This window comes from Nothoprocta perdicaria, unplaced genomic scaffold, assembly GCF_003342845.1.
Source record: "Nothoprocta perdicaria isolate Ctin4 unplaced genomic scaffold, notPer1 scaffold_165, whole genome shotgun sequence".
NCBI lineage: Eukaryota > Metazoa > Chordata > Aves > Tinamiformes > Tinamidae > Nothoprocta > Nothoprocta perdicaria.
In genome coordinates this window covers 1506386-1794743 of record NW_020454816.1, presented here as the reverse complement: position 1 = coordinate 1794743, position 288358 = coordinate 1506386, and the positions used below count along the sequence as shown (strand labels likewise).

The window sequence follows — 288358 nt, the reverse complement described above, 5'->3', positions numbered from 1 at the left end:
CTTACTTGCACAGCTTGGCTCCAGTTTTGCTTTGCATTTTAAGGTTTCCTTCCTCACTTACTGTTGATGGCTCACATTGTGCTTTATTTCACTTCACATTCCTGTTCATCAGCAATAAAAATCAGAGCAGCTTACCCYACCCTGTTATTAACAGAAACAAAAYAAAAAGAAATAGTGAGGCTATACAGAACAAATTAATTCAATGTRTAATCTCTCAAACTGAAGGAGGGTTCCAGTAGTTAGAGCTGAAGGTGTGTGCACACACATGCACACTGAACGTATCAGTGCTTTTATTATGACAGCTCATTTGGTTTGTTGTACACGCCACTAAGCCTGAAAAATGAATCTTAAATGTTCTTCACATTTCACTGACGTGAAATATTCTACTAGAGTGCTTGTGTTGATATTTTCTGAATTTTTTATATAAGAGGAATATATATAGGAGGAATAATTTTTTGGTAAAGAAACAAAAAACAGATGAAAAATAACATATATTAAATATATATGTGTGATTTAGCCAAGTGAGAAGCATTTGTACTTGATCCCTTTGTCACAAAAACATTTAAGCTTCCCCTTGCCTCTGTGTGCTCTTGTTCACTGTTTTTGCTTAAAATTACTAGGAAGTTGTTTTGTTGTAGCAGGCCCTATGAAAGAAGCATTTTTTTTCTCTTGAGACCCAAATGGTACTGATAGCTTCGTTTAAATGAACATACATACTGTGTCTATGAAGTTATGTGATTATTGTTCCCATTTTTCAAATTTCAGTTACGGATTTTCCTCCAACTCATGAGATAATTTTGAAGGCCTATAATGTAACCCATGCACACCCATCCAGACCCTTCGCTGGGCCTCTTCAGACAAAAAAGTTAACCCACTTGTGGTGAATATGTTAGTAATTTCCACATGGTTTTCCCCTTAATTATTGTTTGGAATTACGCATGTTTATAATAACTAGTAAGTTTCTTTAAAGTATCAGTGTCAAGAGTCGAGTTTGAGTAGATTTATTCAATATTTGTGGCATTTGTTGAGTTTCTTAGGCCATGCCGCGGGGCTTTTGAGCTTTTTTAATGACTGTTTCAATTAAAAAAAAAAAAAAAAAAAGTCAAGGTGTAAGGGTGTTTGTTATTTTTGTTTGTGTTATGTTTTTCCCCATGTTGCCATATTTGTCCATAGGTAGGAGTAACTCAGCATGGAGGTGATTTAGCATCCTGAGAGGCCCGGGGAAGCCCAAGAGGTGGTGAATTTATTTCCCACTGCTCCCTCCCACTGCATGTTCGTTTGTAGAGCCATGCTGCTGTTCTGGAGAGGTCAGGTATGGTAAGGAAGGAAGCAGGAAGGTGTGCTGCAGGCAAGCAGCATAGGAGGAAAATTGGCTAAGAGGGTATAAATGCAATTAGGGAGCCACCTTTTCATGACTGGTAAAATTAGCACCCATTTATACATGTTACACACTTGAACCCTTGTTGACACCTGAGGCTGGGAAAATATATCTGCTAATCAAAACATGTAATTATATCCTATGAAGCTGAAGTAACACACTGAATCCTTGCACTTCATGGTGTTAATGATTTGGGAGACTCGTTTACCGAGTCATCTCGGTGTGTCCGCTCTAGCTGCGTTTGTGCCCTCCAAAGCAGTGAGATCAGGGCCACGCTAAAGCAATTAAACAGGAGCTCTGTGGAAAAGCGAGCATCACGTAGGTTGTTAGAGAGTAGTGACACCATGGAAGATGTAGTCAGCCTCATGAGTAGAAAAAAAGTAAACAAACAAGGGAAATGATAAGTATCAGCTTGTTGGAGAATTAAACTTCCTGTAGATCTGTAGTGTGGAGCTGATGAGCCAGGGGTTGGCTTGAGGATTTGTGTCTGCACTGCTCCCAGGTGATGGTGATGGTCACACGCAGTGGGAAGAAGTGTTGATGCTTGGGTGTGTTGAGGGCTTCAGCAGGCAGAATTGCAGAGAAACACTAGGATAAAAAGGAAAGCTCAATCCATTTAAAGGTATGATTGAAAGGACGAATCTATTTTATTTCACAGCCCAATTCCAAAGTAAGCTGGATGAGATAAAGAGCCTTAATGYAGAAAAGCAAGTGATTTGGTCTACAAATAGTAAAATATGTCACTGCCATAGTGCCACAGTGAACGTTGTGCTGTCATAGTTATTTTACATGTTCTGTTTTGTGCGTGCAGTTGACACAACTTAGACCTGCACTGAGGGGGCTCAAGAAGGGTTGGATACAGAACTCCATGATGATAAGAAATTGGAAGAGAAGTCAAGCTGTTTGTCACTTGGAAATTCTCTTCAGTAGCTTTAGTCCTTTCCTGCATTTCAGTAGAACGTTTAAGTTAGATTGTAAAGGTGAATGTGAAAAAGAGAAGTTCTTCTGTTGTAGAGCAGTTAGTAGATACCTTTCAATACTCAGTAGTAAATATATTTTTAATCATTCTGTTTCTTGATTTATCTTGTTATTCTAGATTAAACAAACCATAGGAAAATGAGGAGGGGTTGTTAACAACCTGATTTTACCTGTCCTCACTCGTATCATTTGTAGCATCAGTGATGTGCAGTGAAAGCACATTCTTGCATTCTTGTTTTTTTGTTCTGTTTTTCTTATTTTGAAAGCTAAGACAATTAAAATTTAAAAAGGGGTAATATTTGTTGTATATAAAACTTGATATATATAAATATATATAGATAAATATAATAATATATGTTAAGCATAAGGTCTTGCGAAGAGCATGGTAATACAAAGATGCATTAAGTAAACTAATGTAGCTGTATTAACATATTTAGTATTAAGATGATTCTTAGAAAGCTGGAAATGAGCAGAAAATTCATTACTCCTAATATTTGAAGGTAAATTAAATCCATATCTCATAGTTCTCTTTATCTTCTTCCTTTATCTTTTCAACTTGATATAATGGAGACTGCAGCTTTTTTTGCCTATTGTCTTCGCTGCAGGCAATTGAAGTGTTGCCCTATATCCACTTGGGTGCATTAATCTTATAAGTGCTGAAGGGAGGACTCATGGAATGTCATAGACCTCCTGGGAAAATACAGCACTTAGGGCTTCAGGGGTTACGTTGAAAACCATTCCTGTCTGTGCCTTGAATTAAAGCTAGGCTGTGTAAATGTGTGTGCTACACAGTTGTTTTAGTGCGTTGTTGTTCCCAGGGTGTGACGTAGTGCAAATCCTGACTTCTGTGTGTAGCTTATTTGCTCAGAAAATCACTATTTCTCTTACTTTAAGATCAAGGATGTTGATCATCTCTCTGATCTCACCTTTGGTCCTATATGTAACTTTGTGTGGCGCAAGACAGGTTGTCAGAAGATAGTTTGGTTCCTCCTGGTAACATCCTACCCACTTTGTTTCAAGGCTACTCTCRTCCACTTAGTGCCTTGTTCCTTTTAGGTGGCATAAAGAGGATGGAGAAAGATTGAAATTTTTCTCATATGTTTATATCAGGTCTGTTTTCAAATGCAAGCTATTTTCTGTTAATCTCCATAGGTTCAGGAACTACACAACGCTTTTAGAAAGAATTACATTTTCATCATCTTGCTTCCTTTAAGTAGAAGGAAGTTGATTTAGATTAATGCTGAGATTACCTTTCAGGTTCTTTCTATTCTTCTATAATGGACCATGTTTAGGACCAAATGAAAAGAGCTATTAAGATATTTGGAGATTGGGTGTCTTTTGCTTACAGTACTTTCATGATGCTAACACTAAAAAAGTCAGATTTGTACTCCTCTCCCGGTGTCAACCATGATGTGTTGCTGAAAGCGAGCGTTCTTTTAGTTAACATGTTTTGTAATCAATGCAAAAAGGCAAATTTGTCATAATCACAGTTTTAGCCATCATGAAATAAAACGCTTCTAATTTCTACAGGCGAGGATGACATGAAGCTTGTAATTGCCAAAATTAGTGTGAAAAGACAAAATAATAATAACTTGAGCTCACCCAGATGGTTCGCTGTGTGCAGCAATGGTGCGTGCTGCCATCGTGTAGCCTCGGTGTGCGTGTGCACACGTGTCAGCAAAGCCCGAGTTTTGCCTCAAACGCTTTGTGGGAACTGGGATTTTTTGTGTGACTGTACTGGCTCCTTGCTGGAGTTTGAATGGCTATTGCCAAGCCACTAGAGGCTGTTTCAGGATAAATTGACAGCCTGCGCTGTATCTTTATACTGAATCACTTCTATGTATAGAATGCAGTAGTATTTTCAGAATAGCACTTATGATAAGAAAAGAAAAAGAAACCAGCATGAATGGGCGGCTGAGAATTTTTTCACAGTCCTGCTCATCAAGAGCCTCACCAGCTCAGTGGCTCAAGTGCCTGTTTAGGGAACAGGTAGGGTCTTTGCTAGCCAGGGCGTTCCTCTTCCTCGGAGATAAAAATACGAGTTGGTGAGTGGAACGCGGAGTGCCCGGAGCTCAGCTTGTCAGTGCTGAGGCTGGCCTGGCAGCTGCCTTAGCAGAACGCRTTCCGTAAACTGTGCTTGACAAAATACCTGAAAACGGCAGCTTCAATCTGAATTCAGAGTGCTTGGGGAAGCAGAAAGGCTGAAGTAAGAATAGCTTTATGAGCACACGGAGCTGTCATCGTGCAGCTCTTTGTAAATGGGAGAAACAGAGATCTGTAAGGAAACCTAGGCTGTCCTGATATAATTATCATCAAGATCATTACTGTAATTGAGCCTTCCTTTGAAGCTAGGGAATTAAGCAATATTTTGTGCTTGTTTATTGTATAAAATTTAATGTTGTAATTAATTCAGTGGTAGATAAGGAGGTGAAACAAAAGCTTCAGCCACTAATTCCTCTGTACTTTCAGAGACCACGTATGGAATTTTATGGTCTTTGATACTATAAAAAGGAAATCACAGCAGGGGATTTCATTTCAGTGACATTACCTATCTAGTTTGAGAACACTTAAAAGTAACGAGTTACTGCAAGCTAAACTCAGAAATCTCTGGAAAAGAAAATGTTCTAAAATGCCTTCTGCAAAAATGGAGACACCCAGAGCTTTCCCTTGGTGGCCTTCCCTCTGTGTGTCTCTCTTAATAACTGTTATTTTCTTAATTGGTTCCATAAAACATTTGCAGTTCTCAAAAGTTAGGAAAGTTACCTGCAGTTTCTGCATACGTGGTGGGGTGATTTTCAAAGTACTTGTATATAAATTGGGTTGCCGAAAGAAGCTCTGGGGAATGTTGTGACCATTCCCCATGACAGAAGGGGACAACAGTGAGCAGAGAGCGCCGGCCCGGGGGCTCTGGAGATTGCAGCCATTAGACTGAAGTAGCTGTGGATGCATTTGTTGGTGTTCACTCCATTTCACATTTGCATTTAAATTCCCATGGAGGAAGGATAAGATAAAGAAGGAAAGAAATGATACTTGTTTGCTCTTGAACTGAGCTCCTATTAGACATATATAACATTAAGAGGGAGAGAGCACAGGCGAGAAGCACCTATGTATTCTGTAGGGAGCATCTGGTGTCCAGTCACCAGGAGACTTGAGAAGGACTTACCCCTGAGGCTTTAATGGAAACATAAATCACCACGAATAACTCACCCTACATTGCGAATGTAAAGGAAACTAGGTCACTCGCCACATGACTCAGTATTTGCAGCTGACATAGATTAAATTATGGTAGTTTTCACATCCGTAAATATCCTCCTGGTACATGTAGGACATATTGCCCATGTTTATTTACTCTGCAATGTTATCCCTTTTGAGTCATTGTGTCTAATGCTCGCTTTCTAACAGTGCACAGCATGAACTTGTATAATATGTTTATGCAYGTCTGTCTTAGAGCAGCCAGAAGGATTGCCCGAGTGTAAACTGTTTGGTTTGTGGAAACCAGGCGCAGCCGCTAAGGGCAGAGTCTCTTGGATAGGAAGGAGTTGAGCGCTACTCTTACTGGCCTGGGCTGTGCAGCGAAGACAGCAGCTGCCGTGGGCTGCGAGTGGATCGTGGGTTCCTGCCCAGAAGAGCTAAGGGCTCTTCTTGTTGTTTTGAGAGTGTGAGAGTTCTGCTTGCTGGTTCTATCTRTAAAATGCTGCAAACTGCATTTTGGTGCTCTTGAGCTATTTGGGAACAGATAGATACTGAGGTGACAATTCTCTGCGTGCAGAGTGTTATCTGTGTTAGTGCAAAGGCAGGAGTGAAGAGCTCTCCAACAACCTCACGATACCACATGGCTGGGAGAGAAACAGCAGTGAAATTCATGAGGAAAGATGATGGGCTCCAAATTGCCTGTTACGTTCTGGGCAAGTTAACTCAGTGCTGCAGTGGGCAGTCTGCAAAAGGCCATTCCCCATGCTGAGCAAACTGTGAGTGAGGGGGGATACCCAAGGTCTGGTACAATTTACTCATGCAGAATGACTTGTAGTCTAATTATCATTAGTGTTAAAAAAAAAAAAAAAAAACAGTGACTAGCGACATGACTGAATCCTGTGCAGCAGTGGGAGAAAAAAGTGCGTGGAGAAGGTGAAAAGCAAAATCATCTTTCACTGCTTTGTTTCCAGTATGGGAACTAGGCAACATCAAATTCAGCTAGCAGGTATCAGATCCAAAATGCACATGTTTACTCTTGTTTTATCTTCATCCTTTAGGCTAGAGAGATCTTTGATCTCCTTCACTCTAAGTGAATGACTCTTTGTCAGAGAGTAAAGGGTATAAATTTATTTCAGGGCTACAGGAGATCTCATTACAGAGGCTGAACTGGTAGTTGATAAAATTTGAGGACTAAATTTGGTGTTGTTTGGTTTTTTGTTGCTTTGGTTTTTTGAGGATCTTATTACTAAACACTGACCTCAGTCCCCAACTCTGCAAGGACACTGAAACTTGTTTCTGTTTAGTTTTTCTTTAAGTACAGATGAGCTAGATAGGGTGCACTGCTAGATGCAGTGCTCATTCCTTGAGTCTTCCTTGCGCTTCTTGTGTGTGTGCGTCTTAGCTCTGCACTGCACATCTGGCAGAAGAAATCAGTGGGGCCTGTGGAGACCGTGGCGGGCTGCGGGCCTCCAGCRAGGGGATCTGTTCATTTGGGACTGTCGCTCGGTATTTGATTGAATGATTCCTGTATCCAGTAACAGCAGTGTGTTATTTTTCAGCTTTGTGTGGCTTAGCTATAACTGAGGGAGGAGGCTCTTGAGAGGAGGCAAAAGTCAGAGTCTTTGGTTCTCTTGGCTGTCTAATAAAGCATCCTAGCCCATTACCAGCCTTACTTGTGACAGATGCAGTGGCTTCCTATTTATGGGTTGCCAGATATGGGTTGAGCAGCAGTGATCCTGGGTGTGGATGACTTTGCTCCGAGTTCTCTCTTGGAGACGTTGCACTAAGACAACTTATTTCTTGTTTCCTGTTTCCTTTATCCTGTGTGAAGGAATRATCAGCTCTTTTTGTTGTTTTTCTTACTGCCCATTCTGCTCCATGTGTTCTGTTCTAGTGGCTCTTTATTCTGTAAACCTGGTTACAGTAGAAGGCAATTAAGCTTCCAGATGGCCCTCGTAAGTGTCTCTGTATTCCACCAGACTCTGTTTGCAGATCAWATCTTCATGTGATGGTCCTCAGTGTTGAATTTCATTTAAAGGTTTGGGTCCTGTGGAAGGCATAAACCAAACAAAGGTATTTAGAAGCAAAAACGTTTAGTTTCATAGAGACTAATTCAGATGGTTTTCATCCTTTTCTCTCTTTTTGGAAAGAGACAAAAAAGGATATGTTATGAGAGWTTAGCACTATCAGAGTAACATGCTTATATTAGAAAACCTTCTTTCCACTGTTTCATGTGTCCCTGAACATCTATTTCACAGCTGTCACTATYCTGCATTCAGGTGACATTAGCTTATAAGTTAAAATCAATGTAGTCTTACCAGGAGCAGCTAACCTTGCTCTTTCCTCACAAAAGAGGCAGTATTTGGCAGGTAATTTGTACTTCCTTGCTTACTAGTTCCTCCTGCCCTAGGATGTGTTTTCTGTAGTTGCATTTGGAGAAAGCTGGAGCAATTGCTAGAAAACGGGGCCCTTCATTCCAGTTGCCTGTTGTACTGTGTTAAGAAGGACTCTTCCTTATTTTGAGTCACCTTTTAAATCATTGAAATAACATTTAGTAGCAAGACTAGTAGCAATTTTAAATTAGATAGAGGAGTTGTGTAAAATAGAAAGGGAAAGCAGCCTTAGAGTAACTGTAGTTGCTACTTGAACCTTGAGCCTTTCTTCTTGATTACTGTGTTATTCCCATGAGAATTGTGACTTAATTGCCCCTTACAGACAGATATTCCCCAAACCCTGTAGGAGAAAGCGGCAAAAAAAGAAAAACTTTTGCTGAGTTTCACTTAGGGAGTTGTTCTTTTCATATGGGTCAGTGACTGTTTCGAATACAGAGATAATCGTGGATAATTTGGATTTCAGGGCTTGACTGTTAGAGAAATTTGAGAAGATTTGTCCAAATGTCATATATTTTGATTGTGTAATGTTTGAAGTGGCATTGTTCAACTGCTAGAAAGCTCTGGGTAGACATATTCATTTGGAATTAACAGAGACTTAATTCCATTTTGAAATAAGACAAGTTGAAGCCATTCAATTTGACTTAAGTAAATCTGCTTTAAATTTAATTTGACTTTGCTTTAAGTTTATAAGTGCAGACAAACCGCACATTTCCACAGGGAAGCAGACATTTCTGTGCGCATCTTCCAAGTGCTGATCTAAGTCACTCCTGTCCCTGCGACTCTGAGGGTGCTGCAGCATTAGAGTGCTGCTTTGCTTAGTCCTCAGGAAAGGCAACATAAAGCAATTGCTCCTTTTAAGTGCAGCACAGTTTTCTCTCTAGCTAATTACTTGATTGATTTGGTTGTGGAGGAGATTCTAGAGATGCACGTGGAAAACCTGACTTCTCCTAGGTCTGTTGCTCGTARTACTTGTACTACTAGTTAGGCCGTGATGAACATGTACGGGAAGGAGAAGAGCTGGGAGCTGCCGTTGTGTAGCGCGGGAGGAGGGAGCTGGGGCAGCGGCTGCTGAGTTCACTGCCCTGCAATGAGCTGCCGCGTGGACTCGCACTGGTAGGAGAGTGCTTTGCTCTGCAGGATTTGTCATTCTTGCATGACTATTTGGAGAGGTCTTACCATATGTAAATGGATATTCTGTGGATGTTTTGTGTTGGAAGATAATTTGGTTTGGGACATGCTAGTACACCATGCACCTAGAGCTCTTAGGTTGGGTGAATGTACTTCAGAGGACAGAAAAATGAGTTAGTGTAATGCTGAAAATGGATCTAACCACTGGATATAAAATGTGCGCTAGAACATGCAAGAATAAAACTCTACAGATAGAAAACTGAAACTGCCAAGCTCTTTTACTGCAGACCAGCTCTTATTCTGGTAGGTTTTTGCGTGATTTGTATCTTAGTGGTTTTCTTGTGATGTCTGCATCACTATTTGAATGTATGTCAAGAGTACACTACTTTTTATTTCTCTTCAGTATGCTTTACCCAGAATATACAGACAGAATATAAGGACGGAATGTGACAGAAGAACATTGATAAATAGAAAAGGAGATCTTGAAGAGAACCTGTAGCTTTAGACTGCTCAGTATCAATATAGTGTTTTGTCAAATGCTACAGGTTGGTTTGCATTGTTTCAAAAGCGTGATGGTCAGTAATAAATGGCTATCAAAAGCAATGAGCAGGGTRGAAAGTGCTGTCAGAGGAAATATTTCAGATCATTGAAACACTGGCTAGGGAGATCCTCAGACATGGCCCCAAGGGCCATGTGAGCCTTTTGGGAAAGGATGAGGGCTTGAAAATGCAACGAGGTTTATATTGTTAAAGAGTACTGCAAACTGTACGTTAGGAGCTTCAAGGGGGGAACATAGGGACTACCTGACTRGAAGCTCCCACCCTGCTGGGAGCCTGTGGGGGCTGAGGGAAACCAGGTGCCAATGGAGAAGTCACAGTTGGAGGGAAGCGGCGTGTCTGGGGTGGAGATGAGGGCAAGGGAGCAAGGCCGCTGCTCGCAGTGCCGTGTGGAGGACGGGAGCCGGGGGAGCGTGGTGCACAGCAAGCCGGTCTGATTTAGGAATTACCATATTKCCATTTCCTCAGTTTGCAAGAAGTATTGCTGATATTTACACTGTTATATCAACTTATTTGCATCAACATGGACTTGAAAGTTGGAYCAAAGTAGGAGTCAGCAAGTTGAAAACTGGGATTCATCCTTCTTTGAGAACAACCCAGACCTCTGCCCRCGGTGTTCCTGGACATGGGGCTTCCTGCGGGTTGGAGCAACGGGCAGGAGAAGGCAGGGCACAGCCCCGCAGCTTCCGCGAGGGGTTGGGTGTGATGGGGCTGAAATTAGCTTAATGATTTAAAGATTTACTTAAAAAAGATTATTTTTCCCCTAGTTTTTGACAAGGCCAGAGATTGTAGGTCATAGTCTATTCTTTCCAGTCTGATAATTGCAAAATCCATTACTATCCCTTTGAGATTTTTTTTATAAAAGACTGTACTAAATTTGAATAAAAGCTTAATAAGTAGATTAGTTAGAACAATAGTCCTCATGAGGCTGTTTGATTCTGAGTGTAGCTGCTAGAGATAACCCTAAATGCAATTAGGTTTAACTCCCTGCGAGTGTCAAAGGAAGGTAATACCCATGGAGGCTTCCCTTCACATGACATTATTTTTTAAAAGTGTCTCAACATTTAAATTATTCTTTCCTCTGGGCATTTTTTTCTTTTTTTTCTTTTTTTTTTTTTTTTTGAGAATCGTTGGAGAAACAGAGCTTGAAAACTTTTTTTTTGAGAAATTTTAGATGTTTTGTATCAAAAAGAGGGCTGTCTCAGCTTCCTTGGGGGAAGAGCTTGTCATCCTCATCTGTGCTCTTTGTAATTGTAAGGATCAAAAGTCCCAGCTACAGATAAGGACAAAGAGAAAATAGAGCTTTCACTACYGTGCGCAAGTGTTTGAAGGATGCTGTGCTGGAGTGCTGATGGATGAACTGTCCGTGGATTAAGTCTGTTTTTCTTCTTGAATCAAAAATGCAAGTAAAACTTGCATTAAAAAAAAAAAAAATCAAGACATTTAAGACCTCTCCCATCTCTATATTACGGGCTACAGTAGGACAGAAATGGTAAAACTGCAAACTACCAAATTTGTTTATTGAGTGTGCCACAGAAYCACTACACAGTGTTAAAGATTTTATCCCAGTTTTCGAAGAAGAGCTGAGTACATCTGCCTACTTATATCTGTACCTTTTTTGTTTATTCCTACACATGTATATTTGTAAATAATTTTCTTCGTGCTGATGTTATTTGTCTGGTAGCCTGGGATCCTTTAGGCATCTTGATTTTAACTCTGTACAGAAATCTGTTCTTTTTTCTACATCTCTATCTAGTTGCTGGTGTTTTGTATTTCTTCCTCCCAATCTATTGAGCAGGAAGGTAGATAACATTAATTCTTGGGATGCTGAAAGACTTATTATTTATTTTCTACATGTCATTAGATGAGAAATAGTTTTATGACTTGTGAAAGAGGAAAATCTGAGCTTTCCAGGCAGAGGAATTTCTCAATGTCTTGAGGGAACAAAAAAAACTTTTTTTGAATTAAGTACAAAGAAATAAGACTGCTAAGTCTGCTAAGAAGCCTTTCCATTCCAAATCTGTGCTGATTAAAACTTTGTGCTATAGCAGATACCACATTTTTCACTTGTGGGTGCATGAGCATAACTTTTCATCTGCATAGGTTTTTTTTGTCATCCCACTGTCACTATGCTTTCTTTCAGAAACTTTTCATCTCTTCTCATCGTTTTAAGAGAAGAACCTTTATGAAGTTTAAGCCTAACTTCTGAGTTGTCAGGCAAGCGTGCCTGCCTATTTGCATGGTGGTGCCAATAGTGGAGTTGGAAAGAAATTCCTGTATGTGTATCAGATAGGAACAAGATTGCTTTCATGTAGCTTTATCGGTGATCTGAAAAATACTGCATTCAAGACGAGTTATCAGCTAGAAACTTTCRAAGTATAATATATGCAGGCTAAAGATTCTTTTTTCATGCCATGTGGAACTCTTCCACAGGCTTTTTCATGTGTTTTTTCTAGTTCATTCTATAACAAACTAATGAACATAAACCTTCAACAAAAATGAGCTGTGTTTACATGATTTTGCCAGCAAAATACCGTTGTTAGCTGTCTTCTGTATCTGTTTTGAAGCCACAAATAGGACAGGTAATATGAGGAAAATTCCCACTTGGAGGGATTTGAGGGTGGGTTTAGCAATAATTTGACATAGTTTCAGTTCTTAATATGTATTCATATAAAGAATGTATGTGTGTTCAAATATGTTTAGTTTTATCAAAAAAAAAAAAATGCAAATTGTATTGCCCACCTGAAAACCTTTTATTTTCTTTCCTTGCTTTTGAATCCAAAATGAGCATTTTGCAAGCTGAGCTGATTAGAGATGAGCCAGAATAGACGGGGCTTACGCAGATGGCTGAGAGTCATCGTGCAACAAACGATTCCATGGGCGGCAAAGGGACGTTTCATCCGTGCGGTGGAGTCTGTCTGCTGGAGTAGCTTGTCAGTTTGAAATATTTTTTAGCCCTAGAGCCATAACGATTAACTTGGGCCCTCTTATGTTTTCAGGTCACTTCAATTGCAGGTATTTTAGGTCAGAAACATTTGCGCTCCTGGCCTTCTGCACAAGGTAGTTAGTCAGCTTAGATTTTCAGCATATGCCAACTTTCCCCCTGCTGTTTTTGATCCGAGTGCTGGTGTTGCTTTATGGTATGCAGAACTTAGTTTWCAGTGGTCTATCTGATCATCTTGAGTGCAAGATGGTATTATTAATTTTTAAAGTGATTAAGTGTTTGAGCCTGAGCTGTAGCAGATAAACGTAGTTCTCAGTGCAGCTCTTGAGGGCAGCGAGGAGCAAGAACAGAAGTGCCCATCCTGACGCTTCTGCTCTTGCCRGGCTGCATAAGCAAGTCTGTGAGCATAAGAAAATAAAGTGAAGGAGGTTACCTCTATTTACTACCTCTGAAAACTCTGCTAGTATTGAAATTCGATCATCTTCTTAAGTGGATTTTGTACTTTTCTAGTTTGAGAGGTCTCCCTAATTAAAGTAGCTAAATTCCACATATATTTGAATGAGCTAGACAAACAAAAGCAAAWTGAGTAGCTTTAGTTGAATTGATACATTGGTTGACACATTTTGTATTAATTTATCTTCTCAGAATTGAGAGTTTTTATGAGACGAAAAGGCTTTTTWTATATATATCTATAAAAAAGACGTTATTTGGAAAAAGAAAAGCAGAGACGCAGGCAGACGCCCACGGGCCAGGCTCTCCATTTGTTGAGCTGCACGTTGCCAGAACGAGCGCCTGCTGCCGTCCCTGTGCTGCTGCGGCTTGAGCAGCTCGTGTCGCGGGCAGCTGCACGAGAAGGAGCCTGCCGGGGGGCTCACAGTGCAGAGTCAGCACGCTGCTCCATAAACAGCACCATCGCTGCTGTCCGTTTGCTAGGTGCATCTAGAGTCTGGTTTTAGATAATTTAACTTCCCTTTTTAAGGCTGATAATGTGGCACTAGAGGACCGATGAGTAGGACGTTGAAAATAATACCTAGTGTGCTGTGTGTCTGGAAAATGCTCATGGACTTGAGGTTGAACCGAAGCGCCTGTCTCACAGGCAGAGTTTTGGTGGCCGGACCTCCCGGTGTCTTGGTAGTGTTTTGGAGAGATGTTGCCGTCTGCATGTTCATGGTAACCACTAGTGATAGGTTGTTTGTTCCTCCTGAAAAGGAAGAAATCACCCGTACTGCCATGCCACTGCTCAGCATGCATTTTGGTATTTCATTGATAAAAGTTAGGAATTTCYAGATAATAGCTTTTTTAAAAAATTATGGTTATGATTATTCTGAGATACTGAGATACTGGGTGGGAGGAGGTGACCCATTCCAAGATGTTTTCCTCTGTTAAACCAAAAAAAGGATGGAATAGAAGAAAAGGAGGGAAAAGAACCGTCTCTAAAATGTATTTATTTTATTTTATTTAGATTTTCACACACACCTTTCTGAGAAATTGAAAGACAGACAGACAAGCTGGCAGCAGCTGGCTGAAACAAAGAACTCTCTCATACGTAAGGTTTTTATCTTGCTTAAACTGTTTCCTTGTCCTTGTGCACCTAGTTAGAATGTGTGGGGTTTGCAGTCAACAGTCTGATGCTGTTTATGTTCTGTTTATATTGTGGGATTTCATTTTCCTCATGGATGTTCCTGTTGTGTTGAAGAAACTTTATCCCTCTTTTATTGCTCGTTAGTTTATTTTTCATTTTGTAGTATTGCATCCCTGCCTAAAGTTAGGGGAATTTTTATAGGGGACCTTCAGTGGGTGTTGAAGAATGGGGTTGCTTTGAGGGACTGGGTGCTTGCTGTGGAAAGGAGGGGATCCAAACCATGGAAGAGATGTCAGATCTGGGGGCACACAGGTGTAATTAAACCACCATGGTACCTATGTCTGGCTGGGTTTTTTTAAAAAAAAAAAGTAATTTCATGCTTCATCCAATTAGTAAAAATGTGCTTGTGAGATAAGCTGCTTCAGARATTCTTCAGTCTGGATTTTTCTAATGAGAGATTTTTGTGATAACTGTGTTCATCTTTAGTCTTGATTTGAATTTATTTGATCCAAGAGCTTCAGATTAGAACAGTCACCCTGAGTGTGACACTGAAGCTCTTTATCTTCAGGACTGTGTAAAACACAATCCAGCTTTCTTTTTTTCTGTGGAGAATTACCTTGGACAATTTTTGTTCAGGTATCACTATCACCCCCTTCCCAAGAGCAAAATAGGTAGAACTCCCATGGGAAGATAAGGGTGCTTAAAGAAAGACACTGGTATTCTGCTTTTGTTAAAAGAAAAAATTAATTGGCTATAGAAATATAAGTCCAAAGACAGTAAAAAAAAAATTATTACAAAAGCAGTGATTCAGCAACATCCTGCTCCTGATGTTTTCATTCACTGGATACGTGCAGTTATTCTAACTATCCTATAACTTTTTTAATTTCCTTGGAGCCTTTTCTTGTGACTTCCTTTGTCCTCAGTGCTGCAGTTCTTGCCTTACATGTGGCTGGCTAATGAGATGAGGGCTGGCTCCCGGTATTTCCATCATCTCTCCTTGCTCTGTAGCCATCACCTAGCACACACATGGAGATACTTTGGATTTGGGCCCCTCATTCCAGCGCTGAAGTAAATGCCCTGCTAGATTAGGACCTGGCCAAAAATAACAATCTCCATACTTAATATTTAAATTTAACATGAACCAATGTTTTCTTTTCAGCTCAGTTTGKTTTTTTCTGATGCATTTCCTCACATGATGCTGGTGTTTGATGTTGGTCAAGTCTTGTGGATAGTGTTAAACTTTCAGTCTTCAGCAGTGYGGAGCAAATCTTGGGACAGTGCTGTATATCAAATGATGAATTCTGGATAGTTTCAGAGCATATTTGACCTTCATAGTCAGGATAACCCCAAAATGCTTAGGATGTTTTAAATTGGGATTGCTGTGTCCCACCAGAACGGGGATAGAAGTCAAAATCGTGCAGAGAATGGAACATTCCTGGGCACGGCAGCGATGTTCATGGTGCCTTGGTGTTACTGCAGTGAGTTGGGCACAGGCAGAAGGAAAGGGAGGGTGTTCTTCTTTTGGCTGTATTACATGGACAGCAACTGGGTGCATTTTCCAGGCTCACAGAAGAAGGGCAGTGTAACAGAGGCCTGTGGATGTCACTGAATAATGAGGGATAAAACAAAATGATCTGTCCCTTGTCTAGGGTGCGCACCTTTCCGAAGATACAGTAGTAGCCTGTGCTGTGCAGGGAAATTCCTAAACCAATTGTGGGAAGTTGCATCCTGAACTGCAGTTAAATTAAGCAGTTTCTCTTTTCTGAGGGAAGAAGAGAGTTTGCATTTTATCCTACTGTGCATGTTGCATTTGGAAACGAATACAGCATTTGGTTGTATAGGGCTTGAATTTAGGTGCATGATCTCTCTGTGGCATGAGCTAGAAAATCACCAGTGAACCCAGCAGACTGATGTCTGGCCATCTTCTCATGTAATGTTCTGCACTGAAAATATTTTTGAATACTGATAGATAGTGCGAGCGAAGCTTCCCCCCATAGTAATTGTGTTTAAACCACAGCAGTGATGGATTGAGTTCCCTCTGCTGTTCTCATTGCGGATTTGCCTTTGCTGAGCGTTGCAGGGCCGTTTGGGGCATYGGAACAGTGTTTTTGTCTTTAATTGAAATTCTTTTACAAAACAGATAAGCAAAAATTGTTTGTATCTTGGGATTTCGCATTGATTTCTTTAGTAGGCAGCCTCAGGTTTAACAATTACTCCTCTTGCAACGTGCTGTTTTGTTAAGGAATAAACCACTAGAGCGTGTCAAGTGCAGAGCCGCAAGTGCGTGAAAAATAAAATAACGRGAGTGTAAGAAATTGTGAGGGGAAACTGCTCTCGTGCGGTCTGGGTGCTCGCAGAAAGCAAGCTGGCGCTGCTCCTGGGGACAGCTCGCTGCTGGTTACCGGATTCTTAAAAACACCGGTATTTGAACTAGCAAATTTGTGGAATTTGTTTGAGAAACAAAACAGATTGTATGCTGAAAGCCAGAGCTACTGGCAAAATCCTCTCTCGTGTCAGATTTATGCGCTCCGATCTCCTGTGTATTGTACCGTGTCCTAGAAAACTGGAAAGCATGAAAGCAGGCGCTTAGATTTTAGGAGCTCTGTGACAGCTTTTAAAAAAGAATTTTTCACTTTTTGCACTAGGCCTCCACCTTAAACTGATTCTTTGAAATAGGTGGTAATTTTTAACACAAGCAGTGACAAAATAAACACCATCTGCTAGTGTTGACTTATTCCATGGTATTCTCATGCTGAGTGGTTTTATTTCACATTTTTTCAGAAATAGTTAATGGCACATCTGCTGTGTGTTAGAGGTGCATTTTGGGTGATGAAATGTGGACATAAGCTTAGGGAAAATGATAATGAAACTCCTTCAAGAAACTGGAAGGAATACTAAACTCTCAAACACAGCTTTTTAAAATGTAGTTATGTTAATTCCTTCCCTTTTATCTTACATTCATTATCCAATTAAAAATATTAAATGCATAATGATTCTCTCCAAGAACCTGATTATCAGCCAGAACTTGTCATTTGGACTTTATTTTTTTCCCCAAGACAGAAGTCTTTGCCCAGGCTGTCCTTAGCCCTCTAGTTGGGCTTAGATTTCATCGTGCACCTGAATCGGGGGCCGTCGAAGCAGCCAGGTTCACATGTCACGTGGGTCCGTGTCAGATGTGTTTGCGTGGAAGCGCTAGCCCTGCCGGTGCAGAGCAGGAGGGCTGGGCTGTGTCTCCAGGGCCGCCTGAGCGCTGCAGGGGCCCACGTGCGCGCGGGCTGCGCTCGCCTCCGCAGCCGAGCAGCAGCAYCTCCAGAGGTGCCTCCCCCGCGCAGTCACCTCGCGCCTCCGGGCTCTTCAGGGCCCTTCCTGGTGCTTTGGGCTGTCGTTTGGGCTTTCTGCCCCCYTGGAAGGTTTCTTCCCGGTGTCCCTCCATAGAAGTCTCTGCCATGATTACCAAGGTTTCTTCTGCCTTGGTCAACACTATGAATTCTTTGAAGCCGCAGTTCCCATTTAGCCCTTGACTATGTGTTTTAATGAGCATAATGATCTTCCCTACAGAGGCCAAGCAATTAGGCTGTTAGACCTGTGCTTACTGTGCCAGATGACATGTCCTGTGCTTTTAGTCATGTAAGGAAGTAGATTTTAACAAATCCAAAAGCTCTCGGACAGAATCTCCCTCTGGCTGGGTGGGAACATAATTTTGAGAACTTGAGATAGAAATGAAAGCCACAGCTTGGAAAGCCTAATGGTGACCTTACAGTCTTACCCTTTTGTAGCTACATGAGTCTGCAATTACATTAATATAGTCTCTTAGGTCTGAGCTTTAAAGAAGTAATGGAAAAGTGAATTCCATATATTCTCCTCCTGCCTTCCCCCTCTCACCAGTGGCATGAAACCTTTGTTCTTCTTTTTCTAGTTTGAATGGGGGGTATTATAAAGKTTAAGTAAATAAAAGTGTACAGTTCAAACAGAACATGAGATATGGACATACCTATACCACAAAGATTTTTTTAAGATGATTCTTTTCTTTTTTGTTGTTCCTTGACTACATTAGAAATGGAAATATTTTTAAGGGTAAAACTTGTAGCTATTTTGACACTTGTGGTCAACTTCATTCAAGTTCAGTTTACAGTTTTAGTAATGAATGTGGAGGAAAGTAATAGCCTCTCTGTGAAGAAATACTTGCTTAACATTAATTGTTCAGATAAAAGAAAAACCTGAAACATGTGATTGGGCTTAGTGGATTTTTGTATCTGCTGAGAGCAAAGTAATTAAAAATCAGAGAGAGAAATCATGTGAGCTGCACTAACTGCAGGCATGAAATAGTGAATAGTGAAGTCACCTCATGTTCTTAAGCAATGATAAACAGGCTTACATAAGTTAGAGAGTTACATTAGATACTTTTGACCTGACCTGTGCAAACATTGAATTTATGAATTAGCAAAGCTCCTCGAAAGACAGCCTCAAGTATCCRTGTGACCATTTATGTTAATTTGAAGCATTTGTCAAACTGCTCTGCAGGAAATTAGGGAAAGGCATCTCTTGTCTATTCATGTGTCTTATGGATAAAGAGTAAGAAAAGAATTGCAATTTTGGTGTTGATGTCTTTGGGCTCCCTAGTTGAGGTTTCACCGCGTGCACTGCAGGGGTGAGAGGGAGGGGAGGTGCTGGGGCTGCTGGCGGGCTCTGTTTTGAGGTGCTTTTCTSGTATCGCTCGTCAGCTGGAAATTGCTTTGTTCTAAACTGCATCCTTGCCTTTGGCAAGTTCTCCGTGTTCTCTAGTGCCATATACTCTATACATTACATTGCATTTAATATGGAGAAAGAGTAAATTATGCAATGCTGGTTTTGGCAGTAAACTGTTTTCAAATATGTAATTTCTGAACAGCTTATTATTTTACAGTTTATTCCCTATGTTAAAGATACTACATTTACAGTGCATAACTGCATTCAGAAGTGGAAGGCCAAATATTTTGCTAGAAATGTAGATAGCAGATGGGGCTTCTGTACGTGAAGAATAAATTCTGCTTGGGATAATACGCCGTGGTGTGGTGCAAAGCTGAGACTTTCACAGCATGTTTCTTAATAGCCCTCTTGTTACTGAATGAGTGGAATATTTTCCACCACCTTTGCATTCTTTCTTTTCCTGCTATCACTCATTGATTTCGCTGGCAATACATATCTCTTTAAAATTGCTTGCCCTGAAGAGGATCATTAGGAGTTGATATTTGATTCTGGAATAATTGCTTAGCTTTAATGTTACTGATTTCTGAGAGTCAGCATGCCTCAGAGGTAGAGGACAGAGGTGTTTCGGTCTCTAGTCAGAATTTGACCCTGCTGTTTGTAAACTGTTCACTTTTTACTTGCACTCTGCATCGAAGTGTTCACAAAGGGAATGCCTAGGAAAGCTGGAATCTGTAGTCAGTGACAAGTTAGTGTGACAWGCAGTGCATCAAGGAAGGTCGTTTCTGCCGAGGCAGTGGAGCCTGTAGGGCTAAATCCTTAGCGTAACCTCAGGCCTGTTGAGCATGTCCACGCCTATGCAGCGCTAACTTGGGTCTCAACAGTAGTGTAGCCTTGTTGCTGCTCTGATGATCTCTGCTTGTYGGCAAGGCTAATGTTCTCAGACCCCAGACCAGGCCACCACGGCAGTAACTCTTCACAGCCAGACCCGACCCGCTCGCCCCATGGCCCTGAGGCAGCGGGAGGTGCGGGTCGTGAGGGCGAGAGGTAAATGCGTCTGTTTGAGCCCTCTTCCTTAGTCTGCTATTAATCAGTTGGAAAGGCTCTTCTGGGTTTGGTTCCTTGACCAGAAGGTTGTGTTTCTGCACTTTCCAGTATGCAAGCACTGAAAGGAGGTTGTCCTTTCTTATGTAGATTGTTCAATTGTAATCCAATGTAGGACTCATTACGGTAAGGATTCCTGGAGGGGGTCTCAGTGTTAAGTCTACTGTGGAATATGATTTTTTTCAGGAGAACTGGATGATATTAGATGCTTTGACTTGTACAGAACCTTGTTGAAGGGTTGTCTCCTATYATTTGTCGTCTGTTACACTGTGAGTCTGGAGTTTGTTGTTTCTGACATGCATCTTCTCTTTCACTCCAGGGGATATTGCAGAGACTTCTCAATTACAGTGACTTAGCTGAGCTATAAGTTAGTTGGAGTCACCAACTTCCATTTATAAATCTTTATGCAACTTTGAGATAATAGCYTCTACATAGATAGGCCATTTGAATATAGGAACGTGTTCAAAATCTGGAAGGCTATGTTGTGTTTTTATTTTATTTATGCTTTTAATAAATAGAGCGAGTGGAATGGCTTCCCATAAACCTACCAAAAATAAATAAGCTAAATAAAGATAACAGTCATTCTCTCTAAGCCCTGTCGACTTGAAGAATTATTGAGCTTCCTAGCTGAGGAAGAAAGTAAGCACAGGCGTCTATGGAAAGTTATTATTTATATGTAATCTATAGGCTTGAAAGATATTGTTCCATTTGTTTTCCTGTGTTTAAATCCTTGGAGGTTAGCTGTTTCCTTGAGTTATAAGGACTCCTGTGAAAYCATCACCATCAAGCTGGTGTTACATTTAGAAGCACCCTATGCAAGGTATGGTATGCTATGCATCCCCCGAGAGAGAAATCCAGAGCAGGCCACTGTGTGGCTTCTCTTGCCCTACTCTATTTTTCATGTGTCTGCAATAATTTACCCTGCCTAAGTTTCTTTGCATTATCAGAAGCAAATTCGAAATATACTTAAGCCTGACTCTTGAAATGAGATGCACAGTTCAACTTATCTGGTTTACTCTAGATCTTTAGGCCTCTAGATGCTAGTTAACAAAATCAATTAGGTTCCTACAAGTACCCTTTCCTGCAGGTATTCTAGTATTACTGTCAACTAATACATACATTTTWGAAAATGAAGCTAGATAGACCAAAAGCAGTGTCTACGTAAACTGCCAGTTTCTTTCCAAGGGTATTTTATGTATTGTTGACATATCCCTCAATGATCTTGGAGGTCTTTCCCACCTGTCCTGACGCTACGATTCCGTGATCCGTTGCCCTCCCAGCGCGTGGCTGTTGCCAGGTTTAGGTTGGCTGTGGGTCACACCAGGTCTGCAGTGGTAGCGTGAGCAGATACTGCATATTGAGGTGAACATAAAGGACTGCAAAGCTGGACTGCAAAACAAGTTTGATTTCCTATATGGCCACGTCCAGGGGCACAGAGTATAATTTAATTTATACTAAGTATAATTAATGTATACTAAGTAAGTGCACCATTGAATGCAGAGGAGTAAACAAAGCATTGAACATGCTCAAGCAACTGTTTCAATATCAGGTCTTAATAAAATGAAGTATTTACTTRAAAGAAGTCCAGTGTATGCTCTGTATTGGTTTCAGTCAGCCAATTAAGGGACCCAACACCTAACAGACTAGAGGTGAAAAATAAGCAATAGCTGACAAACTGTGTCGATAGAAAGGCCTCTGCACATTGCTTCAGGCAGCCTTTTTTTTTTTTTCTTTTTTTTTTTTTTTATATTTTCCTTTTCTTTTAAGCTGGGAGTACATCCCTGCTCCAATTCAATGCAGAAGCAACGCAGGTGAAGAAGCAAGATTTTCCTGGAAGTCTTTGAGGATAGTGTCTACCTTGCTGTGTAATGCTGCCTAATGTGTCCCTTTTTCAGTTGCTTTTGATTTGTTTTCTTTTTTTTTTTTTTTTTTTTGAGTTCTGACAGTCTTTGAAACATTTGACATTTGCTTCACATGAATGTAAACTACTTGCCAAAGCTTATGTTAAAACAGGAGTTTTGTTTCGGCACTTGGGTCAGGTGGTGTTTTTCCTTGATTTTTTATATTTTTTATTTTAGGGTTTTTTAATTAATTTTTAATTAATTTCTTCTCTTCAGTTATATGCACTCAACATAAATGCTGTGAAATTCTAGAAAATGGGATTCTATGTGTACGTATAATGTGATATTACTAATACTTAAGTTTAAAGTTTGAGTTCAAAATGTTGGTTTTAGAGACAGTTCGGCTCAGACGTTAGTTTCTATTTCTTTGTTTTATTGATTGGCTCCCAGATGGGATTTCCTATTTATCAATGACACTGGGTATCATATTTTGGACTTTTACTTATTCTAGATACTGTTCTGACTCACTTTTGGCTAAGATGTAGCCATTTAAAGGATTCCTARGATGTTTTGTCAGTTGACTTTTCAAAGATTTGATGTACTCTATATAAATGAAAGTTTTATAATCTTGCTTGTGAGTTTGGCTCTACTTGTATGTTTGCAGCTCCATAGGTCTRCAGCTTGGCAAGATGRTTCAATCTCACTTAAAATTTCCACCTACATTTATTAGATATTTTACAGTGCAAGTTGTAGCRGGAGGGAGTACTTCAGGCAGCATCAGCACCTGCTGCTCTCTTTTGCTGAAGGTGGCATCTATTTCAGTCAAGTGATGTGATAAGCAGCATTTTTTTAGTTTGTTTCATCATTTCCACCCAAACAACCACAACAAAATCTTAGTCTCAAGTTTTTTTTTCTGCATTTGCTGTAAATACAACTCCTTTTTCATTAGTATTCATCTTCTTGGAAAAATGCAAGATTTGCRTTTACATACCAGTAAAAACACAAATGCAAGCAAAATATTGGACACACAGGAATTGTTCTAATTCCACACAGAAGAACTATTCCTCTGTATGTGCTCATACTTATTTTATTTTGCCTTTTTTGTGAACCTGGTTCTTGTTTCATTCCAGCCATATCATGCTTTGATTGGGAGAGTCAGGAACATGAGCAGACTTTGTGTTGATGAGAAGGGCGCCGCTTTGCTTTGTTGTTCTTGGAGGCCTTTGTTCTGGCAGAAGTAGATGACATGCCTGGGGTTACCAGGAAAATGGGATTTCATCGTTGAACAGGGGAGCTTTGAGACAGTCTTCTGCATTTACAAATGAGCCCTGAAAGTGCCAGGGCTGACACGGAAGCGTTTATTGCAATGCTGCAGCTCTGACGCGGGCAGCGCGTGCACCTTGTCTTGCTGTTGTCTACTTTGTACAGGTTGCAGTTAATATATTTTGAAGCGACAATCTTCATTGTTCCTGGGAAAGCATATCATATAATTTGTCTAAACGTTATATAGAGAGTAGAAGGTGACGTGTAAGAGGATCTGATAAACTTGTGCCAACAAAATTTGGACTCCTAATGCAGTCAGTGGCAAAGATAAGGGCTCGAAACTCATCTTTTTCCACATCTGATCCTAACTGAGGCACTAAAAATAGATCACTGTTTACAAAATGTGTCCATTTCTAGCATGGAGGAAAATGGGTGAGAATGTTTCATGGTTATTTTTCCAGCTTTTTAGATTTTGAAACAAATAAGTAGATTCAGGAGATAGGAGTCATCCTTATTTGTTTGCCATATGAATCTGATCTAATCCATCTTTGAGGTTGGCTCTCAAGATTGCTGGGTTGACCTTGAGAGGTCCCTTCCTGCCTTAACTGTTCTGTGAGTCTGTATAAATATCCCTATGTGCATCTCTGTTGCACGAAGGAATGCAATGAACTTGTGCAAGCCCTGGAGTAGATATTCTGGAATCGTGATACTGCAGGCTAGATACGTATTCTGCTGAGCCTTTGGGTGTCATTTTTTGGATTTGAAATGCATTGAGAATGCAGTGCAGCCCTTCTTTTATCAGCAGGGAAGTCCTTTGCCGAGGGGTGTTGGAGCAGCAGGCCTTGGCAAGGAGTTTGCAGCACCATAAAGGGCATCTCTGTTGCAGTTGTCTAGTACCTCCCAAGACTGAGCTAACAAACCATCGCTCCAGACACGATCTGTCCAGGGTTCTGTGTTGTGCATGATCCCGTGGCAGTTTTAACCTTTGAAGGTTAAACGTTATAACGTGGCATCCTCATGCAGGTCGCTTGGTTGCATTTTCCTAGGCTCCTGGGCCCTGGATGCAGGCTGGTTGAGGAGCCTAATAGATGCTGAGAACAGAATTATTATTTCTTCATAAAACGATGTCATTTCCAGCTCCAAAAGAGAAACTTTTAGTCTCTGAGAGTTCAGGTAAATGGGCAACCAGGAAGCCAGTGCTTTGCCAGGGTTCTCAGTACCTCTCTCCCTGTAATGAACTGTTTCCCTTGCTCTGTCATTTGCGATTCTCAACTGGAGATGTTATTTTAAATAACTGAATTTAAAACAATTATGATAAAAAAGCATATTGCTTGTTATTTATTAGGCAGCAATATATAGCAGATAAATTCTTCTGCTTGTGCATTSTTTCCGTGAGCATGGAGATGAGTGGCAATGTTTATTTTTTGAAATACATTGCTGAAAAGATAAATATGTCCATGGGAAATGCAAACCAGGAAGCTCTTGGTTTTGCAAATGTTCTTCAATCTTATATTAAGCAGGCTTTCTCCCAGAGGTTCTCAGCAATTGGGATGGCTCTTGATACTTTGTTTTATGGTTTCATTGTTATTCGTTGCTCTTCCTTTTCATTTTCATTGGAAATCAGTGGCTGTGGCTACTCTGGCTCCCGCAGTCCCACGCAGCAGGGAGGCTGCTTAGTTGCTGGCTGCTGTGTTTGCAGCCTGCACCGGGGATTCCTCAGGTGCTGCAAGTAAAACACAGCCCTGAGCTGCACCTGCCTGCCTGGAGCCAAAGTGGTCAAAGGGGGTATTTGAAAGACACTGATGAGCCTTTTGARAAGAAACTTGTTTTGGGGAACAGACTATGAAGAGGGAAACTAAGTACATGCTGTCCTGGGCATGTGTGACAAAGAAACAGCCATTGCTCAAGGTGAATGCAGTACCAGTTCGGCTGTGGTGGGCCGGGGCATTGGGAGGTTTCCCGCGGCACCCATGGGGAAGGGGCGCTTGCCTTGCAYGTGTGTGAGCGCTCAAGTGCCTCGCTGGATGCAGGCTGTGGTCGTGTCCTYGGAAAAGGCATTAGGGAGCTGAAACAGAGGAGTTTGTCTAGTTCATCTCCCTCCCTGGCTCTTCTTAGATGAATCTTGCAGAAGTTTGGGCTTTCAAGCAGTTAGATATTCATATCTGTGCACAATATTTAACAGCTAGTTCATGGAAGTAAATGAACTTTCYACCTGTGATGGATTTCTGCCTTTAAAAGGCACAAAAAACTTTTTACCTTCTTTTTAAAAAGCCAACATCCTTAAAATGACTTTTAATCATTTAAAATCCAAAGAGTTTTGATGTAAAAGGCAAAACATATACATAGGTACATTTTATATATACATATATATWTTTTTTTTAATCCCTAAACTATTTTAGCCCTAAACTATTTATGTCTAATCTGAAAATTGACTAGACATGTATTTTTTTAAGGGTGTTGGGCTAAAATTTAAAATGTTTAATGTGTCCTTCAAAATAGCCACAAATCATAGTTTAATACTGCGCTTGGGCAGACACTACACCCCTCTGCCAGAGAAAAATTGTTGTGTTGCGGAGCTGCAGCCACAGCTGATGCACCAACCCCATTGGCCTGTGCCAAATGCTTCACAGATAAAAAATAAATAAAGCAAAAAAGCTGAGAAGAACTTGTTTTGACAGTTGGAATTTCAGTAGGTTTTCCCAAGCTCTCCTACTGCAAATAACATGAAATAATGTAGGGCATTAAAATATTTTCAGCGTTGACCATGCTAAATCTGCCTATCATGATTATTTTCCATTCTCAACAGTCGTGCAGTGTATGAAGCAGATGATAATTGAGCATTTTATACCATCCATCAATTGAAATGTAGCTATTGTTTCCAGAAAAGGATTCAACTCTTCAAAAGCAATTACTTCCACTTAAATCAAAGCACAACATGGAGGTGGCTTCATCAGTAAAATAACTTTTGAAAGGAAGCCTTCGAAAATGGAGATATGAAGGCAGCAATAAACACACATTTTAGAAGATATATATTTTTAAGCACTTGTCAGCAACGCTAACCTGGTGAGATGGGGAAATGTCAGGCACATTATACGTGCAGGACGTGCATGTGGCATTTTGCTGTCAGCGGGGAGTTCTTCTACAACTAATTCCTCAGGAACCACACGCTGAGCCCCTCTGCGGGGAGGGAGAAGGGCTAGGGGGAGAAGCGGAGAGTGGTTATTGCGCGGAGATGTTTTATCGGAGGGTTTTTTCCCTTCTAGCCCAGGCAAGACCATGAGTGGTGTCAGTCAGGCTGCATGATAATTTGCTGCAGTTAACAATAAATCTGTKGTTTATGCAAAGCCTGAATCAAACCATGCAGCTCACTGGGGCATCAGGTAGGGAGGGTCAATGTGCAGCGGSGGGAATGCCCTGCTCTCCCTCGCGGGCCCGTGCGTTGGCGAAGGGTGGGATTGGATTGGTCCCGCCAATACTCGGGACTGTGCATGGCCTTGGTAGGCCTCAGACTGGCAGCATAATTAAACGTGTCGCTGTGAGCTTGGAGCTAAACCTCCTGCAGGATAGCATCACATAAAATCACTTTGTCAATGAGTATACAGGGGGCTTGTTTGTTTTTGAATCTTGCAGAGGTCACCAGTAGATAAAGCCTCTTGCGAATACCTACAATAGTGTTTACAAGYATATTTCATTTTGTGGTCTTCTTTTGATTGTCAAAAAGCTGTCTTTCAATTAAAACTTAAGAATGTACTCCATCAGTCGCTGGGTAAATGCCATAGCTAGGAGGTTTCTAGTATCTTGCTAAACACTGAAGCTTATTACATTTTCTTAGCTGAAATCCCTCTCTTTGTGGTCCCTAAAAGCCCACATTCCTCATCCCCTCTCTGCTCCCCAAAATGTAGCAGAAGGGACCCGGCTGATGCTTCGCCTGTCCCTTGACTGTTTGAGAAGCCCCTTCAAAATACCTCTGCCCCAGGTCATGGCTTKGTGTAGTGGCTGTGCCACCCTCTATTTCCCTGATTTTATTTATTTTTTTCTTTTTTTTAATCTTCATGCTCTTACTACCATCTCACATACAACATGGGCTCTGCAGTGGCTATTGCTTAGGCAAAAGTGATGCAAATAATGCAGTAGCTCTTTTTTTATCCAGTAATACTTGTTCAGATCCTCGAACATTTGAGAGTTTGGTATTTTGGGGTTGTATGAAAACAGGGAAACAAAAATACAAGGGGAAATAGTTGATTATTATCCACAGAGCTAAAATAGTACTATMCATTTCCCATCGAGGAGATGCTTTTAAAAAACTAACTACTGTGATTCACTTAATGTGAAGGAAAAAAYAACTTTTTTACCCTTTGGAGAGAAATACGTTTAATGCCTCAGTTTGTGTTATTAACTGAAAATGAGCCGTATTTTCTATATAATGCAAAAATTATAGCCTCACTGCTGAATGGAATTGAATGAGYGGCAAAACTAGCTTGAGATATCAGAAATATCCTTGGGCACTTGGTTCATTTAATACCTTCTTAAATGGAAAAGTAATCATTTTTAATGCGCCTCACTCATTGTGCCACATGAAGATGGTTACTGGAAGTTCATCTTGCTGAAGCATCAGGTGTAACAGATCACAACCTTTATCAAGATGTTTAGATGGCAAGCTTGGTGTATCAGAATCAGGGGCCCGTGTCCTGTGTTGTGGAATGTACTTAGTGGTGGCCACGTGGATGGAAGTCATGTCAGCAGAATGAGAGTGCTGCAGTTCGGCAGCTGTCTTTCAGTGGGAAACAAAATATAATTTAGATTTCTTCTATTAAGGGGGRAAAAAAAAAAAGGAGAACATGCTTCCTGTGTATATTGCTTCTTAGGAGAGCGGTAAAGGTTTTAACAGCAACTTCTTTGCATTTTTTTCTTCTCACTGTTTTGGTAGCTGTAATYGAATTAAGTTGTAAAGACAGAAAACTGGAGCTGGGCTTAGGTAGGCACAGGGACTAAATATTGCAGCACAGGATGGATTAGTTGCAACAGCTTCTCTGCATAAACAGGATTGCAGCCTGTATTGAAGACGTTGCATCAGAGCTGTAGGACAGTCACCCTTTTTCTAGTGCTAATAATTAAAAGCTGATGAAAGTTTCCAGAAACACATATGACTGCTAGCTCTCTCATATTTCTTCTCTGCCACCATCATGTTGACCACAGAAATACCTGCATGTCTGAAATGTCAGCTCTTTCTAGCTGTGAATGGTGAGGTTTGGATGAGGAGACCCAGTAGTCACAGCCACGGAGGAGACCTCCGACCTACCCTGGTCCCAGCTCAGCTGTCAGTCACTTCCCTGCTTGGAGAAACTGCCCCAAGTGGGAAAACTCTCAACGTATTACTCAAAAAGAGAGAGACATTCAAGCTTAAGAGCATAACTATTTGCTTAAATGCAAAGCTAAAGGTTCTGGTCGTAGGTTTTTTTTAGCATCTGAATGGAGGGCAGGCAGGGACATACTAGAAGCATGTAGGGAAAAGATGCGTTTGTTTATAAAATTGTAGTTTATTGGCAACAAACTTGTATTTTAAAAACATCTGAAACTGCAGAGTCTTAGTTTGTTTTATGGTCTCTCCCAAATAAAGCCTAAACACAGCTCTAAGTAGTGTGTATATGAAGAAAAAAGAAATCAACAGCTGTAGGGCTTGAGTGTGCTTGGGGCTTGCCCTGAGGATGTTAGTGTTCCTCTAAACTGTAGCTGATTCCCACTTTCACAATTGCATTGGGAAATCAAAGTCATTTTCCCCATATAATTCAGGATTGAGAAGAGTCTCTATTCTTTGTGTCCTAGAGGAAGGAAGAGGGCTTGATAATCGTTTTCAGCTGCTTGCGGAGGATTTCAGTGGCACTGCTAGATCCCTTTGCATTTATCCTTGGTGTCGATGTTGGGAGCATAACATTTATTAAGTTCTGCAGGTCTGCTCAGAGTCGCATTAGGAAAGAGAAGAAACAAATGGAATCGTGTAGGACTGTGCTGCTTGGCTGTTAGTTTGAGTTGTTGCTGTTTGTTTTTTAAAAACATATAGCGCTCCAGTTGAGGCAGAGGCCTCAGCAGCTTGTAGGAAGGATTGTCGAGCAGTGCGTTTCTCCCATAAACTGGTGTGGTGGGTGAAAACAAAAAGTGTTTCCACTCTTTYATCTCTGTATGTTTTCCTCACCTGCAATGTTTCAACATTCTGGATGTAACTTCATCCCTGTGTGGTACCGACATCATCTCTGGTTTTCCTCTGACCAGAATTTAGAACATCCAGCATTTTTTGGTCAGTAAAGCAGTGTTGCTGTTGGAAGCTTGCCACATTTATCATTCCTGGCAMTTTGAAAAATGCAGCCTACAGGGGCAGGGGGAGAATGTAGCTGAGCTGTGCACGGTGCTCAGGCACCAGCGGCGCATTGAGGGCTCCGAGATGTCACCGTCACCTGGAGGATGTGGTCCCTGGTCCCTGCTTCTCCTCTTCTCCAGCGTTCTTCCTCATTCACCCTAATCTGCTGCTTCCTCTTTGTCTGGTCTCGTAGGCTGACAGGTGTTGCATGTGCTGCCGGTCCATATGTAACCCCTTTTTCATCTCTCCTGGCTGTCTTGATTATTCTTTCGCTTTGGAATTACCTGGTAATTTAATACCACTTTCTCTAAGCTCACAAATGTACAAGTTTTTAGAAACTTAAATATAAAGAGAAGTTTTTTTTTCCTTCACTCTTTTTCTGTCTTCTGCATTTCTGCTTTGTAACTTGCRTGCAGAGTGACAGATAAACCCACAGTTAATCACAGCTTCCTCACAACAATGTTGGTCAAATGGCTTGAAGCTGCCATACAAACCTCAGTGTTATACTGTGCTGCTGCCTKCTCTGATTTGTCAGAATAGTTACATTTACATGTCAGATGCAGAAAGAAGATACCAAAAATCAGCTCTGCTCATCTGTATAATCATTTTGGAGTATTTTCTAATCAGAGATGCTTTCTGCATTAGCATTGATGATTCTCAGTTGCGCTGATCCGTTTGTGCCGGTTGTGATTAATAAGCTGTTTGGAATATTTTTCCACTTGACTGTGTGCCTAAGTTTTCACCTGTGCCCGAAACAGTCGTGTAGGAGCCTCCAGAGAGGCTCCTTCGTTCATCTCTTCTTAATGATTTCATCTTCCTGAAAAATATTTAGCAACCATGGATTTGTTCAGAGTAYGGTTCCTTGCTTTTAGCTGTATCCAGTCTGAGCTTGCATATGGGGCTGGATGACCAARGCCTTTGTGGGATTGCTGGATAAATACTCATGCTCAGCGTGTCAATGGAGAGCTCCACCAGGAGCAGTACTGTTGAAAATGTGCAGTAGGTATTTGCGTTCTGTCTAGATGATTCCATGGCCGTTGTCTTGCTTTTCCTCAACAAGGTTAAAATATATGTATATTCTCCTAAAAATAAGGAGAATTTACAAGTGTGGGTTATGCCCAAGTCTGACCAAGTCATGAATTCATTTACCCTAAATTATTTCTTACTAGTATACATTATTTTTACAAGTCTTAAAAAAAAAAAAAACCCTTAAGCTACATCTACATCCTTTTTGAAAAGTCTTTCCTAAGGCTAGGAAAATCATGAGGCAAAGGCTTTCAAATAATCATTTCCTTCTAGAAATGGGAGCTTGAAAAAAGATACTGAATACAGAGATTAGTAACATTAACAGAAGTCTCCTACATAAGTAGCTGCAAATCCAGCAGGGTAATAAATAGTAGCATATGCCAATATGTTAGAGACTGGAGAGGGGAGCATAGAAGAGTCATAGTAAAGTAAATCACGTTGTTTGAGTGTTCTTAAGAATCCAAATAACCTCCAGCTTAAGGGCTTAAGATTCTCATTACTTGAAAATAAGAAAATAAAGATGGAATTTAGTCTTGTCTAATTTGAGCTAATATGAAAGATATGCTATTAATCTAAGTTAATCACCAGCAAAAGGAGACAGCAGCTTAGAGTGATCCATTGTGCCTGTCTCATCTTACTGCAGATGGGAGCTCTTTTCTGGCGTTTTTCTCTGCCCGTAACTGTAGAGATAACTACTTGACTGGTTTAGGTCAACTGACTACTTTTTTAGACTATTGGCTTTAGTTAAAGCGCATCCTAGATATGCGGCTTGAGAGTCTGCTTTATTTCCAGTTCCTTCACTAGGTGATTTTTGTGATACCTTGGGATCCAAGTGGATAACTTGGATGTGCTTCACACAGGAGAACTGGGCTGGGGCACAGTGCCTGCAATTACCCTTCTCCAAAGAGCATTGGAGTTGGATGCAGGTGACTCCTCTAAAGCCTATGGCCCCACACACACTGCTTGCCTGCCAGGCGATAGTCATGTCATCATAGAAGGCAGTTATTTTGGTCAAATGTGCTCTGTTCTTTGGTTAATATGTGTTAACTATTGGTGATTATTTTCTTGTATTTAATAAGTTTGGAGTTCTGTAAGTCTTGGATTTATCRACCTTGCCATTTGAAGCTAAACATTTGGTAGATTTGTCCCAGCAGTGTTAAAGGAAGTGCCCTTTCAGTGTATGGAAGTTTGGTAATTGCTGCAGAAGCTTTCTAGGTGGCTCCTATTATACATATAATCCAATCAGTTTGAATCCTGCCTCAGCTGGAAATATAGGAATAATCCAATTTGTGCACATTTTCCTTTGCTGTTTGTGATGATTTCTCCCTTTTCTGCGTACCTCCAAGGGTGCAGGCAAACAGGGCCACATCAGCGTCTTAGCAAACAGGACAACTGGCCTCGCTTCATGGTGCAGAGAAGGAACGGGTTGGGGCCTCTGCAGAGGACATGGAAGCTGTGATGTTGCTTTATCTACGTGCCGCTTAAAACTGAGCCTGGTTGTGCTCTTAGACTCCCAATTCAGACACAAGTACACAGGGCTACACCTCTCCCATAGCTTTAGCATGTGGCTGTCTGATACTTGAATTATTCCACAATGTGGGATTTCTAAGTGCTGCTCTTCAGCAGGACACCTGTCGTGCAGTTCCAGGGTGCGCATGTAGAATGTATTTAAGCAGAGAGAGCCCCAACTATGGATGTTTCAGAACACTGGACCTACCCTGGAAGTGGGGCAAGCCCATGGGCCCTCTGCCCCTGAAATAAAACCTTTGCCTGCCCCTTAGGCTCCTTGGCCTTTAGTGGGGTTTATTCCTCTGTGATGATAGCGAGGGAGGAGATTGGAGGGAACTGAGATGTTGGCTAAAAAACTTGAAATGTTCTACTTGGTTCTCCTGCTGCTTCAAATGAATCACAGCCTTTACCATCTTTAAAGCAATCCTGCATTTCTTTCTTTAGGTTGTTTGCTCTTTCCTTTTGCCTCAACAGCTTTCATGGTGTTTTGTTACCGTCTCAGCTTCATGTTTTGTAGTAGCAGCAGCAGAGTTAATAGGTTCAGGTGCTGGTCGTATAGGAGAAGGAAATGTTGAGAGCGAGGGGGAGAGGATGGGAGCTGCCCCTTCTACTGTGCCAGTAGGCAGAATTGATGTAAACTAATCTCAAACTCTAAGTATCTGATAATTGTGAAAGATGAATTTTGCCTTTAATAACTCTCAGCTATACATACATGTTTCTTGGCTAAATTGATTGTGTAAATTGATATCGGCACATGTATACCATAATACTCAGTTCCTTTTGAAGCATATGGTGAGTCTGTTCCTACTATCCCAGGAGATAAACCACAAGCTATATACTTTTAATATACTTGATCTGTTTATATATACTTTGTTTCTTCGTATTTGGGGTGTAAAACACCCAAAGCTGAGCTYTCTGGTTCTGTTTGAATGTGTATAATTCATTATCTTTTTTAACACAGACCTTGCTAGTACCATGTCAGTACATACATAATTGCTAGGAAAGCTTGCACTACGTGGCCTATGAAAATAAATATATATGTGTATATATGTGTGTGTTCCCTCCTCCTTAAATTCAGCTCATTGGTTACAATACCAACAGATTTTTTACTTATAATCTGTATTTAACTGTAAACCGTGAAAGATTTTCGTTTTCCTTGAATAGTAAGATTTAAAGCGTTTAAAATTTTAGCTGCTACCAWCTATATGGCAGTGTAGAAACTGAAGTCACATTCAGACACAAAATGAGGATGCAGTGGTAAAGATCTGCTTTGTTTTTATTGCTCRTTACAAGATGCCTACATGGAAAAAGGGATTTGGTGTTTCAGTGCCCGCATCATGTCAACAGACAGAAGTCAGGAGATTCTTAAAATGTTCTTTACGATATGTTTGAGGGGTGGTTTTCTGTAGCRCATTTCTGCTTTGGAAGTAAGGTGAGGCTTCTTGGGTAGTTTGAAGTTATTTAAATTGGATTACAAAAAAGATAGAGACATTGATGTCCTGCCTACATGGACTATGTTTGAAAGATCCCAGCACTTCAAAGAAAATTACTGAAAGGAAATCAGATGCAACCATTTCTGTATCCAGCCTTGCAAAATTAATTCCAAGTGTCCTGGGGCAATGCTAAATTAAAATTATGTTTTCGGTGTCAGGGCATACAAAAATGCTATTAATGTGATGTGTATTTTTTCTTTTTTTTCCCCAAATAGAAGTGAAGATATAAGAGCATTTTCCCACACATAGCAAGCCGACTGCAAACAGTACAAATGTATAGGTATCTGGGTAGGATATTTGATGTCAGATCGCTGGCTGATGAAAGATTTGTACAGGTTTTAGCCTGCTGGATTAAATTACCACGTCTGACAAAGGAGGGCTTTTCTCAGCAGCCCAATACCTCTATTCTTGCTCTTGGGAAGAGCGCCGTGTGCTGCGGCGTCTCGATGCTGAAAGCTATTTGGAGGAGAGGGGGGTTAATGAAAGCGGGGAGATGGAGCGATCTGCCTGATAATAAAGCCTAACTTCAATGCCAGCTCCATGCTGTTACAGCATATTACTAAACAGCAAGAAATGTGGCACAGATGTTGTGGCAGCCATATTTTACACCCTCCGAAAGGTCACGTCGCTTGTTATTACATTCAGAATCAATATTAAGTGAGCGCTCCAAATTTCAGCTGTCAGTTGAATTTATTGCTGCAAACCAGAGCTGAAAGGTTCTCGACTGAGATTTGAGAAAGCTAACAAATTAATAATGCACAAGTCTGCCTGCTGGAACAGGTGAGGAAGTTGGGAACGGGAGCCAATCTCACAGCCCAGCTGGGTGGCAAGGCCCTGCAACAGGTGAGGAAGCTGGAAGCCACAGCAGATGTCCCAAGCAGAGCAGGGTGGCCAGGCCTGTGTCATGCTGTGAAGGTGGAGATGTGCGGGCAGCTGTGGAGCACCGGGACTTGCCGTGTATCCAYTACTGTCAAGTCTGTCCTGTAAAGTGTTTGTGTCTGCCACGCAAAAACCTTTGCCAGTTCATCTATTCTACCTAAATATGGAAATTCTGCTTCCTGGTAATTGTGTCTTCCCCAACAGCAGAACTTAATAGCTCTTGGCGAGAAGTCAATCGCAGCTAGAACTGTCCTAGAGGGTCTCAACGCCAAGTTCACACCTGCGCTTTTGCCTTCTGTGGGATCAAGATAATTGCATGCAAGCAATCCCTGAAAGAGAAGCTCAAGTCATTCATTGAGTGGGGTGCTGGAAGGGGGGGACTTAGYTTGACCCGGTGCTCACAGTCCAAAGCATTTTAGTTTTTGCAGAAGTTGCTGCTGCTCCAAGTTGCTGGGTTTTCGGGATTTTTTGCTTTTTCTTACAGAGGGTGCTCAGAGAACAAAATAAGAGCAAATTCCCTTGCAGTTTGGAATCTTTCATTAGTTTTTATTTTTGTAGGTGTTAAATTTAGAAAACATGAGTTAAAATCTGACTGGGGGATCTTTTGTTTAGTACTTTCTTTCCCAGTCCTCAGATAGTTTCTGTCTGTGAGATTTACATTTGCCTAAGGCTTTTCTGCAATAGCTGCAGTGTCCCTGTGGTGGGTTTGTTTGTTCTGCTTTTCCTTCTTGTGTTTCAGAAATGGTGGATTTTGCTTCATGAGATTTCTGTAGGAATTGACTGCGTTTCCATATACTCTTGATCACAGGAAGATAATGTTTTCGGTCTGCACAATTTGTTCATGTCTCTGAAATTTTAGCTTTTTTTTGTCTTGCTTAACGTAAGTTCTTCAGGTAAAAGTTTATTGGTCTTGAAGCTAAACATATAAAAAAAGTACAGAAGAACTGCAAGGAGAGCAATTGCAGACACATATCCTTACATGTGTCTTCTGTGTGATTTGTCACTAAGGAATTATGGTTTTTTTTTTTCAGCCTGTTTTAAAGTGCTTTCCTCATTAGGGCAGGTACTAAAGGAAAAGCAGCATATCTGAGAATGCAGCTGGTACCTGGAAAGTTGGCAAAGTTCTCAGTACGGTGATACCCTTTTGGCTTCAGTAAATGTCTGACAACTTTATTCTTTTTTTCCTTCTTAAAAGTCATTGATAGGTTTTAGGGAAAAAAATCTATCCGTATCCTCAGTAAAAATTTAGGAGAAACAACAGAATAGTAACCAAGAAGGAGAAGCAATGAGGCAAGTGGCTTAATGTGGCTAAGGTAGTTTGGCCCTGTACAATACAGGGCTGCTGGGCAAGGCAGAAACTCGGTTCCTTTCCAACAGCCTTGGAGCTGACYGAGGCTCTGCCTCATGACTTGTCATTGCAACAGAGAGTTAGTTCTGGCTTTGCTGCTGCAAGAAAGATGAWTTTTTTTCCTTTGTTTTGTTTATTGGGGTTTATTTTGTCCTCACCACCACTTTCCTTCTTATTTTTCTCATTCTTTCCATTTCCTGAGTAACAACTACAACTATTTGCATTTGTAATGGTCAGTGGTCTCTTGATACTGCCACATAACTAGATGTTTGTATGTACCGTCAGTTTTRGTGAAGTGGTATTGTCAAGATCCTTGTAAAAATGCACAGACTTGTTTTGCTCCCAGGTTGCGGAAATGAAGAAATGGAGACGTGAAGAAACGGAAACAATYGCTAGTCTTCAGTTGATCAATATATAGCTAAATATATGGGAGAAAAAACTTGCTTCAGTGATCCAGTTTATGTGGTTAAACTACTGCATCAATTGCTTTGATCCGATTTTGTCAGCTTAAATCAAGATAAAAGCTTTACTGCCTTTTTTTTTCGTTCTGTGTACCTCAGAGAAGTAAATTCTTGAGGTTGCATGGCAGCCAGAATTTGGCACGTGAAATTTTACAGATGGTAAAAGGCTTGTTTTTTCATCTGCCAGTGTATGATTCAGATAGCACAAGCAGACTTCCATCACTTGACCTCAATAGAGCTGGCACGGGCGTCTTGCCCGCTCTTGTCTCAAGCTTTTGATAACACCAAGTCAGAGATGCCTCTGCAGGAAAGGGAGTGGAGGTTTGGATCAAAGGGGACTAGAATTATGTAAAAGAACAAGTAATTTTAGGGAAGTTTAATTTTATGTTGCATCCAGTTGAATTCAGTTGTATGCCAGCATGTATGTATAGAATGTAAGAATCTCATATGCAGCCTTTCTTAAAAGGTGATAATAATGCTTTAAAAGTAATTGAATTATCAGAATCAGAGCAGAAACTCATTAAGATGAATAGATGGTACATTTCAATTCTAACAATTAAGTTGAATTTTCAGCACTAAGACCGTAAAAATGTCAGTTCTTTAATTTGTGTTGACACGCTGTACTTCRTGTGCGTAACACTAAGAGCAAAGGGACTTATGCAACATCCTTCTAAGTTGCAAGAATATATATATTTTAAACAACTSTTTTGTTTGATGTAAGTTTTTCAGAAACTATTAACTGCTAGAGTTTTCTTTCTTTAAGAAGAAAGTTTTCTTGAACACTGGACAGTGAGCATAAGGATTGTTGTATGGTTTCAAATAAGGTTTTAATCCACCTAAAACCTTCTTAGAGTCTTTAGAAATGTGCTTTTCTAAAAGATGAGATTTGCGCTTGGAACACAGACCGGTGCGTACTGCTGGCATCCACAGTTGTGTTAAACTGAGAACTGAGATTTCTGAGCCGTCGGTTCTGTTTGATGGAGCCCTGTAGGGTGCTTGGATCATGTAGAACAGCAGTTCTCAAAATTTAAAAATCAGCGTACCACATCAAAAATTCACAAGCACTTATTATAGCATCTGTAAAATTGTGATTAGTTTAATTATAAAGCTTTCTTATTCTGATTTTGACTGACTTGCGTTCAGCCTGATTGCAGCACACCTGTAGCCCAGCAATGCTGTGGACCCTGCGTGTGAGAAGCGCTYGTGCAGAGAAGCTCCGCGCGCCTGCGTCAGGCCGAGGGACGGGTGCGTGCTCGGACCTGTCTGCTTTGTGCCACTTGCTCTGCAGTGGTGATGCTCCCCTGGCAGAGCCAAGGGGAACCTAATTGATAGCGGGACCAGCAGCAGGAAATCTAGACAAAACGATACTGCCAAGAATTGCCAGTGCACGTGGGCTGCTGAGCATCCAGTTGTCTCCTTCCCTGTTGCTCTGGCCTTTCTTGAGAGAGGCCCTGGGCTCTGTTGGCACCTGGGCCCTTTCTGTCYGGCCACGTTCTGTGTGCTGCCTCCTTCGGGGTGGTTTCCTGAGAAGACCTTTGGTTCCCTTTGAGAGTAAGGTAAAGGGTTTGGTGGAGTGCTCTGGAGATGCCTATGCTTACACATTGCCATGGCCTGTTGAGCTTTCAATTCGGTTTGGGGCTGCTTGTGCAGTGGCTCAGGGCTCTCTGGCTTCCTCACAGAAACCCACCCGTGACAGCTCCGCACTCAACCCTCGCGCTGCTCGTGGGGGTCGCAGCCCTTCCCAAGCACCCGTCGCCTTCGCTCACCCCCTGAGCGCTGGTGGCAGCAGCTCTGGTGCCACCAGCCAGGCCGAGGTGGCCCCAGCTTGGCTCTGCCAAAGGTCAAGAGGAATGAGAGGAATGAGGAGGAGGACAGGACACTACTCTGGCTCAGTTATTGCATCTTCACAAGGGCACTGCCCAGGTAGGAGGAGAGGTGGTTTTGCTCAGGAAATGCAGAGCCATCGAGCGTGCTGCTGCCGGTGAGGAGAGCAGTGGGAGTCGTGATGCCGGGAGTGCTCGGCTCGGTGATCGCGTGCCGCAGTTAGCTGGGAAATGTAATAGTGTGATGGCAAAAACAGCCTGGCGCATGCGGAGGRGAGCGGGAAATCTGTCAAAATCTCTAAGGAATGTCTGGAAGAAGAGGGAGAGCAACTAATGTTGTTACTCAGAGACAGACCAAAATTCTTTCTGTCCCCAGATTACATTAAAGGGCTCATAAACGCAATGAACATGCAGACTATTTGTCTAAGCTGCTCCAAGTTTCAGCATCTAATTACCCATTATGTAATAGCTGGAAGCCAGCGGATAAGCCGCTAATTGTTGATGCCCTAGGATAATCTAAAATACTTTGTAGTAGGGGTTGTGTAAAAAAGAGGAAAGATTTTTAAAATTTATGGACATCCCCATAGAACTAATGTTCACATTTTCTACAATACTGGGCGTTAGTGTTGCCGCGTTTTGGTCTTGTTCTGTTAACTCTGGACTGACACCATATCAAAAAGAACTGATTCTTAATAAGAATCAGGGAAAAAAAAAAGGTAGACTTTAAATCTTGACAGACTTGAGAGAATCAAAACCTATGCAAAATGGGACAAGGATAAAAAAAAAAACAGTATTTTTGTGATATTTATAGTCCCATTTTCTAGCTTTTCTGGTCATCTTTTTATTGTGAATCTGCTAGTCTCTGTAATAGTCAAGAATTTTTGTTAGTTTCATTTTAAAGAAGATTTTTTTCTCAGTCCTTACCAAATACTTTATAAATGCTTATAAATGTAAAATTCCAAATTGCCTGTAGGTTATGTGCRTGTTTTGAGTGTCACCGTTGTCCCAGTTCTTAAAGGTACTCATAAAGGCTCAACACATGCTTATACACTTACTGAATGTAGTCAAAGCAATTTCCTCATCAGTGCCGTGAAAGGGAGTAATTGGTGGCTTCGTTCATACAAACCTGCTGATGTTTGTAGATGTTCTGGCAGATGCAAACTGGCCTTGTTATATTTTGACCATAAATARTTGATATGTAGTCAGAGAAGTGGATGTGATAGAGAAAAAGGGCATTGCTGCTGAGGAGCGTCATGCTCTTACCTGCCTGCTCCCAACCTCTTGCTCTTTCTCTCATCACTCTAAACTTTTACTAAGTTATTCAGAAAAATTACTGAATTCCAATCTGAATAACACAGAAGTTGAAAGCTTATTTGTTATACTCCAAGAAAGAAATATTTTTGTAACCTTGTTCCTTAGCAGATGATTGAGACTTGGACCTGACAGTATTTGCCACTGTAGGYAAACAGGTAACCTGTTTCTTCACAAAGCCTGTCAAGCCTCGTTGCTCTCGGGAAGAAATAACAGGGCTTTTGCATGTGGCATAGCCTGCTTTTCAAATCCTGTGGTGTATGTCCTGGAGGGAGATATTTTTACATACTAATCGTAATAGAAATGAAAATCCTGGCCTGCAGATTCTGAAAGAGGCTGTTGCTGCTTCCTGGAGCGATGTTGTCTTGAGGTTGTGGGTGATTTTCCGCCTCAGGTGCCTCCCTACCATGGCCCATGTTGCCCTGCTACCCTGGCATTCTCGAAATCCCTGTGGATTTCTCTGATAAATCACGAAGATAGTGCTACCAAAATGAGCTAGAAGTTTTGCTGTAATCTTTGTCTCATAGAGGAGTCATGTTTCCCTTYAGTTTACCTTGGAAAATTCTTCCTGCCCTTAAACTTGTTAGATGTTCTTGCCTTAYGGACATGGCAGAAAGTTCTTGTGCAGGAAGGCCCCGTCTGGCCTTTCCCACCATCCTACATGAGCTCCTTGGAAGCATCATCTTAACCCTCTGAGGGCACCAAGTCAAGCCCAAGTAGGCACCACTCTCCATTAGCTTRGTACCTGTTTTTGTTGGCCATGTCACCTCCGTTCCATTTGGGATGGCGTTGGCGAGATCCTCTGTTGCACAGCTGTGCAGCACATAAGTTATTTAAGAAGGAACGAGGGTTTTTTCCTCTTTAAAGCCAGATTTGAAGCATTCTCTAAGAAAACAGCGATTTTTGCCATTTGCTCTTGAGTGCATTGCAGAGGCATCTGGAGGAACACCTAGTTCCTTTCATATTTYGGGAGGAATTTTGTGCCAGCAATAAGGTAACTTCCATGTGCTTTGAAGAGAAGCTCATTGTTTCGTTCTGTTTGTATTTGTTTGCTGCGAGGGGCGGCTGGTTGGGATGTAGGTTCAGCTCAGTCAGCCTTGCAGACATGGGTTGAGAGCTGCAAGTGTCAGCGTCTGTAAGTAGCTGCAGAAATGTTGCAAAGATAATTTATTGTTGTATCTTAATTAAAACTATAATTAACAAATAATCATTTTGCTAATAACATGCTAACCAATGTTAGAGAAAGGTAATACAGTCAGAGACTTGGTTCTTATTTTTCATGCGCTATATGATAGTGTGATTGACCTCATCTCTGGTTTGTATAGATGTTACATATAGATTTCTATATGTTCATATGCAGAATGAGGACCAGAAATTTTTCTCAGAGCTTGGAAGGGGAAAGCTGCTTGATCATGGAGCCACCATGGGGTTTATTTCTCACTAATGCCTCTTTTCGTTGTATTTACAGTGACTATCTGCAGGCTAAACATAGAGCACAGCCCTTTAATGCCATTTTAACAGAAATAGAGGAGCCAAATATCACGTCTTAAATACAATAATGGAAACGTTTATCAGGGTAGCACAGTCAACACGATCTGTGTGTCTATTGTGTGCACTGTCACCTTTCATTTGTACAGCTAGGAGTTGGATCTTCCTTTTCCTATTAAGAAAGGAAACGTTGTTTCCAAAGATAATAAATTCAGAAATATTTAGGAAGACATCAAAAGGCTTTGATAACGTGATGCATTTGTACAGCTACTGCAAACACAAATTGGTAAGATAAATTTTTTTCATACTACAGTATTATGCACAGTATTATCTGATTTTCACAGATTATTTAGTTTGGAAAAGATAATTAATTTGTTCAGTGAAGCTGCTTATAGCAGTTTATTTTTAAAAATCCTTTACATTTGTAAATTGCTTTGTGATTCTCTGCTAATAAGGGCTCTAGGAATATACAGCACAGTTAATAAGTGTTTTGGTCTATAGGAAACCATTTCAAAGGCTTTGGTCACTTCCAATGTGCTGAAAGGAGCTGCCAATAATCACCTGCCTGAAGGGAACTRTGTTTTCCTTAGAAAAAGAAGTGACCTGCAGCTGTGGAAAGTGATAGAAAGACACATTTTGGATGGCAAAGTTAGGGCTGTATGATAAATTAATAAATAAATTTTTCATGTTTATTTTAAGGACACAGTAGAACATTGGGGTTTACCACCTTAATGACTCGGTGGGTGCCGGGTGACGCCGCAGCGACACGTGACTCCAAGTGCCTTTATTTTTGTCTCCAAGGGAAAAGCAGCAAACAGCCAAGGCAGCGGCAGCAGAAACGGCACATTAGGCATGCACTGCTAGTCTAGCTCATGCTAGGGCTGCTACTAGCAGACATTTAGGCAAATCTATTAACATTTAGCATCAGCACAAATGCAATTGCGTTCCTGCTTTTCATGTCTCTGGCAAAATGTGCATGGCCGTTCAAGGGAGGAAAAGGACACGGAACCGATTTGTTAGGTAGCACGGCCTAGATGAGGGAAAGAAGCTTGAATGAAATTGAGAAGGGAACTTGGCTCAGAAATATTATTGAAAAGGGGAACCAGATTTCTTGGGAATAATGTTAACCAAGTGTTTCGTTGGTATTTCTACCCATCACCATAGATGTTGATTTTTAACAAGCCTGATGGAAATGCTTTTAACGTGGTTTTATATTTAACTGCTAGACATTTTATTGTTCTGTTTATCAGTTGTTAGCACTAAATCCCATCAAGTGGCAATAAAAGCAACTTGAACATGCTTTGCAAAATGTTGTTGATTCCTATGAAAGATCTTTAAGACATCCGCATGTGCATCTTGGAAGGCCTTTTCAAAAAGGCACGCAAAATATTTGTTATTTTGAAGTGCATCATTGCGGAGCTCAAGTTCAATCCAAAACATGAAAAATATTTTTTCATGTTTTCTATGATATAGCAGACAATTTTATAGCAAAATTAGCTAAAGTGGTTGCCACGCTGTCTTATTTTTGACAGTGACAAAGGGCAAATGCTTTATTATACGTCATAAAATACTGATAGTATATATGCATATTGTAATGCAGTCCTGTAATTTGGAAATTTCTTCTCAACTCTTGTATCAACATGTGGGGTTTGACTGATACCCCAAGTTACACACTAGAAGATTCCTTGCAGATTTTAACCATTATTATTTTTTTAACCATTGGAATTTGTTGGAAGCTTTTTCAGCTTTTTGTTCAGAGGATCGAGTTTTGGAGGTATCATCCTTGTCAATTTATTCTCACTACTATTGCGGTGCCTTCTTGTTTAAAAACAGGCAAAACATCATCATTACTCAACTGTTGCTATTTCTAAAAATTAATTTATATTGTAGTGGTTACCCTCTTTTGGGGGGGGGGGGGGGGCGAGGGTCTTTTTTCTTTTTAAAGCAGAATTCCGGTAAAACGGCATGTTTAGACTTTGCATGTGGTCAAAAGTCACGGGAATATTATCGCGCACCTGGCTGGAAGCCTCTCCCATGTAGTTGGTCACGTATCTGAAACGGATGGGGCGCTTCTTCATCTCATCAGTCGCCTTCCTCACAAGGCAAGCCCCACGCTAACGTGGATACGTGATGTTTTAAGTAATTGCCAAGCAATAAAAAAAGATTAAGGGGTTAATGCAGAGAAGATTCTTTAGTTAGTTTTTAGTTGGAGAAAAGCCACAAATGGTCTCGGTCTGGAAAAACGTCTCCTAATTTCATTTTTTGATTTAGGTGGCTCAGCAGGAAATCTGGTGAAACAAATACAGATGGGACTTCGGTCATACCGGCAAAACGTCATCTGATTTCATTAACCTAAGTAATAGATTATCTGACTAATAATTATCTAAATACTGACTTCTGCTTTTCTTCAGTCATGTGCCCGTACATTGAACGTCAAATTTTAATAAGAATTTCCTGACAGCTGCTTTTGAGCTAGCTGATGTATTAAACATTAGCGGTGACAAAAGCTAACCATGGATAGCTTCTTTTATCATATCTTTTTGCAGGCAAATTGAATGGATACTGTAAACAATTGTGATCATTGTAGTAATTTGTGTGGGAATGCTCTAGCATTTCATGCGTTTGGGGAGTAGTTGGGTTTTTTAAGACTCTGCTCTAAGAATTTTAATCAACTCTGTGACAATATTCAATTTTAAAAGTTAGTCCTCGCTGGTTACAACGTGTCCTCGTCAGTATACAGAAAATTCATACGTTCTGCGATGATTAACAGCTATTCAAGAAGTAGGAATGCATTATGGGCCTGGAATTATCATAGAAATTAATGCAATCTTCTTAAAGGGCTTAAAATATGGTAATAGATACAGCATACTAGCACCTGCAGCTCAAGGTACCAAAGTTATTAAAGTTGGATATAATTATATTTATTTTGCAGGCATCTAAATGAGGGGGAGAATGAGAAACAAAGTTTAATAAAAATTTAAAAGATAGGCTTTCAATTTGAAGTCTATTTAAATTTGAAATCATTTCTTTTGCACAATACATATACTGTCATTTCTAATAGGTGCAAAATACTTTCTAGTCCATTTTTAAGTTAYGCTTAGGAGCGGGTGAAGCTCCTAAGTTACCCTTAGGAGCGGGTGTCTTTCCTTATACTGGTTTCATGGTAGTGAGTTCAGTTGACTGGCCCGGTGTGATTTACAGCAGGCTCTCGGGAGCAAAGTGGTTGTTGTTGTACGTTTAATTTCGCAAGGCAGCTGCTCCTTGCATATGCACCGGGCCTGCATTTTATTTTGCAGATGAGTTTTCGTGCAGGCCGAGGCAGTGGATGGTGGGGCACGAAACCTGGCGGGGCAGCCGCTTGCAGCGGGGAGGGTGCCTGGAACTGGAGCTGCGCGTCAACCCAGTGAGCACTGGGAGCACTGTGGCTGGTGTCGGGGCTCCAGCTGTGCCGGTATCTTGTAGGAACAGACGAGTGCAGAAGCAGCTAGTGGAAGCTGCCAATACACAAGTAAAATCACTGGAGACCGACCTGCTGCGGGAATTTGCAGTAAGTRGGTAACTAACTGATCTCTACTTGTCTTCAGCTCCTCTTCTGCACTGGCAGTAACAGAGCAAGCCAAGCAATAAAGTGCTGTTTTGTACCAGGTTATGATTATTTCCTCAACGGAAGATGGATAGAAAAATGTTTCTGTGGAAAATATTTGGCATAAGGAACAGACATATCTGTTGGTTAAATGTTTTTGGAATGATCCCTGCCTCCCTGCGCGCTAACAAGAAGCACTGCTCGCGTTGGGTGCGATGCTCACGCGGGCTCCCCGGGCACGCGCGGGCGCTGGGTACCCACTCCGCTTCCCCAGGGAGACCTGCCCTAACAGCAGCTAGCAGAAGGCGCTGCTGATACCAGTGCAGGAGAGCTGCAGTTCAGGTGGTAGCAAGATATTTGTTTGCCRCGATTGCAGCGTAAGTGGCAATACAGTTTGCAGTTCTGTGCGTGGTGGTTGCTTGGGTCAGGGAGAATTGTGGAAGGCTCTACGCCTTTTTTGCATTTTTGTAAGCAAAAAGACCACCGCTTGCAGTGCCCAGAACCACGAGGTGACAYGGAGATGGCAGCTGGCTCCCGCGGGCTCTTCCCTGCGTGTCCAAGCGCGTGGCCTCGAGGATCATCACTTGTCACRAGAGCCAGTTCTCTTCTCCCACCAGTCCCTCCAGCACCAGATGCTTTTACACATCTGTCGCTGTCATCTGCTGGCCTTAAGGATGAGGGAAACCAGCCCATGACTGAATTCAAACCTCTTTTCTCTAATGACTGTAACCCCAATGATTTTAGTATTGAGGTAGTATTAGTGAGTTTAGTGGTAGCGATTAGAGAAAATAAAAAAGAAACCAACCAAACAAAAGTCCTGAGCATTGTGGAGAAAGGCAAGTCAATAAACAGCATAATTACTAATTCAGTCAGGAGCAGGAATAATGGCTTTCTAACACGAAATGACGAAATCCAATAACTAACAGTTTGTCAGGGCAATGATAATCATATTTGTATCTCTTTTAATTGGCTTTAACCTTTCCCTTCATGTGCGAACTATTAAAAAATTGAAGAGGAAAGTATTTAGAGAGACAGATTTATGTTAGCTCACGGTTTGCACTGTTTTAATGAGGTCAAAGCAATAAAGAGTCTCAACAGATCCTCCAGTCTGGGTGATGAATGACTTCCCTGTGCCGCAGATATACAATATTGTGCTCAAGTCTTTGAGCTGCTTTTTAAATATGGAAATACAGATTTCTGCTGCTAGGAAATAGTTTTGAATGATTTACTCTTCCTCAGGCATGAATGTGCAAATATATATGAATAAAGGTGAGAGAAACTTTGTGTTTTGGGAGGAAGAGGATTGGAGTGGTTGGACTAAAGAGAATAGTTTGAAGGTATAGTTGATAAAATGAAAAAATAAGTATATGTACATGTGTGTGTGTATATATATATATGAAAAATATATTTATGCATGTATACAGTGTTGCCTCCAGCTAAATGAGCAATAATGAGGTAAAGCTATAAAGTTAGAATTTAGTAAAGTAACGTGCCATTCTCTTGGTGTAGGGTTAAGCCTGTGGTGGATAAAAAGAGGCAATTTTAGAGGAAGCAGGGTTAGGAATTACTACTGATTTATATATTTATATATATTTCTTTTTCTGTTGTTTCTTCCTTTATTCAAGGTCTTTATTTTATTCAGAGTGGGGGAAAACCGAAAAGGCTTACAACTGCAAAATTATCTTTATCATTTCCAGTTTTATTTTAGCCTTAATTTTTCTATTTTGTCTTTTGGTCCATTTTATTCCCCTGAAAAATATGTGAGGTTAAAATCTGCAAGTGGACAGAGTCCCCAGGCTCTCCCGCCCGCGTGCCTTGTCATTGATACAGGCAGCTGCAGCCGCTAAGAATAGAATTAGTGGAGATGTGCATGATTGCTGACTGTATTCCTGAGGGGAATGGAAGCTGCTAAAGGAAGGAATAAAGCTGCTCCTGCACTTAGGACAGAACTCTCCATTAAACATGCTGYGAGATATAATTCCCATGTAGTTACCTTTCTTTCACTAATGATAACTTCACATATCCTTTCCAAGGGGAAAAAAACACTGTAAAAGTAAAATAGGTGTTACTTTAGGACAGGGAGTCACATTGTTAGTCTGCAAGTTTTATTAACAACTCACATTTAGGTATTTTTATGATACTTTTAAGGTAGTGAATTATGAATGATTGAAAATACCCTCCAGCTTAATTGAGAACCATTATGCCTAGTAATTGCCCGTGATTTCTGCAAACAGCCGTTGTTCTCTGGCCTATTAACATAATTTGAATTTTTTATTGCAGTTCATAATTATCTGTTAGAGTTAACAAACAAGCCCATTTGCTGGAGTGTTTGAGAAGCCCCAAATGGACTGGCTGGGGATGGCTTGTGACTGTCAGATGTTCTGACCTTGCTAGAACATTTTGGCCCATCAGCTTTTGGTGGGGTCCTGACTTGTCCAGAGAGAAGCTACATGGGGGTTTCTGAGCTTTCGTTTCTCTAAGTCTACCTAAAACTGCGTCTTGTGGCATTGACCAACACTTTCTTGCTTRCTTTCTCAGCACCGCTCAACCATCACACCGCCCTGTCAGCCTCGTGTGTTTAGTAAGTTTGACTTGCTCACCATGCTCAGGTAGCAAAGATGGGAATCTTGACACCTACTTAACTTAGAACATTTTTAGATCCAGACTCCCCTTTAGTGCTGAGACTTGCAGTGTAAACTGGCTCCTTATCTCAAATTGAATGGCTACAAATTACAAGAGGTGAAATGGGAAATATTAGGAATCCCTTCTAAGTTATACATATGTATACTTCTTATGCTTTTATGTCACTAAGCTAAGTTGGTATATCTATTATAGTTGAGTATTCTTCTGGCATTGAATTTTGCCTACATCTACGTTTACTGAAGATCTGGCCTTACGTGGCAATTGTTTTTTATGTTTTTCCTTCTGATTTTATTCCTCTTAAAGTTGTCTGGTTTTTCAGCTTTCACTTGATGTGTTGCCGCAGAAAGGCAGGGCCTGAGTGTTCCCGACCCCGCTTGCCTCCAGCCATCCCCTGTTGTTCCTTTTGTGCGGGATTTTCATTGCAAATAGGCCATGGGAGGCGAACACGCCAGACATGCCTTGCCTTGCGCGCAGCAGCAGCTCGGGAAGGCGAGGGAAGCCGAGCAGCTCAGGCGGCTTGTGCAGCCTCTTGCTGCGCCGGGCCAGCGCCTTGGCCTTGCAGCACACGGGGCTGGGAGCGATTTTAAACTCTTGGCAAAATCCTATTCCCAGTGAAGCCCGTAAAAAGAAACCAATTGGTTTCACTGATACCAAAAAATCTGTTGCAGTCTGAGTATTTCCTTTCTTTACAGACTCGTGACTTCTAAAGAATGGAAAGATTAGCCGTGTTGATACTGCAGCAGTTATTTTTTTAGGTATGCCCAGTCTGTTCTCTGTCAGGCACAGCCAATGTGAAAAGCTTCATGATCCTGCGATCTTGCTTTGCCATGAGGAGCAATAAGCATGTCTTGTTTTTTCTTCCTTTGTCAGGTGCTTTAAAGTCCTTTTCCTAGATTTAGCATATTTGATGTTGGTTAAAAATGTAATTATACAGAAGGAAATTAAATAATGTCAGTAGTAGCACTTAAAAATGACAAGAATAACCCAGTCCAACTCTGCAACCCTCGTCAAAACCACTGAAGCAGCCCTTGCATTTAGGGTTACTGATCTGAATAGAGGCTCTGAAACTTTGACCGTGCTGGTTAAGTTGCATTATATTTTCAGTGGGTAATTTGGTGTCAAAAATGTGTAACGCTACTTGATTAGCCTTGTTTCATTGCCGAGAATAGAGGCTCTTCGGAGCATAAAATAACAGTTCCAACAAATATAAAGCAAATGGTTTGGAAAGTTCATTCTAATTTCTGGGTAGGGAAGGCTCCTGATTTTTTTTTTTTCTCAGTCTTCAAAGAGGAGGAGAAAAAAGAAAAAAGAAAAAAAAAAGAAAAAAAAAAAAAAAAAGAGAGAGAGAGACCAAAAGGTTATTTGAGTATTTTTGGGCAAATGTCGTTACCAGTGACTTTGACGCCCTTAGCTGTAGGCCAGGCGTGTTAGTGGTGAGAGCATTTTCCTGATTCCCATGTGGATTTGCAGCTTGAATAAACATTTTCAGGCTGGGTCCTGCTCCTGGATAACTGGGGGGACGTTGGGGAAGCGCTCCCCACGGATTCATGAAGCGAAGCCAACGCTGCTCAAGGTGCTTTTGTGCCCCCGAGGAAGACATCTGTACTGCAGAGCGCTGCAGTTGGCTGTCCCCTCAGACACACCGTTTATCCAGCCTAACTGGACCCTCTGTCCTACTAGGGTTATTTTTCCAGTCCATGATCACATGAAGAATATTGGCATTTTGTAACATGAAAACTTTCAGTGACAGGCAAATCTCAGGTGCTGCTATTTCTGTCCTTCCTCTGTATAGATATTGTTTTAAACAGGTTTTTCTTCCTGAAGGATTTGGATCTTGAGCTGTCAGGTCATCTCCTGGATGAGTCCCTCGGGCTGGAGAAACAGCAGAAATTCAAGCTAAAATTAGGGAGTTAAACAATCTTGTATAAGGAAGAAGGATGGGAAATGTTAGAAAACTTGGACTTTTGTCTTATAGTCAGGGTAGTGAAATAGGTGAGGGACTTGTTGGAGAGAATTGTGTGGTTGTGTTGGTGACAGGAGGGTGGTCACTTCCAGTGTGACCTGCCGGAGGGGACAGTGGCAGAGGTGGACAGCAGCAAAGGCACCGTCTCCTCAGTACTTTGCCCTGAGCCAACTGCTTATTCGGTGCATCCAGCTGTCAAACCATTTCACCCGTCATCTATTGCTGCTCTCTGTGGCAGGAACCCTTTGCCTTCCCTTTTACATTCCTCATTAGAAAGTATATATTGCCAGAAAGTGGGATAACTGACTTGGTAGAAGAGGTTAGTGATGCAAAGACTTTGCTATGAGTAAAGAGAAAGCGCTCCCAATAGGTGCCACTTTGTGTGCTGGTTTCGTGCTGGAGGAGCCCTGTGTGTGCCCAGGTGCTGGGGCCAGGCACATCTGAGCGAGCACTTGAGGATTTAAATGTCATTTCTCCTTTAGGGATGTTCTAGACAGTGAGGTGAAAGGAGTGGAAAATTTCCTTAATAYATGAAGTGCTCTGCGGTCATTGAAAATGCAAAAATGCACGTTCTGCGTTTGGCTCTGCGGGCCTTAGTGTGGGAGGAAGAGGGAATGTTTGGAAGGCTGAGCAAGAAAATCACACATCACTCTCATTATTTAAGCGTGAACTAGTAATCTGGAATTGTTGTACTAGCTGGATGATAATTTTTATTGTGGGTAACCAACTATGGTTATTGAAGCAAATACTTTCATTATACTTGCATAAATCAGGCAAAGTGCTTGTGCCTTGTAGGAAATTTTTTGTTATTTGTCAGGGGAGGAATGGATAGTATTATTAAGAAGAAGATTGAACAACTGAGGAAATACTCGCTCTTTTTATTTCCTTGTAATTATTACTAGAGGAGTGTCCTACATTTTTTTTAGATTTTTTTCTTGTGAAATCTCAGGGATTGGTCTGACTTGCATTTTCTTTTTGTTACTATTATAAATCCCTGGATTTATTTTCTTTAGAATCCATAAATAATGGGATTAATCTGAAAAAAAAATGGTAGTGTTAATCTATACAGTTGTGTCATTAAGGGTATGATTGAGGTATTTAATCACTGCTGTTGCAAAGCAGTGGTTTAATGCTCCACTGTTGTAAAAGATGATGCATTTAATTTTGCAAACCTTAGTGAGTCTAAAAACTTTAATAGGATTGTACTCAGTAGTAAAGTTACACAGGGGGTATTTGCAGCGCCAGGGTCTTGCTGAGCAGAATGAAGTCGAAGGGAGTAACAGCTTAAAAAATATTTTGGTAAATGTTGTGTAAAATAAGTTCACATTGCTCAAGCTGCACATCATGCAGAATCCTGTACTGCAGAGCAAGTAACTTGCGCTGCCTTGCTCTGCCTAAGGGCTTACGGGCCGTGCGGAGGCCTAGGGCTGCAGTGCGGGTGTTGCAGCCGGGTACGAGAGCAAAGATGCCAGGCTTGTAGTTGGGAGGATTGTTTTCCTCTATACTTCTGCTCGTGACGTGTAGTTGTGCAAGTTAATCTCCTTTTTGTACCTTAAAATTGCAGTGTAAATGAATATTTGRAGTAGTTATTCTGAGCTGTGAAGTTCAGTGAGTTTGGAACCTGCATTTGCGGTGTGGGGGCCTGACATCAATGTAAGGGCGAAAGCAAAATAATCCCTGCAGTTCTTAAGCACCTTTGAATGTTAGATGTCTCATTGACAGCTGTATTTTTGACAGGGAAAGCAGATGCAGTTGCCTTGGGTTCATCTTCCCTGACTGCTTTCTCCCTAAGCCTTCCGCTGAGTTTAGTTATGACTTATAACTTGAGCATGGCATTTGGGAAAACAGAAAAAGCAGTATAAATGTAAATGTGAAAAGCTACAGCTCATTCTGGTTCTGAAATTGTTGGTGTGAAAAGAACTCAGCAGTGTTTTATTTAAACAAGGTCTGCTTCAACCTTGATTGACTTGCAGTAAATTGCCTGGTACGAGAGGCAAAAGGAAGTGGATAGAAAAATGGCAATCAGCACCAAATGTTTCACGTATTGATTGACAAGCACCCGAGATGTGCTAGAGCAAGATAAATTGGCCAACAGAGCCCGTCTTGACAGCTCCTGAGATGGGAAAATTGTTCCTGTTAATTTGCTGCTGGGACCTTGTCATTTATGGGGATAGATATTTGAGTGTCTCCTAATGGTGTAAACAAACTTTGGATTCCGAAGGAGCAGATTTCGGCTTCAGTTGCTTTAATTCATTTGCTCCACGTGTTTGTGAGCCACAGGGGTAACGTGCTCCCCGGCTGCAAAGGAGAGAGAAGCTCTGGCTGTTCCCCAGCCCCGGCTCCCTCCGGAAGGGAGGAGAGCAGCACATCCACCCGGGCCAGCCCGTCCGCTTCACCAGCACTTTGCTTTAATGACAGCCGTGCAGCAGAGCCCCGGGCTCGCTTCTGGGGCAAGAACGTGTATCCTGATCTTTCCTTCCTTCCTTCTGGCAGATTTAATCATAACTGAAATGAAAAGGTTTGCTCCTTTTTTTAACATACCTCATTTTATATTTGCAAATGTGTTTTAATAAGGCTGCAGGTTTGCTCGGTATTGCAGCGTGGAACTCCCTTTTCTGCACAATAGCCTTTCGTCTTGGCTCTTTCTTTTCACTAAAAGGAAATTTTTTCTCTTTAATTTCCTGTCCTGCTTTCTTAGGGTGCCGTTAATTACAATGCTCCGCGCCAGAACCAAGGTGGTTAGTGGTCCGGTTGCCATTGTGGGGAACTCTTCAGTTTAAAAAAGTTTTGTTTTCCCTGAAACTTTGCATGTAAAGTGCAATTCGGCAGAAACAGTCTCCAGTCAGAAATGTACGGTTGGCCTTCTCGTTTTTATTTGAACCTCCTTTCCAAACTCGGAGCTGGAAAGCAACCTAACACCAGAGGAAATATTTCAAACTCTCTTTAGGCCTGCACATGAAGAAATCTTTTCTTGCACTTAAATTACTCATTTGCGGGTGACTTGGTTATTTTGTTCAGAATCCTTTTTTTTGTTTGTTCATTTTTGTTTTCTTTTGTTGTATGCATTAGTATTATTAAGCATATTATTTAATCCATTTCATCATTTGCAAAGCACTCTGTGTAAACCAGTGCGCTCATTTGAGATTAGTTCATTGGAAGTTCGAGCTGCGTCTTTTTTTGCTGGTTCCAAAGAGTTAACACAAACTCCAATCATTATCCAAGAACTACAAATTAGGACTATCTATTAATGACTTTCGCAGAGTTTGCTAAATAATTACGGGGCTGAGTTTTCTCAAGCTTGCTGCAGACGGTGTTATTTTTCCCACCTACTAGTAACTGCAGGCACTGGAATCACTAASTGTTGCAGTGGTCCTGGAGACGAATTCCTCTCTAATAGAAATCCAGCCAGCATTGCGGAGGTGCACATTCACTGGAGATGTCATGAGCAGGTGTTTAACAGTACTGAGAGCAGAATAAAATGTGATAATGAAAGAGGTCAAGGTAAACAGGAGATCCCTGGATAGTGGGAATAAGGTTTATCACAGCAACGGCTCTACTCGTTGTCACTAGAATAAAACCCAAAGATTCACAGTTCACGGACAGAGTGTTTTTCATAGTTTTCATAAGGTGCATGATAATTACATACCTACAGCTTAATTACAGGCCTCTCATTAGTGGTATTCACTGACTTGAATGCATAGCTGGGTATGAGATGATGGACAAATAGTGAAATTTTWGTCTTTCCAGTTTTTAAAAGCCATGCAGATGTTATCACATTGTATGAAAGGTGGCAGTTCAGTCCCAGTTTTTGCAAAATAAATTCCTTATGTTTCAGTGTTATTTTGATCTTTGGCATGAGCACAAGGAATGGGTAGAGGGTGACTTACTGTCGTTTTTGGTTACAGTTGACCTAGTTCAAGCAGAGCCTTTCTTTATGGAAGCTAAGGTAATGCCTGCACATGTGATTTATGTTCGAGGGGATTTGCCTGTTTCTTTCTCTGATTTTACTGGCTAAAGCAGAGGTAGGGTAAAATTAGAGAATTCATTTTGACTATGAGTGATGAGGAAAAAATCGTTGAAACAAATTGCTGTTTTCCAGCTATGAAGGTATCATTAAACATATGCCAAGTAATCAACTTGCTACTGTAATAGGTTCATGAAGGAAAAACGTTTTCTAATCTTACTCACTGATGTTTTTCCCAAGACGGCAACAGCTTTTATAAAATGAGGGCTATATCTTCTCATTATAGATCTAATCTCCCAAAAAGACGCTCAACAGCTGCAAAACCTTACCATCTACTGCTTGTAAATTATTTTTATTATTTATCTTTGTTTAACTAAAAAGACAAGGGGCATAAGATGATTTAACGAGACAGGAATTAAGTGACGGTAGTTCTTGACAGTAGCAAATTATTCCTTTACGTACAGAATTGGTTGGGATCATTTTTAATTTTTGACTGTCTAGTTATTTTTTATATCCAAAATTCATAAAACTAATGTATTTTGTGGATGGATTGCCAGTGAAAAATTAATTTAACTTTAACTTCAATGTTAAAAGCCACTAGCGAAGTGATTGATTTCTTGGCTGTTCTTACTCTTCTCATAGATTCTAGTAATAACTATAATAACTATGAGTTATTACTAGTTATTCTAGTAACTATTTTGTGTTAGTGCAGTGATTTTTATATTTATGAACTGTGCATAAACAATGCTTCACAAAATCTTAGCCACATATAGAGGTCCAATAGTTGAAGGAGGATAAAGCAAGGGTAGCACAACTTATACAATCCGATAGAAATAATCTGTATGAAAGGCCAAAAAAAGCCAGGGACTTGCTGCTGCGTGCTTAATTTGTCCCTTTTCTAATACTGCAAGTCCTCAAAGTGCAGTCCTGTTTGCTAAGAGTGATTCTGCTTTAGGGGAGGGGAAAGCTGAACGTGTTGGACAGCAAAATACTGCACGTTAGATTGTGGGGTTTTTTTCTTTCTTTTTTTGATAACTGCATTTGGCCTTTACCAAGGCTTTTTTTTCCTTATTGTATGTAATTCCTCGTAAGAAATTCCTTCTTTTCCTGCCAGCAAAGTCTGACTAGACTCTCAGCAATGCTAAAATAAATAATGAATTTTTTTCTATTACTTCCTTAAAGACTATATTAATTTCTTGTTCCAATTCTTGGTACTTTTCAAGCTTTGAGTATTTTATTTTGCTTAGGGTTTTGCTGATGTTTTCTGTTTAAAGCAGAATGTCTTGGGAGTGCAAATCAAAGTTAGACCATGTCCTTACGAAAAGTGAGCCTTGAATTTTAGCATAATTTTAGTGACGAAAAGAATTTTACTCGTCTTTTGATCTAAGTTGCCTTTTTTTGGGGCAGTTCTGGCTTATACTGTGGCTCTGCACCATTGCGTATTTTGTACATTCTTTGCTGTTGACACTATAGCTTTTGATTTTATGCTTTTTTTGCACAATGATAAAATGTGAAAGAACCGAAGGGATGCAGGCTGCTGTTGAGTTTAGAAATCACAATTTCGGCAGGTTGCAACCACCATTTAACTGGTTTGTTAGCTGGAAAAGATACAAAACCACAGGAGTGATTTGTCCTCGTTGGCTTGTTGTTACCTGAGCCGTGGCTGGTGAGTTACTGCTCTAGGTCTCTCTCGTGGCATTTTGTTGTTGTTTCGCCCCTGCCTTTGGTCAGTGCCTGCTGTGCCAGGGTGCTCTCTGCATCCCCCTGCATGCCCTGCCTGTCCTTCCGATGCAGCAGACACTGCAGCCTCAGCAAGCAGCCCGGGCAGCGGTATCAGCCCCATGCCCTTCACAAGACTCTGTCCTTGTCCTCACATGAAGTTGACTCTGCAAAAACACTCGTCCCAGCTTGACTGCTTTGGGTCCTTGGTTGCTTTCCAAGTCAGGAGCTTTAGAAGCATCTGAGGCACCTTTCTTCCATGGCCGTCAGCTATCATCCTAAATCCTGATATATATTGTTGTTCTTTTCTGCTTTGGAACTTGTTTGCCTTAGAGAAAAAATGATGCAACGTGAGCTGAGACAAGTGGAACACATTGATTCCCAAGGAGGACAGCCCAAATGGGCAGATGTTTTCCCCTGTTGTTCTTAGGTACTTCATTGGTGTTTTGCCTTGTGCCCTTCCAAATGGAAGTGCAATAAAGGGAGGAAGGTGTCAAGGACAAAAAGTACCCTCAAAAGACTTTGCCGAGTTCTCATTAGAAGTAAAGGAGCACTCACAAGATAGCGAGGTCGCAGTTGGGTGCTCTCTTGCCTTTCTGCTGGCGGAGACAGTGCTGCAAGCATGGCCTGGGCGAGGAGGAAAAACAAGGAAATGGCTGCGCTTCCTGTGGGCAGGAGTAGGAGCGCCTGCTGAACGGGCCGTAGCGTTAGGAAGTTTCCCTTGGGTTCACTGCCTGCGTGTGACATAGCGCTTTGCACGGCAAAAACACGCATCCGAGATCCTCAAGTTGCTTCCCAACATGTTTAGCAACGTTTGTGMCCTTCTGAGAGAGATGAAGGGGCTGAGATGGGGGTGCTTGGCCTGGGCCGCCTTGGAAGCGGAGGTGCCGCGTTCCCAAGAATGGGGGAAATGCCCGACTCAGGGAAGGGGGACCTGGCCGGCCTGCCCTGTGCTGGTGCTTCTCCGTGTCCAGCTGTTTCCTGAGGTGAGGGAACAGAGGAGGGAGAGATCTGACCCCTCTCCTCCACCCAGGTTGGCTTTGGTTGGTGGCCAGCAGCTGCCCGCAGGGAGTTATCCTGCCTTGTCTGATTGTAGCGAGCAGGAGCAAGGCAGCAGCTGTTCCTAAGGATGGCAACCATTTTGCAAGTCACTTCTATTATAATTTTACATGATTATTTGTATATAGAACTATACRTTATGTTGGTCTAACACGCATGTTGGTTTCAATCAGTCAACTTTACGGTCGGAATTGCCAATTCCCTGTTTTACACTTCCTATTAAGATGGCACCTGTTATGTAGAGGCCACTCATCTCTCATTTTTTAGTTCCCTAGATGCTTGCAGAAGCACTTGAATGCTACTATAGCTTCAAAATAGTTGTTCTAACAAACAATAATGTTAAAATTTCCCTTCTTGCAATCCTAAGTGCTGCAGCTTGRTCAGCTTGGCTTGCGTGTTGTTTTTTCTGTTTTAGTCTTGGTCCTTAGAACCAGACATGTGGAACAAAATACCACGGCGTGTATAGTAATAGATTTGACCGTCGTTGTTGCAGATGATTTGTTTATTTTCTTCAGGAATAGTAAGCAGAGAATACAAATCGATTAAAACAGCTTATTATGAAGATTTCCAGTTGTTTAAAGCTATTATATTGATTTTGGTTATTAAAGCCTGTAGACATAGCACAATACTTTCTGGTGCCCTCCTACATGCAATTTATCAAGGAACATAGGCAGTTTAGGTGTATGACATTCTGCATGCCTGTAGTCGGGCTGCACAGATATATATAGAGCAAGGGATAGTTTTTGAGTCTGGGGTGGCAATACATTGGTTGTGATCTTCTCCTTGACAATGTTGATGGAAAAATGGCCAAAGTTAAAGAGCCTGGTTTGATCCTCTCGACCTCTTGGAGTAATGCTATTTTTTGAGCTTGGTAAGACATGAACATTTTTAAATCTTCTTTTCTGTACCTGTATAAATGTGTATGTAAGTAAATATATATAAAATTATTTCTCTTAGTAACATTCTTCTTAATATTAGATAGCGATGCTATTCTATATTACAAAGCCAAAAAGGTTGCCTAAGAGCTCGTCAAGGTATGTTTTTGTAATGAGTATTTATGCACTGGCTGCTCCTTAAATTTCCATGTGTTTTGCCATGCGGCTGCCTTCTCTCCCCTCATGCACYGTGCAGGATATAGAGGTCTGAGCTTTATTCATCTGCAAAAAGCCACAGCTCCTGTGGGGGAAGGAGGAACGTGCACGTGGAGAGCACGTCCCCAACATCCTGCAGGGATTGATGAGCAACCTGCTCCTCTTTGATTGCATCCCTCACTTATTTCTATTAATGCTGGGGGTGACTGCAGGCACTTGCCTGGCATTTTTAATCTAGTGATAGGGTTGATCTTTCTGGTTACAGCCACGGCAGGGTCTTGCCCAAAGGCTGTTGGACGGTGGTGAGGGGAGCAGAGCTCCTCGCTGCCGCWCGGATACCTGCATTCCGCTGGGGGCTCCCTGGGGAGGCATCACAGGCTTTGGAGTCTCTTAGAAACCAATACCAAGTAATTGAGTATGGGGCCATTCTCATGTGAATTGGAAATCTGCTGTTCAAAGCTCCATTTGATCTGAGTCTATATGACTTTAGGCCCTTGGCAATATTACAGCAACAGGCAAAGGCTGGGCTTTTGTGAGATGACTGGGGCACATTTGGAGCCTAGGGGCCTAGAGAGGGTAGCACTAATTGAGGTTTCATAAAAGTCCCTGGGTTCTTGAGGAAAGATGTGACTGTTAAAAAATGGAAACGATTAGGTCAATGTTGTCTGCTATAAAACTTTATGCAAAAAAAAAAAAAAAAAAAAAAAAAAAGAGTCTCAAGGCCTTGGGGGAATTAGGTGCTGCACTGCACAGAAGCCCAAAGGCAATCTCAAATCAAAGTACCCTTAGCTGGAGGGTTTTTACTTCACACTGATCAGTAAGATAAGATAACTGACAGGAGAAGGTAATAAAGCTGAAAAAGGAAATGATGCTTTTATTGTTGTTTACTTCTTTTTTTTTTTTTTTTTTTTTTTTTAAAAAAAACCAACACTATGACCAAAATCCATATGAGTCTTTGCTGTGTAAGACTGTATGTGGTATGGATATGCACATGAACAGATATTTGGAGAACAACTGAGGCTAATTTTTAAAATTGAAATGGTAATATACTAGTTTTCAGACTTGAGTTTCCTTTTATACTATTCGAATCTCTTCTACATTTTTAGGATATATTACAAAATGGCATTATTTCTGTCAGTAGAGGTATCCCTTGCATATAGAAGTATAATATAGCTTCTATCAGTGCACAAGTAGATAAAAATCTCAGCCGTTGAAGCTTTACATCTATTAAAACACGAATCAGTACAAAACTAGAATAGACAAAAATTGTACTGATTCCTGTTTTACGTTATGCTTTTAAGTCTTCATAATAGCAGTTTAATGGACTACTGCTATTACTGTATTTAACAATATATCTATAATACTGTAATATAAGGCAAGTCCCGTTGTGAAGTGCCTGAAATGAATTATTTTGAGCGATAGAGGTCCCAAAATACAGCTGTGGAGGTATGTGCAAGTGTGTCGTTATGTCTGTCAAGAAGCTCCAATTTGCAAACCCCATAAAGCTCAGTCTGCTCTTCTAAATGCTATTGTAAAATGCTGAACATATTTGACCAAATTATTACATTGTATGAATTGAACTCTTTATTTCTAACTTAAGAGCATGTGGTAAAAAGTGTRTTTATCGTGCCCTTTATAGCCTGGTCATACATGTTCACTTCTCTCTGGCAGTGTCAGTCGTTGCGGCAGCTCTGCACACAGCTACGTTTTGGATTTATTTCCAAAGGAAACTGAGCTTAATAGGATTTCTCTGCACATGTCTCTTTCTGTTCCTGTCGAGTAGCTTTTCAACTCCTTTCCTACCAAATTTTCCAAAAGGACGGATGTCTGAAAGACATCATAGCATAAATATAAGATCTTTCTACATGTTTCAGGGAGGAAAGAAAAAAAAAAAAAGAAACAGAATGGTCACAGAGAGAAAAGAAACTGGAGTTAGAGCCGCGCTGCTGTGCAGGGAGAGGCCGTAGAGAGAGCTCCATGTTTGGTGGATGCTTAAAGTCAGCTTGACAGAGAGACTCTAATTGCCCCAGGTCCAAGAAAAGCTTTAATCAAATTTGGCAACTTATCAGAGAAAGCTGATGCCCACCAGCCCGGCTGGCAAGAGGTTCCAGGGCTCACAGACATCGCTGTCTTTCAATTAAACATGAACTTGTAGACAAATGTACCTCAGGAGCCGGCGCTTCTCCAAAACAATGGGAAAGGTTAACTACTTGATAACCTTCTGTTCCATCTAAGCTTAATCCGTAGCTGAGCTTTTATCTTGGCTTCAGGGATCTGGGCTGCTGTATTTCTTGAAAATAGCAATGTGATTAGCCTCCTGTGCCAAAGAATAGCTGTTTGAATAGCTTTTGTTTCCCCAAAATTTCAACTTAGTCTGCAAAAATGTTTCTAAATATCTCTGAAATATCATACATTTACACAGACCTTTTTTTGGTCTTCAACTCATCAATGTTTTTCTAATGCAGGATTTTTATATGATATAGTRAGCGTAGGTTTTGATTATATGAAGCTCCTTTAACTTCAGAATGTTGAAGTACAGCCATAATATATGAAAGTAAAATGTACCCAGTGTATACAGGGTCATATTCCATATTCTTTCACTTTAAAGCACACTTGATAATTGCATGGGGAGGGGAAAAAAAGGGGAACTTTATGGGAACTTATTATGGGAAAGGAGAGTAAAATCTAGCTCTCATACAGCTGTGGTCAAAAGCACTAACCACGTAGCTTTAGTCCAATGAGAGGTTTTAGAGAACGTGTGCTCTGAAGCCTCCCCAGGGCTGCAGCAGGGACGGCCCCGGGGTCTGGAGCCAAAGCCTGACCAAAGGGTGGCAAAGTGGCAAAGCTAATAAACTAAATGTTTTTTTGGGTAAAGGTGATTGATTTGTTTCAATTTAATTTGTTTAAATCTTGCATTCTGCAAGCCATGAAAATCTTCATTGCGTAAAGCTTTCTTTTTTTGCCTTTTTTTTTTTTTTTTTTTTTTTGCATAAAGCTCTAAGCGCTGGAGCGATTTGCCTGTACAAACTATCAGGAGGAGAACGTTATTTTAAGAAATGGTTACAGATGTGCCGTACTTCTATATTACTTTAATTTCATAGAACTAGTAGTAAAGACTGTAGAAAGAAACGTGTAAAATTTTCTGATGAAACTGTGGCTGCCACGCTTGGACTTTGCAGCGTTTGTGCATTAGGCTTTTGGCTGTTGTGTGTTTGCTGGGACACAGAGCTGACACCTGCAGATCCCATGGCGCTCAGCTACTGCCTGTGCCCCGGGAATCTGTTCTCACTCGTGTGATGAGCTGCAAGCTGCTGTCGTGGACTCCATTCTGGAATGGCTTCACAGCACAGCTGCTCGCATTGCCTTGAATGGGCTACAAAGGGACAAGTCAGTAACAGCCAAGAGGTTTTTTGACTGTGCACATTGGTATTGATGGACAGTTTGGGTGTAATTACTTGGCTGTTTGGGTTATTTTTTTTCACTACATTCATTGCTGATCTTTGATCCCTCTGTCCTCTTTCCCAGGTCGTCCCATTCCACCTACATCCTCGTCTAGCCTTCTTCCATCTGCTCAGCTGCCCAGTTCTCATAATCCTCCACCCGTTAGCTGCCAGATGCCCTTGCTAGACAGCAACACGTCCCATCAAATCATGGACACCAATCCTGACGAGGAGTTCTCTCCTAATTCTTACCTGCTAAGAGCATGTTCAGGGCCACAGCAGACTTCCAGCAGTGGTAAGAAAATTGCACGCATACGGATGTTTGTTTGTGACGTGTTTATGCCATTTTTTATGTTTCTTGCAGATGTATTTTTTTCACCAGTACAAAAGACCGTATATAGAAGTGGGGCAAGCAGAAAAATGTACACGCCTATTTCAGTGAAGCTTAATTGAAAAGGCCACGTGTTATATTATGGGTTTTGTTTTTGTTGCTCATTTGACTATAGAGGTTTGTTTTAGTTTTAGGACTATTAGAATCTGTGTAAAAAAAATTATAATGGAATACTTGTCATCAGAGAAATTTAATTTTTTAAGTTTGTTTCCTGCTCATGGATGCATTAAATAGAGGAGAAATGTGTACACAGTGGTACTGTTTTATTTTGCACAGGCTAATCCTATACTTAAGGTAGAGGATGAAGTTCTGTATCTGGAAATCTGTGTTGCTTCTGTCATTCTGCATCTCTTCTTGTTTCAGCATCTGTCTTTCTATTCTCCCAGTGTCACATTTAACTAAGACATTGATATTTTTTGTAGATTAATCCTACTCTGTTAGACCGCAGTTATAAACGTTTGCAGCTCTGCTTATCAGCCGTATAAACTGTAGCGCTCGGGGTTTTTTTTCAAATGCCACCTTTCCGTTTTGACAAGCAAAATTTGATGAATCAAGGCACTAACTATTTTGAACGTTAACAAATGTTTGTGTTCCAAAATACAAGCAAAAACTGCAAATAGGTTATCCTAGGCTCCTTTGTTTTGCCACTACTTTTTAACACCTGTTTTGGAACAGAAACATCTGTTGTGCAGTTCCTAGCTCTTTGTAAGTCAAGTTTATATTTCATGAAAGAGCATGGCTCTCACAAGTTATTTTATGAGCTCTACTATTAACCTACTGTTTTGGTTAGTGTATCTTCAAAATCCTTATTTGATACAATTTTGTTCATGGAAACTTTCCAAGGTAAGCAAGCTGATCTGCTAATAGAATAAATACAATTAGGATTGGAGGACCTGSAGCAATTGTATGACATAAAAGTAGAAATATGAAAGTAGAATATGAAGTTATTGGTCTGTCTATTGGAAGTTATTGGTCTATATAATGTGTTAAAATTTAGATTATGATAAATCTTCAAAAGACACACTCAAGGTAGTAATTATTTGGAGACTGAGCATGTTTCTTTGGCACTTGAATTTTGAGGATTGAAAATAAAACACCAGTTTTGTTTGTTTGTTCTTGAAAAGCTGCTCTAGGTCATCTGGTAACCTGCGACCCTCCAAATCCCTTGATCTGTGATGGACAGCCCTGTAGAAACTRTAGTAGCAGGGGAAAAAAGGGGATACCTATATAAGATGTCCCATCTTTGCTGAGCCACTATAGCATCTGTGAAGGGTAGTCCCCCAGAAACCATTACGTTCTTGCAGGGGTCAACTGTTTGGGAATAAGGGTGATCTCTCCTTGGATTTTCAAATGCTCTCAGCAAAACCTGTCACTAAATGCTTTTAAGGAAGCATTTTATCCTTAAAGGAAACAGGGCTACCGAAGGGTAASAGGGAAACTTCTTCAATAAAAAGCGGTTATTAGAAAGCAAGTGCTAAGAGTTAATTGGAAAGGAGCTCCTCAGTTCCTTAGTCAAGTTCCATGGGCCATGGTGGCACCTGGAGAAGGTGGTGAGCAGTAGGATAAAAAGTTAACTCGGTAAGGTGTTAAAAACAAAATTGGACTGGGAAGCACTGCACAAAGCCTTATGAGATGAAGTAATGGGGCAATAAAATTCAGAGAAGGAAAGTGTCGTGATACTCACAGAAAACAACAATTAAAAAAATTTCCAGTTGACAGGTTAAAGACGGGCTGTTAAAAAAGAGTTCTTGGGGAGATGCAAGATTGAACTCAGTGCTCAGCATCAGGCAGATGTCAACAGTAGGAAAAGGAATCAAGAACAAAGCGGAGCGCTGCCTGAAGGATGCAGTGATTCACTTTACAAGGGCTCAGGAGGAAATGGGGGAAGTGGCTGGAAGAGAGATGTAGTAAGAGTTGCTGAGCGGAAGCTAGTAGAGATCAGGAAATATGAACCAAAAAAGTTGGAGAGTTAGACAGTGCTTTAGTACTGGGTGCTCGGGCTGCTCTGCTGGAGTTGGAGTGTGAACCAGAACAGCTTTTCTTTTGAAATCGAATGAAAAAAGTGGCAGTGAAAGAACATATGCAAATTTGATGGAAGAGCTCTTTATATCTCATTTAAAATAATAGTCATTGCTTGCTTTSTGTCTTTAAAAGCCTTGGATTTTAAATTTGTTACAGACTGTGGACTAATGCAAGGTACTTCTTCAGGATGCTCAGATATGTTTTGAATTGATTTTAGTAGTTGGTTTGTTCATCTATAATTCACCATATGTTTTCCCAGGCATATTCCATTTCCTTCTTTAATAAACCCTCATACAGTGTATAATGATGCGCTTCTAATTTCCAGGATATAGGAAGCAGCTGTCTTCCTTCCATCTACTCTGCACCACAGACACACATGGGACAGTTTCATCAGCGTTGAGACTGTTTTAGAGCACCAGCTTTTCAGGCCTTAGTACTTCCTGAGAAATTAAGTCAATGTTTTCTAGCAATCTTACTTATTTTCTGCAGATTTTTGCAATACTACTTTTAGAGAGTCTTCAAGAATATACCAGAGATAGTGGCATATACTGCAAATGGGAATTGCTATTTTTTTCGGGGATGGAGTGGGTTCCTTAACAGATTTTCAGAGCAGTGGATGCCAGCTATGATATGGAAATGAGACTGTGCTTTTTTCTTTCCTCATTTATTTTTATAGTCTTTGGAAACCACTGACTAGGAATATTGATTCAGACATTTGGGAGTCAGTGGATAGTTATAAATATTTTGCTTAAATTGGGATTTCGGTTTAAGAAGCTTTGAATATACTTAGATCCCAGCTATTATTGATGGATAATGACAATATGCCAGATACTGGTTATTAATCATTATTTCCTGTCACTATCTTGTTTTTTTTTTTTTTAACATTTCTGTTGCCATCTCCAAAGTACATATTGAAGATTAAATATTTGCAAAAGGTATTGTTACTTAATAGGTGTCCTCTTGTTTGACTGATTGTTCACTTAAGCCCCTTCAATTACAGGGTAATTCCTCAAAAAGCTTAAGATTGGTTTTTCTGCATATGTGGTGGTAGTCATGCATGTGCACTGCCCTATGCCCTTCAAAATAGCCATTCTTGACATATCTGGAAAACTCATTTGCCTAAAAAAATTACCTAATCAAATCTGCCATCAAATGAGCAATCTATTGTTGATATTATGAAGGCCTTTAATCTACAATAAATCTTTGTTAGAACTCATCAGAGCTTCCAGTTTGAGAGAAATGTGATTATAGCCCTCTTAAAATGACATTACATCATTGGGGTGATTGGTTTATCATTTGCAGAAGCGACATCAATCATAACTAGCATAACCACACAGTAAATGAATTCAACCTTTCTGCTGCAGAACAATGACACAATAATTGCTCAAAATCAGACTTAAAATGAAATCAGAAAATGCACTTTCTTTAAATATGATGTTAACCTAATGGAATATGTTATTAAAAATCATGTTTGAGGAAATTCTATATAATTAAAAATATGTGAAAATGTATTCCTTTTTTTTTCTCTCATTAGAACCTGATTTCAGTTGCAGAACCATTTTATATGCAACAGAGATTATGCTGGTTTTAATTGAACTCCCATCACTTTCATTTCTCTGCTTGTATTTCTTAATATAATATGCAGCACAATTATTTGTGATGAAGGACAAGAGGTTTTTGAGATCTGGTGCACCTGCTGATAGTGTCTTGAAAAAAACACATATATTAYGGAAGGAAATTAGGCCTTTTACACATAAACTTACCAGAAATACTTTTTTTTTCCGTGTAAAAGAAGGTCAGTTCCTGTCACACCATTTTCTAAGACAGGTTTTTAAGCTAAAAGTAAGAATCAATTTCTTTCTTGTATACTTTGTATACTTTATATACTTGGTATATGTTTTCTCTATGATAATGCATGGCAACTCATCTTGTCGGTTTATCATTTTAATGGTTTCCACCACAATATATTAGAACAGGCTGTTTCACATAGATAGATAAGCCTTAAGGATAAGAGGGTTTGTTGCCAACAGCTTTCCCTTTGCTTTTTTGTGTGGAAGTTGCTGTTACTTCATCTGTGGAATCCCAACAGAAAAACAGCATTTTTTCAGCCACAGTAGAGCACTTGCACAGTAATTTTAGATATCCTGAATGCATAACTTGACATGTTCATCATCAACAACCACTCAGTCAGTGAGAGAATAGATATTGGGTGAGCTTTGGGAGTGTTTTGAAGTTGGCAATAGGATGGCGTAGGTGCATCACCAAGCTTGGAATAAGCGTGAGATGTTGTCTTGAATCTCGTGGGATTTCTGAAGTTGAGGTGAAGGAAGGGTGCTGCCCAGCTTTTACCTATGTCTTTTTGGCTCAGAGACAGCAAGATAAGATGTTTGGCTCATTGTAACTGTTGGCCCATAGAGTGTCCTGGATTCTGCTTAGGGTTTGATTCGATTTTTCACATGCAGTTGTTGGCAGCAAGGAGAGTAAATTGCTCTTGTTTAGTGGTGTTTTATGCATTCAACTCMAGATGAAAAAATAAGAAATTTGTGTTTGACTGCCATTTTGTATGATACTGCTTTGYAATAATTTAGTATATAAAACTGCAATATTATTTATATTCAATAGAAATATCTAGATACATAGGTCGCCTTTRTTCATCAGATACTACCCATTTGTAGGATTTTATAACTATTAATRTGTGACTTAATTCACATAAACTGTTACCTTCTAGTTTCATCCAGTAGGTAAGAACCTTTTGACCAGAAGGACAGGGGTTTAAGCAGTAGATAAGAACCCTAGGCATGCTGAACTATCCCAGCATGATAGCMGGGGCTGCTGGATTGTGAGAGGAGCCCTTCTTCTGCACAGAAAGAACTCGGCTCARTACTGACAGCGGCAAAAATGTTGACAGGAATCTCTTAAAATTCAGCCAAGGGAAATGGCAGCCCCTGCTYGTGGGGAGGACTGGACACGGTGCTGGGCTCCCGGCTCCTCGCCCTGCTTGAGCAAGGGGTTGGCCGAGATGGTCCCTAGAGGTGCCCTCCAGCTTCCTCCGCCCTGGGAGACCCCCGGCACTGTACAGGGCACTGTGCATGGGCCAGGCTTTTCTGAAGAAGAAAAAGGATTATTATAAAACAAGCCTTGTCCCTGAGCACTTCAGCTCAACCCAGGATTGACATCGACCTGAACAACTTGAGAGGTCAGGAAGTTTGAGAGGTGGGCAAGGCCTGCCGCTTGTATAAGGTTCAGGGTAGCCCTTGGCCAGAGCTTCCCAGCAGTGACTCTTAATATAGGGAGATATAATTCCAGTCATATTCCAAACAACTTTCTTAGGACAGTTCAGYTACAAGCCCATGGGCGTTCTTGCTTAATCCTCAAATTATGGTGCCATGAAAACTTGCTTGCTGTGTGTTGTCTTTGCAGGTGTTTACGTTGCAACTTGATCATYTAAATTGTTGTTTCCAAATTAAAGGGAAATGGGTGTATGTTTCTTTTTGGTTTTTATTACTGAGTGTTTCAGTGTGCTGGTCTTTTTCTTCATCTTGGTACCTGGGGCTCTTGTGTACTCCCCTCGAAGAAAAAGAAAGAAATAATATGAAGAACCCCATACTTAGGCTTAATGTAGTTAATACGCAAAAAAAAAAAAAAAAAAAAAGAAAAACCATTGTTTCTTAGGCTTGTCTTTGGAGGACAAGCAGGGAAACAGTGTCCAATATGTATTTATCTTTTATAGAGGATAAGCTAGAGTAGAAAGTAAAACTTGTTACTTGTGTTTTGTTTGGGTGATTATTCTTTGAAGACTGGCTCTTATCTTTTGGTTTTAAGCAATACTGTCTTTCTGTGTGTCTGTTACCTCCCTTTGCTGTAAACAAGAAGAAATCTGAACTTGTTGTCAGAGTTTTATTCTGAATGCTTTTCCCTTCTGTTTACCTCCAGCTACGCTCTTTGCCTCTGGGTGTGTTTAAACTAAAAGAGTTTGCACATAGAGCTTTATTGATAGAATCTCCTACTGCATATAGAGCTGATGCAAGTAAAATGTTCTGTCCCATTATGCCCTAATCCAGTTCATCAAGTGGATTAAGTCCAACTGCAAGCAGGACTCCTTTGCTTCCATCGCYGCATCTTCTGCTGGGCCTTGCTGGCAGACCTTGAACATCAAGATCTTGTCTTCCTTATGTTCTCTGCTGTAACAGCAACATATTAATTCTGCGTGAAGCCACTGTTACAGCAGTAGTGTAAAATGAGTATGCGGTTCTTCTGTTAAACAGCTGCTATGTTCTCGTGTAGATTTAGGAAGGCTTCTGCAAGAGGGAGCGTGATGGAGGTGCACGCTACCTACGGTGCTTCAGGATCCTCAGGGACTGTTCGGAGACTTGGATGTTGTTGGATGCTTTGAGAGCCCATGTGGAATTGCAGCCTTGTTTTTTTCTGCAGGGATCCTCCTAACCTGCATTGTGTCCGTGGCTGCCTTGCCTGTGTGTGCCTGGCTTGTGCCGCGTGTGCCCGGTTTGTGCCACTTCAGAGCTTTAGGAGCAGAAGGAATTTGAGTGTGGAAGTTGCAAAATGATCAACCTCTATTTCTGCTGTTTGTAATAATTACATATTAAAACTAAGTTAGAGGAGCTATTTTTCTTATGTGAACTAATCAGTAAAATCATGTTGGCTTCTTTTACAAATAGCTAAGTAATTTTTCCTGTGCATTCTTGCACGGAAAAATTGAGGACTTGCAGCCTTGTTGCAGTTAACAATTACTGGCCCAAGTAGAAGCTTTCTTYTTCAGACAGGTGGAAATGCTGATATGGGGGAATTGTTTTGCATTTTGCTAGTACCCAAGTGTTTCCATGGCTCGTTCAGCATTCGCGCCAGACTGGACTTGCATCCCTCTCTCTCCTTGATCTGATTTTGGGATTTTCTTTCCGTGTGTACAGTGGGACCTCTGCTCCCAGGCCCCTTGGTTGTTTCATTGCCCTGACCTTTGCCATCTCTCCAGGGACTTGTTTACCCTCTTGGAGTCTCTGCCCTGCTCCCTCAAGACAGAGCCTCGTGTCTTGGTCCTTCAATCTGGTTGCTTTCTGTTTATTGCATTAGAGTTGGATATTGCCATAACAGAAACATACTCTCCTTTTATTAGGTCAAGTCTAGCAACTCGGAACAGAAGACTCTGCTGTGACAAGTGTTATTTGCTTTTGAAGCTACAAATCTGGACAAAAGTCTGTCCAAGGCTGGAGTTGGTGATAGCTGCCTGGTCGGCAACACAAGTGCTGCCTGAACGGTGGTGAGCAGACCTGTCTTGGTGATAATATAGCCCTTCCCTGAAGAACTGGCTTGCTTTATTTTTCACTTTTAACTGGGCAGGGCTTTGTGCTTCTGTCCTGTATTAAATTTTCAGGGATGAAAGCCTGGAGGGCAACAGTGAGTTACTGCTGAAGACTCTGAAATGGCTGTAAGAAAAGGAGTTTCTGTATTTTCTCTATTCTTATGGTGTCTTTCACCTTGGCCACTTGATTCTTTTCAGTTTGTCACTCACATATAACTTGCCTGTTATAAAGAAGCACTGTTATTTAAAAAAAAAAAAAAAAAAATCCAAGAATAGAGGCTGAAAAGTAACTCCTTACTTTCCCTCCCTTTGCCCAAAACTGTACAAACCTTTATGCAGCTTAAATAAAACAAGGAGCCCTAACTGCTGATTCACATGTTTTGGGGAGAAATCAGGGCTGCAGTGCTGTTTCGCACTGAATTCATTACATCTATTATCAGCTAGGTCATGTTAATTATTTTGAATGTTACAATTATTTTTTTGTACTGGAATCGGTGGGAATTTTGTGCACCAAATTACCAGGCTAACTCCTCCATTAACAGACACTATAATGAAGTGTGAAATGATCTGCCTAAGAAAATGCTGTTAGTGTTTGAGCACGTTTATTAATATCTCTCCCCCCAAACAAGTGGATAATTTTTTCACTTGACATAACAGCCATGGGGACTGGTAGACTTGAAAAGCTCTAAAACCTTTGTGGGTTTGTGAATTCCAGGTTTCTGAAAAGGTACTTGACAATGCCCAGCAGGGCGAGTTTGGGACCAGATCTTGAGAGGTACCTAGTGGCTTTCCATTACTCTGCTGAGTGATGGGCGATGAGGACTGGGATGGGCTGGGTTTGCACATGAATTGAGTGACTCAGTGATACAAATGGTCTCAGCCCCAGCACGGTGGTTTGCATCGTAGCTGCAAACCTGCAGCGCCAGCAGYGCGGCCTCCCCGGCAACGTGCGGCGGAGGCCGGCGCCCTGGCTCGCTGCAGTGCCGAGTCGGCGCTGGAGAGAGAGTTGGTAAAGCTTGGGGGGGAGGAAAGAGGAAATTGTGAATTTGTCAGTTTGTACATGTGTTGCAGGAGGAGCAATATGAATTACTCATCTAAAATAGAACGTTTTGTTCCATTTTAAGATTTAACTTTTTTATTGCACTTTCTTTGAGTATGGGTAAAAAAAAATCTCAAAAAGAAAGGTGAATATATTTCTTTAAAAAAAAATCTGAGTGAAATTTTTCAGCCTTTCAAAAATGAAGTTGCTCTTGCTTTAATTACCTTTTTCTGCATTTTCAAAATCCCTCCCCCTCCATCTTTTCAGCTGCTACTATAGCAGAAGTTACATAGATGCTCTTGCCTGGGGAGCTGGTCTGCTTGCAGTCAGAGCCAATTAAGGGGCAGGTATTTATTCCAAATGCCCCACAGCTGGTGGGGCCATTTTGTGAGAGTGACATGTTGCTGGAGAAAAAGGCACAGAAACCAGAGCTCCTGAAGGAAAAGAGCGGGAGTGTTGGCTAGTTCTGGAGCAAGAGGGGAGGGATTTGGGCCCTGCAAGCTGCTGCCTTGAAGGTATGGTGAGATGGTAGCGATGCGCATGAGCCACGTGAGCCGTGGTGGTTCTGGTAGGAAGGACAGGCTGGTGAGGAGCTGTAGGAAACTTGAGGAGAAGATGTGGGAGACTGGGGCTAAAGACCAAATTTTAAAAAGCAAAATGTGTACCAATACCTTGAGAGCCTGGCACAATACCTATTTCTTAACCTGTATTTCCAACCATACACTACTTCTCAGGGTCTTTTCCCTTGTCTTTCTAGTTTGACTTGCTTGCTTTTTTGGAACTTTTTCCATCAATATCCTGCCATCACAAAGYGGCTGGTTCTGTTTTATAGCTCTTTATGATGGCAGCTTTGTTTTGGGGAGATACAGAGGTGACTAATGAGATCCAGCAACCCAACTGTGTAGCCAGCTCCTCCCAGGAACATGGAAGTTAAACTGTTTTGTCATGATCAGTTAAGATGAAAGCTTCAGCATTTTGAATGTTTACAATTCTTTGAGCAAATTGGTGCTGGCAGGAAAGGCTGGGTCAACAGCCTCGGAGTTCAAGGTTCCTCTCTAGTACAGGAGTTTATAGGAGAGTGTTTTCTTTGGGTAGATTCTGTTTGAGTTCCCCCTATGTCACCCTCCTCTCCAGCATGTGCTTTAGTCTGATGACTTCATCTAAGATGTCTGCAGGCTTCTCTCCATGAGATCCTTTCCATGATCCGTTCCTGAAACAAATAAATGAAATATGTTGCTCTYGCATTTTATCATGATGAAGGTAGGGTGCTTTTTTGCCTAGTGGAAGAGCTCCAGAAAAGCAGGTGGTGCTCACTTYGGGATCACTTAAGTCATCCCAAGGGGGAAATATAGCTCTGCTTTTGTCCTTGTAGAGATTCCTTACACCCCACACGGGTGTTATTGGGTTAATGTATTCATCGGGGATTAGCACGGAATTAATACTACTTAGCAAAGATTGTAGCAAGTAAAATTACATATTACCTTATGAATATAGCAGATACCTGATAAAAAAGATCATGTAATGAAGCAAAATAAAATATTTGTGRATTCACAATTGAACCTCAGAACTCCAAGCTCCCTTCCCTGGAGTAATGGAACACAGGGAAATTTTCCCCACGTCCTGGACGCTCCTTGCTCTGCTCAAACACTGCGTCACCCAGGGCATTGCAGGACGGGGCTGGCTTTTAAACCTACCAGGATTTCTGAATGGAGTGTTCTGGCAGCTGTCAGTAAAACAAATGTTAGTATCCACTGGAAAAACTGATCAGTAGCTGGAGTGTTGTAATTAACATCTATGCTTGTGTGCTCCGCTGCTCCAGCAAATTGGCCTAGTGGACGTGATACATGTGCAGGGGATGAGTTAGAAAATACTGTCTTCTACACTTTACATTTTCAAAATGCGCCAGCCCTCATTTATTACTGAAGTTGTTGTTTTTTGTTTTTTGTTTTTTTTTTTTTATCTCTAATGTGATAGAAAATTCTGAAAGAATCTGTGTATTTTGGTGGAAAATGAACATTAAATGTCTTGCAGAATGGTTGGTTTGTATGGAACCGATGAATTTGTTAAGAGCAGGTCTGATCTTTGAGGAGGAGTCTGTTCTCAAGCATGATGGACTTTGCAGCACATAGGTTGCATGTAGTCATTAGGGGAGAAAAACATTTTTGGAGGACTTAATATTTTACTTAATACTATATTTTGTATTTTGTCGGTGCCAATCAGGCAGTGGAGACTGTAGGTGTAAGTTGGTGAAAACAGTTTTTTGCGTGGACAAGTTGAGAAAAATGAAGTTGCATAATTTTTTCAAAACGATCCCAAGCCCAAGAGGGCTGGAAAGCTGGGGAATGGTTAATTCATTGCTAATATAGTGGGTACATTTTGCAGCATTGTTAAAAATCATATTCTGTGCTAGTTTCCTTGAGTTGTCATTTAAGGATCAAGATTTTTTTTAGCATTCCAGGGAGCTGCAGGTGATAGAGTTTGATTTTATTTATAAATTCTGATCATTGTTTTGGTTTCTAAAAAAAAGTCTGGAAAACCCTTCTTGATAATATTGAATAAGCCCTGGGTTGAAATTTCGTATTTCTGGTTGAAATATCTTTGGAGACATYGTGCTTTTATCTGCCATTCTTCTTTATTGAAAGATCGTGTAAACTTTTTTCCAGATTTTTTTTTTTCACGCTAGAAATGTGCAGAGTCTTATACAACCTTTTTATTTTTTTTCTTTTTTTTTTCTAATATTAGCTAGAATTTATATCGTCCGCTCAATAGTATAACCTTGAAATTCATTAAGCAAGTAGCTGGGAGAAGTACAGATGGTGGGGTTTGGCAAGTGAGTGCTTTTGGTTAAGGTCTCCTCTGTTTGAAGTCATGGATTTGATTGTTGATTTATCACTGATTTTTTTTTTTTTTTTTTTTTTTTTTGTAATTTAAATGAAAAGTTAATTAAGCAAGCTTTGATGAAAATTGTACGTGCAGATTGTAAGTGCTGGTGTACAGCAACTACACTTAGAATTGCTAAGGAACAAAAATCCTTAAGAGTGGCTGCTGTCACCTCGCTAGTTGTTTTGCGTTAGTAGTTCCTTGCCACAGTGTTTCCCTTCTGTAGTTTTGTTCTGTCCTATCAGCATATAAAGTGACTTAATTACAGATATGATCTTCAAAACACAGGAGTGAACATCAATTTTTATATATATTTATTCCTGGAAATTTCTCTTGTTGATCAAGTTTTCAAGCAGGTTCACATCAACAAACATGGAATCAGGGTGATAAATTATGAAGATATGAAGACTCAAATATGAAAAAAATATGAAGACTCAAATATGAAGATTCAAGATAAATTTGAGTCTTCATATCTTCACAAAGGAGAGCAGAAGTTGAAGCTTAAGGAGAGAACGCTAAAAATCTTGAGTTTATGGAGGAAGTTTGATCAAAAATAAGGAAATGTAGCTTAGAGTAACGTGGCACTGAATTAGGAAAGCCTGGAGTGCTTTTGTAATGCATTTGATTTTGCCACTAAGGTCTTTGGATCGACTTATTCAGTGGGTAAAATCCTCCCCCAGACAGTACAATTTAGAGATATTTTCATTTGTAGCTAGCACTGACTGCACAGTGTATTGTTTGTAAATTATCTATATATGTATTGACATCCATGGAAACATGCCCATGCTTGCACATGTGGTGGAAACATAATGCACAGTGTACATATTGTGCCTGTATGTTACTGTGAGGATGGAAAGAAGAATGAAGTGGGAAAAGAAGGCAGATATTTAAAAATTAGGAAGAGTCTGGGTATCTGAGAAATTCTTTTGGTCAAAAGCAAGGAAAAGGGCATTATCTGTAATTAGAAATAATAATGTATAATTGGTTCATTTGCCATATTTCTACAGTTCTGATTTAGTTGCACAATGTGATCATTATGGCACCAGTTTTCAATAGAGGTGTCACAATGAAAAATAATTGCAATATTCCACAATATTAACTGTACCCTAATTGCAAAAGTTTTGAAATATAATTACCGTGAAAGCTAATGCGACAGGGAACATTAAGCATAATTAGTGTATTTAAAAAAAGGGAAAAACTGTTAGAAGCTTGTTATTGTCTCGTAAGGTAGCTTCAAATTAGCTGGATGCAGAGCACTTTCATCTAGGTTTTCTATAATTTTCATTATTAGCACAGACTGCAATAAATTTATTTGACATAGCCCACACCTGCTAACCCTGCAGGAGAGCATTTCTAATGTGCACAGGGCCCAGGCTTTGCACAGAATCTGTCATAATTTCCTGGGAGACAGCAGTAGGTAAGATTTAGGGGGGGGGTTGTGTTTTTTTCCTCTCTCTCTCTCTCTCTCTCTCTCTCTCTCTCTCTCTAACCAAGTCAATCACGCTGTACTGCTCAAATGGAACGCGCCGGGTTTTAAGTAATTTCCACCAAAAGCCAAGATACACAAAAACCCTATTATGAAGCACTTCAAACAAAACAACATTCATTACAAATCATAACCACTTTCTGAAAATCATATAGTACAGAAATTATCCGTTGTCTTTACAGAAGAGCTGCGTGCTTTCTTGCAGAGCGTGGAAGTTCACCCAGTGCGATGATAATTTGCTTCTGGAGTCAAGAAAAGCAAATGATGTTCCACCATTCCTATGCTGGAACATCGTTCTGCATTCCTGTAGTAAAAGAGTTCAGGCTGCATGAAGTAGTGCTTATTACTGTATCATTACATTTTCGATAAGAAATATGAGTACTGCTTTCTTTTTTTCTTTTTTTTGGGGGGGGGGCTAGCATTTTGCAGTTTAAAAGCAATATTTGTTTCTTTTTGGTGGTGGCACTAGTGGAAAGTATCATTTGGAATAAGCTTTGGAATAAGGAAATAAATGGAGGAACAACATTAATGTATGTATTGTTAGGGAAGGCAGTTTTAAGACGAACTTGTGTCCCTGAATTTCTTAGCCATGTAGGCTGCGTTTTATCAACTCTCTTTGCTACCATTGCAGGTCTGCACCAGATTTTTTCTGAAGGAAAATTAGGCCATGTGCCTAAATGAAATTTTAGATTGGCTGGTGAAACCTGTTTTCTGTTGGAAGCCTCCTTTGGTGGGGGAAAAAAAGTATCAGGTTCCAAGCTTTGGAAGTGTAAGTTTAGAAAAGACGTATTCCTTTGTCGTTTGAGCTTCTGTGATTTTTTAGGTCTCTCCAATATCTTTCAATTGCAGAGGTTCTGACACTGCTGGCTAGAGTTAATTTAAGCAGACCTTGCTGCTTTTAATTACCCTAATAGGAACTTGCAACAAAGTTTCGKGCTTCCTTTCTCAAAACTAATTGTCGCTAGAGTTTGCTTCTGCAAAGGTGATGAAAAGAATACGGCTGAAGGAAGCGGTTCCGCGGAGCCCGTTCGCGTTGTGCCTCGCCACAGTCGGCCGCCTGAAAGCAGGCGCAGGAAGCAGCCCTTTCCCCCGGTTCAGTTGTCTGCCTAACCTAGTTTTCGATAAATTTATCTTCTGAAAGTTATTAGACTTTTTTCTTAAGTTTTGTTAAATTATGAGCATGAAAATACTTTTATATAATTTCTGTCTCTGTTTTCATTGTTTTTTTTTTCACTGAGGTTTGTATGTTCTTCAGTTGTCTGAGGCATCTGCGGATGTTTCCTATTAGCCTTTGGTGCAGACTTTTGTAGGTTATGTGGTCTCATTAGAGCACTGCTAATTAGGAGACGGTACCCCAGAACTGGGGTGCTGAGGGCATTCCCGCGACAGCCCTGCCCCACAGAAAGAGCCAGGTGGGATTGGGAGGCCTGCTGTTCTCAGTCACACACAGATTTACCGTCTGTTCGGTATTTTGATGTTTTTTCTGCACCTTAGTTTGTGGAGAACCTCTGATCCTGGCTTTGCTGGAAGGCTGCTGCTGCCGAGCTCCGTAACGAGGCCTGTCCTGAGAGCCTCTCCRTGGTTATTCACAAGTGCTGAAGCTTCTGGGCACAACGCTGGGCTCGTCTGGCACCACAGGTCAGGCCGGCCCTGGGCTCACGCAGAGCTGGTTATTGTTAGCMGCCGTAATGGAGCACGCGGGACTTGGCCTCCCTGCTCGCTCAGGGCCCGCAGGGCAAGTGCCGCTCCTCGCCGCTCAGCRGCCTGAGTCTCTCCCGCCTCTGCGAGCGGCAGCCCCGTTCCCCCCGCCGACCCCACGCCGGGCGAGCGGGGCTTCCAAGAGCTGTCAGACGGCGAGCCCGGCCCGGGAGGGAGGATTTTGCAGTTGGATCATCCGGCAGGTCSGGCTCRACGCCCCCGTGCTCTGCCTTGCAGCCCTGCAACAGGCGGGACGGGCTGGGGGGCGGCAGGGCTGGCGCTCGGCTGCGGCTTGGGGGCAGCAGCTGGGCTGCCGCAGAGGCCCCTGGCAGCCGCAGCCTCCCTTGCTAGCGCAGCCGTGTCAGGGCCTGCTGCTTCAGGTACAGAGACGGGGGGATCGCCTTTCCCAAAGAGCTTTACTTCGTGCTTTAAAAATGAAGCAGAACTCTAATGTAGTCCTCCTTTTTCTTTTGCAAACAACTTTGAGCTGTGTGTTTTGTAGGACTTGCACTGATTCAGTATTTAATGCTTACTGTCAACTCCATGGCTTAATTCCCCTGTTATTTATTATATAAAAAGTCATTTCATTAACCAGATTGAGTCTGATGTGAGTGGAGAACAGAGTTCTGACAGACACGTTTTAATATGTATTCAACATCCAAAATGAAGCTTTAGATAGTTGGCAATTAATCTCCATTTGGACTTGTATATGAAAGAACAGTTTCTTTTTCTTCTCCCTCAAACATGTACACAATTACTCCTACACAAATAAGCATATGAATATTGATAAGTGCACATTTTTAAAAACAGACTYTAGGTAGCTTAGGAATCGGACTTGTTATTGTAACCTCAACAAATGTTTTTCTTAATCCTGTTCGGCATATCTGGAAGTCAGGCTTGCAYGTTCTTGCCTTGTGAGATTGTCTTTGCAAGTGCGTGTTATCTGTTGCGGTGCTGAGCGGCTGTATTGGGAGCGGATTGCTTTGGTTCCCGTGCGAGCAAGGGCACCTGCAGGAACGCCCTGCTGCAACCTTCTGGTTCAGCATCGGGAGCCGTTTTAGACAAAAGGGTTGTGACGAGGAAGGCTTAGATGTGTATTTGTTCTTGGGTTGTTGTTGTAATTTTTCTCTTTTTATTTAACTCACTATGTTTCAATTTGCTCCATGATTTTGAACAAAAGGACRCATTGAGGGGGGAAAAATGAGATTAGATATATGAGTCAGTCATCTCCACCCACCATTCCCGCGAAACCTTTGGCACTGGGTTACTGAGATCATCAGTCCTTGTGAGCAAGTGGAGAGATGTTCTTGTCTTCCACTTTTTGATTAACTGTGTGTCCCTACTGTTTGCAGAAAATCAAGAATTATATGTCCAACTATTCTTTTGTCTCCCTCTTTTGCCCTTTGCATTGTTTGCTTTGAGAGGGTATTAAATTATGAGGACGAGCCCAGCTTGTTGTTTTTGTTGTTGAGCAAGGAAGGTGCCTTTACTAATTAAAATGAGATTTCTTTAGTCAAAGTAACAATTTAGATTCACAGATTATTCTTGRCCCCTAAAACATACGGATGTAAGAGAAATATCAGGAGTTATGTTTTGTGCAGTTGAATGCAGAGGAATGCATGCTTCTCTTAGTGAGATTTTTATTATTATTATTATTGWTTTATGTTTGTCAGCCATTTTCTGTTTGAGATGTAYTGCATAAATAGCTATTTTTTATTCCCACCAGCTGTGCAGCACACAACCAAGTTGATGTCACTTGTCCTTGACAGAGCCCAGCAATCATGATATTCTCCCCAACAGCCAACAGCAGCAGGTGAATGATATTAGCGCTTAAATGCCCAGCAAACTCTGTTCACTAATTAACTGCTCAAGCAGGGATGCCTGCCATCACTCAGTGCCAAGACCCTTGAAAGTACAGAGGGCTGTGTTCAGGTAATGGTATTAGATAATTTGTTCTGGAAATGGAGCTCTTGGAGAAGAAGGGATTTCCTCTGGCACGGTCCCCACGCTTTGCCGGCCTCTTCTCCGCTGCTCAGCGTGGGGTGTTGGAGTTGTTCAAACCAAACCTTGCTCTTTTATATGGACCAAGGAAGATTTGTCCTGCTGTTCGTCTTCTAGGAGAAGCTCAGTTCTGTTCATTTTCCAAAATAAAACCCCAGACCAAAACAATTGTAAAATAACGACCAGCAATTTTGGAGCTTTTTAAGAGAGTAAAGCCAGAATATTCCAGTAGGGAATGTGGAGAAAGATGAATTGTAAGTGGAGTTTCTAGAACATGGCATGTATGTTCACATGTAAAATTGTCAGAAATCTTGAGGATGTGCAAAATTATGCTTTTCTTTTTTACACCAGTCTTTTATCTGTTAGAAGAAAGCATGTAGTGTATATATCTACATTAAAATTGCTATAGAAATCTTCAAGAGTAAGGAAAATGCATGAGATTTATTATGCATAAAATTAATATAGTGTTTAGAGAAGAAATGCCTATTTTGGCTGTGAGTAATGGGGAATAGATGCAACATTTGTAACAGCTGAATTGCATCTCAAGGTAATTGATTTTTATTTTCTTCCTTAATCTCTAAGATACAAACAAAACTTGAAACACTGTGAAGACAAAGTATCCATGCTGTCAGCTTGGAAACAAAAAGGAAGGTTGTGGTAGTAGGTTGCACAGTAGTTGTGAATAGAAATGTTACGCTGTAACCTTGAGCAAACCTCTGATTGCTAAAGGAGTGAAAAGAATATTCCTTATTATTAAAGATATGATTAATACAGGTYAGGACGGAGACCCAAAATGAGTTTGGCTTGCAAAATGTTATAATTTAACTGCATAATAACAGAGTTTTGAAATAAAATAAGCATGTATGAACTCCTAAAGCATTTTGAAGAGCTCAAAAGCAGCCGTGGAAACACAACACGAGTAATTCATGTTACTCTAGCAATTTTCTGCTCGTATTTAAAGCAAGTATTTCATACTAGACGTGCTTTTCAAGCTTGGAGAAAAATAGTAGTGGTAGCTCGTGAACCAGCACCCGGGACCAGGGGGCTGCCGACCCCTCTGCTGCAGAACTGGGCTTTGCAAACGCTTGGTTATCATGTAGGCTTTCTGAGAGTAAGATCCAGTTGTGAATTCTGTTATAATAGCATAAATTTAACATTCTTTAACCTGTAATCTTTTTTCATAACAAAATAAGCTTTTGGATCCTTCTACATTGACCAAGTAGATTGGATAATAATATTATTCAAGATGACTGTGTTATAGATTGCATTTAAATCCCASATATGTGTCTCAAAATTTAACCAGGTGACTAGCTGTTGAGTGAATCCATTTGATTTTACCACCACTGTCAAGGCTAGAGCAGACRTAAGCCTCCTTAAATGAGCCTTGGAACACGTCTCGTAAAAATGCTGTATTGTACAAGAAAACTGTAGGGAAAGCAGGAAGGGAAAGTGTTTAAGCAGTTAAGGGAGCCTTTTGACAGCTCTTTTCATTAGCTGGAGAGCCCCCATCCCGGCAGATGTGCGCTGAGGAGCGTCTACTCTCTGCGGACGGTTGCACCATGGAGATGCTAGAGCAGGATGCAAGGACAGGCAGGTTGCCAGCCCCTGGCTGCAGAGAATTCAAAATTAAAACAGTCATTGAGAGGGTAAGTCAGAGTATCACTAAATACTAGATAAGACAGGAGTTTTGCTTCAAACCTAAGTCAAACATCCTGGAAATTGTTCACTGTTGTTTAATTTGAAATCTTGTTTCTTGAGTGATCTACCCCGTGGTCTGAACTTTGCCATGTTCATATTCATGTGTGTCTTTACGTGTTTGCTTGCTTATTGCAGCGGCTTCTGGAGCAATGTGTAATTTCTGTTTCTTCCTTTTGTCTGGAGGCCTCTCATATTGCGTTTAGATTGTATCCTTTATCATCCCAAATTGACATTTATGCTTCTACTGCTATTGTTTGCCTGGCTGCACTCTGGTCTGGATCGACGATTTGTTTTAATCTCTGTCGCTTCCCTTATCTCCCCCGGCGCAGAGCGCCGGCGCCGCTGCCCGCGGCCTTCCCAGGTGGTCTCKGCCAAGTCAGAGAAGGTTGAACGTGCGAGCCTGGTTTTGATGCAAGTAATGCTGGTGCCTACGAATAAATAAGTCCAGTCGGCACAGAAGAGTGCTATGGCCATAGATAGGAAGCCATGGAATGGAAGCAAATAATGGCTTTGAGATGTYGCTCCTTTTCTTAGGAGGGAGTTGAATAAAGTCAGTTTGCTTTGCCCTAGGGATACAGCAGTTTTTGCAAACAGCTGTTTTTGTTTTATTTTTCTAAAATAATTAGCTTTAAAACTTTGTATTATAAATAGTGAATCTAGTTAGGACCAGAGGTGTCTGAATTTCTCGGAACTTCAGCAGGCTGTTAAGCTACGTGCAGGTTTTTTGCTGGCCGTCATCTTTGTTGTTTGCTCTGGGTTCCTTTCCTAAATGTGCTCAGACAGAAGCTGTGATAGTGACCCGGGTTGTGCCGATGGACCTGGAGCTGGGAGCAAAGGGTTGCGAGGAGGCAGAATTGCATCCTGAGCAATGAATCCCTCTCTGCTTTGCAAACAGGGAAACGGTCAGAGCAGAAACTCCTCTAGAAAGGGCTCTGCAGCTCTCGGGAGATGAACTGAGGCATGAAAGCTGGTAAGGGGAAGCTGATAAAATCATCAAAGATGAGGAGTGATCTAAGAGTAAAACCTGGAATACCTGCCTGTTTCCTTGCTCGTGTGTGTAGACCAAGGCCTGCAAAAATCTGGGTGAGGCTTCTGATTTGCTTGGGGTAAATTTCATGCACCACGAGTTGACCATTTGTTACAAAATATGATGATAGATCCAGTGGCTTCTTGGGATGCAAACAGGCTGCATTGCACCGAGGAGCATTGAGTGGCAGGAATATGGTTTTTGTGCTCACATGAATTCAAGAATAAATAGTGACTGACCCACAGAAAATAAATCTTTAACCTGGGAGAAGATAGTACTGATGAATATGATGAGGAAAGAAAACTTCTGAGTCAATATTTGACAGAGAAGTAGAAGTGTTGTGAGGAAGTAGAAACACTTATTTACATTACTGAGTTACATGGTAATAGCAGATGTATGTATGTGTATATACATTAAGAGAAGCAAAGATAAGATTTATTTGTCTAGTCCTAGAAAGTTCTCAAACATCAAAGCAATTGAGTACATTTTGTGCATTCCCTCCAACAGCATCCTTGTTGGTAGCAGGGCTCCCTGCTTATGTTTTCTTGTCATGTAACATTTATTGTTGGTTTTGCTTCAAAAAGTAATTATAGTTTTGGAGAGTACATGGTGTTTAGAAAGAAGAATAAAGGGGAAAAGGGTTTGCTCTCTAAGAGGTCCCCTGTTCTGTGATGAGAGACTGAAGGCAACCCAGCAGTTTGCCCACACAAGCTTGACAGTGATGGTACTTGATAGACAATTTAGGAACCACACAAATAAACAGCAAATAACAAAATAAAAGCAAAAGAAGTTAGAGTGCTGCCTCTTACCCTAAGAAATTATGAAGCATTGTAAAGCTGCAGATACAGGATGACTGTGTACCATTCCCAACAGTAGTGTAGGCGCCTAGGATGTGCCTAAGCACTGCTTGTGTGTGTGTGTGTTCTTTACCCTCCTCTCTTGATGATGCAGTGCCTTTGAACAGCATATGCTCTTTGTGGACTTTCCTCCACATGTGATGATAAGGATATCCAACTTGCAATTGCAATAGCAGTSTGCCTGATTGCCCGGTGTGAATCACAGGCTCATGTCTGTGGCACAAGCCCATAAGGCTTYTTACTGTGCCCGTGAGGTCCATCACAAGCCACCTCTTGGCTGCTGCAACTAGAGGGTAGGTTCTGTTCTTCAGGGCTTGCTACTTGAACAGAACAGTAGCATAAGAATTCATTAGAAGAGATTATTGACTGATTTCTTTTAAATATTGACTTCACTCAGGTAAGACTTGAGTCCCCAAAAATGTGTTTCCATAATTTTTAATTTCTACTATTCTTAGTTCTCCGACACAATCCAGGTAAGTTTTCATAGCTAGTACTATCTGATAGAGAGCAAACTCGTCCAGGCCATAAGCCATAAAACTTGTGTCTACAGCTGCAAATGGGAAGGTGTGGGTGACTGCAGAAATCCCTCTGAGATCCCTCTGCTGCTTTGGTGTTGGACCCCTTGTGCTCTGTGTGCTGGTCGCCGCTGTGCAGTGAGATCACCGGGAGTTCAGGGGTTCTTCGGCACAGTGCATGAATTACGTGTATTGCAGAGGATATTTTAAGTGCCACGCCAAAAATACTTTTTTTCTGTGAACTTGGATTAATTAGGCATATAAAACTATCTCTGTTGGCTTTTACACAACGCTTGGCAGGGAGCAGGCCGGTGGGTGCAGCACGTGCCGGGAATCGCGCGCTGCTCCGCAGCTCGGTGCGTTGCTGCGTGTTGATACCAGCTGGGGCCAAAGCCACCTGCTGCTTGGCCTTTCCTGCAGTGATAGGTGCCCGCATGTATTGTGCAGCATGCAGGCACTTGATAACCTGCGAAAATACACTGCATTCTTATTTTCTCTCTCTGTGATGTATTTATGCTGTTATCSTGGAACACCTGATGGATTGCAATTCCTTTAGTGCGTTCTGTACAGAAATTCACTGCTTCACACTTGTTGTTTTCTTTTAGCTCACATAATAGTTAATAAAACCATTTCATTGTTCTTAAATTTATCAACACTTAATTCCATCTGTTATCTTTCATCCACCTGTAATCTTTCATTCCTTTAAAGGCCCTCACCAGTGTACTTGAATTGTTTGAACAATATATAATGTTTTTCATATGTAGAAAAGCGTGTTGCCCATGTRTTTTCAACTTCAGCAGTGTCTCTGTTCAGTATTTCCTATTAGCTTTTTTTCCATTTCATAAATATTTTCTAAATAATGCAAGTCTTTTATTTTCTATTACATTGTTACATTTGAGTGTAGCAGCTTATTGTTTGGGACTAAGTCAGAGCTGATGTGAAAATCACAAATCAGAGCAAGTGGAGGAATTCTAATTTCTTTACAGCAGTCAAATTATTCAACACCTATCATAAATTCCTTATCTGTGTGTTTAAATGTAATTGTAGTTGCCATTGTGACTCATGTGTTGATCTTGAAGAAAAGCTCCCTCCTCTCCCAAATTCCTGTGTTTGTCTTCTTTATACTAATGCATTTAATATATCCCTGCCCTGTGAAGTTATATCTGATTTTAATTAGTCAGTGCCAAACTCTTATTCTTTGAGCAGCTTAGCCCTCTCATTTGAGCAAAAAGGTTGTTACTGTTGTTTAGTTTTCATTATTAAAGTTAGTGAATGCAGCTGCTSCATTACTTGAGCACAGTACCGTTTCATTTTGCCCGTGCCCATTGGCTTGCTCATGACTTTCAAGTATGAGTTTATTGACCGTGATTCTTACTTTTCTAATATAATACTTCATTTGGAGGCAGGAGTTCTTACTAGCTAAATTTTTCATAATGTTTAACTTCATTTTTTTTGTAATGTGGAACAATCATTTGGTGCTCCGTGCATGTTCAACTTGTTAGTTTTAAGTGCTGTATCACCAGAACAAACCCAAGCTACTATTAGCTCTTATAGCATAAAATATTTCTGTTTTTCCACTGTACAATTTCTGTTCATAATGAAATCACTGGCAGTGACAAACAAGCGAGGAGATTGCCTTCGCTATTGCCACTAGCAGCTGTATTAGGCTCCCGCCTTAGGTTTGCAATTAGTTGAAACATAGAAACTCTACCTTGAAATACAGTTTGGTGAACTAAATTATTTTTGCTTATTTCCTCTAACATTCCAAGGTATTCAAAAATGAATCGCAGTGGGGGTTGTCGTATGCTTTTCTAAAATCCATAACGTTTATAATGGGTAGCTAGTGCTTTGTTACGTTACACCATTTATTCTTATCTGCTTGTGCCATATCGGGTACTTTAATTTCTCTCATTTTGGCTTTAGGAGCTCTATGTAGCCCGAGTTTTCATTTAAACCTTGCTTTGTTTCCTTCACCAGGAATATGCTTACTCTCCTGCCTGCTTGAGGAGAAGTTGGCTTGTAAGCAGCTTGATGCCGTCGGGTTTGGGTAACACAGGAACACAGAGCGTGCAAAAACACAACCGCGTGGAGGGCTCCGTTTTGGTCAAGAGTGCCRTGCTGACAGCTCCTGTGACAGCCCCGCTTGCTGCGAATGGTTGTGCTTGAACCAGTGTAGAATTGCCCAGTGCATATGGCCTGAAGTGCAGTGTCCCTCCTGTCCTTGTGGCTCCCGTCCCTGCGTGCGCGCCTGGCTGGGAGGCTCTCGCTGCCGCAGGGATTTGGGAACGCTGGGGATGAACGGAGGAGTTTGGGGAACGCTACCTCAAGCTAAGGCGACATTCCCCATCCCCAGTTACACGATGTGTGGRGCACGTTGTGTTCAGAGTTCCTGTGAGCTTGGGATAGTTGTGCGAAACAGCGCGTGGGTTTTTTGAAAGGGAAAATAGAAGGTAGGTTGRTGCAACATAAACCTACATATGCAGATTTTGGTGAGGGAGAGAGAAGGAAAAAAGGTGTTTTATTTTTGGAAGCTTTTGCATGCAATTTCATAAGAGTAAAAACCTGGACGTTTTCCAGCCCCTGAGTGGTAGGACCTGCCTGTGGATGGAGAGGGAGACTCCACGCTGGGGCAGGAGGAAGGACGGACAGCGTCCTTAATGCTTATCCTACACATGCAGTCATGGGCAAGTAAAAATACCATGGGCTTATGTGGTGGGATTCACAGTTTACCTTATTGCTGTTAGTTTTGCATTCAGCCCTCAAGAAAATTTCCTTTGCTATGCAATTAGTCTTTTAGTTTATTTCTAGCAAARATTAGGAATATTAATTACCAACATAAAAACGGCACTGCACCGTGCTGAAACAAATGGACACTTTTTTTATGCTTGGATTAAAACATTACTTGTAATTGTTTACAGTGAAATCTCCTTGCTGTCACAGTGATGTTAGCAGGGTTATAAACTTTTAAATTCTTCCAAAGGAACTGAAAGTCAATTACCTTCCAGCTATGGTGCAATCCAGTAGTAGTTACCCAAATATTGCTGCACTTAGACTGTATCATGTACTTATCAAGCATCTACATGACTCCTTAACTATTTCCAAAACAAAGGAGTCATTATTTACCCACTGTGAAAATAGCCTAGTGCTAGTGGTATTAGAAATCATTAGCACTATTAAGTCCGTTATCAGGTCTGTTAGCAGCTGGAAATATCCTGCAGCTCAGGAGGGCTCCAAAATACTCCCCAGTCGTTTTATTCTAGATCATTTTGTTTTCTTGTATGGCAAAAACAGATGATAATCACATCCAGCCGTAGGCAAAAATAGACACTGACAACACTGGTAGGAAAAAAAAAGATGCATGAAACTTTTCATTGCTTGGGGCAATATTTTGTAACAAGATGAGAGTGTCGTCCCTTAGACAGAGGCGTGAGTGAACAGTTCGGCTCTGTCTTCATGTCTTTTCTGTGGTATCAAGATGACAATTATCTCATCATAGAATACAGTCCAGGATGTTACAAATGTTTATAAGCATCATCCATAGTAACTGTTAATGTGTGAAGAATGGACAAACTCAGGTCCACTTACATTAGTGTAGGAAAAAAACAAATTTTCTATTTGAAGATCATTTAAAACATAAAAGTATGGATTTTGTGTCTTTGCTGTGCCTGGAGTGACTCTGAAGATGGTATCTTTAAGTGGCAGGATAAAGAAGGCCCCCAATGGACTTTGCTGAGGGCCTGACTCTTCAAAAGGTGTGCATGGTTTAAGTGACAGGATTGAGATATTTCTTTAACGTGGCTTACAACTGTATTAGTGGCAAAGGCGTTTTTGCTCACTGTTTACCGTGCACTGGTTTCATGGGCATTGGTTTACTGTTTTTAACCCTCCTAAAATAATACTGAGGGTTAAGGGAATGCGATAGGTCTTTGAAGGAGTACCTGCAAACACGAAGAGAAGATAGCATTAGTGGCTACTTGTAAATATAAACCGGGGATCTATYTGCTTGGCATGGAGAAATGATGCACTCTGCTGTTGTTAGTCAACACGGAGATGCGTGACACCAGCTCAAAAATGCTTTTCACAAGTATGTTKCTCAGCTATACGATACAGCTCACTGTAGTAAAGTCCTTTTCCTGAAATTTAGAAAAATTAGTAAAATTCCAAAGCAAACTAAATCTGAAATCTCCCTGCTGTTCATCCCAGGAGCCCAAATTTGCATTGCTAGAGTTTGTCTAGAGCGTTTTCTGAAGTATTTATAACTTGGCCCTGGAAATGTTGTAAGGATGGTGACTTGCCATTTCTTTTTATGCAAAACCCGCTTTACTGTGACATATCTGGAGCAGTAGGAAAGGCTAAAAAGTTTCTTTTGCCAATGCGAGACTGAACCAGGTGAGCCAAGAGGTACAGAAACACTGGATTTAAAAAAGGATTGGGGGATGGGAGGGAGGAGGAAGGATGACGTTTGCATTTATCATGGTCAGTGTAATGAGTGAGGCTTTGCAATAGGCTGAGTTTAATTTTTAGCCTATGCTGGTGCTGTGCCAGGGTATCAAAATTCTTGCYTGTTCCGCAGAATGTACCAGAGCCTGAGTAACTGTTGTTTAATGCAAAATTATGGGATTAGAAGGAAGCTAATSTATTGTACCACTTTAAGCCGTAAAGATACTCCTGGAGCACTGGGAAATGTGGGGAAGAAAAAGGACGGSATTTAGGCAGGAAAATTCTTAGCAGTGTTTTTGCAAGCTGGGAGAAAATGAAGGTGAAGCACCCATTTTTGCAGGTCTCTTTCACTAGCATGTGGACCCTTATGTTGTTTCAATAATCTTCACAAACATGCAGAGAAAAAGGTGCCAGGGAATGAGGAACTTCCTGATTCAGCAGATTTTGCAGGAGTTTTGGGKTTTTTTTTCTGCAGATCTGTTTAGGGCTGGTGTCTTAAAAGAACAGAAATCAGACACGTCACCAGTTCAGTATTTCAGTAGGGGAGTTAGGCAAATAAGTCAGGCAAATAAGTCAGACGAGGGTTTTTTGTTGTTTTTTTATATGAGTTTTAAATGGATATATTATACTATGGGGAAAAAAAAAAGAGTTTGGGGTGAACTCTTGGGAACTGCACAGACTCGGTAGCACAGAAGTGTCRGGACAAGAAAAGAAGCAAAAACTGCATAAGGAAAGTGTGAGAAAACCCCAAGCTACGAATAGGTAGCGGAAGGGAACAGGGGGAGGAGGAGGGGAGCTGCAGAATTTGGCAGTGTGTTTTTCASGCACCCACATAGCAGGTGAGCACCTTCTCGGGAACCCTGGACTTAGAGCAGCCTTGCMAGGGCTGGGTGGTGCAGCCCTGTGTGTGTGCTGTCTTACTCCATAAAACATCATGAATCTGCTCGCTGTCCTTTTCCTCCGTTTCTTACTCATTTCCTATGCTTTTCAAAGTCTGAAATAGTTTCTGGATCACYAACATGTTACAGTTCGCTTGTCAGCAGCCATGCACCATCAAAAGTGCCAAGGTAGACTGTCCGTTTCTGATCATTTCTTCCTTGTGCAGCTGGACAGTGCTCGTGTTGGGCACTCCTGTGATATCGTTGCTGAGCAGCTCTCCAAAAGCCCCTGAAACTTCCCTGCATTTACACCTCTGCTGGCGCCTCAGGATGCACATGGTGCTGTTGACTCAGGCTGCCTTTGCAGCAGGTTGCCTTCATTCAGCCTGTATTTTGCTGCCAACATGTACTGGAATCAGAGGACCAGCTGTTCTCCCTCAGGACCAAGCTCCCACTCCATCTTTAGCTTGCTGCTTAATTGTCTTATCACTGATGAATAATTTAATAATATTCCTGATTTCAGAAATGGAGAGTTTGGTGGAATCTCCATGAACAAAGAGAGAGCAGCACAAAGAATTCTTTCCCTCTTTTTTTTTCTCATAACTTGCTGTATTTTCCTGCACTTGTATCAAACTGTGCAAGTGATTTGGAGCAATAAGCTTTATCAAGGCATTTATCAGAATCCTACCCACACATGGAGCTTGGGGTTTACTCTATACTACTTTTTCATGATACAGAAACCAGTGTTTCAGGCTCGAACAATTACTGACCTTCATGCTCTGTGGAGGTTGGCTTTTGCTCTTTTTTTTTTCTCTGAATAATCTTTAAAAAAAAAAAAAAGAAATTAAAACTGTAGTCCTCTGCGAGGGGTAGTCCTTAGTTGTGTTAAATGTCACTTGGAAAAGCTATAATTGACTGCTGCTTTGTTTTTTAATTTTCTTTTGACAGCTACCTACCAGGTTCTACAGAAATATTACCTTTATAGGTTATTATCCAATGTACAAAGTTTCACCATATTTTTTCTGTTAACTGGAATACATGATTAAAGTATTCAGCAGGCAAAAAAAATAGCTATTTGAAATAATAGTTAAGCAGAAAATTGGCTTGCTTTCTGTTAGCAGTGGCTATAATTAATTTTTGTGTGTTCGCCTTGGTTATAACTGATGTCAAGTATATGGTAGAGGAGGCTGAATTAGAAGAATAAGAGCAGGATTTCTGTGGCTGTGTTTATGTGTCTGCGTAATTGATACCATCATTACCCAATAGGCCTTTTAGGGCATCATAAGCATTTATGAGGTACTGAGGAGAACATAGGGCAGATAATTTAAAGAACACTAAGTATTGTCATTATTGGTGCCTAGTGGTTTCTCCTTAATGGAGGCAATATCCTTGAACCAGTGGCTACGTGTGTTTTTGGCAAGTAAGAATTGTGCACAAGAATTCAACAACCCCTTTGTGTACCAAGTTTTGCTCTTCATTCTGACATGTCCTGTGCCTCCACTTGATTGTGAATATTGCTTTCAGAAAAACTAATTTAAAATAAAATCTTTGCTGCATTGGCATCCATGTGCCCATGTGAATCTGTCAAAACTATCCATAATATTTGAAAATTGTTTGCCAGCAGATGATTCTTATTTTTGATACAAGTGTCATATGCCTGTGCTCATCTCTGATAAGCTTCTCAAAGGTACAGTTTGAATCCTTGTTTTCAGGATGGATTTCCTTGTTAGTGAAGTTGCCCGAGTCGAGTTGATAAATGAGTGTAAATGAAAAGCTTTCACACATATAGATAGCAAAGGAAACTGTTAAGAAAAAGAAAAAAAAAAAAAAAGGATATCTTAATTTAGAACATGGAACCAGATAGATTTTAAAAAAAATCTTTAGTTTTATTGGCAAATAGACTGTGAAGTATCTAATAGCTGGAACTTAGCTAAGTAAGGCATGCACTTTAAAATAGTGTGTTTGGTTCCTTCTGTGTTGGTGGCGATGCCGGCTAAATATCTCACTGCTTCAAACTAGATAGCTCTGCTTTTGGAAATGTTCAGGTTGGCATGAGCTGGCCAGCTGTTAACCTGTTCTTGCCCGAGAAGGCTGTCAAAGCTTGTGAACAAAAGAGGACAGAGCCCCAACAAATATTTTACAAGAAGAGAGGTAATGCTATCTATGGTTATGAGACAGAAAACTTGGTTCTTTACAGCATGTGCTGAAGCCATTTTCAGAATTTAGATTTCATTTCAACTTTGGCCTTGCACAAAGTAATCTGGGGATTCAACCTCAAGAATGGAGTTAGCATGAAAACAAGGTCCGGGTTCCTGGCAAGGCGACCCTCCCTCCACCCAGGGCTCCCCTAGAAACCACCCACAACCCTGGACGCAGAGCGAGGCTCCAGGGCCTGAGCTGGTCACAGCTGTGTCCAATTCCTGGGTGCTTCCCTTCYCCCCGGCACTGAGCAGGGCCACCTGACGTGGAAATGAGCTGTGGGGGATTCCGTGCTCCTGTGAAAATGCTGATTGTTGCCGTTGCATATAGACCATGTGGATTCCTCAAGGAAAGCGCTGGTGGGAGCGGTGCGGGAATACAGCTGGAGCAGCCCTGCAGGGCAGCATCCCCGTAACCTGGCCTTTTTTTTTACCTTACTTCATTCATGCACTTTCTCAGTGTATCAGTTTGATTATCTGTTTATATTTGATATTTGTATTGATTTTATGCATAAAGGAATAGTGGTGTCATTCATTTCAGAAAAATAGTATGTTTATTTCTTATTTAATTCTTATGTGAAAAGAATTGTTGAGGAGGTTTTTACATCTCTCTCTAGCATTTAATCGTAGTAAAGATAGTAATTCTGCACAAGATATAATCTGCATTTCCTTTTCAAAGCAGTATTAACAGGGCGCTTGGATGCAGGGGAGGAGATGGCTCTGCTTAGATGAGAGATGCTGCCGGTGCTGCTTGCAGTTAAGCTCGKARGTGGGAGTTGAGCTGGTTCCCCCAGACTTTGTGTTGCACAGGCTTAGTGCGTGGGGAAAGTGAGTGGATGGAATTGTTGGGAGGCCTCAGAGAATAATGCAAGGGGGTCAAAGCAGGTATGGGTGTTAGTTTTCCTCTGGGTACTGTGTAACATTTGAACCACAAAAATACCTGCAAAGCAGCGTTTGGCTGCGAGCTGGCGAGAACACGGAGCAATCGCCGATGTGGCGGCTAAGGCTGCGGTCCCTGGCCAGTCCCCAGTGGCCGAGGACCCGTGCTGGAACAGGACTCCGACAGCAGCCCGGGGGCTTTATTGTCTGAACTCGAGATGAGCAGATTAGCACGCAGTGCTTGCTGAGGTCACTAATTTAGACACAGATACTTGTGAAGAAGAGGTGCATATGTTCAGATGGGAATCTATGGAGTATCTCTGGCATTTTCAGTGGTGTTTGGACTCCTGCTTTCTATTTGTTTAAAATAGATGTATGAACAAGCTCGTAGAATTTTGAGCATTGAGATACTTGACAATTATTTGTAGCAACACGAATGCAGTTTATGCCTCCTTGGTTTTACAGAAATCCTGTTTGTTCCCATCGCTTCCAGGTGTGGTTGGTTCCTTTTTACCCACAGCCTTGTTGGTTTTGTGGCTGCAAGGTTTGGAGGCTGCATAGAGCCGCCACGGCTGCTTCTCTCCGAGTTGTGACTTATCGGGATTTATCTCTCCAAAAGAAAGGCCGCATCAAAAGCGGCCCGGGGAGTGAGAGCACTGCGCCCGCGAAGGCTGCGGGCGCCTCGCAGCGCGATGCGCGCGGGAGCCTTTTATCGCGCCCAGCTGCCCGCTCAGTGCATCCCAACCCAGCGAGTTTTGTTGCAGGCCAGGGTAGGGGCTTTAGRGGAGTAATTCCACTTAAGCTTCTGTGCATGTGGATATTGTCCAAACACATTTTCTTCCTGCTGTGGCTGACCCGACACGCGCCAGGACATGGCAAGGACTGCCTGGACTGGGCATTTGATGTGCTGGGAGGGCCGCTTGGGGGCTTACGCGTAAAGCCGGCTGGGCTAAGCCAGCTCTTTCAAGCTTATATATGAAATAGGAAATATTTTATAGATATCCAAGGCTAAGCTAGCAGCTAAGGTGAGCTCAGATAGGGGGAATCTGAAATTCGGGCTGTGTTCCTGAAAGGCTTCTTTTTGTTTAAAAGAGTAGCCTTTAGATCCGAGTAGGTGTTTGGGAGGTCCATTTTCAAGGAAGTCCCTTTGGTGCCGATTTAAAGCCGCAACATCCAGTAAACAGAAACTATCCCCGTTCTCAGTRTGACTTGCCCTTGTCTTGAAGACAAGACTGCTGCGCCCTCCTTGCCGACCTCGCGGTGCTTCTCGAGGCCCGTAGAGCCCCAAGCGGGGCCCCATGTTTCTTAAAAACCAYGGGCCTTAATTAACTTGCAGTTAATTGAGCAGTTGAGCAGCTTTTCTGTATTTCAATATTTCATATGAAAACAGATGAATCTCGCTGTAAACATTTTTCCCCTTGTGATGTTTTCTTTTATTGTTTGATTCATTAAATTCAAAATGTGCTTCAGAGCCTCTAAAAACAAACATACATCACTATAATTATAATTTGCTAATGTTACTTTTTCTAATTATTGTTCACTAGAAGACTACAACTTAATATAATGAGTGAAGCAAGCAGTTAATAAACCACTTAGTGTTTTTCTTTTATCTCTTTTTCTATTTCTATTAAAATTAAATTATTGCAACATATAGAATTATACTTAAACTTATTTATCATTCTGTATTTCTTTTTAGCAAAGTGGCTGTGCTAGAAGGTTATCTGCTCATCCTGCCTCTCCTTTTCTCACACATGTTTTTTCCCCTAAGGTGGTTGCACATGTTCTATTTTATTATGCAAACACATCAGTACTGAAAGAGGGAATAAAGTGTGAATCCCTCCTCCTTATCTCCCCAAAATATTGTTTATCATTTTTCAATGAAAGAAGCTGAAAGAGTAGGACAATTTGCAAGTTTTGATATGCTTTTGTGGCTTTCCTAAGTAGAAAAATACAGGCCAAATCCTGGTTGTGCTGAAAAACATGAAAGCGCCGTCCTTGTGTTGTGCCTGTCCTTTCATATGTGGAGCTTAATCTTCTTTCACTGGCACAAATGCAGCTGATGTGAAGACGACTGGCAAAGCAGCAGTGAGGGCAAGTGGGTGGAGATCTCTGTTGTGGCAAGGCTACGGGGTGTGTTGTGGGCAGCTGGGCAGCTCTACCTCCCCTCGCTGGTGGGACAGAGCCCCCCAGCTCCTGAGAGGATCCTTCCTCCGGAACAAGTCTGTGAAGGTTAATTGTGTAAATCTAAACGTAGCCTTTGTGAGCATCCCAGCGATACCAACTCTAGGTACTGCTGGATTGTCCCTGACCTGGCTCTCCCATGGCTTGGCAGCAGGCTTGGCTCCCGGTGGGAGCCGGCGTTGGGTCCGTGCTTGTTTTCCTTTTTCGCTAGGTGCTCTGCCCGCAGCGCGGAGGCGAGTCATGTCATCAACGCACGTTTGTGATGTCTTTTTCTTCTCTGTTTTAGGCCCTTCAAATCACCACAGCCAGTCGACGCTGAGGCCGCCTCTCCCTCCTCCTCACAACCATTCCCTGTCCCATCATCACTCATCCGCCAACTCGCTCAACAGGAATTCCCTCACCAACCGCAGGCCACAGATCCACGCGCCGGCCCCGGCGCCCAACGACCTGGCCACCACCCCGGAGTCCGTGCAGCTCCAGGACAGCTGGGTGCTCAACAGCAACGTGCCGCTGGAGACCAGGTAGGTCGTGTGATCAGCCACGGGTAGGAGGCTGTCTGAAGTACAGGGTGGCATTGGACAGCATTTGRCATTTTATGTGACAACTAAACAACCACTTAACTGTGCTGGGGATCAAGAYTGAGAGGTGATGAGGTTTTTGGTGATTGGAATGGGCACGTGTCTGGCTATAGCAGCATATAGAGGGTTACGTGTTTATATACACAAAAAAACAAACTGTCCAGGAGGCAGAAAAACAGGAAGGCATTTGGCCAATAAAAAGAGTTTTGAACTGACTGGGTGTCAAGGATGTTTTTTTGCTTGCCACAGCATCGAGAGCTATTGCGTTCAGATGGCTTGCAAGGCCCCCATGAGCTCTGCGTACAGTCAGACATCTCTCTGTTCACCTGTCCTATTTAAAGTCTGTTATTTGTCTTAACAGTTCTTATGCGCACAGCTAGTGATATTAATATAGCATATTTTACTCWCAGACTCAAGGGGAACTTACTTGTAAGGTGTATTGAGTGTGTGTTGCTGATAAAATATGTGTTCCAGTGTTCCTGGAGTAATAAGCAGTGACTCTGTTGAAGTGATRCGTTTTGGGAGATCTCGCAAAACAATAGCGGATTCGAGACTGGCAGTGCAGTAGTTTTAATTTATATTTCCTCCAGTATGCAAGCTCATTTTAATCTCCTCTGTACATGTTAACAGCTCGATGCCTGGAAGGGCAAACAGGTGCATATAAATTGAAAGGTGCAGCACTTAGGCCTGCCGCATGAACGAGTGAGTGAATCTCTGACATGCTGCAGTTTTGCATCTTCTGGTTTGCTGCCAGCTGGGCTATGGGGTGTTCGGCGTATTTAACTTGTGCTTTAAATAGCAGAGCTGCTCTCCCAGAAGTGGCCATTAGCCCTTGTGACGCTGTTGATCCCCGGGCAGGACAGCGAGCCGTCCTCGGGCCACCGCGCGCTCCGGACAACCTCAGCGAGCAGAAACGCGAGTACCTTGAGGCTGCCCTCTCTCATTAATGGGCTGGAAAGTTATTCTATTCTAGAAAAATGAAGTGTAAAGGAAAAKGAAGGTGACAAAGGTGGACAGGGCAATAGAATGGTCTTGCTTGCCTGCGTAGCTATAAACAGAATATAGACAGAGAGGCTGAGCTGCCTGTGGCACTGGCTCTTACAGTGGTTTTAATTGCTCGATTGTCACCGCCTCTGGGATGCCGTGTGTGGATTAGACCCTCCTGGGAATTTGCCTTTGCTGTGCTGGGTCATGCAAGCGTGTYGGGTCTGCCCCGAGGACAGGCTGGAAGGAAGCGCAAGCCCAAGATCTCCAAAGAGACAGTGGAAAGGGCTTAGGAATTTCGAAGGCTCAYGCGCTAACTTGGGCCATAAAATACTGGGATGGGAAACTGTTAATTGCTGCTKCTTTGGAGAGAGTCTGCCACTATTGGGGATTTAATTTTGGCACCCTGGATTTAGTATTTATAATTAAGAACTCCAAGATATAAAAATGGTGGGTCTGTTCAGTCTGGAGCAGTTGTCACTGTGTAGTCAATTGTCCAAGATAAGAATGGATACTGTTAAGTCTCTGCTGTTACTTGACAATCTGTTTTCCTATAAAGCTCCTCTTGGGTGCAACAGTATCTGAAATATGTCAATTCTGAGATTGTGCTCTTTGACCAATACTAGGTAGACAAGGAATTTCATGTGATATTTGAAAATGAATCTTCATCATAGTATTGGCTTCCTCAGAAACAGAACTCTTGTCTGTTAATTTTGTTTTCTGATTTTGTGCTTACTGAGGAAGCCACACAGTTCCACTTGAAAGTAAGATCTTGTTTTCTATTTTTTGTCATAAAATTTCAGGCAAAATATGTGTTCATATTGATGGCAAAAGATTGCTTTGTGTAAGYCTTGATGCTCTGCAATACCAGCTGTTAGTTCAAGGTTTTCTCTAAGTTTTGCCTAGTCAAACATTAAGATTAGCAGGCATTCTCCCAGACTTGTGTTCTAAGGCGAGTCATAAGCAGCTTTGGTACTGAGTTTTCTTCTTTTTTTTGAAATTGTTCACCTGACAGGACTTGGTGACAAATTTCATTGCAAGAATATTAAGCTAAATGATGATGATGGTTTTCTTTTTTTTTTCTGATTTTCAGCAAGTTTTACTAAAATTGCAGAATCATTGCAGACTTTGAGAATTRCCCTGTAGTTCTTCCACCTTTTCTAAAACAGGCATTTCCTCCAAATTCCCATAACAAGCCCCGGAAATGAAGGAGGCCTCTTAGCTGACTTGTCAGTCCAGCCTCTCCTGGTGCCTTTCCCCTGGGTGTGACGCTGCTCCCCCTCRCGCTGCCTCTTCACCCGGCCCTACACGTTAATTTGTTTCTTGTCATCAGTTTATTCATCTTGCTATCAGAGCTGCTCCAAAGGCACCGGCTTTTATGAGGAAAGGGAGTTTTACAACTTTTATTTTTTAATTTTCCGTTACCTCCGGTAGATTCTTCTCCCATATCTGCGCATTGGTGTTCTCTGCTATTTGCTGGTAGGACTGGTTTTCTCTTCCTTCTCTCCTTCCCAGGTTTAGGCAATTCAGGCTGAATCCCCAGACTGTGTAGGAAACAGAGGTCTCTTTCTGGCTCTTGCTCCAATATTGATTAGGGAGAGAGGGGAATAATCACAGTTTTAATTGTCTTTTAATGGGAAGTAAGTTTGTTTTTAAATGAAAACCAAAATAGTTTGATGAAATGCTACCTTTTTAATAGCTTCTTAGGCTGAAAACTAAGTAAATTTCAAGTAACTGTATGCAAACCTGGTAGGTATCCTGTCTTACTGCTTCAGCATTGTGGTTGGAAGGRTGAATGTGAAATGTCTAACTAGACATGTTTACACATATAAGTACATAAAAATAAATTRGGAAATTAGCAATCACTGTGGTGAGTGTTAAAAAGGCCATGCTGGGGGAGAGGGGAGCCCTGGGCAGGCAGCCTTTGGCTTATTCCGATTCCAGCAGATATCTCTCCTGCTTTTCCTGCAGGATTCTTTTGGTTTCCCAACCATGTGTCCTGCCTGCTCTGCACCTTTGCTTGCAGATGTTGCTGCTTGCTCAGTTATTTTTTCTATGCCCTCTTCAAGCAGCTATAGCAGCGTTGTCCATTTACCCCTTTGCAGTTATGTGTTTTTTGTATAATTACACAAAATGACACAAATTTGTGACTGTATTGCAGTAGCTCGTTGCTGTGAGCAGAGCTGCAGTATTACCAAACGTGCCGTGGTGCTAGTTACGCTCTTTCACTGTCCTTAGTCCGATTCAAGGCAAACTGCTATTGATTATCAGTCTGCTGCTGCTTTACGGGCACAACAAGCCTCTGGTTTGGCTGCCTCAGTGTTCTGTTTCCTTTGAAAAAGGGTCTCTAATGGAAGGGCTACATTATCCCGAGAGTGGTACAAATGCATCACCGTAATGTGCCGTGCTGCCCCTTTTATGCCTGGTTTCTGCAGCACTTAGCTGCTTTACCTTCCAGCCTCACTGCCATTTAATGCTCTTTAACTTTTATCGTCCTCCCGCAGTTTGTTTCGGGCCTCCTCCTCCTCCTCCTCCTCCTTCCCGGAGCGCTGCTTCTGCCTCTCCCACTTCAGGGAGGCTCCTTTATGGCTCCCTAAACCACAGCTTCTTGCGCGGGTGAATGAGGGGCAGCGCGGCCGGGGTGGCACCGGAGCCGCGCGCAGGGCGCCCTGCGGGCACCAGGCCCGGGGGGTGACACAGGAACAAGGGAAGCTCGGCCCTTAGAAACTCAAGGTCACTCGGTCTTCAGGGTCRGGGTTTGTCTGAGGCTGCCTCGTGGACTAGTGCTGGTTCCTGTGCTCTGCGCTGCTGCACACGTAGCTGGTACCATTGCAATTAATAACACTGAATTTGGGGAGAGAGGAACAAAATTAAATAACATTAGTTACATTCTTCATTAAAATATTCTTAAGCATGGTACAGTAAGATAACTTCTGTGTGCGTGTGAGCTCTTTTCTGTTTGTGGTTTCTTTGAGCTTRCTCACAAAGATTTGTTTCTAGGCTTTAGTGTAGAATATTATGTACTAGCATTTCTCCTGTGTTTTAGAGGAAAGGATGATGGTGACTCTTGTGCTAGTTGTGACACTCAGGTGTTTTTACACGTTCTTTTGGCCTGTAGTATAAGGGTAATGGCGCAAGATTTGGGTCATTTGATTCAAGCTCATTTCCAAAGTTGAGCGATCGGTTGAAATCAGCCTTAACAAAATGCAGTTGTTCAAAATAGCAACTTGATCCTAGGGTTCAATCCAGATGTCTTTGCAAGTCTGATTCYGGCAGCCTCTCTAGGTGAGGCTGAGGAAACCGGGACGAGCGGAGCTGGGAGGCTAATGGGTGWAGTAGCCCCCTGAGCTGCACGCTCCAGTTTGCAGCAGTGGCGCCCAGGCCGGCGCGTCGCGGAGCGGCCAAACATCCGTCCTGGCACTGGGGAGCTGCAGCCGCTGTGGCCAAAGAGCCTGTGGAGCAGTGAAGCCCTGGCATTGGGGGTTTAGTGCAGGGATGGTGTGTGTGGGTTTGTTTGAAGAGAAGTCACTTACATACCTGACATTTTGTTAATACTAAATTGAGTTATAACATATTGGGTTGTCAAGATCAGCTGCTTCAGAACTGAGTAGGTCAAGTTGGAGTTTCTGAATATGTGCAGGCTCCAAATTTAAGCTGCTCTCTGCAGTAATCTATTTGAATAATGTCTCAGTATTTTAGTATTTTGACACATGATACAAAGTGCTCTGGAATAGAATAGTTGGATTGAACTTGCCCTTTCTTAAGGCAGATTTCTAGGATATGTTGGGTGTAGAAAAGATCTCAATACCACTTTAAACAATGGAGTAACTTCTCGCTCTAATTTTGCTTTTWCTTACATGGTCTTCCCTTACAACCTACTTAAACTGCAAGGCTACAGCTAGAGCTCTCTGTGCTGTGGCAGCATGAGGGCTGGGCTCCTGCAAGATCAGAACCCTGTGTTCCCTTGTTTTCCTGAATAGCAGCTAAAGAGCAGCCCTGCACGTGAAGGTTGTTTGAAGGGYCACCTAAGTGGGACCCGCACAGGTAGATTCTCCATCTGTCTAAAAGCAAAAGCATTTTCAAGAGTCAAGTAAAGTACAGCCAGGAGCATCCCTGGGGACTTCCTGCACATTTTGGCCTTGTACTTGGAGAAGTACATCCCAGAAACGCTATAGAAAGGTCAGTTTGCAGACTGCTGTACAGCTGTTTTCCTAGCAAATGTAGGCTCTGAGCGGAGCAGAGAGTGGAGAGACACGTTACAAAAGCAGGATAAGGTAGCACTGGTTATGAACCTGAGTCTAGATGTGTTCCTGCTCACTTACGTGCTTATAGTTTTGGTAGATTGCGAATAATTGCATGTTTTCATGATTTTGTTGATTTACATCAGGATTTTATGTTTTGCTTAGGAAATGCATTTCTGTTATTGAGGACTTGTCATACTAAAAAACTCTGAGTTAGAATTTTCTGTCATCAGCCTCCAAAAATACTACGCCCTGCTGTGTGCCACGGAGGCCGAGAGAAGAGCACGCGCTCGCAGCAGAAGCAGCCCTCAGATGGGTGAGGTTGGCTGATGATCCTGCGGGTTCTGCCAGAGCCTGGCAGCAAAACTTGATATTAAATCCCACGTGGGGAAAGACTGAGAGACACTTAAGCAGGTAACCGAGTCTTGCATCAATCACCTGCTCGGAGTTCATTCTCTTCTGCATAAAAGGCATGAGAATAGTTCATAGTTCCCTTTAATCTTGTTTTCTTTTGTGTGAAAATTAGAAAACTGACATGAAATTTCACTCTCTGAATTTAGGAGCCGCTTTGAGGCTTCTATTGATATAAAATGAATCGTAGCCACCCCCTTGGAGAAGGACCTGGAGGACAACAAAAGATACTTTTTCAGTGAGATCTAGCATGTTATGCTCCATATTTCATTATATTACTTCCTCTGTGAATCAATGTCTTCTAAAATTAAAGACAAATACGACTTTTACCACAGCTTAAAGACTGTTTGTAAGAGTTAGCAACTATAAATTGAGCTGATAACTACCTGTAGTGTCTGGTTTTTTTCTGCTTACTAATTACTATTAAAATTGAAGCATTACGGCTCACTAATTCTCWTTTTTCATAAAAATGCGTTTAGGTTAGGATGAGAATGAAAGAAGGAATTTCTGTTAGGAAGTATTGCTTTTCCTTTCTATTCCAATTTTCCACCACAAAAATGATTTATTTTCYGCCCCTTCAGCTGATCCGTGCAGCTGCCAGGGCCATCGGGTCAGAAAGGAGAAAAAAATGTGTTTTCTCGAAGAATATGGGAGTGGGTAAGGCGTCCGTGAGACCATATTCCCTGAACAGGGAACACGTCCTGTTGTTCTGTGGGGAGAAATAAGTGCTATGTGGAATGAGGAATTAATGAAAGACAAAACCTACAAACCAGAGCTTGTTCCATTTTCCCGTTAGCTGGCAGAACTCGGGACAAATGTCCCCTTGCAGCAAGCTCTGCTGCCACAGATGTCACTCTGCTCCCGGGGCGCAGGGCCCACGCGCTGCCCAGCCTCCTGAGGCCGCAGCCTCCACAGGCCCCCGCAGCCTCCACAGGCCCCCGCAGCCTCCACAGGCCCCGACTGCACCAGGGAGGTGGCTGCCCCGGCAGCCCGTGCTGCAGAGCACATCCAACAGCTCGTAACCACCCTCCGTTTTGTTAGTTTTTTTATTTCTTTTCTTTTTATTTTTTTTTCCTGAGAGCAGCATGCAAAATATTTCCCTAGCTTTGGGGACATTTAATTATTGCACACAGTTTGTTATGCATCATTGTTGTCTAGAATGAGGATGTCTTCATGATGCACAAAGTATTAGGGCCTGGGACTCTTTTTAGTAACTTTATCTCCTGTTTTTCAAATGTAAATTTAGTCCCAGTCCAAACACACAGTTCTCAAATCAGTCTAAATCCGAGTATTTGGTGGCAATCTAATCTAATTATGAGATGCAGAATGTGTTTTTCTTTATCGTGCTTGATGGATGAATAGGTAATACATCAAGTGATCTATTTAATTCTAATATGGAATCTATTTGAAGGTAGCTGCATGGGTATAAATCAGATCATTTCTTTTAATAAGCAGTCACGGTGCAATATCTCCCAGTCTTACGGCTGCGACACTGTAATTAATGTAGATAAATGCTCGTCTTCTCTCTGTGCAGCTTGGGTCCACGGACGATTGCTTGTGGCACAGCATTGCAAATCCCATATAGAAACATAGCTATAGATCATTGGGTTTAGGGGTCGGCTTGAGACAAGTCAATTTATTTCCATTTGAAGCTGATCTGGACTTAAAACTCTGGCCGTTCCAAGCATTTTGTCCATCATGTTCTTAGTCTTACTTGTGTCCCCTACTATAATTTAGGGTATTCCTGCTAGTCTGCTCTCTAGGTTCTGAACAGAATGCCAGGTTTCCAAARAGGCTTGGTGAGTATTAAACGTATCTGAGTTACATAACTTTTCATAACTTCAGTTGACCTAATTAGTGTTCTCRACATGATACAGCATCTTCAGATGGCAGAAGTCCTCCAGCAGAKCCAGGAAACTTTCAGCTTTCAAAATAGAACTTGCGTGTGTGACAAAATTTGGATTTTTTCCATCAATATATCTCTCTCTTCCTTTGGGAATGACACAATTCCATGCGTCATTTCAGGCAGCCTTTTTTACTCTGTGAAGTTGTAAGCAGCGTTAGCAATGTGGGAGAGGTCATGTTTGCATGTGCAAGTATTTTGGTTTCCTTTATACTTTTTTGTATATCTCCAAGTGAATCACAGTGGAAGTCTTATTTTTTTTCTTCTTGTTCCACGTGAAACGGGCTATGATTGGCATGTCCTATTGAAGCATTTCGAGATCCTCATTAATTCAGTTTTAATGGGAACAGAGTTCCGTTAGATATCTGAGTTTACTTTAACAATGCTTTATATTAAAACTTTTATTGGTGCTGTAGCTGCCTCCTCGGCTAAAGAGGACGTAAAACTCGTGGGTTAAAACCTCAAGGTTTCAGACAAAGACAGTGCTAAGGACTGCAATTTTCTGTTCCATTCTCTAAAACCTGCTTCGGGGTTGAGAGAAAGAGCCATAGGAAGAGTTTGTTGCAGACCCTTAAGCCCCAGCCTGAAAGGGCTGTCAAAGCCAGGAGGATTTATGGGGAGAAGCAGAGCYGGGGCCCAGGCGTCCCGGCACAGCGTGAGGAATGAGCCTCGGTAGAGCTCTGAGCAGCAAAGCTGGTGTTCCCTCCTTGCCCRTCCTTCCCTGTCCTCCACGTGGCTTCAGTCCCCAGTGCAGRGCACCCAGCAGGCAGGGCTGAAGCTGCCGGGGCCCACCAGCCTCCATCACCCCTTGGTCAGAGAGCAGGAGCAGAAACGTCAGCGGATCCAGCATCACGCACCAGCCTGCTGGGCCAGCAGCTTCCCCGCTAGCTGTTTTGATTGAATCATTGCAGTGTCAAAATGAGYGATTCTTAAGATTTGTTAATGGTCTTGGTTAAGAACTGCATAAAAAAGCAGATTTTCAGAGATCCTCTTCAAATGTGAATGTTTAATCATAGAAGCAGSAAGCCAGGAGCCTTCCTTTGCCTGCCTGCCTGCAAAGCCTATGTGATATAATGTGCTCTGGGTTTTATTTCAGAACAAATGCTCTAATACTGTTCAGACACAATCCCAGGGTGCTGTATTGTAAGCATGAAGTAAGCTATATGCATACAAGTGAGCACATGCCTGGTGAACATGCTTAGGAAATGCGTTTTACTTGCAAACTTTCAAATTATTATTGTAATAAACAGTGACTAAAATGGATTTTTAAAGTTCTAACAGGTGTTTTGAGAGCAACCTTCATTCTGATCCTCTGAAGAAAATCATTTCACATTTTTATATCTGAAAAAAATATTTTCTTCTCAGACTGTAATTTTCGCTGTACAGATAACTGAATGTTTTTCATCTCATTGATCCTAGGGAGCACTCGTTATTTCTCTGAATGATATGGAGTTAGAGTATGGGATGGACCTCSAAAGGTCTTGTTTCTCAAAGCGGCAGCAGCTTTACCCAAATTATTCCCCAAACCTGCTTGTTAACAGCTCCAGCATTACAGCACACACAACATATAGATTACCTGGTACTTAAATATCTAAGCAGCTTAAGATGTCTTTTCTCTGATTTCTAAATGAAGTTCTCCCTGCTGAAATTTAGGTCCACTGCTATTGGTCCCAGCCAAAATGGACATGGAAGACATTTCTCCCTCTCTCCCTCTTCCTGCTTTTCCTTGTTTCTCCTTCCTTCCCTTTTCCTTATTTTTCACAGTACAACAGACGTAGGTGTGTCCGGTACCTGCTGTAACCTCCACGTGCTTTTGATTGTTTTTCTTTTCTCTTAAATGATGCCTAGATGTTTTTTCTCCTTCTGGTGTCTGCGCAGCCGATTATTCCCCCACTTTGAGATGATTTCTACTTTTCTATTTCAACTTTTTCTTTTTTTCAGAATTGCTCCCATGTATTCCTTTCTTGGKTTGATTTTGTGTGCAGATTTATTAGCTGCCTTCCTATTCCATTGACTGAGTAATTAATGAAAATATTGCTCATTGCAGTTCTGTGCTGCACCATTCCTTCCACGTGCCAGTGTTTGAACTATTGATGTATTAATATTGACTCAGTCTCACTGATCCAGACTATTGCAGCCTGCCTCCCTGAGGACACTGCCTTGATTCTGCGCTGCTTCTCTCCCGCTGCTTTACTGGGAACAGGCCTGTAGTCTCTGGCTTGTAGTCGCTTCTCCCTGACCATGAAAAGTTAGTCGAGAGGAGCAGGTCTTCTCCTTTGCCTTGTCCATTTTCTGTATCCGAATGCTGGCCATAGGAGAATTTGTCCATAGGATGTGTTCTTCCTTGTTTTTTTCCTCACAGATGCCCGGTCAGTCCACTCTTCCTGCTGACTCTTTTCTGCCAAAGTTTTTGTTGATTTTTTTCAGTTGGACAAACCAACCCTCAATCTCACTTAAAAAAAAAAAAAAAAATATAATTTTGGCAAAAATCTCTCTCATATAGTACTGAAGTGCCTCTTAGCAATTTTTTTTTTCCGGGTAGCTTTTGCCAAATGCGTTAATGAGAATAGTGGAGTGTTTTATCTTAGAGTGCTTGTTGGCTGCTAGATCCCATGAGAAGATTGTCTAGACCTGCAACTCAGCAGGGATGCTTTCTGTAAAGTTAGGAGATCTATTAAACTAATAAATGTCTGGGTATTTTGTATTTTAATTAGTTGCTTTCTCCTATTTAGGCAGAAGCAAATAGGCACCGATGGTGACAGTGCTTGTGAACATGAGCTCTGCTACTGGGTGGCTCCTCCTTCTCACAGGTGCATCTCAACAGCTGGGACCCTTCATGGGTCAGAGGGGCTTTTCAGCCAATGACTGGTCAAGTTTGATCAAATTRCAGAAAAGCTTGAGAAGATACTCTGACCAAAATAAAACTGCTTCATACAGAATCATAGAAACTGCCCACACCTTACCGGCTTAGTGACAGTATTATGCTCTAGCGCTAAAAGATTTTGAGTTTTCAGCTCCTTATTTCTTACTACAAAATTCTTTTTCTTTTGTTGAGTTGAAGTCACTGCAGCAGCTGGGGAGGAACAGCAATAGGATGTATCCTCACCTCTCTTCTTCCCGCAGAACTTCCCACTTTGAGCTATGTTTCACTTTTTGTTTTACAGGCATTTCTTGTTCAAGACTTCTTCTGGAACCACTCCGCTCTTCAGTAGCTCTTCCCCCGGTTACCCGTTGACCTCAGGAACAGTTTACACTCCACCTCCCAGACTGTTACCTAGAAATACTTTCTCCAGGAACGCGTTCAAGCTGAAAAAGCCCTCCAAGTATTGCAGCTGGAAATGTGCTGCGCTGTCTGCCATCGCCGCTGCAGTGCTGCTTGCCATCCTCCTAGCTTATTTCATAGGTAAGGCCCTTTTCTCTGTCTAATCGCACTGGTTTTGTTTAGGCTGTGTCAGCAGATCAAGACTCAGCTGGGAAAAGGATACTGAAGGTTTTTTTCATGCCTTTGTGTTCTTAGTATGGGGGAAAAAAGTTACGCTTCTTTCTACAAGTTGAAGAGAAAAAATATTTTCAAGTCGTTCTCACTGGCATAGTAGAAGTAAGAGCAAGAGTGATTCAGGTTCTTCATGGTGTAGCATTAACCATAGGTGTCCRTTACGCATATTTCATCTTGATTCATGCAAATAGAGCTTGAAATAATGATGATTTTGGTGATATCCTATGGTACGTTTTAAAAATACTTGAAAAATGTAACAGGTAGTGGACTAATGTGTGTACTGGAAATTACTTGGAGCCAAATTCAGATATTACTATAGCTTTTTTGCACTGAGAGGAAAACAAATTCATTTTGATTAACATTAGCTATACCATTATACGCCTAAATTGCTATTGGTGTTAAATCTGAATAGTGGCAATCCTGTTGGGTGCACTCATCTCTATGATAATCCATCTCCATCTACTTACTAAGTACTTTGTAGACACAAATACAGAAAGAAGATTCAAATTTGCATGTAGTTCTTGTAATCAATATATTAATAATGAGCACATTATGCTTGATTAATGTCTTTAATAATGACCGTGCTATAATTCAGTCTGTGGTCGTCTGAGAATTTTTTTCACATTTTTTTTTCCCTTGTTTTTTGTCCTCTTGTGTGAACTTTTGCTAAGTGCCCATGCCAATTAGCAGGGCATTTTGTACCTTTTGCAGAGCCTTCAACAATAGCTGGTTGGTAATGACGGTCTGCACGAGCTCTCTAGCTTCCCTGGAGAAGCTGCAGCATCATGGTAGCTTGTCCATATCGTGTGTGAATTCTTGCCAGTTGTATTTGGTTTTGACTTCATCTCTGAAACTATTTGTGCTGTTATTTATATGTTGACTACTGTAATCAGCTAGGCTTGTGCATTGGGCTAGAAAGTCCTAAAAATGCACTGAATTTTCTCCCTCTTAAGTATCTGCTYGGGTGATATCTGCCCCTTCATCCGATCTAGTAGCTGGCAGCCTGGGAGAGAGGAATATTCTGCAGAGCTTTTTCTGGAAATACAAGAAGCAGAACAGCAGAGGGTGGGTTAGCATCTGCATCCCAGGCTTCCCTTGCCTTTCTTTCCAAGGACTACTGCCAGGGATGCCAACTGCTGAGCAGAGGCTGTGCGTGGCCAGGGGGACTGTGCAGGGGACGGATACGTTGCAAGCCAGACCCACCACATCAGGTTGCATCTCTCCATGTCAAGAGAAGGATTTTTTAGGCCCCATAAACTGCGACTCTGCAGGATAGACTCTGCTCTCTAAAAAAACCCCTCCCTCTTTGCATTAACGAGCCTCCATATGTGATTAATATGTGATGGGAGTTAGAGAGCATGGCCTGGCTGCTGYGGTGGCAGTGTCCCTAGGCCAGGGCCCCCGAGAACCCCGCACGCTCGGAGCCGCTGGGACAGCCGGCCTGCGTTGGTGCCTCACCCTGACAGCAGCCTCGTGTGGCAGATAAATAACAAGACTGGAAAGCGCGGGATTTATTGAACTTGGCAGCCACCATGCAGCAGCTCCCTCTCTGGGTGCTTATGCACATGGGAGGCTGTACATGGCAAGTAAATGTTTTAATCACGTGGRTAACTTGGAAGTGATGGATTATACAACATAGGTTTTTGTGGTATTTACATTACTGGAAGCTAAAGCAAAGCTTTGCAACATGGTTATGTACTTTATACAGCTTTGTAGCATTTTTCCTTTCTTACTGTTTATGACAAGAAATACTTTAAGGCAGTGCGCTGCTCTTGAATAATTAATAAAARTTCTATTGCTTTGAATAATGACATGAGAGCAGCTTGGAGAGATGTTCTGGTCATTGTCTTTGCTGCGTTGAGAATGAGGAAGGAGCACRTGGGGAGCTGGCCAGTGAGCAGAAGGCAGGGTTTAGGAAGCAAGTGTTGGCTCAAGGACCAAGTCATGAGGCCTGACAAGCTTCACAGCATGCAAAGTAAAGAGTAAGTACTTTGAATAGTAGCTGTCAAAGCCAGAAAATAGGTACAGTTAATCCTGTGGATATATTTGATGGATCCTCTGTGATCATAATTTAGAGATGGAGATAGAAAAGAAAGAAAACTAAGAAGTTGTKTTGCCTGAGGTGCATAGGAAGACCRCAGAAGTGATGTGAGTCAGCTGGGCTCTCTGTTAACTAAGGGGAAGCAAGAGCTGTTAACATAAGCTGGGGAGCTGCAAGTCTTGGCATGAAGAAGGATCAAGATCAAGATGTGCTGGCTGAAGGGCTCTACTCCCTGAAGCAGTAATCCTTCCTCATGGATTTTACTCTCAGCCCTTCAAGAATGGGGAGCATTCTTCAGGTGCTGTAATGCTTTGCTACCATGCAGGCCCACAGAGAACAATTTCTTCCTCTCTACCTTTGCAGAGGTTGTGTGATCGGGGTTACATATGTTAAAAGTTAYAGTTGCAGAAAAAATATCATCAAAATTGGTGACAAATGGTTTGCTATTAGGTTTGTGAATGCTCTATGATCTGTGAAGATCTTAGCAGCACTAGTGAAGACTATTTCAGGGCTAAGTGAAAAATGCAATGCTGGCAACCRTAAAGTAAATTACATTGAAGAATGACTTCAAAGTTCTCATAGACTTTAGAGGTTCAAAATGAATTGTCCTCTTATAACAAAGACGTGGGAATTGAAACAGTTCGTTGAAAATATTTTCTGTGCAGGTTTAAATTATGTGGTTTTCAGAGGGCTGACAAAGGTTACGGGTGGCATGAAATGATTTCTAAATAGGGGACATTTAAAAAGAATTGTTTTTTCTTCTGTAAGATAGATGAGGATTTATACTTCAGATGAAAAATGCCACCCAACAGTTACACAGACTCTCCTCTTGTATAAGTCTGTGGGCAGGCAGGCACTAACCTCTCTGGTGGTACCATCTTTACCTACTGTTCCCAGATCTTGCTGTGCAACTTGCCCTAGCTGGCCCCGGGACATGTCGTGTGGTGTCTCTGTGGAGGTACAACATGTGCAGCGAGATGCTGCCTCGGCCGTGCAGTTCTGTACCAAATCCCACTTCTCTGGAGGAGTTTCTGCAGAAACTCTCACGCACATTGTTTCCACTAGGGTGGAAAAAAAGCAAGACAAGCAATTTTTTGGTTTGTTTTGATTAAAGGAAAAGTCAGAGACAAAAATCTGAGATAGTTTCCATGAAAAAGAGCCTTTTAAGATGTTTCTGTGGCTGAATGTATTATGTTAATGCCATACAAGAAATTCACTTCAGTCGGGTTTTTACTTAGATCRCAAAGTGCAACCTGTTGAGCTAACCCAGTGTTCTCTCTTCAGTGTTTCTTCAGTAGGACTGGCGTACATGAAAGCCTATAACTTGGTAATGTGGTAACTTTGCAACATCTTGGCAAGTTTCAGCACAGAGTACATAAATAAAATGGCACTAGGGTGCTGTCTGTGGCAGGTGTCATTTCCCAAAGCCCAGGAGTTTTTCCCATTATCTTGAGGAGCGCTTGAGGACCACAGAACTTATTCCAGTTAGGACAGGCTGAAGGTATTGGCCTGGCTGTAGAGCCTGGTTGCAGCAAAGTAATTTATAGTGTGTCAAGAGAAAAGCCAATACCGCATGTTGTCTTTGTCAGGGGGCTCACTGCAGAATTTGGGGGAGTGATGAAAGCATTTGTCATGGCAAATGGGATTTTAGGTCCTTAGATTCGTGCCAAACTTGAGGGAGGAAATACTAAAATAAAGAAGGAAGGAAAGGAAAAAGCAAGTCTCGCTGTATTTTACAGTAAAGATTCCTGCCTAACATAAGGTATCTGAATTTATGCTAGTGACTTCTGCCAGTCTGTCTTGGAGGGTACAAGAACATCTGGCCAGCAAAATGTCAGTACGTTAAAAAGTGATAATTTTGACTCCTTAGACTTTCCTTTGAGAACAATAGAACTATTGTTTCCTCTGGAAGGTGACAGCTGAAGTTGCTGCTCTTGAGATAGAGATGCTGAGCCTCGCACCGATAGCTGATCCTGCTGCTGCTGTTTTAGCTGCTAGTGTCGTGTGAATGAGCTGGGACTTAGGAAGATGAAAGAAAAAAGAAAGGCAAGGAGAGCAGCCCGCCCGCCTTACATCCTTAGTGTTCGCACTGCACAGGAAAACYACTATCGCTCATTCTCTTCTTCAGTGTTATTTGGTCTTAAAGACACGTGAGTTGTAAAAGAAACTTCAGTTTTCTGCATAAACTGCTCTTCTGCATTCCCTTCTGTGCTGTGTGAAATGAATCTCATTATTTGAAGAGCTGATTTGCCAAAGGCTGTGGCAGTTAATTAAGCAAATAAAAATTCCTTTTTTTAATTCCCTTATATATTGACATTTACAGCCCTGAGATAGCGGTGCACAGAACAAACGTGGTAAATTTCTTGCTATGAGAAAGCATCAGAGCAGGTGGTTTGTGGCAATAATAGCAGGTAAATAAGTGTTTAATGTATTCCGTTACCTTTCCCACAGCCACAAAAGTATTCATTTGTTTCTGTGACAGTCAAATAATGAAGGTTGTGAGGTTCAGGTAAAATGAGCCTTGGGCACAGAAGTCTCATCTTGCCTCTGCTCTGGATGAGATAATAATGCACCATGGTTTTCATAAACGTGCAGTCTTTAGGTGTCGGCTTGAGTTACTTTCTTTCCACAGATCTGTGAGATATTAACTTGCAGGAAGTTTCATGTTCATTCATTTTTTTTTTTTTTTTCTGTTAAAAGTAGAATGTGAAGATTGTGAAGCAGTGAAGAGTCCAGAGCGTTGCAAATGACACCGCTGCCATAATCACCTGCTGTTTGTTTGTTAGACTGGCTCCCCTCTTGGCCATCCACATGAAAAGCAGTTATTAATTCAGATGACTTTAGTGCTGATGTAATGCTGGTAGTCTTTCTGACTGATTCCATACATCTGGATTCATTAATACAGTCCACACAAATGGTTGCTTTATACATTATTTATTTTTGCTGCCTCTGATTTGTTTTTGACAAATGACAACCTACGTTTCATTTGATTTCTTGTTGTGTTTGTTGCTTTTTGTGCGACTTGTAGGGTCAGGTAAACACTCATTTGTCATATCCAGGCTTCACTGAAATCAAATATGTTAGATATTTTGGAAACTAGGACTCAAAGAAAAGGGAAAATTATGCCAAGTTGAAACCTCTGAGAGGTAGAGGGCATCTGGTTGCTAGTTGCCCTTGGCAGATTTCACTCAAAATGAGTGCAAGCTGGAGGTTAACAATATAAACCAGTTAAGAGCGTAMACTGATCAGCGTGTTCTTGTAGTGCACTGCTCGTGGTGCTTAAACTCTGGTTTGAAGAGCGTGGGTACCTCTGCTCGTGTCGCAGTGGCTTTCAGGGACACCCTGAAAGCCAGTAGGTCAGTAGGTTTTGCTGTGTGGTACCAGGCAGAGAAAAGCAGTAGCATTGTAAACTTCTCTGACATGAGCTCTGAGAAGAGCTTTTAAAGAATGCAAAAGTAAATAAGAATGCTCTGAAATGTTGGCAAGAGCAAAAGTTGTGTTTTGTGGTGTGCTGTTAGGGTTTGGGCTTTTGAGGGTGTTGTGGTTTGTTCTTGCAGACCTGGGTGTAGATGGCTCCCGGGAGATCCTTTCCGCAGGTCACAGTCCCCACAACCTGTTAGAGATGCTGCCGGGACAGGCGATATGAAGTGTCCTCTCTCCTCGGGTGAAGTTGAGCAAAGCCCTTATTTTTCACTGTGTAGTTCCTGGTGCTGCGGTTCTCAGATGTGTGTTGTGATATAGAGCTCTGGATCACAAAGGTGAGCAATGGAATGCAGCAGGATAGCAGTGGTTAGCCTAGAGATTTTTGAGAACCATTGTTTATACCTGGTGGTTTAATTAGTAGTAAAAYGATCACTTGTGTGGTAGCGATTCTTTCTTTGGAGCTGCGAGGGCGCCTTGCTCAGTGGTGCTGCCTGCCCGGGTTAGAGCCAGGTTTGGAGCCCCAAAACTGCTCCCTTACACCCGTGCAAGTAGGGACTGCTCTGAAATGTGCTTAGGAGGGTAGGATTTCAGCCTGGCATCCCGGCAGGAGGCAGGACAGGGGGCCAGCAGAGATGAGCGGCTGTTTTTTGGAAATCGGGCTGGGAGGAGAGAARAAAAAGCTCAGAGACAATTTAGCAGGACGTGCTTTACAACCCGGCCAGGGTACTGACGCGAGACCGTCTTGGAGGGCAAGGCTGATGGTGAGGATTACATTTTGCTAATATAATGCTAAGCCAGATATACCTATCAAATATATCTGTGGTCTTTTTCTCTGCAAAGAGCGTTCAATATCAATGTGAAACGTCTCAGGTCTCCCRAGGGAAATACTGCTCTGCCAGATGCTGTTTATACGGATATCAGCGGCTGATCATTTATGGGTTCATTTGTACAGATTATTTGTTGCTGTACTTGTTTGACTGTATTGTTTTGCACTTCAGTACACTAACAGATTTTCTTCATTTAAGTTAGAAGAACGTGTTTTCCCTGAAGAATGTGACTTGATTTGCCGAATGAGGAAATGGCAAATCGAAAGATGTGCAATGGATTTTGTAAGTGTCGCTAACGTAACTCTGTAATATTCTGTAAGCCAAGCAAAACCACAAATGAAAATAGCTAAGCTCACTAAAGAGGCAAGAATATATTCAAGGAATTTGTGGGAAGATAATATATAAAAATGAGAATTAAGTGTAAACGGTGAAATAATAAGAGAGGACAACAGCCTACAGAAATTACAGAGGGGGAAAAAAATGAGCGTTGGGAAGAAAAATGACACATCACTCTATGAAATGACAAAAAGCCGTCATTCACTGTTTAAAATCATGTGAGGAAATTGCCTCCTTTTGGTAATCTAAAATATGTTTGAGAGAGTTCCTTTCAGCTTTCAGACTCTGATGTGCTGTAGTCCTGCTGCATCGCGCTCSCACCTGTCTGCTCAGTTGACCACTAATGTACAAAAAATCTCTATGCGTGTTGGACCTTGGACTTCTGGTCATTAACTTTGAACACCTAGCACATCAAATCCATGTTATGTCTTGCTTTGTGAATAATGCTCTGTACAGTAATCAGGAAAAAAAAAAAAATCTGTCTTGGCAAATCTGTCCAATTCCTTTCCTTAATTTTGCACTTGAGATTTGGGCTCCAAGGATTGTAGGACAAGGGATGTCAGGAGGCCCAACTCCTGCTCAAAGCTGCTGAGTCAGCTGCAAAGTCCAGCGAGGTCTTGAAGACCTCCAAGGATGGAGGCTTCACAAGCTTCCTGGGCAGCTCATTCTGCTACTTGTGTCTCCTCTTAGGAAAATACACTCCCTTATGTCAGGCCTGAAGCCCATTCCAGCCTGCGGTTTATTCCAGGGGCAGCACAGTGAGGAGGATACCCGATTGCCCGTCTCCTGGCCACGCTGCTGCTCAACGAGGCCCCGGTGCGAGCGGAGCAGCTGCTGGCCCTGCCCGGCTCTCGTCCGCCACGAGCCCTAGGACCTTCCTGCAGAGCTGCCCCAGCCACGCTGCCCACCCCGGGCCACTGCAAGGGCTTATTCCCATCTCCGGGAAGTGATTTGAGGCGCTTGTGTGTGAGTTATGGGGAGTGCTGAACTCTAATGGACATGTGCTGCTTTCATGGAATTTCAGTGCATGTTGGTCTTGTAGAGAGCAGAATCCGACCATGATCAGTAGCTGATACCCAAAACCCATTTTATTGCATAGGCAAAGGGTGCAGGGAGCTTTCTTCTTGACAAACACGTTTTTGTTATCACGTTTTGACTTGTATGTTGGGCAGATGTAATAATTGGAGAGTAACTGTGGAACAGCACTGTGGGGTTATTGGTGACTTTATCTTGACTATTACCAAATAATTAGTAGGAAAGACAATTGGTTGGTACGAATATAGTTCCTGAATGGGAAAGAATTTCATTTTCTGATACTGACCTTACAGAACCTTCCTAAAWCTTCAAATATGCTCTAGGGTTGTTTGTTGGTTTTCTGATATGTCCAGATTTATCCTGCTCTGTCACATTTAATTTTTAAAAGCTAATATACATAATGCATAACAGTTCTGCAGTTAATTTAATTTTAAGCTTTTTTTTAATTTACTGGTTGGTTGATCAGCTGATTTCTTCCAACATTTTTCTTKCTAAATACTTTCTGAGGAAAGTCTTAGAATAGAAGAAGCGTTAATGTGCTAATGCCTGCATGGTGGAATAGTTTCCTGGTTGACCTGATGAGAACATTTACTCTGCCTCCGTGGTACTGCATTTGCTTTGTAGGAGTTGGCTTAGATTATTAGACAGGTCTATTTAAAAGGTCATTAGTCTGTTGTGTACACAGTCCCAGCACCAGTATGTTAATGGTTGTTTTGCTGATATCTAAGTTAACCAGTTGTGTCCTCTGTTAGTTTTGAACCCTTATTTTGTGTATTTGCATCTTCTCCTCTCCGTAAGGTCAGGCGAGCTGGTTTGATCAAAGGCGTGTGGTTTATCAGCAAATCCCCGTTTTGTTTGTGACAGTTGGGAATCTGCCTTAACAGCATTGRAAGTGAGAGGGTAATGATCTCTTTCATAGAAGAAAGGAGATTTATTCATTTATTTTGGTGAGAAAGTACTTGTTGCTAGAAGATTTTCATGTTTGAGGAATCATAAAAACACAGAAAGTAGAGCTTGATATGCTGAGAAAATGAATAGGTGTTAGAAAAATCTCAGGTATACATAGCAAGTATACCAAGGTAACATCAAAGCAGATGTGAGCTTGCACCGTGTTGGGTAGTCTATGGTTAATGCAAAATACCTTAAAATACCTAGTCCTTCAGTGAGGGAGGTGGAAGCGTTTTCACCGCACACTTTCCGGCAGCTGCCAGACCAGGGCAGTGCCCTGGAACGTCGCAGTCCGCTTAGCTCCCAGCACGTGAGCCTGCCCCGTGTCCCCTACAAGGGCCTTCCCACGAGATGTGCACGCTTAGTGCAATGCAGAACCAGGACCTAAAAATACAGGTAAACCTCTTAAAATCAGGCACAAGGCAGCAACGAGGAGCATTAAGAGGAAAGCAAGGCCCGTAACGTTTGTTAAGCCAACAGTTCAGTTCACCTGTTGATTCTTTAATTGTTTATGCACATGATACCCTCAYGCCTTTCTACCTCTTGAGAGTCCATTAATCACTGAAAACGCACATCCAACCGCATGATAAAAGAGAAGTAAGAGCTCTTAATGGAGCTGCTCCATTAAGTAAGCAAGAAGGGAAAAGCTCAGGTGATCCTCAGATTATTCTTATTCTTACACGGGGAGTTATTAATTTATTTGACATTTTCCTGGCATTAAGTAATGCTATTGTATTTATAACCTGGATTTTTTATGAAACTTGGAAACCTAAAGTTCTTTAACAGGGGTCAGGGATGTGGGGTTTAGCTTCTCAAGAGTAATGGGATGTTTTTCTCATCAGGATTTTTTCTGTACCTCTGGAGGCTTCCTGAAATCTTACAATAAATAATAGAAAAAATAGTGATTTAAAACCTAATTTCTAATACTAACCAGACCTGGCTGTCCAGATGAAGAATAAGCTTCAATAAACGGCAGACAGACGCGAGCCTCTTCAATATGAAGAGTAGCGAGGAAGCAGAAATAGAAATGGGTTTTTCATTACATGAGGGATTATGCTTGGGCCAGAAATGCCAAATATTCCGTGGACCGCAGCTGCACTTTCTGTCTGCACTTGTATTAGCTGGTAATAGTAAAACAATGATGTGATGGTAGGGACAGCTATTTGTTCGCAGAAATACAGAAAAGTTGTTTCCCCTTTCCTTGCTTGGATTGCCACATTGCACTCCATGGCCTACCTTAAACCTCAATCCTTTTCTGCAACAAATGAGCTACAAATGAGAATATAGAGTCTCCTTGAACGCCACCTGAGTGGGCACCGGCTGCTGCTGCTGCTTTCTCCTAGCCAGGTTTTTCTGCAGTTGTTGCAGTGCTCTTTAGGCAATTGGGGGGCTCGTTACTTGCTAGTACAACCTGGGTCGTTGCAATCCGTGAGGCAACCATGGCCGAACGTTGCCGGTGGGCCTGAGGCTAAGGAAACTCTGTTAGAGACACTGGAAGTGGTGGATTTATAGACTTGGAGAAAAGAGCACTGTGCATCTCACTCCTTGATTGGGTTTCTGTCGTCTGCTCAGCAATAACCACTGTTGCGTTAGCAAAGAGACTGGAGTGGTACGAGATGCAGCGTGGTGAGGGAGGTTTTACTCAGTTTTACAGTGCAGTGTTTTTCAAGGGAAATTACTGTAGTTCAAAAGYTGCAAACTTCATATCCTCTTTCACGTTTTATACAGATCTTTGACAGGAGTGTTTTTATCTTTTGCTTTAGGAGAAATCAAGATTTAAGGACATATAATACACGTGATTCTCAACATATTTACTGTTTTATTTTTCCGCTGCCACAAATTTCTGCATTTTCTTTTTCTATAAAAATATACCATAGGATAAAAACAGCCTGTTCAACTCTATTTCACTGTGCTATGAAGTATTGTTTTAATATGCTGTTTGACTTCATGAAGTGAGCATTTGTAAATTGCTCATGCTTTGTTCCATATTTACTAGCAGAAGATTGTAAACGGATAGAATAGGAAAGGGCTCTTAAACACAGCATGATTTGCTTAACGTTGGGTTCTAGCTCATGGCATGATAGATTATATAATAGATACATTGAAATCGTGGGAGGCTGTTTTGTCCTGGCTGTGTGTGTGTGTTTGAAAATGTGCAGTTTTGAATGTGGTATAGGGCAGAATTGAGCATTGGAGAATTCCTGGATTCCGCCTGGAAGGCTACCTGCGCTTCAGCCTGCACTGGCAAAGGGAGACCTCGCCTTTAGGCTCCAAGAGTAGGGTTTTGCAGCAAGTGAGTCCTCAGAGCAACGCAGCTGAGCCTGGCTTAGGCCATGGGCAGGTGTAGCTCGCTAGGACAATTCAGAGTGCTGGTTTCCTTCCAGCGCTGCCCTTTTCAAGGTCCCAGCGAGGTGGGGAAGGAGGGACAGGGTGCTGTGACCTGTGCTTAGCCCTCAGGCAGTGTCYATGTGGCCATGGCCATGGTGTGGCTTCCCCCAGCTTGGTGGCTCTCCGCACAGCTTGGGAACTCGGCAGGGCAGGAGCAGCACACGCCTTGGGACTGTGTTTGTGAGGGGCTGTAGGAGACATCCCTGTCTTTACCTGTCAAGCATGGAAGTGATCCAGATCATAGATCTTAGTTCTTTCTACTAGAGTTGTCTGAGGCAAAGGTCAAGACCCAAAACTTAATGGTGTTCATAGGTGAGTTAAGTTGGTTCGGTTCTCAGTTACCTCTTGTGTRCTTGGAGCAGATTTCGGGTGCTCTCTGTAAACAGCTGCAGCTGCCTAGGGCAGCCTGGGGCCTCTGCCGGTGCACAGCGGGTGGAAGAGGCAGGGCTTGAGCTGATTTCATCCTGTTCTTTTTCGCTAGTGCAGTCGTCATTCTGAGTTTGTGTAGTGCACTTGTTATAGCTGTATACAACAGTTTCCTAAGGTCAGCACKGAGGGGTCTGACACATGCAGCAAACACAAAATATCAGCTGATCACCAGTAAATGTTTGTGTAGATGCTTTTAGCCCAGAAGCTGCAAGTTATCTTAGCTTGGTACTTGGTGGCCTCAGATCTTACTGTCTTGAGAGCCAAAGGTCTGAAGTGAAATGGCATGTGCCCTTAATTGGGGCTACAATTGGGGCTACAGATTATGGGGAGTTGGGGCTGCAGATTATGATAAGGACGGATTTCTGGTAGATCGAATTGTAGTACACGTTTCAGTAGTTTTGCTGTTTGTGTCTGTGTGGGTGTAGAGATATATAGAAATCAATTATGTTTGTAAATTGATCATTTTACTGATTAATTTCACCTTTTTTGGTGGTTGCTGTGTGTTACTAAAGGAATTTATTGGCAGCAGAGCACAAATGATTGTAACTTAATATTACTGTAGAATGACCAAATGACGAAAATCTCATAAATATTTCCCCTGTTTTGTAGCTTGCTTATTTTGTGTGTTAGTATTTTACCTCAGACATRTTCTTGACTGTATTCTGCCATGTGCACCCTTGTGAGCCTTGCTGGAACCGCACCTCTAAGTCAAGTCAGGAATGGGTGACATGATCACAGTTTGTGTAGGCTTTTCTGCAGCAAGGAAGGAGAAGCTTTTTGTCCTCGTGAACTTGAAAAATAACAACAACAACAAAAAAAGAGTAGCTGAGGCAAGTAACTGGATGCACTTTGATTTTATTTGGTGCTGTTCACAAAATCCCAGGGTGATTAATATTTTGGACTAATCTAACAGATGTTGGTAACTGATGCTTGTAATGAGTTACAAAATTGTACTCTTTTATAATCAGTAAGATATTTTGTTGTGACTTAGACCTTTCTCTGTTATCAATTCAGGGCAGTGTCTTGCACAAGTTTTAGTATAACATACGTAAGGTTCCTTATTGAGCAATAAATCTGGATAAAGGCCAACAGTTTTACCCCTCGATTGGCTCTGCAGAAAGCTGCCATTCCTTGTATATGTTTTCCTGAAAGAGCGCGCTGGGAAAATCTTTAAGTAATAGAGCAGTTTGTCCCAGTGTTATGAAGCTGGGACCAATCCCTCATTTTAACGGTATGGATTTAGAAAGAGCCCTTGGTTGTGCACAGCTCCGGCTGACTGTTCTCCAGGCACCTCTAAAGCTTTAGAGCAAACCTTTCCCTCCGTGTCCCCAGCCAGGGTACGGCRCAGCTGCCTGTGCACTCGTAGAATCCTTACGGTTGGAAKGGACTTCTAGATGATCAAGTGCAACCCCCCTGCACCCTCGGGGCATCTCAGCACGAGTGGGGCTCCCCTGCGTCCCCMCTGGTGCCAGGGCATTGGGTTTGGAGCATCCGTGTCTTCCCTGYGCTTGGCGGCGGTGCAGCCACCGCGCCCTGTCTCTCTCCGGCACCGTCAGTCTCTTGTATGAGGTTGCACGTTCAAAATGGGCTGTGATGCTGCCCGAGGGAAACCAATAGCGCCGGTGTCCCAGGCACAGAGGAGCAGGTGGGGCTAAATCCTGCTATTCCCGTAGTAAATCTAGCTGGAAATGGGATACCCGGCTCCTTCACCTGCGGCTGAAATAAAGCAGCTTCCAGGACTGCCAACGGAGCTCCCCTGCCCTCTGCCTTGGGCTGGCCGGCCCTGGCTCTGCCGCTGGAGCGGTTGATAGGTTCTTTTTATCACCACAGTCATAATGATATCATTTTTCCCCTAATTGTATTTCCTTATTAGCATTTTAATTCTTGACTGTGTGGATGTCTTCTGGCTGACCCAGATATTCAACAAAAGGCTCTTTTAATTATGTGCTTTGATTTTTAGTAAGGGAAAGCATATAGTCTGTGGCTGCATCGTAATTCAAAAAGAGTTTATGTAGAAGCCATTATGAGTTTATTCTGAATTTTATTTTCTCCCAGAAAAAGTGAAAATCTTATTTAGAAGCAATAAAATTTTCCTTAAGTATTATTTATTTGCGAAGTAATAGCTGCTATAATTGAAATTAAACATGGAATCATGCTGCTTTTGATTAATTTTGGCACTGAGGAGCCAAAAACGGAATCATTTTTTTCTTTAAATAGGCTAAATTAGCTTTTAGTGACTAATGATGGTTGAGGGAATTGAAAAGAAAGACAAAAGTTTTATTTCTTGCTTTATGGAATTATTTATTTCAATGCAATGAGACTTAAAAACGTGCTTCAAGTTAAGCACATAATTCACTGTTTTCTGGAATTCAGACCAGTGAGACTTAATGCTCATTTCGCTTATAAGCACTTTACCCTGGGGAATGTAAATGTTGTTATTCCTACATTCTAGATGACTAAATTGAGTTTCAGTAATGTATATATTTTACATTACTGCAAGAATTGAGTTTGCTAGTGGTGAGTGTCCTCTCTGAACAGTGTTAGGCTTTATATTCAGGTAGTTAAGTGTAATAACCAGCACTACAGGAAGCGTGTGGGGTTTGTGAAAACAGGCTGCCGGGAGCTCCTAAAGTGCGGCTGACAACTCGGGTCTGGTTTGTGTGCAGGTAATGTAGCTGCTTCCTTGCTGAGTGCTGGAATAATAATAGGAAATCCATTCCACATTCCCTTTCTGAAGAAATACGAACCTAGTTTTTCTTCACATGGAGTTTTGTTTGGAATAACATTTTAATATTATTTTCTTTTACTGAATGCCAGATATTCCAATCCACAACTCAACACTTTTAATTGTGAATAAATAGCATTTTCCTGATTCTTCTAATGAAGAATATGGTATATTGCTATATACCATAYATCATTAAAGACTGGAATATTGATTATGGGACATTGAATATGGATTTTTGTAACTTTCTAGATGACTATACTCCATGGAGATGGCTGTAACACCACAGCGTGGTTCCGACTGGAGCCAAAATCGCCCTCTGGTSCTTTAGAGTGCAAGGCTTCCTCTCCCGGCATACCCTTACCGTTTTTATTTCGAGCCCCAAATGATGGTCCCTGCRGGTCGCAGGGCTGCTTTCCCGGCTGTTTGCTAGGGAGAGGCAGCGCTGCCACCCGCCCCGGGCAGTGCAGCTGCTCCCAGGCTTTCAGCTGCGTCCTGGTGTCRCTTGCATCGCCATGAGTCACACAGCACTTACCAAATCTGAGAGACCCTCGGCTTCCCCACGCGCTGCATCTGATGCTCTTTACTCTTTTCCCTGTCAATTATGTGCCAGCTAGCGCCTGGTTCCTGCAGACACTATTTGTGTCTCATTAGCTCCCATGAGAAAGCAGATGAGAATCAAGTCCATGATACTAGGTTAACCCAGTGGTTGTTGCTGTGATAGCAGMTATGACAGCCTTGGGGCACTTTACTGCCGAGTCACTTTTTACTCTTCTTTCCGACGAGTTATTTTATTTTCCCATAATAGCTAATGGTAAAGGAGCAGTTTCCTCAGAGCAGGACTGGAGATGGAGTACTTAGAAAGAGGCATTGAGAGATTCCCATTCGGCAAGCAAATGATGAATATCCGTTTCTGGGATCATTTTTTGGGACTGTCTGTCTAGCGGGTTTTATTAGCAATATATTCATTTTAAAAACTCAAATGAGTTAAAGCATGATCTAATGTGGTAGAAACTATTGCAATAATAATTTAATATTTTATATTAATGATCTGTGCTAAAGTGAACAAGTCAAGTTTCATTTTATTTCCAATATAACTTGGTAAAAAGAAKTTTATGGAGCAAAGCGAAAGAGCAGCATGTTACGTTTCCATACCAGTTGCCTTTCTCCAGGAGGGAGCGAACGCTAAGCCTCAGCAAAGCTCTTAGAATGATTCTCCTATCACGGTATCCTGCCCTTCCCTACCTCTAGTTAGCCATTTTGTAGTACTAGTTAGCTAGCTAGCTAGCTAGTTACCTCTGGTTAGCCATTTTCTACATCTGATACTTCATATCTTTTCAATGCTGTCAGATGTGAAAGTAGTTCTTTGKCACTGTTAGTGGCAATAACGTGTCTTTTCATTTAAGAATTTACAGGAATATTGAGCCTAATTCCAAGGCAAGTAACTTGTATGTTACTACTGCAAAACTGAAAAGACTTTGGGGATGATAATGTATTAGGAGATGTGAATACTGCTGATACTTTCTTTTTGAAGGCAGGTTTGCTTGCCAGCGTTCCTAAATTGTTTTTTATAATTTTAATGATTGTATAGAGGAGAAGTGTAGGAGAGACATTGCAAAACTGCAATAAGTCACTGTTTGTTTCCATGATACAGATTAAATAGAACTAGATTGTTTCTTCATAGTCATTAAAATTCAATTCAGCTGAACTGTGGGTTTTTTGTTTTATCTAGTTTTTTATTCTTCCATTTGCCTGCAGAGTTAGCATAGAAATGTACAAGTTTGCTTGTTGATGTGCACAAATTGAAACACAGCTGGGTAGTTCTTGTTTTACTGCTTTCTAGCTTGCTGTCTAAGTGCTTGTGTTCTGGTGTTACATTGGTGTGCATTGTATTGTGCTACTAAAAAATTCAATATTGCTTGAATCCGCAGCCTTCATGTGCTGCTTCCTGAGGGTTTCTGCCAATAGGTCACGGATCCAAAGATAGTGAGTCCTCCTTTCTGTCTTTTGTCTTCTCCCCAAAGCCCATGAGTTTTGTCAATACAGATTCATAATGGAGCCCTTCCCAAGTGCTTCATGATCCATAGTACCTGGATCAACTGCTAGAAGATGCCCTAGGAGGCCGAATGGGAGCCGAAGGGAGGCGAGTCCTGCAGCAGCCGGTGCAGCAGGGCCTTGACCTGGGACCCCGTGTGTCTCCGGCAGGGAAACCCTCGGTGATGGATGGGGAGCATTTGCAGGGGCAGGTTGTGCAGAGCTTGCTTTCCTCTGTAGTGCTCGCGTTCAGGGAAAGAAATCTTTTTGGTAATGATACGTTCATATTTGTCTTTTAGAAAGAGGAAGAAAAACAGTGTTACTATGTTTTATCTTCTAATTTTTGCCAACTCAAAGTATAGGGTGTCAGTGCCTTAGATACAACAAAAATAATGTTGCTGTGACTGCTTGAGAATTGCTCGTAYATTTAGCTAGAGCGTTTGACAGTATTTGACAGCTCCTGCACCAGGATATTTAACAGGGGATGGTGTGCAAGCACTTTAGTCTCCCGCGATGATTTCCATGTTTCCTGCACCATTTGCTCTTCCTCTCTCACCGGTCCGCGGTGCCTCTGGCTGCTCTGCGTYCGAGGTGGCTCGGGCCTGTTTTGCTTGGGCAGTGCCAGGGCTCTGGTGCTGCCGGGGGGAAATTCCCAGGAGCTGGAAGGGCTCTGGGCTGGAGCAGATCAGTGATGCCGCACCTGCGTCCTGGGGAATTGCTGGAATGTGCTGGTCACTGACAGAATGTGCCAGTTGTGACCAGAATGTGCTGGAATCCAGGCCAGGAGGGGCTACRTGAGTGCTGGAAGGCTATTCTAAATAAAGCTTCCTTTTAGCATATAGCAATAATAAGAGTTTGGAGGTTTATTCTCTGTGCTTTGGTATCATAGGCTAAGATAGAGGCTGAAAGGTAATTTTTCTTAATATATACTGTTGCATATATTTTTTGAAGTATCGCTGTGATCGGTGGCTCACTGGGTTATATTTGAGGTTTTGCTGTAGTAGAATTGTCATAAAAATAATCTGGGCTTGATTTGTGATTGCATTAGTCCTCGTTCGCTCTGAAATAACTGCATTGCAAATAATTGCCGTACGCCAATGGGGCAGCAAAGAGATGCAGGAATGACTGGCTCCGCAGTGAAATGTAGGCAGTTATCTGATTGGCATTTATGGTACCTAAAGAAAAATCAAAAGAATTGTTATGTAAAATCATAGCTTTAAAAGAAACATATTTTCTTTTCTGTAGTAAAACTGATCTGAAACATTTATGTCTTATGGCTTTCGCAAAAGCACAATCGCTTTCTTGCCCTGCACTTAAAAATTGATAACCTAGGGGGAAGGACTGTTAAGTTATAAAAACAGCTTTTTCTCGTAATTGTGTCATCCAGTAATGAAGCATAATTAAACCTAAGCTTCGCGTTTGTAAATGACCTTGACTAAAGTTTTACAGTTCAAGGAATTAATTTAATGGCTTAAAGTACCTAGAAGGCCAGAATCATTTCATAGGGCAAAAACTACGTCGTTCCCACCACGGACACTGCATTCAGCAAGTGTCTCTTAGGGAATGACTCAACTTTAGGCCCTTTTTAAGGAGGAAGAGCTGTGTGAGGCAGCAGTTCAGGCACAGCCTCAGYGATGATCTCAGGAGTCCTGGTCTTGCCCATGGCTCTGCAGTAGCTGCTCTGCTGAGGTCCCGGAACCGGCACCCCTGGGTGGCCCCGCTGTGGGGGACCGTCCCAGTCCCGTTGCTTCCTCTGCCCGCAGGTGTTTCAGGGTGTTTCACCAGGGTGACATTGCGGAGTTGCGTGTGCTGCATTTCCCAAACATTGGATCGCTTTAGAATGGCAAAGATGGTTGTAACGTGTGTGCTCGGTGCACGCAATCCCCTGCCTCTCACTGCTTTAGTCTAGATAAGGCATGTTGGTTATAGAAATAATACATTTCTATAGTGAATGTCTGTCGGCCCTCTTAGCTCCCTCCTCTTTTCTTCCTTCCACAAAGAGGATGTCAGACTCAGAATTTTTCCTTTGATTCACATTCTTCAGCCTTGTTATTTTTTTGCCGTATGCAAAGGCGTAAGGAGGGACAAGAACAAGAGAATAATTACTTAAATGCCTGAAGTTGAAAACGCTCAGTCCTAATTTCTCACCTTTAAGGCTCTATTCATTTCCTCCTGAGTAAATACTTCCACAGGAGGGTTAGTGACAAAAGCAGTTGTCTGCGGTGATGTCCCCCTTGAAAGCGTGACTTAGGCTTTATCCCAGATTTATGTCATGTGCTGAGTAGAGCACAAAGCACTTGCGAGAGTAAAGGTTCGTGTTATTAGCATTTAGATTTGAAATGTGCCAGTGTCAGGCGATCCTAAGCTGATGGGAAGGTGTGTTGTCCTTTCCAGGAAGTTTTTTCTAGCTTATTCTGTAGGAGTCTTCCAAAAGGGGCAGTGTCTAGTRTCATGATTGCTGTTCAGGTTGTTGTCTGACTGTATCTGTGCTTCCCCAGACTCCCCTATTCTGCCTGTCACTCCCCACACTAGGCTCTGGCTTTTAGCGAGTATGTTCAGTAAGATGAGAAGTAGGGGGAAAAAAAAAGAGAAGAGCAAAATGAAAATAATTTCTCTCAGGTTAGCTGATCTTGTTACTCCTATAGCTAATACACTAATACAATGCTATTAAAATCCCCAAAGAAAAGAAGCTGCTAGTGATGTGATGTATCCTCACTCAACACAGGGTTTTAGAGCAGGACTTGAAGCAACACAAACCTAAATCCAGCTCCAMCAGCCTGCTCAGTGTGAAGCGAATTAATTGTAGGAGCCGTTGAGGGAGYGCGGGCACCCAGACACCGCTGTGCCAAGGCCCTTGGCCGGCACCCTCTGCTTCCCCGCCGGAGCCTCGGGCTCGTCTGACAGCCAGCCAGGTTTGTGTCCCTGCAGGTTTTAAGCTTGTACCTGTCAGTCATGCCTCTCCTAACTGGACTGTCTGCATGGACAACTGCTGGATAGGGAATTGAATCTTTCGCCTGTGCTTGCTGGCAGCACAATTGGATGGCATTCTGATGGGGAGACATCAGTTGTTTCCTAGCTGGCAGGTATGTGTTCTGTTGGCAATGCAGAAGCTGTAGGGGATCGGTGTGTCTGTATGTATCCCCTGGGCATCCAGGTATCTATCATTCTTTAGCCGCTGCCCTTTCTGGGCATTTCTAGTTCTGCTGTTTAATAGAAGCGTAACCCCAAACTAGGGACCAAACTAGGGTCAACATGTGGTAGCACTTCACTGCAATCTTGGTTTTGTCCTCTGTTTTAGAGCAGCATATAAACAAGGCTATGTGTRTGCATAGTTAGATGATCTGAGATGTTTGAAGGTGAATATGATTAAGCAAGGGGCATTATTAAACGTACAGCCTGAGGGGGCTCAAGCTGCCTCTGCATTTTSTTTGTTTGGACAGAGTGACCTCGTCCGAATTGCACCAGCTTTGCAGAGGCGTCAGGTTGCTAGATTCTGAATTTCGTAACAAACCACATGTTAGGAGTCCAGGTTTATCATATTCTGCGCTTTAGAGTAGCAGGCTCTAAAGGCATTTGAAACTCTAATAAGGTGCTTCCTTTTTTACCATTAAAAAATACATAATTTAAGAAATAATTTAAAATGGAACTTCCTGTTATCCCCAGCACTGTTGTGAGCCCTGGGCTGGAGGCCACACAGTTCCTTCTGTGCCGATATGGGGCATACCCAGCTTTGTTCRGTTAGTGTCAGTCCTTCCTGTGAAAGCTCCTGTCCTGTCACCTGTGTTTAAGTGCGTCAAATTTAGGAAGCCTGCTGCAGATGGTAGCAGTGGTTTTACTGAGCTGAGGCATTGGGCAAAATCCTTTGGACTGCTTTGAAACGGCACATTTAAAATTCAATAAAATAAGAGGGTGTGATGGTGCAGCTGCAGCCTATCCCCTCCAGCTGGGGAAGCCGAGATGGTTTCAAGGCCCTGGCCTAGCAAAGCCGGGCTGTGATACGCAGATTACAGCGGAGGCTGCCAGGGAAGGGAGGTTGGCAGGCGGGCGCCGCGCTGCTCCCGCCAGCAGACGGGAGCGACGCCGGCATTGGAGCTCTGTGGCCGGGTGCCTTTCGCTGGCTTCCTAGACACAGATTTGTTGGTGCAATAATGGCTGTGGGCCAGTGGGACGGGATCCCTCAAGGGGAAAGGGAGGGAATGTGGGAAAAACAATAAAATCAAACCGCTGCAGTTGTTTTGCAAGCGATTGGCTCCGCTGAATGCCTTGATATGGATCCAAAACGATCTGCTCCGTGGGCGGATTTCGTTAAATTGCTTTCAGAAATCATATTTGCCCTTGGGCGAATACCCTTGCTTTTATGCATGCTCGGCAAGTCATGTGTTCTGCAGTGAAATGCACGTGGTGCTTTGCTCGAGAAGCTCGTGTCAGTCATCATGCCTTGTATGCATAGCCAGTCCCTTGGTTCTTTCTGCCCATTTACRTATACAGGAATGCTTTTTACTACTACCTAGCCTGTAAAGTACTGATATATATGTACAGCGTAATATACAGTGTAGAGCCTCTATAGTAATATAGTGCAGAGCCTCTATAGGCTCTTCTCTGCGAGTCTGTTCAGTGCTTGCAAATATAAATTAAAATCATGAAGCATGAAGTATTTTGGTTGCTGGCTTCCGATTTTTGAGAAATTTGTGCTGTTAAATTGTGAAAGCTGCTCCCTTACCCACTGTGTGTCCGTGCTCTCCAAATAACGACTCCGGTCTTATCGCTGCAGCCCYGGGGCGCTGCTCCCCTTGGGCGCTGCGCGGCACCGGCACAACCAGCCTGGGCCTAAAGGCACAGCCAGAATCAGCAAGTGCTCATGTGAGCACCGTGTCTATCCCTGGGCTCCACAGTATGTCCCCGTTACTGAAAGGACTACCATGAAATTTAATTTGGAATTTTACAGACACATTCTGAATTGGAAAGCTCGCTAATAACTTTCCCTTTGCTCAGCCTTTTAGCTGTGAAATTCAGTTGGGGAGTTAGGAAGCAGCAGGTAGTGTCGCAGCACTCTGGAGGGATTTTGCCAGAATTCAGCTAAAGTGCTTGCAAGTGTCATTTCCATATTTAACTAATTTCAGTTTTTAATTAGCTCCGTGTGAAAAATGAGAGTTCCCGCTGAGCTAAGCTGTCAGCATAGACTCTGTTTCCTTTCTAGCCTCTCAGGACAATTATTGCAGCATCCTCTGTTTTTTTTTTTTTTTCACTATGAGTGCTTAGCCCCAGCTCCTTCAGTCCCTCCCGTTGCTGTCTGCCAGGGAGGAAGCGAGAGGACTGTGTCTGGCTTGCTAAAATGGGCAAGACCAGTCCCCAAAACGCTACAAATACAGAATTGGTTGAGTAAAGATTCCGAGAATTTCCTGGGTGTGACTGAGAAGTATAGAGCAGAGTGAATTGTCTTCCCTTCTCATAGCTCCCTGGTTTGCCACAGTCACACCACTCACAACAGTATCTGATCTTTTCAGCTTTATAATTTATCACATTGGGTAGCRTACCATTTTAGGAAGCCCGGCACGAAAGCAGCTTGTTTTGCTGATGCTCTCTGCCCTAGAGGCTCTGCCATTCCCAAGTCCCCTCTGAAAAGGGAGCTGGTTTTGCCTACGGTTTCATAATGCAGGATAGGGATGGAAATTTGTTAATCCTGCCTGTGAACTGAAAAGCTGCCTCTGAGGTTTTGAATGCAAATGGTCAAGTACCTACTTTTCAAGAATGAATTGAGAGCTGCAGCTTATGCAAAGTCTGCAAAAACACAGGATGTAAGCAGATTTCTGAAACAGATTTTGGAAGAACAGCTAGCAACCCTGAACTAGAGTTATGTGAATCCTATGTAATGCTATAGTTGACTTCTTAAAGGATATAGTTATTAAAACTCCAAAATAATATAAATGGAAAAATGGGGAAGCAAGTTTGTGGCTGTTATCACAGATTTTTTTTTTTTTTTTTTTTAAAGCTGTCCTGGAAGATGAGGTGTGTAAAGATTTATGAATAAAAGGTTTATATTGTCCTCAATTTACTTTCTCTACATATTCTAGGAAAATAAATATTTTTATATATTTTGTTTCTCACTAATTAGTATGGATAGCCACTTCCAGGAGACAAGGCAGATTTTCTCTGTTGGACTATAAAATCAAATATGTCTTGCACAAATTAATACTGAAGGAAACAATTCTCAGCTGTAACACTTCCTGGGTACTTAAATATTAGCAGTGTTGTGCAGGGAGCAGCTAAATACACTGTGGAAACTTGCCAGATGCAGTGACACGGAGGAGCTTCCAGTCATTTTTCCTGTACATTTTTGAGGACCAGCTTTGATACCTGCTTCCAAGATGAAGCAAATACTCAAAAGGATAATAAATTTCTTTTGTACAAAACAGTTTTCAGTTTGCACAGAAAGCAGCTGTGCCACCGCGTTTGCCTCCTGCCTCCAGCTGAAGCAGTTCTTACAATCGAATCATGCCCGTTAGCTGCAAAGTGCGTTGAGACGCTAGGGACGTCTCAAGACGTAGGGAGGAGTAAGGCTGAAATACCAGGTGGAATTTTGAAAATCATTTAAATTTTAAAATATTTAATGTTCACTGCTGCTTTGGTCAAATAAACAAAGGTCCTGGTTGGATTAGTGGCCAACTAGAAGTTAAAATAAGAAGGGGAGCCTGGGTATTATGTACCAAGCACAACTGCTGAGCACTTCTAGCTAATATATATTATATTTTTCTCCTCTCATTTGAAAATATTAGTGTAAGTAATTTTCTCTTTGGAGGACAATTTCTCATTATTTTATTGATGTTGTTAAATGACAGCTAAATGTATTTAAGAATGTTATATTATTTGATATAATTCACTTAGGCTTTGTGTAGTGTCTATAATTGAGCTTATTTCTGGCAAAAGTTTTCTGGGGCTGCATGATGTAGCTCAAAAGTTATTCTGTGATTCCTTAATCGTGTACAGTGAGGTCGGTGCCGCTTTTGCCCTCGATTGCAGCGGGCCCTGCTTTTCAGCAAGGCTGCAGCCTGCGTTGCTGGCCTCGGGCAGTGCAAGGGGCTTCTCGGGCAGCAGCTGTTTGGGGCACAAAGCTTCGCCCAGCGAGCGGGTATCAGACGCCCTGGTGTCGACAGCAGCTCCGTCCGCAGCAGTGATTTGTATCATCTCTGCTGTGGCATTTGTTGTATTGAAAAGAGTGGCAAATTGTGAGGTACCTATAAAAACCCATAGGATAAAAGGCATCTTAAGAAAGCATAGGGAAAGTAATAGCTCGTATTACTATTTAATTATTTGTCCTAAGCTTGTATTGTAGTGGTAGTACTTAGATGAATTGAGATTGAGATATSCAAACATAAACAGAGCCTTCTACCTTCAGGAAAGGTAGTGGTGCTTCAAACGGACTAATTTGAAGCCTGTAGTGTCCTATCATGACTTAAAATGCATGAAATGCATGTGCGAGCTTATTGTATTTTTTTCCTTTTTTCTCCCCTTGTTCTCTCCCCTCASTCTCTCCTCTCTCTTTTTTTTCTTTTGCTTTGTTTKTGTTTTCACTGATTAGTTGCATTGCAGGACATTTTGGTAATGTAAGTGCAGATTGTGTGTGAGCAGGCCCACACGCACAGGTTCCCTGTGAAATGTATACTGCTGCAATTGAAAAACCTGCAACCTAACAGTAAGGCAGTGGTCTAAACCTAAAATGTTAGCACCATATAAATCCTTCATTGATTTCTCTGGTTATTCTGGGRTTTTTGTTTGTTTGTTTGTTTTTATTTATGTACTTTGTATTAGTGTGATGATGCTGAAATCATAGCCCTGCTTGCAGGGTGCACATGCTTAACTGTGCTGGGATTCCTGCTGCGAGGCCGAGATGCTATGCAGGATGCAAAGCAAGCTTCGAGGGGCTCTGTTAGTTACTGGGGAGGGAAAAATAAGCCAAGCTCACCACTGGGAAAATAACTATAACTAAAGAAATCAAGTCTCGAAGTGTAGAGATTAGGGCACCATGTTGCAGTTTGGGAAAATGGTCACAAGTCTAATAAATGATTGACATGATATCCTTTAGAGTTAGAAATAATATTGAAAGGAAATCAATTGTTCGAAATGTAAACTTGTCTATATTCCTGGAAATGGCAGTTTCAGGTCTCGACTGTGCTCTTCCTCCTCTTAGAAATAGAATAGAGATGAGTTGCATACTTTATTCATGATAACGGTATCTTTTACCTGCAAAATTAAAATTGAGTTCAATTTACTTTGTATTAAAGTTAAATGCTCACAATTTTTCATAGAAATGAGGACTTCCACTGTGCTTTTGACAAGAGGATCCTTTTCTGCTGTTCCCACTGTCTTCCAAAGGTGGCTGAAGCAAATACTCTTTAATGTGGATTTTGGACCTTCTAGGCAGGGTGATGCTGCAATAGGTAAATAAGAATATAAACACTTGATTATAATATTTTTAAAGATAGCAGACTGTCTTGGCTCTTGAAGCTGCCATGAGAAGTGAGCTAATCTTATAGAGTCTCAGGAACTGATTACACCTGATTAATCTTGTGCCAGTTTTGTCCACGCTGTGCAATCTATGGCCTGTCAGGAGAATGGATGAACGGGCACCGCGTCCTGCTTCTCCCGTTAGGTCTTTGCCACGCAGCTCCTGATTCTGAAGGGAGCCCGCAATGCTGTCATCCTTCTTGTGGCAACAATTCATTCGCAGAGTGGCACCAAATCAAAACATTTCAGTAAAGAGGACTGGAAAGGGAAAAGTCAAAAAGCATCAAGCGGGAATTTTCTCAGTTGCGGTTAGAGCAGTGAGGGGGGAATTAAGGGCAGTCCGAGGTGCAGCTCGTTTCTGTGGTCTGGAGCTCTGGCTGTGGCACTTTGAGCATGTGCCAGGTCCTCACTTGCGCCTTCATCAAGTAACTCCAAGTGTGTGCCAGGTTTTCAAGTTTTTTTGAAAGTGGAAAGATGGAATATAGACATAGAGGAATAAGCTTTCAAAGCATTGCGTGGCACATGAACCTCCAAATCATGTTTGTAGGTGTATTTTTCATGCTGTGCTTTGAAAATTCCTTCCGTTGCGTTTACTGATGTACATGGGGAAAGAAATCAGTCCGTTCAGGCATGAGGGGGTGGCCAACTTAAAAAAAAAAAAAAATATATATATATATATCTGCTTTTTATTATATTCTCTTATTTCATTCCTATGAACACACTGACAAACATCTTAGTCCTGCTTCCATCTCTTTTTTCATGTGTAATACCATTTATTCAAAGGAAAGCAATTAATAAAGCGCAGCAGAAGTTCTGCTGCTGCTAATAGCAATACATCCATTCCCAGATCTTTGTGGTAATTCTATAAAATGCTTCTGGGTTTGGATGTTTGCTAAAGCAAAAGCCACGTCTTCAACAGTTGAATTTACATGCTGAGGGTGAAGCCCTCCCCAAGGATTGCTTAGTGCCATTAGGGATTGCACAAAGTCACCTTTTCTTTCCACTGTGCCTTCAGAAAGGCCCCGTATCTGTGTGGTGAGCACCATTGCTCCCATGAAGGCAACGATGTTCTCCCCTCTTGCACTGCAAGTACTCCCGTTAAAAAGAGGGCAGAAGCAGAAATAAGGACTTCTCTGCTTCTTTTTCAGAGAGGGAAGCCAAGCAATTCAGCTTTTAATGTAATTCTTTATAAAATTGCTCTGGGATCAGAGAAGTGAAGGGTTGGGTTTGCTCTGCAGCTGCGAAGACGCTAGCAGATCCTGTAGCCTGGTGTTTGTTGTTCCATAAATTTATTGTGCAGTCAGCCCTGCAAGCATTCCCCATGTAGTAAGAAAATGCAGACTCTGTTTTTTCTCTTTGGAGACCTGCAAGATATATGGAAGTAAAACTGCTGAAGAATGCAGGTACGTTTAGCGAGAGGAAGAGTAGACAGTGGAAATGTAGTAGGGTAACAGCACCAGCTTAATTCAATTGATGGCGAAGTGGAAAGAAATATGTATATATAACACAATATAAAAATAGGCAGGTGGCGCATTGTAGTCAAAGAATTCTACGTTTTTACCATTGCAGATTTGGGGGGGGAAAAAGGCTGCAGGAATTGAGGATGTTACAGGTCGGATAAATACCAGCCAGAAGAGTGGTTCTTCGTTGTGCTCTCCAACTATAATGCAGAAATGCCTGTTCTTGTAATGAGAACAGTGTAATCCTGTTAATTTTTGAAGTTATGTGTTTTGGTAATGCTCTAAATTGAATTCCCGAAGGTAGTTTTAATGTAAATGTATTAAGAAGATTAGCGCATACCAAGTAGCCTATGGATTAAGAGAAGCTTGTTTTTATTGAGAATTCAGGACCATGAAAGAGAACCATCTCAGCTGTTGAACTTGAGGAGCCGTGGTCAATACACAATTTTCTCTACGCATAGATAAAAATAGTAATAATAAATTTAGATCACATTATCTTTTTTAAAATATTACTTTAACCTTTCCTGAGAACAACTGAATATTGACCAATAGAAGATCACAGTTTGATCAGGAGCGCATCGCAATATTTTAAATAAGGTGTGAGGATTTCTTAGTCATTAATCTTACAACCTGAGTTCACAAAGTCCCTACGTATTGTTATTCCAACCAGTTCTTTTAGTTGAACTTCAATCTCTGGTTATAACATCTGAAATTCATTCTCAGGAGAATTTGAACTGTTATCGCCTATATCCCTGAGATCTCTAAGAATGTGCTTTGAAAAGAGTCCTCTCGTAATTGCTTCTGCTTTGCTGCTAACGACAGTGCTGAGAGTATTTCCAGCTGCAGTGGTGAACAGTTGGGTTAGATGGAGGTCCTGTGAAGCAAAGTTGACCTTGGTGGCATGTCAGCAGTTGCCATTTTGCATCCTACTTTCGTAGCTTATTTAGAGGTGCTGAAGCTTTCTCTCTAGGGTCCCTAACAAAAATACAGTTTCTAGGAAATGTTTTTTGGCATAAAAATTCAAGGACTGCTCGTGATGGATTGGTCGAAATGTTCCTTAAAGTGCCTGGGCTGGTACCTAGGTAGGGGTGTTCTTTGGGACAGTGCAGGGCGTAAAAGTCTTTATGCAGTTTCCAGTTCAGCCCTTGCTTTGACTAGTGCCGTGTGAGTAGCAGATTTCATCCCTACGCTGCACAGCCTTTCTTGTATTTGCACCTCTATCATAACAAATGATAGACCTTTCTGAACTACAAGTTCCAACTATCCTGTAGGTGACATAGCACAAATAGCAGATGCCCCCCCAGTAAGCCAAGTGGCCATGGCTTTTGTTTTGCCTTGGAAAAACGTGATGGGCACGTGATGAGTTTTGCTGATATCCTCAGGAGAACTCTGGCATCCCTATCAGAGTCACACTAGGTGTCTCAGCCTGGTGCGCCTGTTTCTGCTCTGCTTGTGTAACAAAACCACATGTGACAGCAATGTGTTCCCTGCAGTGAGCAAACAATTTTCTGGTTTTGATATTTCCATGGAACTAGCATTTACCTTTGAGCATTTTGAAGGGACCACAATGGAACCAAAAACATGGTATTTTCTGTGAATGAACTATTTACTATGTTACTTTGTAAGAATGACAAGGAACAAAAAGAATATAAAGTTCCCATGACTAGGTCTGTTCTTCAGAAGATAGAGCCTTGTTTTTCCGGCAAGAAAAGGCAATAGTCATTCTCACCAATAATTTCAGGTTTATTTTTCTAAAGTAACAGTCTCGTATTTTTTATAATGATTTTATGAGCACTTTTAGCAGGAGGAAATAGAATTTTGAGGATCCGTGGTCTCTCTCTGCTGGCGACAGTGGAGAGGGTTAGTGTAACTGCGTCAGGGGCCCCTGGGACACTGCTCCGTCCATCGGTTGTCACAGCAGTCCCAGTCTGTGCTCTAGCTGCAGACTGGCAGCACGTGCCTTCCTCCCCCTGCAAATGCAGGAAGAGGCTGGCCCGCGGACCGACCGAAGCCAAGGATGGTGTCAGCACCCGTACAGCACTGCGACTTACTGAGCGCTCTGACATATATCAGACTGTCTGACATATATATCAGTCTGACATGTATCAGACTGTGCAGTCCGAATGCTGTGGACATCGACGTGGGTTGGCTGCCCACAGTGCCGAGACACCCTGTACGTAAGTAACACGGGCAGAATCGCCCAGTCTCACAAAATCTAGCTCTGCCCTGTGGTCGGATAAGAGGACAAGTGAGGGAAATGTGGCCCTCGGGAGGGGTTTTGCTCGACTAGGTCTGCCTGTGCGTGCCAACGTGCGTGTGTGTGACGTGTCGGGTGGTGGTGGGGAGGGCGACTCCATGGCCTTCCATGCAGGCGCTCCCGAAGTTTTGCTCGTGCAGCAGCTCCTCTGCTCTTCTTCCCTGTGACCTTGAGAGCCCCCTGCTCCTGTGCCAGGCATCTCCTGAGGAGAGATTGTCAGTTGTGATGAATTGTGAGTTTGTCTTGTAATTGGGGCAAATCATCTCTGGGGGGTAGCCCTGCTGAACTCATTTCACTTGTGACTTGAGTTAAACTTGAACTTAATTCTCTGGAGAAATAGTAGTAGAACAAAAACCTACTATGCGCTCTAGTCTTTTAAGTAACTGTCATCTTATGAATAATGATATCGATCAGAAGATGAGTTCTGGCACTCAGAATTTTGTTGCATGATCAGAAACTAATAAGACTAGAAGAAAGAGTCATGAATCTCATTTCAATAGTATTTAATAAAAATTAAGTACGCAGTAATGTTTAAATACTTTTTTCAGTTTTTCAGGATGCATTTATTCTTTTCAGCTTATCCAGGTCACCTCTCTCTACATGCAAGCTAGAGTAAAATGCTAACTTCCTTCCCTGTTTGTTGTTGCTGACTTCCTTCCCTTGTATTATCATGCATCAAAACAATATGCAAACCATATCAAAAAAAACAGATGTGCAGATAGTTCTTTGACCAGGTAGAATGATATGCTCCTAAATTTAATTAAGCACCTTTCATCGTGTCCGTGATTCATCACTGAGAGTTTTGGCTGGCTGACTTAGGATAATGCTTGTGCTTGGGAGCCGTTTAGGAAGTATGGCAACTTGGCAAACAAGTGTTAGGAAACGTTCCAAATTCTCGTATGACTTGCTGCCTTTTTGAATAGTTTAGAAAATACTGAATTTTCCAGATAAGCAAGTGATGCCTATCTCCCAGGCTTCACCTAGGCAGATGGAGTAGGAATAGGAGAAATAGTGAATCATTAATCTGCTCAAACCTTCCTTGAAAAAGGAGCCCCTGAAGGATAAGTGCAGAAGCTGCCTGAATCCTGCCTGTTGGCACAAGCTGCATTGTAGGACTGGGGAATCTTCAGCAAAGGGTGAGCCCGAAGGTACCAACTTATAAAAATACATGGTCTAGTATGGTATACCAGAAGCACAGAGAGGGAGGCAGTGGAGCTTTCTGAGCTTGGTCACCACCGCTTGGTCACCAGTCACTGTATGCCTCAGGGATCGATCAGTGTTTGTTTGTTTTGTTTTGTTTCAGGTCACTGACCTGACAGGCCAGAGTCAGAGACTGCCAGACCTGGGTATCTGTGTGACCAGGTGGATCTAGCAGAGTATCCCAACTCAGCGGGCTCTCCATAAGAGAAAATATAGCCCTTCCCGGCAGTATTTGAGAAAAATGTGCGTGTTTGGGGTGGAAGGCAAAGCCAGAACCAGTGAGGTTCTTAAGCTGTAGTTTTTAAGAATCTCCCAATAGAATCCTTAGGAAGTGAACACAAATTTACTACTTCAGATTTCTCCTCCGACACATGTGCTCAGCTTCAGAGTGGATCCCCGTGTTTCTAATTAAATGGGCTTCTGCTTATTCCTTTGCTGGAGGCATTTTTGTTTGATTAACAGTACAAAAGGTTAATCATATAAATTCACCATCTCGCGGCATTTTGAAGCAGGAGGGAAGAGGCAGCTCCTGGTTCCCGCTCCTCAGGCTCGGAGAGCAGTGCCAAGCCGGGCATCGCCCGGGCCCCACAACCCGCTTTGCTTCCCGCATCCGAGGTGGAGGGGAACGTGCCTTGTGTTGGTGACTCGGTTGGTCTTAGTGGAAGTCTGTAGATCAGGTTGATGGATACGTGAGGTGTGAGGGAGATTTGTCATCTTCTCCCCATGTCTGCAGGGAGCTCGAGCAGACATTCAAATCCCTGGCCTGTTAGGAAGGAGCTCTAATTGCTCCTGCATAATGTACGTCTATGATTAAAACACAGAGCAGCAGAGTTATTAATGAAACCACGGCTACTTGGAAGCAGATGGATCAAAGTTTGTCTTAATACCATACTAATAAGATCTTTTTAATTCCATGTCTGAATTTACCTAGTTAGCAACTGTAATTCTCTTGGACAAACCATTAGTTATGATTTCCTGATCTCTCTGTTGTAGGGAAGGAGTCTTACTTGAAGCAACAGACTTTCATCTCTTCATGACCTACATTTGTGGTTACACTTGCAATGAAGAAAAATAATTGCAACTTTGCATAGACCCACTGAGAGCCTCATTGCAGCATAAAACCCTCAAGTYGAACCCTCCTCTGTAACTTGCTTTTATCTAGGGGTTTGTTTTTATTGTTTGCTTAAAGGAGGGGTCCGGATGACAGCACGTGGACCCCTGCTGTGTGTGGGACCTGCTGTGCGTCCCGGGCCCTCGTGCACACTTGCCTGTCACTTGAGCTCACGCACACTTGCCTGTCACTCTCCAGGGGTTGTTTATTGTCATATTGAAAAAAAAAAATTTGCTTGAGACAAGATCAAAAGGTTTGTTTTGACAAAACCAAAGAAATTGTAACTGAATGTAGCTTGCTTTCCTGTAAAATTTTTGTATATTTTCTAGGAACTCTAGACATCCTCTAGGAATGGAAGTGGAGTGATTTCTCAACAAAATATATTTTTCATATTCTTTTTTAAAATGCTGGGTACTTTGCAATTTTTTTTTCTATTAGGCCAAAAATAGTATATTAAATTAAGCATGAATTTGACATCTGCATTTTTTGCCAATCACATTTGCCCAAAATATCTCCAGGTTTTGGCTACTGTTCTTAGGGACCTGCTGGGCCGATAGGCATGTGTAAGGGAAAGGGATGCTGTAGAGTCTATCTTGCTTTCGAGCTGCTGCTCTCCAGAATAATGGAGGCTAAACTCTATATGGATTGCAGGCTGAGARGTTTCCAGGATTTTGGACAGAAGGATTTCAGTGGAGTTTAAAGGGAGGGGGGTCGATGACTGTTTTTGATAGAATATGCCCACAAATGCGTCACAGCTAAATGGATTCCTGGGGTTCAGCGATGCTCTATCTGTGTGATATATCAGCACAGCAAATGGCAATCCCTGGGATAACTTTCCCATTCCTGTGCCTGGTACTTGATGTCTGCATGTTTAGCTGGGGGGCTGCTGCCAGGGCGTTGGTGACCCTGCCAACTCTTCCACAGATGCCTTCACTGGTCGCAAAATATCTGCTCATCTTACGCAGATCTGACACTGACACTGTGCAAGTGAACAATTAAAAGGGTGCCCACAATTGTTGATGTTTTCTTCTCCTAAAATGACAGTGTCTCCATTTTAACACAGTATTTAACTGGAAGACAGTGTACTGTATGTAACTGAAAAGCCAACCCTTCATGGTAGAGGCAAGCCCTATAAACAGGAGGGTGATGACAATGCACGTAAGGTAAAGAACAACAGCACAGCAGGCTCCTTCCCCTGCTTTCCTCTGTGTTGGGAAGACGGTAGAGATAACATGATGAAAGTGTGGAGATCTATTCCAGTAGCTTCTGTTTCTGCAAGGTGCAGATGCCCAGAGACTCCCGGGGCGGCAGCGGGGCAGTGCYGAGCTGCCCCGACCCGGTGCGTTACGCAGAGCTGTGACAGGGGCCAAGTTTTACTTGCTGCATTAGAGAACTGCCAGGCCAAAGGATTCACAGACACCTGCGTTTGTCAAGGCAGCTTAAGCTCCAAATCAAAGACAAAAGCTGTTGGACATGTTGATTTCAATAAATTATAATAAACACGCAATAATTGAATTAAAGTGTCATTAGTGTACGTAGGGCTAAAACTAATTTTGCAATCAACATGTAAATTATCACAAGGTATTTGAATAAACTTTGTAGTAATGTTCTGCTTCAAAGAAGGTATTTTTAATTTGTGAATCAAAAGGTTAGGGCATGATGCCAAAGCCTGATCCAAGCGCTTGCCTCTCTCCTTTGATATGCCAGGATATGAGCAGTTTTTCTTTTGCATTGCTGCAATTTAGAAGATCTGGTTACTGAGCAATATTGAAACAGATTCACATGAGTCTTTTTTTTTTTTTTAAAGCCTATCTGCGAGACAAGCTGCTCTGTATTTTCATTGAGATACTTGATCCGARATAGCTGCAGTCTCTCCCCGAATACCTGTGTCCTGGATGCTGATGTTCCCTTCCGTGTGTCTCTTGCAGCAATGCACCTGCTCGGCCTGAACTGGCAGCTGCAGCCGGCGGACGGGCACACGTTCAACAACGGCGTGCGGGGCGGCGCGGCCGAGGCGCCCGCGGGCCCCGCGGGAGGCAGAGGTGAGTTAGCGCCCGYGCCGCCCTGCTCGGCCCTGCGGCCGCCTGCGGCTCCCGCGCACGCCCTGGTGCCTGCCCTGCCCCAGGGCACCTTCCCGCTCTCCCTGTAGGCTGCTCTAGCGAGGTGGCTTCCTGCTTTCCGCAGGATGGAGCAGTGCTGCTTCCCTGCCGGGGGTGACTGTAATAGACTCTGCTCTTCTYTGCAGCAGTGTGTCAAATCTGGCAAATTCCGCAAACCTATCTGCTAATGAGAAAGGGCACCATCGACGGGTATGTGTGTGTTTTGCTGGGTTTGATATTTCCTGTTGGCAGGTTTTACCTAGGGATGTCTAAGAAAGAGGAAAAAGCTCCGCTTAAGGGAGAAACACCTTGTTCTACCTGGGGGAAGTCAAAATCTTTTCCTCCCAGCCAGGACCAGGTCTCTGGTTTTCTTCTCTCTCAGCTATGGTAGTTGAAATCCTGGTAATGCTGCGTAAGCAACATGCAGTATTGGACCTGTTGTAAATAATGTTGTACTTTTAACAGATGCAATGTAAAAAATGAAGGAAATTCTTTTCCTAAAGAAAATCTATGTGCCAATAGAAGAGAAAAAATGGGTTGTAGTAATGAAAAGAATAAACAAAAAGATAAAAGCAGAAATACTTTCTTAAACTAAGAATATGTTACAATATATGGGAAGAAAATATTTTTCGAAAGGGATTTTAATCATTTTAATTGAACACTTTTTTCTTGATGAGTTTGGGAATGTTCTTTGCTGCATTGAGACGAGACTTGCCTTTTTATTACCAGAATTGTGTCAATATCAACACAGAAAATAAGCTGTTGATGATTCAAAGCATGAAGGCTTCACTGTGAAGCTAGTTTGAGTGACTGAAACAGAAGACAAATCAAAGCCCTAGACCTGAGTCAACAAATGAACATTAGGAATAACTAAAAATTCTCATAGCGTGGAAGGATGGAAAGTTTTTCTGTCTCACCTTTCCTTTTGTTATGCTCAAGTCCATCTTGCTATCCAAGCAGATTTCAGAAAGGCTCTGACAGCTTTTAGCACAACAGCCATTTCAGGGCTCAGCTCTCTGGCTGTGGAGAGTGACCTTTTTATAATTGACACAGCTCAGGATGAAGCCATTCTTTTCGAAACGTGGGTCTCCCAAAGAAACCTTTAACCCTTAGACTGAAAACGGCCACTTAAAAGCAAGCTGTGCTACTCAGCAAGCCAAGCGTTGGGAAGTGGAGCAATTTGGAGAGGGGGAAAAAAGGGCAGATAATTCAATTTGATCTGCTTGTTTCTTATTAAGAGACTAAAATCTGGTATGGAATAATAAAACTGCAGTTTAAGAGGAATGTAAATTACTTTTTTAATATATTTCCTGATTGGAATGAAACGGAAGTTCACTACTAAGATAAGACAATTGCAGGTAACTGCACCCCGTGTCTCACTGACGCTGGAGACAGGTGACAAGCAGACAAGTACAGGGGAATGAAGAATCCTCGGTGCTGCTGTAGTACAAGTCCGTCATGGCCTTGCTCTAAACAAAGCAGGAAATGGGTTTTTTTTGGCCTTGGGGTCTTCTGAACTAGAGTTAGATGGGGACAAAAGATTTGAGGGCTTGTGGTTTTGGTTTTTGTTGTATACAAAAGTCAAACTATTACTAAGTAATAAGGTGTGATGCCTCCCTAATACGTTAAAAACAAAAAGTTGGCACTGCAATAGAATTATGGAATAGGGAAAATATAGGTAGTAATGACATTATTAAAAAAGAATGGATAGAGGTYGTGTGATGGGTGCATAAGAATAGTTTTAAATTTTGGATGTAATTGAATCTAGATTAGGAAAGGCAACCCACAAATGAAGTAACACCATGTTTGGGAATAATTCTTTCTTCATGAAAACATGCATTAGATGACCTTATAGTGCTACTCTGTTCCTCAGATTGTGTAAGTCTGTGCCAGTAGTATCCCTTAAATTTAAAAGCAAATACTTGTCTAGACACACATTTAAATCAAGTATATGATTAGGTTTGTGCTGTTTTCTYTATGATTGACAGGTTGTACTGTAAAATTCATCTTGAATCATTTCAGAAAACATGAAGAAACATCTGCAATTCACATGGAATTATCAAAACTAACTCCACCAAGAATGCTTCAATGTAGACTTTTTTRTTTTCCCTTCAGACTTACTGTCTTTCCTGAGTTAGTTCCAAAATTCGGCAGATTATCTCCTATTAAAAATAGAGTGGGTTTGCTCTTTAACTTGATAACTTTTTAGGGTGAGGTTCAATAGAGTAAGCTGAATAAAGCACTAGGAGATTGTGGTCTCTCAAGCCCACAGAACAAGCATTTTACAAGACACTAAATGTTATTACAGGCAAGTACTGTGGGGCTGAAAGATAAGTTTGGTTATTATCAGTGTGCTTAATAGTTGTAAAAGGGGCGTTTGAGTCTTTCTGGGCTGACAACTAGATGCAGGTTAATCTGGAGCTTGTGAGATAGTATCCTACATTCTTCCTAGAACGTGGATTTAGAAAACAGGGTAGCAGTCGAGTTGTCCTGACTCAAGTAGTGGAATATTGAAGTGCCACCAAGTGGCGGTGGAAATGGGGCACAAGGGCGGGTGGACCGTGATGTCGATTTGGTGTCAGGTGCAGCTTGGTGCCACCCTCCTGGAAGCTGGTGCAGATTCAGAAACTTCCTTTCTTCTCATGGCACAGATCAGAGCTCGTTATTAGCTCAGCATTTCCTGCATAACTGAAGTTCATAACAGCTCCTCGAGGCAAACCCTCGTTTCCTGGGTTTTTATGCTGTTAGAGCTGTAAGAGCTTGTTTGCATCAGCAGTAAATCATTTAACACGTTGCAGACAGATCTGTGTTTCAGCTGGGTCCTAGGGCGCTCRTGTATTAGCAGTAGATGTTTTGAGACACAGGTTCCTATAGGAAGAGATCACTAAGGTTATGACAGTTCATTGTGCTACTTTTTCAACTGAAAAGATTTGTGTAGTTTTTTTTTTTCAATTTTCTCTCCTCTTTTTCTTAAACCAGAAGATGTGTCTGGTCATATGAAAAGCAAGTTTACCTGAGAATAACATCAGACCAACACAGCTGTTATTTATTTTGCAATTACATGGATTATCATGGTAACTCAGTTTGGATCCTTTGTTCTTGTGCTAGGTGTTTCACGAAGCCGCAGTTTGCAGCAATTTCCATTACAGACACCCAGCCTGGGCCAAGCACTGTAGTTAACTGCTATTTAAATATGATGTCTCTAGTGTGGCACTGCTGGTAGCCAGATTTGAGGTTTTTTTTTTTTTTATTTTAACTATGGTATGGGAGAGGAGAACATACAAATAAAAATATAAATAAAGTCTCTGTGGTTTCAGTCTAGATGGAGAAGGGCTGGCACTGCAGTTAAGGGAAGGCTCTGCCAAGGGCTACCCCAGGCCTCTCCTCCTGCTCTTGCCTGTCTGGGAGCTTCCCAGGCAAACCAACTTGAGTGCTAAAACAGTCTTTTCAAATGTATATGCCAAAATAGTAATTCAACTGGGTAAATAACACAGCAGTTTAAATGAATAAGTGTTATTTAGTTGATAAATATATGTTTGACAGAGAGACTGAAATGGCTCCCCTGGGTAAGATGTAGTAGTATGCTTTTAAAGCCTTTTTTGTGGCAGTTTATAGAGAGGAAATAACAGGGGAAAAAATTAAATACCCATGGGTTTATGAGATAGACGGACAAAACCCCAGGTGAGATGAGAATGTTGAGATTTATTTGCGCATGATAGTGTGAGCTCTTTGGGCTACTCCTTCTACCCAGATCTGTCAGTGCTTCTCATCTGTAACTTCTCTTAAATGCAGGCGATAGTCTCTGGGTATGAACCGCACTGGTCCATCAAAATGGGAAATCTTCTAAAAATAGCTAGAGGGAGTGGGTCAGGTGGAAATATGCACTCTGCACATTAGAAGGTAAAGATTGAAGAAAACTATAAAAATGTTATGAAGTCTACGTGCAAAAATCTCTAGGGACAAGGTTTCTAAGTGCAGCTTTTAGTGCAAAGTAAGCAAGTGCAGATAGCAAGTTGGGCTGATGCTGCTGTGCTTTTCAGGTTTAGAAATAAAGTCAACTTGCTGTTGACTAAGAAGGCAGTTCGGTGGTTGTATCTAGTTCACGTTTCATGTATGCGTTTCTGACTGGGGGAAGGAACAACCTGGAGAGGTTAATATTGAGATCTGTCCTGTAATATTTTAATGACTGCTCTGCATCACTCARCGTCAAGGTGAGAATTTCTAATAGATCAGTATTGCTACTCCTGTTTTACAAGTAGTCATCTGAGATAACGAAGATCGCGATGCGTTTGTGTGCATAGACTATGGCAAATGGAGGAGAACTGAGGTGCTCTYGGTAGTTTTGCCTCTCAGGTTGGTGAGAGAATAACTCAGCATGAATTTACCCAGCCGGGTGCCAGAGGCTTTGCCTTTCTGCACTTAACAGCAATTTGCATCAGTAATAATGAAGAGATCGTGCTACCTTTCTACTGATTTCCTATACTTATATAGATTTGTAAGTACAGGTATTAATCATTTTGCACCCATAAGTTATTTTTAAGAGAATATGATTCAATATTAGCTTGAAGTGAATATAATCTTCGTTAAAACTCACCTTGCTTGCTGCCCGTAAACCTTTAAAAGAAGTTTGTTCAACTCATTTGCTGGCTGGGAGCAGATAACAGCCCTACTGGAAAACACGAGTCGWCCGTTCAGTCCTTGCTTTGTTAAAGAATGGCTGCGTCTCATAGCTCCTCATGCTAGCTGTGCATCTAAACTGTCCTTAAAAACTGTTCTTAAACGTGAAGCCTGTGTTGAAGCCCTACAGCTGTCTCAATTCTCTTGCAAAGCAGTTTCATGAGGCAAAGAAGCGCACCAGGCGTGGTGGCTTGGGCAGCTAGAAACCAGGTCATCTAATATAGTAGAGCAAAGAAAAAGTATCTCTGGGGAGATGTCCGACTGAAATTAATAATTTCAGTGTTATGAACCTGAATCATGTCTACAGGCAGATTATGTTAATTAAAAAATCAATAGTCTGGTCTGCTGTTCTCACCAAATTTTAAGCTGATTACTTCATAATTTTCCTGAAAACGATAAAAGAAAGGTCTTTTTCTAATAACCTTTTGCTAGGAAAGGTTGACAGCCAATGTGTTCATTTACCTACAGATAAGTGCTGGCACGGTACTAGYGGAGCTCTAGTTCTTCTGACGACTGGAATAATTTTTCACATTTTAGTTTAGTCGATGGCTTTGATGATTCTTGACTCGTGGAAATTCCCCTTTCTCRCTTAGGAATACAAAACAGTTTTGGAAGACAGAAGGAGACTAAGGCTGAGTTCAAAAAGAAGTGCTAAAATTTGAGCCTTCATGGAAGGTTTGTCTTTTATTAATAATAGGGGTTAGATTTACTTGAAAAYTTACAACTCTAGGAAGTTTAGACTCAGCTGACGTAGAAACAAATGTCAGAAGCAAAACACACGGGTGGCTCAAACTCACGATTTTTTTTCTATTATTTGTAGGGGTGTTTATGAGCTGCTTGAATAGCCAAAGAAACCACTGGGCCTGCAATGGCTGTAGCAATATCTATAACTAATTTCTATTAGATGTGATGAAAATATGTGTCTCGGTAATTTGTAAAGCATCTGTAAGCAGAAGGGCAATGTAACCGCAAGTCACTTTTGAAGGAACCTCAACAAGGATTCTTTCTTTCATAACTTGTTCTGTAGCATAGACCATTTTTTGCATCCTAGAAGCACTTGTAGAACTAAATGGCTAATGTATGTGTTTTTGACGGGGGTGTACATGGATCCCTAAGTTAGTTATTGTTTAGCTACTGGAATACTACTGGAGATGACACTAGGGCCCTGACCAGCAGCGCTTGCTCTTTGGCTGCTGCGGCACAGCGGTGGGTACGTCCTTCTGGAAAAGAGTGGCAAGCAGCCTGCTCCGAGATGGCATCCAGCTGATGCTCATCTAAGCATGCAGTCTGCTTCCAAAGAAATGATTTACAGGCCAGTTTTGAAAAATGTAGAAAGATAATGTCATTTATTATGATAACTTGGGAATGTGAAATGGAGTGAATGTTGTGCTCAAAGGAGATGGTGGAGCCCTCGCTGATTGCTCGACTTCCCCACTACGCCACGCAGTGCAACGTTGAACAGGTGGTTTTCGGTTACCTGTATCTGGTTTTCCAGTTTCTGTAATGAAGAACTAATTTAAACTCTCTTGAGATGTTGCTTCACTGCACTGAGGTGTGAACTTTGAGATCCTCTGTTGTATTAATCTCTTAGAAAAGAAATCCCATCTTTTTAACGAAGCCTTACTTGCGCAGATGTGCTGGATAGGGCTACAGTTCCCGGGCAGCTCTGTAGATGTGTCTGTTGTTGCCTTTTTTGCTTTCTCTGCTGCCTATGTTTTTTAATTTTAATTCTTTTTTTGTACCACAGTGATGTTGTAGATGCATTAAAATAGGAAATGAAAAAACAAACAACTTATTAAAAACAACTTAACAGTTGGTATGCAGAGCATTGTATGCYGTTTCGAGACACTGCCAGTATAATATCTGTTTCATTATATGCAAGTGCAAGTGCTGCTAACAGATAATTTGAAATCTGGAATTGAAAGCTTGCTATTGTAGTGCTCTCAATTAAAGGTAGTCAAGACAGAAAAGCTGTTATGGTACTTGTCTGCTGGAATTATATGTTACCTGTGTCATCCTGTTGCATTCGTGAAGTGTTGAAAAATATTTCAGCGGGATGTGTAGATCCTTCCCACTCCTGTCATTTACTGGGAACAGGGTTACGCTGTGGCAAAAACACAAACAGCTGAGCTGTAACAAATATTGCCAGTCTGTATTACAGGTATTATTACCAACCACTGCTTAGTAACAGCCTACGATCAGTGATACCTCTGGATTGATGTGACTGTGCGAGATATTTTCTGTGGTTTTCTTCTGTTTGTAKTWTCTGTTGTAATAATGTAAGAATTAGTTAATCTCCATGTTGTTTGGGAATATGGGGGAACAGAAGAGGGTTACCCCATGTTTTGCAGGCTGCTTCCTGGGCTCTCTTGTATCTCGTCCCAAATGACGCATGCTCAGGAACAAGCAGGTGCTGGATTTGAACCCCAGCAAATATAGCAGTGCACAGGTAAAAGAGAAACCTGTAGATAGTCACAGCTTGAGGCAGAGAGAGCTTGCAAGGCAGTGCTTTGGGTTGCAGTAACTCTCCTCAGAGAATGAGAAGATGCTTCTTAGACTGCAGATGCCGTTCACTAAATCCTGTTCTGTACGCTTAAATTTTTATCTAAAGTTCTTGTCTGTGACCTGGAGTTTATTGGACTACTTTGTTATATTAAACAATGGTAGTATGAATTTGCAATCAGTGAATTTAGATTGCAGTTACCTGGTTTGCTCACCTTTCTGATTTTTTTATGTGTGTGTATATATGTATATATGTATATATGTGTATATATATATTTTTTTTTTATTGCCTACAAGATGCAACTGAAAAGGCACAGGGAGCTTTGCATGTGCTTAATTGACTCTCTGCTATATTTGATTAGTAAAAAGCAATCACAGAAATGAAGGGTTGGAGGGATTAGAAGATCACAGATGCTCCACAGAAACAGGTTGAGAGCCGCCTTAATTCAAATATAAAAGATGAATTTTTACATACTGATTGAAGCAGCAAGCAGATTGCAGCCATATAAAAAAGTAAACTTTGAATTTAAAGGCAGCATTACAACAGATGTTGATTTTGAATGCCGCTATTATTATCATTATTAAGTGTATTACAAGATGTTATCTCATCTGATCTATGTACTTTTTATTTTATAGGGCCCTGGGTGACCCGCAACAGCAGCATAGATAGCGGAGAAGCTGAAGTCGGCCGCAGGGTCACCCAAGAAGTGCCCCCTGGAGTATTTTGGCGCTCTCAGATCCATATCAACCAACCACAGTTCCTGAAGTTCAACATCTCCTTAGGGAAGGATGCTCTTTTTGGTGTTTATATAAGAAGAGGCCTCCCACCATCACATGCCCAGGTATTTTATGAATGTATGTTGGTTTTAAGTGTCAAAATGTACGAACTTTTACCATCTGTCTTAGATTTATGCTTGAGCTTGTGAAGCTGCAGTACCATGAAAGTTATTTAATTTGTGAATTGGAATGAAAGTCTTGATTTTAAGATAACTCTCATTTTGCATTAATMTTTGCAGATTAAAACTCTAATGAGAAATAAAATAACATGTAATAATATTTCTCATGCTAGGAGAAACGCTTCACATGCTGCATTCTTTASTGAGCAAGTAAAGGAGAAAGAGAATCCAGTTATGTGAAGGGACTTGTCCTTCATGTCTCCACTTGATGCTAAAAATCAATTGTTTGTTCTAAAGCTATGACTTGGTGTGCTTGATACATGACTTTCAAAAGCAGACTTAGAGCTCTAAGGTCCTTCCTTCCTGGGAAGCTACACTTGAACATACTAGATCTCAATTTTATGACCTTTGTGTTAAATTAAATAAGGAATAGCACCCATGAGCCTAAATCTGAGCCTGGCTGCTCCTCAGAGAACTTGTTTCCTAATCTTTGGTGAGAGAAAGGAATGAGAGGCGGCTCCCCTCACTGGAGCTGATGCAAATCCAGCAGTGCAATCTGCAGAATTACTTTCCCATATCTAGGCTGGGTCCTTGCACATCCAGCACCAGTAAACCAGATTTGTACCGAGCAATCAGAATCGGGCCACACTGCCACAAAGAGATTTTTACAGGAAGAAACCTGTTGCACCTCTGGCTTGGTGAAGAGAAGYCTTATTCTGACAGAAAGAAGCAGAATAATTTTGTATTAATAAAAATAGTCTGGAGTTGACACCAGATGATATTTTAAAATTGAAATTTAAGCCTCTTGTTTCTGCAAGTTAGGAACATGAGCTTTAAAGCGGTGAACAACTTCACTTGACAGTTCATCACTGATCAGTGCTGATATGTCAGACCAAGTAAAATCCTTTGTGGGAACAAGTCAATAATCAGYAAATTAGGTACATGATTAACCGCAGACAACACGATGCAGTTCCTGTCTGTGAGCCCTGCTGAGATTTAACCTTCTCAGTGTTCCTGTTTAGCAAATGCTCCAAATGCCTGGTTTAGTCAGTCAAAGTGATGTAGCTGTAAGCTTGTCTAGGCGCAGCCTCATGTGCCACGTGCCCGGGGAGCGGTGCTCCAGAGGAGAGGTGCAAATGCAGTTCTGAGTGGCAAGTGGATTAGAGCAGCAGTACGTTGTTGTTTTCAAGCAAGGATTCTTCCAGCCTGTGTGGTACTACATACAAATAGCAAAATACGCATTGCGGGCTTAAACGAACAATAGCAAATTAGCGGAAGGTAGCCGAGTGAATGGAAGTGGCGCTACATAGAAGCAGCAGAGGTGCCAGGCAGTGTGTGAAAGGAGCTCACAGAGATTACAGCCACTATGAGATTGCAACGGATCAGTAGAATATTCCAGACRACAGCATGAAGAAGGCAGTTTGAGAGGCATCGCTGCAGTGCCTGGAGAAGGGAGYGTGCTGCTTTGATTCCCAGCCGCATGTCTTGTATTTTTAAACTTTTCGTGTCAGAACGAAAACTGGTTTCATTCTGGGACTGACTTTATGTGAGAACTTGAACAGCCGAGGAGCTTTAGAGCTGCCTGGCTTCTCAGCTGCAGCTCATGACATTGCAGTTATTGCTGCCTGTTGTCCTGCTTGGGATCAGCTCATTGTGTCACATTCCACACGCATGTTCCCATGTTAGAGAAAACTGATGGCCCATCCCCATGGGTATCAGGTGTTGCGGGCAGTGTTTTAACAAATAACTGCAAATTTGACTTCCTGAAGAGCTAAATTACTGTTTTCTTTTTAAAATAACATCACCGAGAAACCTTTCTTTTCAGTTCAAACACTGTTAGGGATTTTGTGTGGGCATGCAAGCAGGTTCCAAGCCAAGAAGAAAGCGAGGGTTATGTCGTGTTTCTGTGTTGGCAGCTCTGAGAGCAGCGCGCACTGCCTGCTTCTGCCTGCCTTCCCAAGTAGGTCAGTGCCTGTCTGCGCCTCGGCTCGGCGCTCCTGCATGGGCGGCGTGTGCCGTGCGCGCGCTGCCGTGTGCGGAGAGGTCCCAAACCGGCTCGCTCGTTCCCTGTGGCTGCTAGAAAAAGGAAATTAGACAAATGCTCCAAGTGCATAAGAGGAGAATGGGAAGAACTGAATGGAGAATGAAAAAAAAAAAAAAGCCTAAAAAGAATTTAGCTTGAGATTTAAGTTGGCAAATGTAATTGTGCCACAGGGTTTGTGATGCCAAGCAGTAATGAAGGTAAACTCACTGAAGATGTTARTTTAGAATATGCATTTTTTTGATGGTGGACTAGCAAGGCACCTATTACATGGAGCTTTAACCATATTAAGTACTTCCCTTTTACCTGTACAACTGAACTCTGTGAGTATATAGTGATTTCTGGTGCATTTGTTCAAGCCTTCTGTGAGACTTTGTGTCTTAAGCTTTGAAACATCACGAAGCTGTAAAAAAATGAGTCTGCTAAACTTCACATAACTTCAGGGTCCCCAGCTTCMTTTGTGACTTGATCCATTCTCTGTRTGATTTAGTTGTCTCCTCCCCAGCAGATGGGTGTGTTTGGTGTTATAGAGCTATTTCTAAATGATCCTGGAATCACCCCTATTCTCTTTCTATATGGTTCTATATGCTTATTTGTCAATGGGTAGCTTTAAAGTGAGAATGCTATCTTCAGCAGTRCATTTGAAAGTAATTTATCATACAAATGTGCTAGATCGGATGATCAGCAGGGCAGCAAGAAACAAAATGATGGTTTGATCCCGGAATGAAATGCTACCTAGTTAGGATTTCATGGTCCCCCTTCAGTGACCCTTCTGTCGGGGCTGTACATTTTGAGGTACATACACCCACTACTCCCTGACTGGCAGTTATATTATCTTCCTTCCTTCCTTCAGTCCTGAGGAATCCAAAAGGAATAAAGATTTATTTTTAAAAATAAAAATAAAAAATAAAGTTGTAAACTTTTTCAGGTTTCGCAGTTAAGGTTCTTTCCCAGTGCATGAAATAATTCTTCATGGTTTGACTAATGTAATACCAGTCTATATAGCGTGTGATTRAAAGTGTAGCCTTATGGAGAGCCATGCCAAGTGAGGGGCTCTCACGAGGTCATACTCATCATTGTGAAAAGAGGTTCTGTAGCTAAAACTGCTTCAAGCAATGGGAGCCTGAGTACTCTTCCCCTTCGATCTTACCGACCGCTGAGCCTTTTCTGCTCCAGGAGGTAGAATCAGCATCAAACAGAGGGGAGGCAGAGGAACCTGCCGGCACGAGCAGAGCCGAACAGCGTGAGGCCAGCGAGAAATGTCAGCTTTTATTGCTGCCGTCTTAGTTGACCCTTTGTGAGCAATTGTTCCGAGGAGCAAAATTTCTTTTTTCCCTAGGTGTTGTCCCAGTAATAAAGTTTTCCAAGGAGGTGATGAGTGTGTCCTTAACCTCTGGCTGTTGGGCTATAGGTTTTGGTGATGCTTCCAGAGGTCAGTGATTTAAGAGGCTGATGGATGTGTTTGACGCCTCTGGGCTCTGAAAGTTACTGGCGTGCCAGAATACTCTAAATCTCTGTTGTGCATTTCTCTAAACAGTAATATAGGAGAATTACCCTCTCCTGCCAAAATCCCATATAGAAAAAAGCTCGAGTGAATGACATGGTGACCCTAAATTGCGTGAAACTTGTTGCTGTCCTCCTGCCGCTCCCCAGCACTCAAGGCCTTGGAGGGGATAGATACTGCAGTGCTCTTGACAATAGCTTTGGGCTAGTCATCCTAGACTTAGGCTCAGATTCCCACTCTATCATGGCCCTGGTGTCAAAGTTCATGCATTTAAAACTAAGGCAATAGTATTTCTTTACTTGGCCGTTTTTTAAGGTTACYTGTAGCAAGGACTCTATCTACGTAACTGTTGCAGAAATCCAAATAAGTCAGACTTTACTATCCCAGTTTTTGATAAATGTGCCGCATGTCAGTGAAGGGTTAATGTCATTCTCTCCCCTACTGGAAGGGAGAATCTTCTTTATTGTGCATCGTTAATTATTTGGTAGCAGGCGCTGTTAATTGCATTCAGCATACAAAACTCTCAGCCCTCTACGGATGTGTGGCCTGTTTCGGGTGCAGAATTGCAGGTTTGTTTTTAAACAAAGCAAAACAAAATGTTTGCTTTCTTAGAGCTGCAGTGAGCCCAGGCTAGCGATAACGGGGGGAAATGTAATAAAACCACTGGCAAGCAAGCACGTACTATTACAGTATTTTATTGAACACATACGTCTTTCTTTAGACATGTCGATCTATCTCTATCTACTCCTAGATAGATAAATGTGTCTAAACCAAGATGTGTTTTCATAGGGGACTTGTTACATAGCTATCAAAAGATTAGATATATTGTTTGTGTTGTTTCTTAAGGACTTCCCTTAGATAGGGGCTGTGAGAGACAGTGACTTAAGCATAGCATCAGCTTGAGGACTCGAGCTTCCCAGCCAGAAAAAAAGCCTATTAGGACAGCTGCTTTGCTATGCAGAGTTATTCCCTCTTGTAGATTAACTAATATTTCTTCCAGTCTTGTTTAATTGTGTGATGCAGTGGCATCTCCATTGGGAGGCTATTACTGAGCCTAATAGATGGGAAGCTTTTCTGACAGTCATCTTAAATTTCCTTGCATTTTTATCGTTTCATGCCATTAATGGTGCCGTCTCTCTTACGCTCTAAATAATCACTTGCTCTGTCTGATCCCTTTTTCAAAGATTTATGTAATCTTCTACCTTACTTGAAATTCATCCGACCAGAAATTCTCAGTTTTCCTTCAGCCCCTTGAATTGTGTTCTTCCTTTCCATGCTTCCCCTGGTTTTTGTACCTACTTGCCCTGTTTGGCCCGGCTTGCTCTACGTACAAACTCAGGTAAGCAAATTGCTCTGTGGAGTAAAGTGGATTCTAATGAGGTACCGAGTTACCTTGCATTAGACAAGCACATTTCTTGTTTGTGTTGTTTCTATTTGTTTTCATGCTGTGGTGGCTTCCATTCAATTGTATGTCTGGAAGGAAGTCCCAGGCTTCTGTTCCTGTAGGAGCATCCATGTACTCCAACATTGGAAGCCACATGGGAACCTAAAAACATTTTGGTCAGTCAAATCATTGGTTTTAGCTTTTGTCTCAAAAATCACCCTGTGAACAAGTACAGTTTGTACACTTTTGATGATCTATGTGGAGCCAAGTTACATAATTTTGTATCACTATTTCAGAAGAGGTACAAGGCACAGAATCACTCTATGTTCCGTCGTTGACTAGTAAGCATTAATTTCACACTGATGTATTTTCCAGAAACACTGTTTTATGACAGGGTGGAAGACAACATAGTGTGAGACTGTGAGCTGCTATATTCTGTCTTCAGCTCTGTTGTTGCTTTCTCTCTTTTTTTTTTYCCCCCTCTCTTCTTTCTCYGCCTGATTTATACCCTACAGTATGATTTCATGGAACGCTTGGATGGCAAGGAGAAATGGAGTGTGGTGGAGTCCCCGCGGGAGCGGCGAAGTATTCAGACCCTTGTGCAGAATGAGGCCGTGTTCGTTCAGTACTTGGATGTGGGGTTGTGGCACCTGGCTTTTTACAATGATGGCAAGGACAAAGAAGTGGTCTCTTTCAGTACTGTTATCTTGGGTAGGTATCTCCACAAGCTGAGCATTGCTCCTCTGTATTTATTTCCTTACTTCAAGTCTTAAAACTTTTTTGCACTTTTTAGTATTCAACCTGAGTAGTCTTCACGCCATTTAGTGCACGTTTTTAGGAATCRAGTTGAGTCTGTTAGCTGTGCGCTGTTTAGCTTGCAGTTAGCTCACTAACTAGTACTCATATATTAGATGAGTAGCTAGTACTCACCTACCGCTGGTGATTGACTGTGCCGTGCCCTCACCGTGGTGACATTAAGAGCAGAACATCTGCCCTGTGGTCTGAGGCTAACTTCAGGAGAGCAGCTCACTGTTTGCTGTGAGATTAGGGTTCCGTTTAGTCACCTGAAAACTAAACCAAGCTTTATGAAAAGATTTGTGGAATTGTGAAGGATGTGAGCTTTGCTGAATATTGTTGTCCCAATGACATCAAAACCTTCTATTCCATCCTGACTGGTTGAAGAGTTAAATGTCACTTGCACCTTCCCTATTATGTAATTCGTATTTGTCTGGGAAAAGACAAACTGAAATCTACACAGGCAAGGGGAAGTTGTAAGTCTGAAAAAACAGTGGAGGTCCTTGTCTCATTGGTTCCTTTTGCTTTAATACAGATTTCAGTTTGTTGGCTTAAGTCCCATTGGGTGTAGAGGGATAGCCAACACTACATCATTAAGTATGAATATAATTCTATCCCTTAACCTAGTTAAGGCAAGAAAATGATTCTTCTTCCATAGATGACATGGGGTTTTGTAAGGGGTAGGAGGTGCTATGCATATTAGTGGGCATATCTTTGTATTTGCCCGTGGAAAGTTTTTTCTGCGTCTCCAAAAACAACGGGAATATCTGTGCTTGGTGCCTTGGTGTGCCCGTACCGTGCTGCTTACAGAACCTCGGGGTTCAATAAGCTGTCCTTAAATGCCTTGCCTTGCCTGGGCTACAGCTTTCAAGAATATCAAGTAGACTWCTTGATAGTGCCATGATAGTAATTGGATTGACATATAGAGAAAAATACAGTGTTTTATCCAGTCCAAAGGTTCTTCTGTACRTACCTAATCTCATAAGTTTCACAATCAAAGAGTCTGGGAGCTGAAAGTTTCTCTGACATGGAAAAGGTGGAAGAATAACAGACATGATGTTAACTGACAGCCAACACAACGTAGCATAATTTTGAATACACATRAAGAGCTTTCTTCTATGATGAACAAAATAATGAATAACCCTATAGACAAGTTTCTTCATCAGACAAATTGATATTTTGGAGCATTACGTGTTTCAAGTTTTTATTCACTGTTTACCTGAATCATTTCAAGAGGCCAAACTAGTAACAATTTGTGTAATGTTTCTTCTTTCTTCAGTATCCTGCAACTGTGAAATTAGGTTTGAAGTTATGCTTGAATCCTTTTCSTCTACTCAGTTTAGTTTAATAGAAAATTATTCCATATGCTTCTGATGGTTCCAAATCCAAAATTTGTTTTCTGTATTGTACAACTGCTGCTATTTGTTTGGTGTTTGGGATTGACAGAGCCTTTACTTTACTTACTTTAGGTCACACAACAAACAATAAGAGTGAAGGATAACATTCCTGTTAGACTGTTATTAATTTAGYGTAGAAAATACCTCCAAAATCCAACAACTTTCAAACTAATTTGATTTTAAGAATTAACTTTATAATTGGTCTATAATTTCTGGGTTGTTGATATGAATTGTACAAAAAATAGCATGCAGGTTGCGGAAGGCAGATATTTTGGTACAGTTCAAGGCTCTTCTTAGTGGGAGCACTAACTCTTCACAGATCATTCAAGTAGTTGACACTGTCAGTGACATCAGTTACAGTTTTAAGCCTTGCTTTGCAGTCTTGCAGGCTCTTCTTCATCCTCTTGCAAAGCTGCTATCTTTTAGGATAAAGAATATTCATTAAAGCAAAAGACTTCCTCTGAGATGCATAGAAGATATTTCTGTCGGGTTATTTAATGAAGCCTTAAGTGTCTGTAGAAGGAAAATTCTGATGCAATCCTTGGAATAATCTCTTCCACGAGGAAAAGTGGCTGTATAAGATCAAAGTCTCACTGCAAGAATGAGATTGTCAATGTTCCTGTTTGAGCATTGTATTTGACTCATATTGTCAATTTAAACATAGCTACAGAGATCTTAAGAAGTTTTGTCTGCCTATTCAAACAGAGGTTTCGGTATCAGAAGAGCATTAACAGCATTTGTGGACTTAGCACATGACTTGGGGCTGATCCCTAGATATCTGCTCTCATTCATGTTGCCAGTRATGTTGGTGGCCTTCTGCTTCACGTGAGCTTCATGGCAGGAATGTAATTAAATGTTGTTTTTTTCTAATGTTTTAAAGACAAAAGAAAATGAAGAAAAATTCAGCAAAAAAATTGCAGCTTAAAAAGGAGGCGACTAATATACCCTTGATGCTTGTGTTGCAGATTCAGTGCAAGACTGTCCACGTAACTGTCACGGGAACGGGGAATGTGTATCAGGTGTCTGCCACTGTTTTCCAGGATTCCATGGAGCAGATTGTGCTAAAGGTATCGTTTTCCTTGTGTTTACAAATAGTCACATTGTTTGTTTGTGATCTGTTCAAATCTACAGAGCCTGCTAGTTAGCATGAATCCAAGCTAGATTCAAATAGATCAATACACATTTTTTGTCTTATATCTCTTAGTTAAACATGATCAGGTAGAATTATTGCTGCATGGCTAATGACCTGGCGTAACTGCAAATATTTTTTGTGTCAATAGTCACAAAATCAAGATGAGCAAGATTAGTATTCTAGCATGTCAAGCATGACATTAGCATGTCAAGATTAGCATTCTAAAAAGCTGAGCCATACTTTGAACTCATAAAGATTTTATTGATTATACTATTATTCTTAGAAGGAAATTTTTAGGAGAATGAGAAGGGTTTGGTAGAATTTATAACAAAAGTTTTTTTGAGTGTTGGTTTTAAATTTGAGGACTAAAACTGAGAGATACCCTGTTATGAAGGATTGAACACAACTCTGAATGACATCCACAAATTAGCTGTATGTCTTCACTAAATCTTTTTGTGAGTTTGAGGTAGCTGTCATCATGTGTAAAGGAGGACCTCTTTAGGTTATATAGATATTGCAGCACATTTGTTGCCTTAAATCAATGACTTGACTTCATTGAACTCCCTGCTGTTCCTGAGCACAGGCAGAGCATTTACTTCCTTCTTAATTTACTTAGAAGTTTACTTCCTTCTTAGTTTTTATGAGAATTAGGCACATTCTCAATATCCCATGCTTGCGATTATTTTTCACAAGAATAAGGTCAGTAGAGTTCAAAGGTGGGAAGTGTGGTCTCTGAAAGCTTTCAAAAGGCCTCGAGAAATGAGCCCATTTCTCCTTAGGTCCTTATCCAGTCCTGAGGAATGTTCAGTGAGGTCCCACCTTTATCACTTGTGTAGCAGCGTGGCAGCCAGCTGGGCCCATCCATGAATACTCCTTAAATAGCTGTTACACCATGAGAAGCAAGTGATTCCTTTTTTGGGCCTCCATACTCTTTTTCATAAAAGTATAAAAAAAAAAAAAAAAAAAAGTCTCTGAGGGCTTTGGATGACTTAATGATGCTACCTCAGGGCTGGCCCTACCTGAGAAACTGAGGCACTTTGCAAATACATAGAAGAAACTCAGTATATTATGAAGTAGATGGTGCTGCGGCGTGTGCTGTGCACAGACATACACTGAAATGCACCTTGCATTTCCGTGCTGGCAGCCTGTGCAGGTTGCAGGCAGTGACTGCGTGCTCCSTGCCACTCTTTATGCATCACTATCTTGGCCATTAAATCATCTGCATTTGGAGTTTGGAGCAACGCTGCAGTGTGTGGTGGTGGTGAACCTCTGTCCAATACTGTCTTCTATCTTAATGCTGGTAAATATTTATTCAGGCTACATCAGATGAAGAGCTTTATGACGGGACCCCTCAAACTCTTTGTCAGACCAACCCCTCAGTTCCCTTCCTCTCTTTGTGCTTTTGTCTCGTCTGTGTTGTTGCATTCCCTCCAAAGCAGAAGTGGTGCTTGAAAGCTCCTTTCAACTCTCTGAACTGGTTCCGTACCAAACAATATGCTATTTCTAAAGAACACAGAAACCAGAAAATTATGTCAAATGACAAAATGAAGGGACAATTTGTGTATTTCTGTGCAAACAAAGTTGCATGTTTGGATGCTAGGAGACGTGCTCAGATGTGTGTTAGGCTGTAAGGGCCACGTGTCTCCCCATTTCACAGGCACTGTCATACCTGCCCTYGCATCTATGCATCTTCCTGCCTCCTGGAATGCTGATCATATGTGATGGCTGTTTCAGAGACAGAAATCGAAACTGGGATTGTAGGAATGGTAAAACTAAGCAATATGATATAGAGAATTAAATTTATTCTGTCATGTTATATGTCTGGGTACATTCTTGTGTGGTTAACGTGATGCTACATTTATATTTAAGTTCTCATATGTTTGAATGGATAGTAATTTTCTTTCCAACTATTTATTTTAATTTCCAGCTTTTATTTGTGATTTTCCTAGCAACACGTATTCCAATGTCTTGGTTTGTCACTGTGGAATAATTTGAGGGAAACTCAGGTAGGGAAGCGTGGAGCCAAGCAGTGTGAGGTGTCCTCAGCCAGCTCTTAGCGTTTGGTTCACGTGCTAGCACAGCAGCCTAAGAGATGGGCTGATTAGCCTAAGAGTGACACATACAAAACCTGAGCTTTTATGCCACTGCATGCCCAGGTACAGGGCTGATCAGGAGGAGATCAGAGGCAAAATCTTTGCATACGGTGTGCACATACTCCAGCTGTGGCTTTGCWCCATGCACTTCCAAAAGACTGTAATGAAAGAAACCTGAGAGAGACACCGCGGATTTGACTTGAGGTCCATTAGCTCCAGGATAGACAATTAGAAATGGAAAATTATTACGAAGAGCTGAACTTGTGGCCCAGTTCGCCTGCTGAAATCCACTTTCATGCCTTGATTGAAGGCAAATTTCACTCCTGCAAACACTCTTACCAAGTCCCTGGGCATTTTATGCTTCCCTTTACTTGTGGAAGTAACTTATCTTGATTAGGTAGCCAGTCTCAGCAGTTTTTCTTGGTTTGTGCTCAGGCAAAATCCACTTTGAAATCATTGGGAAGTTAACCTCGTTAAGAATTTCATCTACCGTGGAACTGGTAATGAAAGAAAGGTAATGATACATTTTAACCTCATGTGGCTACAATACAACATTTAAAAAAAAAAAAGAAAATTAAGATTTTAATATTAAAAAGATAATTCTGTAGGTGGAGATCTATACCAATAAAGAAAACATGCCCTGTTAAAACCAGTGGAAGATAGAGTGTGAACTGAACTGCATTTGGAGTAACCTCCTGTGCACAAGTAGCCGCCGGAGTTAGTGATAAGTGAGGATGCTATTGCCAAGGGTCAGTTAAGGAGCCAGGCAAGCAGCTCTTACTGTGTTATTTTGGTGTCTTGTCCCTTGTTTGATACTCATCTCCCTCCTTGTAACTTCTGTGGCATATTCACCCAAGTATATCAAGGTGTCCTCCTGACTCTTCTCACCGTTCATGTCTGACAGTGGTTTGTTCTTCRGCCTGCTGAGTGTCCTGTGGTCAGTCTGCAAGCAGGGATCATTGCTAGAGTCCTGCTCTTCACCGTCTGTAAYGCTCACAACTGCAGAGAACGGTGGTCCCAGGCGTGTGAAGCAGAGTTGGCTGTAGTTACAGCACGTAGTACTTTGGAGGGCATGAAACTCCTCCTCTCCTTTTCTTAAAAATAATAAATAACAAGAAAAAAGCAACGTACTCTTAGCCAACATGCTCTGAACCTCTTTTCATTTGGTATTTTAAAATACTGGCGTTTGCATCATGAAGGTGTCTAGCTGACCAAGAGTCCAACAACCTGTGTGGTCTGAACAGTGAAATGATGAGCCTAGTATGGAGATCTGCATAAATGCAAATGGGGAATTTGTTCTGATATGTCTGCTAAGAAAAGATGTTGGTTTGTAAAAGAAGGAAAAAAATTGAATCAAATAGCTCCTGTCAGCAGCCATGAAGTTGCCATGTTGCAGATACTTTTAATTAATTATGCAATGTAATAAGAAACGTGTTTAATATTTTAATTTAAATGGATTGAAGACTTTGGGATTTTTGAAACCAGAAATTTATACTATGTTTGATCAGTTGACTTTAAGAATTCTAATGATTCAGATTTATGTTATACTCAGTTTCTTTTTCTATTCTCCTTGTGCGGGTTTTTCATTATTTTATTTTCATTCTGTTTGTTTTTTGGCTTACTGGCAAAGGACGGCGCCACTTTAATAAGTATAAAAAGAAGGGTAGGTTTTTTTAAATTTCTTTTTATTTCTTTTGAGACACTTAATTTTACAAAGTTGTTAAGCTGCAAAGTGTAGTCTATCTCTTTTTAAATTGATTCTAAAGGATTTGCTGTTTCTTATGACTGCCCTCACCATGACACAAGTTTCTACTAAAGCCAGTTTCTTTATGTGTGCATTTTTAGCCTCCGTGTAGAAATGTAGAAAATCCTAAATTATTAGCTATGTAAGCTGTAATCACTAGAACTAGCAGCTCCTGCTTCCTCTCAGCTGTGCTCAAGAAATGTTTCTCTTGCAGGTTTCAGTTGTTGGGGGCTCCTCTTGATCTCCTGTTATTGAGAGGTTATTGCTTGGAAGTAAAACTGTTTGAGTGCAAAACCACAGTTCTTCCCACGAAATGATGAGCTTGACACTAGTCCCTTAATGCCGTGTCCAGAATGCTCCCAGTGGCATAAGAGCTTAGGGGGGATCCCAGTGGGTAAAACATGAATTGCTGAGTAAGTTCATTGTTGTAAAGCACCAGGGACCCACGTGAATGAACGGTGTCCACCAAATGCTAACCAAGTATCCCAGCCAACGTATCCTTTCCATGGGAGGGAGGAAAAGGATTTTGCCCTCGTAGCTTGGCTGGGAATTACAGGAAATGAAGTGAATGGAGCGGAGCAAAGCGCCCTGGGCCTTGCAGGGGCAGGTGAGGGGTGTCAATGGACACTGGTTCCTTGGCCCGTCCCACGTGTGGCCCGTGGCAGAGGAGAGTCTGGCCATGCACAGGCAGCGCTTCTGCTCATCCGCCTTGCAGTCATCACTGGAGAGGGACTTGTTTGTCTTCTGCTGTCCGAGGGATTCACTGCAAATCAGTGCACTAATAACTAACAGATCASAGGAGAGAGGTAGGTTGGACTGCACATGATGGTACCCAAAGGAGATAGGGTTGGCAGAGAAGAAAGAGGGAGAGAAGGAATATTGTCATAGTGTAATTTCAGGGAAGAAATGAGAGAGGAGCTGTTGTCATCACTGTTCCTTGTTTGAACTAATCCACTGTGGTTAGTGCTTTGCAACAAACAAGAAAAGCAAAAGATAAAAGCAGTGCCTACCCCACAGGATTGGCCATGCCCGTACAAGTAAAGGAGGAACAAACGAGTGCCAAGTGGCAGATGTGGAGACAGAAGGAAAAAAAATGCAATAGAGAGTCTTACAAACATGCTGGCCGTCTAGTTGTCATCAATTTGGGGAAACACTGCTTTAAAAAGCCATTTTAGGGAGAGCAGGTGGGGCACATAAAATAATGTGGGTAATGCAGGACAAATGCAGAGCAAACCCAAGGAGAGAGAATGTAAGAAAGAACTCAAAAGGGTTGTTTCCAAATTTGATTTTTAAAAAAGGCAAAGGTAGCTTTGCGGGTCAGAGAGCTGGGGGAGAGAATCAGAGCAGCAAACAAGCTGGGCTACATGAGAAGTTGGAGGTTCATTCTGCATCTGGTAAGAGGCATGGAGCAAAAGATCAGGCTTGTGGAACGAGAGTAGGTGGTTGAACTAACTGCATTGCTGTAGCAAGCAGACATGGGTGAAGACGACTGTGTTTGGTCAAATTTGGAGAAAAAGGTGTTGCTGTTGCATAGATTTTGCTTGCTGTGAGTGAGGGTCAGAAACCTAACAAAGACCCAATGCCAAAAGAATCTACACAACTTTATCAAAGCCAGGATATGAGGACAGAGAATGGGCAAGTCAAAAATGATATCTAGATTATGGGCTGGAGTGACACGTAGAATGACGGTCTCGTCCAGCGTGATTGAGCAGGAATGCAGGGAAGGGCTGAGAAGCACTGAGATAGAAAGGCAAATGAATAATTAACAACTTTACTGGAGAGCAAGTTTTATGTGTTTGCAATCATAGCACCTCTCATCCCTTGGTTCATACTGGTTAAAATTGTTTTTCTTTGGAATTGCTGCATTCATGATTTGTCACTCAAGTGTATCTCACATCCTATCATGTTGCTGACAAATTCCAGCATATTTGGGTACCTACCTAATCTGTGCTCTCGACGCGAGTTTGGGCCTGGTCTGGGCTTTTGTGTCTGTGTGCCAGCTGTAGCAGCCACAGAGCCCGGGGCTCTCACGCGGACCATGTCTCTCTCAGTGGGTGGAAGCAGCATCTTGATACTTGGACATTCAAGGCTGTCTGTGGGAACGTTCCCCTCTAGCAGTTTCGACTTGTCTGACTCGGTACCTAAAAATACGTTTCTTATAAATTTCCTTCTCCTTTTCTCAGTATAATGTTTTGTCAGCAGAGGGATTTTTTTTTGCAATTTCAGTAAGGTGTGGACACAGTTTTGTGCCATTAGCCATGTCCAAAAGAAAGTCATTTTTCTATTCCAGTGAAGATTGACAGTCATTGCCCTCAATATTCAGGTGCTCCTCTACTGTCATGAAGTTAGTAGCTTGGATCCGGTTTTGGGTGGCCAAGCAGAGCCAACATAAAATGCACCACATGCACTCTAACTGTAACGTGAAGAGGAGCCCACCTCTGCGGGGGGCTCAGCTTTGCAGGCGTTAGGACTCCAGCCCAGGCTGGTCATGACTCCAGCCAAGGGTGCAGGCAGAGGCAGCCATGCACCAAGGAGAAGTGAGGAACAGTCATTTCTGGTCTTCTCCCTTCATTGGTCCTCTCGAACTGTTAAGATTAGAGAAAAAGGACAAGGGACTCGAACATCTGAATTCCCAAATCCTGCATAGAGATGCCTTGTTAGATTTCTGCCTTAGAAAACATGCTGGTTAATAACATTTCGTGGCTCTTTAAGAGTACATACCTATTCTTTAAGTACTGTAGATTATGTGAGGATTAGTTTGGACATGTTAGCAAACATGCAGTACATACATGCGGCTCTGCAGCTTAGTTTCTGACAAGCGAGAAATTTTTCTTCCGGTTCTGTAAGACTGAGAATCTCTCTGCTCTAAGCTCTGCTATGCTGAACTGTGCTTATCGTGCTGTATGTTTTCCAATTTGTTTTTGACTTTAATTTAGTTTATTTAATTGCACTGTGATTTACATTTTGTTTTTAGATCGTATCGTCCCCATACTCTTCTGCTGATCCTTGTCTTAGCCTTGTCTTGGCATCATCTTGGAGTCCTGGTGATGGTGGTAAATGTCACTGAACCAACTGTGGTCAAGTAGTGCTGGAAAGGCAGCTATTAAGCTAGATGTTTACGTGTTTATCATCTTTGAATAACAGACATGGTCCAGAATCAGGTCTGCCAACTTCAGTGCACATGATCTTTGGATACATTCATATCTATATATTTTATCTAGGTTTGAACTTGAAATTTATATCTCCTCCTATATCTAGGGCCTATTTGGGTGAGATGAAATTCAATTAGCTGTCATCCCTTTTCAGTCTCTCAAATTAAGTAATTTTTCTAATTTAGATGTGGCAAAATATTTAAGTGTCTGCAGCTATCATGAAACTGTGTAATTAATCATGTTATGATTAAATGTTTTTGGTATATTTAATAATACAAATAGCAGTAACTAAAATGAGACCAAAGCAGCCCCAGAAATTTCGCATGCCATAATTTAACTGAACTCTGGCAACCTAGAGGTGCAGTCTATACCTATTGCTATGTCTTTTAGCCATAGCAAACCACAGAGCTATGGATGGGACAAATCCTTTCATTGCAAACATAAAGTGTTCCTTCAAATATCTGAAGAAATATTTCACTTTTAAATGTCTTTTTCTATCTGCATATATTGACTTCTTGCTGTTAGTGATTCGTTGCTGTGACTCACAACACACGTGTTTGGAAGGATAAGGTATTTAGCAGTTCTTTGCTGCGGCTTCTTGGGAGCTTGTGGAATCATCATCTTCATTCTTYGTTGGCTCTTTCCACTGGGAAAGCAACTGAAACCTCTGAGGCAGTTTAGCCGTTCCCTCCTCCGCAGTTTTCTTCCAGTGATGAAGTTCTCAAGGCGTACAAGCCAAGATGAACGCGCGTGTTGATGACAATAGTCTATTTCAACATCTGTTCCTTTCCATCTGTTGTTAGAAAGTAAAATTGATCTTTCTGTGTGTTATCATAATCTTATCAACCTCGTTGCTCACATCTTAAGCAAGAATTTCACAGCTCTCACAGCTTGTGGTTTGCAGATGTCTTCAGGACTTCTCTACTTCGCGTCTCTAGTTTTCTTCCAGTCCCATGAGCTGAAAAGAGCCTTCCCTTCTTGTTTGGAAAAGCACAAAGTAAACGGCAGTAAACAGCAAACTGCTCAGCCAGCTGCCCTGTGGTACAGCAGAAGTGCCCAGGAAAACTCCTGCTCCCTCCAAGGGCTGAAGCACGTGAAAAKGGATTGAATTGTGTCGCTCCAAGAGTTACAAAAACAGGGAGGTTCTTAACTATCATGACTGTAAATGAATGGACCATTATGAAATTTGTCCTAGTCTATTGCATGGAGAACTAGGCTTTTCTTGAAGAGGTAGTGATAGCTGGAGAGCTTTTGCAGTAATGGAAGGGGAAGAAACTGATTCATGAAGTATTTGCATCCAGGATAGACAGGAAAAAGTCCTCAGGACTTTCGAGCCCTGTCTCAGCTAGCTGAGTTTACAAGCATCGAGGTGAGGTGAAATGTTGTCTTCTCTATCTGTCCTGTTTTATTCCACTTGAAGATGTTTTGTGTGCTCATCTGTGGCCTTTTCATTTTCAGAAAGAGCAATTTTCTTTCTTTTTGTGCTCCTCAGGACTCCAGTATCTTCAGGAGAGTAAGGCTTAGCTCTTTGGTGATGTGATGACTGGCTGAATTGACTAGCTCATCTTCACGTCCGTGCAGTCCTGTAATGATAGATTGTCTGCAGAATAGCACATGAGGGAACAGCAAGTGTTATCTTTTTGACAGTTAAGGTCACACCCAAAGTTATGATAAGAATTGCAACCTTTTTGATAAATTTTGCCCAAAGCAAAAGTTTGCTGAGTGCTCAAAAGAATGTAAATATTCATTATCCAATTAATGCTGTTCAGTCACTTCTATAAAAATCCTGACTTTTTTTTGTGGAATAGCTTAAGTACTTATCGATTGAGAACTTTTATAACTCTCAAAATGGACGCATCCCCATATCTCTACAGGTATTTTAAATGCATTGAATTAATCATAGGCTTAAAAGTCTCTAGYGATCTTCGTTAACTTCCCTGGGTTTAATTAAAACATCTGTGCGCTTTTAATTTATCGATTCATCCAACTCATATGTCATGTTTTTAACACACCCCAGCATGCTCTGCATCATTTTTAACCCGATTTCCACTTAACTAAAGCAATTAAATTCACCCCGGATTAATTAAAGCATCCATACTTTAGTGCTTAAGTCAGCGTGTGCTGCTTTCCCCAAATGGTTTTTGAATGTCAGAGATTTGACACACCTGATGGGTTTTTTGTCCTTCTGGAAATTCTTCTATGAATCTCTTTCTTGCTTACTAATGTGCAGTTTGATAAGAGTTCGACAAGGGAACTTGGTGCGGTTCAAGTTTGAGCTACCGAAGTAAAGGCTGCAGGGCATGATTCCTGTAAAGGACTGTCCCTTTTATCTTAAATCTCTCTGATGCCTGCAAGCATAGGGTAATACCACTAATAAATCATTTGTGTGCTCGGATTCAAGCTGAACAGTGTTATGCTTTGTAAAGGAACTGCCAGAGCATATTGCCTGGTTGGAGCTAAGTTCAGATTTTTGAGAAGCATCTTTTAACAGCTAAAACTGAAATAGCATAAGGATCTATACTGCCTGCATAGCAGAATCTAGTGTAGGTGCTRGTGGTCAAGAAAACTGTCAGTTATTCCCATGAAGTTGTCGAGTTCCACAAGCTGACTGAGGGCACAGACTCTCAGAGCAACCTAAAAGGGGTTCTAGGTCATTGCTGCTGTTTTTACAACTATTTCAGCCTTGACAGGCTACTGGTGTAAGATAGGTTTACGCAAAGAATATGGAAGACAGCACTGTTCAACTAGGGTGTTTCATTTTAGGCTATGGTGCTGAATACTCATATCTCTGATGTCTTCTAATTTTTATAAATAACCTTATGGCTAAGCAATTGATCTAACAAAGCGTGTTATCTTTGGCATGTTTCAGTACTATTCTAATTACGACAGGAATGCTGTAAAAGTTAGAGCCARCATTTTAAAATCAAACTGTAAGAACTTAAGTTCTTAAATAAGAAGGTTTATTTTCCAAGATGCAGCTGTTTGCAGTTCTGGTTCTAGTGGCTTTGTGGATTTTAGACCCTTTGGAAAGAAGATTGTATATATCTCACTAAATATTACATCAGTTTAGGAGAGTGAATTCACTGTAGCTTTTGGAGCACTCTGAAATTGTTTAAGATTTTAAAATATGATTGTAGGACTCRATTCAGAGCATCGATAAAATACAACTTCATTTGCTTATATCTTAATCTAGATTACCTATGAGAGAAATGAGTACTTGTAGATAAAATCTACACATAGGGAGCTAAGATGCAGACCAAAAAGAGCCAAACGCCAGGAGAATGTGACCCTGCTCATGCCTTTAGGTCTTTTGATCAGGCTATTATAGATCATATTGCCCTCAGCTCGTTTTTTTGTATTTCTCCTCCGGTTGGAGCTAAACTGGAATGCATTTTTGGTTTCAATCAGTTAGAATTGTTAGAGAGCCTGCTTTAATTATCCCTTAGAGGAGCTGCCTGCAAAAGGTCAAGTTTGAGATCACTGGTAAGAAGTTMGAACTACATTTGTCTTGGCCGTAATTCCCTGTGGTCGATGAAACAATGAACTTCAATTCTGTTAGGCTAGTCTGTCATTTTATTTCTTACATAGTTAGGAATTTATGCAACTGTGTCCTAAGAGCGTACCAGAAGTGTCCAATTGCAAGTTGTGGGGGCTTTCTGAGAGACAAGCATAGAATTTTTCTATAGTTCTATTAAACATTTGGAAAACATTCTACTATTTTGGTATAAGTACTGACTTTATTTCGCCTTAGAGATGCTGAGCTTGAACTAATGATTACGAGGCAAAAAAACACAGGCAAAAACTTGGGCGTCTTGGTGGAAAGACTCAGAGTGAGTTTTTGTCTGACCTTTTTGCAAGCCTTTCTGCAAACACCTATATATAGGATAACACCTATATATCCTCTGCTGCTGGGTTGGGCTTGAGTCATTAGACTGATACATGTGTAAATGTACCATAWATGGTCATATATGCATAAAGCCGTATATGCATATAGTCATAGGCACCTTGCCTTTGGGCAGTGCAGTCAGAGGCTGCTGCTGCTTCTGTGGTCTTAAGTATATATCCCTGCTTTTATAACCTGGATGGGAAAGAACGACTAATTTTAAATGAGTATTTCTTAAGTGAGGACCAGTCTTATGAGTATATGTTACATCTGAAATTGAGAATTGCCAGCAATTATATTTTAAACAGATTTGAAATGAGGAGGAAAAAGGTGAAATAAGAGTAGAAGGATAAATACTAAGAGAGAATACCAGYTTACACGAACATCTCTCTGCTGAGAAAGGAGAGATACTGTGGCCGTAAGACAGWGGACTTGGCAGGAAAGAAAGGAAGAGGAAAAGGAAAAGCAAATCCTGGGTTTGTTGTTACTCTGTTGTACAAAGACGYAGAATGAGAAGAAGAAGTGGCATCTGATACACCAGTATTTAGTTTGAATTAAGGTAATTCTTACCACTGTAAGTTTTAGCTAGTATTTCAGGAAAATATTTTTTTTCTGATGATTTTTCCATTTCAAATAAGAAAATTACTGAAAAATCAGTGCCTGAATGTGTTTTTGCAGCACATCAGTGGGACACCTGAGGTAAACAAGGGCTGCAGGACTGAATCTAAAGAGAAGAGAGGAGAAGTTGTGTGGTTGAACCATTTCACATGTCTTTTTASTAAATCAATTGCTTGGATTCTTCTAGATCATTCAAGTTAAAGGGATAAGAAAAGCAGGAGGACAGTAGGACCTTTTAATGATGAATAGCAGCTTTGGAGTATATTTTTGGCTCCGTAAATCTAGCCATTAGTTCCTAATTACTCTGAAGGGTGAAAAGACAGGGAGATGCTTCTTTGTCTTTATCGAGCCGCGTGGCAGAGAGGAGCACAGCTCTTCTCTGAGAGTCACCTCATTATGTCTGCTTTCTGTTACTCTTCTTTCTTTTTTTCTGTTTCTTTTTTTAACCTTTTTTCACTTTTCCTGCCAGTGACCACACATATAGTCCTCAGCAGACATCAGAGTTCACAAATTACTAATGGGCCTGTGGAAGACGTGGGCACRTAGGGGTGCAAATATGTCTTAGTGTTGTGTTTGTGTAACTGCCTTGAATAAAAACCACTTGTTCCTTTSCGTCACTGTATGTATGTGCAGCATCTGCTTTCTGGCATCCCAGACCTGCTGGCTACCTTGCTTATTCATAGGTTTCACTGCCTTTGCATCAATTCATTCTGACTGTTTGCTCAAGCACACCGTGTCCCTTAGAGCAGGTGAAGGAGGGCTAAGAGGTAGTGCTGCTTTCTYGCTGTTATATTGAGGGTAAAAGCATTAAATTGAAGTAAGGTGCAGGAAACTAAGGAAACTAAAATTGAGCAGGGATAGTAGTAGTACACGCTGGTGGAACATTCATTTAATCCTGTGTTCTTATAYTCAGGAAACAAGCTAAAGGGACTTTAAAAGATGTGGCCACAACCTGAATAGATGTTATGGGAGGAGAAACGTGTTGCAGCGATATGTTCTAGGGAGTGAATGTTTCCACTCTGTCKGTGTGAATTAGTTGTTACCTAGAGGAACAAGCCGGAGAGGCATCAGAATCAAGTCCACTCACCTTGCCCAGAMATCTGCAGAGCTCTGAACAGGAGCTCGTCAGCAGCTATATATGATACTGTCAGTGTGCTCAGAATGCCCAAAACATGCTTTTTTCTTTTTTGTTTTTTTTTTTTTAAATCAAATAGTAATTAAATTATTTGGGAAATGGAGGTACACTAGTACGTGTTATCTTAGATTTTTTTCTGGTAAAATTAATACAKTAAATTATTGTATTTAAGTATATGTATAAGTAGTTGGTAGTGATTTTTAGAGCACTAACGTGAGTGCATGTGTGAACCTGCATGCTGTTTGTCTSTCATTGCATTTTCCAGCTGCGTGCCCAGTACTGTGCAGTGGCAACGGCCAGTACTCCAAAGGAACCTGCTTGTGCTACAGCGGCTGGAAAGGAGCCGAGTGCGACGTGCCTGTCAGCCAGTGCATCGATCCCTCGTGTGGAGGCCACGGCTCCTGCATCGAGGGCAACTGTGTCTGTTCTGTTGGCTACAAAGGAGAACACTGTGAAGAAGGTAGGACTGCAGCGCTTTTCCTCCTTAGGTTGTGAGCCAGCTCTCTGGATTTTGGAGCTGCTCGGTGGCTAGGAAAAGAGTAAAAAAAGAAAGGAAAATTCAAATAGTAAAGCTGCTGTGTCCCATTGTGAAGAAAAGTGTGGTCCACTGCAGTTGTACCCATATATAAAAGTTTAAACTGATCTTTTTCCTTATACATTGTTTTGCAATAGMAAGAATGTCTGCCCCATTCAGTATATCTGAATAATTCTTTTGCCAAAGACACAAGGGTTTTTTTTGTGAATTTTACTTAGTAAACAATTGAGAAGTGAAATGCAGAAAAATTAGTACTGTTAGATAAAAAAATGTATACTGCAACTCTACTCAAAGCTATCTTATCAGTCACTAGTAACAGAGAAGCTGAAGACAATTTGGATATCCAGGTTAMTTAGAGACTTCCTGAAGGGCAAATAATGCCCCTTAGGTGTAGTCACATGGCATCAGAGCAAGGTAGACAGCGCGAGTGAATGACAACTGTCTTGTACATGCAAAAGAAAAACCATTGGGTTGAATGCATCCATATCTTTGGGAATGCAAAACCAAGCATATCTAACAAAAGAACCTATGCAAAATTTGGTCATAGTTTGAGCTCAGTATTGCTTTTAGTCACCATGTTGTCTGTTGCACTTCTTTTTAAAATGTATTTGGATGGCTTTAAAAGAGGATTTAGCACTCTGGAGGATTACTAGAATGACGGCTCTGCCTGCCTCGGCACATCCTCAGGAAAAGCTCAACCCCCTTTGTGATGACGGTCCAGCTTTTATTCATCACCCAAAGGGAGGAGCTACCTGGAGGCTAAGGTGGTAGGCCTGGAGCTGCATGGTTCTAGGAGCAAGGAATCCTTAGGGAATGTTCTGAATGCAACATGGAACTGTCCGGCAGTTGTAAATCCATTGATTGTGCTCAACAGAAAACTGCTCTTCCTCCCATTAAAAAAAAAAAAAAGAAGTGTCATTGTCATTGCCTCCCAGAGATGCTTCACGACAATTGGGTTATTAAAGCTCTAATCCAAAACTTTAAAGTCATTAGAGGTTTTCTTTTGTTTTTAATGGGCTATATTTAAACCATAGTAGGTAAATTCGTTTCAGCTGTTAGAATCCATACTTCTCCGTTCACCTGAAGTGTGTGTTTATAGGAAATACTCAGGAATTACWTGAAATGCCCTGCTGTATGTAGCACTCTCACGGAAGTCAAAGATGGAAAAGACTCTGGGTTCTTAGTGTGTTCATACAGTATATTCCCCAGGAACACAGAAGTTTGCTCAGAGTAGTTACTGTCTATAAATTCCATTTTGCTGTTTCTTATGGTACAGGTGTAAGTATTACTAAAGAGAAGTTGATAATTGGCTTTATTTCATTTGATACCTTTAATTTTACCTGGTAAACAGTTCCTTCATTTGCCCGATGATAATTCCCAGATAGTTGCATGGAGTGCATGCCCTTTGTCATGACTCTCCTTGCACTCCCCAAGAGAAACAGGCTGTTGTAGTGCTTAATCCAGCTCATTCCGAGCTCCGTGTTCCTAGCAGGTGAACCAAATAAACTTCCAACTCCAGGTGAGTTMACGGAACAGGCCTAGTCCAGCCCCTAGGGCCGAGGTATTAGTAATAACACCATGCAAACMTGGAAACACTCCAAAACATTGTCACTCAGCAACACAGGAGGAGGACGGGGATGTGGATTAATATGTGAGGGGAAAGGGTATAGATTATTTAATCACAAGTGCTTGAAAGGATAAGGGTTTTAAAAGATAAATGGATTACATGGGCAGGCCGTATTAACTGCAGCCTTGGAAGAGGCCAATAACGTGACAGGAAAGGTTAGCGTAACCTTTGGCATACAACGTTTGGCAATAAATATATAAATAAATAATAACCATGATGTTTCTACTAAAGGATTCCATTCCTTCTGTAAATATTTTTCACATTAATTCAAGAGCTACTGTCAAAAAAAAAAAAAAAAAGGTTATAAACAAATTGATGTCTCTTTAGTCCAAGTGCTCATCTAATCTTGTTTCAACTTTATGTGGGAATTAATGGTAGAATGATGCAAATAGGTATATCTGTATTTATATTAAAGTATGAAATCTCCTCTATTAATGTGAGATACTAGAAAGACTGGCTAAGGTTGATTCATGCACCATTCTTCATCGAGAGCATTGAATTAGAATGAGTGGGTCAGCACTTTTTTCTTCCAGTTAGCTTTTTATTTCTGATATTCAATATGGTCATATTGTCCAAACAATTTACCTGAAATGGAAGTGGCACCAAGATCAATATTTCTGATGCACGGTTTTTGCAGCATAAACACTGTTGCTCTATTAACAAATTTGCRCGGCGAGTGCGGTGGGTATTTGCCAGGTCTCACTCAGGCGAGTTGGGGGGAGACAAGTGAATTTGACAAATTAGGTTACGTTAACCGTGTTTTTCTTGTCACTTTCATGGTCGAGTCGTTTTTCAATGACATTTAACTTGGTAAGTGTAATTCATGGCTCCTTGGGGGTTTCTAGTGCATATTGTTCAGAAAACTCCTTGACCTCCTTTTTTGTCCTTAGGGATGTGAATTGCTTTCCGTACTCTCTTTGTCAAATCTACAGAGGGCCCAATACTAAATGAGTTCTAATGATCTGAGCTGCCATGGGGCTGTGAGTTCCAAGTCAAACATACTTACTTGCTCAGGCACGTCGTCCTTTGTTTAACCACCACAGAAGCTCCACTTGTAAATCCCTATCAAATACCATTGCAAACCCTTCCGAAGACTTGGGGCAGAAGCTTTGCAGCACGAGCCAGTCTAGTTTTACTGCAGGTAATCAAGTGGTGCTCATTTGAGTAGCTGAGCATCTGGCCCAGGATGATAACCCTCAGTACGTATTAAAATGGAACAAGATTCGAGTTCAGAGCAAGAACACTCTGCAGCTCCAAGCTTGAAAGCTGTTACCTAACCGTACGGTAAGAGCAGGGGAGCTGAGAAGCGTATTTGTCTAGAACAACAGACAAAATGGGTTAGTTTGAGCTATTTTTAAAAACAGGGGAGTAGGGGCTTGTGGGAGTTGAAAGGCTTAGTCTGTGGTAATAAATCTCAATTGTGTTAATACTGTAATTCCGTAATCCCAGGTAGTGCAAAGATGGTTAATTTCTGTGGAAGAGGGGTGTGCTTTTCATTTATTCCCCTTTTATTGGCACTTTTTCCATTTTATAATAAGGCAGGTGATACGTTTCTAAAATGTACTGTACATCAAAATACATCAGTATTTCCTAAAGTTGCGTCTCTTGTATTATTTTGCAACACAAACATGCGTATTACATGTTTATTTTTTCCATGAAAGTATCAGCATCTAAAAAAACGAGTAGGCAAAATGAAAGGAAGAAAAAGTAACTTTCTTCATAAAAGCAAATAGAGCTAAATTTTTTTGGTGTTCTTGAACGTTTTTAAGTTAGTGGTGGTTATTTAACTCTTTACTGAATGAGGTTGTGTTATCATACTTCTCTGTCTACCAAATTAAATAGAAAAAGCACAGAAGATATACTCTAAACTTGGGTTAGTTTCTAATYTTGTTAAGTGCCAGAAAGTACTGACTATAAGGGACAAGAGTTGTAGAAAAATTCAGAATAATATATAAATTTATCAAATGCCATCTAAGCTCAACCACAACACAAACTTGGTTTCCCTATAAGTGCTAAATAACAACATCATATTTTCTTGCCCACTTAATGAACAGTAAACCATTTGGGAAAAAAGAAAGCCAGTGCCATCGTTAAAATCAAAATCTTGTAGGATTTTTTTAGTAGTAATTTATTCCTATGCTGCTGTAATATGAATTGAAATCAATATCTTGATAACTCCTCTTACCTCATCTGTAAATGTGCTTGCTTCAATCCTGAGTTATATCTAATCTATACACTTACTTTAAATGTGCTGTAACTTCATAAAACAATTTGACAAGTCTTTATGTTTATAGAAGAGTTGAGATTGAAAAGATCGAGTATTGTTCACGTAAGGTGGAGTGAAAATGTCACGGCCTTAATTTAAAAGGATCAATTTTGAAAAGATGAGAGATAAATCACTTTCATTATGAACTCGGATCTTCCCGGAGTCACAAGAGTGAATGCCAATCATTCTTAGTTTTTCACTTGTGAACTAATACATACTAGGCATGAGATGAATTCGTTTTATTTAGGATTYGAGTTTGACCTTGGCCCTTAATTCCCCAGCAAGCAGCACTTTGTAAAGGCTCTCTCTCTGTTGATACTTGCAGCAGGACGCATAGCACTTGCACAACAAATTCCAGGTATAAGATCAAGATCTTGAAAAGCATCTATTTGTTGACAGAGTTTATTTGAAAGACAGCTTGTAACATTCCTTCTTCAGGATCAGAACGGCAACAGAACTCTTATGGATGTGTTTTCCATCGTAAGAATTTTCTGGAGTTTAAAAAAGATGAAATCCCTGTCTTGTTTTTTCAGTTTGTTAAAGCAGAATTGACAGCTAGTTAGAACCTTTAAGTACGTGGAGGTCTCAATTTCACTTCTCAGCGAGTAACAGGCTATGAATAAAATGTTCGGAAGTGCCTGGATAATTTGGGAGTCTAAATGAAGCTGATATTTTGACTTCTAGGTACTTAAAGTGAATATAATAATGCTATTCTCAGAGTACTYGGCTTTTTAACAGTACTAATAGCAGTATTGACAAAGATATTGCAAGGAAAAGTACTCTAAAAAGTGCAATTACCTCTTTTTCTTTTTTTGTATTTTGCTATTAATTAGAGTGTTTGAGTCATTAGAACTTGAGAACTTCAATGTCCTTCAGAAGAAATGCCTGCAAATAAAGGCTTAGATGTGGTATATTTAGTTTTTTTTTTTATTTTTAAGTTCTCATTTCCTCTTTCCAGAATTCCTGGAGCTAATGCAAAACATTTTCAGAGCAAATGTTAGACACTTGGAGGAGCAGCACACCCATTTGCCTTCTTTCATCTCAGTTGACCAAACTTTGTGGCACGCATGCCTGCATGTTTTCCAAGCATCACCTTGTGCAGCCTGATCTTTCTCTGCGCTGTTTCTGTTTCTCTCGTTCAGTGGATTGCTTGGACCCGACCTGCTCCAACCACGGCGTCTGCGTGAACGGCGAATGTCTGTGCAGCCCAGGCTGGGGTGGGATCAACTGCGAGCTGCCCAGAGCCCAGTGCCCCGACCAGTGCAGCGGGCACGGGACCTACCTCGCGGACACGGGTCTGTGCAGCTGCGATCCCAACTGGATGGGCCCTGACTGCTCTGTTGGTAAGAACAACCTTTCTTCCTGATTTTGCAATTATATTCTTTTTTTTGGTAGAAGGTGGGCGCCAATGGCAAAGTGCAATGTAGCTAATTCAGACACAGAATTCTTAGCTACTTTTGAAGCTGATTGATTCTGTTTTGCCTGATAGTGGGAAGAAGTGTTGCTTGTGTATACATTAGATACTGAATTTTGTAACCTTCTTGATGTGGGACTGACAGGTGGCAAGGAGGTAAGTTACTACGAGTCTGTATTTCATTCTGATACTGACACTTGAGGACTGAAAAAGACACTAACCTGCTTCGTGTCTGTTTCCCAACTTTAAATGAAATCTTCCATAATAATAATAATCTATAAATATGTTGGCAACATTTGAGGAATGGAAAAGAGTACRATTACGTAAGTATTTTTTAGTTTGTTTTGCTTTATTGCACATCAAAACATTTTCTCATTTGAGAAAAACTTGACAAACAGAAAAATAGCTTTTCACAARTAGGGCATTTTTCCCTCTTCAGTTGTTCATAGGAATCTAAACAATTACCTGTAGATCAAGAGACATATTGAAAAGCAAACACAAAAATAGAAGCTATGAAGTTCATTCTCTCCAATGCTACAGTTGAGTGAATACTGATAAAACTTGATTATCCGAAGAGAAAGAGCTAAGGTGAAAAGAAAAAAAAAAAATGGACAGGACAGCAAACATTCTATTTGGGGGAAATGATTGCATTTTTGCATTTATATTGTAAACTGAATCTTGAGATGGACCTGGCATGGAGTTCCATGGGTAGAGGCATAAACAAATCTCTAAAAATAATACTTAAAATTTTTACTCTTGTTCATTATTTCTTAAGATGATTCTGTTGACTTGGGATACCCCACCAGTCCAATGAATATGGTGATGTGTTCTTTCTGCTTCATGCATCGGCAGCAGCCAGCGAAATTAATTAGTGAGAGTTTAACTTTGATTGATGATGGATGAGGTGAAAGACCCTTCTGTTGGCTCTTCCACAGCTTCAGTTGGCAGAGAGCAGTAAAAGCAGTTTCATGCCCAGGTAACTGATTGTAGTAACAATATGTTTGCCAAAGCACCTGCACATGGCTTTTCTAATCACCCCAAATGGTCATCTCTCTGCTGAATGAGTTTTGGGTGAGTTGCAGCGTCCTTCTTACCAAACAACTGCCTAGAACAAAATCACCATGGTTCAGGTTTGAGTAAAGTGGAACTAAAGGCTCCCCCTCTGCAATGCAGACAGATGTTGAGGATGCTACCTGTGGTTCTCTGTGGTTCTTTTTTTTAATTATTATTTTCCTGTTTGCATCTGTACAGAGAACCCCGCTCTACAAGTGGCAGTCCAGCATACGTTAGCAGATTTTTAGTGGCTGTTTCTGTTTCTTAACAAAAAATCAATGGTTTTGAATCAGAATATGAGCATTCCAGCTTGTGACAGTGTATAGTTTTCAGTAAAAGAGTGCCTGTTGTACCCTCTTTTTCACTGTGCGATGGGCTGCTAGTTCTGCCCCATTGCCACTGCCCATGCTAGCTGTAATCCTTGCTCTTTTTCCCTCCTAGAAGTGTGTTCTGTAGACTGTGGCACTCACGGGGTGTGCATTGGCGGAGCCTGTCGCTGCGAAGAAGGCTGGACAGGAGTGGCCTGTGACCAGCGTGTGTGCCATCCCCGCTGCACGGAGCACGGAACTTGTAAAGATGGGAAATGTGAATGCAGAGAGGGCTGGAATGGGGAGCACTGCACCATTGGTAGGCAAACGACAGGCACCGAAACAGGCACATATTGCTTTCTTTTCATAAATCGTAGAAACATAGTTACTGTTGTGATTTGTAATAGGCTGTTCCTTTAGGGACCCTAGCGCTTTCAAACGTTGTCGCTGCCTCTCCAAACGTGCAGGGTGGAACGCAGAGGAAGTCATTTAAACTCAGTAACCAACTGTTTTGAGGAAAAAAAGAAAAAAAAAAGACCACAGCAAATGCACGTTAGTAAGTAGAGATGTAACAAATGGTCCGTCGAGGTATCAGCTGAGCCACGCTTGTCAAACTTAACTAAACATTCCTTTGTGGGAATGGCCTCTCTTTTAATTTCCTGGTCTGACGCATCGCTGCTTCGCTGCTATTGTACATCCCAGCCCAACCACGTCGCCACGCAGAGCAGGGGTCAAGCTGCAGCGGAGTAAGTGTCCCCGTTGTTACCAAAATAACTCCCGAGCAGTTTGCCGTGCGCCGTGACACTGGGCATGGTGTTTGCATATAGACAGTCGCAGCATGGGAGGGCCTTGTCAGCCCTGCAGCCTGCTGCTCTACCCTTCCCTAATAGCCTGCTGCCCAGCACAGCGCTGGCGTCCTGCGGAGTGCYGAGACTAACACGATTGCAGCTCGCTTGCCATGTGTCAGCCTGGGAAGTTCAAAAAGGTTGTGCTTCCACAAAGAGATGGTGCTCCAGCCTCTCAATTGCAGGGCTTGAAAATTCATTTTGAAGAGGAATTAATTGTTCCTAAMTGCAGTCCTTTAATTCATCTCTATAGAAAGTCAGGTAGTGTGTTTGGATTATCCTGTAAAGCTGCACAAAACAAGGAGGAAAAAAATCTTTGTTTTCCCCGTGCTTTAATCTAAATGGGAATTTCCAGGAAGAGGCATCTCTTTCCTAAGAAGTATAAGGAAATTCATCTGCCACAAGAGTATTCAGTTGCCGAGTGAGGCAATAGGCGCTCCAGGCAAGCGTGAGTTTCTGTGCAGAATCTTGGGGGGCTGTGAGGTTCAGCTGAAAAGAAACCCACAGGTCCCAGCCCTGGGTCGTATTGTTTTCATTATCCCGAAGTGCTAACTTGAACAACGGAAAGGCAGCAGGTGAATTGAGATTTTCATGGCAATCAGGGACCCTAATGGGACAGTCCTATTACGAGTGAATTGTTATTTCTTTAATTAAAGTACGGTGAGATTTTTGCATCCCTCAAGCTGTTTTTCATTCCCCTCTGATTTCTCCTCAGATATATAAACCTTCTCAGATACACACATGAGTTGGAAACTAAAAGCATACCCTCACTAAACAACAACAACAACAACAACAAAAAAAAAAAGCGTATTTTTAGGGCATATCCTTTGATGTTGTGGTGCTGCATGCTTCCAACACTGTGTGCTAATGTAATTTAAATCAAAGCTTTTGTGATTGAACACTTTGTCACCAGTGTAGATGCAGAGTGTTTTTTCACTATTGCTTTCTAAATTCCATCATATCAATGTAGTTATGCTAGATTAATCCAGGCATTTTGTTTTTATATTAAGTACTTCCTGTCTTTACAAAATGCCTGCTATATAAAGTGTTGCATTCAATTGTACAGTCATTGTTTATTTTAAAAGTTGTAATTTTTTAAAGAGATGTCTATTTTTAGAGAAAATCAATATTTTGAAAGTCTTCCTTACTGTGCACACAAAAAGATGCCTTGTACTGATCCTTAAAGTGAATTCTGAGAATTACAAGCCAGAGTGGTGTTCTCTGAAGGGAAATTTTTAGCCCAAATATTCAGAGTTTTAAAATAAATACTTTYACTATTGTAGATGTCCATAATCAATTCTGCCTTTGAAAGGAAGGGTGATAGGCAGGAACCAGATAAAATATTTGTAAGTTGGGGGGGAGTGGTAGATGTGCATGAGAAAGAGGTGTGTGTTTGCTTGTGGCAGGTATGAGACTGGGGCAGAAAAAGCAATAGCTTACAAATGAGCTCGAGCAGTCCTAAGCTACATTTTGAATGGGGACAAATACACATAAATTCCTGAGGTTGGATGACATTAATAAGACGTTTTATGTGTGCATATCAACAGGCCAGCTTGCAAGGTCACCCCCAAATCAAGGARGGGCTGTCAAAAGGGGATTCCATTCAGCTTGGTCCTGTTGTTAGGCAGGTTCGTATTCCCTGGGCAGAGGGGGAGAGAGTTTCGATGAGAAGAACAAAAGCAGCTTTCATCTGTGTTGGCATAAAAAAATCCTAAGAATTACCATACAAAAATTTATTTTTAATGAATAGGTTGGTACTTGGGAGCAAGGAGGAGTTGCTCTAGTTTGGAAAAGGGAAGCTGCGCTAAAATTTTACAGAAAGCCGTTGTAGCTTTGTCTGTTTTTTTCTTGGTTTACCTTTGAGATAAAAGTTCAGCAGGGCGCTCAATATCAGAATTACTTACAGAGAAATGTCCTCTTAAAAAGATAATATTCATGAATGCTGATCTGGGTTACTCAGACCTTGATCTTTTTTTATTCGTTCTTGATCCCAAGCCATGTCTTACTCCTGTTTGGCAGGTACCTGACAAACTGCATGGTCTGTTTTGCCAAAGATAGAGCCAGGTCAGACCACAGTAAAAGAGCCTGTAAGCAGAGGTTCAAGCGCTCCTTCCTTGCGCAGTTTGACGTTTTGAATGCCTGTATTATGTATTCAGGAGCAGTGAATATCCAGGCTCTTCTCCAGGGCATTTGAGTATTTCTCCATATGGACTTCCAACAGAAAAGATGGGGAACCCATAGGGGTTTGTTTACGCTGAATAGCCATTTATTGCAACTAGTCTAGTCTAGCAACTAGTAGAAAAAGTTGCTTTGATTCCAGTGAGTTCGGTCTCATCCTACATGGTACAAAGCAATCTATTTTCTGAGGAAACCTAGATTTTTATATAAACCAAAAGAAAATAGCTTTTCTGCGTCTTTCTYTAGCAGTTGCGTGTGCTATATTCATGTGCCAGTGGAAGATCRTTCATGACAGCAACCTGCGGGTATTGCAAGTTTCTTTGAAATGTTTTATTTCTTTTTAATATAAAATTATTCCTTTCTAGCCAGTTTCCATTGGCATTTCAGTTTTGCCTACCTGAGATCGTATCCTTTCTGGCTAAATTCAGCTGAAGTGCTGTTTCCCTCCCTCCTTTTCCTATAGGAAAACCACTCCGAGAATGCCACTGGTAGTTCCCAGTGAACACGCACTCTATCGGAAACAGCTGTTGCCCATGTGCACCAGTAGAATTATGTATAAACCTTGGTGAGCACAAATCTCACCTTGTGCAGATTTTCATATATTTATGCATATGCAAATAATACAAAAATGAAAAGATGGTGGCCGGTCTTACTTAAATGTTGTGGGTAGCAAAGCACAACCCTACACCAGACACTGGTTTTCACTTTGTTGCTTTGGCTAACAAGAAAATTGCTTACTGGATTGAGGATGAAAAAAAATCTTTTCCTTGTGCAAAAATAGATCTGYCAGGATATGTTTATTAAGTGATTACTATTCAGTGATTGCAATTATGGAGGAAGTTACAACTAAATAATAGAGGGTAGTCTAGATGAGGAAAAAAATATTAGAAAATAATAAAGCTGTAGACTAAGATATCGCTGTTGCTAAATCTTAAACCAATCTTATAACTTTTGAAGATTTAGTTATTCCTTTCAAACGCCTGAGTGTTTAAGTATTGCTAATGAATGCTGTCCTAAAATAGTTACATTTCCTGCAAATAATATTTAGAGAGTTAAAACCATGTTCTCCATATGAACTGTCAGGATTGCAGACTAAGGACAGTGTAAGATACAAAGATCTTAGGAAACAGTCAAAATACCATATTAAAAGGTATTATTCCATCTGTAATTCATGTCACTACGGTATGAAGTACGACTGTTATTAAGTCACTAGCAAAATCTCTCTGAGACAGCAGTGAAACCAGGGCTTAATGCTATGTATACATGAAATTAAAACTTAAAATTTAAAGAAATACCTCCACATTGTATCTCCTAAGGTGAGTCCTCTCACCAGAAGGCGATATATGAGATTTTCTTTGTGCTCTGTGCTCCGCTGCGGGGCTGCTCGTACCGGCCGCCACGCTGGGGTCACCTGGCTGTCACCCTCTGCCCTCCACGGAGTCCTTGGCCTCTGTGCTGAGATTGTCAAGCAGTAGGACATGTCCCTTAGCAAACAAGGGATTTGGAGTTCTGTCCTTAGTCTAGTACTTTCTGTTCAATGTTTCCATGAATAAGTAGGGCCTGGGCTAAAGAAGAAAGATTTGAAGGAAGAGGGATTCCTTAATCTATATCAAGGCAGACTCATGGGAAATGATTTAAAGTCTTCAGATACATGAAAACCTGCAGGAAAAATGAAGTACTTTCCATGCCTGGGTTGAGTAAGATGAGCAGTTTGGATTTCAGTTGCAAGTGGGGAGATTTAGGTTTAGTAGTAGGAAAAAATGGAGCAATAACTAATGAACTGGCATAGACGTGTTTGGACCAGTTGTGGGATCATCAGCAGCAGAGCTTTTATCAACAGTTTAAACATGTCTGTGAGGAATAGTGTAGAGATAATGGATCCTGCTGCGTTGCACAAAGCACATTTCATAACCATCAAACAAGGTAGGATCTCTGCCATTTTGATTTTTAATGGAACTATGACCCAACATATATATTGGATCATTCCGAAACAAAGAGCAAATATTACACCGTGTAGGTGAAGATTTCAGATCTCCTGCCTTTGGARTACCAAGGCACTCCCAATTGAATAAGAGGTAGATAGTTTATGCTTCTGTTTTCACAGAACAACATTTTTCCCAAGTGTTTTGGCATGAGCATCTATTTCCCACTTTAGACATGTTCCTTTTTTTCTAGACGGGAAGGAATGCCACATACCAAGTACACAGATTTAGATTTTTACATTATCATGAAGTCAATAACCCGCAGAAAGATTTGTACGGCAGTATTGTGTTATCTTTGGACACAGCAGGATATTTTTGTCCCGTGATAATGCTCTTTGTGTCAAAGATTTTTTTTCTTCCACTGATTTTTCATGTAATTACAACAGTAATGATTCAAAGATGAGGCAATTTTCAGGAGAGATGGAAAGTGTGTGGGAGGAGACGGTGGAAAGCCATCATATCTGACAAAGAGCAATTTAGAAAGACTTAGATATATTAGACTTCTGCAATGCATTTCGAACTTAAAATTAATCTATAGCAGTTTATACCTTACCAAATATAAAAAATCTTTCTAGCAAAAACATCAGCGTTTTAGATTGCATGCTGTGTGGAGAGAGCAATGATTTTTTGTCCTATTCCCTAAAAGATGTGCAGCATATTTGGGCCATGACCACTATTCATTACTGACGATTAGCAAAATTACAGTAGTATGTATAAGGACATGAACAAAACATTTAGAAACTTTGGCTGTTTCTCTATCTGCAAATTCAATTTCCTTATTCTTTGTCATACAGTCATTGTCTTGTCCTTACACTTGGTAGCAGGTCCCTTGAGATRCATATCCGTGATGCAGCTTCTAAGTGCGGGGTGTCACAATTGGGGTTTCAGTATCTTAAGCTGGTTTCCCCCCATGCTTCTCTTCAGCAAAACGGCGCAGTAGCAGATATTGCACGAATTAGTCTGAGAGGTTCTCAACGATTCCTGTCATTTTTCTGCATATAATTTACATTTTAATTTCCATCTTGCAAGTGGAGAGAGGTAGGTAGAAATTTCCTTTATAAAGTGGCATTTTGCTGTTTCTTTGACCTCGGAATAGTCATTTTGTCATTGATGGTGTGATGTATTTATTTAATGCTGTTGTCTTTGTTAAATCTTTGCACGTGCTTACACGTGGTAGTTATTCCTCTTTGATGAGGAAATATCTTCCTCAAAAGAAGTTCAGTGTTAGGGAAGCTAGAAAACTGAGCTGAGACCTCAGGCGAGTTAGGAATGGAAGAAGCCAGGATTAGGGGATCCAGTTTTAGCTCAAAGTCAGCTGAAACTTCTTCAGAACTTGTAGTGTTTCAAGTGTAAACTAACATGCATTGATTTCACTTTCTTGTAGAAATCAAGATCTCTCTTATTCCACACTGATTTCTGAGCTGTAGCTACAGCTGATATTCCCGCTAAGTGGGGAGCCATGAACATAATGTAGCACAGTAAGCAGAGAAGCATGTGTGTTCCCATATTTCATCTCTTATTATGTAGCCAAAAAACAAGCAACTGTACTAGTGAATTAGAGGGGTGGCAGTCCTGTCCAACATCCCCCTGCTCAGCAAAAGTGTAAGTACCCTGTAAATAAGCACTTGGAAAGTGCCTCCTGGCAAGATGAAGCTTTGTGTCTTTGTCACCTACCTCAGTGGCTGGGGTGCCTGTGGGTTTTTGTTTTGCAAATGTGTTTCCTTTGCTCTCTGCTCCTAATCTCTGAATCAAACCTCTTGGCTGTCATTTCCAGATTGTCTGCTGTGACAATAACAGCTCTTGTTTCTCCTCTTAATATTAAATTCTGCTTCGAATTTTTAACTCTCTTTTAATTCCTATCCCCCTACCTTAAACATGATTTGCTCCTTTTGCATTTCAGACCTGAGTAAATTCACTAAACAATTTCTGTAGCACCAAGGTACCCAGAACTAATATATGTATCATAATTGCGTGTGATAGAATATTTCATTTTGAGTATATATTCTGCTTTATAGAGATCTGTATACCGGGAGRATGTTTTGAGTTTCAGGGAGGTGAGAAACACCATTCATTTGTAAATCTGACCGAGGGCAGCTGGGGATCTTTGCAGCTGAAAGGGCAAGTTTATTCTCCAGGAAGAGRTTTCCTGTTTGTGTTCTTTGCCGAGGGCTCCCTCTAAATGAGTGAAATATGTCACAGTGCAGGGTCAGACCATAGAGCAGCTTTTCTCTTTCTCTGTGTTTGGGATATATGCAGAACACGACTTTATTTATTCCCTTGCTAGCTCCAAAACGTTAATGAGGGTATTTTCAACAGCGCTTCCTACGCTTTGTCTGGTACTTCAAAGATTCCCCCAGCATCTGCTGGCAAATGATTTTCCAACTTAAAATCACATTTCTCCTCCTTTTGGAGGACCTTATATGTGAGTTACATTGATTTTCTGGCCAATTCTTGAACTCCTAAAAGACTGGGAAAAAAGTGGGGAGGGGGGCGGTCGATGAACCTGCTGCTCTGACTTTGGAAAGGGCAGAGCCGATTTTGCTGTTCGTAGGAGTATTCACAGCAGCGGGCAGGCTTCTCTTGTCCCAGAGATAATGTTTTTGCTATTATTTTGTACCCCGTGGTGTCAAGAACAGCTTCAGCGAGTGAGTGAATTGCACAGGATTGTTGGATGCAAAAAATAACAAAGACACCGGAGTGCTTGTGAAGGGTTGGTGAGACCGATCATATCGTGATAGATAAGTAATAAAAGATCTTGGCAAATACACGTGTACATTCCTTAGGAATAAATAGCTACCGAAGAGAACAATACCTGCACATCCTTTTGAGGACTGCAATTAGTATTCTTTTTAAAGATCTTTTCATTAATCCCTTGCATGCTTGCTTATACATCCTCCAGATAGAATTCTTGTCTGTAATATCAGTTTAACTTCATCTTTTATGCTTGCATATGCAGATAGGGCCAAATGTCTTTTATCCGACAGCTACAAACTCTGTAAAACAAAATAGTAATTGAGACACCTTTTCAGCTTTTTGGTGTATTTTTTCTCCAGTAACTGCACAGTACTGAATTCACACGAGAGCGTGGTAGAAGTTAGAGACCTGTTTTCCTAAGATACTTGATAGTTTTGAACTGCACTTGATTTTTTTTTGAATATTGTATTAAAAATATTAGTGTCAGAAAAGGAAGAAAAAGGGGAAAGAAAAGGTCCCTTGAGCATCTCTGAACTGTCACTTCAGGATTTTCCTGTGTGATCTATTTAGGGCTTGGGGGGAAAAAAAGCAAAACTTTTGGCATCTTTTTCTTTAAACTGTCAGTTATCTGCTGTGTAGAAACTATTCACCAGGAATGCAGTGCATACTGATTGTGAATATTGATACCTGCTTCTTGCACAGCGCTTTCTGGAGGACCCCTCACTAATACCACTTGTTTAAAAACCTCAAATAACAAATGTGGGGGCTTGTCCAGAATGCCAGTCAGGGGGTAGCTCTGTCCTGACCCATTCTTCTTGAACAAAGTTATTAAAAACTTTGTGTTGCTCCCTTCTTTTCTCCCATCCTATCCCTCTATCCCTGTTCTGACCTACCCATTAAATGTTTATTAGGATGACCTTAGCTTCTGGAAATACTTCCCACAGCTGCTGTGTAGTTCTTATTAGAACAAGTTCTACACACAGCAGCAGAAGGCAAGTATCCTGATGGGATGTCCTTGTGTAACGTGGTATTTCTGATGTAATTAGGTAACTGAAATGTCCTGGCTATGAGTGTTCTCAAAGGTGCTCATCTCTTGGGTTATGGTCCTTGTTCATGTCTGCATTGAATGTGCAGGAGAGTGTAACACATTTTATTCACATGTAACTGTCCCATCTCATTCTGTGAGTTATATTCAAAACACATCCGTGCRGGGTAGACAGAGGCAAAGCAGTATCTGTTTATTACTGTAGCAGCAGTTCACAGTGGTATTACTGAACACCTAGGGACAAGTGAGATGTGAGAATTTAAGATTCCTGTATCGGCCCATTCTCTCTTCATTCAGCAACAAGATTAGAGCAGGAAGGTGTCATGGTCCAGTTCCTTCTTCAGAGGTTATCAAATAGGAGAGCTGATCCTGAACAGTTTCTACACACTTGGCTATTTCAGTGCACCCAAATACCTCCACTGAACAATTTTTGATGCAAAACTAGTAACTTGTRCTTTAACAAAAACTTCAATGTCTGCTGGACCCTAACATCATTCCTAATGACCATCAGGCAGGTGAGACGTGCCTGTCTGCTTATCCAAGTCACAACTTGCCTCCCAGTCATTCCAATACGCAGATCCCTTTGCTTCCCTGTCCCTGCAGTGTGGCAGCTCCATGACCTGTGTCTGACACCTGGAATTCACTGTGGCTCCTCATGCATGGTTCCGTGGGTTGGGAGTCCTAGATGCAGCGAGTCCTAGATGTTCAAGTGTGGAACAGGTTTCGTGTTTGCTCGAACACCGTTTGCATAATGGCACCCAAGTCCCACTCATTTGTATTGCATCCATTATACAACACCAGTAAAAGGCTGTGCCTTTCCTGCATGCCGTAAATAGGGAGTCAGAATTTTTTGATGTCAGGTTTTGTAGCTTTTTCCCAATCCCATTGTATTTTTAGTTTCTGTTCACAATATTTAACAGGCCGGCGCAGAGGAGGTCAGTCAGCCCCGCATCACTAGCCTGTGGCATTCTCTTTGTGTGCTGTAAAGCCAGGTACCAGGAAAGCAGCTGCAAGGAGCAGCTTCAGCCTTTCTGCTTAAATATTCTTGGGTGATTAGGGTAGAGTTGAACTACAAGAGCTGCTAGTTAATCTTTCATATAATTAAAAATGATCTGCACTTTTAACATTGTAATATATTTTTACTGAAACCCATCTAACAAAAAGATGCATCTCTACTGTATTAATTTCAGTCAATTATAAAATTACAGATGTGATCTTTTAGGTAGATGTTGAAAGGGTGAAGTTATTTATGAGTATGGCAAGTGAGTAAGATTCATAATGAATCTAGGGCACATACATTTTAATTTGCTTTCAAATAGTCATTCAGGGGATCGAACAGCTAAGCTAAGAAACCACAGTGCTTCATGATGCACTCCCTGTTCTGAAGATGAAAGGGAGGAATAGAGAAACAGTAGCAATAATAGTTTTATTATTTAAGAAATAAGTTTAATAGTCCAATCATGAATTAACATCTTTGTAATTAAAAACTAAAGCATTTTATAGTGAAAAATAATATTGGATTGTGACTTTAGACTRGAAGCAAAGAACAATTAACAGAAAGATCAAATGAATAAAGATCAATTTAGCAATAACGTGTTTCCCTGCAAAATTATGATTTATTGATCATAAAAGTAGTGCCACATCAAAACGCTGTGATTTTCCACTTGCAGGGACTCCAAAGCGACTGCTGGGCTGTTTGTGGAGAGAGTCCCTCAGGAGTGGCCCTGATGGTATTTTTGTGAATTCATTGAGCGCCCACACAGAAAGCCACAAATGATGCCAATTCACCTAAAATCAGATGAGAAAACTGATTTTCTGTTTAAAACCTTAAAACTTTCTGGGAATACCAGAAGGTAGAACACAGTTCCTTTAGCGTGTTGCCATCGACTTTTCAGCATATTTTAAATATAAACCAGTGTGACTTCTCTAGCTTTCCATTTAATAAAGCAGGGCGAAATGTGTGTCTGCTAGGTTACAGATGACTTCCCTCTGGAATTAGTGGAGGAATTAGTGTTATAACTTGCAGCCTTACAACGGAAGGTAGCGTGACCAAAATTAAGTAGTTAGAAGAAAAGGATGGATGTTTCCATCTTGCCTAATTTATTTTTAATTTGCAGAAACACTTGCTTTTAAACAAGCAAAATAGTATTTTGAGCAGGAAGCCATGGGTCAAAATCATTAGTTAATGTTGAAAACCCAAAGCACAATATGAAAAAAAAATTTTTTACAAATTGAGTGGTTTGATGACTTATGCATAGGTGGCTTTTTTTTGAAGGTAACCTGACAGCAGTAGAGGCATAGCAGTGGTAATGTGCCTTTTCTTGTTTCTGATAATTTTGAGAGATATCTTGAGAGAGAAAATCACCGCAAAAGAGTGTGTTAGGAATCTGAAAAGGAAATGAAAGTTGACACTGCTCCCCATGCAGCATTGGTAATAGATGGTTGAGTTGGGAGAAAGCTGTATGGGGACATAGATTTTCAGATCCAATGCATCTTTTTGTTGGTTTCTTTGGAAACTAGGGGGGAAATTGCATTTTGCTACTGCCTGGCTTGGATCGTTATTAATTGATTCTTTATTGTGAAGCCAATCCAAATATACCTTCAGTATGTTCTGTGCACGGTTGAACCTTCTTTGCCAAAATAGAAACAGTCAGAAATATATTGGATTTAGAGTGGGGGAAAGCTTCCATATTTAGAGAAGCGGTTGTTAGAGTCAAGGTCACTTTGTGTTTGTGCAGGTTGAGGGAAATACCAGGGAAATACTGTGAGCAGGTCTGCACCCGCTGCTGCTGCATCCCTCCTCTGCAGCGATGCTTCCAAATCGGACACCTCACACAGGCCAATGCCGCTCTGTAGCGACTGCCTAAGGAGCTGGGAAACAGAAGGGGATATTAAAGCCCTAGCAAAGTCTATTCTGGGGATTCCTAAGCATTAGTTGCTGCAGTTGCAGCCTTTCCATAACTGAAAGGCAGACGGGCCTGGAGAGGTTATCGGTTTTATGAGTTTTCTTTGGAATCTTTTGTTAAAGAGCTTTGTAATAATTTTGCTTGCTGACGTACTGAAGAAAAACGTGAATCAAAATTGGCCAGTCCCGCCCTTTCTTTCAAACAATAGTTCATATCCCTTATGAAAAAAACTTAATTACAGATGAGATAGCACTAAGATACCAAACTGTGCAGATATTCTAAAGTGAGTCGTGAAGTTATTAATACTTTCAAACCATGTGAAATGTTGCTCAAATAAAATGAGGATGGTGCTCATTAAAATCTGATTATTTCCCTCTTCCTTTTAATCTTTTATACGCAGAACATTCACTAAGTAAAGTCTGTCTTCTCCCACCAGTATTTGTGTTTCTAGTTATCATAACTTGAAATGCTTATTACCTGATTGAATAGTATTACTGCATGGGAAGTTCTAAATGTGAAATAATTTTTAAAGGGGAAATATTTATTCATGAGAATTGGAGTTATTTACTATATTCACCTTCCATTTTAGACTGCATCTAGTAATTCCCCTTTATAGCTGTTCTGCTCTACTAGAGATTTTCTCAGCGTTTTTCAGATAAATTGTTATATTTTTCAAATTGTCTAGTAAGATGTATACTTCATATCTGATTTCTTAAGCCACGTGGTTCCATTGAGTTTGAATGGGAGCTACCCTTATGAGTTATTTGCATAATATGCCCCAAGGTATAATTTTTTTTCCTTCATTTTCTGTATTTATCACTTGAGGAGAAGATCCTATAAAAGACATGGAAAGATAACAACAGATGCCAGTAGTGTGGTGATAAAAAAAAAAAAAAATATTCATTTATTAAAGATAGTGTTTTACAGGGTTACTACTGCTGATCCTTTACTTGACTTCAATTACTTCATTTCAGAATAGGAAATAATTAAAATCAATAAGTTGTTTCGTTCAAAACAAAAGCAGGTGCACGCGCTGGAAAATGCACTTTAATGTCCCCAGTTTATTGCTACTCCCATGGACTCGGAAGGCAGCCTTGCGCCATTAAGCCGCAGGATAGTTTTTCCAGTCAGTGCTACCCTGATTAAGAAGGATTTTTGTGAAAGGTTCCTCACCGCTTGCAGAAATTATTACAGTAAATTGCATAGTCACTATGCCTGATTAAACATATTCCCAGATAGGTATTTGCTTTGAAACCTAAAGCTGTTCCAAGGCTCACTTTGCCTGATTAAGTCTTGTGGAGATCTCTCAAACTCAGTAGAGTCACCCTGCATCCGTGTGCACGGAGAGGCCTTCAGCCGGTATTTTGCTGTTGCAGGGTGCTCTTCTTGGCGAGCTGCGGAGCAGGGAGGGGAAGCGGAGCCCCGCGGAGGCCGCTGCGGCCTGGGGCGCAGCTGAACCGCTCACTCGCCGCTCTAAACCGCTGGCCCTTTCGGTAGGGTGCTCAACAGCTCCTGTAGCCCACTGCCTTTCTCCGTGGTGAGCCAAGTGTGGGCAGCAAAGCCTAATCAGTGTCTTTCCAGCATGTTCTGAACTCCCCTGTGGCAGCTCTGTGGGCAAGAAATGGGGGAAGACCCTGTACCTGATGGAAATGACTGGAAATGGGAAGAATATAGTATAATTTGACGACAAATTATATCATGTGTCAATTATAATTTTATGTGAACTCTAAGAGGGAAATAATGCAAGTCTTCCAAGTAATCTTATGTTTTGGTTATTTTCCCTTGAACAGTTTAAGAATAATTAATAACCTTAATTATAATCTAGCTGTCCACTTCACCAATGTTAGATTTTTTTTWAATTGGAAATGCTTTTTGACCGATCATTTCTTTTTAAAAATGTTTTTAATAATGTTATATTTGCTTTTCCCTTTTTTTGTTTTCTTTTTGGTTTATATTTTCTTGGTGATCCAGGGGTTTGATGCCTTTTCCCCCGGGATGAAGCGGGGGCACCACGCACTAATCTAACACACTGATCATTCCCTTCCATTACAGCAGAGAGACACCGGCAGAGCAGGCTCGGCTGCTTTTTCCTGCTCTCTCAGACATTATGTTTCTCTTCCCTGRAGAACCGTTCCCAGCAAACACGTCCCATTATAACTAATAACATCCTGCCTATCCCAGCATGCTTTAAAAACGGTGTCAAACACAGATGCAGGGCAATGAAGTTAAAAGCCTAGTTGGTCCTTCCTGGTGGCTTCAGCTGAGAAATGGAAAAAAATCATTCTGTCTCTCAGCCTAAAACTGGCCTAGATAGAGGATTAAGGTCATTTCTAGAGAGGCCAGCAAAGGAGGAACACTGCGAGTTGCCTGATGGTCAAGTTTTTAATATAACACAAGCAGCACTTAAAGAGCTCTTCGCCTTTAAATTTCTCCCAAATGCWCATTAAACACTCTAGGCTTTCTTGGAGGTGAAATGGTGAGATCAAAATCAATATTTCAGATTTATTTAATATTTAAATATCAAGGTATATGGCTGTGTTTGAAGGATTATCAGATTTTTCTCTACTGCTTATTGTTCTTTATTGTTTAGGCAGATCAAGATGTACCAAACAAAGGAAGTTATCCTGGGCTTTGTCTGTGCATGTGGGATTAAAAACAGGCTAAACTGCTACTAAAAAAAATATATATTTTTATTTCTTTTGCTTTTTATTGGTTATATGTGCAGTTGGTATATTATGAAAAACAGGACAAATGAATGACATTATTCGTGAGCTTCTATATATTGAAAAGGGATGCAGAAAACATCTAGCACTTTAGACTGAAAGGCACATGTATATGTAATGTATTTTATGTAGTGAAATATCCATCTTCTATGCTATATCTGCCGGTAACCTGCCATGCACAGACATTCACGTAACTCGGGATGTATTATTTATGTATTTTGTTTTGTTTTACATACGTTGTCTATATGGTGGAATATTTCTCCCGTGACATGGGCATTATTTCATCTTTTACAAATCTATTTAAAGTCCATAAACTCCATCTCTAAAAACAAATGTATCTCATGCTTGCAATATTCAAATATCCATTACTTGTTGTCACTTTTTAATCCTACTTTTCTATCATGACACGTTTCCCACAGGCCAGAAGAGGTGTGAAAAGCATTGAGTGTCTGTTTCTTTTTTGTTTTCTTTGACCCTTCCTTTTCATATTCCTTTGGTAGCTGAGACGTTTGGATACTCTGGTCTGAAAAAAATGCACAGCGTACTGCCATATTTTGAATTTCGTGTAGTGAATGCTCTAAGAAGGCCAACTGCAAAATATAATACATATCTAGCTCTATAGGCCTTTTCATTCTAAAGGGATTGTAAAATTCTGTAAAAATTAAGGCATAGATAATCCTAGAGCATATTATTTTGTTATGCAGAGATGGAGGAAAATGTGTGTTTCTGTTAAGGCTTGTATTTATTCTTTTAATACAGATAGTCTGCACAGTTACCCAGGGTCTACATACCTCTACATTCTATGCTAAATTAAATTTTTATAGACATTAATATCTGATGGATAGCAAGTAACTATATTGTAATAATGCCTGAGRAAAATGGTGTTCCCTGTCTTGAGAAATAGGCCTTAGGAAGCCTGAAATTGGTCAGATTGGAAGGAATGCAGCTTGGAAGGGAGTTGATCTACTCCAGCCTCCTGCTCAAAGCAGGGTTAGTTCCAGATCACTCTGGTCCGTGGGCTTTAAGGCAGACATCCTACAAGCCCCTTAATTGTATCTTAGACAGGCTGTTAGTCACCACTGAGCACCACAGCTGGGCTTGTCCTCTCCTCGCTGCTGGTTCTCTCACTTGCCTTTTCAAGTGTTCTCACCTGTGCTGTGCAGGGCTTGCAGACATCCTATTCTCTCACATCCTGGGATTCAGGTAGGATTAAAAATATTGGTGTGAATGGGTAAATACTGGGCAAAAGGAAACACTTTTGTGGTCGCTGTAAGTGCTGGTTTGGCGTGTTAGGGTGGTCTGATTCTCTTCGACACCTTAGCCATGTAGCTGTAGATCTGTTTGTTTATTAAGGGAGTTACAGACAAAGAAATTCAGTGTGTACTTGGAGCAGAAAGTGCATCATGTGCTGTAGCTTTTTATATGTAACTTCTTATTTATAGAGTGAAGAAATGTATTGTGTAGTCTTGAGTTGGCTTCTAAAAAATCTCCCCCTCCTACAAAGATTAGATCAGCCTTTGTCAGCTTAGCAGAGCTCTCGACCCCGGTTTTCATTCTTGTACCTTAGGCAGTCTTTTAGATATCCTGAGCCTGGGAGATAAGCAAGGCCTTGAACTTGATTTTGAGTTTCTTTAGGAAGCCAATGGTAAGAGAATTAAAATAATAGTTGATGTGCTTGTTGTTGCTGAGGAGACAGGCTTGGCTATTCACGCAGCTGAATTCAGCTTAAGCCCATATATATTGCGCTGTTGAAGTCAAGACATGTAGAAAGGAGTTTAAATTATCATCATAGTGTGGAGTGGTGCCTTGCAGTCCTTGCAGATCAGGGATGGAAGACAACACAGCTTGGGTCTGCCCTCCATGGGAGATTGGTGAGGTGCATAGAAGTAAACTTCAGAAACTCTGAAGCTAACGACGGAGCTGACAACTGCGAGCGGGTGTCTCCCTGAAAAGCCAAAGTTGTGCCAGGCTGGAGTTGGAACAAGATTAGTTTTAGTGGGATGTTACGAAACTGTTTGGAATTGAAAAATATGATACCAGTGATATTTGAATTAAACAGATATATCTAAGGGTTGTCTTGCTGTTGAACAGCCAAGCTAGTGCCAGGCTGATGAAAGGAAAACTCAGTTTCCTTTTTGTTGGAATTTTGTTGCTTCTTTCAGATGGGAGAAGTACTGATTTTCCAAGGCCCGTTTAGCAGCCAACAAGGGCTGTAAATGCAGCAGCAGCAGCAGTTTCTGTTCTAAGGTATCTCTGGTTTTTGTCATGCCTGATAGTCAATTAATGTATAGAATCCACGGAAAACCTGCACTTTTCTGAAGAACAGTCGATATGTGATCTTTAAATACTATTTGAAGGGCCTAGATATAGCAGACTGCCATGAACCTGGACACTATACATCAGCTGATTGGAATCCGTGGAATTCTGTTGCATTTGGCTGTGCTTTATGAAGATGAGCTAACATCCTGCCCTCAAAAGATGTAACTGAAAAGGCTGGAGAGTGAGCCCAGTGAGAGGCTGTGCAATCACAGCCTCGGCCTTCGCCCTGGTTCCRTCCAAGCGTTGCCTCTGAGGACACTGGTCAGGTTGTGTTAGGCCGTTATCATTTGCAAGGTGCTAGAAATAACCATGTTGTGCTCACCACAGGTTTAGAGACCTTGASTCAGGCTAAACCTGTGAGCAAAGCAAGGGATTCCTTCCAGTGTTTCATGCTTAATTATGAGTGCCCTGGATATTTACTTTCATGCCAGTTCTTAGCATTGATTTAACGTGATTAGTTTCATGTCAGGCCTTAGCATTGCTTTAATGTGATTGTATTTATGCACACCTTTAACTTATCAGAAAATGTCTGTTTTGACTGTGGCATTTACGCTCCCTGCTTCTCCCCTGAGATTTTGTTGCTTTAAAATATTTTCTGAGAAGTAAAGCCTAGTGATTGTGAGTTTCCTTTAAAACTTAAATGGAAGGACTCCTGGATGGCCTTTCAGTCTTGAAGACAGCTAGCCAAATGACATTGCATTCTCCCTTGCTCATCCATTGAGACATTCAGAGTGCAGAAGCACATCTCCTGCATCACTCGAGGGATTTCCATCAAATGAGATGTCTAGGAGTTCAGAGCTGTCATAGTAACAAGCGATCCTGCCCTTATCGAGCCTGATCTTGTACTTCTAAAATGTGCAGATTCTTAGATTATAAGGAATTAATGCCTCCCTCAGAGGCGTCCTGGTGCATATAGGATTTTAGATGCTCATCGTGTGGTAGGTGCACAGTACAGCTAACCTCCTAAATTTCAGCTGCCATCCATGCTCAGAAGGAGAATCTCCTGTGGAAGGCTTGTGACACAGGGCTATGAAACTGTTTTGCCTTAAGCTGCTGTTGCTATTCCCTTGCTGGATCACATTTTTCAGAAGGGAAACACAGTCTGTATTTGCAACTTCACTGAATTAGGTTCGAATTTGAACAAACATGGCACCTTGCCATCTCCTCTGGCAAGCCTAGTTTTTACTAGGAGTGCAGTGCAGATTAACAATGCCCTTTGTGCTGCCATTGCGTGGGCATCATCCCAAATGCCGCCACTGTCCGGGCTGTGCGAATGAGATCCATGGACGTTCTTCATTTTCAGGACAGACCCGGCCTCCTGCATTCAGCAGAGTGCCCAGACTCTCGTCCTTGCCTAAACTTCTCAAATTTGCTAATGCCCCCCGCCTGCAGGACACTCTACATTCCGTCCTGAAACTTTATTTTATTTGTTTTAACAGCTCAAATTGTCTGGCTCAGCTGGATCGCACTTTGTGTATACCCAAACTTCAGAGTCAACACGTAGGGTTCTTTGTTCATTCACCTGGTTTCCTCAAGTCTCATGACGATGAGCCAGCTCCGCAGTGTCCTCTTTTCTCTGCCTGGCTGCTGGCAGCTTGAGGGAGTCGCTCCAAAAGCTGATGGCAGCAGCAGCAGCTGTGTCCCCAGGGAGACCCTCAAGGAGTGACTTCCCCTCAGGAATGTCACAGAGGTCCATCGGCTTGAGTCACTTAGACTGAGCCAGGCTCCAACGGGATGTGCTGCTGGGAGAGACCCCATGTTAGCAAGGAGTGTCACCGACCCTTCTAGGTTTTCTTTTATCTCACATTTTTGTGATCTGTTTTGCCAAAATGAGCTTTCTCCCCACCCCGCTTTTCTGCCTGTGTCTTATGCTCTTTTTCATCAGGGAGATAGGTAAAGACAAGTGAACGTATTTCAGCAAGTGATTTCTCTTGAGACTTCTTTCTTAATTCCAGCAGTTCCCCTTTGTGTGGGGTTTATTTCTCTTTTAAGCAGACACACATATATCTTTCTACCATTTTTTCATTTTGTTTTAAAACCTAGRTGTTTTCCCAGTTTGTATCTTTATGAAAGACATATGAAAAAGAGAAATTGCATAGGTAAATAGTAAACAGAGTGCAGTTAGAGGAAAATTGCATTATAGCCCACTTACCTGGATAATTCAGAGAACTTTCCTTACTGTTATAATTGCCTGCTCTGTAAGTAACAGAGTAGAGGCAGTCAGAATTCTTGACATTTCCTTCTTGGCCTTCTTGGTCTTTTCATTCTTTTTCTTTTTTTTCTTTTCAACTATTCAGTAAAAAATTCTAGTAAGCCCAGCCTGTTGTAGCTTTAACTCAGGCACATGTTCATCACTCCYAATCTGTAAACCCAGTATTTGCTGTTGTTTATTCTGTTTTTTTCTTCATCTGAAGTCCAGATTAATAAATTCCTTAGAGTATTCGGTAATATTTCTTTAAATGTGTACCCTAAGAAAGGGAACAAAAAGAAAAGCCGCAAGTGCAAATGCTGCAGCGCTGCCAGGGCCGGTCTGTGGTGGCATCAGGATTTGGGGTTACGTTGGAAGGGTGAGTTAATCCTTAAGAGTCCATCAGCCTYAGTGACTGTCCTGCTCTGATATCTCAGATATTATTTCTGCTTGGCTCTTGGCCCTCCCTGTCAACCACTTCTGTACTGCACTATGTGTTAGTTATGAGTTCAGTTTAGTTGAAAAATAACTTGTGCCTGCCTACCCTATTACTGTGGGTCATTTTTTATTTATATGACCTACCTCTGGCAACTAAGCCCATTGGGCTTTGGAATTGAAGGATTAAGAATAACAATAGCAAATAAAAAGCATAATTTTATTTTCCATGTTGCTAGGTGCTTGATGTGCCTCTTGCATTATTTGCTAAATAGCCTTAGGCGTACCAGCAACTTACTGAAGGAATGAATGGAAAATATGAAAACAGTGATTATCTTACAACATCCAGAATTAAAAGGCTATTGTCACTTCTTGTTTTATGTCTTTTCTCTAGATTCTGTAGGCACCATCCTATCCTGGACTACTTTTATTTACTGCAGTTCTGTTGTTAACAACTGTCATGAGAGATTAAATGAGATTTAAATGTAGCTCATGTTGTGTATCTTGTTTAAGAGCAAAAGACTTTCCTGTACAATAGGCTCTGTGTTGTAGGGCATCTTCATCCACTTTATCCAGTGTCCATTGAAGTCAGTGACAAGACTCCATGGGCTGCCAGTGGGCATTAAATAAGGACCTAAACAATGGAAGTAGACAAAAAGATCAACGAGATTTTTATATGAGTCTGGTTCTCTGTGCACAAACGGAGTGGAGCCTAAAATTCACTGATGACTCTCCACCGCACTGCTACATGCTGGTTGGGCAGTGCCTTTCCCCACTGTGTCGCCCAATCCCCCTTTTCCCCTGAAATAAAAGGCTGTCAAGTTGTGCAAGTTTAGGAAGAACACAGAGATCAGACTTGTTTGTCTGGGAGAACATCTTCTGATTTCTCTTTCCCTGGCTGCCCTTTTCTTTTCTCCTTTTGCAAAGGGACTGGCCCTGTGGTAACCGGTGGTTCTGGTGATTAGAAATGGAATTAAGATTTAGACTGAAAGCAGAAATGAATCAAAGAATATGTCTTTATATTCATAGTGCTGTATCATTGTGTGGGGCTTCTAAAGTAACTCGTGTGTAGGAAGATCTATATGTACCTAGATAGCAGCATAAATGTTTTTTGGCGTACATGGTGTTTGTAAATATCAGTGAACTAGGTAGGTACAGAGTTTATCCAAAATTGAATGTATTTTCCATATATTATTGCATATATCCAGAGAGTTAATTTGCTGAGATCAAATATGAAATTRTCACCTTACAATTTAGTCCCAGAATATTTTAATTCTATTATTGATCCATTAGTACTGCAGACAAGCACCATATTGATTTTGTTTACCATTCATAATGATTCTGCAATCTTTTTGGTTAAAGTCCGCTTTTCTTAAATCTTATGTAATTTTTGAGCRTATGAAACTGAAGAATCGGTAACACTTATATTGGCCTACAGGAAGCAATAGACTTTGTTTTGCTCTCACTGAACGCTGTAACTGTGATATTTGTTTTTYTAGATTCACTTTTTTTTTTCCCATTGTGTATTGGTATGTCTGTATTGTGTCTTGGTATTTTGCCATGAGAAATAATAATACATTAGGGTTTATTTTTTTATTGCTACAGCGCTTTCTAGGCCCAGTCATAGACTGTGGCCATGTACATGGCTGGTACTCTTATTCACTTGCTTGCTGYACCATCCATGGTAGATGTTCTTCATCCTTATTCAGTGTATGGACTGGAGGGACTTGTCTAATTCATTCCTAGAGCAAGAAAATCCACTGTGTTATTACAAAGATACTGCACTTTTTTTTTTTTCTGTGAAGTCACAGGTGTCCATGTTTTTATGCTGTRTTCACCAGTATTATGTGTCACCAGAGACGCTTCCGTCGCAGGGGCCCGCGAGGGCACATCGTGCACTGGAGGGCCGGGCGGCTGGGAGGCAGTTGCCGTGTCCTGAGCTGCGTGTAGCTGCGGCGGGGACAGGGCGCTGGGCTGTGGCAGCTCTGCTGAATTTTTGCTTACCGAAGTTCAGAGGTTCAGAGCTGTCCTCAGCTGGTTGTGGTGGGTCAGCATTCATATCACATTTGCCACTGTAGATGTGCAAGGATATTGGCTTGTTAAGAAATAGCTTCTTTTTTAAAAAAAAAGAAAAAACTGTAAGCAAGTTGAGAATATAATAAGCTTTTTGTACAGGGAGAAGCTGCAAACTCTATGAAATGCAGTAAGGAATYGGTTGTGTTATTCCAGTTTAGTCGCGTATTTGAACAAAATCTGAGATGGAGAAGAAATAAATCCAGGTATTAAGTACTAGCCTTTGTGTTCCAGAAAGGTAAGGTTCTGGAGGTTTTTCTGTTAAGTGACTTTTTTATAAAGCATCTTGGGATCTCCCTTGGGGAAAAAACAGTTGATGTCCTTCTGTGTTAGATTCGGAGATAGCCAATATTTAGTTTCTTCTTGTTCTTTACCAGTCTCTTCCATGATTCCATTTACAGTATAGGAATGCCAGGCATTTGATCTCTCTGTGGTACAGGGAGGGATGAATATTACCATTTTGATTTTGAAGTCTCTTATTCTGATGGCCCCTTGCAGTGCTAAACTAGTCATGTATTCCTGAGGCAATATTGAAAAGAATGCTGAAATTTTTTCTTGCTGTTTTTAATGGTAAACATATATGTAGCTGCGCACACACATCCTGATCACCAGTCCCATAGGCAAGCTGGGCCTGAAGGGGAAGGAGGCTGCGCCAGCGCTTCCCCTCCAGCAGCCATCTCAGCAGGTCCGTGCAGAGACGTTGCTGGAAAAGTGGGAGACGCCTGCGCTGCTGTTGCCCATGCTGTTCAGTGAATAAATAGGCTGTCAATCTAGCATTTTAAACAAGYACTTCCTTCTTTTTTTGAGCTAGCTTTTTGACATTTTCCATTAAGCATACTGTAATAGAAAAGATGAGTGGAGTTTTTTCTACACACAAGGAATAGCAACCTGCCTGCTTAGCGTGAAGAGCCCTTTTCTGCACAGCGGCTGAGTGCTTCGCACAGCAGTGAATTACTCCTCAAGGTTAGATTTTGATAGTCCTTCTCCTCGGTCCTGGGGGCTACTTGCTTTAGCTCCAGTGCTCTATGAGGGAGCCCACGAGACGGCCAGGAAGCGGTACCCAAGTCACTGTGATTTAGGGTTGCAGAATGAGCACAGGCTTTAATGGAGATGCTGTCTGCCAAGCACRTGGTATTCAGACGTGCTGAGTATTGTCTGAGCATTGTCTGGTGTTCGGACACATCTGAGTATTCAGGCATGCAGTTTCCTGTGTTCCTGCCCCGTCGGGAACACTGAGCAGCAGGTCAGACCCTGGTGGTTCCTAAGGTGGATGCTGCTCAGTGCCAGATGCCCCTGACGTGCATCCATGGCACGAGGCACCCCAGCATCTGTGCGCGGCACGTGTTCATCAGTGCTCCTCAGGGAAAAAAGTCTTCAGTGTGGATAGCAGACTCCAATCTTAGTATTTATCAAGTAGATGGTAAGGGAGATGATTTGACTGTGTAGTTAACGGGCTTTAAGAGTAACTTGTAATCTACTAGACTATAATGTCTGGAGAAAGAAAGGCCTCTGCAAGCGTAGGTACATGGACGTGTGTTTGCATGCACGTCCACACTAAATCCACAAAATAATAATTCAAAATGTACTGAAAGCTAAATCCACTAATTTAAATAGACTTTTTAAATGAAAAATGAAAATATGGAAATAATTAGACTCTGCACTAGCCTTTTTCTTCTATTTCTTTCCTTCCTTTTGATATTTATGTTTTTGAACACCAAGTCTCTCTCTGGACGGCCACAGCTGAATGAGCTCGATGGAGGGAGCGTAGTGTTTCCTAGCAACATCATGTCCGTAGCCGCGGTGCTCGCTTCCCTCTCCAAGCTAAAAGCAAAGTCATGTCCATTAATCCCCAGCTGCACGGAAAACTTTTCAGAGATTTCTCTAGCTCCCCACTGTTCGTGTTTTCATCTTGCTCATATGTTGAAAAGCAAACTGCTACTGTGATTTCTCTCTCTTCAGTGCCTCAGTCTAAAGCCAACTGTGTGTGTATATGCACGTTTAATGTTTGTTTTCCTTTTAAAACAAGTAATTTGTCCTACAGTGTGATGCCTTCCTTTGTACATTATCATTTTGGCCATTCAAACAACCTGACAAGCCGAGGAGATAAAATAAATGCCTTGAAAATATATTCCGTCTGTTGCAAAGCAATTGTGAGTTTTTACAGCTAAGTAACACAAAAATAACCTTTATTTTGAATGGAAGGAATTCTACGTTTGTGTTTTGTTTGTTTTTTAAATAATAACAGCTATGAACTAAAGCTTCTAGGGCTTGTTTCTGTATGCTGGTAGGTTTGCTGTGTAAAGCCATCTCGGCCCTGCTCTAAATAACATTTTTTGCAGATAGGCTGAGGTCTCGGAGGTCTGAGTTTGGCACCATTCAAAAACACAATATTGATTTTTTTTTTTAATTTATTTTTAATGGTAAAGGAGAGAATTCTATCGAAGTTGACTGTGGCCAAGGGCTACCTATTCCTGTTAAAATGACCATAGTTGCTCTGAACTTACTAGGTAATAGCCCCCCGAGGCAAGTCAGAAGGGACCTTTCCCTCGGGTGAGAGGCGGTGTGTGAGCCTGGCAGCGATGCGAAGCCAGCCCTGCTCTCCCACCAGCCACGTCCTGGATCCGCGGGACTTCCCTCCAGTGTCACCCGGTTACAGGGAAGGCAGCTGGGGGAAGGTGCAGGAGGCACAAACTCACCTGGGGTTTTCTGAACAGAAAAGCCCTTTTAGGCAGCTGAAAYCAGCGCTTTTAAGGATGTGGCTCAACCTTTCAGCACTTGTACTAGTATGAAAGACATGCTAGTTGGAACGTTGCTCCTGTTCCCTGTCACCAGAGACCAGGGGGCACAAGGCAAGGTCTCCAGTGCTGTACATTTGAAGTGGTGCAGCGCAGAAAAGGAGACAGTGTTCATTTGCTTTCAGGATGTTTCCCACTGCTGCCTTCCCCCTCACTCCCRATGCTCTGCGCAGGTGCCCCATTAATTCCTAGGGGCTCTAAAAATGTCTAGGAGAGAGGAGGGTAGTAGCTAATAGCGGCAGCGTGAGGCGAGGGTGGTGGCGACAGGGCTTGCCGAGGGCTGCAGCAGGGCCCTGCACATCCCTGCTCCGGCCGTGGCCTGTTAGTGCCGAGAGAGGTGGAGCCCTGCGAGCRCTGCTGCCAAGTCTTCTGCCAGAGAACAGCAGTGAGAGGAATTGTTCCATGGATTGTGGTGGAGGGTGGGTGGCAGGAGGAGACCATGCTCCCAAACCAGGTGAGAGATGGGGAGCCAACACCTAGTGTCATCGCGGCAATTGGGCCTTGCCCTTCCTGCTCAGACTAATGAAAAGGTGACATGAGAGCGCTGTGGCAGGAGTAGCAAATCCCCTTTTCAGCTTTAGAGACAAATGGAAGGAATTTGTGAGGATAAGATGGTGTTTGAAGGGTTACCAAGGTTCCGTGCACCTGGCAGCATGGAATTTGATTTCCTAGTTCTTTTTCTTAATGAATATTCACTGAGATCGATTTAGCCTCAGGAAGAAGAAAAGCAAGTCAAGTAATATAGTTATCTACGGATATTTTTTTAGAATACAGAAGCACCAAAGCGGGGTGAATAATTCAGTTAGCAATCCGGTTCTTGGTGTATAGTAAGGTTATATCCATAGTCAATTCAAGTCTTTTTGGAGAGGGATGTCTCTTCTACAGTATCTCTCAGAAAATATGAAATATTACATCATAACACAACTTAGTATTAACTAAGTAGCTCTTCTTAAGTGRCTGCTAGAGAAGGAAGATATTTTTGAAACAGACTCATTACGTGTTTTATATACTTAAACTTTGTGTTTAGAGAATTATGCCCTACCTGAAYGACACCCTGCAGACTGACATGTTTGTTTAAGAAGGTCTTCCTTGATGTGTCCGAACACGTACAGAGKGAAAAACACAAGTTGGTGTCAACTGACATTTCTCTCTGATGAATTTAACTCAAAATCTGAAGTTTTTCAGGTTTCTTGCAACTTTTATTGTGGCTGGCAGTAGGACTCTTAAAGGCTCAAGTAACTATCTCTTTTCTTTAACCTCTTTTTTAACCCCGGGCTTTTTGCTCTGGAGCAAGGAGAGTGTCCCACCAGCAAGAACAGGGCTTTTTGTTTGCACAGTAATATTGTGTGTGAAGTCTGAGTGTGGCTGTGAATAAGTATGTCTTGTACTTACCTTCTTCATTTCTTCAACCAGATGGCTGCCCTGATTTGTGCAATGGCAACGGGAGATGCACCCTCGGCCAGAACAGCTGGCAGTGCGTCTGCCAGACCGGCTGGAGAGGGCCTGGATGCAGTGTTGCCATGGAAACTTCCTGTGCTGATAACAAGGATAATGAGGGAGGTGAGCAAAAGTCTTCCGATTCCCTGTCCCTAAAGAGCACAAGGTTATACACGCTCTCTTCTCGAGTCGTTTTCCTTGAGAAGGACTTCAGCCCTGCGCCGTGCTGCTGTCAGGTACTGTTATTGCATTCCCTTTGAAACAAATCCGGTTGGGAGAGTTGTGTCCTAGTGGAAAGATGCTGCGACCTGGAAGATCTGCTCCGGAATCACACGGGCTCCCTTCCAGCGTCGATGGCTTTGTAGCCAGCAGCGTTTACGTGAGCGTTCACGTGAACTGCAAATAACTTTGTGTGCAAGCATAGCAACTTGTGTAGCAGAATATTTTAAAACATCATTTCAACCTTGTACCAGTGGCCAGGTCGTGCTCTCATATACACAGTCCACATATATTTTTGTAGCTTGCTGTCATATTTAATGGTTCGTATGTCAAACTCTAAAGGGCGGAGTAAGCTGTGCTGACCAGAAAGGTTCTGAGATGCCAGGCATTCTCTCTGCTGCCAGGCACACCCCCATTAAATACAGGTTTTATTCTGGGTTTACCTTCAGAAATGCTTTTATTTTGTTTTGTTTTCTGGAGCTTTCGATGATATATTAGTCGGTGCCGGGCTAAAAGCATTTCTGAACAGTCGTAATGTCGAGCAAGATCGTTTGGCAGCTTTCCCCTCCTTTTTTTTTTTCAAATGGCTTTTTTTATATCTGTCTTTGAACTGTCCTTAGTAGGTCAGCAAGTTTTATTCAGGCTGTTTGTCCTCTTTTGCTCTTCATTAAGTATCAAGCATCACACGCAGCTTTCCTCTTTGAAACTCCTTCGCTCTTCTTTGGCCAATAATTAAAGAGCTAAGCTGTTTTTTGTTGATTATTAAGTGTTTTATACATAATAATTCCTAAAACAACACAGAAATAGTCTACTTATTTAAATGGTTGCTTTTCTGGTAAAATTGCTTTGAGATGAGTGTTCTAATTCTGTGGTAAATTTCAGCTTGGAGGAATTGTTCAGAGTGACGAAACTGGGAGATAGTTGGGTGCATTTGGTTTTGATTATGTGATGCTAAGCACATATCAGCGTTGTCTGTTTGAATTTGAATATCCACTGTTAGTTCCTTGATTCCAGATTTACATGCAATCAGATGTATATGCTGATGTATAGCTGTATATCTGATGTATAGCTGTATATCTGATGTATAGCTGATATATAGCTGTGTATCTGATGTATATGTATACATATACATACACTATACGCCAAAAGTGCAATATTAACCGGTGGTGCTGTGCTAGGTGCTTGGTTTTCAGTTCACCATTATCGTGAAAGAGAAGAGCTTGGCTTTGATTGCACGCGGGAAGTAATGATCTTAGAAAGTTTGCCAGCTATCTCATCGCTTCCATTCTTGCTCAGTATTTTCTGAATGATCTTTTCATTTGCACCATTGCCAACAGTGGTAATCAGTTATAATACTTTCAGGTAATAATCTAGTGTATGAAAACATGAAAACTTAGGTTTTGAAGAGAGAAGAACACTTGTGTGTTCTGATAACTACAGAAATCTCCGTGGAAAAAATTGAAAGGGTATACATAAAAAGTAGCTTTTTCTATTTCTAAGTTATTTTCTAGAATGGAGTCACCATTTTCATAACTGATGCATTAGTGTATGGAGAAAATTCTTTGAAGTATTATATGGATACTCTTTACGTCTGTGTATATTTGGAGTGATACTTACGGGACCCTCTTGCTACACCTCTACTTCACTTAACCTCTCCAAGACCCTTCAAGCAAACTCAAAAAATCACAGTAGCAGGCATAAGAAGCAGCAGTCCTGGCCACAAAGGATGTACAGTCTCTATCTACACAAAAAAAAAAAGGGCTAGAGGCAGAAATTTTACCCCATTTTACCAATGGGGAGCTGAAGGCTGGAAAGATTAAGGGTAGAACTTTTAAGAAGCTCTTGGCACTTGGATACTGAAGTCAGATTTTTCCAAAGAGCCGAGCAGGATGACTGCTCACTGCCTCTTATGGGAGTGTGAGTAGTAGGAAAATCTTCTGATTTGCAAGTTGGAATGACCCACACATTTTTACAGGGGGATTTTTATGATAAAGTTAAAATCAACACAGATGTCCTGAGTCTTAGCCCACTGCTTCAATCCTGAAGTCATTATTTTTCATTATTAGTATCTAAAAACACAGTAAATAACACAGAAAGCTAGAATATTCCTTGATTCGTTGGCACTGTGTGCTGTGCACAGTGCACGTGCTGCAAGCCGGGGGTCCCTGCATTGCCCTGCCAGACTCTCCTCCTGACTTGGTGAATTTTTGCTAGTTTGGTTTGTTCGGTGCTGTTTGGGGTTTGAGGGTTTTTTGAGATAGCAGAATCTTTTGCGATATATCCTGTAAGGAGAGAGGCGTCATTCCTATCAGGCTGTCAAATTGTCAGTCACAAGTAAGAGCTACAACTAAAGTCCAAACAAAATATAACTGCAATCCCTTAATGGCCAGGGTGGCAGAGCCCTCTGCTACCTTTGCCTTACGCCCCGTGGCTCTTGGGTCGCTCCGCAGCAGGCCTGGAGCACATCTTGGCCCTGTGTGCTTATCCAGGGAGACAACGGGAGCGTGCAGCACGTAGGGGCAGGTGGGAGGATGTGCAGCCTGCTCTAAGGTGCGTCTTGATGCACTTGCAACTGTAGAAGAATGAAAAGATGAAATTAAGTTCTGGCATTAGATAGAGCTGCAAACTATACTACTAAGGGTCAATTTAAAATAGAGAGTCCAAGGCCAGTATCTCACATCTCACATAAATGGCGACACTATTGCAAGTTTGCCTTTGCTCTCAGTGACTCCTCTCATTTCAAAGTCAACAGAGTGTTTACGCAGCAAAACAGTGAACTCATTTGTGCAAGTAATTCTAGGATAGTATTAAAGATGCAAGCCCTCATTCTGAAAGAGTAAGGTGGCTAACAAAGAATATCCACATATTGTTGAAATGTAGTTGCTTAAGTATGTGACTGAAGTGCAACAGTAATTTCTGCCTTCTGTTCTTCCCCAGCTGGCAGCAGGTTTAGCCTATTTTTGCCATTGTCCCTAGTTCAGACATTCATATTGCAAATCTGGCTCACAGTGGGATTCAAATGTCTTGGGCTGAGTCCTCACTTCATGGATGTCAAGAAGAGGGTTGCCACCGATCACAGAGGGGTTTTGATTTGCCCTGTTCTATCTTATCTGCTGTCATATGAGTTCCATACTGTAGTTCAAGAGGAGAAAAATGAAAGATTATACTTAATATTTGTTTTCAATTTTAGATTAGTGCCTCTTAGTTTGGTTTATTCCTAAAAGTGGCGGATGTGTCCCTGTCTCCCTTTTAAAGAAAGTGTCATTTAAATGCAGTTGTCAGGGTGCATTACCCTCATAAACAGAGCGGGATTGCAGAGCAGCAGGAGGAGAGCATGTGTTGAAGAACCAGAGCTGCTTTCTGAGGCCTCCAAGTACTGCTGTGCATGACCAAGGCGAACCCATGGACGTTCAGCTCTGTTTGTCTTGGCCGTCACATGTTAAGTCTACATATGTGTTTAATTGGGTCTTCATTATAAGCCTGTTTCCATTCACTGTGGTGCATAGGCTACTTTGCTTAATGCTTCTAAGACTCTTTTAGGGAAGAAGCCCAACTAAAAGGTAAGGTATTTTGTGCAGGAATTCTTTTTAAGATCTTTAAAGGATCTTAAGTGTTGGAAAATAGAGTATTAGAAAATACTTCAATTTTTCAAAATCTATTTAGAAGAATAGGCAATTAGAAGTGAGATATTGAGGAATGGAGGAAGATATGTTAATTTTTAAGTTTATCTTTCTTTAGACTTATTGCATAAGGAAATAACTACATGGGGATATTTATAGCCATCTTTTTACAGCAGGCATTTTGTAGTATTTTGGTTGCTCCTGAATTACAAAAGACTTCTATTCTCTCAGAAGGGTCTTCGTTAAACTGTGATACATGTTTACTAGACCTTAGACCTTACTGTGTCTTCAAGAACAATGCATAATGTCATGCAAAGCAAAAACTGTATGTCTTTTTCTAAAGACTAGTGTTACTAAGTGTTGGGTGCAGCTTGTACTCAGAGCTCATGTTTGAAGGATCTCTGACCCAGACTTGATGGGATAATTTGAGCAAAGTATTTAACTAAGAACTGTGGCCTCTACGGAAGCAGCCTTGTCAGGAGTCCTTGTCAGGAAACCACTGAGCTGCTCTTTCTAGGCATTTCTTTTCCTACTTTTTTTTTTTTTTTTAATTAAGTGTCCTTGCCTTATAAAGCAGATACCTTCCCCTGGTTTTCCTCTGTGCTTCGTAGGACAGGGTCTGRCACAGTCTTACGTGACTGAGCTCAGCAGAACTGTTCCGTCCTGTCCCCAAGCAGACTGTGCCTGTCCTCTGTGAGAAGAGCTATTCAGATTTGCTTCTTTTTTGGGAACACCCCAAAAGGTGACCTTATCACGTGAACCTGGAGCTCTAGGAGGGGCTGCGACCAGCCTGGCTGGGCTCAACCGAAATGCGGCAGAGGGAAGAGCCAGCAGGGATCAGGTAGGCCGGGCTGTGCGCTGAGTATTGCACCATGCTGGATCTCTCAACATTTTTGCTCTCTTTTCCCTTCTGTACTGCACTCCCACCTTTCTTGTCCACTTATATGGATTCTACTCATTTTTGTATTTTTTGTATTGATAAAGACAGCTCAGTGGCATTATTTCAGATAAATAAAAAAGGGGATGGGAATATAATGCTAATTTGGTTTTAAATCCGATTGATTAGAATTGAGATGGAGAGAATAGGTGCTGGCAGGTTTTTTAAGAAAAGCTGAAATGCCCCCATTGCTCGTATCCCTCCACAGATCACACTGCTCCCTCCAGGCATTATTATCTGAACTCAAACAGGGCAGGGGAGGACCAGAAACAATTTATGACAGCCGGTGCAATAGACCAATCTAAATTAAACAGAATGCAATATTCCTTGTTTGTTAGCAAACTACTTTTTTTTTTTTTTTTTTTTTTTGGATACTTTCAAAGTTGTTTCCTTTTTTCTTTGCAGAGAGGGCTGCACATATCTCAGAAGGTAATTTTGTCCTTCAGTTTGTTACTGACTACTAACACAACAAAAATGCAGTCGGTGGCAGTTCTGTTTGGCACAGTAGGTTAAAGATAGCAAACAAGAGGAAGTCACTCCAGTATGAATTCTCTGCAATTCAAGAGCAAAATACCTTTCTAGACAAGTTTGCTGTCAGGACGGTGCACTTGACTGATTGAAAGGCTGTTTATTTGAGCTGTCTTAGAGAAACTCATCTCTGAAATTAGACAGAAAGAAAATAGAAAAGGAGAAGTGTCTTCCTGTAATAAGCATTCAGAAAAAAAATGTTTTTAGAGAATTACAAATCCTATGACTTGATACTGCATCAGGCTTGTGACATTTAAGATAATACAAGTATTTCACAGCACAAAAGCAAATCGTGTAATTTAGCCTGCCTCAACAAGCATTGCCTCAGCAGGGGTCTCTCATTCAGCACAGACAAAAGATTTTATGAAGTTCTCAGTATAAGTACCCAGAATATCCTTGGTGCAGAAAGCCTTCCCCGCACGACACTGAGCTTTGGAGCATTTCATGTTGCAAGTAACTGATACCTGTTGTGGATGGGGGACCAAAGTGAGCTCTATGAACTCAAGTATGGCATCTGTATGCAAACTAGACATTAGGTAAGTTTGGCAAGAGTTAACAAGTGCTTATTTGCAGTTTTGCTATAATTTCACATTAGCCTGTAATCATCTTTACACACATTAACCAGCTTATCCTCCAGCTGTCCCTGTGGGATACATTGCTACAATAATACAGGTCTATAACGCATGGAGAAGGCAAAGGAAGAAATTCAGTGCCTGCTTATTCCAGAATTTAGAAAACGAGCTGCTGCTGCATAGGTATCCATGTGCACACTGGAACTGAGTGAACATTTTTTTATAATTACTTTTAGCTTGGAGCCCCCTGGGACATCTCTAAGTGATGTGTGGTTTGAAGCTGGAGAATCAATAATCTACTGGTGTTCACAGGTCCTGCAAGACTAGTGAGAGCGGAGCCAGATTAGAGATGCTGTTGCGATCGTTTCTTCCAGCTGGCACTCTTAAAGGATGATGTTTTCCCAGCYGTAGGAGCTCTGGGCAGTGCTGGAGTCCTCTGAGCAAGCAAGGAAGAGTGTAGCCGGTAGCTCCACCGGGGTSCTCTTCCAGGGTACTTAAAATCCTGCCAAGGGAGCTTTTTTGGCATTCAGAGGACACTTTGCTTACAGAAGCCCAGGTTCATTCTCCCCTTCTGCCGCAGCTTGGCAGCTCATGCTAAAGCATGAAAATGCAGCCTTGCTGTTTATGGTTTATGGTTCTGAAAGCTTTCAGCTGTGCCCAGGGTCCATTGTAAAAGTCTGTGTTATAATGGATGTCCTGAGAGCTGAGAGAGAGGCTTTCCAGCTCAGCCGAGACGTGGGCTGGAATGGGACGAGAACGTCTCCTTGTTGTTGACACCAGGAGCTCGTGAGGGATCCCTTTGCTTGTTGCATGCCAATATAGCTAACAGCAATTAGATTAAGCTATAAAAGTGAAAATTTGGACTAAATACAAGGTAAAGCTTCTTGGTAATATGATGGATTTTGTTGTAGAGTGGTTGTAGTGTGGGAACAGTCCTGCATGCGGTTTAGAGCTCAATTAAAGTATTTTGGTATTGGCAGAGAGAAGGCCTGCACCTCATAATCTGATAGAGCATCTCTAATTCTGTTCACCTTGGGTATATTAATACTACACATAATTAAAATCGGATCATGATAAATTAACTAATTTGCCCTTAGAGTGATCAAAGGCCGTTTTGCCCTCAGGGCTCATAGTAGCTGCTGCTCTTCCCTCTTCCAATTTAATCATCGGTCTGAAATGTTTATTGAAAAAAAAATATTTCCCACAAATTATCCTTGGAAAGTTGGCAGTTCCTGGAGCTAGTGAAGTGTAAGGTTGCCCTCTGCTGAGCATGTGCTAAGGGTTTTGCTGTTGGAAAGGAGTTGTCCCCAGCTGGATGCAGGAAACAGTGGCTCCAGTGGGTCTCAGATCCTCCAGGCTGAATGATTCCAGCTTTTGTCTTGAATTGATCCTAAAACAAAACGTGCCAGGATWTTGGAGAGGATATTGAGAAAACCGTGCTGTCATCCCTGTTCTTCAGTTTCCTTGGCTTACAGCTAGGCTTGGATTTTGAAGGGAAATGAGTTTCTCCTTTGACTTGCTTGGCCTGGCCGTGGCAGCATACGCACTTGTCCGCACAAGGGCCGAGCAGCAGGAGCAGACGAGGCACCCAGGCCCAGCTCTGTACTGAGGGTGGGCAGCTCCAGAAAGGCAGCTCTTGAAAGGCATCATACTTTGCCTCTTGTCATCAAAAATAGACTCACTGGGGAAGAAAACTTGACAGTGAGAGGGGCTAAATGCATTAGTGGTGAAATACGTTGCTCTTTCTCCTGTGTCCTATTTAGGCCTGGAAATGATGTTCAAGAGGAACACGATGATAAAGCAATCTTTAAATATGGCATGTACAAGTAGATTATCTTGCTTAAGTGTGATACTTCAAAATTTTGCCTTTTGCTGAGCCATTAAGTCTGTAAAAAAGTTTATATTTTAATTCACAGAAGGTCAAGATCTGTGTGTATCCATTAGTAGAAGTGAGATTTTCAAGAATTGTACAATGTTGCCTGATATATTTCTGAAAATTTGGGAATTCAGAAGAACCAAGGAGAGCAATGAGGAGCTAATCTTGTGCTGCCTATTCAAATCAGATCCAAATTTCCTGTTTCTTTCTTCTTGGTGAAAGCCAAGTCAGGACTTCTTTGGGTCTGAGATTGCTGGAAGAGGTTCAGCACCACCATCACAGCCTGTATGCACATTCCTCTTGAGCACAAGGCATTTCAGAAYGCTGCTCACTGGCCCCTTCAGCCTCTGATGGCTGCTCTGAAAAGCAGCAGTAGCTTGGTGAGGCTAATGGTGAGGTTTCTATCATTGAATTAACCATATAAATAATTCAATGTGCCTGAGGAAATCTGGAAAATGACAACTTCTGAAATATATATTAAAAGCAAGGTACTGAATTCTAATTGAATTTCATGCTTATGGCAGAGTTTTTGTCTTATAGGAAGGGTGCCTTTCTTCTAGCCTTTGTTTTAACCAAGTCTAATGCAACTAGCTGATTATGCAACAATTAATTTCATTTCATGTATAGCAGATTTGGATAACAAACTTTGGCAAAAGAAGCTAAAATAATCTATTCTAACAACAGTCAGTAAATATTCTCTCAAGCATAGAGCATCTGTGARCACTGAAGAAAGGAGCAGTAGCCCAACATCTACGCCCACAAGCCGGGCGGTGGGGCCTGAGCCTTGACCCCAAACACTTGGCAGCCAGGGCTCAGCAGTGTCCTGCCTCCATTCTGCCACTGCAGCAAGATGGATCAGCTCGTTGACGGAAGGTAAAAGTATCCCGAGTTCCTAATCTGAACAGAGCCATCCTGCCAGCTGGGAATAAATTAGTGGAATGAAACACAGCCATGTTTCTAAACCTTTGTCTTGGAAATCTCTGTAACCGAAGCTATTTTGTCTTCACTGAAACTCTTCAGGTTCATGTCATAGCACAGTACAGACAATTATATATATTCTTCACTTTGGGTTTTTTTTTTTAATAATTTGTCTTTGTTAGATATTAATGCTATCTCTCTGAATTCTCTAGCTCAACTTTTAGACATGGAGGATATTGTAAAATATATAACGTGTTACCGCACTCAGACTTGAAAATTAGATCACTTAGTTCATTGCTTTTAGGTAATGTTATTCTGTTGACTCAAAATCAGTGAGAAAAGTGAATTAAGCCTTGTTTGCACATCATGAGAAACTTTCCTATTCCATTATTTGCTCTATACTTTTTTTCTTTTCTCCTGTGAAATGTATTTGCACCTCCTAGATAAAGTTGTTTTGTAACTGTGGGCTTGAAGCTATTTCCAATAATGATAAAATTTTCACAGGGCTTATATATTTATTAAATGAAATGATCTTGCTTTCATAGAGGTACTTACCTATCCAAATTAGTGTGAGGAAGCCAGGGAATTTAATATAATGAGAGTTAGATGTTAAAATTAACTCTGTGGATATTTAGTAGTGTTTCATACCTTTTAGATTATCAAGAGGTACTTTCTGTGGCCCTCTCCTGGAGACGTCACTGGGAGATTTTTTGGTGAGGGAACACATAGTAAGCTTTTATTCACTGTGAGAGAGCATAAATGGGAATATATTGAACAAATAATCCCAAACAAGTAGATTRTATGTATGTTTATGTTACTGAATGTGCCTGTGTTTTCTCGGCGTTCTCGTGAGCACAGGGAGGTTTGCAAGCGTGGAGTYGCCCAGCCCTCAGACGCTGCGAGGCCGAGGCGCCGCGGCCTGCGGGCCGGACACTTGGATTCCCTGCCTCGTGGTCTGCCAGAGCTCCGGCACGTCGGCGCCGGCGGGGCCATTTGCTCAAGATCGCTCACGATTGCCAAGTCACGCTGCAGCCATGGGGGCTTACTAGTGTGAAGATGAGATTCCTGTGACTGACAGGCCGCGGGGAGTTCGATATACTCGTTTAAAGTTCATGGTGTCCCTAAAAGTGTTCAGTCCCCACAGCCCATAATCTGCTGCGTGACGGGGTCGTTAAAACATAACACGTGCTCACCTCTAATAACAGGCACAGCAAACTGTGCCACGGCTCCAGCAGGTGAATGGAAATTTGTCAAAGGCAGTAATTTATATCCTTTGTTTTGCTGGCTCTGTTTCTAATGTGTTGATAGGATTCTCTTGAGTGACAATCATCTGAATAGAGGAACTGAGCAGACTAAATAGCGAGCAATTTGGAGTTCATGGCTGTGGAGGTRTCACAAGCCGCGAGCGAGCCAGGACGCTGAGGAAGAAGTTCTCAGAGCTTAATAGGAAAAGTGTTTGCAGTTACGGTCTGAACCCAAGAGTGTCCTCGTGTTGATTATATGAAGTGGTTGGAAAATGGACTGCAGCAAAACGAAAATTCTCACCACCAGCTTGGAAAGGATTTCGAGATGAATGGAGCTCCTAATGTGAATAGGCCACTGACCTTAAAGAAATGTAGCTTTAACAACAAGACAGTTTATCTAGCTCATATTTCTTCAGAAAGCCCAATGAAGCATTGACCTCAGCAGTTTTGTTTTTAAATCAGAAACAGTTCTCAAGTGAAAACTACTAAAAATAACACCTAATTGCAAAATGAAAGCATTTTTAAAAGGTTTATTTATTCATTTATTACTGTGTATGGTACTATCAGCCTGTTTTGTATTTGCCAAGTTCACGTGCACTGATCTTACTCTAAGAAGCAAGTACGACCAAACCTGGATATGTGTTCTTGTGTGTGATACCTGATAGGCATCCAGGACATCTGTATTCACTGACTCGGATTAATAGCTTCAGAGAGTCTCTCAAAGTTTACAGATATAAGTATATTGCAGATAGAATGCCTGATTTTTGTGATTTCCTGCAAGAAGATAAAATGAATGTTTCTAATTTGTTAGAGATAGCAATATATTAAAGTAAAAGGTTATTAGTTTCTAAATTAGAGTAGACTTTCACTAAGAGTCTACATTTCAATTAAATGATGATGCTCTAGGAAGGAATGATGCTAAAAGCCGTTAGGAAATGCATTAAAATCCTTTGGTTGTGATTCTTACCCTTTCAGATGGTTTGGTTGACTGCCTAGACCCCGATTGCTGCCTCCAGTCTACTTGTCAGAACAGCCTGCTGTGCCGGGGCTCGCGGGATCCTCTCGACATCATCCAGCAGAGCCACTCCGGGTCGCCAGCCGTGAAGTCCTTCTATGAGCGCATCAAGCTCTTGGTGGGCAAGGACAGCACTCACATCATTCCCGGAGAAAATCCCTTCAATAGCAGGTAGCAGCTATAAATTCTGATGCTGCATCTATGCAATTGCAGAAAATGTCTCCCAGAAATTTTATTCATGTTTTAACGTGAGACACCACTTTCGGGAGCTCCATGTGTTGCCATCACAGGGATCTGTCCCACTGAGGGCAAGATTGCAGTTTACAATGTTGTCCCTTTTCTGCAAAACTGACTTTAGTCACATTTTAACATGCTGGTAAGATCTAAAACAAGGTTCCTTCTAATGAAAAGGAGCTGCCAAGATTTTTATTTTATGAAGACTCTGATATGCAAGATGGGAAAATGCATGCTAGTTTTCTGTCAGAAAGAGATTGCATTTTATCCAGTCCAGTTAACAGAAGATTCAAAAATGAAATCTGTATCTTTAAAATAACAAGAAATACCTCTGTTCATTTTAAAAATTATTTCATTTTTAAAATTATTTTTTCCATATATAAAACATTTTTTAAACTTAGTACATTGCAAACCAGTAGATTTGACTACATTTGAGTTTTTTTGCATTGTTTTCTTTCTACATGTTTATGTTCTGCTTYTGATTATTAATTATATATTAATGCAGAATCTAAAAGCCACTATATTGTTAATTAATATGTGATGCTATTGTGTCCTTACGGAAAGAGTGGCATTTCTATTTATCAGTATTATTTAAATGTGTCTATCTGGGAAGATGCTAAGAAAGTGAACAATTTGTTAATTATATTCATATTGTCCAAGTTCAAAATGAAGAAAGAACCCCTTTGGGAGCCCAGATTAGACTTCATTAGAGGAAGCCCTTTTTTTTAGGTCAAGACTTTATTACGGACTTACAGAGTCTTGTAGAGCAAATCACTGAATGTTTGTTTGTTAAATGAAGATGATAATCTTTCTGTATCTACCAGATGGCACCATATTGCCTTCATTCGTATCCCTATGATCCCCAAATATTAAAACTATTTCCACGTTCTATCATTAAAAGCCCTACTGAATCCTATTTCATATAATAGAGATTTTATTCTTCTCTGTGAAATGGACTATACACACATACATGGAGTTGCTTGGAAAAAAATGGAACGTAACTATTCTGTTTTCATCTAAATTTATTTATGAAAAATTTCCCATTGGCTTTATAAACAGATCCTAGGAAAACTCTTGCACATATCTTCAGTGTTGCATGAAGAAGCTCCCTAAGTCATCAGGCTGAATGATTTGTCCAAAAAGGAGCACAGTCTGTAGCATAAATAGCGTGCAGTGTYCACAGGCTGGAGCAGACTGCCGTACATCTGTTAGAGCCGGCGCTTTTCCTTGAGAGAAGAGGAGCAGCCAGTTCCCTCTTGCACACTGGGCACTGGGCACCCTTCTAACTCTTGGTTTGTTGAGCTGCTGAGGGGCTGAGAGCACCGAGGGAGCCCTGTGTTCTCTGCAGCTCTTGTGTTGCTCATCCTACATGACATGGTATTGCATCCAGGGAGTGTTTTCYGATGTGCCCACTTGCCACTGGAGTGGGATTTCGGCACTCCTCAATACGGGATGTTTTTTTTTGAAACCTTTTCACCCTTACAAAAGTAAAATCATTCTCTATTCCCCTTCTTCTTTTCATTTATATTTCTGTTTTGTAAAACCTGCTTAAGCAAGCACACTTGAACTCCAGCCCAGGTGAAGGCATTCATTCCCCTTTGGTGTGTACAGAGCTCAGTACATAGACACGGTGCATTTTCTTTGTTTAAGCATGGGCAATATTGTGGTCCATTCAGTATTCCAAAACACTTAGAATTAAATCAGACTTGGAGTAAATGAGCACAAGCATTCCCCTACTCATTTCATAAACGCTGTCACTCTGTTTCCATAACTACCTTAAATGCCTTTAATGATCTTTCTTTTTCAGTCTTGTGTCTCTTATAAGAGGTCAAGTGGTGACTACAGATGGAACTCCTCTAGTTGGAGTCAACGTGTCCTTTGTCAAGTATCCCAAGTACGGCTACACCATCACCCGGCAGGACGGCACGTGAGTTGCCTTTTTCCACTCGCTCCCTGTTTCGTGTGTCGCCGCTTTGCTGATTAACAGATGGCATGGCCTAATGGAGCCACGTGGCATCCCGCAGTGAATTCCTCCCAAGGCAAAGAGCTATCGAGTGAACACCAAAGTAATTTTTCACATGGCATTTTGAATACTAACTGAAAGTAAATATGAAAAGGCTGACTTCTGGTAATAATGTGTTAGCAGTCAGACTCCCTTCAAATAAATTGCTCTGTATCTATGAAAACATTTGTGAACTACAATAATATCCAGCTGAGACCAGAAATATTTTAATTTAAAATGCAAGGCAGGCTAACACTGCTGGAAAGCAAAAGAAGTATCATTATAGAACAGTATATTTTGTTAAAAGTTTCTTTCCATCTCTCTCTTTCCTTTTCAAGATCTTCTATCTTTTGAGTTTCTTCAGGGTAGAATATAATCAAAAGATTCTAATTGAATACATTTAGACAATTTCCTGCTGTGCAAAGAAGTGCTTTTTCCCCCTTGTATCATCTGATTTGAAATGCACACAAATGCAGATAAACAAAAATCAATGTGTCATGGTTTATCTTGCTTACTGACTATAGCGGCAGCTAGGACAATGTATTTGTGACACATACATGGTAAACATTTGCGGCATTATCTTATAATCTCTCATGAAAAAAAATTGAACTGAAATAGCTGATATGAATCTGTTCRACTATAGGGAACTATATTTCATTTTCATATATTCCAGAGTATTACTCTCTATTATCTTTATAGTGTAGTGTTGTTGATTTTGGTGCTTTATCATTACTGTAACAGAAAGTACAGCCTATTCAGCTGCTGAATCGAATGTTAAAATCATTGGATAATTCATTGCATGGCCACTATTTACATGAAACAACCGATACCTAGTTCTCTTGTCAGACGGACCAAGAATTATTTTTCTCATTTAGGCCAGATTTCAAAGTGGAGACACACCTCCTCATTATTGACATGTTAATGTGGGGATATGGGAGTAAGTGCATAATCTCTCTGAAAAATGGTAGGTCAGTTGTCCTGGAGACAGGAATTCTCATATCCATGGAACAGAAACAGCAGAATTTTTCATTATTTTTCTCTTACTGCCATCTGTCACATTCTCTTCCTCATGTGCAACATCTATTAGGAAAGGGATAATTCCATGCTCAGCTCGATAATAACTTGGTTTCTCTGCTCGTTCTGTATAGGAAGATGACTTGTAGTAATAAATCAAGTGTTTTGTTGCATTTTAAAAGTATATATATATATTTATATTATTTTAAAGCAATTTTTTTTAATACAAGGCACAAGGTGGGTTTGGATGACTTCAAATCACTGCTACTCTTGGCTAGAGTTGTCAGCTGTTTAGCTGCCAGCGGTTCGAATCCCATTACCAATCATTTGCAACATGACATTTAAAATACACATATTGTCATTACATTCCATTAGAGCCACGATGCTGTCACTGGAACTGCTCAGCCCGGTCACCTCTCACGTCCACCCTTTTCTAGGTTCGACCTGGTCGCGAACGGYGGCGCGTCCCTAACTCTGCACTTTGAACGGGCCCCGTTCATGAGTCAGGAAAGGACAGTATGGTTGCCGTGGAACAGCTTTTATGCCATGGATACCCTTGTGATGAAGACAGAGGAGAACTCTATTCCCAGCTGCGATCTAAGTGGCTTTGTCCGTCCTGATCCGGTCATCATTTCGTCGCCGCTTTCCACGTTCTTCAGTGACGCCCCCGGTCGCAATCCCATTGTACCAGAAACCCAGGTGAGRACAGCGTGAGTGAAAAGGAGAGAGAAACCAGGGGTCAGGTGCTCCTGTTGACCCGAGCCCTTGCTAGAAAGTTCCCTCAAATTGCTGAACCTGCTGCTTCTGTAGAGACATATTCGTTCTGACAGATACCAGACTTTCTAATGAAGTCTGCAGGAGATAGCCTAGCTTTCTGGCACCTGGACACATTTCTCTCTGATTATCATATACCTTCTCATTATCACGCAATTACCGAGTATATTTGTGTATTTCTGTCGACAGCGAAGGTGTTCGGAGAGAATTCTCAAACCCTTGGCGTGTGCTCCTCACCACAAGCTGATTTCTTGTATGTTAAGATGTTAAGCTAAGATGAGGAGTTATATATGACTATGTGTGAATGCGTTGATGCTGTGTGTTAGGAGAAGCTGCAGACTCATGCAACTACATCTTCTTGTGATCCTGTTGCACATAAATTGAAAAAAAACTTAGCATATTTTGCACTTTTGCCATCAGTGAACTGTTAAAAGAAGCATAACAGCAGCCAAATAATTATTTGTCCAGAATATCAAATAAACTGTAACGCTGTACTCTTTTGAGCACACTCATTCCCAGTAGTAAAAAGTCRTTAGTTCCTAGCAAAATGCAAAGAGATCCTGTTCTGAAAAAAATAAAAAACACAAATGTAAACTGTTTGTTCATTTTCTTGTTCAGGTTCTTCACGAAGAGATTGAAATCCCCGGCTCTAGTATCAAACTCAACTACCTGAGTTCCCGTACTGCTGGATACAAATCCTTACTTAAGATCACCATGACCCAGTCGCTTGTCCCACTGAACTTAATTAAAGTTCATTTGATGGTAGCAGTGGAAGGGCATCTGTTTCAGAAATCATTTCAGGCATCGCCCAACTTGGCCTATACATTTATCTGGGACAAAACAGACGCATATGGTCAGAAGGTTTATGGATTATCAGATGCTGTGGGTAAGTCAGTATAGAGATTCTCCAAAACTTTGCAAAGAACACATGTAACTTTCAGTAAGAAAATTGCAAATATGCTCTGTGCAGAAGCAAATATAGATTAAATAGTTTTTGTCTTCCTTACATGGTTTGTCTTTGTATTATATTTCTTTTAAACGTTAAAAAGCATGTTTACAGGCTGTAATCTCCACCAGCGTGCCTGTGTCTCCTCAAGTCTCCTGTCTAAAAAAAAAGATTTAGACCAGCCAAGGGGAAAAATGGGCCTCAGGAATTTAGGATGAAACCTTGTCCATCACTATGTCTCTATATTTTCTTTTTGGTTAGCAAGTGAATCTCTTATTTGGCCTGGCTACCATTCTGCAGTGCATTTGGAATCTCACATCTGCTGTTACTGTTGCACCTTGCAATATTAGCAAGTAGTATTTTCTCGTGCTGTTCTGCCTAGCAGTTTCATAGCTATTTTTAGCCTGCTTATTTATAGATCTTGGCTCTAGCGGGTAGCAGAATGAGTGGTCATCACAATATTTTTATGTTTTCATTTGCATTTGAAAATCAGAAAAGATTTGATACAGCAGTGCTAAAAATGAGCACTGTAGCAATAGCAGCCTGGAAAAAAAWTATTTTAAATATCACATTTCTTGTCTAAATTTTTATTTCTTCTTTTTCTTAGAGTCCTGCATAGTATATTACTTGCCAGAGGAATATTTACAGCATTTGTGTGCTTAAAAACACACAAAACTTTCACTATTCCTTAGTATATGATATCTAAAAAGAATTAATCGTCATAAATACTTGCTGTGAACACCCAGCAAATGAAAAGGTCCTGATCACTGCGTCTTTGTGAGGGGTCTACGACCCATCATATTAAACTGTTTGAATATGCTCTGGACATTTAGTCAGTGATTGTTCATTGAGTATACTAGATTCCATTTTATTTTTGCAGTTTCCGTGGGTTTTGAATATGAGACTTGCCCTAGTCTCATTTTATGGGAGAAGAGGACAGCACTCCTCCAAGGATTTGAACTAGATCCTTCAAATCTAGGAGGATGGTCTTTGGATAAACATCATGTTCTTAATGTCAAGAATGGTGAGTTAATTCTATGTGTTTTCTGTTCTCTATCTAGTTTTGAAAACATGAAAGCTTTTTGTATGCAAACTGCAGTTTCTCAACCCTTGCAATGAAATTTCTTCAGCTTTTTAAAGTATGGGATATGCTTTATGTGTCTTTAAAAATTATCAAAGCATCGCTCATTTAAAGGCAGAACATTCTCTTATATTTTCATTTTTGTGTTATCACGTTCAACACCATCTGCAATTAGTCCTGAAAAAAAGCTGTTCAGGACTGAAAGGCACACAGGGAAGAGTCAGGTTGGCACTAAATTCCAACTGGAGCTCACCTAGGAAATTGGAGTTAGAAGACCCAAGTGTGCTGGGGAGGAAGAGGTCATCRCTGCCGACGGCCTCCCAGCGTCCCAGTTAGTTAGCGTGGCAGGCTGGTCCTCTGTCACAGGCTACAGATTAGTATGAACGTACTTTATTTTGACTGTGCTTTTCAGTTTAGATTTGGGGTTGTGTGTTGTTTCTTTTTTCAAAAATAGATTGTCTTCCTTGTACCCTTAGTCTCACTACTGCCAACCTGTGTGTGTCTCTTTCTCTTGCACTCGAAATTACCACCACAGTTTGGAAGACCAAAGCACTGAGTAGTCCTTTAGTAGACACCAGCCGGTCACGGCAGAGCTGCCTCAAGTCCCTTGTGCTGTGTGACTGTAATAACCGCTTCCCCTCCGCTTCGTTATTAGGTATATTGCACAAAGGCAACGGAGAGAATCAATTTCTGACTCAGCAGCCAGCAGTAATAACCAGTATTATGGGGAACGGGCGCCGAAGAAGCATCTCCTGTCCTAGCTGCAATGGTCTGGCAGAAGGAAATAAGCTCTTGGCCCCTGTAGCACTGGCGGTGGGAACTGATGGAAGTCTCTTTGTTGGAGATTTTAACTACATTCGGCGTATCTTCCCATCCAGGAATGTAACTAGCATTTTGGAGCTGAGGTAAGGTGTTCATGTTAGCACTTCATTTCTGTAGCCTGCTTAAATCAGCATTTCCCATTACTTTTTATAATTTTGTAAAACATTGTCACTTCCAACCTATTTAAATTCCAGTGGAGAAATGGGGCACAGAAATGCATGGCTCAAAGGCAGTAGCTAATCAGAACAATGAATGTAGAGAAGGACTGAAGAGTCCCAAGTTGTACCGAGTACAGGGACAAAAACGCAGAAAGTACAAACCAGCTTATTCTCTTCTGTTGCTGACCATATGAAATGCATGGCATGATAGGGTCTCTCTTCAATACTACTCCTCCTTTAATTTTGTTTTAAAACTATGCAATTGGCTGCCATTAGATGTTGGTTAATCACGTTGATAAACAGAGGTTTAACAGTTTTATGAGATTAGGAGAAAGGTTTTTGTATCAGTGGTTTTGAGCCACTTTCCCACTTCTTTCCCATGTTCAGAAGTCTATTTCTGTAGGCCGACAAGTGCAGCTAAGGTTGATGGTCACTCACTTGACATCATCAGAATCCTTTTGAAGAGTATTTCTCTGTTCCCTTGCCCCCCAAATCGTTCAGATTTATTCACTTATTAGGGAAGGCATGAGTGTAGAGTATATCATTCCATCCATTTCTGTTCCATCTCCTTTTCTCAGTCCTTTGAGAGAGGCAAAAGTTCTTGCCTCAAACAGTCACTCGTAATTAGTCCATATTGTTCTGGCACTGTTGAATATTTGCAGAAAAATGAGGAAAAAACAGTCTCTGCATCACTGATACTTCTCAGGATACCACTCAGGCATCAGAATCGAAGTTCCTGTGAATTGGATGTGACTACCAAATACTTTGAGTGAATTTAGGTCCTTAGCCTTATTTATTTATTTATTTACTAATAATGTGACCAATAAACAATTCCTCCACTTCACTTTTAGCTTTGAAACTGTGGAGAAAGTGTGGAATTGTTGGGCTACAAGAGGCGAGGAGGCCTCGCTCTGTTTCGCACCTCTTTCCCGTTCATGTCATTCTGTTGATGTCACTGTTGTGAGTTCTGGTTTATATCAGAGATAAGAGAAGAGGCTCAGGCCGATTGTATTCTGAAATAACTCTCTGATACCGACTTTGGGTAGTAACAGGCTGCCTTGAAAATATCATCTTAAACATTTTACCAATCACTCATTTTCCAAAGCTTTTTTTCTTTTTTTTAAAAAAAAAAAAAAAAAAACACAGGTCCTAGATTTTCCCTACTTTCTGTTAGTAACTCAGTATAAGCTGGAGAAGGTATCCAATGTGGCTGTCACCTGCTATCCTATATCAGTGTCCTCTAACTGCAATTTTATAATACGGTTTTATTTTGTCCGGTTTATTCAGTTCTGTCTAGCTTTCTAGTAAGCAGGACTACCGCTTTCTAGTGAAGAGAAATGTTTTCAAACCGGAATATTTAATAAAAGCATTTACAAATACSAGGTCACTGACCAAGCTTCATAGCACAGTATTTGAAAATGTCTACGAGTTGAGGTCAGTAGTAATCTGAGCATGTTTGTGGCTGTGCAGGAGGAAAACTTGGGCTTTTCACTGTTTGRAAAATGGTAAAGCACAGCATCCAAGTTTAAGATACCTGTCTTTAGTTTCTGCTTTTGTCCTGCTCCCCTTTTAAGAAAGGAAGTTTTCCACAGCACAGTTTCTTTAGCTTCAGTTACAGCTGTTAGCAGCAGTGAAGCTTATAGTGTCTTGAATACTGCTGGTGTTCCGCAGGTGACTGCCACCCAGGTTTTTAGTGTTTGCAGTGATCTTTACCATCTCTTTTCTAAAAGGAATCAAGGCCTATTCTAGCAAATACAATTCATAAAAAAAAAAAAAAAAAAAAAAGCGTGATTCAGCAATCACATTCAAATCTGTATGACTTGCACAGTTAAGAGTGTGAAGATTTGGGCTATTGAAGTATGAATGAGAGCAGAGTATTGAAAAGTCGGAATCAATTTGCAGATTGGATTTCTGTAAGGAAAGCCAGGTCATTTTATTTAGCTTGCACAATGGATACCATCTTGCTTTTACGTAGGCCAATATAAATCCTAAGCAACTGAATAGTCGGGATACCGCAGTCCTTCCTTAGCGCTGTGAAGGTGGCCGACACGAGACGCTAACGGAAACTGGGAGTCGGGAGCGGGATGGGACACCCGGCCTGGGTGCTGCCAGCACGGCCTGTGTGCCAGGCACTGCAGCTCGGCACTGTCTCCCTCTGTAGATACTCTTACCCGGACATGTTATAGAAAATGACACCATGGTAATGCAGAGAGTGTATTAATTTACACCTAGGGAAGCAGAGAACACTTTTTGACTTTGTTTCTAGATGGAAAAATAGGCATCAACTCCTGGAACAGATCTCCCATTTTACAGTGTTTTATTCCTCAGGTAGAAATTATCTTATAACCTGAATTGCTTTGATTGGCTTAACTTGATGTGAGATAAAATGCTACAATTAACATCCCAACTTGCTTCAAGCAATTATTTTGTAGCCTGGGGGAGAGAAGAATGTAACATAAAACTGTTTGGAAATAGCCCATTGGAAACTCTTTTGATTAAAAAGCTGCCTTCAACTGGCAGGCAACTTGCAATGCCCAGGGCTTCCCCCCCATCCTGCCTCTATATTAAGAAAACTGCCAACTTCTCTCCCTGCTAGCCCGTATGCTACGTGTTTTTCCACGTGAAGGCTGTTTCAATGGTCCTGCAAAATGTCTGGGGGAGGGCAGGGGTATCCTGCTAGGGAACTAGCTTGCAGATCACCCTCCCGCTCCTTCTTCATCCCTAAACCAACCTAAGGCTAGTGCTGAAAAGAGATTTCTTCTCCTGTGTCCTTTTGTAAAATAAAACAAATACTATGTTTGCTTTACCATCTATTCTTCAGCTAACTGTTTGTTCTTTTTCCTTCTGTTCCCCTTCTATAAAGAAATAAAGAGTTTAAACATAGGTAAGACATGAGCTCTTTCCCATATAATTTGATATGGTTTGTTTGCTTCATTGTGTTTGCTTTTTGTGTTGTGCTTCTTGTGTAATGTTATGTTCTTCATGTACCATATATAGTAACATTTTATGTACTAATTGTGTGTTATGAATATGATAAGCGTTAGCAATTATGAAATGCAGTCAAAAAGCGACCAAATAAGTTCTGACAGTAATTAGAAATTTCTGGGAGAATGCAAGTATAATGAACCCCCAGCTAACTTTACATAAACACTTTTCCCTGCTGTCTGTAATTGGGCTAAATGGTTGAGGTAAACTACAACAGCAATTTTACCAATGCCAGCAAGGGTTCACAGAAGTACTAATGACTGGAAGTAGGTCAGAAATTCATTTTCCAGTCATTAATGAGTTTCTGAACCCTCTGTCCTTTTTTTTTCCTGTTTCAGTTACTAGTTTCTTTCCTAAAATACATTTCAACAGTCTGCCAGGCTGCTTGCACGCGACCGCTTGATAGAGGCTTTTTAAGCTTCCTGAGGGAGGCCTGACCTTTTTAGACGTTAGGAGAAGTTTTTCAGTTTGCCTTACTTGAGCAATTGACTTTCTAGATGGGACCGGCTTAGAAAATACTGGTACTTTGCTCCATGAGATGGTCCCTGTTGAGCATGAATGGCAATAAAAGCTGTTACCAACTCCTCTGCCGTGTCCTGTGCAGGACCTCTTTAAACCACACTTGGGTATCCTTCGTTTCCATACCACAGTTTGGATACAAAACATGGTCTGGAGTAAASAGGGCAATTTCATCGTGACCACACATTGTTTTTTACCCATCAAGAGTGCCTCCACAAACTGCCCTTGCCTGGATGAAGTCATCTGCAATCTGCAAGCGCTTGTTTGTGCTGCTGGCTGTTCCCCTTTTGCAGCAGATAATTTTTTGGGTGCTTAGAGATTTGCACTGGGCTGCCTTCCATGTTGGTTAAATTTGAAGCAAAATTTACCTTACATTGTTGTGAGTTTGATGCAGGTGAGAAAAGAGTAGGAACCTTGAGCTGATCCTGCCCATATTGCAGTAGGGCACCAGGCTTCCTGGCAGACCCGAGCGAGACCACTCACRGTAGCGAGTGCTGCATTTGCTGGGCAGGGCTAGAAGCTTCCTATAATTGAATAAAAGATTGTTACAGCAGGGTGGAAAGAGAGGCAGAACTTCTTTATTTACCCACATGCCAGTTTGGGGCTCAGTTTGGGAGTATTTATTGGTTATTTATGAAATAGATCCCCGTTTGAGGCAGTAAGCTCCAAGTTCCCGCCTGCCCCGTGGTGAGACGGCTGCAGAAGGGCCCGGTGAGCTCCACAGACAGCAGTGCCCGGGTCCCACCGTGCTCCTTACCCAGAGTCTGCCTTATCCCGTGCCCATACCGGTGAGATATCCATAGTCTGAGCTGAAGTCCCAGCTGCGTATGTCGGACTAGTAAACGGGAGGTCAGGGCATGCTTGCTTGGGAAGATGGCCTCAGGAAAACCGTGCTTGGGAACAGAGAGCCGGGAAAACACCCCAGCGGACACGCAAGAGCAGCACACGTTTATTGCTCTCTACTACTACCTGAAAGAGGCTGTAGTGAGGTGAGGGTCTATCCCAAAGAACTTCCGAAGACAGGACAAGAGGAAATGGCCTCGAGTTGGATATTATGGAAAGTTTGTACATGGAAGGAATAGTCAGGCATTGGAACAGGGTGCCCGAGGAAGTGGTGGAGTCACCGTCCTTGGCATTGATCAAGAAACACGTAGCTGAGGCACTTAGGGACAGGGTTTAACAGTAACAGTGTTGAAGGACTTAGGGTTGGACTCAATGATCTTGCAGGTCTTTTCTGACCAGAATGATCCCGTGGTTCTATGATTCTATTGCAAAGCCTGGAGCTAGGCTGGGCCTACTGCAGAGAGGGATATGCCACGACACAAGCATCAGGGCAAAGCTTGCTCTTTAGTGTGATGGTGGAAGATGAGAGAGGAGCACTTCAAAATGGCAGCAAATCTACCGGTGTTTCTGTGGATCAGGTACCTGAGAGAGGAAATATTGTAAGTGAAAAGGAATATTACAAGATTGARATTTGCTTTGGAGGCTGAGAAGGAATGTGATAAGAGAACCTAGTGAAAAGATGCTGGCTAGTGTAAGGGAACTTGGGAAGTGTGCTCTACTCTGAAGCATGTCAGTAGTCTCACTGTATAGCCTTGTCTACACCACTTAACCTCTCTGTGCCTCAGTTTCCTCCTCTGTAAAATGGGTATAATGCCCATCTTTATAAAGTGCTTTGAGATCCATGCATGAAATAATACTGCCAAGTATTTTTTATTTTTTATATTTTTTCATCTCTAATTTCTACACTCCTAGAGGCTTCAGCAGACTCTATTACCTCTGCCTGTTTTGATCAAACCAATCTCCTTTCCACTTTGGGCAGTTTTAGAGAAAAAGGATATCAACCTAAAATCATGCCATGCTAACAACTGGCATAGGGCAAAAGGACTGCAGACAGTGAAATTTTGGGGCCCTTTCATTCCTCCAGATCTGGCCACAACCACCTAAACAGTTGTCTTTGTGCTGCTGCTAACCTATCTGCCAAAAGTGCCCTTGCTGTAGTTTCAGCAGTAATGAGTCTGATTGAGAAATGGCTAATTATGTCCATCGTAGCTTACCTCAGGGTATCCGCACTCTTGGAGATGGGTACCTTTGCCATGTTAAACTAGGAGTGTGGATATTTGGAGGCAAATGTCTGTGGTTACTGGTAAGTAACCTTCATTTTCTTCCTCCCTGTCTTCATTTGTCTCTGTTTTAAAGCCACCATTGACCTTATTTGTGTTCACCCATAGGCCCAAAAGGCTGGAAAATTCAGACCATGCTTAAAATCCCACTAAATCGAGTTAAAGTAGTCAGGCAAGAATTTAAAAATATTTGTGTACTGCAGTACTCTATGTGTGAATGTATATATATGGCTGAGATTGACATTTCTCAATTTTCCGATGATTTGCTAAAATAGTTCCAAAACGTGACAAGCTGTCAAAAGACATATAGTTTCATAAGAGAAGTAGTTTTCCATCTGAGCACCYGTTCTAATAACAAACTGAGGACCGGTTTGTCAGTAACAGAAGATTTGGAGTGAAAGTCAGACGTTTGGGGTCTCTCTGGTTTTAGTTATATAACGGGCTTCATCTACCATAAATGAGATTCTCGATAAGAGTGAATGAAAACAAATTTGCTTTAGGAATAAATTTRTTATGCTTCTGCCTCCCACTCACACAAGACCTCACAAATCCTGTGCTTATAATATCAGTGACTCAGAAGCTGATTCTTTGATCTCATTCCTATGATTTCTGCTTTCAAGGGACATAAAAAAGAAAGGCAAACGGGTAGAGATAAGCGGAAGGGAATTGACCTGGAGCAGATCTAAAGGGCAAAAGAGATGAAGGGGGAAGACCGCTGTGCTGTCATTTTGGTGTGTTGGGCTTGATTATGCAGCATCTGGTGCAGCTGGGAGAATGAGATTGGAAATTGCAGTCCTCCAAGAAGGGTGGCCGGTCCCTGACCAGCTCAAGCCCTCAAACAGGACCCCACCTCCGTACGAGGGTGTCAGACTTTCTGTCCAGATCTCTGTGTATCTGATGCATAGCTATGCTCTGGAAACCTGTGATGTTTTTAGACTGCTCATCTGTTCCTCTTTTATGCTTGTTTTTCCCTCTAAAGCAACAATCCTGCTCATAAATACTATCTAGCCGTGGACCCTGTTTCAGGCTCGCTGTACGTGTCAGACACCAATAGCCGGCGGATATACAGGGTGAAATCCCTCAGTGGCACCAAAGACCTAGCCAGTAACTCCGAAGTGGTGGCGGGGACCGGGGAGCAGTGTCTGCCCTTCGACGAAGCCCGATGCGGGGACGGAGGGAAGGCCGTGGACGCCACCCTGATGAGCCCGCGAGGTAAAGAAGGAAAAGAAGCTGGAGAAAGTGCTTGCAGGAGGCTAGGCTGGATGCGGAAATAATTAGCTGGCAATTAAATCACTAGTCGCTTGGTAATTTTTATTCTGTGCTTTAATTACAGTGGATTGGCAAGTGTTCGTGCTTTGTTTAGTTAAAGCAAACTTTATCACCCCAACACTGAATTCTGCGAAACCAGAACAGAGCACAAATTAGCAGGGTRCCGCTCACTCCGAGAGGCAAACACACAGACTGGCAACCAAATGACTGTGTGATGTACGGTCCTCTGGGGAGGAGGAGATGTCTGTGTGGCCTTTCCTTGAGTTCTGATTCTCTTAGTATGTGTCCTCTTTTCATTCAAGTGGAAACAAGGAGTATATGCCCCTTTTCAGTTTCTGAGTTTTAACACACCTTTCAAAAGCATGTAGAGATTTGGGAGTGTATATTTTTTTTTCCATTGTTTTATCTTAATTGTAATCAGGAGTATTGCCCTGTGTTTTGAACGTCTTTGATTTTCCTTTCAATGGTCAAAACTATTTAGATTATAGTAATAGATAAAAATGAAAGGTCCTGTCTCTTTTTATAGGTGATCATTTCAGTTTGTACATAAAAAGGAGTRTAAACAGGACAGAGCTGCTCGTGCTTTAAGACTTTTAAGACTCCGTATGGAGGTTGAGATGATACAATTTAAGCCTGCCGTGTATCTCAGGGGCCAGTAGATCGACTGTTGCAACTTTTTAGGGCAGGATTCTTTGATCAGAATTTGATTTTCAGCCCAAGAAAAGGACAAGGCAGTGCACCAAATTAAAGCAGCAAAGGCAAGTGAGAAAGAGCCTTCCCTCCTAAACGACAGGTCTCAGCGTCCTCCTGTTCTAATGCATCGCTCTTCCAGGCTGCGCCTTCCCACTCGGACAGCCGTTGAACCTTTCCTTTCTTTCTAGGTTGGAAACACTTGTCCATCATTAACAGCAGATGTTCTTCCCGTGTTCCTCATAGCAACAGGTCAAAGAATTTAAACACATCCTGAAATAATATAACTTCCTCTTAAATTTYCAAAATGGTTAAAGAAGCTTCAAAAGAATTGTAAAAATTCTGTGTCCTCGTTAGATTCTTCCAGTGCAGGAAGCAGTACCTTAAAATGTTTGAGACTATAATTTGGGAGACAGCTTTTTTTTTCCCCCTTGGGTTGATAATATATCAATACAGAATCTAAATCTAGCAATTAGCTGATGCATTCTTCTGCCTGTTTAGTGTGTTGGGGGATTTTTTTTTTCCTTTAAAGACCACAGGATAAATCTGCTTAGTTCCTTTTACTTGGTAATACCACAGCTACTTGGAGGGCCYCAGGACACGGGCTCAGAAGCCAGAGCTACAAGTTGGAAGGGAGGAAAGAACAGGGGAAGTGAGGAGGAAAAAAAAAAAAAGAATCACTGACTTAAAAAATTGCTTAGCATGCTAAAGCCTGTCCTGCAGCTAGGAGCCAACAGTATTCTCTGATGCCTGTTTTGCACACTTGTAGGAATTGCAGTGGATAAGTATGGACTCATGTATTTTGTTGATGCCACTATGATTCGCAAAGTGGATCAGAATGGGATTATCTCAACGCTGCTGGGCTCCAATGACCTAACGGCCGTTCGACCTCTAAGCTGCGATTCCAGCATGGATGTCACCCAGGTAGACTCTCACTGCCTTTTTTTCTTCTCTGCCTTAGAAGAGATGGGCATCTCTTTTGGATGACTGCCTGGCCTCTCAAGAAATACTTTATGCACCACAAGATAATAGTGTGTGTGATTCATTACTGAAATGAATGAACCATCTTTTTGCTGTGGTTAACACAGGTTATTTACACAGCTATAGAGAAATAAGGTTGAGATAATGGGAGTTACTGTCTTAATTGCCTGTTTTTCTGTAATTATTGTAGAGATTCCAGAATGTAGCATTCATTCTTTGCGCAGAAACACAATTAGCTAAAGTTACCACTGCACATAGCTTAAATGTGTCTGGAAAAGCAAATCGTTGTTTGAAATAGTTGCAATTCATGACTTAGTTTCATGATTTACTCAGATAACCCCCTCGCTAATTTGCTGTTGTTACACGTGGAATTTTAAACACTGGAAGTGTACTTTTCGGTTGTAAGTTTTACAGTAATAATTTGTGCAACTCATAGGTACGGCTGGAGTGGCCTACTGATCTCGCTGTCAATCCCATGGACAACTCACTTTATGTCCTAGAGAACAATGTTATATTACGGATCACAGAAAATCATCAAGTTAGCATTATTGCTGGACGCCCCATGCACTGCCAGGTTCCTGGTATAGACTACTCTCTTAGCAAACTGGCTATTCACTCTGCACTTGAATCAGCCAGTGCCATTGCCATCTCACACACAGGAGTTCTTTACATCAGTGAGACAGATGAAAAAAAAATTAATCGGCTCCGCCAGGTAACTACCAATGGAGAAATATGCCTTCTTGCAGGGGCAGCTTCAGACTGTGATTGCAAAAATGATGTCAACTGTAATTGCTATTCTGGGGATGATGGGTATGCCACTGATGCCATCTTAAATTCACCATCCTCCTTAGCTGTGGCCCCAGATGGCACCATCTACATAGCCGATCTCGGAAATACCCGCATTAGGGCTGTCAGTAAAAACAGGCCCGTTCTTAATTCCTTTAACCAATATGAAGCTGCATCTCCAGGAGAACAGGAGCTGTACGTCTTCAATGCGGACGGCATTCACCAGTACACGCTCAGCCTTGTTACCGGCGAGTACTTGTACAATTTCACCTACAGCAGCGACAACGACGTCACGGAGGTGATGGACAACAACGGCAACTCCCTGAAGGTCCGCCGGGACACGAGCGGGATGCCCCGCCACTTGCTCATGCCCGATAATCAGATTGTCACGCTGGCCATCGGCACCAACGGGGCCCTCAAGCTGGTCTCGACTCAGACCCTGGAACTGGGATTAATGACGTACAATGGAAACAGTGGCCTCTTAGCGACGAAGAGCGATGAAACGGGATGGACGACGTTTTATGAGTAAGAATGTTTTTGGATATATTAAGTGTACAGGTATTTTTCCTAAAGGCAGGGACCAGGCCCTAGTCTGCTCCTGCCGGCGTTTGTTGTAGGCTTTTCACTGGTGCTGAATAAGCTTGTTGCATCTTTATCTAGTACGATATTGGAAATGCTGAACTGATTGCTTGATTTCATCAGTTTTGCCGTGTCCTCTAGGTGGGTACCCAACCGCCTAAATTGCATCCGCGGCGAGCGGCCAGGGAGGAGGCTCGGGGGGCTCCGGCACGACGGGCTCGCGCGCTGGTGCTGCCCCCACCAGCTTGGATTGGCGTCGCCAGGCCGGGCCCCGTGCCGAGGCTCCAGCGAGGCCGCACCTAACTCACATCCACATCAGCCCGCGCCAGGCTCTGGCTCCCGCTGAGTCGTCCCTGTCGAGGAATCTTAATTTTACAGTTTCTTTTGGAATTCAAATTATAAATCTTTCTCTTCAGGCTCATATATTACTCGCGGTTGACAAAATGTTGATTAACTTTACTGATTGTTCGTTCTTGAGACAAGTAAGGAAATTAGGTCCCTAGCTATCTGTCAGACCCCTAGTGTAACATACATCATTTGCAGATAACCCAGAAGCACATTGGCGTTCAGGGGAATAAAGATTAAAAGGCAGAATTTACTCTTTGAATGAAACTTACCAGAGATCAAAGTTGTATTAAAAATCTAGAAGAATTAGATGAGTTTTCTCTAATAGTTTATCCCAGTCTTAATAACCTTCTTGTCATTTATTGACAAAAAAAAAAAAAAAGAAAAGAAAAAACCTAAATGATATATGGAAAATATGATTTGGCTTGAGGTAGGGCAATGTGATGCCCAGATGTTTTATATGAGGCAGTTAAGGATTACTGCATAGCATTCCTTAAGCTGCTAGGCAGGATTATTAACAGGGCTTTATATTTAACCTTAAATTGTGTATGAGGTTACAGAATGCCCGTGATCCGTGTGCGTTTTAGTTTCCTAACGCGTCCGTCCTGCCCTTGAGGTTGCGCGCGGCCGCGGGCCGGCAGTGCCCTCGCGTGGCGCAGAGCTGCTCCGCCGYGCCGGGCGCTCACGCCCGGGGTTTTTTTCCCCTCCTGGATATTTTCCCACACGTTCATTACCCAGTTCCTACAGTCACGGGGCCGCCTGGAGACCTTGCCTGCTGACTGAGAGCTCCAACAGAAAGGCGCTCCGCTCGCACGGTGCACGGGSCCTTTTCTTTATGTAGGCCTTTTTTCCCCTCTACATTTGAAGATTCCCAAACTGTTATTAATTGTGGAAAATGAAAACAGTCACACCGTTTAAAGCCCTGCCTCAAACCCATGGAAATGTTGAAAAGGGATCTGAACGATTCCCCAGCTGGTGCAAGTGGCAGCGGAGCGTCACGGGAGGTGCCGCTTATTAGTAAAGCTCTGCTGCCATCGCTAGGTAAATGCGGAAGGGAGCCGCTTTGATGTCTTACTGAGATGCATCTGAAGATAGAATTTATTGTGTTTATGGTGTTGACATATTGATCAGATATTTTTCAAAGGTCAAATAAGAAAAAATGTGCAATCGTTGCGTCAGGTCAGTGGATTTTAAGTCCCAGAGCTAGATCTAAGGAGCATAGACTGAGCTACTCTGTTAGATAAGAGCTAAATTTAATGATGTGCTAGAGGTAACTTTGAGATTTCTGCGTGAATTCTCATCATTGTGGAGCCCATAGGTGAGAGGACTGCATCTGCATTTCCTTTAATGCAAAATGTCATGGCACATATAGAGAATAACCTATATGTGGTGACTGTTGTGCAGGTTAGAAAAGAGCTGTTAAGTGCCACTCACGTGGAGATTAAAAGGAGATACGTGTCTCAATATGTGCATGGACTGCCAGGGCTGGAAGGCACCTATATGTACCGGAGATACTCACTGCAAAATGAAATGGAGACATCTCCTTTAAGCTGATCGTAGGGGGCTGACTTAGAGAACCTCCTTAATAAGCTCTGCCCTCCTATGTACCCCCACAGTTAAGGATTTCATTAATAAGATGATGAGAATTATTTAAATCAAGTTTAGCAGCCCTGCCATCTCAGTCACTCTATACTGGTTGCTCTTTTATATTAATTCTTTGAAGCAGTTTCAAAGGGAAAATTACATCTTCAGCATTCCTGTTTTTTCATGGCTATAAGTTAATATCAATTAAAGGTGAAAGAAATMCTGAGTTAAGGAGACTTTTTACAGACAAGAAAATTGTTTTCTGTGCCATTAAATTCATAGAGTCCTACAGAGATAAGCAATCCCTAAAATTGTTAGTATGGCAGCTGAACTGAGAAAGAACAATATTACTCTAAGTAGTAGAAAACTATTTAAGTGATTAAAAAAAAAAAAAAAAGCTCTATGAACTTAAGTTTGGAAGCACTTCTGCATTTTTTATTTTCAGTGTATTTATATCAAAGAGATTCTTGAAGTGCAGTGCTACTTTTTGGGGTATATAACTCTCTTTTATGCCAACTGTGCACTGAAAAAGCTCACAGGATTAAGTTTGTACRTGATATATACATGTGTATGCATGTGTGTAGGGTATTTCTATATAATGGTATGTGCATATACACTCCTATGTGCATATTATGTATGGGTAATGCGCACATCAGTCACACCAGGACCAGGCAAGTCTCTTCAATAATGCAGCAGCTAACAGCAGGCTCACACAGGGGGAATATTAGSCTTCGTTTGGGGCATGAAGAACAGGTCTTTGAAGTGGTCCTCAGCGGTATTGCACTTGGCCTTTGGAGCATCCTAACRGGATGCTGCTGTTTTCTCAGATCCGCTTGTTTTTATAAGGGAGAGGGAAGAGGGATGTATGTAAATGCGGATGGATGTGCCTGCTGCCCTGGCCTGTGCTAGGTCCGAAGCTGCCCTTGCCCCTTGCTGCCAGGCTGCCTAGGAAAGCGTGCCGGCTCGCCCCGCACGCAGGAGCATTTCCAGCCTGAAAGGCCGCATTGCCGGCCTAAGAGATGGCCTAAGATGCAGGGGTGCCAGCAGGCAGGGCATGGTAAAGCCGCCCACGGGGTGTAGCCACCCACCTGCTGCAGGGGCACCCCGATATTTGGGTGTTTGCGGCCCACTGAGAAACCTGCAAGGGGACGTCCCAAGGCCGCCCCTGTGGGACAGCGGCCACTGTGTCCCCAGGGCAGCGCCCGCCCTGCCAGCCCGGAGCCGCTCACCCCTGGGCCCCGGTGTCCGGCCRAGCCCCATGGCTAATGTCAGGGTCAGGCTGATGTCAGGCCAGTCCATAGCGCAGCCTGCGGTCCTTGAAACCTCCACCCGCTCTGACAGTTTGGCTTGCGGTTAAGCCACGAATTAGGAAGATGTCAGTGGTCACAGGGAGCTCCTGGGTTTAAAGGTACTGAGATTAAGACCAGATCCATTCACCCTCATCCTAGATGAGAGTGTGGGCTGGATGTCCTGTAACCCGACATCATGTCTTAGACTGTAAGAGGCAGTAGCTGCTTGAGAAGCAGTAGGCTGGAAAAAAAAAAAAAAATCTGTTTGTTAGATGTCTTAAAGAAGAGCAATATATAATTTATCCATTCAATTCCACTATAACTTTCACTTTTTTATTCTTCAGAGAAATTGACTTTTTCATGTTCTAGTAAGCGGTTGTTCTCAAGAATCCAGTTCAAAAAATAATGTGTCATTTTTAAATTATGTAGTACATGAATGTATTCTGTTTTATTCCTCTAAAATATTTGCCTCTGCAAGTTTTTAAAAATAGAAATTTATTGATGCAATAGTTTAAATAGAAACGCCTTCTTTATATGCCAGTATTGTAGTGTGTGTATATATAATTTAAGTAGTGATTTTTTTTATCTCTAGCTCATAAACTAAGCGATCTGAAGATCTTTATAGACAGCATTTGTGTAGGTATCACCCTGAGCGCGTCCTTCCATTGGTTATAAGCCTTTTAACATCTGCCGTTTCCTTTTTTGAATCYTGTCACAGCGCTGGGAAGCAAGTTTCACGGACGAGGGCAAAACCTTGATGGATGGAAACGACATGAGAATATTTTCTTTTTTTTTTCTGTTCTAGTCTCTGCAAGTCCTAATCCATATTTACTTTTATACTTGCCTTTGCACTTTGAACAGATATTTTCAGTGAGTAGCCCACAGCATTCCCCAGGACTTTTTCCTGAGTTAATTAAAAAATCAGCTATGTGAATGAGTAATTTAAATTACTCTGGCTCATTTGCATTAGCTAACATATACTTGCTGATGGGGGATTTCATCTGCCGTTATTCTGAACGTTCACTGAGCTCTGCTTGGCCATTCTGAAGTCACTTWTAGACTTTTTCTAATTTTGTCTTAAATAACATTGTCTTCTATAATATTTGGCACCTAATTATTATGTTCGTGCGGTTAATAATCACTAAACATAAATATAATCCCCATACAGAGTCTGAGGGTGTCTCCTGTTATTAATCTTTCAGCTTGTCAAAACTGTCTCTTTTTATGCCTTTGCTTTTCGTTTCCAGGTGGATGTTTCATTGGACCAAGTTCTTCTCTCAYCTATGCTATTTTATGTGAAGACCTTCCTATATGTTTAACCCAAGCCCATTCACAAGCTACATCAGATGCTGTCTTTTAGCTAGTATTTTGCTGATGTTGTCCAAAAAAAAGAAATCTCGATGTCTTCTAATGGGCAGAAACACGTGGCTTTTGTTAAGAAAAATGATGCCACTTARTATCTGTTTGGTGTTTAAGTGCTTAAATGAAGACTATATATTKTTGGTCCCTGATGACCCTGTAATGGGTTCTTTTAGCGATTTTCTCCTTTGTCTGGTGTTTTCTTTGATTCTGGTAAGMTTTTTTGGTCCACAGGCAGTGATTTTTTTCTTTCCTCCCCGAAATTCATTGAATGGCTGCAACCATCTGTAATRCCACATTTTCTATTTGTATTAACCGAGAAGTCTATTGTATGTAGTATCCAGGAGATATGATGTACAGGCCAAGTATCCCACTTGGAGGTTTCTTAACAGCTTCTGTTTGTAAAAACTCAGTGAAATAATTCTCGCCTTTGGAGCTAAACAGAGACTTGCAAGGAAGATGCTGCTGTGACACTGCTTTTCTGCCACACCCAGCGGCTCGATGGATTGACCAGTTCTCTTGCAGRTTTCTCTTTCGCTGGATTTCTGCGTCCTGAGGATGACCAGCTGCTTTCAGTCGCTACCTAATCTTTTCTCTTAAATCTGCATCGAATGTTTCTCTCACCACCCTGCTGTTTAGAAGTCCGGTCAGTTTGGTAGTGGCTAGGTGGAAAACTCCTGCACAAGGAAAGAATTGTAGCACCTAGAGTGGCCAAGGGGGATACTCATTTTGTGTTTCAGGTCCATATTSCTTGCCCTCAAGACAGGGAATGTGCTTGGTCAAGGTCAATGTGCTTCTTTAGCACATATGTCTGCAGAAATACAGACTAGAAAAGGAGATGGAGAGAGAAAGAATCTGATTTGATTTGGGTCGGCATTCCCCCTGCTCCCAGCTTTTAACCTCTGGATTTATAAACAAACGTAACAGTTGCTTGGAGATGCAGTAAGCTCTTAAAGAGCCATATATTTTATTGTTTTTATTTTTGTGCCCCCAGGGCACTAGATTTGTCTTCTAAGGTACATTGTAAGTGCTGACTGTTGCCTTTCTTGCAACATCAACTTGTCCTGTGCCTTAACTTCTCATCCTTCATCCTTATGAGCAAAAGATTGACCCGAAAGTAATGGAGTGCWATAGCTAAGACCAAAATGAAGTCGTTAATGTTCTCAGGCTGATGTCATTTTTTTGTATCTTAGGGCAAGTTTATTCCTTGGTGTGGCGCTTGAAACCATACATAGTTGTTTCCACAGGGCATGCAGTTGTGTGTGTGCAGTTATATTTCCTACTATTGTTATGATTCAACTTCCTTAGAGTGAAATGCAGCTTCTAAAATACAGATCAGTTTACTCTAACAGTAATTGGTTGAACCAAATACAATTCTGTATATTCATTAATATCTTCATTGATTCAAAAAGAAGCTAGTCTGAATTTTTCACTGGTATAGCTGAGATCAGGGTTTCTGAAAATTACTGTTTTATCCTCGTATCCTCTTTCAACAATACATAGCCAGAATGTTCTTTTTTTTTTCTTTTTTCTTTTTTCAAAGATTAATACATTGAGTTGATAAAAATGAATATATATATATATATATTTGTATATCCTCATGCTTTTTTGCTCTCACTAACTTTTCTATTAGCTATGATCATGAGGGGCGCCTCACCAATGTGACACGGCCCACCGGCGTGGTAACTAGCCTCCACCGCGAAATGGAGAAGTCCATTACCATCGACATCGAGAACTCTAATCGGGATGACGATGTCACGGTCATCACAAATCTCTCCTCTGTGGAGGCTTCCTATACAGTTGTCCAAGGTACCAAAGTGCACTTCTCGGCACGTCTGCCTACCACACACGTAATTCGTGAAAGTAATCCCGAAAAGTTTCTGCTCGTTAGGACAATTATGAGCAGGGGGGAAAAAGTGTAAGATTTGCCTGAAAAACTCCCATTAAAGTCACTCTTAGAATGACAGGTCTTCAGGACAGGTAAGAAATATTTCAAAATAATACTTTATGTCAGATACGTACAGTTGTTACCTGCTAATGGAAGCTAGTTCTGCTCTTGCCTCTCCTATCAGGTTCACTTCACCCACTTGCCCATTTCTCTGCACTTCAGTGCAAAATAGGTTCTGACTTCACTGTCACACAAATGCAGTGTGGTTGATGTGTGTGGCCTGTCTTTGTAATACCCTGTTGGAGAAAGAGGCTCATGTAGCATCCTCTTACTCTTAGAAACTCAATCTCCCAAATTTACCATTTGGAATAAATGCCATTGGAATAAAACGTAGAAGAAATAGTGCAGTGGATAATGTAGTGTCATCATTAGCACGTCAGAGAAACTGTTATGGCCCGAGAATAGCAAGAGATGAGCAACAAAATGGTTTAAATGTTTGTGTGGAGCTGTCTAACATGGCCCAAACACTGTATCTGTTGCAGTGAAAACAGCCAGGGTTATCAAGGATAGATTGCAAGAATTTGGTGAATTATGTGTTTTTTTAATTAAGATATAATGTCACTGCAATAAGAATATCATCAGTGAACAATAGTCTCCTCCTGATCGAAATGTCAGCATTTATAGACTATTATACCATGACACGTCTGGTGACAAAGACTTTATTCCTCTTATAGCAGATGATTAATTATGCAGATGCTGTCCTTTTGTCAGACTAATATTGGTGCTGCGGTGCCAGGCGCCCGCTGCAGCGCTGCGTCCTGGCCAGCGCGGGGTGGACCTGGCCGTGTCGGACAGCTGGAAAACAGCACAGCCATGAAACACCTCTCTGTTTTTGGAACTTGTAGCAGAAAGCAAAAAGGGCCAGGTGTGCAAGGGGCTAGGCCAGGTCTTTTGTGCTAGAATGAAGAATGACACCCAAGGAAAGGGCCGTGGCTGCCAGCTGCTATTGCTGGAGCCCCACACACACCTTGTGGATTTAAAGCTAAGCTGTAGTTCTGAGCTGCGCATCTGCTGGGAGACAGGCTTTAAACCGAGACGCACAGAAAGAGACGGGCCGACCTTTCCATGCTCCGAAAGAAGCCAACGGTCCTTGGTTTTTCTCTTCTTTTTATCCTGGAGTTTAATGGTTTGTTGTTTATCCAGCAGCTCAGTTTTCAGGAGATTTTGTTCATATTAGAAATAAGTTAGGCGGTTGAAATGTGTCGGTGTGCATTTTGATTTACAATTAAGACTAAAGGCAAAACGTGATGGAATAAACGTAGTATCTCTCGGCAGGCTCACTGTTGCACTACTGTTCTTTACATGAAGCAGCAACATCTGTAATTTCCACCATGGTGCCACGTAAGTGGTAATTGCAGGCTGACTTCATTTAACATCAACAGGAGTGCAATAAAAAAAACATCAAATTAAGCTATATGTTTTCTTTCTGACTGGAGTAGCTAAATTATTTTCTTTTCATTATTGCTGTAGATCAAGTGAGGAACAGCTACCAGCTCTGTAATAATGGTACTTTGAGAGTGATGTATGCCAATGGCATGAGCATTAGCTTTCACAGTGAACCTCATGTCCTGGCTGGGACTGTAACTCCCACCATAGGACGATGTAATATTTCTCTGCCGATGGAAAATGGTTTGAACTCAATCGAATGGCGTCTGAGGAAAGAACAGATTAAAGGCAAAGTGACTGTGTTTGGAAGAAAGCTCAGGGTAAGTCAAATCAGCCACAACAATAACGATCTTTTCTTGTGTGTGCAAACAACTTGCCATTTTGAAGGACATGTCTTTTCTACTCTTACTTCTTAGAAATGTGCAACTCAGGGGATTTCTTTGGTATGACAATCTTCTCTCTATGTGAGATGCCAGTTAAGTGCTTGGAATCATCTGCTGTCATCAGCTGTAAAAGTTGGGTTTTTTTTTTTTTTTTGACAAAAAGTACATTAAAAGACGCTGGTAAAAGTACACAGAATATTACTGCAAGTCCCTCTCTTTAAGGAGATGGTCGGCAGGAAAACGTGATAACGTGATTGCAAAACAATTGCCATAATTAGTCATAATCACAGGATGAGCAAAACTTCTAGGTGATGGAGTCCGTGCCTTGCAAACTGAAGATCAGATCTGCAYCCAGATTAATCCCTTTCAGTGCTTATTAGATACCTAAATTTTCACTGATGGTTTCAGAATGTAGCAATTGGAAAGGGCTTTGGGATTCTGGGCAGAAAAAGTCTATAGGGCTCATCCAAGTCCCGATCCTTTTAATAATTCCCTCAACATCTGTGGACATGGGATAAAGCTTTAAGTGTTCAAAGTGATCATATTAAATGCAACATATGTAATCAACTACACGGCAATTTACAAAAAATACTCAGATAGGAGCATTACATGTTGATACTTGCCAGTTGCTTAACATCTAATTCACGACGCTGAATTAACAACAGTCTGTCCTTATTCTCCCAAATCCTCAGAACGGTTTGCACCTATTGGTGTGAAGGGGAAGGTTAGACAAAAAATGGAATGAGATTAGCAGCTAATCCTTAATGACTAAATTTCATGGCTGTGTAATTGATTTTTGATGTGTTGACCTGCAGGAGTCGATTGTAAGTGGAAAATAGATCGGCTCTGCATTTTGACTAGGTGTTCCAAATAAAAATAAATAGRACTCTAAAATAAAATTTCTGTAATCCTCACCCTCGCTACTAAAAACTTAATAGAAGTACTTGTGGTAATTAGCTGGAGTTAAATGTCTTGGAGCTGAAACCTTGCCTGAGATGGATTTTCTTGCATCATGTTTATGCAAATCCAAACACTGCTTTATCTAGCAACACCTCAACATTTAATTGTCTGGTGTTAGTTCCTGTAACAATAATCACATATCCATTTAGCTCTTTTAAATGAAAATCACTATGAGATTATAACAGGTTGAGCGGACTGAAAATGAAATTTGAAAATGAGGGAGAAAGCAGAGAATTAATTTGCATCTCATTTATTCTAATTCCTCCTTGTAAATTGTCTCGCGAAGGCGGCGGAGCCCTGTGCCAGTGCTGGGAGAGGGCAGGGCAGCCCCACGGCCACCCCCAGGGCGGGCAGGGACCAAGGCTGCTTCCCCAGGACCAGGACGGAAGCCCCCGGAGCTGCTGGCCGGATCCCAAACTCGGGATGAGGGCCGAGTGCYGCGGCATGGGAGTCGCGCCCTGGCAGCGCGCGCTGCTCGGCCGCCTGCGTTGACGGGCGCTGCTGCCAGTGCAGCCCAACCCTCGGAGCTTTCATCCATGTACTGAGRTCCTGGGTGCCTCCCTGGCCCAAACGGGCCTCCTGCACAAGCAGCAGCTCAGCAGCCTCGGGCCACGGCACGGCTGAGGCTACACCAAGTCCCTGCCGCCGTCTCTGTCGCGGCCCCGGCGAGCGACGCACGTCTGCTCTTCACTCGCATCACCCGTTCAGCCAGAGCAGATGTGCGTGTAGGTAGCCGAGCAGCAGCTTGCGAGATCAGCTCAGCCTTGGTAATCCTACTAGTGTTGCTAGCGTCCCCGGGAGGAGTGGGAGTTAGTCATTTTGTTTGGGTTTCTGTGTAATTAATATGACACTGCAATTACACTCCGTGGTTTTACTTGTTTTACGAATGAAAATGAAGGTATGGAATTATCCACACAGGTGCTCCTTTATTCTCCGAGCAATGTTTGTGTGTGTGCACTGCTCTTCTTGTGGGTACTCRTTTCAGAAAACTGGTACTTAAGTACTCTTTGGCAGAAAACCCCTAATAACCTTAATAAAGCTTTTGAGGAAAAAAGGAGGACACCTGGAGGCAGCCTTGTCTGCACGAGGACTGCAGTTACTGCAGTGTTGGGGAGAAACCCAGAGAAGTCCAACTGCTTTATAAGGCTCTAAAAAAAAWTTTAAGTTTTTAAATTTTACTTTTTTTTTTTTAAGACTTTGTTTTTCAAAATCCTGTTTCTAAGGAATGACAATTTTTCAGCCTAAAATTTTATTTTCAGTTCAGAGCTAACTGTTTTTGAGTGGTTAAAGCTCCCCTCTGCCTTCCCCAGCCCTGTCTGAAAGACAGGCTTTTCATAGGTCTTTGCCATCAGTGCAAGTGCTAATGTTGAGTTTGACTTCCACAGTTTTGCTGGTATTAAAACAGGATAAGAGAATTGGGGTTATTTTTGACAAGATATTTAGAAGAAAAAAAAAAAAAAAAAAAAAAAGTCCTGTCTTTCCTCTGAATCAGGAGAAAAGTTTCCTATGCAAAACCTTTGGGAAAACCTACAGAAAAGAGCTTTTTATAATGATTGCCCACCAAGGAAATGAAAACTGTGTTAAAGAGCTAAGTTTTATTAATGGAAAAGATGAGGATAAGGATAATGAGCGATAATTTAAAATAATTATTTCTTTACAAACACCAAGCTGTGTTAAATTTAAAATTGCTTTCTGTGTAAGTGAATTCCTATGGAGTAGGATGGGATGGGAATTGGGTTTACCCTGACAGTGAAAAAAATATCTCAAAATAACTTTTATGTCCTCGAGAAAGGCTCAGGGTTAATTTACATATTGTTTGATGTGCAGTTTAATTTTGGATAAAAGAAAATGTTGCTTAATCAAAGCTACTGTAAAATAGAAGCCCAAGAACAAATTCCCAGAAACCCATGAATACTTCTTAAGTAGTCATTGCTGTCAAATGATATCTAATTTGAAGACTTTTACTTTATTAATGACACATCTACAATTAAATTGTAGCCTAAGAAGCTTTATCAGATTACAGCATTAGCCTCAATTCTGTGGCTCAGCCTCCAATGAATATATTTATGTATCTTGTATTACCATATTTTCACTGGAAACCTATGCATTTCCTACAGTCCTTTCTGGTTTGTTTACATGCATTTTTTAGAATGACCTGTGGGTTGGAACACTTCATATTGTGGGTTTTTTTTTTTTTACTTTAGAAATCTTAGCTGAAACACAAGTGAAAAGTAAAACATAAAAGACAGTTTACTTGAGTATTTAGTTTTCTTTCTCGCTTTTTGTGAGGGATATCTTGCAAAACGATAGAAGACCAGATTTCTCAGCCTCTGGGATCAGGGGTTTTAAGCCTGGAAGTGGAAAGTGTGAGATATCCTACACTTTTTGAAATTTAGGGAAATCGAGTTCTCCTTTAAGTGTACTATTTCTACTATGAAAATTCTTAGAGGTTGAGTGCTTACCAGTCACTAAATGTAACCTTCTTCCATTTCCATAGGTTCATGGAAGGAACTTGCTGTCCATTGATTATGACCGGAACATACGCACAGAAAAGATCTACGACGATCACCGCAAATTCACGCTGAGGATCATTTACGATCAGCTGGGCCGCCCCTTCCTTTGGCTGCCCAGCAGCGGCCTGGCCGCGGTCAACGTGTCCTACTTCTTCAACGGGCGCCTGGCCGGGCTGCAGCGGGGCGCGATGAGCGAACGCACGGATATCGACAAGCAAGGGCGCATTACGTCGCGCATGTTTGCCGATGGCAAAGTCTGGAGCTACACCTACCTAGAAAAGGTAGGGAGGAGCTGCTTTAACCTCTGACATGAGCTGCACGGAGGCAGCAGTCCTGCTTCCTTCGGGCGCTCTGCCCAACATGTGCCCAAAGACGATCTGAAAACTCTAATATAGCAGTTGTTCGGAATCTGACCTAAAATGTTTATGTTTTTCAATTAGCCAATTGAAAGTGATGTTTTTTATTAGAAATTCTTCATTCCAAGTTCTTTTGATATTTCCCTGAGGTCAAAATTGCGTGACTAAGCCTGACAAAAGATTCGAGGAGAAAACAGGTATTTCATCTCTAATCGTTATCTGTTAAATGGAAATGTGATGCTGCATTTCAATTAGCCTAATTAAGACACTGTAATCATAAAACTTTGCCTTAAATACTTAAAATGGCATATCATTTTCTGCTTCCCTTTGAATCGGTTGCTCTGTGTGAGCTAGAGTTGTTGTCACTGCTGATTTTCATGTGTGTTTCACGGGAGTAGTCAAGAGTTAGAGCTGCTCCAAATTATTTATCTAACTTACCTGCATTTAAGAAAAACCAAAGCCACTAAAAGGAGGAGAGCCAAGAGATTGATCCCCTACACTTCGTTTCCAACATATTGATTTCTGAGTAGCAGCACATCCTTACATCTGGCAGTATGTCCATTTTCTTGAGGAGTTTTGGACCCCTACTAATGGATTTATGTCTCGTTATTTTCACACTACTATGTCCTTTTACTTTTTTAATGCCCTCTCTGAATTGAGTGCTGAAAGACATGAAATAAATATGTATTTCTTTTCTTTCTCGACAGTCAATGGTGCTACTGCTTCAGAGTCAACGGCAATACATCTTTGAGTTTGATTCTTCAGACCGGCTTCATGCCGTCACCATGCCCAGCGTTGCTCGGCACAGCATGTCAACCCACACGTCTGTGGGCTACATTAGAAACATTTATAACCCTCCGGAAAGCAACGCATCAGTGATTTTTGATTACAGCGACGATGGGAGGATTTTGAAAACATCCTTTTTAGGTACTGGACGACAAGTCTTCTACAAGTATGGAAAGCTATCCAAGTTATCTGAGATTGTTTATGACAGCACGGCAGTCACTTTTGGATATGATGAAACTACGGGCGTCCTAAAAATGGTGAACTTGCAAAGCGGTGGCTTTTCTTGCACGATCCGCTATCGTAAAATTGGCCCTCTGGTTGACAAGCAAATCTACAGGTTCTCTGAAGAAGGTATGGTCAATGCAAGGTTTGATTACACGTATCACGATAATAGTTTTCGAATTGCGAGCATCAAACCCATCATAAGCGAGACGCCCCTTCCGGTCGATCTGTACCGTTACGACGAGATTTCAGGCAAAGTAGAGCATTTTGGCAAATTTGGGGTTATTTATTATGATATAAATCAAATCATTACTACAGCAGTTATGACGCTGAGTAAGCACTTTGATACCCATGGGCGCATTAAGGAAGTTCAGTATGAAATGTTCAGGTCACTGATGTACTGGATGACAGTACAATACGACAGCATGGGAAGGGTGACTAAAAGAGAGCTGAAACTCGGCCCGTACGCCAACACCACCAAGTACACGTACGATTATGACGGAGACGGGCAGCTGCAGAGCGTGGCAGTAAACGACCGGCCAACCTGGCGGTATAGTTACGATCTGAATGGAAATCTTCACCTCCTGAGTCCTGGAAACAGCGTCCGCCTGATGCCTCTGCGTTACGATCTGAGAGACAGGATTACACGCTTAGGTGACGTGCCGTACAAGATCGATGATGATGGATTCTTGTGTCAGCGAGGCTCGGATGTCTTTGAGTACAACTCCAAAGGCCTCTTGACGAGAGCGTACAACAAAGCAAACGGTTGGCACGTTCAATACCGTTACGATGGACTGGGCCGAAGAGCTTCCTGCAAGACGAACCTGGGGCATCATCTCCAATATTTTTATGCTGATCTGCACAATCCGACAAGAGTTACTCACGTCTACAATCATTCCAATTCAGAAATTACCTCCTTGTACTATGATCTGCAAGGCCACCTCTTCGCAATGGAGAGCAGCAGCGGTGAAGAGTATTACGTCGCCTCCGATAACACGGGCACCCCCTTAGCAGTGTTCAGCATCAACGGACTCATGATCAAGCAGCTTCAGTACACAGCATATGGAGAGATCTATTACGACTCCAACCCCGATTTCCAGATGGTTATTGGGTTCCATGGGGGACTGTATGACCCGTTAACCAAACTGGTCCATTTTACCCAAAGAGACTATGACGTCCTTGCTGGGCGCTGGACCTCTCCCGATTACGCGATGTGGAAAAAGGTTGCTCGGGAGCCTGCTCCTTTCAACCTGTACATGTTCAAGAGTAATAACCCTCTCAGCAACGAACTGGATTTAAAAAATTACGTAACAGGTGAGGCTCCGGTCTGTTTTTTTTTTTTGTAAGTGGCCCTGTAGTACGGAAGTTAATTTGAGAAGGGAATAATAAATCAGACTTGGCCTTACTAGATATTTGCTGAATCCTTCGATCAAGTTCGGACTATTTTTCCCTTCTGTCCTATGGAAAGGGCTGGCTGATCTTGATCTTTATTACCAAATGTTTGGAAAACCCATATGCCATAATGGAAAAATTATTACCCCTGTGAAAGGGACGATATAGCCCCAATTCACTATTTAGGATGAATTGAAAACAATATTTTTTGCTTTACTGTGGAATACTGCAACTCTATAAACTGCTGCACTGTGATATAAATCATAAGCTAATTGAAATTAAGGAAGTAGGAGATACTTTTTCTAAATGTTACACATTTGTTACACATTTTTATTTCTAACTTGCCTGATAACTTTTAATTTTTAGATGTCAAAAGCTGGTTGGTGATGTTTGGATTTCAGCTCAGCAACATTATTCCCGGTTTCCCCAGAGCAAAAATGTACTTCGTGTCACCGCCGTACGAGTTGTCCGAGAGCCAAGCGTGTGAGAACGGACAGGTAGGTAGAACCGGGGAGCTGCTTTGTGGGTAAAGGTGAGTCACTCTGTGCATCAAAACACCGGCTCTTCAGCTGTTAGAGTACAAAGCTGTATATTTATTTCCATGTAAAATGGAAGTGAGTATAGCTAGATTTTATACTAATGAACATATGCTGGTTTTGCCAGCCTTCGTTGTTATTGCAATTACAGCGCCATTAGTTTGTCTTTTATTGAGTTCTGCCCTGATGAACAAGTTGTAACTTGATTAACGTGATTAACAATAGCAAAAGGAAACTTCACAGTGTTAATTTATCAGCCGTTGTACCTATGGTAACGTTTTCCCAGTAACATGTATTGCAAAGAACTTAGGTTTGCACTTGTGCTATTAAGAATGCTTCTACTCCTAACCCTGTAGAGAAAAGCAACTTAGTTTTTGATTTTTTTTTCATAATTAGAAGATTTGATTTGCTATTTCTGTTAGTACCATTACCTTCAATTATGTTCATACTTGTCAGGTAAAGCATAGGCAGTGGCTGTATGCTTTCCTCCTCCTTAATAAATTGCCACCCTTTTAAGATACGTGAAAAGAATATCAGACCAGTTTTATCTACCTCCAAGTATTTTATTCATATGCACTCATTGAAATTTATGGGCAGAAGTTTCCAGTAATTAAGTGACATCTTTTAATGAATTGGTCCTGTTTGCTGTAGATGCTGGTTCAAATTGTGGTAGACTTGGGTCATGCCTCTTCTTTTAAAGCATAGTATGTAGATAGCTAAGATTGAGGGGGGGGGGTATGTTATATATATATGTATGTATAATGCTATAAACATGGTTTCTAAGAACATAAAAAAGAGCTGATGCTCTCAGTAGCAAAAAAAAAAAAAAAAAAAATGCCAAACGAGTTTTTTCCTGATTCTGAGCACAACATGGTGCATGGGCACATAGCTGAGAGTGGTCCTTGTGCAGCTCATCATTCCCACTGCCTGGCTTTCCTCTGGAAAGCAAAGCAGAGATGGGCACTGCTCTCAGAGCCCCACTGAAAACACTGATTCCATCTTCTTTTTGTCTTCTTTTCAGCTCATTACAGGAGTGCAGCAGACAACGGAAAGACACAACCAAGCGTTCATGGCTCTCGAGGGACAGGTCATATCTAAAAGGTTACATGCCAGCATCAGAGAAAAAGCCGGCCACTGGTTTGCGACCACCACTCCCATTATTGGGAAGGGAATCATGTTTGCTGTGAAGGAAGGCCGTGTAACCACCGGCGTCTCCAGCATAGCCGCCGAGGACAGCAGAAAAGTCGCCTCGGTCCTTAACGGCGCCCACTACCTGGACAAAATGCACTACAGCATCGAGGGAAGGGACACCCACTACTTCGTCAAGGTCGGCTCGGCCGACGGCGACCTCGTCACACTCGCCATGAGCAGCGGGCGGAAGGTGCTGGAGGGCGGCGTGAACGTGACCGTCTCGCAGCCCACGCTGCTCGTCAGCGGCAGGACTCGAAGGTTTACCAACATCGAGTTCCAGTCGTCCACCCTGCTGCTCAACATCCGCTACGGCCTCACGCCGGAGGCGCTGGACGAGGAGAAGGCGCGGGTGCTGGAGCAGGCGCGGCAGCGGGCGCTGGCGGCCGCCTGGGCCAAGGAGCAGCAGAAGGCGCGCGACGGGCGAGAGGGCAGCCGCGCCTGGACGGACGGAGAGAGGCAGCAGCTTCTGAGCACGGGAAGGGTGCAAGGTTACGAGGGATATTATGTCCTGCCCGTGGAGCAGTACCCCGAGCTAGCAGACAGTAGCAGCAACATCCAGTTTTTAAGACAGAATGAAATGGGAAAGAGGTAACAAATTAACCTGCTGTCATCCGTGGCTGGATGAATCAGTAGTCTCAACTGTTATCTCCTCTCCTAAGGAGATGAAGACCTAAATGGGGGCACTAGGCTGAGCTGCTTTGGGATAGTAAGTGGCAAAAAGCTCATATTTTTTGAGTTAAATGCTACTGTTCACGTGATTAAAAACCACATCCTGAAGTGGACTAAAGCCAGACTGAAAACTTCTGAGTATACAAATTAAAAAGTACCCCTGAAATATTACCCACTTGTTCTGGGTCTAAAGAAAAATAAAACGAAGGCCTCGTATTGTATTACCTCACTCCATTCACACGTGAGCAAACTAAGAAATCCAAGTGGGCCACATTCACTAACCAGCTGATGAAACACAAATGATTCAGACTGCTTGTTTGATAAATATCCAAGAGGTTTTCATTTAAAGCAAAATACAGGTGCATTTAAAACATGACTTTGGGGTGATTTGTGTGTAGCAACTGGAGGAAAACGAGGATGCAAGTGAGAGCGCACTGGAAATAATAAAGCAGAATATATTTAAAAGTGACAAAACCGCACTTGCACTCCAACCCTCCACTTGGCTGGCCTGAAGTTTAGCTTATTCAAAGAGGGCAGAGTGTAAAGTTACATTCGAAACGGTGGCTATAAATCACTACAAATAAATTTCATACTCTGTTTGTCTTTGAAGATATCCATTGTGGACAGTATAACACAGTTACAGGGTGTAGTCTGTTTAGATTCAGTAGTTTGTTGGTATCAGTTCCAGTAGAGCTGTGGGCATTGTGTTACACTATTGCAAATGGGCACCACGTCAGATCACCCTGTACATACATCAGCCAGAAGGCACAATCACTGTTTCAGATTTAAAAATTATTAGTGTGTTTGTTTGGTCGAGAAACTGAGACAATCACATGACAGTCACCACAAAAAAAAAAAAAAAAAAAAAAAAAAAAAAAAAAAAAAAAAGAAGTCTAATAAGAACTTTGGTACAAGAACTTTTTTGTAATATACATGTATGAATTGTTCATTGAGTTTTTATATTAATTTTAATTTGCTGCTAAGCAAAGACTAGAGACAGGCAAAGATAATTTATGGCAAAGTGTTTAAATTGTTTATACATAAATAAAGTCTCTAAAACTCCTGTGAATTATTTGTCTTCTATTGTGAAATCTTTTACATACTTCAAAAAAAAATAAGATATGCATCAGATTCTATCACCCGAAGCGTGCGGCGCGTCGTGCGTGGAGAAGCTGCCCCGTCGTCACCGCGCGGATTCGGCCGAGTCCCCGTTACCGTCGCACGACCCCAACGCTGTGTGAGGGGAACAGAAACCCTCCCTGCACCCGGCGCTGCCCCGCGGCGCGAGCAGCCCCCCGAGTGTCCTCTTGGGATCTGGCAATTAGCTTAATTGGGCTGGAGGGAAAGCCAGGCAGCCTGCAAATACAGTCAGGCTGGTTCATAACGAGCACGCGGGAGGAGGTGCTGCAAGCCAGGAAAGCTCCATGAAGTCTGTCTTCCTTGTGAGATGTTTAGTGCTGCCACATGTGAGGACTGGAGGTAAGATCAAAGAGCCTCTCGCAAGCAGCAGTCGCTGCTGCTGCTCTTCAAAGAGCATCATCCATCACGCAGTGCCCTGCTGCTCTGACTCCTTCAAGGAGGAGCTCCTTCCGGGAGGGCTCCTTAATTTGGAGAGCAGTTTGGCTTTGGGGCTGCAAATGAGGTTTTGGGTGATCATGGCTTTGGCAGAGATGCTCACATAGATCCTGGGTGCTGAGAGGTGTGTGGGCCGGAGCCCGGCCCTCCCTGCGGAGCAGCAGCCGCTCTCGGCACCACAGGAGCTGCCCGTGTCCAAAGGAGCCCTCGGGGGCTGTCACCGTGCGGGATCGCGGTGCTGCGGGGCTTGTAGAGCTGCGGATTTGGCAGCCTGGGGTTTGCAAGGAAAACCTCTTAAAAGTTCAAGTTAAGCATCAGGCAGGAGTTCATGGGGCTTGATTTGTGGGCTGCTTTTTTTACCAAGGCAGAAAGGCTGGAATCACAAGGTATCACTCACCGTCCCAGCTTGCCCTGGGATGGCCCCAGCTCTGTGCTTTTCAGGTCTTCATTTTAGAATGAAATTTTCTTGCAGTTGAGAGGGCTGAGCAGAGAACTCGCTGCAGAGGGGTCTTCGCCGAGTCCTCTATGTCCTTTTTCCTGCTACTAGTCCCCGGGAGCTTAAATTCTTCAGAACTGCAGACTGTGCTACTTCACTCCATCCCTCTTATATGCAAACGTACAACATATAATTTATATATGAAGCATTAGGTGCAAAAGCAAATGTACTTAAACTAAAGAGGACCACCATTTTTCAAGTTAATTCCTACGGGAGGAGGATTCACAGGAGATGGCTCACAAGGACTAGCCCCTTTCACCAGCTTTTTTGCAACTAACATATACATCAACAGAGGTATATATACAACTAATGCTACCTGATCAGATGTTTTAAACATGTTTTGCAAGTTGTACAGAAGTTATGTTAATTTAAAAAATGCCAAGCAGCAACCATTTATCCCATTCTGTGGTTCCCAAAGCRTGTGTATGATGTAGCACGGGGCCCATGGACATGCTGTTGTGTTTGGATAGTGACGCTAAGTTACTCGTGCCCTTCTGCTGACGGCCATCCGGCAGGCAGTCCTGCTGCCTTCTCGCTCCTTGCAAGGCCCTGGTGCCAGTTCCGGGCTCTGAYGGGGCCTGCCCTGCTCGCCTAAGCCCAGCCCAGCTGCCCGGGCCGCCTYATGACCTGCCCTGTTCCCTTGACTGCAACTGGACGGGCACGTTCCCCCCTGCCYGTCCCTGCATGTCCAGAGGAACACGATAGAGGAATGGCTGACATCTGTCCTTGACACAACAGAAATCCAGGTCTTTGAACTCTCCTCTGGCCTCCAAGCACGGAGCAGAGGCGGCTTTCMGGCCTCCTCCAGAATTACCGTGTCTTGTAGCGATGACAAAGATTTTATTGTTTATACTGGAGGAGCAGGATGGGTTTGGAAGCCAGCTCCAAACTCCCCGAGGGCCAGGACATTGACTGCATCAGACCCTGGAGGGCTGCAGCTTGTGGCAGGCCCTGCCGTGGGCTGGTGGGCAGCACCTGACCTCAGAAACACAAACATTAAAGACAAAGCCCCGTGCTCTTACAAAATGCACATTTTAATCCTGAAGAAAAGACCTTTTATAGATACTCTTGTTACAAGGAGCTAAGAGTAGATATCCAGAGGCAGCTTTGGAGGTGGGAACAGCTACGGGGCTTCACCAGCCTSATACAGCCCCATGCAGCTCCATAGCCCAGACACACGCAGTGTCGCCAGCTCCTCGACTTCAGCAGAGATGAGGCAGGAAGAGGGAAGGGCCCCAGCCTTGTCCCCTGCAGTGGTGGGAAAGGCCCAAGGCTTCCCGTCAGCAAGGAAGGCGCCTTTGCAAGCGCTTCGCTTGCCCCGCACCGCGGGCAGGCCTCGTACACACGAGCTTTGCTCAGGTTAACCCGGAGTTACTGCAAGAGCGGGTGTGAAGCCCYCGCAGCGCCGCTGCCCGAGCTCGGCCGCGCGGCACCGCTCGGAGATGAGGACGGCGGCACCGGCTTCCGCTCGCGGCTGCCGCGCGGCAGTGACTGATGCACCGCAGAGCACCGAGTTATCCCGGGGAGCACCCYGCTCCCCTGCCACCCTCGGCCCATGGAAAATGATCCGGGTTTGGCTCTACCAGGTGGCTGCAGTGGGGAGTGGAGGTTGGCAGGAGGCTCTTTAACCTGTCCTGTTATACAAGTAGTCACACACATACAGGGACTTGCTCACGGCCATAATAAATGAACGCTTCTCTGTCTCTCTTCTTTGCATGACATAAGCAGCATTTGTCTAATAAATACGGCTTAATGAACACTTGAGTGTGACCAAGAGCGGTGGCAGCGCCAGTGCTGCAGCCGGCCTCAGTGCAGCCTGCCCTGCTTTGGACGGGCATCTCCCCCGGCCTGGGGAATCCTTCCCTTAGTCCCTCGGCTGCTCAGCCAGCGCAACGATGCCGGGTGGATGCGGAGCTGCCTCCGGGAAGGGTGGGCAGGGATAAGCAGCACGGGTGGGATAAGCTGCTCCCAGGTACTGTGCAACTAGGATGAGTCAACAGAACGTCAGACATGTTCACGTGTTCACCCCGCACTCGGCAGCGTGATTTAGAGCACATCTAGTGTCTCGTTCCTGTGAGAGCCGGCCATGCCCTGGCCACGGAGACAGCGGGTGGCTGCAGGACACGCAGCGGGTGGCTGCAGGTTCCTGCCGGCCGTGCRGCAGCACTGGGCACTGCTCAGGCCGGGACAGCGCGGGGAGCCCGGGGCAGCAGCGCCTCACGCAGCTCCGCGCTGCCGGCGCCGCAGCCGCGGCCTCGCTGCCCCCTGCGCTGCGGCCCCTTCCCCCTGGAGCCCCGCGGSGCCACTGCCAGGGCTGCGAGCTGGGCCGAGCCGGGCAGCACTCGCCGGCCAGGGCAGAGCCTGCAGCCCCCGCAAGAGAAGCTGGGGGGCAGCTCCTGCTGCCACCCCAACAGCTCCAGGGGGCCGTGGCCACCCCAACCGCTCCGGCTGCGCGCAGGCCRCTGTTCGGGTGCTGCAGGGCCCAGCGCCACCCGGCCTGGCCRCGGCACTCGCCATCACAGTCACTGTGCCACCCATCAGCAGCCACGTAGGTTTTGCCCATCAGGGTTTTTAAGTCAGGCTTTGYCTCTGAAGCTTCTAAGGCTGGAAGAAAACAACCCTAAATAACTAATAAAAAGGGGAAAGTCATAAAAGCACCTGGGGACAGCGGCGTGTGGCAGCTTCCAGCGAGACGCAAGCCACTGTATAATAAATCCCTGACAAATCGGCTGCACGAAGCGGCTAAGCCGCGGAGAGTACAGAAGGGGGCAGATCGGGTTCGGTTTTGCTGTCTGCACCGCTCGGCAGCGCTGCTGTTGCAGAAACTGCAGCTGTGGAAGTTTTACATCTTTAGAGAACAGCTACTGGCCGGTTTTAGTCTGATTTTGTTATTGAATGTAACATGAAAACCTGCCAGGGCTTGCACTGGCTTCGCTACTGCCTTGTCTCCTAAAAACAGCCCTTGCCTTTGCTGCAAGTAGCCTCATATACAGATATCATTAACTTAAGAAATCAAGCAAACYGAAGGAAAATATTAACAAGCTTTAATGTCATAAAGCAGTAATGCAATGCAACTTGGTTTATAATGGTCAGCATGACTCAATAGTCTCCTCTTCCTACATCTGTTTTTTTTCTCGTCAAAAAAGTCATCCCACAACATAATATATCTGGAGGCTGCATTGACCTTTTTGAGCATATTCCCGTCTTAATTCCTTGGCTTTGCCCAGGTGGGAAGGCAGATTGTTAACAGYGGGAGGACCGGTCCTTTCCAAAGCAGGAGGTGCCAGGGCGGCTCTGTGGAGGTGGTGGSTCTGAGGGGCTGCAGGGCCCCTGGGTGTCACCTGGGATCCCCTCTGTCTGTCACTGTCCCCGGGGCAGCCTGGCCTCCCCTCAGGTCAGGAAATGGGGCCTGAGCTGCTGCTGAGGGCGTTGGAAGGGGAGATTCCAGCAGCCCCGCGAAGCCGCTCGGACATCCTCTATGGAGCTCCCCGCTCCATCCCCTGCTTTTATCACACACTCTGTCAAGGTTAGTCCTGCAGGGCGTCGGGCACAAGTATCGTGTCATTTATGTCAAACACCYCAATTGATTGGAAAGGATTTACACAGCCTAGAACAAGGCTTGTGTATAACTAAGGTCCTATTGAGCACTGGCCCTGCAAACAGCCCTGGATTCACAGCCTGGCTGCTTTCAGGAGAATACTTTCAGCAAGCACTTGCCAGCTGCCAATATTTACTGCTAATAAGCAATTAAATCTGTCTTCAAGACAGTCTCACAGCGTTTCCCGGGTCAGAGCCGTTGCCATGTTAAAGGCAAAACACGGAGGAAACAGTCGATAATCCCGTGGGCAGAGCAGTCCTGCCCCTTCCGACGTGCTGCCGAGGTGAGCACTCCCGGTGGGGTGTACAGAGCACAAAAACGGTTCCTATTACTAGTGTCATTTCATCCTATTATTATATTATATTATCATCATCATGTTCAGTACACGTTAAATAGAGTTTGTTCGTAATGAGACTGTGAATCAGAGATTCAAGCGAAAAAGGTGAGCCTGGGGAGAGGGGTCTTGGCTGACGGGACCTCTGGCCTCTGCCCCAGGGGGGTGCAGAGCCCTGGAGCTGACGCGGGGGCTTGTTCTGCAAATGCRCGTGGCGCAAAAAAAATGATTTTTGCAAATTTAATGCGACCTGCTCAGCAGGTGCTGGCAGTGAGTCCCGAAACGGAGGTGCACGAGCCCGGGTGACCCTGGCTGCTCCAAGCAGGGCTGTCCGGTGGGCGCTGGGCGCAGGGCGCCTGCCTTGCCCCGTGCCTGCCGCGTGCTCCTGGCCGCGGTTTGCAACTAGGAGCAAGGCTGGCACCCAGAGCTGAGGGGAAAACAAGTCAGGCTTGGAAGTGATAAAGGAAACAAGGCTGTGGAATCAAACATGAAGGAGCACAGCTACAGCAGCCTCATCACGGGATGCTTTTGGAGTCCCCCCTTTTCCTACCAAGCTGCACAGAGGCACCTTTGACTTCAAAAGCAGCTTTATTAACCCCCTGGAATCTCGGCCTCTGTGCACTAAAGGTCCCTCAGGTGGGAGCGCTCCAAAGAGCCGGCACTGCTACCTGCAGGAGGACAAACAGGGAGGCTTTGGGGGCTTGGAGCAGCCCCAAAGCCCCCGGGTGCTCCATGGCCCCAAGCCCCAGCACAAACGTCACTGACAGACAGCGGGAGTCGAGCCCGTGTCCAGCCTCCCAGCAGCCTGGGGGCTGCGGGGATCAGAGGGCTRCTGTGGAACTGAATTTAAAGAGGAAAAAGATATATACTGTGATATATTCTGTATCACTTAGCCCCCTGGGGAGGACGAGGCCTCAGCCGCAGCTCCCGACTAGGCTGGCTCAGAGCCGGCCATGCCCTTGGGCTCTGGGCTAGGGCGTCAGAGCGGGTCTGGAGACGCGGGAGAGCCCCTGCCCGGGGCTGCTGCGCGCCCATTCACTGCATGGCTGCTGCCTGCCTGCCTTTTCCTGCCTTCTCCACCTGCCACCTAAACACGGAYGAGCTACTTGTGAAACAAGGTGATCTGAGATAAGTGACAGAGGAGCAGTGAGTCGCTAGCTTGATCTGTTTTGGCCTCTGCCGGGGTTAAAACCCGCTTCTTTTGGCCACTGTGCCGATTGGCAATGCCATTGCGGTGCCAGGGGGACCCGCAGCCGCCGCTGTCTCCGGGGTCGGGCAGTCAGATAAAAAGCAATAAATGATGCAARTGATCCACAAGTGCCTTCCAGATGTGCCGGGCGAATCGTCGCTGCCGTGACAGCTCCGAGTGGGCTGCGCAGGGCCCGGCGGCTCCCGCGGGTTTCACACGCGCCGGCGGGTGGGTCCCTCCARGTCCCCGCTGCCCTGCGGGCTTGTTTCAAGTCACTTTTATGTCGCATCCCCCAGCTATCTGTGTGACTTTGAGCCTGGCTCAGAGTGCTCCCGAGGACGGTTAGCACTGCTGCTCTGGGGCCTCACATCTATTGCTGTAAGACCATCTATTCAGAGATGCTTTTTTTTTTTTTCCAGGTTAACATATGATGTGGGTTAAGTCTCACTAATTCTTCAGTCCGTACTGGTTTATATGTGTGTTGCTTTGCAGATTTGATTGGCACAAGTGTTTAATGCGCTGTCTCTGCTTCCCTTGGCTTCACTCATAGGAAATAAATGCTGGTGTTCATGTGGTCACAAACYTTATTTTGATTAAGAACGAGCCTCTTGTTTGGTACTAAGGCCCCCCTGAGATCGCAGGTGGATTGATGGCAATGCTGTGGATAGAGCTTACTGCTGCATTGAGGTTTGGATTGGGGGGAGAGCAGAGGCTGTAAAGCAGCTTTAGATTGCTAAAGCAGGGAGTAAGTGTTCCTCAGAGTCCCGGCCACTTGTTATGTATTTTCCAAGTGAAACTAAACTGCTCTAAATGGGTATTTGTTTCTTTATTGTCTYGAATTTGCATCATAAAGTAGGTGTTTTGTGTTTGTCTTAGGACTTTGCTGCACCGAGTTGTTGGGCTGTCCTGTCGTAGACAGCAGTGGCTGCTCCCTCGCTCCGAAGGGCCACCAGCACGTGTTCATCCAGCAACACCCCTGCTGCTCCTGCTGCTCCGGGCTGTCCGGCATCTTCCACGTCCTGCCGGCTGGAGTGTCACCTGTACTTAAGTCGTGGTGCAGGTTACAGCTGCAAATCCCAGCTCCTGAACATCAGATTCAAATGGAATAAAACAGACTGCTTGTGAACAAGTGTGAGGTAGGTGGGAAAGACTTCAAGAACTTGGTTTTTAAACATTCATGTGTCTTGGCACTCTGTCCTTAGCCAGTACCACTGACTCTGCCACTGGGACGAGTCGTCYCCGATGGCAGCAGTACCCTTGGGCTCTGCTCCTGGGTTTTGCAGTGGCAAAAATGCTGGATTCTAGGGGCTGCCGAGGTCTCTCGCACCTCTGTCGTGCACAGGGTCGGCAGCTGGGACCGTGGCCACCCCCTTATCCCATTCTGTCCTGTCCCCRGGTGACCTGCATCCCCTTCTGGGGAAAGATCCTCAAAGCCAGTGCTTTGTCACACTATCAGAAAGGGTTGGGTTGCATTATCTCTGAACCTCCCTCGCCCGCCCCCCACCCCAAATAGTTAAGTTTAGTAGATAAAGTATTTGTTTATAGCAAATACAGTGATCTCAAGCAAGTCAGCTGTCTCTTTATGCAAAAACACAGACAGGTGGTTTATTTAATATCTCTGGCAGTTGCATTTATCTGCAGCTGCACACACCTGCTGCAAGGTGGGTGTGCTCTGCCCGGCGCCCTGACCAGGCTCCCGAGCACGTGCCTTGGATCCGGTGGCTTAAAGATGCCCTAATAACCRGCATATCCAGCAGCGGCCTCGCATGGGATGGTGCCGGTGCCGCGGGAGCAGAGCCACCGCCAGGGATGCGGCGCCTGGAGGAGGTGACGGCCACGTGCCGGTTCCATCACCATTCGCTTCTGCTGGCGGCTCCCACACCGGAGAAACTCGGTGTTAACTGGTGGGGGGAGAGAGAGGTTAGAAAAAAGACATYAGACCCACAATTATTAGCGTGCTGCTGTTACCGTAGTGGTGACAAATGAACAGGAACAGAAAATATCAGATCCACGAGGCTAGAAATGTAATGCACGGGATGCCTTTTACTCCCTTTTCATCGAGATGAGGCATGTGTAGTCATCTAAGATGTCCAACAACATGTGCATGACTTGATTCTGGGGAGGTGTTTGGGTAGCACATGTTAAAACATGGCATAAGAGGGAGACTCGATGCGCTTTAACAGCTCAAGAGCCAATATCTGGATCCATATATATRTGTTTCATTTTGCAAACCCAGGGAAGCCAAGGCTGCTGTACAAAGCTAAAGCCTGTGGTCAGAGTGATGAGGATGGGCATCCTCCTCTTCGGACTGAAGTCTCAGGAGGACTCGAGACCTTTTGGGAGCCGGGCTGAGCTGCACTGCACTCGTGCACGTTGCCTGCTGTCTTCTGTATTACGCTGGCTATGCCTTCCTACTGAGGGAAACCCAAATGAATTTGTATTTGACTCTTGTGGTTTGGGGGGAGCCAAAGGCCATTTTGTCAATAATGTGAAAATTAATATTTTTCAAGCCAGAAATGTGCATTATTCTGGCAGCTGTTTAGTTGGCAAGCTGACAAACAACAAGGACAACCTCGCTTATGGGAGAAGCCCTCTTGCTTCTGAGCAAATAAGGAGCCGATAGCAATTGCAATTGATGCCAAATCAATTGACTCTTGTGCAGCCTGTGTTCTCTATGACAGGTTGATGGGAAGTTTTAATACTCTTGTATGGATTTTTAACGTAGTTTTATTTTTTAACAGGAAGAAGTAACTGTTTGGACCAATTCCCAATTACCACTAGAGTCATCAGCATAATAACTGTTGACTCCAGGTAAGGTTGCTAAGTATCTCCTTTAAATAACACAGRTTTGGCACGTAGCCTGAGGGATCCAGGGGGTGGGGACAGTGTCCGGGTGGCTGCTGTCCACAGGAGAGCCCGTGCTGTGTCACCACTGCAGATGGCTCACGCCACAGCCTGGGACTTCACCTGCTCAGAGAGAAGCTCTGCTTTCAATAAGTCCCTATCCCATTTAGCTTAAATAACCGCTGGCGTTACAAAGTGTATGACACTCGTGTTCAGCCTCTTATCCTATGTTTAAGAGGCATCCCTGCATAAAGGGACAACACGAGGCCAGGTCTTCCCAAAGGTCTGGATGAAAGATGGCAGTTCAGCACGTCCTGTGGACAGACAWAGGTCTAACAAAAGAGCAGAGATAAGGGGCAGCTTGTCTTCAAAAAYGCCTGGTTTGTTTTTGGGTGGATAGACTAGGGATGTCACAGCACCTGGAGGTCGGTTAGGAATTTATTCCCTCTCTGCAGTCTTGTTTGCCAAAAGATAACGATCTTCAGCGCAGGTGTACAAAGTGCCAGCGATGGCAAAGGTGACACGTAGCAAACAGGCAGCCGAATGACATGCACATGCCAGCCCCAACCGCCCAGGAATCCTCGGGAATGGCCTGGCTGGCTCCAGGTGTGCTCCCAAGGATCGTGTTCCCAGTGCAGAGCTCACCAGGAGGGCGGTTTTTGAACTGCCTTTGGGAGCAAATCAATCACAGGAGAGGGGTTGTCCTGGCGTGGGGGACAGGCCTGGGTGCTYGTTTCCATGTAAATATTTACCGGTSTTTTAGGAGAGCCCTGATCCAGCAGTGCTTCAGGACTCCAGACCTTGTTATCTTGCCCCATYTCATAAATAACTCTGTGCAGCTTAGCCCAGGCATAAATTTACTTGGTATTTGTGAGCTTCGTTTTTTTTTTCTTTTTTTCTTTGTTAGCATCAATCCTTCTCAGATGACGAAAGCTGCTGGATGACCCTCCTCTTAGAGGACTTTCCCCTAGAAACACCTTAGTAGGTATGTGTGCATAATCCAGGCTGAATTTTTTCCTGTGAAATGCTGAGGCATGTGAACAGGAGGGGAAAAATAGTGTTTCAGACCTGGGAAGGAGCAGTTCCAATACAGCTGTAGTCCAAACAACCCCTGGCTCTGCTAGGCTGCGAGTTTCTGTGCCCTGTCCTGCTGTGTGAGTAGGTCAAAGCGCAGAGGTTGGGAAAGGACCGAGTTGGACAGTGTCCTGCAGACCTGGTGTTGTCAGTGCACTCTTTTCTTCACCAGGTTTAGTGGTTGAGGGTTCTTACACCTGTAGCTCACATATGGATCTCTTGCCTTTACTTTTCAGTCTTGTTTAGCTGCTGTGTGACATATCTTGATTCTTTTTCTTTATATACATGATTTTATCCCCTAAGTTCAGCAATATTAATAATTTACTACTTAATAGTAATTAGGGGGGAGGATCTACTCAAGTTTTTCACGTGTAGGGTAGCGTAATGRAACGCATTATGGCTAATAGTGCCTGTGATGGTGAGCAGCGCGCCAAGGTAAGCAACAATCTAGTGTTAGAGGCAAATCCCAAATYGCTACCGTGAGATTCTCCTAAAAGAAGGCTGAATTCAACTTTGTATTGTCAAAACCCTTTATTCAGGTTCATCAGCTTATGCAGRCCTTATATCTTTCCCCGCTTGCTTTCCACCTGCTCTTTTAACAATTTATTTATTATCACTGCCTATTGTGCCTCCTTTTTTTCCRTGCTAGCCTGGGTCCTCCCCAGGGAAGCAAAACCGAGGCAGCTGCACTGGTCCCATTGAAAAGCCACCTTGCAGGACAAACATGAGAACGTTCCTTATTACGTATATCTCATCTAGGATACACTACACCCGGCGCGGGGAGCCCGTTGTGCTGCATGTTGGCAAGTACAGAACAGGACGACAGATGCTTTGTCTCAAACAATAGGTGCCTACAGGACAGATGGGGAGTGCAGGGCAATACTCAAACAATACTGGCCAGAACAATCGGCCGACACTGCCCGGTGTCAACTTTTCTCTTTTTGAAGGCCTCCAGCAAAGGGGTGTTTTAAGGAGCAGTTTAAAAGAAAACAATGGAGCGACTTTGCTACTGTTTACAGAAAGTTCCTTGCAGGCTGCAAGCGGGAAGCGAGCCAGCCCTGCACGCTCTCCCCGGCCTCCCCGCCTGGCGGGCACCTCTGCTCTTCCTCACAGCTTGGAAATGGCCTTTGGAAGCGTGAAGGCTTTCGGGTACTTGCAAAATAAAACGTCCTGCTTTTGAAAACYTGACTTGGGGCATTTCTTTTAAAAGGAAGATGCAGTTTGGAAATGGGAGAAAAGTGGGGAGAGGATAAGTTTGGGAAGGAGGGGGAGGCAGAAGACTTTCTAGAAGAATAAAGTGCCCCTCCAGGTAACGTTTGCATCGAGAAGAATCCCTGGGTTTGAAGAAAGGGATTGTACTCTGGCAATTAAACCCATTTTTCTTCCTATTTCTGCCTGGGCATTTGAAGAAACCCTTCTGGGATTAGGAGAATGATATCATCTTCTAGCAAATTTTAATGCTCATGTTAGTTAATTGTCCTCAATTAAGAATAGAACTTAAGTGTAAAGCACAAAAATGCAGACTGCTGGGTGTGATAGGAAYATTTTAAGCAACAAGGAGCCAGCTTTCGAGAGGCACACCACCACCAGAAAGGGYTGCCATCGGGGACCGCCTAGTGGGAGCAGCGGTGGTGGACGTGGCCGAGCTGGGCGGCTGGCTCTGCACAGCCAGTCCAACGGCGACTCTGCAAAAAGGTTTCTTGGTCCTTGGCCCTGTTCCTCATTTCACACAGACCTGGGCAGAACTAGGGCTCCAACCTTCCCTTTGTTTGCTCCTGGGAAAAAAATCACCTGTTTGTTTATTGCTTTACAGCTCAAACAGACTTTGATAACGCTGAATTCTTGTGTTGTGAGTGTAGTGGTAAAAGGCAGTAAGTGACCACACACACATTCCTGACTGCATTCATAATTTAACGTGGTTCCAGTGGAGAATTTTTTTTTCATGGTGAGAAAAAATAATGTACGGAAAAATAACATCTTTTGACTTGAGTCAGAGCAACCTGCAAATAGTTAGCTGGATATTTATTTAAAGAAAAAAAAGTCTTAAAATCATGTGGTTACTTTATAAACACAATGACATCTGCTTATTCAAATATCCTTTCTCTATTTCATCCATATCCTTTCTGACATGTTGAAAAGAAAAAATGAACTGTAAAAGGAAGCATGCCTTCTCAACATGGCTCTGGGCTTTGGTAGAAGTCTGCAATACAAGAACATGAAAATTCATGTTAATTTATTTTCAGCTTGTTTTATTTTCCTTCCTAGTTTTCTCTAGCAAAATTTTAAGAGGTTACCTCTTGCTGGTATTTTTTTTTCCTGTTATAACAGTTCCCCCCTACAAGTTTCCCTAGTATCTTGCTAAGTGTTTTACGAAGAGAGAAGCACCATTTTCCGTAACATTGAATGACCAGCAAATGATGAGCTGAAGAGATGAGCCCTTGTGTCCCTAGAAATTTGTCCCAGACTCTGGGTGCCGGTGCACACTGATCCCAGCAGCCAGCCTCATGTCTGACAGCAGTCACAAGCTTTATACAGCGCTGTGGGCACAAAGTGGAATCATTTCCTAGCATCTTTCTTGCATTTATTTTTCCTCTCCAGCCCCTCAGGACTGAATATCTGTCTGTGAAGCTTCATGTTTCCAATTCTCCAGTTCCTCTTCCACCCTGGTGCAAAGTCCCTGCTCCGTTCTGCCCTCTCAGTACAGGGAGGGAGCAGCAAGGGCCTTGCTTTTCCCTCGCACCAGCGGAAAGCTGCGATCAGCTCAACGGGACGCTAAAGCAAAGGTGCTCCTCAGCCTCCTGCCCTTGTCACTTGGTGCTCCCCGAGGAAAAATGGTGTTTCCTGAAAAGTTGAGCATCTTATGCAATTTACCCCTGTTAGTTCACCGCCCACTTACAAGCACTACGTGAGAACCTTTACTCTGATAGCTTTTCATRGACAACCTGCTCCAACCTTTGGGATTATCTGAATTCTGGGACAAAAGACCAGGGAAGCAGGGAACTGCTTCTGACCAGGTACTGACTGCAACCGGGTCACAGTCCGGCGTGGCGCAGACACCCTTAGTCACCTGTTGCCTTATGACTTACACTTGGGACTTTCCTATTCATACGYAATTTCTTTTTATAATTCTGCCTATGGTAATGATCATGAGATCATCATATAGGTCCAGTAGCAAAGAGCTTTCACTCCTGAAAATTCACCCCGAAGTCATCAACATCATAAACACAGATAGTTTCAGCTGTGTTGACTGTCCACCAGCTTCTGGCATGACATTGCTGTTCCCTATGGCTGCAGTCTCTGTGAGCGGGGTTACCCTCTCTCTGCTGTTGTGCAACCAGGGCCCAGCACGTGGCCCTCGCTGSGGAGAAAAGGAGACAAAGCTGGTGGAGATGGCGGATCTATTAAAAAAAAAAAAAAAGAAAAGAAAAAAAAATAAGCAGCCTCCCCAAAAAAGACCTCAAGGTCCTTCTCTTTCTGGTCAACAGTGTTACGGACATACATAATGTGTGTTCAAACGGCTGCAATGGGCTTTGCTTTCTCAGAGAGCAATTTTGCAAGCAGGAGGCTTTATGAAGAGGTTCAGGTGTTTAGCTCGCCATCTGAATTCCTCTYGTTTTTCTGTAGGATTGCCTCATCTTTGCAAGATGGGTTATACTACGCAATCTGTGGGTATCTACGTGYGCTGCCATACAAAAGTTAGCAGCTCGGACACCTTCCTTTAACCCAACACCGGGGACGCAGTTGCTCACACTGCGCTTGTGTGTTTACATCCACTCCCACCCGGCGCTTATCCCATATTTCCACGCCAGCCAGTCAGGACGTGTTGGCTGGTGAGGCACCTCATGGCTGCAGGGACACTGCGAGCCTCCCCACAACACGTGTTTTGGTGGCAGTGGCTGAGGCCACATGCCTGTGGCCAGCTGTGAGTGACTGTTAGTAGCCGTTGGTGACCGTTAGCCACCATTAGTGGCCGTTTGTAGACGCCGGTGACCGTTAGTGGCCTTTAGTGGCCGTTTGCTGACGTTGGTGACCGTTAGCCACTGCTAGCGGCCGTTTGTAGCCGTCAGCGGCCGTTAGCGGCCGTTACCCGCCGTTACCCGCCGTTAGCGGCCGTTGACGCCCCCTACAGCGCCCCGCCCCCGCGGCAGGTGCCGCGCCCACCCCCCGCGCGGCGAGGGGCGGCGCTGCGTTGTGGGCGGCGCTATTACGTGCATTACAGCAGCACCTGGGCGGGCGGCGCGGCGTGTGCGCGGGGGGCGGCGCTATTACGTGCATTACAGCAGCACCTGGGCGGGCGGCGCCTTTAAGAACCGGCGCCCGCACTCCCCCCCCCCCCCTTCCGTCGCCTCCGGTCGGGGGCGCCGGGGCGGGACCGCGGCCGCCGCGCAGGAAATGGAGGCGTGAGGGGCGGCCCCGCCCGCGGGCGGCACGTGAGGCTGCCCGGCGGCTGCGCCGCGAGGAGGCGGGAGCGCCGCCCTGCCCCGGGGCGGCCCCGCCGCCCGCCCGGCCCGGCCCGGCGCGGAGCGGAGCGGGGCGCCGCGCTGCATGGGGCGCCGCGCACCATGCCGCGCAAGGAGCTGCCGCTGCCCGCGGGCTGGGAGGCGGCGCGGGACTACGACGGCAAGGTCTATTACATCGACCACGGCAGCCGCACCACCAGCTGGGTCGACCCTCGCGACAGGTGGGCGGCGGCGCGGGGCGCGGAGCGGAGCCCGGAGCGGAGCGCGGAGCGGAGCCTGGAGCGGGGCCCGGGGCGCGGAGCGGAGCCCGGAGCGGAGTGCGGAGCGGAGCGGGACGCGGAGCGCGGCCGGGACGGGTCGGAGGTGCCGCCGGGTCCGGGAAAGGGGGGAACAAGTCTGCGGCTCGGCCGCCTTGGCGAGCGCCGCGGCAGCGACGCGTCCTGCCCGGCCGCGGCTCCCCGGGAGCGCGCTGCGAACGCCCCGTGTCGGCGGCCCCGAGCGGCCCGGGCCCCCGAGACCCCCGCGCCGGGCGGGCGGCCGTGGGTGCGAAGCGGCCTCCCGTTCCGTGCCCCGAGCGTGGGAACGGCTGTCCCSCTGGGGAGGCTTTCCAGGAGTGTTCAGTGCCCCGGGAATAGCCCCGGGGGTCCCGTGTGCACCTGGAATAGCCCGCGGGAGGCCTGGGCTCCTGCAGAGGTTTCCCCTCCAGTCATGTGGCTGTGGAATTGCTAAGAACGGGTTTATTTTCAGTTTTTTTTTCAGGAGTTGCATAGAAGTAGATAAAAAGCATTAATTAGGCATGTTCTTATAACATCTTTATCTTGTTAGATGGGAAAAAAAAAACACAAAAAAGACTTTTGTTTAGGGCTAATAAAGGTGTGTGGAAGTTGTGACCTGGCCTTGGTGGGTAATTCCAAGATGGAAGGGCCACCTGGATGGGTGTTGGGTTTGTGCGTGTGCCCGAGTACCGGGGAACGCGGAGCCCTTGCCCTGCGGAGCGCTCGGACCTGTGCACATGGGTTGTGTCGTGTGACGTGTTGGTCGTGYGGTGAGAAACACACGTGGCCTGACAAGGTTTGCACCTGAGTCATCTTCCAGGTGTGCTACTGAGAAAAGCGGCTGAATTAACCCTGTGTCCTGACCCCTTCCCCGCAATTTCCTAAAAATGTGCCAGGTTTTGAGGAAAGTCTCTCCCCCACCCTAGAACCACTAAAATGATGTTTTACCAGCACCTGGGAGATGCTCCTGCCTGCATGGATTCGAGTCCTGCTTTGCCATGCTGAGAAAAATAGGCTCTTGAGTTACCCTTGTCCATGAAAAACAGCTGGTGGGGAACTTCTGAGCAGCTCAAATCATGCCYGGTGCAATGGTGTCCTCATGTATGTGCTAGTCACAGATGTTTTGTAGTGTATTTTCAGTTGATTTTTTTCCTAGGCTTAGCCTTTTGCAGATGTGTCTAAGATCCTGCGAGCAAAATGTTGGTTTGTGTAATTGCTGCTGTGCTTTAAACCTCTGTGTACATCTCCTATCTGAGAGAAAGCAATGGGTATTAGGAGATGTGGCAGTGAAACTGCAAGTTTGGGAGAGCTGTGGGAAGTCGGAAAGGAAAAYGCCTGCCTGGGGTTGCTGGGAGTGCTGCAGTGACTGCACCTGGGTGCTCTCTGCTCTACGAGCAGCACTTGTACCTGGAGGTGGGAGACACAGGTTTGAAAGCTTCCCTAAATTCAGCTTTCCGTTTGGCTTAATTTAGCAGAGTGGCTCCAGGGCATAGGCTTGCACCTGTGTTTTTGTGACARTGCTGGCAGAGGCAATGTGTGAAGGGGGCTTTAATCACCAAAATGCTGTGGGGTGGTCAGGGATGGACACGGATGGAGCATCTGCTGGAAGAGGGCTGTGTGGGAGCAGAGCACTGCTGGAACAGGTAATTTCTAGTTGATCTCATTTTGTCAGGGTGGCTTCTACTTGCATGCCCACTTGGAATATTATATGCTTGCTGGCTGCTTTTTGTTAGTSTTGTTGTGGAAAGTGTGTTAGAAGAGCTTGTTCCCTAAAATGTATGAGTTGGCAGTGAAACGTACTTGTGTGCTTGTCTGGGTGAGTGCAAGGAAATGGTGCTGCAAGAGACTTATCCTCACAGGTGGATTTCAAAGTTCTGGAGGCTTTTGTAACTAAATTAGCAAGAAGGGGGCAACCTGTTCCCCTCTAGGGGCATTTCAGATGAATGGTAAGGGTAGGACAGGCCCTTGGCTGGCAGCAGACCCTGTGAGATAGGGGTCCTGAGAAGCAGGTGCATTTTGAAGCATTCAAGGCAACCTGCAGAGGGTTAAGTTTAATTTTTGTATCTTAACCATGACTATACCCATATTAGAGTGTAGGGGAAAAGAGGAAAAAAAGTCTACCCTGAGCAGTAATTTGGGATTAGGAAGCAGTCAGGCAGCTCAAGTGCTGGAGTGTATTTAGCAAAATGCCCGACTACTGGGGTTTTTTTTTGTACTTGTTTTTTCCCTTGTAAAAAGAAGCTTGAGTAACTGGCTCTGTTTTAAAGCCCTCATTAGCTACGTTAGCTATTTCAGGACTTGCAGGCAGTCTAATGGGACACAAAACCTAATTGAACAGGGGAAGAAGTTTGTCATTCCTGCTTTTAGAAGCCCACGCGGTATTTCAGAGTCATGCACCAGTAGGTACCATTTGGTATAACATGTTGTGTGTCACGGCTGCTTTCTTAACGCAGGGGCTATATCTGCCTTATAAGCTGCATCTTCGATTACCAAATAAGAGTGATGTCTCAGAAATATGTTAGCGCCAGCTGGCATCTGCTCTTAAAAATAGCTGTGAATCGAGAATTGCGTCAATAGGAAATAGTGGAATGGTCAAAATGAGATATCTGCTTTCCTCACACATGGAGATTCGGGATGCGTATTCCAAAGGGTGTGCTGTTCTTGGGTTCTTTAGGGTGAAGCACGTGGGTGCACACTCGTACACTTGCCTAGCTTGGCATGTTTTTAGGGTATTTCCTCCCTCTCCCTATTTTGGATAAGGATAGAATGTTGTTGGTTGATTAGTTGGGTGTTTTTTCCTCCTTAAGGGTAACCCTAAAGCTTTCTAGCTGCAGTTGGTGTTTGGCCTGATAACCTGTCCCATTCTCCAGTTGTGTTCTCATGACTCTTCTTCCAGGCATAGTGGGAGAAGCAGTTTTTTTTTCCTTTTTTTTAGATGGATTTTTCCAGGGTGAATTGATGCTGACTGAACGTGTAACTGGAACAGGAGAATTGGAGCTGAAATCATTCAGCCCTCTTTAATTATGAAAACCAACCTTGTGTTTCTTCTCAGACTCTTAAGACAAGCCCCGTGCTGGAAGAGACCATCAGTGAGGACTGGAGCACCTTTCTGAGATAGTTCCTTCCTTGCTCTGTTGTGTGAGCTCGATTAGTGCTCAGAAGCAGAGCTGGAAAGAGCAGCAATGGTTCCTTCCAACAGAGCATCACCATGGAGTTTACACGTGTACGTGCTGAGGGAGAAGGTGGGCATTGACCTCGGAGCAGCTGAGGGGATTCTTTTATTTCCTTACGGATCATGAATAAAATGAAAATCGGTGTTCAGCTCAGCCAACTTTTAATGTATGTTGGGGAATTGTGGTTAATTATCCAAGTCCTTTTTGAAGAACCTCTTATAAATTGTGGTGTTTAGAAATTTCTCCTTCCTGCTCTGGCAAGGTCAGCGTGCTTGTGGTAATGAAGATTTAGCTTTAACTGCTCAAATAAAATGAAGAGCTCTTGTTCACAGACCCTGTGGTGACTGCTTCCCTCGCTCCCCTGTTTTTAAGTTACATGCATAGATAATTGGCTGAGCAAACAACAGGCAAAACTGCTCCCAATAGAATAATAATTGCTTTTCACTGCCACTCATCCAGTCAAGTGACATCTGGAAGACTCTTGGGTTATTCACAGGAGGTTTCATGTGTAGCAGGAGGATGTAAAGAAGCCAAGTGCTACAGCTGGCTGTGTCCTCCAGGTTTTCCCCGCTTGTGGATGCTTTGGTTGCTTGCTTTGGCACTGCGTGTTTATCCTAGTGCTTGTGGCTTCTGCTGCACAGTGACATAAATACCCAGCACGTTTTAGAAATGGATAAATTGCTCTGCCCATCTTGGAGAGGAGCTGTGGGGATTAATTAGCCCTGATAAAGTGCTCTCTGGATGAAGTGTCAAGCTGATGGTTTGGGACTAATGGTATTGTTTGGTGAGACTATTTAGTTCTCAGAAATACCTCCTGAGCATTTTAAAGAATTCACTCTGGAGAAAAGCTTTATTGATTTCAAGTAAGCAATAAATGGTATTGATCTGCAAGAGGCAGTTATTCATATATGTTCTTTGCAGAGAAGAGATCTATGGTTGTTACTTAACTGTTTTGGATTAAAATCTTAAGTGAGAACTGTTGCCTTAGTGCCCCGCAATGACTTGAGGTGCAGCGATACCCCGCGCTAGCCTTGTGTGCAGAGCGAGGGGCGGCCAGCAAGGGCTGGCAGCTATTTCAGCCTGCCCGGCTCTCCYGTGGCCAGAACAGAAGCAACCAAATCATCTTCTGGGTGCTGCGGCCGCTTGAAAGGTTAATTGAGGATGCTGTTGGGAGCTGCTTATCCACATGGCCTCCAAGAGGATGAGGGGAGATGATAATTGCATGTGTTTAATTAAATCACCTTTACTGCAGCTTGGCTAGTTATGTTGCCCATGTCCTGTGAAGTGTCTCAGGGCTGGGTGGCCTCCCTGGGCTGGCACTGTGGCAGTTGCTCATTCTGATCCAGGCCTCCAGAGAGGCTCCTGTGGTCCTTGCGAGGCCTAGAGTCCAATGTTCTGCTGGCTGAGGAGCTCCCTAGGAACGGTGAAAGTGCAAGGAGGAGACACGTGAGCAGGCGGATGGGACAGGGCAGCAGGAACCCAGCAGGGAGGTGCCTGTCACCTTGGGCTGCTGAGAGCACGAAGGGTTAGGAGAGCGCGGCCTCCTGCTTGCTGGTGGCGTAATGCGCTGGAGCCCAAAGCTCCGCTTGCCTCTGTGCCGGCCCTTACCTGGGCACAGGTCCTCAGCCTCCCATGGTGCTTGTGCCATGGAGCATCGTGCGTTGTGGGTCACCTCGGGTGCTCAGGTTCCCGAGGCCGTGTGTTGGTGCATCTGACATGACTGCTCTGTCAGATGATCTGAGTTTTTAAAAGCAGTTGAGTCGCAGTGCTCTTCAGACTGGCCTTGGCTGTTGAGCCCTGTCCTTTGCCACCTCTTCCTTAACACCTGCTTCCGCTTTGGCTCTGCTCTTGCTGCTTATGCTGCTTAGGTTGACAAGTCCAGGGGACTCGGCTAGTCTGGGACCTGCTGTTCCTGGCCCTTCAGCAGCAGCTGCCTGGGAATTCCCTCCAATCTCCCAGGGCTCCCTGTGAAGAGTGAGGGGATAGAGGGGCTGCAGTTTCATTGACTGCTGTTACTTGGAACTAATTTCTGTGTAGTAGAGACCTATCTTTTTTTTCCAAACTCAGTTTAAGAAAGGAAGTATTTTTAAGATTATAATAGATGTAATTAGGGATGACCTGTACTGCACACAGAATGGGAAAGGAGGCTTTCCTATTGATTTCTGTTCCTCAGTCACTGTCCTCTAGGTTTTTCTGAAATTCCTTCAAGTTAGCTTTGCATCCAGTCAACCTAAGCCACTTTTCAGTTAGCAAGGCAGTACATCAGACTTGCAATTTTACCTTTTCTTTCTTTCTTTTTTGGTGCCTTCAATAGGTATTTTGCCAAGTGCAAGGTCTAAGTATCAAAGAAGTAACACAGAATAGTCTGCCTTGATTGGAAGTTGACTTTAATTCTTATGTGGGAGGGGGGAAAAAGTAGTGGAGAGAGATTCTTTTCCTGAAAATGCTCTTGATTTTTTTCCTGACCTATAACATCACTGTGTTGTCTTTCCAGAATTCATGATTGTCATTCCCTTGTCTTAGTTCAGGTTTGAATTGACTGCTCAGTTTTGCTGATCTATGTACCCCTCGATTTGTGTTTATTTTCCTCTAATTTGCAATGCTTTAGCTTAGAACCATGTTCCTTTGGTGCTCTTTTGAAGTGGAGCATGTCCTTCTGGTTCCTGTTCTTCTTCAGCAGAGTCTAATAAACTGAAATTCCTTGTGAAAGAATAATCTATTAAACCGGGCTAGAATGTGATACTGGAAAAGCTTAATAATAGAAAAGCTGCTACTAGAGCTCTAAATCTTGACCTTTGGCAGGTAACTTTCCTATAGTCCTCTCATGCCAGTGCTACTCTACTGTGCTGTGAGTACAGAGCAGCTCCTCAAGACTAGAGTCTCTCTAGGTTTTTAGTGATGGTCACCTGTGGAGTCACAACATTCTTGTCATCACTGTCACATTTTTCAGCCTGATCTTTCTGGTCCACGAGTCCTTGGCTCCCTTGAGCTCTCCATGGATTGCTTTTACCCAGCAGTTCCCACAAGGGTTCATTGTCAGCAAATCTGCCTTTCAGGAGCACAGGCTGTGTCGTGAGGTCACTCAAGCTGCATTGTTAAGGTGGTGTTTATTCTTACCCGTATGAGCAAAGCATATTTCGTGTTTAGGAACAGTTTCTGTCAGTATGGCTGTTTGGTGGCTGCTGTATTGCTGGAATTTGGAAGCTTGGTTTCCTCTAGAGTCTCTGTCTCTTCTTCCAGTGCCTATTTCCTATGGCTTTGATTCCTGCTACTCTGTCTCCTAGTGAGGAGATTAGAGGGGTGGAGTGTCCCAAGGTCCTCTTTTGGTGCCAGCTAATTACTGCATGAAGAAAGATTGTTCTCCACCTCGACTAGAGATGGCATCCAACCTGGGGAGGTATCCAGAGAGGTGTATTTTGTTGTGCTGCCCTTTGAACTTGTGTACTTTTCCATGTTGGCCCCTCTTTCTGCCATCGCATCTGGGGATTGCTGGAGCTTAGCTGCTCGTGTCCTGGTGGCTTGCTAGGCAGGTGGCTGTGGTGCTCCTTTCTCTTCCTTTTTATGGCCCTTTTTTATGGGGAGAATAATGTAGGGGAGTAAAGAGAGGAGTAACATGTGTAGGAGCGTGAGCTGGTCGTTTGCAGAAGGGTGGCATGAGGCATCTCAGACTCATGCACTTGCAAATCAAGTCCTCTGCTGAGGCTTCTTTTGCACAGAGCCTTTGTAAATGCCCCTGTGCTCCCTGAAGCTGGCGATGTTTTGCGTTTCCTCATTATATCCTGCTTGTCTGGTGGTTGGTAGCTACCATCCCATACCTCTTGCTATGATATGCTAGGTTTCATAGGCACCATCTCCTGTTTTGCATGGTAATTCAGATAAATTGTGTTGTCTTCACTGCTTTAGATGGACTGAGGATCTTTTTTCTGAGTATGGGCAATGGTCTCTGCCTCAGGGTGGCTGTCTGAGTTCTTCTTTCCCAGAGCTCTTTTCCCTCCTCCTATCTTAGAGGAAGACGTGACCACAGCTGGCCATCCTGCAGATGACACCCTCGTGTAGACATGTGAACAGGCAGCAGGTACCTGGCAGTGGAAAGAGATGGTCTTATATGAAACCATATTCTGTCATTCTAGCTGTTGTGTGGCTGCTATTGGGAATCCTTGGGAAAGGAGGGCAGCTGCTGCAGATGAGCTCCTGTGCAGGTGGGAGTTGTTGAGGGTTTGGCCAAGTAGTAACACAAATGAAAGCCATTTGGGTGTAATTCACACCTATAGTGCTTCTGCTTGGAAGGCTGCCTGTGACGCTTGCTTCTGAGGGAGTGCTGTGTGTTGGTAAATGTTTCTTCACACTCGCATTTGGTATGTGACTATCAAGAACACAGTGTCGAGTCTACAGAATAGATTTTGGATTAAATACCTCAAATGAGATCACTTCAAGAAAAATCTCGAGACGCGTATTTGCTTCTCATTTGCTTTGCTGGAAAAGTTAAGCAAATGTGTGGCAACATCTCTGTGTGACAGTAGTAATGCATCTTATTGAGTATATTGCTGAAGACAGGCTGAAATGTTATTTTAATCCTAGTGTCCTAGGATTCAATCCTAATGAACTGTGATTTCATGCTTTTCTGTTGCTGTTTAGAGTGCTCAGTTATTTTTGTTCCTCGGTGCTGGTTGCTTCTTCCTTCTCCCGCGCAAGGTTGGTAGTGCTGTTGCGTGGCTCTTGTGACCATGCTTAAAGGTTATTTAAGCCTTCTGTGAAGTAAACATTTTACCTTAATGATATTTACAAAGTTACATTACTAATTCACTAATGAAGCTGTTGATGTTTGTGAGCCCTACTGAGTGCTCGTGACATCTGTTTTTCTTGTTGGGCCAAACTGTGAACTTATTGTCTGCATAGCTCTATGTAAAGGTAGGGCCTGGGTAGGGTGTCAGTTTGATTCTCCCCTGTTTTAATAACCAGAAGTGATTGACTCTGGTTCCAGTATTGCAACTACTTGAGCACTTGTTAGTGGTGGAGCGAAAAAGCCTGGCCATAGAGCTTGGTGGCGGCTGTAGCACCTCGCTAATCCTGCCCTCGGGTCCCTTGTGCTGTTGGCTCTGGCATTGGGCCGGAGGGCTGAGCAGGAGCCGCATTCCCAACGCTGGAGCAGGCCAGCCGTGCTCAGCTCCCTGCCCTGGATGGTGCGCCAACATTCGAGCACATGTGGGAGCCCCGTGAGCCCGCTGGCTCCCGGGACCCCGTCCCCCTCCTCTGTGCTCCATTTCTGTTAGTTGAAATATCCAAGGCCTGTGTGGATGCACAGCAGGGGCCTGTTAAGCGAGTAGCCTTCCTGTGAACCCCCCAAAGTCCTGAGGCTTGTGATGGAGCCAGTGAGCTTGCCCGGCACCGCAGTGGTGGGCGTGGGGTCAGTAAGGCAGCGGCGTCGCTTGCCGTTCGCCTTTCAAAGCAGACGACTTAAATATCAAAGGTTGCTGCATTCTTAATGCYGTGCTGTGGGCTGTAATTCCATCTGCTCCAAGTCCTCGGCGAAGGTGACACCTCAAAGAGTGTTTATTCATCTCTGGATGTCGCTCTGTCCCTTGTGTGCGCCTGCATGGAGGGCACCGTTTTGCCTGCGGATTGGCTTTCGGAGGGACTCCGTGTGTGGTTACTGGGGGCTGGAGAAACATTCCTCAACTTCTCTGCAATGCTGTCATCAATATAAGATGACATTGAAATGATTTCCATTTCTTCATCTTGGGCAGTGCCGTTTCGGAAATGTCCCCTGCATCCATAGAGGCCTCTGCTACGGCATTGATTTGGCAGTTAGTGAGAGGACAGGGACTCAAGGACGTGATTCCTGTGAGGGAGGAGCCTACCAAGACCTGCAATGCGCTTTTAATAATTCAGCAGATTCGCGGCTCGTTTTGGAGGTGGATAGCAAATTGCTGCCCTGGATCAGTGTGGGGGTTATTTTGAAGGTGCTGGACAAGGGCAGCAGGATTATTTCCTTGGCCAGGGGGTTTCAGACTGGCTTTGCTAGGCCCATTGTACCAGCTAGACTACTGGCGATGGCTTATTTAGCTGAGCTGCTAGTCTGAGAATTCTGCCTTGGTAATATTGATCAGCTCTTGGGTTGAAATCAGTATAATTGATGATACAGTAAAACTCCATTGGAAAAAATTACCCAATCAGTTAAGTTGGATTCTGGCCAGATATTCCCACTGGGAAGAGACTCAAACCTCTGAGCACTCAGGACAGTTGGGTGCAAGGCACAGTGAAGGAACCATTAAACACAGCTTGGCCTTGAAGAGAAGGAGGAAAATGAGCAGCTCCTGTATTTTAGGTAGTGTCTGGGACAGCAGCTAGAGGTGTGTGCTTGGAGCCACGGCAGGTTCTGAACAGGTTACAGCTGGGACTAGACCACTCAACCTTGAATTTATGTGATTCCTGGCCTAATAAGCAACCTAATAAGAAACCAGTGGGCTGCTGGATACAGCACTGGCTGTAATGGGTGCAAGATCTATTCCCAGCTCAGCAGGGTCCCTCTCTGAAACTGTGTGTCCCCTGGCAGGTAGGGAGCATCCCTGGGGACGATGCCTCGGATAGCACTTCCCCCTCTGTGCCTGCTTTGTTTTCTTGTGACTAAGTGGCTTGTGCCAAGTTTTTCCCTGCTGAATAACACGTAGAATGGGTCTTCACTTTCATGTGCTCTTTATCTTGTGGCAGTTGTGAGGACTGTGAAAACTGATACTTAAAAATAATTCTTTTCCAAGACTTTGGAACAAAATTGTATGTATCTGAGAGAAAAAAATATTCTTTCTTTGGGTGTAAGAAGGGGGAAATGCAACCGAGCACTTGGGAAGGATGTATTTTCTAGTAATATCAGTTATGCAGAGATGAATTTAGGTCATGGTTTGCAGTGCAGGAGACTGATAACTCTATCCTGTTGTGTGGAATCCTGTCCTCTAAATTTCAACTGAGGTTCTGGTTGCGCCTCCAGGAGGTCAGTACGTCTGTACGTGCCTCGAGGCAGAGGCCTGGCTTGGAGCTGGCATCTCCCCACAAGTGAGGACAGCTCCTGGTGGAGGGCTTAGCTTGGAAGGCCAGAGGTGGTGATTTAATAAGTCCAGGTAGTTAGGAGCTTGATGTGAAAAAGGTGGGTGTGTGAAGGAGGTGTTTGTAGCTCTTGAGTTAATGAATTTGAGTCTTAAGTATGTTTTTTTTTGAGAGAGAGAGAGGAATGCCTTCTCTTTTCTTGTCCTTCCTGGAAGAACTCAATGTACTTCAATCCATATGAGATTTTAAGAGCTTATTTTGACCTGCTCATATCTTTGCATACAACTAAAGAGTTAGTCTGTTAATCATGTGCATCTGCTAATTGACTTGCAGGGAAGGGAGATATACGTGTGGAAGTAGATGCGTTATGGCCYGGGTCACTCAATCCCTAAATAATATTAAAAATGTTTCGTGTCCTATGCACAAAATGCATAAAATCCTTCTAATCTGAAGTTTGCTTTCAAGAATAAAGAGTTTAAATGGCAATGTCCAGTATGTACAAACAGGCAAGTCTGCTGTAGAGAACATCCCTGTGTAAGTACAGCCTGAGGTGTAGCATGTGATCCCTTAGGATTGCTGTAGCCTGGAATGCTGCTATGAGGATAAACCCAACTGAATTCAAGAGGTGGAGCTTATTTGCTGATAATGCCACGTATTGGAAGATCTAAAAATATGCATCAAAAGCAGCAGAAGTTGCTCTTCGCAGAGCAGGCGATGCCGGGAGCAGGGTGTGATGCGCAGCGGGCAGGGGGGCTGTTCTCTGGGAAGCTGCTCCCTGGGGAGCTGCAGTGCCCGGGGCAGTCCTGTCCTCCCACTTGAGTGCTTTGTGCTGCTTCTTACTCAGCCTGGCAGTTAGTGCTTGGTGGCAACAAGATGACAAAGGAGGGCACTTGGGAACTGCAAATTTGGACTGCGCTCTGGAGCTGTTTGGGTGGTTCGCGTGGGGTTATGTGAAGACGGTTGTTAACAACCCGAGTTGGGTAGCAAATTGCACGGGAGCTACACGAGGTGCTCCCGAAGGCAGAGCAGGGGCGTGAGGGGCCGCGGCAGCGCCTCGGAGGCTGCCGTGCGCGGCATTATCCACCCGCTAAATACCTCAGCCCAGGGTCTCCATCTGGCAGGCGCGCGGCCGCGCCGCAGAGCCGCCCAGGAGCGGCTGCTGCCATAGGAACAGAGGATTCCCGGTATGCCGGCGAGCCCGGAGGCCCTTGTGTCGGGATTAAACTCTTGGGTAGCGAGCTGCATTGGGGCGGGCAGCACTGCTGGCTCTGATATGGAGCTCCCTCCAAAACCCATCATCTGCAATATCTTTTCCCGTATTAAAATCTTCATAGCTCAAGAAAAGCATACGGCTGAAATGTCCTGCTATACATTGGGCTTTCAGGTGGCTGGAATAAAGTAAAGGAAGCAGGGTTTAAGCATCACGAGGCAAGTTGTGCGCCGGGCTGCCCGGCTGCGGGGCGGCGCTTTGTGCTCGCCGTGCGGGCCGGCACGCCGCCCGCATTCCACGGCCGGGGCTCGCGCCGCCGTCTCCAGGCACGCGGCACAAAGAGCGCCGTGCGTGCCGTGAAGGACAAACTCCCCGCTCCGATGGCGCGCGGCGCTGGGGCCGCGCGGACGTGCCTGGCAGCTTGTGGAATGAGCTCACGTTGGGAGCGCGGGGGATTCGCGAGCGGGCAGCGCACGGCTGCACCCCCTGCCTCGTCCCACAACATCACTTAGATTTTGGTCCTTTTTCATCTGTTTTCTGTATGAAACGGTTAATTTGGAGCAGTTAATCCTGCGGGTCATGTGCTGAGCTGTGGGCTTGTCCTCTTCTCCTTCCGTGGAGGCAGGTGCAGCCCACAGTGTTTGCTCACAGGAGAAAGGTGTTTGCGAGCCCAGGTAGCAGGCTGCGAGTCAACAGGCCTGCTGGGGTTTATTAGTGCCCAGGAATGTGACAGGTTGTGCCGGTTTCCCGGCGAYGCCGGGGGTGGGAATGTAACCTCGGGCCCAGGGTTGCATGCCTGGAATTTCACTCGTGCTGAGGAGGAGCGGGAGGGGAGTGAACATGACCTTGAAAATCCTTATCGGGATGAAAAGGTGCAGTGAGCGAGCACATTCCTGGGCTGGCGGCGCGCGGCTCGGCCGCGTGGCAGCGGGCGGCATTGGCCGCMTGGAGCTCCCACAAACGGCTCCTTGGGGTGTCCTCGGGGCATCGCCCCTTCTGGCTGGCGGGAAGGGGTTGTACGGCACGACTGGCTTGAGCTGGCGCCTGTAAATCCCAACTGGAGAGTTTTGTGGCCTTCATCTGTAAGGAATCATGAATGGGAATGCAACGGYGAGGCAGGCCAGGCCAGGCGGGCTGTCTGGGAGGACTGGCTTTAGTTGGGATTCCACAACGGATGAAACAAACCTAAGAATTTGTTCTCCACCATCTGATGAGCAGCTAGAGAGCTAATCCTGAGCCACAAGGAGCCTTTTCACTTTGTCCCTTGGTCCCTGGTGCTGATGCTCCTCGTTGTCCTCGATGGGCTGCTGAATGCAGAGAGCCCCCAACTCAACTGTAAATGAAATCAGCAGGAAAAATCTGTGTAGTTCTGTGTTACTGAACTAGAGCAGTTCTGACGGGGTGGGAGGATGTGGAAGGGGAGAGCAGGACTGAAGGGCAAGGATGGGTGACACAGAGTTGCTCTGTAGGGGTGCGACAAGCCCGGCTCTGTGCCTAGCTCCACTGCCCATGGGGTTGGGCCTGAAGTGGGTCTCCCCCTACCCGGGACCAACCTGTTCTCCGCAGTCACCTGTGGGTGACCCAGACTCAGGAATCGCACTGACAACAGGCTGGTTTTTAAGAAAGAGGCTTTTTTGTTGCTCTCTGAGGGAATCCCAATGTGCAAGCCAGTAGAGCTAACAGCTTCACAGCGTGTGCAGAGCAGCTCGTGTAGTGCAAAGGAGGAACCTGCTGTTGCTGCTGCGGGGGGTGTGTGTGTAATTGGAAAGGATAAATGCCTGGGTTCTTGAAGAAACCCAAGTGGGATTGCAGCAGGACTGCAACTGTGGCCCTTTGAGTATGTAGAGCTGAGGATCTGCTTGTGCTTTAACAACTGGTATTTAAAATATATTTTTCTCTTTGCAGGGATATAGTAGCTTGTCCCATCTCCATGCCCTGTCCCCGAGTCTAGCACCTGAGAGCTTGCATATGTGTTAGGCGTGTATTTTTTCTTAAATTCAGGTTTCTGTTAGTGTCAGGTAATTCCTTTCTAAGTCTCCACTTAGTAATTGTGGGCAAAAATGCCTCACATAGAAAACTTGGATCCTTTTCAGTTTTCGGGAATTTAGACCTGCATTTCAGGCAAGGAGTCTGGTGTCTGAGCTCGGTTCCAGCCCGCAGCCTTGGTTTGCTGAGGTATCTGGTGAAGGCATCATCTCTTGGGTGTTTGTTCCTTTGAAGTTAATGAGCTTCTAAGACCAGGATGACATAAAGTTTATTCCACTGCGAGCTCCTTATCTAATTTCCTAATGCTCTGTAATTAGCGTGGAGTTGCTTAAGCTGGCCCATCTGCCATGTTTTAAGCCAAGAGCTGGAATGACATACAGGACCTTCAGAGACCTGAAGTGTGGTTTTTGGCAAGCTATTAAAATCCTTGGAACACCTGTAATAAAACAATTCCCACAAGGCCTCTTGTTATAGCAAAAATGGAAGGAGAGCATCATGAAATGCTGACCCACCTGTGTGGGTCTGGCAGTGAGGCTTGCTTGGGTGTGAACTGTGCGCAGGACTGGCAGGCTCTGCTCAGGTCTGAGCTCAGGTCTGAGCTCAGCTCAGTGATGATACTGCTAAAGTTACTGTCACGACCACAAAACAGCATGTAGGAGAGAAGCCTTTAGGTGCTGCTGTGTTTTGTACTTGGTTTGTTTTCTTAAAACCTGCAATCTTCTCTTCTTTCCTGAGAAGGAATGCTGTAAACCTGGCCCTCGATTTTAAAATACAGAAGGAAGTTGCTGCTATTTTTGTAAAGTTCAGAGGACTTTGTAGGCAAGCTGACTTGGAGAACAAGAGATCACTACAGGGTGAGATGAATTTGATGGTATCACGGAGTTGTTTTGGGAGAAGCTTCAGCAGACCGCTCCTAAGCAAAGAAAATACATTGAGACACTTGATATTTTTGTCCAAAATGACTCTCGAGAGAAATATTTTAGAAAACTAGGTGTTAATATTTCCAAGAGGTTTGGAATAGTTGGCATAGCCTTGCTGTCATGGCATGACAGAGCTCTGAGGAGGCAGCAGGGGTGGAAGCTGTGGAAATGCCGAGGTGCTCAGCAGGACTAGGAATCAGTTAGTCTAAGGTGGGGGTTTGCTGAGGGCTCTGGAGCGAATTGGAGGAGGACAATGTGGAAGCACTCTTGTCTTGAGGCAGACTATGAGCAGAAGTGATTTAGTGGTTGGATTCTAGTAGCAAGACTTGGAGATTTTGCAGGTGAGGTTAAGGTTTGTGAAGCTGATTTTGGAAAGCAATGCCCAGTAAGATGTCGAGCAGGACCTTGGTAATTATGATGGGAAAGACGGCCCGTTTGAAAATGCTTCCTTGTCMATAGCTGCTGATTCATGTTTACTACCATTGAATGAGGGAAGCACTGAGAGGTGGTTTTGTGCTTTTTAGAGGTCTGTTTATAAACCCAATTCAGAGTCATCTTTTATTGGTGATGTAACACAGCAGACCAGGACTTCGCTCCTTGGAATGAAAAAGATGGCAAAGCTACTGTTAGCCTGGTATTTTTTACTGTTGTTATTTTTATCCTGCTTTTTCTTTTCTGTTATTATCCTATTATTTTTAGTGTTGTACTGGTATCCTGGTATATCCTTTTTATTTGATGCTTTTCAATTTTTGCCTTCTGCAATGTAAATCTCCCATTTGAGTTTGAGACGTGATCTGTCCTTGCTTCTGGCCTGCTCCGCTGTTTCTGGTCTTACTCTTTGAATGTCRCCTCACTTTTTAGGAGTCAAGATGGCTTTGCGTGAACAGTAATASAGCAATAATGCTGATATTGTGAATTCCAGCCTCATGTAATGTGCTTTAGCAGTTTTTGCRTAGCAATGACCAAGTGCTGGGTAGCTGTAGCTGGTACTTTAGTGAGCAGGAGTGAGTTGCCCTGCCTGCCTTTACAARTGTGCTTTCAATTGTGGGCAGCAAAGCCGGAGCTCCTCCCGCAGGCTTGGGGTGCTCTTTTGGGGTCATTATAACTCCTGCCAGTGCCTTCCCTTCCACGTGGGATAGTAGGAGGTGTGTATCTAGGCATGCCTGGATTAAAATAAACTTGGCATCTGTGAAAGCAGTTTAAAAAGGCCGTGGAGGCCGCATTGTGTGCAGGGCAAGCGCTCGAGTGCTCCAATGTGTGCGTGAGCTCCCGACTAAGCACAGCACCCTGGTGTGTTCTAAAGGGTATTGTTTGCACAGGGAGATGTTCTTGGTATTCTGATACAGCTGAATGAGTGTCTACCCCACGTGTGTTGGTGATAATTTGTGTTAATGATGCATTCTTTTAAGTTAACTTTTAGCTTAMAACAATCACAGAAGAAACTGTGCAGTGATGGTCTTAGGGAGCTATTTACACCGGAGTAGTTTTAGTGTGCTCATCCTGAGGGATGCTGTGAATTGTGATTTGTAGAGCAATTCTTCTGCATAGGTAGGTGTTCTGTCTAAGTTGCTTTACAGTTAGATKGATTTTGCTTTCTGTGTGTTGTGCCCTGCTCGGAGCTCATCCTGAGCAGCCTCTCGGCTGATGCTTGTGGCAGGCAGCCAGAAACAGCTCTGTGTGGCGCTGAGCTCACATCGATGTGCAAGGATGATGTCGTCTGATTCTCCATGTAAGCATTTAAGCCATCTTTATGTAGCTGAAAGGGATCGTGTGAGGAGCAGCCTTGAGCCCTGGGAGACAAGTTGCTGTCACATCCAAGAGTAGTGAAGTTCTTTCCAGACCTGTTTTGGGTGCTGAGTAGAAGCCAGGCAGCTGCCATAGGGCCAAGGACAGGGAAGACAAAATTCTGGTGATGCTCTGCTACCTGCCTAGGTACATGTGGCAAGCGATRCTCTCACTAGGGCTGACAACCAGTGCTGTTCGGGGTCAGGAGCATAAGGAGCTGGGGAACTCGGTAATAAGTGGGGTTTGTAACAGGGAAATATGCCAAGCAGGCAGTCCTGCCGACACTGCTGTGCAGAGGCCTCAGTCAGCAGTTAGCCTGGTGCTAGGAGGTGGGAAATCAGGGAGCAGTGCACAAACCATGTGCATGTTAAAGCAAAGCCTCCTATGTTTCCCTAGCCCCCTTCCAGGTGTGTTTCCAGACTAATAGCCATTGGTTTGTATGCAGGACAGCCTAGGGAATCCAGACTAATTCAGTGATGCCATGCTAGAGTTGCCTTATTTTCTYTCTTTGACTTCTAACATCATGTATTTTGTGTCAGACTACTTTTCCAATCTGGAAGTTGCAYGTGCTGCTGGAGACATGGCAGCATCCCCTGCTTCTCAAGCAGGTGAGGCATTAAGTGCTGCAGATCCTGTGCCACGTGAATATCTGCCACACCTGCTAAAGTCCAACTGCAGGGTGAACCACAAGGAATTCCTTTGTAGGGACTGCTGAGTGGTCAGCCTGACGCGTGCTCTGCGCTYGCTGCTTGAATTCTGAGTGCGTTGTGTCTTTAGTGTCTACGTGATGATGAGTATGTTCCCGAGCAGTTGTTGGATACGTTGTTCATTGCGCAGCTCCCATGGTTCTTGTGTGTCTACAGAGGAGCTGCTGGTTCCTTGCTACAGGAGCCGAGCTGCTGTGTTACGGAGGGAAAAGTCTGRCCTCTAGACCTCTCTATCTTGAGGCGCCTTGCCAAGGCAAACTGTTGCCACCCAAGCTCTATAGAGAGCCTTTCAAAGAAGTAAAAGTGCAGCCTGCAAGAACAGAGAAACCTTCCAGTTGCTAATCCCCCAGGTATGTCAAGAAACAAGTCTAACTACTCGCTCTGCATGTTTAGTAGACAGTTTATCCCTTACTGTGCAGAGGCTTCCTATTGGAGAGCAGTCACTGCTCGGAGTCAGGAGACAGAGATCTGGCTTTAGCTTAGCTGATTTATTCAGGCTATGCAGGTGACAGACTGTTTCTGATCAGAGGCTTGAAAGCAAACCTAAAAAAAACAACCTCAGTACTTTAAAGTCAAAAGTGTTAGAATGAAACCCTAGAGTTCCCTGGATAAATTCCAGTTGCTGAATGCTTTTATTTTGGTAGCATGCACTTTTCGCATCACACTGTACCATACAGTTATTTTGTTTCTGCCTAATCTGTTCTGGAAAGCGTGCAGGGTGTAATGACTGGCAGGTGAGTTAATGTTGTGAGAAGCCTGAGCTCCCATTTCCTGACTTTTTAACCTTGAACCATCTCAGGAATTTTGCGTTTGAGTGATTAAGAAGGTAGGACTGACCTCCCACCTCTCTCCTGCCAGCAGAGCCAGTTTGTTAACCTCTGTGAATGATCTGAAGTCTGCAAGTGGTTTTTCATAGCCTTCTCCTTACAAATAGCTTGGTTCTTTGCTTCCAAAGGCAAAYGGATCTGTCCTGGAAAGAAACGCACGGGCAAATAGACTGTCACTCTGTGCAAAGTAGAGCTCGTAAACAGAGAAGTCTTTTTAAAAATAGATGGAAAAAGCAAGCAACTCCTAAATGCTCCTGATGGGTACCAGACAGGATCATTGCAGCTGGTGGGTGTTAAGTTGTGTGCTGGSTAAGTCGGTGTTTCTGTGAATTTGTGCGAGTTGGAGTACCAGGAATGTATTTGCTTTGGTTTATCTCATATTTTGCCAAGATGGGGTGTAAAAATAGTAAGATTAATTATTTTCTCAAAAATTTTCAAGTAGAGGGTAAGTGCCTAGGTTCAGCTAGTTGAATTGGTCTATGTCAAGGTTTGAACGCATGAAGTCCCGGCTGTCGCCTGTCCCAGACGTCCTGGGTGTCCCTTGAGGGCACTGTAGCCTCTATCTGGGCAGCATGTGGTGGTGGCTGCTGTGTAAGGTCACCTACTCGGACAAGGCAAGTGTTCAAGGCAGGAGGGTCTCATAGGACAAATTACGTATAATTTGCTATCAACCTTGAGTTGCCTTGGGTTAGCCTCATGTCTTAGGACAAGAAAATTCAAGTCTGMAGTGAAACTGTTGAGAAGAAAGACAGATGAGAAGATGAGCCCTGAGGCTCGGTGTAGGGCTGCTTGTCCAGAGCTTTTCCACAAGGATATTTTGATAAAAGAAATGATTTGGACTTCAGAGTTGACCTCGAAGCGGGTCCTCCTCTCCAAACTCAGCTGCGATCGCTGAGTTTGAYGTGTGATGGAGGCGGCTTCTGTGGCTTGTGTGGAAGCGGTGGCCGGGGAGGAGCTGCTGCTCGTCCCCTTGAGCTGTGGCCAGGTGAGGCCACGGGGAGCCCTGAGCAGGGTCCCGGGGTGATGGCTTTGCCAGCGCCATGCGGGCAAGGGGCGCTCGGTGCTCCTTTATCTGTGCTGAGGAGATGCTCCGAGGGAAAATCAAGTTGCTATAGAGACAAATAGCAGCCGTGTTGCTGAGGGCTGGTTCAGCAGATTGACTAATAAATGTGTAGGAGTCTATTTCATAAAAGCTTTTATGAAGAGTCGGTGGCTACAGTCCTGGAAAATTACCTTCTGAAAAAAGGGATACCATTGGTTTTATCAGGAATTCTAAAAAYAATGGTCTGCCTTGAGAATGGGCTGACCTTATTAAAGGGAATTGTGTGTGGTGGTTTCGGGGCTCCTGGCAGCTGATGGGGCTCCAATGTGGCCGGTGTCTCGTGTGGCCCCCTCATGCCGGCACCAGGAGCTCGATGCCGCCCYGACACCTCTGCCGTGTTGTCTGTGCCCGTGGTGTCCATGCCGCACATCCCGCTGTGGGACGGGCGGGAAGCGAGGCCTAGAGAGGCGCTRTATATAGACTTAAGGGTTGAATCAYTAGAAGCAAGCTTGCCTCTYCGCCTTTCCCATAAAACGCAGGGTTCAAAAGCTCTCCCCTTTAGTAAGGGGAATGGTATGAGCAGGGATCTCTGCCAGAACTTGCCCAGTGTTATCTTGTTTGCCTGGTTGCTCTGAAGCCTCGTGCGTGCCCTGAGTGTGGGAGGACAGGCCGACTGGCCAGCAGTCGTTAGAGTGTGGGAGGACAGGCCGACTGGCCAGCAGTCGTTAGAGCAGGCAGGTCTGGGTGGCTAGTGCTGGAGGTGTGTTAAGGACCTGCATGATTCCAGTTTTACCTTTGCTCCTTACGTAGCAGCTGCTGCTATCAGTACCGTAAACCGTAGGAAATCCCCTGGACTCTAGGTTCACCTGCGTACACGGTCYCGGAGGATTTGATGTAAGGTGACATGAGGCATGGAATAGGGCTGTGATGGTGGGAAGCGCTTTGCTGTTCTTTGGAGGCCGGAGGAACTTGTGCTGTAGGGATTAGGTGGCTCCAAGTGCAGCGTAGAAACTTGGCGATCCCTTSGTGGCTGAGAAATGCTTAACTGCTGCCTGTTTCCATTAAATACATATGTGCATGCACACTCGGACCTAACTCAGAGCTGCATGTGCTTTGGATTCAATTGCTGTAGGCCAGCAGTTGGGGCTAAAACCCGATAGTTTGAAAAAAMCCCTTGTGTTGGTTTCCTTGAGAAATGGGAAATAGATTCCTTAGCCATTATTAACTTTGCGTTTACAAATGGCACGGGTCCCCCATCTGCTTCAGTCAGAAACCTGTGTGATGTTAGAGCCGTGTTTAACAAACCTTCTGTCAATCAAAAACTTGTTATACAAGATTATTTGCCTTCAGTTTCCTGTGTAATGAGGTTTTTTGATTGACAGAAGTGGAGCTCAAGATTACGGAAAGGCTTTCTGAATCTTAGGTGAGGAAGTTTCAAGGTAATGGTGTTTGCCCTGATAACATTCGCTCCAAGTTTTATCTATGAGAGAAACTGCAGGTAATAGATGTAAAATAATAATTAAAAAAAAAAAAGCTACCCCCTCAAAAATGACATGACTTATTAAACCAAAGCTGAAGCCTAGCTCTTTACATTCCTGCTGGGAGAAGGATTTGAAAGTACAAAATGACGTACAAATACTCAGGGACTGTCGGACCATATCCTTCACAAAGGTGACAGCTGTTTTGGGGTYGTTTGGGGTATGGATTGGCCCTTTTCCCTCCTTATCTCTCCTGTCAGGATTAGTGTTTGGAACTGTCCTTACTTGCCTTGTTGTGYGTGTGGGCTGTTAGGAAGCAGGAACAAACCTTGGAGATCGGGAGTCTCCCCTTGCCCTGAAGTCTGATATTGGTTTCCAGGTATCATGTTAACCAGTGACACATAGATRAAGTCGCTTGGAATTTACTGAATGCAATGGAAGCAAAAATTAACAGGGTCAGAGCTTCTATTTTCTATTGAAAATGAAGAAAAGATGTTGGAAAATTCTAAAACTAAGTGGAGTGTGCTGTGTGTTATAGCAACCCTAATGATAACTTGGCTGGTGATGCCCTTTCCCCTTGAATTAAGGGATAAGGCAGCCACGGGTAAGATGATGGGGAGGAACTCGCAGCTTGCTGTGTTAGAGCCAGAGGCCGACGAGTCAGGCTCTGATTTACCAGCACCTCTCCTCACCGAGGGGAATCTTCCTCCGGGGTTCTGGTGGTGACTGTTATATGGGAAGCCTGGAGATGGCCTGCAGGCTTCTGGCTCGAAGGAAGTACCAAAAAGCAGTGTGGCTTGGGAGAGAATGGGATAAGGCTGGTCCAGGACTGCTTCAGAATCCAGCAGTAGCCACGAATAAAATGACCATCCTAAAATACCATCATCATGAGCTTTATTTGGCTCCTGAATCCCAGACTGATACTGTGTTGGCTTTTCAAGCAGTTTCTCGGTCTGAGACATGACTCGCTTGGACTCCACCACTGGTCTGTGGTTGCTAGAAGGCTCCAGCCCTCAAGGCAGGGTGTAGAGGTCGGGGTAGGCTCAGGAGCTGGTTTGCTCTATACAGGTGCTAATGGCAAGTGATTCCAGTCCTGATGGCCTGTCTGGTTGGTGGTGAGGAGCTTGGGGCACCCCAGCTGTCTGCTCTGACAGTGTTGGCTACTGGTACAGACCGGGTGCTACCTGTCAGCTTTCCCCTGTTTATCCCAAAGAGTCTTTAATTCTGAAAAGCAAAGAAAGAATCAAATGTTCTGCACTCCCTGCCTGTAGTTTGGTTAGTGCACAGCTGACCACAGCAGATAGCAGCGCGTTCCCGTATGTTCATCTGCATCCCTTGTGCTTTCCCTTGCTGCTCGGGGTTTGGAAGCATCTCCTCTCGAAGGAGGAGAAGTTTCCAGGCTCTCCAAGGTCGCTTGATTATTGCTGCATTTTGACAGAGTCCTGGGCAACCCTAAGTGTGGAAAGGGTGCACATAGGCAGCTGTGATGTGGACGGGTGCAGTTTGGGGAGATTTTAGGCAACTCCTGGCCTTGGTGTGTACTGAACAAGTTGTCAAGGCTGGACATAGGTCTGATAATAGGTCTGGTTAGGTTATGTTGTGTTCTGTTCATCAAAGAGACCGTTTTATTTATGGAACTGTTTGGTTAAAGAAGAGAAAGCTAAAGATTTATGTCTAAATTTTGAGGTTGTTGTTTTGCAGYGTTTGGCTGGTTTTATGTGTCACTGCTTGCAGCAGAGAGAAAGGTGCAGGTGTTGTTTGTGTTTTGATGGGACTATATTTGGGGGTTTATTTGGCAGTAATGGTTCCAAGGCCCTGCTGTTGAGAAAATGCTGTGCTTAAATGAAGTGTGTGCCCGAGTCCTCTTTGGTTCTCTTCAGTGATGATTGTCTAAAGATGCTTTGGGCCAAGGGGTTTTTAGATGCAAGGTGGTTGCTCYGTCCCCTGGCTCCTGGCTGAGGTACTGGGTGGTTGTGTTGGGTCTCCAGACATGGATCTGCCGCGATGCCTTTGGGAAATGGCTGGCAGCATTCACAGCTTGGGAATATTCACAATATTCACTTCTGTAGGTAACTGTAGAAGGCAGCTTGGCATTCCTGTTGTTCTTGAATATTGGGCTTATTCAGTTCATGTGCAAAACTCAAGATTTCACTTAGTGATTGTCTTGGACATCACGGAGTTGGAAAGTGGAGCTTCTTTCTGTGCCTGCAGAGTGGAGCTTGCTCAGCCGAGGCCTGGTAAGTGAGAAGGATCCTGGATTCCTCTCTGTGGAGTTTCAGCTTAGTAACAAGTGAAACATTTTAGTCACCTGTCTCTTCTCACCATGATGCTCTGAAGACTCTTTGAGCAAAATGAGAAGAGATAGGAGATGTAGAGCAACTCGAGCACCTGGAAGATAGCCATATATTTTATCTGGACCGAGTGGAGTTTAAGAAAAATCAAAATGTTAAACTTAGAATAGGGTTCTCTTCCTTGGGCTTGAAGATGACAAGTCATGTAATGTTAGCATTTCTGAACTGTAATATGTGTGGCTTTCTTTTGCAACTGAACGAGCATTTCTGGAGGTTTCCCAAGCAAGTTGTGCAACGTATACGTATGGAAATCACTTCTGAAATTCCTTTCCTTATAGTAGACGTGTGGTGGGTGAAAGGAGTTGGGTTTTCTCCCAGTCCCTGCTTTGCATCTGGCTGCAGCAGGGAGGTATTTAGGTAATGATTTGACTGTGAGTTGATGAGAGCTTTTCAAGGCTCCTCCAAAGCCTGTAAACCGCAGGTGAGATGTTTTGCAGTAAATAATTTTTGTGTCTTAGTATTAAATTTTCAAGAGCCRAAATTGTCTGATTTTGTGCAGAAATAATTATTGGGGCATTATTTGCTGTGGGGAAGCAACCTGACCTTTTACTTGTTTAATCTACCTGGCTACATCACCAGCGGACTCATAGTTCTTATAAAAATAACACCTAAAATAGTTTTGTTTTTTTGAGAGAAGTGAAATTAATCTGGCTGTACGGGGGCCTGCGTGTCTCAGATCTGTCCTTACAGCATTGCCTCTCTGATTTGTGCCACTGGCTTGCACAGCAGCAAGGGAAAGGTTTTCATAAGTATGTGATTTGCTTCTGAAACTACTAAATAGCTACTGAACAACTAAATGTACATGATGTCCATAAGTACTTGGAAGTTGGGAATTATTTTGTTTCAAAATTAATTGCTTTGGGTGAATGACAGCTACCCTATGCCAATGAGATGCTTGCAAGCCCTTTTAGCCATTGTGGGAGAACATACTGGAGCTAAATGAGGCTCCTCAGGGCAATCGGATAGTTACTGGGACACAGATGCTGCCTATGAAGGAGCATCCTGCTGATTGCCCAGGTGTGAGAGAAGTTAGAGGCCATGTTGCAGCTTGGTGAGGAGCCTTTAAAATGGGAGTTACGGGACTTCCAGGGTTGTCCTGATGTTGGTTTGGGAATTGCCAGTGTGTTGGTAGCAGAGATTGAGATGCTTCTGTCTGCCTTTGCTTGACCTTTTCGTCTTGATGCTTCCTGAACTGGTTGGACTCACTGGGCAGCCTGTGTAGGACTCTGGGTGCTGTGGGGCCAGGAAACGGGCCAAAACGCAGGGTAAGTTACACCTAGATGTGCTGAGATGAGACTATGTTAAGCTGGGCTTTCTGCAGAAGCAAGCTGTAGGGACACAGTGTGGAGTCAGAAAAGTAAAAACCCAAGAAAAAAGAAAAAACCCAGTAAACTGTGTTGTTATTGAAGGGACCTTTTTTGGCATTCTTGTGCTGCAAATTTCTGAAGTTATTTTTCTGCCACAGAGCTTAATTCTCGCTTGAAAGGCAATAGTCATTCAAGTGGTGCTGCAGGGAACAAAACCAATGGTTTTAAAGTAAAATTCAGCAGCAGTTAGGAGCAGAGCTTTGCTTTTGGGCTTCCGCAGCTCTGAGATGGGCTCTTAGGTCAGCCTGTGTCCTGCGTCTCCAGCTCACGCTCTGGGAATTACGTTGGTCATTTTAAATACTGTTTTTTACCTGTTCTGGTTGGAATTAATTTCTTAAAATGGTGTTTTACACTGCTCACGTAAGCTGTCATGTGGGTCTGCCAGCTTGCTCGATGGTGCCAGATAGTGAGACTTAGTTAGTAAGGTTGCAGCTACATACATATATTTGAATGTGAAAGGCCATTTGAAAATCTGTATATTGCKTTACTGTGGGTTGACGATTTGCTCTCTTAACCTCCTTATTGTGGCTCGTGCAGCGCATGTCCCTTACAGGTAGTGACTGAGCCTGGCTCGGTGGCTGTGTTTGGCTTGGGGAGCTCCTGGCAAGCGCAGCCCCAGAGGCAGCAAGAGCACCATGGTGCTTGGCCGCCCATGGGGTGCAGATCCCGGGAGCCTTCCCGGTACCTCCCGCAAACACTTGGCAGCTGCGAAACCCCCTGTGGGTCTYGGGCAGCAGGAGGAGAGCAAGGAGCGCAGTTTCAATCAGCACCATCTGTAAGGTGCACTCAAGGTGTGCGTATTGCAAGCATTTTAGTCACAGAAGCTCTTAAAATGTTGCTCAGCCATGCTCTGAAATAGAGAAATTAGAGCAGTGTTGTGGAAATACCTCCCCTTTCGGACTGAGTGGGTCACACTTTGTTGCGCTACTGAAAGCAGATGTAATTTGTCATTAATGCAAGAGAACATATTGCAATGCAAATGCCTGGGGTTGCATGACAAGTGGTCCCACAGTCCTCAGCACTTGGTATTGATTGTGAAGTCCTAATTATTCATGCTATGCAAATTGCATTTTTCATCTTGCTCCTTCTTGTCTACATATTTTTGATACAGGATTTGCCTGCAAACAATCCTGTTCTTTGAGCCGCAAGCCCAGGATTGTTTCTGGCCAAGTTCTCACTGTTCTTTTGTGGCGCGAGCACCGGCCGAGCCAGGCAAGGCTCGGGAAATCTGTCTGGGAGGGAGGATTCATCTCGCTCCCATTTTTAGATGAAGGAACAGCTTGTGCTGYGGTACTTAAAAATAATTAAAGATTTAAAATAAAGTTTTGACTTTTGTTATTTTTATATCAAGTCTCCTGTGATGCTTGTTCCCTAGTGAGTTATTTGGGAGCAGTGTGTGTGTGTGTGTGTGTGCGCCTTTATTGATCCTCGACCTCCTTGTGTTTTCCAGGTACACTAAACCACTGACCTTTGCAGACTGCATTAGTGACGAATTGCCGTTAGGATGGGAAGAAGCTTACGACCCTCAGGTYGGAGTGTATTATATAGACCACAACACCAGTAAGTAACACGTATTTGTATTTTATAGAGTATTGTATTTGTATCTGGGCTAACATGAACTGAATGCAAAACCACCAAATGGCAAAGCCAAGTGCTTTGGAAGGGCTGACATGGCTCGTGGTTTGTAGAATCCCTCCCTGCAGATCCTGCTCCAACACAGGAGCTGGTTCCTTCTGTAAAACAGGAGATTCTTTTGTTTGCTCCTTCAAATGGCCAGTTGTGTTGAGGCTGACACCAAGGACACCCCTTGGCAGAATTTGGCTCTGTTGAAGAGTCTGACTAGGGAGCAGGGCCTTGGAATTTGGTCTCAGCCTGGAATTTGTCCTTGGGGCAAGATCATCCACAGGAGAGCAAAGGTTTTGTGTTGATCTCCTGGCAGGGACAAACTCGGCAACTGTACGTGTTGTTAGTAGGGTGCCCTGAGCTTCAGGGGGTCGTGCTGCTTTTTGCTCGAGGGGGAACTTTCAGGCGGGCTTGGAATGTCACGGATAGTGTCAGAGTAGTTAGACTTAAGTTTGGACTTGTGGCATTTTCATTCTCTGTCCTCAAACTGAGCTGCTCTTTATCACCTCTGTTACAGCACTGAGGTGCTGTGCATAAGAAGGCCTTTTGGATTGTAKATGAGAATTCAAACTCGGTATATTATTACCAAAATTGTTAGGAAAGTTGTATAGCATTGTGCTGGAATAGATCCCCTGAAAGAGGAGCCATGAACAAAATAGACCGTTTCTTGCAGATATCTTTAATATGAAAATCAAGTTATTTTGCCAGCCATATATTTGCTGCTCTGCAGAGGCAGATGTGCTTGAGCTTGACAACTGCTTTGCTGAGTAGATGCTGTGGAGAATAATGTTTTAACAGCACTGCTGATAGACTGTATTTGTTAAGTTACTACTTAAATTGTACACTAAACTTGTAACTTGTTACTACTTGCTGATACAAAAGATATTTTTTCAGTGAGGTGACAAGACAAATATTTGTAGGACAACAGCCTCTAAAGTTATTTGTTTAGCATGCAGTCTAAATAGATTGTGTCTGCCCACCTGTCAATCCGCGCGTCTCTTAGGACTGAGTTTTTTCAAGCTCAGATGACTTTGAGGATCATGCATGCTTGAATATAGGAATGAATTAAAATATGGAAGCRAATGGCAGATCTAAGATGTTATTCTGACTTGCGCTCTGCTCATGAGGTGGAACAGCAAAGATGGTGAGCGTTTGTTTTTTACTATGGACTCGCCTAGTCAAAACTAGAGTTAATTTGGTCCTCTACGGTTTGCCTAAAAACGGATGCCTACCTTTGGTCCCAGATCTTGTGCAGGGTGTCCCAGACCCAAAGCCCTTTGTGAACCAGCGATTTGCTGGAGGCCCCCAGAATCTAGGGCTGAGAGAGATGCGGCTTGTTTATTTGCCGCAGCGAGAACAGCGAGCATGTGCCTGGATTGGGTCGTACGTCCAGAGCCCGCGTGGTTCCCGGGGCCGTTATTCCTGGCACTTGCCATTTGGAAGAATCATAGGCTTCCAGGATGTGTCTCGCATCTTGTCGGCATCTGGAAGACAACAGTTGCTCTTGGCTTCTTCAGGATGCCAGATATTACAATTCTTGAATTAAGATTTCAATTAAAAAGAGAAACAAAATCAAGATTTTGGTTAAAAAGAGAAACAATCATAATCCTATTTATTTCCCAAGCCATCTTGCATCCAAGTCATGATAGTGCAAACCATTTCCTTGGCTAATCACGGGCTTCATCTCTGTGTGGCTTCTGTGAATGATCTTCTGGAGAGTCCCCAGAACATTTTTCCTCTCTGAGGTCTGCACCAGATCTGTTACGCAGGGAGGAGCCGTCAGCAGAGGCCATTAAGGGAATGGAGACAGGTTGGTTCTTGTTGCTGACTTGAAGGATTGGAGTCTAATTATCAGCAATGAGCCCAAGGACAGACCTAAATGAGATCTAAAGCCAGCAGCCATTAAAGAAAGCCAAGTATAGAACACTTGTAACCTTCCCTCTGAGGGAAAATAAATATAATTAAATTGAACTGAGTATGCAGAAAATTCCTAATACAATATTAATGCGTAGCCCTGAGTGTGTCTCAGGCTGTGGCAGAAGTTCTTTGGAACTAGGTTTGTGCAGAGAAGTGATAATTGTCTTGCCAGGTGCTGATGCAAGCAGAGCGAGGCGGCGTTCTCCAAACTTGAAACAACCTCAGCCGTATTTATGACAAGCTCTACATGAAATTAATTCAGAAGACAATAAATGATACAATAACCTGTGTTCCTGTAGTCTTTTCATCTGGTTTGGGAAYGTGTTGTGCGTTTCACAGGAGTTTGGGCAAACCGGGAGCTCTGGATAGATTGTGGCTGCCTGTGTGAAAATCAAAGCTCCGTGCTGCAATTAAAGGGATAAAGTTAGTGCTGTGATTGCAAAAAAGACGGGAGAAAAATGGGAATAGTGCAGGTTCAGTTGACACTTGCATAGTCCATCCTGTCCATTGCCTTGGTCTGCGAGGACTTGCCCTGTTAGGTGGTGTGTTCGTATTGGGAATTCTGCTTTTCCTTGATCGCAGATTTGCAGGGAAGTCAYTTTGCCTGAGCAGAGGGGACTCTGTATCAGTTGGTGTGCAATATAGGGGAACTCTGCCCGCTCCTGTTCAACGTACAGACCAGCAAGATAGTTTTTCTCCTTTCTGCTCCCTTGCTCGCCCTTCCCAGGGAAGGGGACACGGGCCATTGTCCTGTGGAGGAAAGGGCTATTTTCCTTGATGTGGGCATGTCTTGAGGACTTGATGTGTCTTCTCCCCACCCTAATAGCATGTGGTCAGAGCTGCATAAGTGTTGCTTATGTCCATCTGGATGGAAGAGYGGGGCATTTCTTTAGGGCTGAAGACGTTTGTGTCCTTGTTTTGGTTCTGCTGATGGTTATGCAAAGAACTGAGATATCAACGATAATGCTCTATTTTTGTGTGTTATTTGTAATATCAGATAAGCCACAAGCAATACCCTAAGCTGAAAATGGATGCCTTAAATGGCAGGATGCCTCAAAGATGAAGGTTCAAATGATGGGAGAGGGGAGGTTAAATGGCTGTAATATTGGGGCTGAATGTCCTGGCGAATGTCTCCTTGGATTCCTTCTGTAGTTACATAGAGTGGGGAATCCATAGTCTCTTTACTAAAGGATTTTGTTAAAATATGACAGCTGTTTGTTTTTAATGGCTTCCTGCTTGTTTTAACCTTGTGATTTTTGGAAACAGATTTCTTTATTGGAAAAAGAAATCATTATTTCACTGAAATTGGTTTGATAGTATCTGAGTTAGATCTTAGCTCCACTGCTGGAAGTGTTCAGACTCCTGGAGCCTTCCACCTGGCAGCTCACGAGTCTGTTGGAGGGCTTTCATGCTGCTGGAGAGGGCATCTCCAGGTGGCTCGCATCAGATTTTCCCTCAGGATTTTCCTCCTTTCCTTTCCTGTTCAGCTGGGAGCTCGAGGTTGCTGTCCCATTTGGGACAATTGGACGATGTTGTCTCCAGAGAACCAACTTCAGGAGGATAGATTAGATGAGAGCCTGGAAAAAAGGGATGGCCAGGCTCACTGAGGTGAGATGGTTGACATGTTTCCCTTTGGCTTGTTGCTTCCTCTGAAGTGAAACCACGTAGTGGGTTGGGGKTTTTTTGTTTTGTTTCTTTTCCTTAAGTTATTTTAAGGCATTTTTTTCAGGCCCAGGCTTAGTTGTAGTAGCCATAGCAACTCGGCTGTTCCTTGTGCTCACAGAATATTTATTGATTTATTTAAAGCCCTTACTTTTGCAGCTTCTTGTTGTCCGGGCTTTGTCATTTGTTCCTGTATGTCTTATCCTGCTGTTAAATCCCYGTTATTGGAGTCCTCTCTTAATTTTCTCATCCATGTGATCCATGGGCAAAGTGGTGAAAATGCATCTAGGTCCATTGGATCAAATTGTTTATCTCAAGTKCTGAATCTAGGATTATTGTTAGAATTTCACCAAATGCATTGCATTTACTAAAGCCTGCCTTAGTCTAGTGTCTGACTTGCTTTACACCTGACTGTGCCTCCCAAAATGACAGTTTTCACTGAATATTTAAAGAGGCTCCTTAAATATGCAGCTTAGATTCCTGCTGATAGTTCCCAGCTTTTCCTTGCAGTTAATTATTCATTTTGTGGTAACTCGGCATCCGGGTTCTAGCATGTTAGTTTAGACGACTTTAGAGCCTCAAGGCAACCAGGCATGGGAAGCTGGTCCAAGCAAGCACCYGCTGCAACTTTCCAAGAGAATGGCACCGAATTTGAGTGCTTGAGCACAAAACTAAAAGTAGTGACATGTAATTTGCTTGATGAGTGTTAGGATCAG

The 288358-nt window shown here is 42.8% G+C and overlaps 2 protein-coding genes across 4 annotated transcripts in view; both read left to right on the top strand.

Moving 5' to 3' along the window:
• The first annotated feature begins 60288 nt into the window (after window positions 1-60288).
• Window positions 60289-243511, top strand: TENM2 (teneurin transmembrane protein 2). The gene is made up of 27 exons (XM_026035681.1): window positions 60289-60490; window positions 91986-92220; window positions 102981-103219; window positions 135954-136067; window positions 143940-144145; window positions 149644-149839; window positions 152286-152387; window positions 165343-165537; window positions 170648-170848; window positions 172414-172599; window positions 197877-198023; window positions 208790-209000; window positions 210871-210990; window positions 212517-212778; window positions 213472-213739; window positions 214680-214823; window positions 215536-215785; window positions 218724-218744; window positions 222467-222699; window positions 224216-224370; window positions 224864-225738; window positions 232003-232178; window positions 233788-234023; window positions 237544-237840; window positions 238623-240237; window positions 240682-240812; window positions 241873-243511. Exons 1-27 carry the CDS (start codon window positions 60370-60372, stop codon window positions 242632-242634), a joined length of 7698 nt encoding a protein of 2565 aa, XP_025891466.1. The 5' UTR covers window positions 60289-60369; the 3' UTR covers window positions 242635-243511.
• Window positions 243512-258371: 14860 nt separating this feature from the next.
• The window catches only part of WWC1 (WW and C2 domain containing 1), a 58871-nt gene continuing 28884 nt past the window's right edge, over window positions 258372-288358 (top strand). For 2 of the 3 annotated variants that reach the window (XM_026035697.1, XM_026035696.1), the window contains exons 1-2: window positions 258372-258502; window positions 283891-284000. In XM_026035697.1, the coding sequence (XP_025891482.1) occupies window positions 258384-258502; window positions 283891-284000 (229 nt within the window). In that variant the 5' untranslated portion in view covers window positions 258372-258383. Of the gene's footprint in view, window positions 258503-266024; window positions 266085-283890; window positions 284001-288358 lie in introns of those variants that run through there. The other variant, XM_026035698.1, reaches the window with a different exon arrangement.